The sequence below is a fragment of the Hippocampus guttulatus genome, chromosome 2 (assembly GCF_054856545.1).
Source record: "Hippocampus guttulatus isolate MCC_2025c chromosome 2, RoL_Hgut_1.0, whole genome shotgun sequence".
NCBI lineage: Eukaryota > Metazoa > Chordata > Actinopteri > Syngnathiformes > Syngnathidae > Hippocampus > Hippocampus guttulatus.
In genome coordinates this window covers 12,327,893-12,616,250 of record NC_141262.1, presented here as the reverse complement: position 1 = coordinate 12,616,250, position 288,358 = coordinate 12,327,893, and the positions used below count along the sequence as shown (strand labels likewise).

Here is a 288,358-nt window from a genome sequence, read left to right as displayed (position 1 = left end):
GATACTTTTAATGCTTGAATACTTTGACTAAAACTAAAGCAACAAAAAGTGGGATTCAACACATCAAAAGTGATGTATTAACACTTAATTTTGTGAGGTATTAAACTCTCAAAGGCCTCACTTTCAATTTTCAACCCAGAGCTACAGCCACAAAAGCAGGAAAAAAAAGAAACAGTCATCAAACATGCTGAGCACGATCTGATTTTGTTTCAATGGTGAAAGCAAAATGTCACATTTGAAATTTGCAAACACTCAAGGGCTGCACGTGTCAGAGAATCTGCCTCTCCAAAAGGTAATGTTGTGGAACCCCTGCATACTTGCGGTCTGTGGTTATTAGTTCCGTTTTTTTAAAAATATGCTTTGTAATATTTTAAGATATGTTTTCATATGTTTTGGGCAGTAATACATGTAACAAAAATTCTATGCATTTATAATGGCCCTCAACGGATTTTCACCATTTGCAAGCCAGCCCAGTCCCTATTGCCTGCGCATAGCTGGGTTCTGCTCTAAACCTCATGGAAGTAAAGCCATAAAAAGTTTGATTTGACAACCCCGCAAAGGCTCTGTCAAAGATTTGCCTTTACCAAGATATTCCCAAACGTGGTGAGCACTGATTTTTAATGACTGCTGTCAATGTTAAGACCTGGAAATAAAATCACAAAAAGAAAAGAAAGGCAGAGTTTGACATTTTATTTAATTATGTTTTTAAAAAAACAATGTTTTCAGTGAATAATAAATATATATGTGACAAAAAGACTAGATCCATTGAATGTAGAATTGATCCTATATTTATTAATTTATACCTGCATGAGTCTCAATTGTGTTAGTGTAATTTAGCTGTGCTATTCTGTGAAAATACATAATTTAATAAAATACAAATTCTGACGCACCATATCATTTATTTTATTAAGTGAATGATTTTTTTTTTTTTTTTGTTAATGACAGACTCACTCAATCTTCATTCCTGCGCCACCGCTCAATGAAAGTGCAGCGGTTCGGAGCCGCCAAGCGACTTTTTGACATTTTCTCAACATGATGGCAAAACAAGCATGGATTCAATCAAACAGTTACACTGATGCTATTATTTGACAGCAGTTTATCCATGTTTGTCCCTCTCGACAACACCTGAGATGATGCTGATTCCTATGCTTCTGGGAATAATGAATGGCCTCATTACCATTCCCACCTGGTATTCCACCGCGAGGACCTTAGAATTAGAACTGGACACGGTCCCATGGGCAAGCTAATGCGCTTTTCACAAGAGATGCGACGCCAAACATTTCCTCCTCCACAGAAGTGTTGCTTCAGATAAGTTCATGGTTTATTTTGGTCGGCTTTTAGAATGTGTTGCATTAGCTTCCAAGGCTAGCTGCTAGCTAGAGAACCAAACATCCAATTGACAACCTTCTCGTGAACATGTGCTATTGTTTTAATAACTCTTTTTAATGAAAACCAAGAAAAGTCAGAAAGATTCATTTGACACCGAGTACAACTAGGTGTCAAATCAATCATGTTGAGAGCACTGATGATCTCGCAACTACTTTAAACATGTTAAGCTGGATTTCAAAGAAGAAAAAGTGAGTCAGATTTGATAAATGGTAAACCCACAAGAGTTGTGTGAAAGATTCTGGGTTCACACAAGGTAATAATACCCACCTATTGAGAGGGATTAGGGCCCCAAAATGCCACAAAAAGTGAGACTTGACACAAAGTAAATTCACAAATAGCAAGGATTCTGATGAATTGTTTTTGTTTTCAATTGGATTTTAGAATATATTTTATTACCATTATATTTTCATTTGATAATTTTTGATTTATCAGTAAAACATTCTTAAGTAGTGAAATTGTGTCTATAAGGGTATCAGAAAACATTACCCCCCACCCCGCCCCTCCCCCCAAATACTGTGCACAACACGCTTTGATGTTTTGACACTATTTCATTCCAAAAATGTACTTCCCACTTTTCTGCAAGATGAATAAAACTGATTCAAAATGATCATTGTCATCGTATAGCACAACATTTGGACAGAAGGTATTGTCATCATATGACAGATGAAATTAAAACAAAACTAAATGGGACTTCATACCTGTAATAATATGCATTTTGTTTTGGAAAAAAACAAATGAAGTATTTTTTTCAGTCAGGGATTTCAGATTGATGTGATCTATTGGCAGACCCCAACCTTTGGCTCGCGGATCCGTGGTGAACCACTGGTGTGCACATTAATTGGACTAGCGTGAGGTATCAGAGCTGAATAGAAGGGCAGCTGTTTTGAGAATAGGATTGTCCTGGGAAACAATCACATGATACGTCAACCTGGCTTTGGACGGCCACCCGTCTCCATTCATCCATCGTCCGTCATGGCAGGATTACCCCGGCCATTCCCTCTTGGAACCCAATCCATTTACAGCCCAGGAGCTTCATTTTCACTGCGGTGAAGAAAGGAAAATAGAGGAGAATGGCAACGAGCAAAATATATGGGAAACAGGCCAGTACGTCCTTCACATAATGTGCTTAATGTTCCAGAATAAAAGGAAGAAAACAGCCTTGCATTTCATCCAGAAAGACGTGTTGCGAAATGGTGGCCAAAACTGTCTGGGACCATCGAGTGTCTCTTTTAATCCATCTGGCCTTTAGAATATGGATTATGACAATGTGGCAAGCAGGCATCAGCTCGATGGGGGGTGCAGGACAGGGTGCCCGGCATCGGCGGGGTTCCCCGCTGGGACCCCTGGTTGAGAGGACGCTAAGAACGCCCACCTCTACAGCTCTCCAGGCAAGCTCATTGAGGGAGCTGGTTTTCTTCTCGTACCAGCAGTGGCATACGTCGGGCGTGTGAAAGAGAATGTGCAAGAAAAGACTGATCGGCAGGGAGTTGGCATGGAGAAAAGCGGGTGGGGGTGGAGTGTCAGCGGGGATAATCGGGGCGCAGGAAAAGAAAAAGCTCAGACATTTTCACAGCATTTCTTTGATCAACTGTGTGGAAAACCAGTATCCTGTGATACCTAAAATCCCAAATAATTAAAGAGCATGTAAACACATTACAATGTGTAATTGCGTCACTGAGAACCAGAATGGGCTAACTCCACTTCTGTCATTTCTAAGTTATGAATAGAGAAAAGGCATATCTTCCGGATGAATACTGGTTTCAATCAAGGTTTAGTTCCTGTTTAGACATGTAATGTAGGGGCAGTCCATTTCTGCAGTCAGAGCTTTTCCTGATTCACCAGTGCAACAGCTGGGCCAACTACCATTTCCATCACTCTTACGCAAGCATCCCTGAAAGTGAGGTACAGGGATTGACAGAAATTTAAAACTTTAGCCTAGGTGCCAGCGCATCTACAGTACAGTGAATGTTATTTACTGTGTCATCTACAATGAGACAGTCACAGATTTAACAGGTACCTGGAACAAACAAAAATCAGAGAGAAACACAAGTATCAAGAAGTAACCATTACCCTATAAGTCACAAAGATATATAAATCCCCCTGTTTTATTGCATCTACAAAATGTTAACCAATCTCCAGATAAATGACAAACACATGGAGTTAGCTCTAGCTCTTAGTGTACAACACATTGTAGTATTCGTGGGCTGACACATTTCTTCAATGTCGCAGCCTACTTATTGACATCAAGAGTCGCCCAATGGCCATTTACGCCAAAGGTACAGTAGTTCAGGAAAGTGTCTTCTTTATGCTCCCTTCAAAGTGTTTTCATTTTGTATTAGCATGTTTGATGGTTGGTCCCTTACAATTAATGTTTGAAAGTATATAAGTGACTGTTGCTGTCCTTTTTTTTTTTTTTTGAAAGTTCAGTCGAACTGCGGCATATCTAAAGCTCATTTGTAATTGGCAATTCATTTGGTATTCGATTTCAAATAGAATTACCGGTAATGTCTTTGTTATTTCTTGTTTGATTTTTTTTATTGAATTATTATTACTTTTTTAATGATAATGATGATTTTTTCATCAGATTTAATGTTTGATGTGCATGTATTTTTTCCGTCTTTTGTTTTTTTAATGAAATGTCTTGAGACATGTTTTTATTCATTGTCAATTTGATGTCCTCATATGGCAGAACATCTGGACATGTGTCTTCAAAAGATGACACACATTATGAAAATCTAACGCACAGTCTTTGATGTTCCAACATGTATCCATTCCAAACCACTGTACTGTAGGATGACAACAGTGACTTTTATTTTTTTTAATTCAAGTGCATTATAATTTTTTGACATAAGGCATCTGGACATCAGAAAGACCAACACAAAAATGTTTCCATACTTTTCCATTCAAATACATTTTACTTTTTTCCACAAGAAAATGAAATGCTGTATTGATATATTAACTGCCATTCTAGTCCTCACTTTTCTTGGCTTGACATCAGCATTGCTCAGAATTGTTTTTCTGAAGGTGTTGCAATTTCTAGTCTAATACTACTTGACCCACATTACTCAACAATGTGACCCCCCCACCCCCCGCGCCCGATGCTTCTTAAACAAAAGCAAACAGATGACCGTTTATGAAGTAGAGGAATAAAAAATGACTTAAGCAGATTTTAATCTTGCTGGGGAGCTGCTGATGCCGTGTCATCTTCCCGGCGCATCATAAAGCGGTAATTCAATAGCTCATTTATTTCACTTAGCTCTGGCTGGGGGTCTCGGCTACGAAATTAATTTCGCATGGAAGCCTACCTCTGACATGAGTGATGAGCAGCGTGAAAGGTTTCGGGTTTTGCCATTAAGAACCCTAAAAAGCGGATTTCGTTTCACCGATTGGTGTAATTAAAGCCTGCCTCCAAAGATCGCAATTGCCCCTTATACTGGGACGAATCTACTGGAAACAACCTTTTGTCACAGGTGCAGTAATAGATTCCAATATATCTGATGAAAGCATGGTGGCCTTGTAGCATAGTGGTTAAACAAGCTCCATTGTATGACTTTAGGAGTGTTAATAACTGATGATTATTATCTTTGTCAGGGTAGGGTTTTTGACTTACGGGTTTACCTCATGTCAGGATCCAACTTGCAGCTTCATTTTGTGGTCAAAATGTAGAAACCATTCATGTTAGTGTGGAAAGCTACCCTAGCAGTGCACATCTTTACTGAGTGCTTCTCTTTGTTGAAACACCACAAACAGATGGACTGAAACGCACCACACCAGCTTCAGAGAATCCCAAAGTTGGTGCATATCTGTTTCAACCAAGTCCTACCAAGCCAACAGAAATGGGAGCTAGCTAGAAGTTAACGTAGCAGTCTACACGGGTAAACAGTACTCCAAATCAAAAAAGCAAACAGAAAATATCTTGTTCACAAAAACACTCTGAGTCCAGTGGATTTTGGTTTTCGTTTTTTCAGCATTTTCATAAAGGGAAAAATGTATTCAACAAAATGTGACACAGCTCCACGTCAAAACTATCATTACTATTACAACATCTGTGCTGCAAGTTTATTCGTGCTTGTCATGTTGTTTTCCCTAACCAGGGTCTCGGGCAAGACCCTAATGTAGCCAACTGCATCTTCACTCAGAGCTTCTTGTGAAAAAGAGGGGCAATTATACCTCTAAGCATTTTTTACCTTTGCAAAGGTAGAATTTTTTTGACAGAGCTCTTGAGGGTTTACCAAGTCTCAAGCCCAGTGTCTCTTTCCAGCCGTTATAACAAAAGAGTGTGATCACTGCTCAAGCTGGGTTGCGTTTCTAGTTCGGTAGCTAAACTAAGACTCAAGACTTCAGCTCAGTTTCTACTTTCTGTCGCTTTGGTTTGCCCTGGACATAGTCTTGCGATTCAGGATTTATGTTTCTCTGTTTTGTGTCCTGAAGCTCCTTTTGCCAAAGTCTCAGAGTTTCGTCCTGGGAGCTCTCAATGAGATTCTTTGTCTGTCATTGCCCTAGAAGAGGTTTGCTCATGAAACGTTAAGATGTGAATACTTTCCAAAGAGTACCGGTACATGTTTTTTGCACCAGTCATAGAAGACAGATTTTAGGTTTTGTCACACAAATTATTTCATTCTTGTCCGTAACCAAACCCTCCTTCAAAAGATTCCAATCATAAGTCCACGAGTGGCATGGCGACTCACCAATACTCATCCAAATTTACTGGAAATTGCCTTTTGTCACAGGCGCAATAATAGAATCGGGTAAATCAAGAGCAAAGTACGGTGGTGCTGTAGTGTCACCATCAATAATAGATGGCAAACAAGTCGCCCTGATGGAACCCTAGGCCTTCCCTTTTGTGGAGGTCTTAGTGCCATAGTGGTGCGTGTGAATAATGCATGGTACTACGCGTACCGGCGGCGGTCCCGCTTGGCCCGACTGGGGAGCCACTTATCCCCAGCCGTGATTGGCTGCGCCTTGAGGGCAAAAGAATGAGATGGCACAGTTACCTGGCCCATTTAGCCGTGGTGGTCAAACCTCGGTGTCTGCTGCTGGCGCTTGACATTTGGACCTTTTTTTAAACTGCATCGCTGTGCACAATGACACAAAGCTGTCATATGGATACTTATGACTTTTTATTTTTAAAAGCAAATGTGGTTTTATTTTTAGCAGCCTCTCCCTGACAATGCAGCCACAGTGACTGACAGCAGAGCTGTTTCACAGCTCTGACTAACAGCAGTTGTAATAATTCATTAAATTTGCCCCTGAAGGCATTAAGATTTCAACAACAAAAAATCTATTTAAAATGAATGGTATTAATAATTCCATTTTATTTTTTAAAAATGCATGAAAAAATATGAATTGAAAATCTAAATAAAAAGAATGACTGACTATAAATTAGAGATCATAGAAGAACTATCAAAGAAAGTTTGATTGTAAATATGAATGAAACTACAAATTAAATAAACGTCAAATAATTACATACAGAGCAGCACAGTGGGTCGAATCTGGGCTTCAGCCTGCCAGTGAGGAGTTGGATTCGAATACAAAATAATAAATCAATAATTGCCATATTGAATATCCTGATGTTTTGCACATACAGCAGAGGCCAAATCATGATATTAAAGAGATAAATTTTTTGGTTTTTATTTTAATCACATTATAACAAACAAAGGGTAGCCCTAAAGGGGAAAAAAAGACATCACATCCAGTATTATTTAAGCCCTATCTGTCAGGATATCCGGACAAAATCTGATTTTATAAACGTAGACTCTGATGGATGTCAAAAAATATATATTTTATTCCAGAAAAAAAGTGAGAGGCCGACAAAGTACAAATAATGACGCTGGTACAATAACCGGGATAACAACGAGCCACTAACTGCTAGCAGCGAGAGCTCACCTAGCAGCCGTTGCGTTGCTTTGCTTTCCTGTCCACAAATTATGACTGCTGTATGAGCGAGCAACCTTTGCGCATCATTGTTAAAATATCTGTCAGCAAATACCCCAACAACATCAACAAAACAATTTTCTGGGGGCAGACCTTTCTGTTGCGAGCACCCAAAGTGGAAGCAGCAGCCCTGAGTGCAACCAACAAAAATCAAAGCCTGCTATGAAGACCAGAACTAAGTGACTCGTGTCAGCTCTTCTCCTCGCTGCAGTCTCACACGAGTTCAACACTGGCTTGTAAACTGAGATATACGCCATTACATCCTAGGCCACAACTGCGATGGTAAAGCAGTACATGAGCAACATTTGCCCAACCACTAGCTCGCGCAGCCACAAGGGCCCCGTTCCGGTCCTCATCATTGAGTTTGTCGATGTTACTTTTTTGCAGCAGGTGGCTGGCTGACAACTCAATGAAAAATGTGTCTGGTTGAGGCCAAACTCAGTCAGGGGAAGCCCCCTGTTCCCCCGGACTCATCATTAATATCCTGATCCACTCATTCGAGAGGATACTGCTGACATCCGGCTCTCCCTGTAATAGAGAGCTAACCTTTAAGCACCGCAAGGAAAAGACATTTTTCATAATCCACTGTCGATTTTGGGCAATTCCCTCAAACTATCAGCCTCTGTCCTCATTTCCCTTCTGTTGTTTTCGATTCCCTGCGAGGAACTTCATCATATATCTGGAGGTGACAAATGTGTAAGATCAAATAAATTCCCCAGTTTTATTCCCCTCTCAGGCTTTTTTCATTTTATTTCCCCGCTTTGTAATTCATCAGACAAATTTACAGTGGCCCACAGTCGATGACTCGGATGAATGATCAGAGCGCACATTTTGTTGTGCCCAAGTCGCCTCTCCTCTAATTCCTTAAAGCCAGACTCAAGTGTTAAGCCACCGTAAAAAAAAAACCTTGCTCCATTGCCCACCACCGCCCCCCCACCCCCCGCCCCCCACTGGTGTCCTTCTCAGAGCTGAGCCGTCTGAAGGAAAGTCATTGTCTCTGCCGCAACCGCTAATGATGATTAGCCACAATCTGGGGTATCGAACGCACATCGGTCAAGCGCGCAGACACACTCAAAAGGAGAACGACGGCCCAACTGTCCTCACCAGCGCATACCGAGCAGATTGATTGTGTTTCCTGCAGGGGATTTAGGACCTATCTTTGATGTGTGCACGGCAATAATTTGTGTGCCGGAGTGAAATGCAGAGCAACTCACTTGGAGTTCAAAGGGACGGCTGTTTTTATTATTATTATTATTATTTTAATATATATAAACCAGACGCTGCTATAAAGACTGGTAGAATGACATCGGGCATAAAGTGCAAAAGATGAGTGATGCTATTTTGCGTCGAAAAAACCCAACAATAATTGGGGCTCCATGACTTCAAGGGATTGAATTCATACAAAGAGAACAGGCAGCTAGCTTGGACCGTAACACCAAAAACTGCTTCACGTAAGACGATCAAAAGCGATTTAAAAAAAATAAAATCTGATTGAATTTGAAGCAGTATGCAAGTTTAACGCGAAGCACAATTTACGCACAAATTCTTTGTTCCAATGCTTATTCATTCTGAAGTGCTGGATTTTTTTTGCATCCAGTGAATTGCAATCGGTATTTAGGGGTTATGGGTTGAACCACCAAAGACCAATCTTTTTGACAATAAGCAAGACTCATCACTCGAGAGTGCCGTGAAATTCTTGGGATGTCATTGTACCCTGTTCAGATTCATGACACACTCAAGTGGATTGCAAGGACATTTGCGTCATATTTGGTTAAAGGTAGACCATTTTATTGGCAGGCGACCAATCAAATAAGAATATAGCGCAAAAAGTGGGATCTAGAGGTTTGTTTACCTTACCAAGTATGGTAACACATTCTTCCTGGTCCCTGTGTGTTCCTCCGATCATGCTTTTTCAAGAGAATCGAGGTTGTTTTCCCACAATTTGCCCAAAAAAGACAGCAGCAACAACAACAACAAAACTTTTTGGGAAATAAGATTGAGCCAGAAAGGATGACAAGCTCATTCCAAGTGTTCCTATCTAAGATGGAAAATGTCTAACTGTGATGCTGGATTATTTGGGAGTAGCGCTGTTGTAAATACAGTGTATTTTGCAGCCTTCGTTTTTAATGAAGTCCCAGAAGTCATTCATGTGCCTTTTTCTGTTGCTGTTTTTATTGGCAAACGCCAAGAAGCCCCTCTTGAAGCCGAACGGAGACAGGTTTCTCATAGGCGGCCATGAAAAAGAACGCAAAATGAGCTCTGTGCAAAAAAACACGTTTGTCAACACAATATGTGGCACTTGACGCATTGAAGTGGACATGGTGAAACACACTTCATCGCTTTGATTAGGAGACTTGTCTCAGACAGCGAAACAATTAGCGAAATTTTTCATTGCTCATTTGTTTGATCTCCACTTTATGCACACCACAGAAGTGCTTCCTTGCTTCTGCCTTCCAGTGTCAGGTTTCCCACGAAGGTAGGCAGTGATTCATTTTTTTTCAAACTCTGAAACCCAATTGCCTTATGTCTGGTTTATTTTTCAGTTTCGTTCAGGTTGCGGTCAGTTAGGTGAATGTATTGTTCAATGCATGTAGCAGCACGGACGAGGGCCTGTCCTCCGAGACAAGTTTCTCCTACAGGAGACCAAATAAAAAGTCAAATCAAATCAAATCAAATCGTATCACGTATAGCTATTGCTCATCATGCATGGTATCCGTGGGTACTGTATGTGCACATGTTAGTTGTTGTATGACAAGAAGGACAGTGTTGTATAGTTTGTTACTGCAGGTACTAAAAAGTGTGTGGATTTGTGGTAGCCCTTTGAGACGCTTTTGTGATCACTTTGACTTGATTTGCAATGTTGATATTGAACTGTTATAATGCGACAGATTGTCTGCTTGAGACAAAAAAAAAAGTTGGGTACCCCTGCATCAAGTTTTTGTCTTTAACATGACCATGTTTCAGGCGATGCTCTAAACTGTGTTCAAAAGTGTCTCTGGATCTTCGACTCGCTGAGTCACCAAGTCTTGGGTAGAGAAGCTCAGTGTAATGGGTAGGGGAGGCTCTTCGTATTCAAACATGGAAAAAAAAGTCTATTTAGCATACTACGGCCCTTTAAAGCAGTGTTGTCTTCTCCTTAAAAATAAATTATTTTGATAAATATTCATGATTTAAGAAAATATATTGATCAGCATTGCTTACAATTAAAATTGTAAGAAATTGATTAAATTAAGGTGACTGGTTAGCACAGTCGGCTCACAGTGCAGAGGTCATGGGTTTGATTCCGAGCCCCGGCCTTTCTGAGTGGAGTTAGCATGTTCTCCCACATTCCAAAAACATCCACGGTATGTTGATTTACCCTTTCGGGGCCAGCGGTTACTACAGTGGACAGCTCATCAGGTGATCAGGATACAGATTATCATTATTTGTGCATGAAAGAGTTAAAACGGTCTAAATTGTCTCTAGATCTGACTGAGAGTCACGAAAGGTTGTTTATCTATGTGTACCCTGTGATTGGCTGGCAACCAGTTCAGGGTGTACCTCGCCTACTGCCTGAAGAGAGTTGGGATAGGCTCTAGCATGGCCGCGACCCTTGTGAGGATAAATGGATTAGAAAATAGATGGTTGGGTGATTAAATGAATCTTGGAATTACTTGTTCATATGTATAATCTTTTGAAGGTTTACTTTGTTTACATTCACACCTCACAATTCAGAATCTTCAATTAACCTATCGAGAAGAACACACTTACTCCACACAGTGCGGGCCCATCTAACATTTGAACCTGGATCTCTGTTAGGCAGACATGTTAAGCACAATTCCGCCGTGCTGCCCAACAATGACATTTTCTTTCATTAAAACGTGCGAATCGAAAAACATGAAATGTTAAAAAATAGCCTCAAAGATGACCACACGTTATCGGCGACATAATCTCAGATTGAGCCGTTGTATACCCGATTTGTGCCGGATCGTTTTTCCCGGCCTGTATCGATCCCACCCCAAAGGCTTCCTTCCTGCCATCCGTGAGAGGTGAGGCAGGAGCGTCTGCCATCAGTGTGGAGGTCACTCAGATAAATTGGCCAGGTTGGCTTTTAGCAGCTTCAGGGTCAGAACCCATTCATTTTATTAGGCCTCGTGGATCCTTTTAGCGAAGCCTTTGCAGTGGGATTATACTGCGGAGGGGGACACAGGCATTATTGGGTGGGGCATTAGATGACAAACCATTTGGCAAATAGGTTACAGCATCTTGCACTCTTTGTCTTCGTTTTTGCAACGTCGCCACACTTCTTTTTGCCACCACTGACTTCATAGGGGAAGAAAACAAAACTCAAGTGAACCAAGAGTAGGCGGCTTGCCAATTAGTCCCCCCAAATAACAACAACATACTGTAATTGAGTGTCTGTTTAAGGTGCAATAACACTAAAGGGGAAAATAGTGTTGCTATGGTAACAGCAAAAGCGGTCTCCCAGTAAAGACCCTTTATTTCACGACCTGGATGTTTTTTGTTTTTGTTTTTTCCACGCCAAGATACACAACAGCAAACATCTAAATTTGGCACTTGATTAGATGACTTGAGGCTTCCAATTTAGTGTTTAATTCCCAACTCACAACCGCACAGTCACTTTTTACGACTAATGCCACTACTTCCACTGCACAGTACCAATTTGGTTGCGTGCATACTTGGTTTGTAAAGTTCCGGTTGACTGGGTACACTGAGGTAGCAAAACACAATGTACAAATGTTTTACTTTTGTGTAAAGAGAAACTTATTGAATGGTGTTTACGTTGAGAATGCTTCAATGTTTTCTTTTTAGGAAATTGCATCAATATTTTGTGGGGTAGAAGTTGAGACTTTTGTCATTTTTTTAAAATGGAAAATCAAGTAATTTGGGGTGAAATGAATTCATTTGAAGTAGATACTTAAATTTAGTGTCATAAAAATAATAATAATTAAAACTGGCATTCTTATTTATTGATGTCATTATTATGATTATCTTGGGGTTGTTGGGGTTTTTATATGTATTATTCCAACTCTATATATGATTGTTGAGCCTTAGAGTCCAACAACATCTGTGTGCAAATTTGTAGGCCGCATCCTCAAAAGGCAGAATTAGTCGGCCACATTACGTAACGTCCGGCGTTACTTAACCACACGCCAAGGTCCAAATTCACGCGGTCTTTAAATCCAGCCTACAGAAATGTCCTTTGTTTCCTTGGAGATATCAGACAGGCCCTGAGTGAAGGCCACTATGAAGAACACCTTTGGAGGCTACATTTCTCTGCTGTTCTTCTACGACTGGAAACATGGAGGCACCCGAAGGCACCTCGCATTCGGACTTGGGTGACTTTACTTTGAAACGTCAGTATAAGATTATGTAATTAATCTTAAAACATCACTTAGTGTATCACACTGGACACATTGGGCCTGTCCAAATCTCCCACGGTTTCTGCAGTCCACGGAGCCTATCTGAGGGAAGAGAAGTCAATTAATGAAGGACCCAGCCTGTAAAGGGTTCTACGGACTACCACCCAGGCTACTAATTTAGACACAGCAACAATGCCTGATGGGGGGACATGAGTGTTGACTGTACTTCGGAAGACACAAATACCCCTCTACTACCCTCAGTCATCGTAGTTTTGTCAGACTATCAAACATACACCACTGTAATGACGTTAAATCACATGCTACGATAAGTCCACTCCACGCGGACTCACTCCCGCAATCCGACAAACATTTCTTTTCCGAGTATTTGCAGGCAAAACTGAGGACATTAAGGATTCTGTTTCATGTTGTGTTTGTTGGAGTTGGCTTATGTTTGACGGAGATAAAAAGCCTAGAATCCGAGAGGTCACGCCGAGATAAGAAGCTTATAAAAAACAGAAAGGGAATATGCGTTCCACCCCCCCCCCCCCCTCTGTTGTTTGAGGATGAATCGGTTTACACGGCGTTACAGGATCATCAATCTCCAATCCATATCTGCAAAGTGCTCTGCTTTGCATCAGCGACTGGGCGGATCGACTCATCGGCCGCCACCATCAGAGCCTTGGATACCCGATACCCGCCTCGATAAAGTGACCACACTCTCAGGATGCTTTACACCGGGCACATGTCCAGTGAGAGCTGGATGACATTAATTTTTAATAAGGAGCAGAAGATCCTCCTGAACACTCCTCACAAGCTGCCTCACCGTCATTCAATGTCCTGACACTGTAATTGATTTGGCTACTCTCCCCTTGCCAAACTGCATGTTGTTAACCCTACGGTGAGGTTGCCAGTCAAATTGACCCGCTGAAAGTTTGATAAAACTGCAGGGTTGATTGAGTTTTTTTTTTTTTAAACTACACATTGGTTTTTGGGAGATCTTTGCAATTTTGGAAATCTTTTCCATGTTTAGGGTCAAGAATAATAACAAGTATATTCTATAAGGGGCGACACGGTGGTTGACTAGTTAGCACGTCTGGCTAACTGTGCAGAGTTGCAGGGTTTCGATCCTGACTCCAGCCTCCCTATGTGGAATTTGCATGGCCGTGCCTGTGTGGATTTTCTCCGGCTGCTCCAGTCTCCTATCATATTCCAGAAACATGCATGGCAGGTTAATGCAACACTCTAAATCAGGGGTCACCAACGTAGCACCCGCGTGCACCAGGGAGCCATCAAGGACTACATGAGTAGCCCACGGGCCTCTTCAAAAAATAGCTAGGTAGTGATGAAACACTGTGACTCTCCAGGAATATTGTGGAAGTGAGCATTTCAACACTGGCAGATATTTATAATAAAGTCTGGACAACTGATATTTATCTGTTTCATTATTATTGTGAGAAATCGCTAACGTGATCAGTGTCTTCTCAGAAGACAATGGTCAAAAGACCATTAACCATTAATTATAACATATAAAGGTAGTTTGAGCAAATTTATTTCAAAAGTCACAGCCGCTGTTGCAAAACCGAGTGCAGCAAATTAACTCCGAGCTTGCCATCATTCTGGGAGGATAGACAAAGGAACTTCAACTGATGGACGTCAGTATAAATGTTGCGAGCGGCATGGGAGTGATGGCGAACGCAGCTTTACTGAGACTGGGAGGCAGCACCGGGTGAGTTACGCCAAAATTTGTGAATGGATTCTGGACGCTTGGGCTAACATGTACGCCTGCGCTGTTGTTCGAGCTTTCGCAAAATCCGGCATCATGTCTGAGGAGCCGCATAGCAATGATACTGACCCTGATAATGAGGCGAGGGAACGCGGCGAGTTTGATGGAGAACTCGTCCAGCTGTTCATTTCAGATGTGGAAGATGAGGACTTTGATGGATTTGGATTGATCAAAAAAATAATGTGAGTTCATTGTTAAATATTTCAATAAAGTAAAATCGAACTCAGTTTTGCTCCCGATGCCTTTTTAAAAACATACGCTAGCGTGCATGCATGATACTGTATTTTTTAAGATACCATACAAACTACCATTGTCCAATAATGCAGTGCATCGTATGTGTTAATGAAAAAAGCACCCATAACTGACACCACTTCTTTTAATACGGTGCGCCGTATGGTCGTGAAATGTTGCAAAATGCCCAACCTTATATAAAGACTACGAATCTAAAATTGCAGATATATATTTAAAAAAAAAAAAAAGATTTACTGTAGTTCTTTGAAAAATATTTATTTATAAATTTAATGGAGCACCACACCTTTAAAAAAGCAGGGGGAAAACAATGAAGGCTTTATGATAATATTTTCCCTGATATTTTATTAAAAAATAAAATGGTCACATTTTAAAACATCTAACGACATGTTTTTTCTGAACTGCTTGTTATTCATGAGAAGTTTCATTTTATGTACATTAAGGCTGTATATAGAAACTTGGATTGATTGATTGACTGATGCAATATTAAACCAAACATCGCGTATTAAGCCTTGGACTAAGCCACATATTTTATACACCATAAATGTTTCAGTCTATTCAACCATAAATGTCACGTATACAGTACATTACATGCATGTCTCTCACACACACACACACATACACACACACACACACACACACACACACACAGATTTTAAGTGGAAAATTAGCAATGCTGTACAACGGGCTTTTGCCATTGGTGCGTGTTCAGCATATTGGGCCTTGCCATGGTGGAAGTAGCTGCTTTTTCCTGCCTCCACCACTGCTGCTGCCAAGGAGAAAGGACACGTAGGCGCGGGAGGGGGGTAATCTTCCTCCCTCTCTCGATGGCGTAATGAGTTTGACAATGAAAGTGACACTGTGTCCTCCCTTGACCTCGCCATGTGATCAATCATAACAATGGCTCACCATTTCCTCCTCAGGAAACTGACCTTTCTCCGTTAAGAAAAAGACAAGTGTGTGTGCGCGTGTGCGTAACATCACCTTGTGTCCAATAATGCGGAGCCACTACAGTGTCCTTTGGTGGGGATGCTGCTTTTTATCCCCTGAAAAACCAAACGACTTGAAAATGTCATGCAACGTGACATCACTCTGTTTTACTCTGCAGTGGAATACAGTGCAAGTGTCTTGGGAGTCTTGAAATGTTCATTGGAGCCTGCACACAGATTCAAGACACACGGCCCCAAATACAGCAAAGATGCCTCCCTCCTATGTTTTGGTACAGTGTACACAGTTGGTACAGTGTCTTGGGACTTCATGGCACACAAGGTCAAGACAGGCCATGGGTGGTAAAACAAAGCAAACGCAACAGGTTTAACATTTATGTGGGAATGTAGCATTGTCTTGAGAAATGAATTTGCTATGTTTTTTTTTTTTTTTTTTTTTTTACAAAATCCAAATAAATTGATCATCTTCTCACGAAAAAATGTGTGACACGCACTTTACATTTTCTCAGACAAATAGAGTAGTCCGGTTGCGCTCGATTCAATGCCCCGAGAAAGAATGAATGAATGAATGATTGGGAATACCCAGAAGCATTAATATAGGGCACGAAAAAGATGCCAATAAAAAGACGTTACCGAACTAGTATAAGCAATTATTACATTTTAAAACAATGACTATACAATGTAAAGTTTACTGCTGCCATCTAGAGGTGGGGGTCTGAGGCTTACTCACTTCTAAGATCAAGACAAAAGATGTTTGCATCTTGAAAACTCGTGAGTCAAGGCATTCATGCCTCAAGGCACCTCTGTATCTGTGTGCTTGAAGGGGTGTGGCCTGGTGAGTGAAATCAAGAGCTGGAATCAGTCTGTGTGTCAGCGTCTGGCCTACAGCAGCTACAACTGTTGTCATTTTTGTGGGAGACTCCCGTTATGAAACAGCAGAAGGCGCATTGGAAACTGAGGATTTCCTTGCCCACATGCGAAGGAATTACCATATTTAAAATGCTCCTTTTTTGCCCCCCACTTTACTCGAGTAGTGGCCGAAATGACTTTCATGTGTAATTCAAATTTTGCCTCACAACAGAAAAATTCAGTCCGGGCACTCATAAATGAATGTAGGCCATATATTAGTTTTCACATGGGTGGCGGCCTCTCCAGTGCCCTGTGTTGGTTAAGCCCGTATGTCCACACAAATCAAGCAAGGTGAAGTTGCGCGTCCAGATCCTGGTGACCTTTACAACCTCTTCGCCTAACTCCTCCAAAAGAGCCACCATCTCATCTCCCCAGCATCATAACTTCTGCTTGTACGCCGGGGTCCCCGCGGGCTCCGATGGTGGCTGCGGCCCCCGCTGCTTAAATAAAACAGGAGCACAGCATCAGGAAATATGGTGCCATCAAATTTTCTGCAGCCGCGACTGTCCCACATCGGCAATAATAAGGCCTATCTCTCGGGCGTGTTTTTATGGGGATATATATATTTTTTTTTACATCACTCTTAGTTGTGGTTTTATGCCCCGAGCAGATGTAAACGCTCGTTTGATTGGATTGAAGGCAAAATGAAAGCCTGGTCAATCGGCGCCAGTAATGAAGAAAAGAATTCAATTTTTGATTGCAAATAGTCATATTTATGTACTTTTATCTGATGTTTATGCAGATAATTTCAGCCAGAGAGGCTCTTTTATTTGCCTCCTGAAGACTAAATAAAACGGTGTGTCAATAGACGATGAAACGCGGCATCAAATTAATTTAATCACCTTGCCAAATATGTTATTGGTGTTCAAATGACATTTCCATTTGATATCATGAGCAGAACTTTTTTTTCCTTAACTGCAACAATCTTTTATTTGTCGTTTCAAACACACACAACCACACACAATATACATGTGTTTTATATATATAGTGTATATATATATATATATATATGTACACACACACTATATATACTATATACAATATGTATATTGAATACATAAATATACACACTATCTCTCTCTCTCTCTCTATACATACATATATACATATACACATATATATATATACATACATACATATACATATTATATATATATATATATATACTGTATATATATACACACACACACACACACATATATATATATATATATATATATATATATATATATACACACACACGTATACATACATGTAAATAACAAAAAAACATTGTCCAGTTGAACCTATACCACTTTTCTTGGTAATCATCATCAAGTGGAAATCGTGTTGCTCAAAAGTTTTCGTGTTTTTTTAAGAATTTAGTTTTTGTTGCTGTCCATTTGGTAAACATCTGGCTCCAAATTCAAAATGTTTGTATTATTCACAATCATAATTTGAGGACAAAGCGGTTCGGAAAATGAATGAATGAATGAATGAATGAATGAATTTGAGGATAAAAGTAAAATAAATAATAATTACATTGTACTTCCATGCTGTTATTGTCAGGAAAATATCTGTCTGCTTTGCTTTTACGAGAATCGAAAAGTGCAGAGGAATAGATCTCAAATGTGGGTGCACATGGAAATAATCTAGGCTGCCGCGGTGACCGCGTCGTCTTCTTTTGTATTTATCCTCTTGGACGGTATTCAAAGACTTTTTTTCTTGGCAGCAAATCAGAATAAAACACAGCCGAGGATTCCACGCGGACTTGGAAGTGATCACATCCCAACGGACGTGGAGCTTTGACCTTTTTCTCCGTATTTCATCTTTCTTTCCCCAAATTCTGCTCCCTTCACCTTGTTGCAAATATTCACTGACCTTCGGGTTGAGTGAACGCTGGCGCGTTTTGGCTGCCGCTGCTCAACCCGTATTGTTTTGTGTTTTTTGTTCTTGTAAAGTGTCCTTGGGTGTCTTGAAAGGCGCTTATAAATAAAATGTATTATTATTATTATTATTATTATTATAACGTGCTATTGTTCCAGCTAGAATAAATGCTCACTGTGATCAAAACCCGCCAAAACCCCAAAATGAACTCACCAACCTTTTAATCAAACATTTTCTCATGGCTTTTAAAGATCGAAGAAACATTTTCAATGTCACAAAAACAATGCAGTCAGGCTTTAAAAAAAGTGCTGTGAAATAGAGTGTTGGTATTCTTGGTCATCCAATTGGGACCAGCGACAGCTCCAGGACCCCCCCCCCCCCCCCACCCGACACACTCCTCCCCCCCACACCCCCAAAGAGGGGCTGAGAAGAGAATTTCTACGTCTATGTTTTAGAATATCAAATAAAATGCTGATTTGTGGCAGATTTATAAGGGGGCTATAATGCACCTTAGCCCCTGATTGTGACGTTTAGAAGTGTTACAAGCTAAAAACACCGAAGCTGTTTCACCACTACAGTTCACACGAATTCCCATTCGCTTGCATTGGTGCCAACATTTTCATAGAAAGCACAAAATGATGGTTTACTCATAAATTTTTCATGTTTCCACTCACTTAGGACTGGAAAACCCACAAAACGCCAAATATTGTGTAATATTCAGTGTGAGTGGTTGTTTGTCGAGGTGTGCCGTGCAAATGGTTCAGTGCACCTCACCTGCTGCCCAAAGACAGCTGGGATAGCCTCCAGCACGCCTGCAACCCTCGTGAGCATAAGCAGATCAGATAATGGATCAATGGATGGATGGATGGAAGAATTAAACATGGAAACGGGCTCAGCTCTGAAATACAGCATTAATAGTAGTTGTTCTTCGAAGAGGATAAGAGATGTATTACTGTGAGTGTTTAATATTGTCTGTCTACATGTGTTGCTGCACCGTTTGAGGGAAAAAAAGGTTTGAAAAATTTACATCCTGAGCTTTGGACTAGTTTGTGTGTGTGTGTGTGTGTGTGTGTGTGCGTGCGTGTGCGTGTGTGTGTGTGTAAAAACAACAAAATCGCAGGTCAACAATAACATCACAGTGTCAACACTGCAGAAACACTAAAAATACTATACAAATATTAAACGCTCAGGAGTTTCAAGCAGAATGTGTATAAATCATTGAAAAAAACCATGAGTGATCAGGCAAAATACATGTCATTCAACAAAACGTAGCCGTAACAGTCACATTTTCCCCCAAATCGTCAAAATTTGACCAATTCTGCCAGTTAACTTAAGTGCTCAGCTGCAGTTTTTTTTAGTCTGGACTGATTCTTCCCCTGCATTTTTTTCAAAAGCCATGGCACATCGGAAGGACACCACATTAGGGTTCGACGATACAGCAAAAAAAATCCCACTAGGGATGTGAAAGTAGATGACATGAATGAATAGACACCTCAAGTCTGGAAAAGGCTCTCAATCAGAACAGGGCATTCAGGTCTGTAGTGTAAATCTGGAGGACAAAGGTCAGAGCTTGCAGCACCTGTGGCAATAAAAATGAGAAGCAGCCCAAAGTCCCGGGACGACACTAAGGAAGGGGATTATAAGAGGCAGTCGACATGAAACCAAATGAATTGCTTAACCCAAGTCGGTCTGGTGGGGACAGCATTGCATGCCCAGAGGTGCTGTGAGAGTACAAAAAACATCGACAGTACAGCCAAACCAGAAGGCCCACAAGTGCTTTCGAGTGCTTGTCCTCAGCTCGACTTGGTGCATGAAAGTGCCATGCTAACTAGGAAAATCAACACATTTTGCACAGGTTTCGGGGTCCCCCCCCCCTGAAAAACAACACCCCCAAGAACAAAATAGCTATCAAGAGTCAACTGTCCAATGAAAATATGCATCTCTGAATTTTCCAAGATGATTTTTCTTTAAAAACTTAAAAGTTACAATTTTCAAAATGTAATTTTATTTAATTAGTTTATGCTCACGGGGGGTAAACTGGCGTGCTGGAGCCTATCCCAGCTGACTTCGGGCAGTAGGCCGGTTACACCCTGAACTGGTTGCCAGCCAATCACAGTGCACAAAAGGGATGTGGCTCGGTGGAATATGCACCGTGTAATTCTCTTTCCTTTTACTTTCACCAAATAAAGCAATAAACTGCTGGAAGTAGGCAAGCCCTTGGCCTCTTTCTTGACATTTGTTGATGATCTGCTGTTTGTAAAGTTCGCTTGTAAACGCTTGTAAATCACGTTTGCTTGCAACTGAATATACACACACAGAAAGTACAAAAGAATGTGTTAATGTAAAATGTGGAGATATCCACTTTTCATTGGACAGAGACGGGCATTTGACAAAATGTCGTGAAGCATCAATGGGGGAAAATTAACATTCAGTCCCAAGTGTATTATTTCCAACAGAATGGGAGAATCTCTCTCCAAGTGTTCTGAACTCCTGTACCCTCTGAATTCTGCACAGATCCTCAGAAAGCATAATACTTTGTGGCGAAACGTTGTTAGTGTTCACACTAGTCTGTCTCATGGGGACCTGAGAGAGGTGTGGGCCATTAATAGAAAAGAACGGCTTTCGACACCATCACAAATGTAATTACGAGCAACACAATCAGGCATACTAATCGTCATCACCGATGATTATGAACAGGCTTCCTGGTTATTTTATTTATTTTTTTTTGCACTTTCGCTAAAAATAATGATGAAAGGAAGTAAGGCATTGTCTCTGGAGGGCGCCAAGTCACACTCGCTCGCCCCCCTCCAGTTAACACCCTCCCCCATTGGGTGACTGACAACCGCGCAGTCATTTGCGATGGCGACAACCCGCAGTCGTCACCGTCGTCGGGGTTTTTTTCGTTGTTGGTTTTTTGCGGCCACGTCCCTCAACGTTGACGCTCGGCGAGGTGACAGGAAATAGATGTCGCACAGCCTTAATGGCACTTTTATCGGGTAGCTGCGTCTCTGACAAGAACCCGCGCTGACAGATGAATTTAGGGGCCGTGTATGTTTTCGCTCACTTGCACAAAAAAAGGCCAATGGCAATCAATTGGGGAGTCCATCCATTTTGGGTTGACTCGACTTTGGAAAAAAAAATGTTATAAAAAGCTCCACAACAATCCAACAAATGAAATATAATTGACGAAACAATTGGCACCATATTTTGCCATCATTTCTAATTGTCACGGTGTTAGTCACGTTATAAGAAAATAACCAGTATTAGACTTCACTAGGATTTTACACAACAAAATACTAATACATAGGGCAATTTAGAGACATATTTGAACACACATCCAGAACTGACTTTTCGGGTCACTCTAAAACACACAAAATGCCACCTTCATTTGTAAAAATTGTTTGACTTGAAAAAATAATAATGCACTGTAGGTGAGCCATTATAAAAACTATTTTACCAATTAATGAAAGAGTTGTGTTTTGGACCCCAAAAAAACGTAATTTGAGCAAATGCAAACAAGAGAATCAGTTATTGAATGTATTTGTGTTTTTTAAAAAAAAAGCATTGTAATTAGTATAAAAACATGTGTAATTGAAATGCTATGCAGCGTTTTTTGCAAACATTAAGGGATATGTTTTCAAGTTCATAAAGTTGAAGGGAAAAAATACAGTTCTTTTTCATCAACCTCAAAGATATATATGTCTGTTTTCTATGAATGACACGGCTAATTTTTTTTTTGTGGAAAATTTGGAAATACATGTTTTCAAAGACCCCTTTTATGTCTGCATTGTAATAATTTGCCGATAACTTTTTGGGCGGCAAAATCCTCCTCAATTCAAATGTTTCTTCCTTTGTTCAAGTTTTAAATGTTTTAGTATTTTCAAACAAAAATGCTTTATTTTAAAAATTGGTGGATTCATTTTTTACAACACCCATACTATGTTTTTCAGCAAAAGCAAGTTACGCTCAGCTTTAGAAAGAGGATAAAATGTTGCAAGAAATCCACTTTTTCTAGTAATCCCCAAAAGTTCTAAGTACACTGAAGAATGATTTTTTTGTACAAAATGTTTATTTAATTAATTGGTGTACAAAACCATGGAAAATGTATAAATCTAATCTTGTAAAGTTTGACTCTCCTAATGTCAGAATGACTATTCAAATAATTCAGTTAAAAATTGCTTGTATGAATAAGAAATAATAGATGTTATATTCAATACCAACTTTTCAGATCAACATATTTTTAATAACATTGATGAGCTACAAAGGAAGGGGTTATCGACGAGCTTGTCCTTTTTCAATTCAACCAGAAGCTCTCAGAAAATAAATTTCATTTGCAACACTGAAAATCTATTTCTTATGAAAATTCCACATAACTATCTATCTATCCCATCGAGCTGCCATCCCATCGTGAGATTAAACTAAAATAATTACTCAAATAATTAGTCAGTGATGATATCAATGGAGCAAACCCCCCCAAAATGTTTTTCCACCATTAAGATGCAAATTTATACGGCAAGATACTCCGTAGTCTAATCAGATCATCCACTCTGCAGAGGGTGGTGTGAGGTGTCAGCGGCATGGAGAGCAGAGACCGTTCCGCTCTCGCGTTAGCGCTCTTTGTAGCTCACGCAAGGCCGCCGGTCGCGACAACATTTCACAGTGTTGTCAGCGACCTTTGCAGCACACAAATGGCCTTGCCATAGAAACAAGCCGCCGTTTTTCAACATTCACGACCTGATCCAACCTCACCAAGCACATTTGCAGCATGGGTCAATTCCATGACGCACAGTAAATGACAGCAATAACAAAAATGTTTGTTTGTTTTCTCATAAGGAAAAAAAAACTTCATACAAAGAAAAAAATAACAATAATAATGTTACAAACATTACCTGTTTCCAGTAACTCAAAATGTGTTTTCTCCTAATCAGAGTGCATTTACATTTTTGTAGTTATTGGTTTACATATTGAAATCTGATATTCTTCACAAATTGTTTAGAATGTATCCCCAAATATGACATATGGCATGTGACATCATCGTTTAGTCAAAAATCCTACCAAATTGTAATATTTTTGTTCAAGACATTTTTTCTTCCTTTTCTCACAAAAATGTGTGACATCCAAAAATGTATGGCAATAAAATTCCGCCCTTTCAATTAATATTAGATATTTGTAGGATTTTGCATCGAAAACAATGTATCAATGTAGATCGAAATGTATCAATGTTACAAGCTACATATTTAAAGCTTTTTTTAATTAACAAAATCCTACACAATTATAACATATTTTTTCAGATTTTTGCGACAAAAAACATCTGACAAGCAATACACATTTGGCGACAGTAAAAGGCCACTATCTATTGTAAATAGTACTAGACATTTGGAGCATTTCATGCAAAAAAAAAAAAAAGTTCAATTTTTCATAGTTTTCATGCAAGAATTTGTGACTTGTAATAATTGACAGCAAGAAAAGAATCAGGTCTAGAATTTAGTAGGAAAAAATACTAATGGCACAAGATTAGTTCAAAGCAGACATATTTTGGGGATTAGTGTAAAAAGTGTGTTGTTATTATTATTATTATTATTATTATTATCCATCCATCCATTTTCCAATCCGCTTTATCCTCACAAGGGTCGCGGGGGGTACTGCAGCCTATCCCATCTGTCTTCAGGCTGTCGGCAGGGTACGTCCTGAACTGGTTGCCAGACGATCGCAGGGCACACATTGACCAACAACCATTCACGCTCACAATCACACCTAGGGATAATTTAATTTTGTGTGTTGGGAATATGGGTGTACCCGGAGAGAACCCACACAGGCATGGGGAGAACATGCAAACTCCACACAGAATTATTATTATTAATATTATTATTACGCATACAATTCATCCATCCATCCATCCATTTTCCGAACCGCTTGATCCTTACTAGGGTCGCGGGGGGTGCTGGAGCCTATCCCAGCCGTCTTCGGGCAGTAGGCGGGGGACACCCTGAATCAGTTGCCAGCCAATCGCAGGGCACACAGAGACGAACAACCATTCACGCCCACACTCACACCTAGGGACAATTTAGAGCGTCCAATCAGCCTGCCATGCATGTTTTTGGAATGTGGGAGGAAATCGGAGCACCCGGAGAAAACCCACGCAGGCCCGGGGAGAACATGCAAACTCCACACAGAATTATTATTATTAATATTATTATTATGCATACAATTCATTGTCTAAAAAAAACTATCCAGAAAGGCAGACTCTGGACTGATGTCCCGCTAAAATCATGAATAATGGTTTTCCAATTAATTAAGCATTAAGCTACCCTCATCTCATTTAAAAAAAAAAAAAAAAAAGTGTTTTCACGGGGTTGCATTGTTTTCACCAGTGGCCCTTTTGTTTCTTGTTGTTTGAAGAATAAACTTCATGCAAAATTGCCCCCTTTTTCAAAATACAAAGCCTCCGGAATAGATGCTAGTATCCATCCACTGTGTTCTAACATTCCCGACCGAATTCAACCTCACTGAGCATGCTAGCATGTAGCTTAGTTCACAATCTGTCGGGCAGTAAATAACAGCAGTCAAACACCGGCATCTTATATTCGCCTGTTAGCACATGATGAAAGCATCCTGGGAGCCAGTTTGGGGACTTATCTTCAAAACAAACATCCCAGATGGTCAAACTTGTCCATAAAAACAACAACAATCTGATGTTATTTATTCTCTCTCTGCCATGTTTGAGTCATAAACGCGTTTGGATGGGGGAGTTGTCATCAGAAGGCTGGATCCCGCCATCACAAGGCAGAAAAGTGAGACGGGAGTTTGACAGATGGCGTGTCACCTCGCGTCAGCGTGATATCCCGCGTTTGTGATTTTGCTAATGTTAGCGCGGCAAGTTGATGCGAGAAACAAAGTGAGCGTGAGAGAGGCGTGCTCACACAAACATGTCGACGACTTGTGGGGTGTTGCGTTGCACTTTTTCTAAAATTCTACAGTCATTATAAAACTATTCATAGCACACAGTGAAATTTTGTACATAGAGTGGAGAACACGTGTAGTGGTGCCTTGAGATATGAGTATAATTTGTTTTGTGCTCAAGCTCGCACTTCAAATCATATTTCTCCGCAGTAATGGACAGAAATGTCATTAAGCCTCCTAAAGAAAAAATAAATTGTATTTTTTTTTTTTATTGAGAGAAATATTATTCTATGATATTGTGATTAAAGAAAACTCAAAACATACAAAAATGACAAAATAGAATGAAAAAGAGTGCAATCCTTTCACGAAAAATTGGATTTAAATGTAATGCTATTGCGCTGCTCCCCGTTTTGGCCGACTGGGAGAAGTGTCAGAATATGTTTTTATGATGTCGATCTCAACAGAAGACCCAAAAGTGGCATCTTGTCTCCACTTTTTATTTTGCGTTCAGACGAGCGTTTATCAGAAAAAATGTGTGTGCATACGGTGACGCAAGAGTGTGTGGAATTCTATCGGTGGTGCTGTGATCTACCTCCTATCGACCATGTCCGTGTGCATGCGTAGAATCTGAGTTCTACGTCAATGATCAAATGAACAGGATAAATATCAGGCCTCTGTGTAGCTTGTGCATGAGTTGATCATTTGAATCAGGTGTGTTGCAACAAGAAGAGATGGAAAACATGCACGATGGCAGCCCTCCAAGACCCGAGATCCTATGCTCTGCGGAAACATCCACAAACAACCCTGGCTCAATTTAATTTTAAAGCATTTGTGAATATTGAAGCAATATTTTACGACAAATTTTAACCATGTCCATTTTTGGCATCCTTCCGTGTGATTGAAATATAGTCACTGCCCCTCCTATGGTGGATAAGAAGCAGTCTTTGCACACCTCATTAGGATTCGAGTCAAGCAAGCAGTGGCCGTGTTTCTGTTTTGTGCACTTGTACGCGTTTTATGAGAGGGTGCAATATTGATTGTAAAGTATTCACAAACTAAAAGGTCCACCGGATTAACATTTATATCACAACACGGGCACCACAAGCGGCGTAATGGAATTTTAGTGCATTAAAAATGCATGGAGGCCGAGGAGTTGGCGGGACTTGGGAGGTGACAGGTTTTGTACAGTCATAACTCTGTCATTGCATAGCACCTTGGCGCTAAACCTTTAGCCAACACACATTTCAATAGCTTGACACAAAACATACTTGATCGCATATGATGTGAACCGCTACGTAAGCCACGTAAATCTTATTTGTCCGTTAATGTTTTATCAGTTGCTGACAGTATTGTTTGCCACTAGTGGTGAATTTAATTTAATGATGTTTTTTTTTTCCCCACAATGGTGATTTCAACAAGTTTGATTAATTTGTCACAAAATGATTTTGAAGATGGAAATTCAATAAAATTGTATTACTGTACACAGAACCCAGTAGAGGTTTTATTAAACAGCAGCGTTGTTTTTGATACAAAATATCACGTTTACATTAAAATATAAAAGAAACGTACAATTTCAACGTCTTGTATACAAATACAGCAAAGGCCAGTTCATGGCGGGGAATAGGTTTAAGACCCACCCGCAATAGTTGAAAAGCCACAATACAGATGGAAAAACATTGTTCTCATCATTTGTTTAACCCCTCACAAGCACTTTAAACACATTTACTATAAACTTGTGTTTGTAAAAGGAGCATATAAATTCAATATAGGAATAGTAAACAGAAATAGAAATGGAATACATAAATACATAGAAAACACGACGGCTCCCTGTGTGTTTGAGGGGTGATTTTAAAGTGCTTTTATTAGTTTTTAAATGTCTTAATGGTCTTGGACCATCTTATTTATCCGACCTGCTTTTATATCAACCACTGCGGATCCTGTGGTCCTCTGGCACTGGCCTTTTAATTATTCCAAGGGTGAGGACCAAAACACATGGTGAGGCTGAATTCAGCCATTTTGGCCCCCAGCTACGGAATAGCCTGCCAGAGGACATCAGCTCCGTAGAGACTGTTGATGTTTTTAAGAGTAACCTGAAGGCACATTGTTTTAGCTTGGCTTTTGAATAACTTCTTTAAGTACTTTACATACTTTCTGTTTTAATTCAACCGTTTTTATTTATTCATTCCTTCTTTTTTTTTTTTTTTTTTTAGCGCCAGTGTTTCCTCATGGGGGACCTCCACACTGGGAGGTGTGGCTGCTGTCACTCAGTGTGGATTAGCTCCCCTTGGGTGCTCTTTTTCTCATATGGTTTCTCTGTGTCTTGCCATGTCTTTTTTAATGTAGTTCATCAGAGTATGTGTGCATGTTTGTAAAATTGTGTATGTGTGTGTGTGTGAGAGAGAGAGAGCATAGGCCTGCTTGTGGGGATATGTATCTGTGCCTATTTGGGGGAGTCCTCTTCTTGTGTTGCAATTATGAAGTTTTAATTGCAAAGCACTTTGAGTTGCATTTTTCTATGTATGAAAGGTGCTATATAAATAAAGTTTGACTGATTGATTGATATTGCCATGTTTGTGTGTGAGATATGTCTTTAAGAGGTGGGGCCTAGTGGTAACATTTGGCAAGTCTGTGTGCCTTGGCGTGAACTTTGGCCGACAACAGATCCTAATGTGCTCATTGTGTTCCTGATTTTTGCTGTTTACAGAAAGTAACTGAATCTGTGACTGTGGCTCGCCTTTCGAGCCACAGTCACAGATTCACAAGCGAGGGCATTACATTTCGAAAATATACTCATACAAACAATCACTATAAACTTGAGATTTCCATGATAAAGTATGGATTCTCCTCTACACTGTGAGGCGAAACGTGCTAACAAGTCGACCACCGTGCCAACGTACACTGTAGATGGGTTAAAAAAAACAAAAATAAACCATTAAAAATCTACGTTATGTCGGGAGAGTAAATGATGGACCGCAATACTTGTATTGGGTGGAAAACTGTAGTTGATTCTGTGTAGTGCCCAGAAAGTGTGAAATTACAAGAATCAAGCACGCCCTTCTACACTTCTAATTTACATAATCCACTCATGATTTGGAAATTACAGTATATTTGGTGACAATCCAAAGCCACTTTCAAGCAACAGTCTAAGACTACTGTGATTGACACACAACTGAGCAGAAACACTTACCCAACCTTTACGTCACTGACGCCCCAACTCAAGTCAAAACTTTAGCAGAACTGTGCAGATTAGCATTAGCTAACAGCATTATCTTCTGATGTACAGTCGATCGGTGACGTTGACAACATGGTGAAGGGATGTTTCCATGTGTACGTATCAAATCAGGTCCCCCTTCAATGTCTTTCCACTTTATTTGGCATCCGTCTTTGGGTTTTACCGATGAAAAGTATGAAGAGAGCAGAATGGCCTCACGACCGTGAGGCCGTGAAACTTGAAAAAGCCATTCATAACTTATCTTTTTTCACAAAATGAATAACAAAAATGACAAAAAGTAATGGGAGGCAGTAGCAGTATTTCCAGTGATCTTCCACCTTTCCAACCATAATGATGTGGGCATTGACTTGGGTGGATTCACTGCTTTTGAAAAAGCAATCTGACAAGAGAATGCCACTTTCAATTCAGCATTCTCTGCCGAGGGACACGTAGTCTAAAAACTTAAGGACAGAATCTTTTTTTTTTTTTTTGCTCTGCTATTGCCATCATTCAGACCACCAACATACTGAAGTTGAATCCTAATATTTTACAATTGCAAAATGCCAGAAATTCACAGTTGTTAAGGTCAGCTTTTATGATGCATTATTTTTACTAGAATTACAAATGCTTTATATTATTAAAAGTCATTGATAGTGTAGTGTCCTGACTTGTGTGCGGGCAGCATGGGATCGGTTCCCACTCATGACAGTGAGAATGTGGGTGTGAATGGTCGTTTGTCTCTGTAGGTGACTGACTGGCAACCAGTTCAGGGTGTAGTCTGCCTTCTGCACAAAGTCAACTGGGACAGAGTCCACCAACCCCCCACGACTCTGTCAGGATAAGCGGTGTTGAAAATTGATGGGTGGATGAATGGATATTATTAAGAAAGGATTTACTGTACTTTTGAATACGCTTTCATATATTTTCCCCTAAAACATTCCCAAAAAAGTGCTATCATGAATATTTAAAAGCCAAATAGCATGGATATAATAAAAAGCTAGGGGAGACTCTGTTATGCCTTTTTTTTCAACTATAAAATTTGACCAGCCATAAAGCAGGCACATTCATGCTCTGGTTTATTTGTCTTGGAATAAATCAGCATGGGATTTCTTTAAATAAATGGTTATGCTGCATACCATTACATTTTAATTGGTCCCAAATTATAATTAGATTCATTTCTCAATTACAAGTAAATGTTTGCCATTGCTATTACAGGTATAAATGAGTCCAAATGGTATTTTTGGTTTTTTGGGGGGGACAGGAGAGTTGTGCAACCATCTCATATGCTAGTCGTTAGGAGATGAGTGTGAGTCTCAATGAAATATCGACTTCATCTATGACTAAACGGGCCTGAACGGCCCCTTTGCGTAAACTGCCTCATGCAGATTGTCTTGATGGAAACCTTCTTTGAATGGCTCATTTCTCTGAGCCGCTTCGTTAAATAGTCAAAGTCAAAAGACAAGTGCCGTCCAGCCCAATGGACATTTTTAAATCACATTTCATCCGACGCTTAAAAACTAAACGTTGGAAAAGTGCCGAGATGGTTCAAATGATTGTTGAGGGGAAAATTGTTCTCTTTGCAGATTGTTCTCATGTATTGTGGTTGCAAGAACAAACACCAAACTAATCCTTTGTACAGCATGGAACATATTGACAACATTGCTGAGATTTGACACCGCATATTCAATGACAGGTCGGTAGTATCATGACATGGACGAGGATGGCGCTCCTGAGGGGCAATCTTTAGTTCGGTTTTATATACAGCAAGTCTGTGTAACTCTGATGCATAATCATGAAGAGGAATTATGTAATCCTTTTTTGGAAATCAACGAAAACTATTGGAAAACCGTAGCTCACGCTGCTTCCCATAAGAATATGGATAGTAGATTATAAATAAATCGTTGCGCTAAGCACTACAAATATAATGAACAAATGAGTGTGACCGCAAACTCTCGAGCCAACTAACGAATGAGTGAGTAAACGAACTAATAAAAGGAGCAATTGAACTCGCATATGAATGAGCGAACGAATGAACAATAGCTCCAATTAGCAAATGAGTAAGAGATTGAAATAATTATTGAACTAAAATGAACTATTGAAGAAACTAACAACCAAACTAATGAATTGGTCACGAACAAAAGAATGCAAGTGACTGGAACGAGCGTACAAGTTGAACTAACTCACTAAAGAGTAAGCGAGCCAGTAAACAAACTAACAAATGAACGGGCTAGTGAACAAACTAACGAGTGAGCACACATGTGAGCAAACCAGGAAGTGAACAAACGAACGGACAAATGAACGAATGAGTGAATTAACTAAGGTAAAAAAAAATAAAATAAAAACTCGCAAGCTCACCAACGAATGAACTAAAAAGCTTCCTCAGCGACTATGTCTCCAACAGCTCGCTTGCTCCCGCTAAATGACTTGTCTCAAATGTCACATGTCTTTTCTCCTCATCAAAAAAATTTGAGACATTTTCATATTTTAACCTATGTTTTCAAGTCTAATTATTTTAATTGCCTGTCATTAGTTCACATCTTTGGCTATGCGAGATCATCAAAGTGCAATGGCGACTGCTCTCACGGGGCGTGTATCGTACAATGCTTTACGTTGCCGGCTGTTTAACATCCCAGAGGACATTTTACATATTTACATTAAAGCATAACTGGAGGGTATGGAACTGATTTTCTACATTGAGCGGAGTGGGGAAAAATACATTTTAAAAATACGTTTAAAATGTAAAACATGCAGTCTATTTGACGACTTGCATCTGGGGCAAATATTTGCAAAATTGGGTTGAAAAGCAATTCATTTTAGAGTTTTCAACATTATTAAAGAGCAATGCAATGACAACAATTGGAATCTTTCACAAGCTTGATTCATTCATCTGCCTTGAGAAAGACATTCGACATGGGTAGCAATCAAACATCAAATCCTGTGTTTGTTTCTGAAAACATCCTCGTAAAAGCCAATATTACCCTAAAATGGCCACGACAAACCAAAATGACAGACTTCATGTGACCTTTCAGCAGAGGCAAGAGTAAGTCACATATGTCTCAAGTCGTAACCTTTAAGTCTCAAGCAAGTCCCAAGTCACTGAGGGAAGAAAAAAAAATCATGCAAGTCCATTTGAGTCACCACCTAATTTCAAGCAAGTCAGGTCAACTCATTACGGCAATAAGCCAAAGATAAGTCAAGTCATAAAACCTTGCTCAGCCACAACATATGTTTGAGTGATAGTTTTGTTTTTTTTCAACTGACCATACTACACAAATCTAAAAATTAAATGAACATTTACATCTCTAGAAATGAAATGAAAAACAACTCAAATTATTTACAAGAATGGAAGTAATTTTTGTCATTCGGTTGACATGAGTGGCACACTGTTAATGTGGTGATAAATACTAAAATATGTTGAATGAGGGTGTAAAGGTGTAATCATCAGATTAAAACAAAATTACATATAGTGTGTTATTTCTGGTGCCAATCTGTTACAAAGATCTAATTAGTGTGTGGGTGGGTGAATGAAAGGCATTCACTTTGAGCATTTGGTAAGGTGTCATATTTTGAAGTTGACAGGCATTCACTTGTGGGAGCGCTGCCACATCAAATATGGCAGACACGCTGGCGAGCAGAAAATGATTCTATGTATAGACTATATTTACATCTCTTTGTTGATGTCTAAGATTAAATAACAACTGGTGCTTTGAATGCAGTTGTAGGTTCAAGATTATGGTCTCCATTGTGTCTAACCTATCACTTTAATTGCTTCTAAATTAAATGCAGAAACACCATGAAGTATTTGACCAGCGATTGGTGAGCTAAATTGTTGAGCTAACCTAGCAAGCTTAGGTACATAGAGCCATTTTACATGTGTTTGACAGATGACAGGAAATGTAGATGTTGTCTCTAATAGACAAGTTTCAAACCTTGCAGTTGTTGTCTTTATGCTAGTTACATCAAAACAACACTTCTTGAATACAAATGTCTGACTCATGGTAGCACGGAGTGTGCCGGTACATCCTTTTCAGAAGAGAAAAACAATAATTCCCATTCTATAGACACGTTGGAGACTTCAATGAAGCTAACATTTGCAATGTGAGCGAAAGCCGGAGGACAAACAAGGAAAAGCCATATACAGTAAATATTCCCATCCCCGGAATTCTACGGAAAGGAATATCCTTCACCCGGAATAAAAACCTATGCATTAACATTTTGACTACGATATTACGTGTTACCGGAAGTTGCGTAAGCGGAAATTCCACTACCCGTAACCCGGATGGAGGTGTAATGCCGCGGGAGCTTAAATACACGCAACGCCCACCCGATGCGACGGAAAAGACAACGCTGAAACAAGTTTTCACTTTGCGTTTTTCGATCATCAGATTCTAAACGACGACGTGCAAGTGAGTTTTTATTGCCGTGCGTTTTACTGTAATTGTGAATGATTTTAACTTTATTCACTTACGTCCTGTAGAATGCGGCACTAGCTTAAAAGCAGCACCCACTCGACACAACCGAAGAAACGTGTTCGCTTCGCCGTTTTCATTCATCAGATTCGAAACGAAGACGTGTAAGCGACTTTTTATTGGCGTGCGTTTTACTGTAATTGCGAAAGATTTGAACTTTATTCACTTACGTCGTGTAGATCATCGCATCGAAACGTAGAAGAACTGTAACGACTGGAGCGGAGCGAGTGAAATGCATCCGTTTGAGCGAGGCTGGACACAAAGTTAAAAAGATCCAGCAGACACTTGGAGTCGGAAAGACTCAAATCTACGAAACTTTAAACAACAAGGCATCGATTCAACTCCTGATGACAAGCCACCATCCAGCAAGGACGCAATGCAAATGGCAACAAAAATCCTTCAGTATGCACAACAATTACCAGACATCGGTGATCAACGGGACAGTTACTTGCAACTAGCAAGAAAACTGTATGACACGCAGGCAAACATTGTCATAAACCAAAGAATGCATCCAACAAAACAATCCAAAATACATATTTTTTTCCCAAGACAGAAAAAAAATAAACATTAAAATACTGTACGTATTTTACTGTTGTGATTTTTTTTTTGGATACACCTGTATTGCAGTTTTTGTTATATAAACAGTTTTTGGACAGTATATTTTTGTATTTTATTGATTTTGTTGTTACACGTGTATTTGGTCAACATACTTGCAGGTTCATAAAGGACGTGTACCATGCTCATTTCCCAAATGAGGAATTTCTGTTATCAGGACAAATTGGACAGCGCAAACACGAGTCCGTACTAGAGAATATTTACTGTATTCATATTAATTAAAAACAAAAGACAAATCAGCATCAGCCTCAATTTGCCCCAATGCAGTCTCAGGTTTCCACCGTGATCGCATTTGCACTTCAAACCATCGCATCAAGCGCCGTTGCCTTGTGTGTGCCTACTCAACCTCGCAACAATTCGCACCTGCCTGTTCCCCTCCAACACCCCCCCACCCACTCAAAGCCATCTTTGATTACACGCTCGCCGCAGGGTGAACTTTATCCAACTCCTCTCCTTAATGCTGAAAAAACAACCAGGTGACGCCGTCGGAAAGACACTCTCATTTGTTCCTTCTCCCGCCATCTGCATTGCCGTTTCTCTCCCACCAATCAGCCGGGGGGGGGGGGGGGGGGGGGGGTGAAATCCCGCCCACTGCAGCTGCAGCCACCCACCAATAAGCATCAAGTATCTGACTCACCCATCTCGTTGTCTGACTTATTGTCCATTTCTGTGTCAGTGAGCGTCAGCGCCGAGTTGGAGCGACTGGAAAGGCAGGAGCTGCGGCCCCCCTTGCTCCATAGGGCAATGGTACGTTCCGGGGACTGGGGTTCGTGCCCCTCCGAGGTGACGGCAGCCCCCCGGGCATAGGTGCTGAGGGGATGGGACAGGCCAGTGTCGGGGCACAGCGCCAGGCCTCGGCGAGGCTCGCAAATGCCGAGCTGCCTCAGCGAGAACGTCTGCCCTGCGGAAGAGAAGCGATAAAAGTTAACAAAGCGAGCGAAAAACAAGCCTAACGACCGAGAGACGAGCGCTAATGCGGTGGAAGGTGAGGAGGAAAATGGCGGATCGCGAGGGAGGGAGGGGGGCGGCCGGGGCATCTGTCGTTAAATCAAAACCTTGACGACACCCAAGGAAGCTCGAGTCAATATATTTGCAAAGAAGCTCAAACTTGAATACATTTTCAAAATGGTCACGATGCAATTTTATATTTTCATGTAATGGAAAATCAAGGTTAATCAACATGAGAAAACAAACAAACAAACCAAAACAGCAGTTTCATTGACGACTTAATGAAAGCGCTTGCTTTTCAGCACGAAGTAGAGGTTAAAAGAAATGGCAATTAATTGCCCCTCAAATAAGATATTTTAAGATCGAAAGGTTAATTACCGGTACCAACACAATGAAACTCCATTTCATTAGAAGGCACATAAATAAGCAACTGTTCTCCTTGTTTTGAGTCACCGCTTATAAGAATTGATAGATTAATTTCATCATTTATCTAGTATTTTTTAAATTCTGTTTTTGTAATTACTTTTCGTTATCCCCTCTTTTGTTCTTATTTGTGTTGTTGTACTAAATAATACAAGCCCCAAAATGTAGCTTTATCTTGATTATGTCACTGTATAGATTTGGATTCCTTTTTTTTAATACTTAGCTTTTAATATATTTATCCACATCGTGTGTGTGTGTGTGTGTGTGTGTGTGTGTGTGTATGTATATATGTGTGTGTGTGTGTGTAATTTCATTTGTTTCATTTCATCATACAATGCTCAAAAATGTCCACTCCAATGTATTGAATGATTTAATTTTAATTGTACTTTTCTTTATGTCTTTTTTGTCTCCAAATGCCTATTTTATTTGTTGCATTTTCCCGCTTTATTTATGTTATTGGACTTCATTTACTTTGATGAATGTATTCATTATTTTCTTTTAATTCCTTTGGTCCAACTAACATGGCAGCTGCTGTCACATGATGACAGACGAACAATTGTTCAGAGACATGCACTGGAGCAATGAACCAACATGCTGCTTCACATCGCCGAAGCACAATGACATTATTTTCAGCATTTGTATTTTCACTACGATTGTATCTATTGATGTCGTTTTTATTTTTTAGGCATCTAAAATATGATATGGAATTGACAGCAAATTGCATCTTGTTTTATGTTGAGAGGGAAGAAATTTCATCTGTGCTGTATGTTACACATACAGTACATTTGACAACCAAGTTTATCCTATCCAATCCAATCCATATTTCCAAGCATTTTCCACATCAAAAAATGCATTTTTATATTAGTCTAATTTCACATATAATGGTCCATCTTACAGCACTTTCTGTGTGATTGATGGAGGCGGCTCTTTCATGGTCAGACATGAAAGCATCCGAGATCCGGCCAAGCGTATTTAAATGTCATCGTGTATATTTGTAAAGTGAGATCATGTGTGCTGAGCAAAAGATGAAAATACATGAAATCTGGCATTTGCTGCCATCGGAGGCAGCTGGAGATGTTGGAAAAAAAGCTAAAATCACGAAAAATAACTTGGCCACTTCACATCATAAAACGGTCATTTACCCATGGCATATGAACCAGAAAAATAATTTTCTTTATAATTGCAAGATTGTAAGCGCGAGGACAGCCACAAAATAAAATGGACTGTTTGAACTTTTTAATTACGGAAATTAGGCCAGCCGCCTGTGTTCAGAAAAAAAAAAAGGACAATTAAAACACTTTTTATTCCAATTATTTCACATGCAATGACTAAGGAAAAAAATAGAGGCAATATAACGTTGCCTATCTTTGTCGGACTCCAATTTAGTAGCAATCAGACAATCTCTAGGGGGAGGTTGTTTTGGGAAGACCCCTGCAAATTGGTTAAAATTGCCCTAAAATTGACGTTTTGAGTCAAAATGACTGACTCGTTGTCTCTTTTGACTGTTTTTCGTGAGTCCGTCTCATGATAGACATGCACACCAAATTTCATGATGCTATGTACAACTGGCTATTTCATTTTTTAATGCATTCATTTGATTTCATGTAATTACTATTTATTAATATTTCCAGGGAGCTTTTGCAATGTTGCAGTTAAAGCAAGGTTAGGGTCTTAACTTGCGATATGAAATTCGGGTCAGAGTTTTAAGACAAACTTGGGGTTTAAGAATAGCTTTTCAATTACGGTCAGGAAGTTAGGGTTTCGAGTCAGTGTCTCAAGCCAGGGTTAGGGTGACAAGCGAGGACTTGGGTTTCAAAGCACAGGGTAGATTCGCAAGTCAGAATTAGTATTTAAAAGTAGGGTTTTAGGACAGTGTGAGGATTTCAAGCCAGCATTGGGGTTTGAAAATAGGGTTTTAAGACACAGAGGCTTTCATTGTCACTTTTCAAGGCCAGATTAGGGTTTTAACTTTAACCAGGAGTTCAAACCTGGGTTAAGGTTTTAAGTCAGAACTAATGTTTCAAATACAAGGTTAGGGTTTTACACTTGGGTTAGGTGTTTTAAGTAGTGTCTTAAGACTTTGAGGGTTTGAAAATGAGGTTTTAAGATAGTATTTCACGCATGACGGGTTAGGGTTTCAAACCAGAATTACCATATCCATTTTTTTAAGAAAGCGTTAACATTTCAAAACAGGGTGGAGATTTTCAAAGTAGTCTTCCAATAAAGCTTAAAGTAAAAGTCCGACTGTAGATGCTGAGAAACCTTCGATTAATAACAATGACAGCATAGAACGTCTCGAGAGTGAATAAGATTGTGTTTGCTGTCATGTCTTATGTCGTCAATCTGATCAATGGCATCATTGATTGACCGCAAATTATGACAAAACAGATCGATTTTGCATAAATGCAAAGTATCTGCAAATCCAATCCAGCCAATCAGAGCGGTGTCCAGTCTAGTTGTAAATTAGGGTTTCAAACCATCGTTATGGTTTCAAGCCGAGGTTTGAAGGAATGTTTTAAGGTGTGAAGATAGGGTTTCAAGCGTGATAAAGGATCATTCACTTGGGGTGTCTCTGACCTGGCCTGCTGAACTCGGCGCTCTCCTGGCGCACCGTCCCCTTGAGGCGTCCGCCGAAGAGCATGCGCGCCGGGTCATGCTCAAAGGCCTGGAGTGTCTCGCTGGAGCTGTATGACTTCTGGGTGGGTACGCGGCAGGATGGTGCTGTGGCGTCGCGGGCGCCGTCCTCACGCTCCGACGTGTAACGATACTCGCGTTCGATTTCTCCACCTCGCTCACGGTGCTCCCGCTGGCTCTTGGAGAGCGAGCAGAACGGCTGCTGCTCCCTCACCCGTTCCATTCTGCTTGCATGCCTTCACCTACAGCCCACTTTTCTGCACTTTTTGTCACCTTATAATGGTCCCGGCTTGGCCCCGCTTTCTCACTCCATTCGGTCCACCTACAGAGGGAAGTCAAGACAGGGAGCAATACGTTCGAGTGAGTTTTATCCGCTTCTAAGCATCACGCAAAGCTCTCAAACTTGAAGCCTCTCTTGACTTTGAAACCCCATTTCAACCAATCAAACTTCCTCTGCCCTGATTGTTGTGGTCACTCTAATTGAAGTCCAATTGAGATTGACTTTTGATAGATTTGTTCCAGACTAAATTACACATATTTAGAGATAATTGCTGCAATCGTGCAGAGTATGTTGTACTGAATGGAGGAGCCACAGCGTTTTGTTTTTGTTTTTCATCATTTCAGTTTTCCAGATTTTTTGGGGGGGTTGGGTAGGGCTAAAATGGCGGCAGGTGACACACTTCAGAGTCAGGCATGCGTTGCCACGCCTCACTTTATCTGCACATGAGCGCCTTTGTTTATGCCGTGCAGTTTGTGAGCTATAAATCATCAAAAAATTTGAATATCATGAAAAAGTTGGCTTATTTCAGTCATATTATTCAAAAAGTGAAACTTGTGTTCTGCACACATTCATTCCACACACACTGATACATTTCAAGTGTTAATTCCTTTTTAATTTAGATGATTATATCTGAAAACTAATTGAAAAAAATTCACTCTCAGAAAATTTGAATAATAAAATAAGACTAGACAAAGAGAAAGGTTTTAGAAGTGTTGGCCAACTGAAAAGTATGAGCATGAAAAGTATGTACATGTACAGCGCTCAAGACTTAGTTGGGGCTCCTTTTGCCTGAATTACTGCAGCAATCCAACGTGACATGGAGTCGATCAGTGTGTGGCACTGCTCAGGTGTGATGAGAGGCCAGGTTGCTCCGACAGCGGCCTTCAGGCCTTCTGCTTTGCTGAGTCCGGCATATCTTCACAATACCCCGTAGATTTAGGTTGGGCGAGTTTGCTGGCCAGTCAAGAACAGCAATTCCATGGTCCTTACACCAGGTACTGATAGCTTTGGCACTGCGTGCAGGCGCCAAGTCCTCTTGGAAAATGAAATCTGCATCTTCATAAAACTTGTCAGCAGCAGGAAGCATGAAGTGCTGAAAAAATTTCCTGGTAGACTGCCGAATTGACCTTGGACTTTAGGAAACACAAAGGACCAACACCAGCAGATGACAAGGCACCTCAAAACCTGACTGACTGTGGAGATTTGACACTGGACTTCAAGCGATGTGGGTTCTGTGACTCCCCTTGCTTCCTCCAGACTCTGGGACCAAAGGAAATGCAAAACATGACTTTGGACCACTCAGCAGCAGTCCGGTCCTTTTTGTCTTTAGCCCAGCCAAGATGCTTCTGACGCTGTTTGTTGTTCAAGAGTGCCTTGACACAAGGAATGCGACAGCTGAAACTCACGTCTTTCATATGATTTTCACAATATTCAAATTTTCTGAGTAGGTGAATTTGGGTTTTTCCTTTTTAATTATTATGATTATTTTTTTTGTTCATGCGTTTTTTTTGAGGTGCACCGAATGGATTCTGTGTTGCAAGCAAAAATTAAAGCTATGGATGACCTTCCCATGCACGGTTGCTCTGAAGTGTGGCGGAAAAAAACGGAGCTATTAAGGTACGGTGATGCCTTTGCGTGTAGGCAAAAAGAGCCACAGTCGCCAATGCACTTTCAACCAATTAGTAAATGGGACAAACAATCAAACACACAAATACAAAATGAGAACACTCACAAGGAGCTGGAGTCACAAGGAGATGGCCGACTCCACTCCAACTCCTGACGTCATTCACTCGGCCAAACCCCTGAAAGGCACACAGCCAACACATGAATACTACAGTAAATTACACCTCATGAAAACTTTTTTTTTTTTAATTAAAAACGTCGCAAAAATGGTGGTGGTCTTTGGGGGCTGGAATGGCTTAATGACATAATAGTTCATTTGAGCTGGGAATTGTTTTGATACACAAGGTGCAAGGAATCAATTTTAAAAAACTTTTGAAATCTTAAAAGAGTAGTTAATGCAAAACGAGGAATAAAGTGAATGAGAATGTGACTAATCCGTGGTTAAAAGAAAAAAGAAAAAAAAACCCTTGGTTGGAATGTGAAGCCCGAGTCTGTCAGGACTGTTTTATTACCATGTTCACACATACACACACACACACACACACACACTTTCATTTCTCCCTTGGCTGCGCTACGAGAGCGTGTTATGGACTCCCGCTTTGCCCCCCCGAATGAGCTCTACTTGGTTTCACTTCAAGCATGGACGCTTCCCAATGACACGGCACTAGCTCGGACCACTCTGACGGCGACGTACGCCGCTGGGACACTGCCGGAAAAAGCGCAGTGACACGAGTTGTAGCCGAAATGAATACCACCCCGTCTTATTCTTTTCGTATAATACTGCATCCGAATGAAAGACAAACACACACACACACAGACACACACACACTTACTTAAGTGGAGTTATATTTGTGTCGTAACCCGCAAGAAGCCCTTGAGTGACCAGGCGTGTAAAGTACACAAACTCCCAGCATGCTTTGCTTCACACATACAGGCCGCGTGGGAATGCTACCCGCTGGTTTTGCGTCGCTGTGAAAAGGTCACGGAAGCTCTCGGGAGAAGACTATTGTTCGTCCCTCCGTAGGGCCCCCAAAAAAAGAGACTATGTACTCGTTTGACCTTAAAACAAAAGCCTCACTGACTTTATGATGCGACAGCAAGATGGAATAAGGAGCGAAAGAGAGCATCACTGTTGTTGCTATGGCGACATGAGAAACGAGAAATGCGGCTGTTTCGCACTGTTAATTTTGATATATTTACCATGGAAGACTGGTAAGATTTTTTTCTGCATAATTATTTTTCAATGTGTGAATTGTATACAGTATACATTTTTGTCAGTTTTACAAAACAACACTAATTATGATTCTTAAGAGGGTTTTGGTCAAGTTGTTTTCATTCTTAAACAAAAAATCTATGAAAACATTTCTACCCCTCATAATTGCTTTACTGTGGCAAATGCACCAGTGTGCTCAAATATTGTAGAAAATTTGGAAAATAATTTTCTGTCTCTGGAAAATTAATTTTGATCTATTTTTTTAAATCATTTATTATTTGTAAAAATACATCTAACCCCTATTACTGTTTTATTATGTCAAATATACAAGTATACATTTTTGTCAGTTTTAGGAAACAAAAAAAATTATTTTACGTGACTGAAAGGTCATTTGTGGCAGGTTTTTCTTCCTAAAGAGCTGGATTTTTTTTATTTATTCATTCATCATACCACAATTATTCACCATTAATTTTTTCAAAACTTCATAATTGTTTTACTAAGACAAATTTGATGTTTTATTGCTTTTTGTCCAAAAAAAACAACTTTTTTTTTCTTTCTTCCTTTTGCGGTTTTAGAAACCCAAAAAGCAGTAGTGAGCTGAGAAATTCATTTCACTTTTCTGGAAGGCAAATTTCCTCTCATCTTTCAATTTGGTTTTTCAACCCACCATTTTTATTTTATATGGCAATTGTAAACCTGATTTATCATTTTTACAAAATACCATTTTAAAAAATGATGTTACCTGAAGTTATTTTTTATTATATTATATTTTAGAAAACATGCATTCAACATATATCGTCCCAATATAAAACAATTAAAAGTAGAACACAATTTTAAAATGAAAGAATTAATTAAGAATAGAGAATTTTATGATTTGTTGGAATTATTTAAAAATATAGCCAACACATGAAATTTCATGAAATTGGGCGAGTTAGTCTGTTGTTTAGGGTGGGCTTAAAATATTTAATATATGTGTGGGGAAATCATTTAAAACATATTTGAAAAGAATCACAAAATAGGCCATCAGAATAAGATTTATACAACAAGAGGGTTAAATATCGCCTTAAAAAGGTCAACATATGTATTATACTATGTAAAATAAATAAATAAATAATTAAAAATGGACTCGCAGCATAACAGCAGTTTTAGCCAATATCCAGTGCAGATATCACGGAGAAGCCTGCTGTTAAACAAAGCCCCTTATTATTGTTTTAAGACCGCAAAGGATTCCAGTGAAGGGTTGCGTATGTAAAAGGATAAAAAGACAGCGGGTCTTGGTTGATTGGAGAAAAAGATCAAAGTAAAACCTTCCTCTCATTTTCCCCAGATGAGCACCAGCACAAATATTTTAAGAACCAGAGTAGAAAGTGCTTGTGCCGATGCCGACCGATTACGTTTGAAGATTTTTGTAAGTCAGTCATTAATTCTTTACCAAAATCTGTGTTCTATTTTTCAGTTTTCCGTTACTCTCCAACATCCCCCACCCCTCCATCACACACACACACACACACATACTGCCCTTCACCACCATCCTCCTCTTATGTCTTGCCTTTGATCGTGCACTTGAATCGGAGCAGGCAGCCACCCGTGAAGTCACCACGGATCAGCGGCCGAAATTAGTGTCACAGCGCGAGGGAAAGAGACACTTGGTGATCTATGGAACACCACACACTTCACAATGACTCCCATGCTAGCCTTGCCACCCACCACCATGTGTACTAAACTATATTCAAGGACCGACGTGTCTGAGTCAATTGGCACTTTGAGGCCACTTTGGGGCGTAGTGGCAGTAGCACTATAGGCAAAACCTCTCAAAATATCGAGAAAAAAAAAGAGAGAGACTTCTACAGTGAGGGCAGCTAACGCTACATGCTATCACAGCACCTTTACAGTAATAAAGATGGTAGCTACTACTTAACCGAACACGGTCCATTTCTCAAAATTAAGAATGCAGAGTATGGTCTCGTGATCTCGCCAAGTACAGTCTTCTGAAAAATGTGCACAAGAACATCATTCCAAAGAACGCGAGACTGTTTGTTAGAACATTGGAAATGGAATGTTTGTAAATTGTGGGAAGGGGTCATCCTTGAGAGTCTATTTTCCATTAAATTTAAGTACTTTATTTGTGGCCTAAAAACATCCAAGACAGTAAAGAATGTAGTGCTTTGTTCCTTTTTTTCATGGCCTAAAATGTGCTGTACAAAATTATTGCAACAAAGTCGAGAAAAGATTGAAACTTTATATTTCTATCCATAAACAGAAGCCATAGATGCAGTATGAAGAGGTAGATGTTACATACTCCTTTTGAGCCGAGTGCCTACTGTATGACAATGCTAAGCTAATATCAGTGCTTTCCATTGCCTTTAATGGGAACATCGCCACTGCGAACATGGCCGCCACATAAGCGTGTCTGTGAGCATGTCTGTACTGAACTGTGACAACAGCGCCACCAGTCACTGTCTTTTGATTGTGCCACAGCACTGTTTTCTGGCATTGTGGTACAATTGCAGCCAATTCTTAAATGAACAGACACTTACAGCTACTGTACAAATTGGTATTTTGAGTAGATTGGACACTATTTTCTGGCTGTTAAATCCGAAGTATGCTGGTTATATTAAATCCAAGTTCCACTGTATTTAGCTCCATCCATCTTTGCATCAACTCTGACCAGCTTCCCTATCCTTGAAGAAATGCAACCTTACAATATGACGCTGCCACCTGCATGTTTCACAGTAGGGATTGCGTGTTCAGGTTGAAAAGCAGGGGTAGCTTTCTGCACACATAGTACAGGCATTTTGCGTTTGGGCCAAAGGCCATTTGACCAAAGAACCTTTTTTACACGTTTGCTGTGTCTCTACATGGCAAATGGTACTTTCAGTGCTTTCTTTCCACAAAGAATTTCTTCGTGCCACTCTTCCATACGGACCAGTTTTGTGGAGTGCACAACTTCAGTTGTCCTGTCGTCAGATTCTCCCACCTGAGCTGTGAATTTCTGCAGCTACTGCAGATTTACCTTGGGCCTCTTGGCTGCTTCTCTGACCAATGTTCTCCCTGCTCGTTCAGTCAGTTTAGCTGGGCGGTCATGTCTTGGTAGGTTCTCAGGTATGCCATCCTGTTCCCATTTTTGATGATAGATTAAATGTTATTCCTTGAAATAACCAAAGCATTTTTGCTGTACCGCTTTACGACAATCACGTGACCGATGCATGAGCTGCGTCGACTCGGCAAAAACGCAGCAAACTCTGTGCTTCTGTTGACGCGATGCACGTGCTGAAACGATCTAAAGATCGTGATTCCTTGTGGACATCTTTATGGGTTATGGAGCAACTCCACAGGAAACTAAATATATTCACCTTGTTTTGTTCCGTTCTAATTCAAATTCATTTCCAGATAACTCTTAGCTCACTATTTTATTGCAGGTGAAATGTCACATTTGTTTTCTCAGAGCTGTCTTCTACTAACAAAAGCACCTCCTCGATGCTGAGGCATTATCGGGCCAAGCATCATTCTCTTACTTTGTAGATAATCAATTGGGGATCAGTAATTATTATTGATTTATTCTCCACTTTATGTTGAACAATCAAGCTTCCAGTTGCTTGATCAGGTACTGCTGAACTTCATTCTCAAGGACCCTCAGCATTGTGGAGAGTGAAGCGTTCAAGGAACTGATTCAGGTCCTCGTGTGTTTTGCCAACAGGAAAGGTTTGTGTGGAAGTTACAGAAAGTAGTAGTTGACATAGGCAATTTAAAATATATTGATTTGCTTTTAGTTTAATTTTCAGACCATCAAAGAAAGAAAGAAAGATATTGATAGATAGATAGATTTATTTATTTTTAAGAAGACTTGTGGGGGGACTTGGGAGAAATGTAACTGCAGATGCAACGGCTGAAGTCCAGCGATATTTAGCAGAGGGGAATATTGGACGGACTCGAGATCCTCTGGATTATTGGAAGAGCCAGCAGACAGCCTATCCAAACTTCTTCCTGCTAGCCAAAGAGTTCTTGTGTACACCAGGATCAGTGCCATGTGTGTGTGTGTGTTCTCCACGGCAGAAGAAATCGCTTGGAGGAAAGTCAACAGACTTAGTTCTAAAACATTGGAGAAACCTTTTTTTAATATATTTGTAAAGACAAAAAGTCCCCAAGCACCCTCATTCACAACATTTTTACTTAAATGTTCATATAATGATACATTTTCGCATTATTTATCAATATTTAATAATACAGTATGAATGCAAAGACTTCAATTATATTATTGTACACACTAGGTCAGGGGTGCCCATTACGTTGGTCGCGATCGACCAGTAGATCAAGGACTGGTCCCAAGTCGATCCGAGGTGGAGAGGGAAAAAAAAACCATGTGTCTGTGCATGTTAGTAATATATTTTTTGTGTGCACTGCACCCTTATCATTCTATCAGTCTCACTTTCACAAAAAGTATTTTAAAAAGAAAATAAAATAAAGCAGGTCATCTTTAACCTACGGTGACGTGTGACTGTGTCACCGGAAGTTGTTCGCGTTCAGCAGTCTGCAGTTGCAGCTTGTGATCCAAGTTGTGCTATCTTTTATCGTTATCATTATTCTCATTGCAGAGTTTGTTTTGTACAATTCACCGAGGGGACGGGCCAAAAATGGGAATCTGGAGGGCCGAGAGAAGCATTTTAAAACGGTACGCGTGAGCTACGATCGTTTACAGGCTGCCTAAATGCGTCGCATGCCTCATCGTCAGGCTATTGCTCATCATGGCATGCGTGTGTACATTCACGCGTGCGTGCGCGCGGTAACGGGGCGATATCAGGAGGTTGGTTGATCGAAAAGTAGATCTTTGGTCAAAAACGTTTGGGCACCCTGCACTAGGTCATCAAATCAGTGTCAGTTCAGTCTGTCAAGTAGGTTGCTTCCAGGGTTTTTTTTTAAGTCCAATAGGTGTCAGTATTCAGCGATACTGTGTGTCACGGTGTCAACACACTTCTGGGCGCTTCATTGACCCATCACTATTTTTTTTTTTGGTTTTTGTCCAAAAAATCTAACCATGCTTTAAAACTCTCCACAACTTAATCTGTCTGGTGAGTTCCTTCATGACGGTGTTTTTCACTGGTGTTCTCCAACTTTATATCGGCAGTAAAATACACATAAATAAATTTGGATTGTTTTTAGAGGTGTCAATGTACAGGGGATAAATACAAATGTACAATACACTTTTGACACTTGAATATATTTGAAAGCTGTATAATTTTGTATTGGGCTCAAACAACTTTTTTTGACAAAGTACCACCTAAAAAAATACTTCCTTCCCCAACAAAAAAAAAAAAACAAACAAGTCAGGTTTTATTTCTAAAATCATATTTGCTGTTACCTGTCAACCACTGTAACATTGACACTGTGCTTAAATATAAGAAGAAAAAAAACGATGTAGTTGTTCGATTTAAATCTACAGTAAATTGATTTATTTTTATTTTGCAAAAAAACAAAGAAGTTAAGTTGTAATGCAAAACACAAACACACGATCGTATCTCCGATTGCCCATGGCCGACTACATCATTGGCAAGGGGAGAGCTTACATTTTACCTTTCAAAGTCATAGATACATAGACACTCATGCGTACTGCGCCTTGGACTGCCCTGATTATGAGGCAAATGAGGGATGCCACTAGGATTGGCCGAGACAATAATTTTTCCATCCCACAGAGGCACACAAAGGTGTCAACACCCCATTACGCTCAATTCTCCCAGCGCAAAGTCGAGCAAAATACCAAAAGAAAGAAAATTACACCCATGCGCACTCTTAGACTGTGTGTTGCGCTACACGAAAATAGGTATTATGTTCTACTCTAAATACATGAATATAATAGGCAGTTGACAGTGTTAACGTTAGCATGTTGGCTTGGCCCTGGGCAAAATTTATTGTGCAACCCTGATGTAAAGTCTGTATTGGAGTTTTACTTTGTAATTGTAATATGGATCCATACATGCATCAAGTACTTTTCAGAAACTGACAGATCTCAGAAACGAACACATGAACAAAAACACTAGCAAAAGGTGTGTACACCTGATATCCACACACACAAGCATGTTTTGCAAACGGATGAAGCCACTGTCACTCCCGAAATGCTGAAATGGCAACTCTTCCCCACGTAAGCAGTTTTTCCTGCCCTGGTCCAGTAATTATATTTCCCGCATCAGCCAACACCTTCCCGTCGGTGACCTCTGTAAATAACACTAATAAAGCTCACCGGTGTGGCTCCCAAAGAACGTCCACTTGTCACTCAGTGTGGCCTGGGCCGCCATGGTGACATGGGCCATCGCCGGGGAAAGAGGGGACGTGGCCAGAGGCCTGGTGGCGTCTGTGTCTGCAGAGCCTCCGACAATGCACCCCTCTGACAGCTTTGCATAATTCATCTTGTTGAGGCGCTTTCCTGCTCTCTCCTGGCTGTCGGTGCTATGAGTATATTGGGCGGGGGGTCGAGGAGGGAGTCAGGGCAGCATTGCATCAGATGCTGGCTGTTTTCCCCACCCCCCACCGTATATTTTTGGAGTGCAACGCATTGCCCATACTCTGTGAATTTTGAATGTCATCGCAACCAGATCGTCTTCTCCTTGGTGGAGGCTCAACACCTGAATCCATTTCACTCCATTCGTCAGGCTCACTTACGCTTCCAGTACATTGGGGGGGGGGGGGGGGGGGGGGGGGGGGGGGATGCAGGAGCGTTATACAATCCCTGCTAGTTAACTTTTTTTATGTTAAGCAAATGAAAAAAAGTCCAAACTGATTTGCACCAACTTTATAGACGGGGTGTAGGTGACATGAGAGGCCAATGCAATTTTGCCAACGACTTGAGTGTGAATGTACTGATACTACAGCTGCCAACTATTAAGTAGAGAGTCCATATTTGGTTACGGCTAACACTAAACGCTGCCTTGTGACGCCGTGACATTGAATCTAATCAATCAAAGCTCGCTGGCAAACAAGCCCAACGGTAACCGAAAGCTAACTTGCTGAGGCTCACTCCAATTGCTGCTAGTAGTAAGGGCAGTGACCCATAGTGAAGCTTCATCGCCATATTATTATGTCCAATAATGCACATAGAATCATAGAAAGACAAAAGCCACACTGCACTGTGTCGTTACTGTCATAATACTTGTAAGCCTCGCTAACATCTACATTATTGGCCTTTTGATAACAGGTATGCTGCTGTTTGGTGTTGGCAGCTTGCTGTTCTATCGCAAAATTCAACCGACGGGAGCGGCTCTATTGGAAGTGAAGAAGCTGCCGGTCACTCTGGATGGCTTGGCGCGAATGTCCAACACTCAGACTCAAGCGGTGACTGAGCTCAATCGCAATATTGTTGTGATTTTGGAGCGACTCCGCGCGATCGATAATACCATGGAGACGTTGGAATCCACGTTGCGGAAAGAATTTCTGGATCAGACTGATCGGCGCCACTTAGGAGATACAGACCAAGGACTCAAGGCTGTGTGGAATTGTTGGCGGCCGTCTCTCCAAAACAAACAACGCTATCTGGCCTTTCCCCTGGATGGAAATACGCACGGAGTCGAGGGCCCCCACCACCCCCTCCTTCTCGGCCATGGACTGATAAGCCGGGACTGTCTTCATGATGAGCAGACCTCGACGATGCAGCTATGACCTGCACACGCATACACTTACACAACTGGACAACCACACGCGCATACACATCCTTGTTATCACCGTCTTCATCGCTCCGATTCTTTTTCCCCCGTGACGTGGTTCGATAGTGCGGAGCGCAACGGTGGACCGTGCGGCTGGTCATGACGGCTGCGTCGTGGTTAGTGGAATGTCACAGGAACTGTCAATGGAACCCCCCAACGGAAGCATCGATGAACTGTCGGTGGAACAGTCACTGGATGCCTCAATGAAAATGTCATGTATGTACTTTGTAAGAATCATAATGGCACAAATACAGTACGATGACACACATTGCCCATAAAATCGGAAGTCGTCTATAAACATGTTGCTCGTTTTTCTTTTTTATTTGTTTGTTTGTTTTTTAAGGGGAGGTTCGGTAATTTTGGAGAAATGGAAGACTTTGCCTTGAGCACATTGTCTTCAACTTTGTGAATTTTGGACACAGTCAGAACCAGATTGTGTTCTCCTCTGTGGAAGCTCAATGCCTGAAACCATTTGACTGGATCCAATGTTCTATGAGGCCACCATGTGATTTGACAATACTCCAAAAGGCTTACTGCACAAATACATATTTAAAGACAACTGTAAATTAAACCAAACACCTCTTTCATGACATAAAAACAAACAAAATACATTTTGGTACATTTGGGGAGATCTTGGGTGAAGGACAAGAAGTGTCCGTTTCATCCACTAACCAGCCACTCTTGTTTGTGGATGAGAACAAAAAATGGTGGTCATTGTTGTTGTTGTTGTTTTGTCTTTTTTTTTTTTAAATAATAATAATAAACCCAGACATTTGACTGCAAAATACTCATTCTGTACTTTCCTCAAAAGAAAAAAAAACAAATATTGATGTTACAATTTCCTGAATAGTAGAAAACCTGCCGCAATTGGACATTCCAGAAAAGAAAAACTTTTGATCTTGAACTTTCCCGAAAAGGAGGCAACATTTGGAAGTTGCAATTTACAATAAGGACAAATTGCGGTCGTGGATGTTGCACTTTTCTAAGAAGTTAAACTCATTAATTTTGATGCACTTTGCTTTCGGTATAGGATTTAAGCTGTTGGGTCATTTTAGATTTGTATAAATGTTGTATTCATTCTATATAATTTTCTTTTGTGAAAACAGTTCATTTTTTTAGATCATGTACATTCCTTGCTTTTGAATTTGTGAGTCATCCCAAATTTCATGAAACAGTACAAAGAGTTCCTGAAGTTGTTGTTGTTGTTTTTTTTTTTTTATTATGTTGAAGCATAACAACCGAAAAGTGCTCTGTTACACATGAAGCCATAATTTTGTTTTGGGTGGATTACTATAATCTTACAAGAACAGCAACAGCAAAGCCATGCGGGTTAAAAAGAAAGCATGACAAGGCGGCAGTAGAAACAACAGAAGTTGACTGCATTTACAAAGCAATTCAATTGCAGCTGCCCGCTCTTGTTTCCCCAGTGACCAATGATCTTACTCCGGGCAGGAAGATGATGAAATTTTGTTGCTAAATCTCTTGTTTCACCCCCACGCCGAGGATACGCCAGGGACACGAATCTTGGACACTACAAAAATACTACACACATATGCACAACACATCACATCCAAACCAATTTAATTGTTTGCTTTATTATTATTATTTTAGCACCCATGCAAGCGTTGCATAATAAGCTGAGAGGGGATGTTTACAGCATCCACAAATAACCCTTCACCAGTAGCACAATGACTTGTATTCATTCATGCAACCTTAAAAAAACAAAAATAAATAAAACGCTTCACAAGTGTAATTGCGCTGCATGGACAACTGAAAGGGGGAAAAATGCATTTTGATAAATGTTACTGCAGCAAAACACTCCTTTCAGTACTGAGCCATTATCGACTTGCAATTTTTTATACAGCTGACAGCCTGAATTGAGCCAGCCAGTATGTTATACACTTATAAATAATTTGACTGCCGTTTTATTTACCACCATGGACCGGCTTAACTATTCATCTTCTTTATACATTTATACTGTTTGAATCCATCCGACTATTACATGTAAATAGATTAAACAGGAGGACAGATTCAGTATATTCAGTCATATTAAGAAAAAAAAAAGATCGATTTGCATAAAACTTTGTAGAAGGCTCGCCAATGTCACTGTCAATTAAAATGTTGATGAAATTGTTCATGGAACTGATGGAAAATTGACACAACCATCGCTTGTGTTCTGCACATTTCTATGTGACTAATTCTCACATGTGACTTTCTTAATACTGACTGACGAGACTGTTGAGTAGGTTTCTGGTTGGCGAGTTTTTGTTTGACTGGTCCGACCACTCTGAGGACGAAAGAAAACTATGGTAGTCAGATACTGTATCTGACAGAGCAGAGTCTATGTGAACATAGTGAACATAAGTGGGCGTAAATTACACATGTATGAAAGAGAAGCTAAGACTGCTCTCTGGTTGTCCGTTCTTGCAAGAATTTCAAATTATCTTATCTTAGCTTATTAGCTTATCCAGGGCTCCTAGATACCATTTAAGTCATTTTAACTCAAAACTATGATTGGAAGCATCAATGAAACTGGCAGGTGAACTGTCAGTGTAACTGTGGATGGAATTGTCAAGGGGACAATCAATTCAACAATTAATGCATCCGTCAATGGAACCACCAGTGAGACGGTTGATGCATCTGTCAATGAGATTGGTAATGGAACCATCAACAAAACTGTCAAATAAACGTCACCTGAATCATCCATAGAATTGTCGGTGGAACCTTCAATAGAACCGTCAAAGCGACAGTTGATGTATCTGTCGATGGATTCAACAAAACTGCCAATCGAACAACAAATGGGACCACCATTACAATGAAACCCTCAATTCAAACATCAATGGACTATCATAGGAAGCATTAATTGGCCTTTGGTGGAATTGTGACCCCACTCTGAGTCATCATGGCATCACCTGTCCTGTAGTCCTAAATAACTAGCAGACTGGCAAAGAAAGAACTTTTTTTTAACACATTGGCCTTGCTGAAGGTCGGCACTTCACTGGGTGTCATTCTGCGTATGGTCGTTAGCGTGCTATCAGAGATCAGCCCATTTCATTCAATGGATGGAAAATTATTTATTAACTACAAGGAATATATCTTTGTTCCTTAGTGACAGCAATAATAGCCAAATGTTGTTCAACTAGATAGTAATTAAATGTGTATCCAATTTTAACGACATTTTCTTGGTGTTGTGCCATCACATTTCTTTCTAATGTAAAATACAGTACCTTGACGAACGAGAGACCTAAACAACAAGTTCCAAGCTGCCGTGTGGTTGACATTTTGCTTTGTGTGGTCAGCCAAAAATATGAATTCTGGGCAAGCTTCAATTAGATATGCCATCACTCAAGTGATGTGAAAAAAAACCTGAAAGTACCACAATGTCCTTACAAGTGAGCAAGGAGAGCAATCACCACCGATGCACTTTTAGCTGTACATGCAATGGCACAAACAGTCAAACACACATACCCGGTATTAAAAATGAGAACACTTGCCAGGAGCTGCTTTTGGGCAAACCTCATATCAAGTTGTTCACATACTGTACAGCACAATCAGTAGGCCGCGTCCCTTCGAGTCATACATAGATACAGATAATTACACTTTCTAGAAATAGATTAGTTCTAGACATTCTCTCTAAATTTTATGCTCTACGGCACTGTTTTAAATCATCAAAAACAAAATGGTGGATGTGTTTGGGTGGCTGGAATGGATTCATTTCAATGGGAATAAATGATTCCATATACAGTCAAACCTCAGTTTTCGAACGTCTCTGTTCTCAACCAAATCGCTATTCGACCAAACATTTCGAGTTTTTTATGCCTCGGGTGACGACCGAAAATGGGTTCTCGAACAAACTGAGCGCACTTGAATGCGCCACTTGACTCCTCTCGTCTTCCTTACACGAGGAAGTGACGCTTCCTCATGTAGCGTTCCATTACGGACCAGACGTGTTGTATAAAGATTTTTTTTTTTAAAAAAGAGCGTGGTTTCGGTTTTCGAACAAATCGGTTTTCGAACAGCCTTCTGGAACAGATTATGGTCGAAAACCGAGGTATGACTGTAATTCAGTAACAAGCTTGGTCATAAAACAAATTAAACTCTTCAGTCAAGGCAACCCTGTACTGTGCCGTTTCTCATGATTTCAACAACAATATATATATATATATATATATATACACACACACACACACACACACATACATTTTTTTTATGAGGCTTGTACACATGAATGGCATTGCAGGTCTTTTCAATGAGTAATACCAATAATTTGTTGCTTTTTATTCAGTTCCAAATGTTCAATTGAGCATCGGGCTCATCTGAGGTCAAATGTTACTCCAAACACATTTGAAATGCGGCCGGCGTCGCGCCAAGACTGTGAGCAGATGCATTTTCAATGGAGGAAGATGGAGGGAGATTGGGGGGGATCTCAAAGTGCTGACGCCGGGTGCAATTTGATTGCACCGCGTGCACACTGCAAACTGGAAGGGCGTGCAGCGGCAAAATGGGGCGGCGGCCGTCGGAGCGGGTGGGTGAGTATACGTTGGAACCAGCCTCTAGCACAATGGCAGCAGACAACGAGAGCGAACTAAAGCGGGGTGCAGGGGGTGAATGCTGCAATGGCGGTGCAACAATCATACAGATACCCGTAAATAAAACATCATTTGAAGACATTTCTTCCCCCTACTTTATAGAGAATATTAGATCGGCTTTGTTTTATCTTAAGGCATCCCCCAAAAAATTAAAATACATCAAGTTACCGGAGGATTTTATTCATCGCTTGTCAGCGTTTTAAGGAGAATTTAGGTCACCGCCGCGGATCGCCGTCAGCATACCAAGAGACTGCGGGCCTTATTAAAGAAACATCAATCTAAAAATTTAGCAACGTCGACGCTGGCTTTTTCGACGTCCTTTGTCGGCTCAACCTCAAAATGAACACACACTCCCCTCCCGTGTTCCCATCACACAAGCACACCGGCAGTGTGGTGGACAAGCGTTAAAGACGACGCATCGCTCCCCACTGAGCTGTCCGGAGACCACAAAAGAACCGACTGGAGATGCCTGGCAGGTCCACACAGAAAACTGTGGGGTTTGATGTGGCTTTGTGTGGGACAAGAGACTTGGGTCCAGATGTTTACAGTCACATAAGGCCGTCCATGTTCACACCAATGCATGAGGTTTTTTAGAACCCGAGCACCAGGCAGTTCAAAGGCCCTCTTTATTCTGATGAATCGCCTTTTAGGGGTTCTCAACATACCTGAAAACGTTCTTTTTTTTCCAAGTGCGAACTTTGTCGGGAAAGCCACCATGGCGAACAAAATACTCCTCCCCAAATTGACTTTAGTAGCTCTCCCTGGAAAGGACAAATTAAAAAAAAAAAAGCCCCTAGCACAAGTTTGACCAATGAATGGGAAATTGGTGTGACATGTCTATCATAAGTGAACATGATAAAGGGTCAAGGACCCATGTTTGATGTTTAACAGGAAGTCGAGCATTTTGATTCAAAGCAGTCATCTTGGGGTGAATTTCAGGGTTACTCCAACAAGGAAATGTGGTCAAATGAACCCAAACCAGAAGCAGATACACTGAAAAAAGATTTTGTTGAATTTACTCATTTCAATTTTGTCAAGTGGTTGCACAAAATAAAATGATCTGAATCCAGATACATTCTAAGTATCTACATGAACAATATATCTAGCTCCAGGTGATTTTATTTTGTGATGTTACAAAATAAAATTCAGTAAATTCAAAGGCATTCTTTTCAATGTAGCTTAAAAACAACAAAATGCCAGACACTAGTTTTTATATATTCATAGAAAATTGGATGGACATAGCAATCAAAAGAAGACAGACAAATAAAAGTCTCAAGGACCAATGCAGCAGTTGTTTTGAAAAACTCCAAAAGACGGAAATCACCCACATCAGCCCCAATTTGAAACAGGTTTCGCAAAACAAACAGCACGCCAATGCTAACCTCTGACATTTTTTTTTCTTCTTGCATCTGATGTGGGCAGAAGATGGCATCAAAGTGTAAATCTCATGTATTTTTGGTCAGCCAAAAAAAATAGCCGCCCAACATGAAATTCGCTGAAAATGGCTGGCATAACCAAACAAAGAAATAAGTGTCACAGAGCTATGCATTGAATGAAACAGGAAATTGGCTCCTTGGATTGAGGAAGCCGTCTTGGGTGTCATCCAAAGCTTGTGCTTTGACAAAATTCCACAAAGAAGGGACCCCGCAAGAATGTTTCCTCTTTTCCTCCATTCATTGCTCTTGCAAAATTCAGGGAAACGACTTTCTTCTGGATTGTAATTTGCTATAATGGTCAAACAGTTGGAACTAATCGTACACTTTGAAAATGCGTTTTAAATTGGAGATATTTTGGTTGGTATTTTTGTCCGCAGAATTGAGGGGAAATCATTCCAAAAACACCCAGCACGCCTCATCTGTATGTTTGAGATGACTTGGAATGGCATAATGGTGATAGAACCAAGCAGAGAGAGCAAAATACATGCAGCGTATGTTCCCCTCTCACATCTTTGCCACACTTGCTCTTGACCCAGAAAGTCCAGCAGAGCACGGCGAGCCATAAACGTTCATCTGTTGGTTAGCGGCCCGCGTGGTCCCGCGGCTAATCGCGAAGCTCTCCACTCCATCACAAACAATAGTGTATGTGATCTTTTTAATAGTGACTGCTCACACACTCATACAATACATAAATCCAACACGATCATGCAGAACAGAACACACGAGGTTGCGCAGCCAGCGTGCGGCGGCTGCTGCGGACGTTGCCTGGGCGACGCAACTTCCCCTGCTCCAATGAAAATGCTGAGACGTGTATAATGATGCCTCAGATGTAATTTAGAAGCCTAATAGTCTTGGACTTAATCCTGCCAGCTTTCCATTGATTATAAAGGTTGAGTCATTTGGGACCAGAGTGTTTGACAAACAGCAGACATTGTATCTACAAATGCCATTTTATTGCTTTTTATCTAACTTTGAATTAAATACCATAATGTCAGTGTACTTCATCTTCTATTGAGATAGTAAGTGGTTCCTATGAATCTCTATTAAATGGTTTCAGTGGGGTGTGGTGCATAGGCATGGTTGGAAACTGCCTGAGCAAAACACGAGGGACAAAATAATAACAACAGCTTTCAGCTCAGAAGTTTGTGTTGTGAAGGACATGGAGGGAAAGCAATGGGCAACATGACTCTAAAATGGCTGCTTCAAACCAAGCTGAAAGACTGTATTTTAAGGAAAAGCCTCGAGACTTTTTAGTGGGTCTACTCATGATCGACATTTGTACAGTGAAACTCCTCTACAACAAAATTATGTTTGCCGCAAGAAATTTTTCACAACAAATTTTATCTCAGACGTAAACACGGACACGCACAAAAAACATATATGTGTACTTTTAATTTTATTCCAATAGTGCATAAGTATGAGCATACACTTATTTGACACTTCATATAGCCAGCGTAGAAAGTAAAAAAGGAAAGAAATTGCTAAATTTCCGATCAGCATTTACTTTCACTTGCATCAATTTCTTGCATATTGTATTTTATTTTGCTACCTCCATCTTTCATTTTCATTACCTTTATCCTGTCTTCAAGCGTTAAAGCTTTTCTTTTCTTAACTCCTTGGTAGGCAAAGGTCCGTTTTGTCGCCATTTTAGCAATGCAACGTTCGTGCTGCGTCTGAAACAAATACTTCCTGTACTACTGCGCATGTGTAAACCAGTGTGGTGGCTGCTGTTGCAGTTTCCAAACGAAGCGGTAGAGGTCGCTATGGCATGCTGAGGTTGGATTAGACCAGGGGTGCCCAAACGTTTTTGACCAAAGATCTACTTTTCGATCAACCAACCTCCCGCGATTGACCCGTTACCGCGCACGCGCGCACACACACGCATACCATGATGAGCAATAGCCTGACGCCAAGGCATACGATGCACTTAGGCAGCCTGTTAACAATCGTAGCTCACGCGTACCATTTTAAAATGCTTCTCTTGGCCCTCCAGATTTTCATTCTTTGACCGTTGTAGGGTGAGCAGAAAAGTGGGAATGGCTTTCATACATGAAAATGTTTTCACACTGGGGGTTATTTTCACCCATGTAGGTTTTGTTGTAGAGGAGTTACACTGCACCGAATTTCAAGATGCTAAGTGACACTGGCAGAGACAATGCGGAACTGAGTTATTAGTTTCGTGTTTTGTGGAAAGCTGTCAAACTTCGCGACCATGCTCCGCCCACATTCAATGAAGAAAAATTCAAATGATTGTGAAACCTTGATTTTTGAAGCATATTTGGGTTTGTTTTTAACTCACCTTGGAAATTGCTGTGTCGTTTCAGCCATGGCTTCTGAAACTTTTTTGTTATATATGGACGGTTAAGACTAGATTTCGTGTTGATCATTGAAAATTTTTTCCCAAAATGTGTTTTGTTGTTATTAGAATTTTGTGGGATCAGGTGGACTTTGGAAGGCAGTAGTCAAATTTCACTTTGATGCCTGACCCACACACGATGAGAAAATTGGAAATATGTCTAAATTTTGCATGTTCGATCTCTCTAGTACAGTAGTACCTTCATACGAAATTTTCTAGTTATGAAACAGGAAAATATTGCCTCTTGTTACGAAAGAACATTTCAAGATAGAAAAGGTAAAAACACAATATGGCCTGCTAGTCGCAGCTCCGATTTTCCTGAACACAACATATTTATATCTGCTCTGCTATTGGCTATTACCGAGCATCATCCTGGCAAAAAGGGACTTCTACCGTATGTGTATGGATAGATAGATAGATAGATAGATATGTGTCTATGCAGCGTCCTTGTTATTCGCCCCTCTGGCTATGGGGTGTTCCGAGTTTTACGTAAATGCGAATCACCCAGAAAAAGTGTACACCAGTCGCTCGCTATGCTGATGTTTACCTTGGACATTTTCGAAGCATTGTTAAAAGCCGACAAAAGCGAACGACTTTAGATCCGTTCTTTACAAAACGCCAGGCAAAAACCACTTGTGAGAGACAACATGAACTCAAGAAGGCAAAACAAACGGTGAGGACGAAGCAAATGACCATAATTGTTATTCTTCACTCTTTGTTTTTGACATTATGCACAACTCATTGTGGAATGATCTAATTGTGACATGCATTCGTTACATATTTTGATGCATGTTTATGCTTTAGGAAACATTTATGTCTGAATTTTGGGGAGGGAGGGGGGGGGGGGGGGCTTGGAACGAATTAGGGCGTTTACATGGAAAACTCGTCTCGACTTACAAAATGTTCTCGAAGAAATTTCTTCCGGTACCAATTAATTTTGTAAGTAGAGGTACCACTGTATATGCAATTCAATCTAAGTGTACAAATCTCGAAGAAAATCTAGGACAATCTCCTCTTTGAAGAGCCTCTAAAATTACCATACAATGTTGGCTTTGAACCAAATTGACGGACTTGTTGTGTGAAAGTGAATTAAAAAATGTGAGTTGCTGTTGAGTTATTCGTAATGATCAGCTTCAAATCAAAATAGCAGAATTCCTGTATCGTTTCATGCATGTTTCTTGTGACTTTTTGCAGTCTATTCATGATGGACATGCCAACCAAATCTCATGTTGCATGTCTAATATTGTGAATTATCCAATTTGTTTACCTTCTCCGTAATCCTAAATGTGCCACCACTTGTTTTCCTATTTAAATTATTCATCAGGTCCTCGTGGGAGGAAATGCACTGTGTGAGGGAAGAAAAAAAATGTGCAAATCGCTAACGATATCTACACAGGCCATGTATTAACAGTAGCGGATTAGCAGAGCTGCAATTACATTGGGTAAATACGACACAGATGCCGCGGTGCGTCCGACTAGTTTGTCAGTCGACATTAACCTTGGTGCAATTGATGCTGCCGTTTGTCTGCCATCTCCAACTCATATAAAAAAAGGTCACGTCACCACCCTCAACACGTCCATCGACTTTACGCCATGCTCATTTTTACGCGGGTGAGACTGCTTGATTAGCTACAAACAATCTATCGTGCCTCTGAGAGCAAGCTGGCGTGGGTCCCCCAGGGCCCGATTGTTATCCCACACAATATTTAATTTGCTACGTGCGGGGACAAGAGGAACACCTAGAGTGTTTCTGGTGCCTCTATTCTGTATGAACTGTGATTTTTCTAATGTGCTATCCTTCTAATATTCCATTGTGTCTACACAACATTGCGGAGCTTTGGCATTTCAGAATCATTCACTCAAAATTGTCTTACTCTGTGTGAAACATGGGTGTGTTCAATACAAAAAAATAAAAGTTAGGCGGGTGACTCGAGATATGAGTTAAGTTTAACTCAAAACAATATCTCAAATCAGCTTGTGTATTGAAATGAATGGAAATGTCAATCCGTTCCCGCCCCCCATGTTTTCAAAAAAAAAAAAAAAAGAAAATGAATGCTTTATAATACTGTAATTTTGTAAAATCATAATTAAAAGAGGTGGCATGGTGGTCGACTGGTTAGTATACCTGCCTCACAGTGCAAAGGTGCAGGGTTCGATTCTGGCTCTGGACTTCCTGTGTGGAGTTTGCATGTTCTCCCCATGCCTGTGTGGGTTTTCTCCAGGTACTACAGTTTCCTCCCACATTCCAAAAACATGAATGGCAGGTTAATGGAACACTCAAAATTGTCTTTAGGTTTGAGTGTGAACCCGAATGGTTGCTCATCTATATGTTCCCTGTGATTGGCTGGCAACCAGTTCAGGGTCTCCCCTGCCAACTGCCCAAAGACAGCTGGGACAGGCTCCAGCACGCACGCGACCCTCGTGAGGATAAGTGGATCAGCTAATGGCTGAATGGATAATTAATAGATTGTAGAGTTACACGTTTTTTCCTCTAATTCAATGGACATTGTGCTGCTCCTTCTGGTTTGAGCACTTTCAGCACCTGGGGCATGGATGATTTCCTGGCTCATTGTGGTTGGGAATCATGGTATGCAAGGGACATGTTTTCAGAGATATTTGAGAAAATACCATATTTTTCTGACAAATAAACCTAGCAAAGACAGTACATTTTGTGTGTGTGCGCAAATGATAGCATCTACGAATGAAGGTAACCACACCATTTTTTGCTGATAGGTGATAGAGGCTTGCATTTATTTATTTATGGAAGTCTGCAATTGGGGCACCACATTTATCTGACAACCCCACCCCCCACCCCAAGGATAGTACACTTTAAACTAATTGCACCGTTAGTTTTTGTTCAATATTTTCCACAAAACAGCTCGAAAGTTCACTCCATTCATCTTCATTTCACTTTTAAATATCATTCAGTGTCTGTAAAATTCAACTCTAGCAGCAAGGTTCACTTAGCAAAATGAAACTTGGTAGGCATGTCTATCCTCAGGAGACCCACAAAAAAAGGCCACATTTTAAGATGAAATTATCTACTGATCAGAGGACATTCAAACTAAAAAACTCATCTTGCAGGTTTTGTTTGATTCCTACCAAACTTGAACCATATAAACAAGACAAGAGGCTGATACCAAATTTCAAGATTTTGTTCGTGTATGGCTCACGATAAAACACTAAACTACAAAAGGTGAAGTTTTGAAAATTCAGCCCCCAGAGCAGAGTTCACTTAGCAACACTAAATTGCGGGGGTGATGACGCATGATCTTGGGTGGAAGGCAGTCTCTAAGTGCCCACTACGCAGCGGCCAACTTTACAGTATATCATGCACAAATGGAGATTTTCCTGCAGCTGCTTTTATGTGTACTTTGTGTCCTGCACAGACTCGAGAGAGTCCGTGCTTCCGTCAAGTACATCGTGCGCTACTCCTGCGCTGAATTTAAAGGGAATGAGGGGAGCCGCTTCGATTTGCCAGGAATCAAGTCGGCTGTGTTCACGCCCACAAGGATGCAAACACCCATTTCTAACTTCACCCATCTAAGAAAATACCAAAAGAAAGAAAACTCCACCCAAGGGCACAAGATTGCAATTTTGCGGGAGACTTCGGCTGGGCATGAAAATGGCGCCTATGAAGTCTTCCATCTTGGTTCATTTTAGGATCGTATTAGCCAATTCATGGGTCATTCATGGACAAGCTCAACAATGAAATTTGGTTGGATTGCTACCAAAGTTAATCCATGTATACTGAAACAGATGTGAAGAATTTGAGATGTTGTCATTGCATGTAGGAGGAGGGAGGCAGCATTTTACGTCAAGTTTCACAACTCGCCGTAAAAGACAAAACCAATAACTCTCCAAGGTGGACATTTGAAAACTCAGCAACCGCAGCTAGGGTCACTTGACAAAGTGAAATTTGGCAGGCCTGTCTATGTTGAGTAGACCAATGCAAAAATCTCCACAAGCCATGCCTAAAAAGACACAGAAGTGCATTTTGGTTTGAAGACATCATTTCAAGATCATTACGGCCAACTTCCAACTCATCCAAGAGATTTTATCCGATTGCTACCAAATTTGAACAACTCTATGTTTACTAGACAGATGAGTGATGCCAAATTGTGAAACACGAGACTTTTCATTTTTGTATAATGGCAAGTGCATGCATGGCAGTGAGTTTGGATGACTGGTCTTCGAACACTAAACACAAGTAAGTGTGCTTCACAGTGTCAGTCAATTTGCAACATGAAATCTAGGAGGCATTTCCAAGTGAAACTTTAACCTTTATCCACATTTGCTTAACGGCATTCTGCTAAAGCTGTCAAAAACGATCTGAGTCGCACAAGGTCGACATCGGAGCCGACGGTAACACAAGCAGCATGGCAAATGTTCCAAATGTTCAATATGGGCCAATAAGTGTCAGCCCAACGCCTCGCAAACCAAGACGGAGGGCCTTCCCGGTGAGTTTGGAGACATTTTCCACGCCGATGGCGAAAGGATGACAATATCCGTCACGTTTAAACAATCAGTGCAGACACTTGCCCGACCGTGATCAAGGTAAATGACAGCGACGTGTGCCTCCCGCAGGGGGGGTTAACAAGCATCTCGCCAAGACGTGAGTAAGAGCTCTCATTTTTGTTTCTTTCTTTGTTTCTGGTCTCAGAGAAAAAAAAAAACAGAGGCCACCGTGACCTCCGCTGCAGGGCCACTTTGCGACGAAGGCTATAAATCAATGGGGCCCGTAACACACGCACTTCTCTGACGAAATCGGATCAAGCGCTCGCGTAGCGAAGCACTTAGAGGACTTCTTCCTCAATCCTTCATGCTGGGGACTCAATAAAAGGCAAAAGGAAAGAGGGGGTGGGAAATGTCCAGACTTGACTCTGTGGCAGTCGCAATCACATCTGGAATCGCTGCACTTGTACTCAAATGAGATCAAAGTACTAAAGAGCAGCTGGGACCAGCCCGAAGAAGCCATTTTCTTTCGCAGAGGGGGCGCAAGAATAAAAGACCAGGCCAAAGTGTTGCATTTGGGCCTGGTTACCTTCTGCCTTTGATACTTTATGAACAAACAAAAAAAGAGAAAAAAAAAAAGTAAATCCTCCCAAATCAAAATCCACAGAATATGGAAGTCGAAGTAATACATTTCTGGGTAACACTGCGGCCGTCCAAAAACCTTATAAACCTTAATAAAGTCTATATATGTGACATGACATTAAGTGTCAATAAAAATGAAGTTTGATACTCTCTCTATATTACCGTATTTTCACGACTATAAGGCGCCATTAAAAGTCTAAAATTTTCTTCAAAATGGACAGGACGCCTTATGATGCGGAGCGTCTTGTCTATGCGCTGAGTTCCAAAACCTGACTGACAGCCGACACGCTGTTTATATAAAGAAAGGCGGAAGTGACTGTGGACAGGCATGCGGCAAAGAAGTCGGCCAATCAGTGAAGGGTGGGCGTGTATATATACATATATGGAGAGAAAGAGAGAGAAAAGGCAGACGTGAGTGACAGGCATGCGGGGAAGCAGTCCGCCAATCAGTGAAGGGTGGGCGTGTAAGTGGACGTAAAGGGACGCTACAAGCAGGTACCAACACCTGTATAGAGTGTGGCTATGTGCATTGTTGCAAAACAACTTCGGTTTTGGTTTCTAAGAACCCCCGAAAATAAATTCTACAAAGAGACACGCCAAAGTTCAGCTCAAGTTCCATCGGTTATGCTTTTGGCATACGTGCCCATCTCACAGCAGCGGTGAAAAACCAAGTCAAGCAAATGAACTCTGAGCTTGCCGTTATTCCCGGAGGCTTGACTAAAGAACTCCAACCGCTGGACATCGGCATCAACCGGGCGTTCAAAGTAAAGTTGCGAGCGGCATGGGAACAATGAATGATCGATGGCAAACACAACTTTACAAAGAGTGAGAGGCAGCGCCGGGCGAGTTACGCCACAATTTGCGAATGGATTGTGTCTGCTTGGACGAATGTGTCTGCTTGCACTGTTGTTCGAGTTTTTGGCAAAGCCGGCATCATTTCTGTGGAGCCACATGGCAATGAGAGTGACTGACAACGAGAGGGAACACGGCGTTTTTGATGGATTACCGGTACTTGCACAATTGTTCAATTCGGATGCAGAGGATGAGGACTTTGATGGATTTCTGGGTGATGATTGATCGAAAAACGTGAGTACATTGTACGATGGCTAAATAAAATACAACGGAACTCTGTTTTGCTTCGTTGCCTTTTTAAAAACGTGTTTTTAGCTTGTATCTGTATGTCTTGGCATGCTACCGTATGCTACAAGCTAACGTGTTTTTAGCGTGCGCGCATGCATGCCGTATGTTTAAGCTGGCGTATGTTTTACCACTTTAAAATTGCGCCCAATAATACAGTGCGTTTTGTCTATGTGTAAAATACAGAAATAGCACCCATTAATGAGACTGCGCCCAACCATACGGTGCGTCGAATGGTCGTGAAAATACGGTACTTAGGTTTCATTTTGGGGCATTTTTACCTGTAATACAATTCAAGGCGAAATTCATGAATACTCATTTGCTCCCTTAAAACTGCTGGGTTAAACATTGGACCAATCAACAATTTGGGTCAATTTGACCAATCTCTGAGTTGTTTTGCACAAAGCAACCCAAATTTTGGGATTGTTTTGAACAAAACAGCCCAGAAAGTTGGATCAAATAGAGTAATGTAGTGGCATATTAGAGCAGGTGGATTTTTTAATGTCAGTAGACAAAATGTTGGGTCTCTGGGGTGCACAAGTCGTTGACACCTTGACACGGTTGCAGTGGGGTGAGAGGATTTTGTGTTTAGTCATATGACCATGCTCCACATACACACAGTGTATGAACTGTTGCCTCCACAAATGAAAACACTTTGCCTTGACTCGCTTTTTTGTCAATAAAATGTATAAATTGTGCTAGAATTCTTGAAATGTTTTAAACTGGGGGTGGGTGCACGGTATAGCTCCTTCAAGATGTTAAAGAACAAAAAAGTTTACTGTCATGGAGAAAGTTAATTTTTGTCAGATTTATGCCTCATGCCCCTCAATATTCAGCTCTTTTAATCGTTTTACAAACGTAAAAACAAGGTGACCAGTAAATACTATCAAACAGTTGCCAACATTTGTTAAGAGAATGGCGCGCCTCGAGATGAGCAATGCCCCCACCTGCTCTTAACCAGGAGAAGAATTGTCGTTTGTCACAGTAGCATTAGAGTGTAAAAATTATCGTTATGAGACTAGCTTGGAACTGGATCACACAAGTCATACACAACACATTCACTGGTTGTACAATCCAAAATAAGTCTTTTTAAATTTTTATCCATCCATCCATTATCCGAACCGCTTATCCTCACGAGGGTCGCAGGCTTGCTGGAGCCTATCCTAGCTGTCTGAAATGGTTGTCGGCCAATTGCAGACGAACAACCCTTCACACTCACAATCACATTTAATTGTACTTAGAGATGTCAATGAAACAAAAAATTCTTTGAAAAGAAACACTTCTTAAAAGACTATCAATGCATTTGTCTTATATTGAAATGTTTCATACAATTGAATTCTACTTAAACTAATGGACCAGATTGGAAAAAAAAAATGAAGCCACTTGAACGTTACACGGAGATGGAACATTCAATTCAGTGATTCTTCGTGCACCACAAAAGGAAGCCCGCTGACTTACCACACTCTCAATCACAGCTGTCGGCGATTTAAAATAATAATCATTTGTATTGTAATATGTTTGCCTCTGACAGGGTTTGGTCTTCATGTATTATGCAGGGACATTTTGAGACATTCCTCAGTGGAGAAAACACATGCCAGCAAAACCCAGGTATTAGCAGGAGGGGTGTATCTACCGGATTGTTTGGCCTTGGCGCAGGTCCAGGGTGTACAGTAGCATCAAATCAAACGAAGGACTCACTGGTGTTTTTGCGCGTGATCATGCGCACTTGAACACGCAGGCGCACACACACACACAAGTGCGCTACAACTAGGAACCATAAAATATGAATAATGGCGGGGCTGTAAAAAAATTATTAGGCAAAAAAAAGAAAGTGTGTTATACATCTGATCAACAAATAAATGAGGAAGGTTTATTTACTACAAATAAACAGAAGTAATCATATATATATATATATATATACACACACACACACACTTCTAAATAAAATGTAATTTTTTACTGCTGCAAAAAGGGAAAAAATGGGTATGTGAAAAACGGACTAAAATAAAGTGCATTTAAATTAATTGTAATTTTGAATAAAAAAATACATTTATGAGGAAAAGAGATTAAAATGACCAAAAACATGAAAGTAAAAATAAATAGTTTTGATAGAAATAAAAAAGATGTTTGAAAATCTAATAAAAAGTCCAAATATAACATCTAAATATATATTAATTTAAATAAAACTATAATTTGTCAAATTGATACAAACAGTCTTCATGTATAAATATAAATATCCATCCATCCACCCATTTTCAAATCCACTTATTCTCACAAGGGTCCGGGGCGTACCGGAGCCTATCCGGGCTGTCTTCGGGCAGTCGGAAGGGTACACCCTGAACTGGTTGCCACCCAATCGCAGGGCACACATAGACGAACAACCATTTCCACTCACAATCACACTCAGGACAATTTACAGTGTCCCATTAGCCTGCCGTGCATGTTTTTGGAATGTGAGAGGGAGTACGCAGAGAAAACCCACATGTGTATGGAAAGAACATGCAAACTCCACACAGGAAGGCCAGAGCCAGAATCAAACCCTTCACCTCTGCACTATGAGGTGGACATGCTAACTCGGTGAACACCATGCCGCCCTAGATATAACTAGAAAGTAAAAATATTCACTGAAAATAATTTGTTTTAATGATATTCAAAAATGGGGGGAAAAAATAATAACATGAAGTAAAATAATCAATCGGTAAATAAAAAAAAGTTCAATTCGTATAATAAAAATACATTTATGAATGTAAAGCAAAAATATATTAAATGAAAGGGGGTAAATAAATACATAAATAAAAAACACGTCATTTCAAAAAGTGGAAAACTAAATCCACCAATTATTAAAAAGTGAACAAAAAAAGTTGTGAAAAACACAAAAAAAGAAAGTAAGACAATCCCCCAAATAAACCATTTTAAGCGAAGTATTGGTGGGAAGGGCACCTTTATGGGACGTCACAGTTAACTAACTGTATGTGCTTATACAACACGTGCACCTCTCGTACGTGCGTTTAGTCTCACTCTCAAAGACTTTCCATTTTGTAGCATGATGGCAGTGTGAACCGACAGCACCGAGTAGACTTACTGTATGGAAAAATGGAAGACGATGAAACAGAACTGACCTGGCCGGTGTGCGAGGCGTGCGTACGCGTCAACTTCCAAACTTAGAGTGCGCGCACGGCAGCGGCAGCGGCGGCGTCCTCGCAAGCAGCCAAGTTCACCCGCGGAGCTCCATCCCGGAGGTGCAGGAAAGCAAGCGGGCACACGCGTGCGTGGAGATCGCCGCCGTAGATTGTGTAACTCTAAAATCTTCACGGTTAGTCCACAAAATGAAAAAATAAAATAAAATAAAATAAGACGTTTGTAGTGCTTGAGTATTCTGGTTTCCTGAGTCAGGAAAGGATGGAGGAGAGGCTCCGTCTTGCACAGCAGCTTCCTCCCGGAGCCGACTTGCACTCGCCAGCTGATCAAGTGCGCATCCCGCCGCTGCTCCGCCAATCAGAGCCCGGAGAGGAAAGACAGAGGGTGGGAGGGGGTGGAGCGGTGAGGAGGGTCCGAGTCTGATGATGATGGTGATGATGATGTTGATGACGACTACGACGACGATAGGAGGGTGGTGGTGTGCGGCGCAGCTGCGTTGAATTTACGAATAAGTGGCTTTGCACCCTGGAAGAGAAATAAATAAATTCAGATAGCACGCCAACAAGACAAACAGAAAAAAAAAAAGTTCGACAATGGGGACCAGTCTTGTCAAATGGTCGTGGAAACATTCAGATAACAAGAGACCGCATCACGTAAAACAATGAAAACACCACGTAAAATGTATCTTGAATGAACCAAATAAAAGAAGAATAAAAGAAAAGTCGAGTGAAATAAGTTAAATCAACATCAAGTTTAATCATGAACAGCAAGTAAAAAGACAAGAAAAAAAACATCCTGTCAATTAACAATATTAAATAACAAGTCAACTGAAACAAAAATGTACTATAATGTACGAAAAAAACAAAGCAATATAATTTTTAAAAAATCATGTTAAATTGTAGGCGGCCCGGTAGTCCTGTGGTTAGCACGTCGGCTTCACAGTGCAGAGGTACCGGGTTCGATTCCAGCTCCGGCCTCCCTGTGTGGAGTTTGCATGTTCTCCCCGGGCCTGCGTGGGTTTTCTCCGGGTGCTCCGGTTTCCTCCCACATTCCAAAAACATGCATGGCAGGCTGATTGGATGCTCTAAATTGTCCCTAGGTGTGAGTGTGGGCGTGGATGGTTGTTCGTCTCTGTGTGCCCTGCGATTGGCTGGCAACTGATTCAGGGTGTCCCCCGCCTACTGCCCGGAGACGGCTGGGATAGGCTCCAGCACCCCCCGCGACCCTAGTGAGGATCAAGCGGTTCGGAAAATGGATGGATGGATGGATGTTAAATTGCTGAAATAAATCACAAAAATAAGAAAACAAAGTAAAAACAAGTATAATAATACAAAAGAAGAAAGAGAAAAAAACAAATCAACTGGCATGATGGGAAACCAAGTAAAATGGAAAAAAAATAAAGAAAAATTAAAAGGTTAATAATCAGAACACATTAAGTAAAATCCTCAGCATGAATGAGTAGTGATTATAAATAGGTTACATTTATGGGGGTAAAGAAGTGTAATAATGATATTATCTGTAACACAACGGAAAAATATTGAGTACAATTTAGTCATGAAAAACATCAACTAAAATTGACAGCAAAATTAACACAGTGAAAAACATTAAATACAATTACTTGATAAAAGGAACATTCAAATAAAACTGACAGGAAATAAGGATAATGAACCAAGGGCAAAATGGGCATCTAGTAAATCTATATTTTTGTTAATGAAATACTGCACATCAAAAAATAAAATACATTCCACATTTTTAAAACGTTTCTAAATACGTTTTAAAAAATTAATGTAATCTACTTGTAAATGTCAAAGAAAAATCATAAAAAACGAAGTGAATAATGGAACAAAAGCTGGAAAGTTAATTCAACTCTTCAAACAAATTAAGTAAAAGGGTGAACAAGTACAACCATTAATGGTTTTAAAATCAAACATTATTTTTAAAAACAAAAATAAATCAAGGAAAAACTTTAAAGAGCATTAGGTAAAAAATAAAGCCAACTAATCACAATAAAATCAAGTAAAACAATGTAACAAAAAACAACAACAACCAACAAATCGAGTAAAAACATAGAAATAACTAAATATAACGGTGGAAAACTACAGTTAAAAAAACGCATTACTGAAAATCAAACCAAATAATCCAAATTAAATCAGTAATGTCCAAGTAAAAGCACTGAACACGAATAAATGGGGGTGGGGGAATTCATGAAACCAAATGTTGAAAATCAAGTTAAATCATCAAATAAATACGTAAAGGTAAACCTCGAAGAAAAAAAATTACGTTTATGGAAGCAACTCAAGGAAACGGATGAAAAACAATTACCTATTTATTCTGTAAATTCAAGTAAAATAATGGTAAACTACAATGAAAATCATAAAAATGCATAAGGTGAAAAGAAAAAGAGGAAAACCCATCCAGCCATTTTCTGAGGAACAAAAAAAATCGAGTAAAATAATGAACATTTCAGAATAATATTGAAATGGTAAAAAAAAAAGAGAAATACAAACTCTAAATTAAAGCATGATAAAATACTAAAACCAAATCAGGTAACAATATTCCAAAACAATGATAAAAAAATACATTTTTAAATCAAGTAAAAAGTGGGAAAACTGTGGCAAATCAAGTAAAATAATTGAAAATAATCAAGAAGAATTATAACATTAAATACGATCATCTGCCTTACATGGGTCATTTATAAAAGAAAAACGCTTTATGCCATACAGTATGGATTAAAACTCTGTGTGACCTTACAGTAGATTTTTTGTTATTGTAAAGTGCCCTTGGGTGTCTTGAAAGGCGCTTATAAATAAAATCTATTATTATTATTATTATTACTATTACTAAAATGACCTTAAGACAAAAACATACCTCTCTGGCTCCATCTTATGCCTCTAATTCGAAAGTATTTATTCTTTTCGAACGAGTCCCGCCTTGACAATAATATCCTGTCAGAGGCAGTAGAGACAAAAAGCGTGACCAAAGTGTTGCCGCGTCGTCGGGGACAGCCAATAGCCTGGCTTTCCTTTGCTGGACCCTGTTTATTTCTGGTTTCACGCCCAAAAGAAGGAAGTGGACAGCTTTTTAGACAAAACAAAGGTAACAACACAATACTGCATCATGTATAAATCATGCTAGCAAAATAGTAGCCGTGCCTAAAAACAGCTCATTTACGTGCACATTCCTAGTATATTCATATCTTGTCCAACATGTCCACGGGGCATTCGAAATGTTTTTAATTTGAGTTTGCATGATTTTAAGTGCTAATGTGAGACTGCCATGCGATCGGGCAGCGCCTTGGTATTCAACAATTTGCTGCTGATCAGTGCCTAGCGCCAACTGATGCATTTCATATGGCTAATACCACGTAAAAAAAAATGTAATACTAAAACTAATGAAAATTAAACTAAAATTTTGGGCAAGAAGTCTGGCAGGTTTACCTTAGTTCAGGGTGTGGCTTTGGTCAGAGACTTGAGGGGGGAAGGGATTGGTGAAGTGAGGCGCCATTCAAATCTTGCTAGCAATTGTAGCACTGCAAACTTTCCCTTTCATGAAATGAAAGAATAAAAAACATCAAATACAATCAGGAAAACCCCCCAAAAACAATTAGTGGAGAGACTTGAGCAAAAATATGAGCAGTTTTAGAGTTAAGGTGCTGAATGAATACGAAAGTATTCTCGCAACCTGATTTTTCTTTTGTTGTTTTTCCTTCGTTAGCGATAGTGTCTGCATTCAACTTGCCGTGCATATGTTTGTCTGCGTGCTAATTGGCCAACTTTCACATCTTCATTTTGTCACCTCTTCTTCTCTGACAACAGCAGGCAAAAAAAAACCCCAAAAAAACCCAAATAAAGACGCCAGGTGATCCGAGGTGTTAACGAAACTGTCAGAGGAAGGCTAAAGATAAAGATAATGTGCGCCTGTCGCAAGCAGACAGGACTAGACTGTTTGGGAATAACATTTGAATGCACATCTCATGATGTCCATTAGAACAGCAAAGAAATGTGAGCATAAACTATGACTATCGCTGGAGATTTTATCGTCGCACTTTCTAGTGCTGAGGGCCAACTGATGTTCTGCACTCGAGGAAATCAAATCCGCATCAAGCGCGCTGACCTCCTGCAGGCACGCTTGCCACTCGAAGCAAAAATCACATTTGCTTTGAATTAACGTCCACATGAAAGTCAACAAACCAGCACCGATATATCAGTCGGGCTGTGCGAGCCGACGTTTAGATCATGCACCGTAACATCGATAGGCTAAAGGTTAGGAAATCTAGGAGGGAACAAATGCCTGTAAAATGGTTCAAAACAAATCAAAACAAGGGGGGGCACCTTTATATCAAGTAAAAGAATTTTCAGGATCGGGTGTAAAAAATAAATGAATGATTTAAAATACAGAAGATAATTACTTTACAAAATCAAGCGACATCAATGGGCTCATCCAAATACAATAATTGCCGAACATCAAGTAAAAGAAAGCAAAAAGGAAGCAGGGGAAAAAATCTAATTCAATAATTTTAAAGAACACCAAAAAATTGAACAGAAACAAATACTGTTGAATAAAAATAGCAAAAAGCAAATGACACGCTGCTGAAAAAAATGAGGAAAAAATAAGGAACCTCCTCCAAAAAAAAAAATCAAATTAGTGTCATCAATACGGAAGTGTATTTCATGTATGCAACTCATCCCCAAAGACGATAGGCTAAACTTGCGCTGGCATGAAAAAGAAGTTCCTCCCATTTTTACACTGAGCACAAAGTTGCCAGTTTACCAAAAAGGGCCCTGTTGTCGACAGTTGGGAGTGTACAAGCAAAAAAGTCAACCTATGGACTGTATTCCCAATTTCAAAATGCAAACGTCTCTGCTCCCTTCATTGATACGTACACGCGAGATGTCCTCAGGTCGTGGTGACGACATGACTTGGTACATACGTGATGTCACTCCCCTCAGATGATAGAGCATGGGTGAACATGCAAATCTTCTCCCTGAATTACTTTTATGTTCTGTAATGCACAGTGGTTTGTTGTGTGGCTGTTGGTTAGTAAAAGGGTGTTTTAACTCTTTTATTGCATGTGCAAACTATGCGTGTACCAGACCTTGGCTCAATTTGGTGTGGTTATCAATGACTTGCGCCTCATGTTACTCACTCCCACAGCCTAGTGGCAAACATCTGCTAGTGTCTCCCTAATGACAGATATTGTACATTTTGCCAGGTTTCTTTGTCAAAGTAACACATTAAATCTTCGAATGGTAACTTTAATCAGACTACTATAAGAGATATAATAATGGATTACCAGTCACTCAAAATGGCAACCATTCATACCAGTCATGCGTGAGTTACGTGTCATCTGCATCACTGGCGCGAAGTGCACGTGTGCATACACTTATGTTTGAACAAGGTGTTCATTATGAAAAATAACTGTCGAGCACAGAAGTCCAATAACACATCAATAGCACAGCACATGTTCTAGTTGTGTGCGTATGTGTGTGTGTGGGGGGGGGGGGCATTTCTCCCAATCACATACCTCCAGGTCTCATTGTCAGCAGAACGAAGGAGTCCCCAACGGGAGCGGTCTTCAGCACCCCCTCCAAGGACTGCCTGTCTGGACTGCCGTTTGCTGCATCGGCACAAACAACAGTCAGGACCCGTCCACGCCCACTTGAAGGCGGAGGGATGATATCCTCTCATCCAACCTTGACAAACTCGCACCTGCTCTGTGCTTATATAGGAGATGGAAGCAAACAAACGAGCACCGCGCCGCTTCATCAGACGGGCGTCACATGAAAACATTTAGAGGCCACGTTCATTCATTACAAAAGCAACAGGCCACTAATCCCACAAAAAGACATTTTTCGCCATTTCACATATGAGGCGTACAATAGCAGCGGCAGATCAGAGACCTTGCAGCTTCTGCTCTGAGGGGCCCCCTGCCTCGGCGGGGGGGGGGGGGGGGCAGCGCCGCTGCATTCCCTCCCCCCCACTTTTGTTTAATCCCATTCCCGAATTTAGTCCACGTCGGACCACATGCGGCGATGAAGTTATCAGCGAGGACAGCAGAAGCGCCATGGTCGCCTTTCCGCGCTTTGAGTTGGCTCATTGTCGCCCGAGCACATCAAATAAAAAGCTGGCCTGCGTCAAAATGTATTATGTGCATGAAAGGCGAGTGAGCGGCCCGCAATCAATCTTTGTCCTTGGCTGTGCTGTCAAGGGCATGCGCAAGGAGAGCAAAGAAAGGAAGACCGACCCCCTCACCACTCTATTTTATGTTTTCCTTCCATTTAATCGGAATTTGGTGCCTTTGCAGAGCAATTGCTTTACCAGGCAACATATTCACATTTTCAATGTTCCAAAGCAGGAGTGTTGGCAAAAGGTTATTGGAGGGGCGGGTTAAACTCGCAGCACAGGCGCCATATTCTCAAAATACTTTTTTCACTTTCAAAGAGAGCAGCTTGTGCAAGTATTCCACAGAGTGAGCCCAGGAAAATAGCGCTAAGATCGGTCCTAAAAAATCGAGCCCGACCCGAACCGGCCCGAGGGTATTTAAGCCCGACCCGGCCCGAGCCCGATCACTTAGCTTGATTTGCAGGCCCGAGCCCGAAGCAAACCCGACATTTCATATTTTATTTGTGAGGACTCGGGAGGAGGAGGGGTGATTTCTGATAACAAAGCCTGTCTTTTGGAACGAAATCTAAGTTAAACAAGACTGTATAAACATTTACATCTTTTATATTTCCGTTTCTGAAGAGGTTACATTAACCGACAATTTTCTGTCACTGACGGATTTTTTTTAAGAGTGGACGGGGAAATTTAAGGCCGTCCGTCATTTTGACGGGTTGAAAATTGGGCCGTAAACCACCGCAGCAGTACGTCCTTAAGAATCGAGCGCGGCACTATGAGAGAGAGAAGCAGAGAGACAAAAAAGAATAATGATGGGTGGATCATAGACAGAGGCAGAAAGGAGTTCTTTGAATTGTCATTGCAAGAGTTTAGTACAGTACGTGTTGTGATGAGGCGACTTCTGTTTTTTTGCGAAGCACGGTCTCTCGTGGCCAAAACTATTGACGGCCTCGAAAAAAAAAAAAAGTCAGCGAGAGAGAAGCTCGACCCGACCCGAACCCGAACCAATGATTGACATTTTAAGGCCCGACCCGAATCAGGGAAATAATATAATGGGAACAAATCAAAAATAAGCGCAACAATATCGAGCATGATGACAAAGAAAAATCATCTAAAATGATTCAAACAAAAGGGTCAAATTATAAGAAATATTCAAGTAAAATGCCGAAAACAGCATCATAATTTTACATTATTCCATTCCATTCCATTAAATAAAATTCCATTGACGTGCTGAAAAATAAACAAAAAAACGGAATAAATACAAGTAATAAACAATCAAGCAAACATAATAAAATTTAATTAAATTAAAGTCAAGTAAATTTAAAAAAGGAAATATCGTGAAAGACATCAAGTACTGCAAAAAAAAAATCTATACAATACAATCCAATACAATACATGCTGATTTATATAGCGCTTTCACAACAGTGGCAGCTGTAACAAAGCGCTTAACAAAACAGTTAACATAAAGTAAAATAATAAACACAACACATACACAAACAACACTTTGAAGTCAAGATGGCGCCCGAGTAGGCAGCCGTCTACTCTGCTTTTTTTTTGTTGTTTTTGTGTTTGTTTTGTCACTTTGTGTTTGTTGTTACGTCGTTTGGACCTGATGTGGACTTTTTTCAGCATTTTTTGGCCACGACATTCATCAAGGAGGAGACTGTGCTTGGTGGTTGCGCCTTCTCGGCAGCATGGGTATACCAGCACTGTTTTTGACTGGGAGGAATGTCGGCGCCATTTGACTGTCGTTGCTGGACAGTCCCGGGGCGCTTGTGTCTTGCGCCTGTAATGGGCAGCATTTTTCACAGCCCCGCTTTGTTCAGCGGACAGATCGGTGCTGTTGAACGGTCTGCGGCTGGATGGATGGAAGTCTTGAGGAGCCGACGATGAGAAGAAAGGAGCGTTAGCGCGGAGCGCCGATGCGGATTTGGAACTGGGAGTCGCGGCTTGGAGTTTGAAGCGGATTACGTGGGTCAGGAGAAGTGAACTAATCTCTTTTCGTCAATGGACGCTACAGCTTCGTGTTTGCTTTCAAAACTTAGCTTGTAGCAGATGTGTGCACATTTTCAGCATGACGTCTCTGATCCACTGGTGAAAGGACACTTTGATCCTCTCCTCTTTCATCTATAACTGCTTCAGACAACAAAGTGTATGCAGAAAAGTGGTGAAGATTGCACGAGTGTCTGTGTCCTATGTGTTGTGTTGTGTTATTTTTGTTATTTTGACTTCAAAATGGCGCCGCGAGAGTGGCTGCCTTTCCAGCAGCTCCTATATTTTGTTGTTCTACTTCTTCCTTTCATAACTTTGCTGCTGTGAATTGGGAATTTCTCCATTGCGAGACTAATAAAGGTTTTCTTATCTTATGTTATGTGTTGTGTTTATTATTTTACTTTATGTTAACTGTTTTGTTAAGCGCTTTGTTACAGCTGCCGCTGTTGTGAAAGCGCTATATAAATCAGCATGTATTGTATTGTATTGTATTATCTTATAACATAAAACACGGACAGTCATGTAGTCCTAACCACTTTCCCGTCACACGCTTTGTTGTTTGAAGCAGTTTGAGATGAAAGAGGAGAGAATCAAAGTGTCCTTTAACCAGTGGATCAGAGACGTCATGCTCAAAATGTGCACACGTCGGCTACAAGCTAAGTTTCAAAGTCAACAAGAAGCTGTAGCATCCATTGACGAAAAAAGAGATTGGTTCACTTCTCCTGTCCCATGGAAATCCATTTCAATTCCAAGCGGCGACTCTCGGTTCCAAATACGCATCGGCCCTCTGCGCCAACGCTCCTCTCTCCTCATCCTCAACTTCAGCAGCCATCCATCCAGCCGCACCAACGCCAACTGTCCCACAGCGCCGACATATCCACTGAACAAAACGGGGTTGTGAAAAATGCTGCCCATTACAGGCGCAAAAAACACAAGCGCCCCAGGTCTGTCCAGCACCGACAGTCAATGGCGCCAACATTCCTCCCAATCACAATCTGTGCTGGTACAGGCGCGCTGCCGAGAAGGCGCAACCACCAAGCACAGATACTTCTCCTTTGACAAATGTCGTGGCCAAAAAACGCTGAAAAACGTCCATATCAGGTCCACACGATGAAACAACAAACAACATGTGACAAAACAAAAAGACAAAAACAACAAAAAAGAACAAAAAAGCAAGGCTCTTGAAGAGCACTTGCCGAAGGCTGCCTATTGTAAATAAAATGAAATGCCACAATTATAGGTTGAGGGTTAGTTAATTATAAGTTCTGCCTCCCTTTATTATTATAATGGGGGGTCTTGGGGTTGGAGTTGGTGGGTGGGCAGCAGTTTAAACAAAAAACTTTAAAAGGAAGCAGCCAGCGCAAGTATTCTGAATAAAATCATGCAAATTAACATAAAATAAAAAAATGAAAAACAGGTCATATATGAGAACATATATTGTAAAATATAAGGAAATCATGAATAATGAAAAAAACAATACACTACAAACGCACAAAAATCAAGTCAACAAAACAAGTAAATTAATTAGTGAAATAAGGAGGAAATTAAATCAGGTTATCATGTAAAAAATGTATACAAAATCAAGTACATGATTAAATGCATAAAAAATAATAATCCCATTCCCAAATGTAGTCAACGTGTGGAAACACTTAGATTTGAGCAAGGTGATTTAAAAAAATAAAAAAATAAAAAAAAAATATATATATATACTGTATATATATAGGACTTTAAGCTAAAAGCTAAATTAAGCTTCGGAGTCTTGGCCAAGGTCACTTTCACGACAGACAATTGAAGCAGGGATTTGAAGCTGCGACCCATAATAATATTGAAAATCAAATGAAATAAAAGCAAATATATCATAAAACATTAACATAAAATGAATGTAAAAACATCAGGGAAAGGAATGTAAAAACATATTTAAAGGGGAAATTAACTCTTTTATTTTTTGACAAGAATATTTTATGCCGACCCACGAGTCTAAATATTACATTTTTGGAACTTGAGTTCACCAGGAAAATCTACCCATTTTTGGGATTTTTTATTTATTTATTTTTTGGTCCATATCAGGGGGCGGCCATATTGCCACTTGCTGTCAACTGAAATTACCAATCATGGCTCTGCTCCAGAAAACAGGTGTATTTGTCATGACATTGGCAAAGAGGAGAGAGGACAGTCCATCGCTGTGTGCCTGCCCAGATATCCCGGTTAATTCTGTCAATTTATCGTCTTAAAAAAAATATACATGTACGAGTCATTATTCCTGCCAGGTTTCCATCGAAACCACCTTTCTGCGGCGTCATTGATTTTTGAGAAAAACCACCACGGTCAATAAAAAGCACTTATACAGTAGATGAGGTGTAACATCTGTTTCAAGATATTGACAAGGTGAGTCTAAAGATGATTGAGACGGCAAGTCCGAACAAGAGCAGCCTCTGCCCCAGAGAAGAGGAGCTCCGCAAAAGTCTACCCCGCACTGGAAGTTTCGGTGCCTTATGACATCGAACGCAGAAGTGCTGCGTGTATGCAGTCCATAACAAAATGAACATTCAGGACGCAGCACTTAAGTACAGACAGTCATTCAGCGATATAAGGATACCATTAGTGCATTTGTATCAAACAACGACAGCTGTGCAAATGCTGTGAAGAGTCGTCGAGCAATATAAATACAACAGTGGAGCATTAATTGCGGTAATTGTGCAAATGATTCAGAGGGTAATAAAAATGGCGTTGAATAATTTAAAATTATCTAGCAAAATAATGAAAATAATCAAGTAAAATATTCATTAAAAATGAAGTGAACTGGTTTCAAAGACGGTAAAATCACGTCAAATAATCAAGAAAATTCCCCCTTAGATGCATGAACCAACCATACCTACACTTTTCCATGACAAACGACCCCAATTAGAGTGAAAGCGTTTTATGTTGTACACTTGAAGAAAAGTTTCACATTCTGGTTGTCACGTTTTGCATGATGGTGGATGTTATAGGCCCCCAAAAAGCAGGGAGGCAGGAAGGAACAGGGTGGAGTGACCAAGATGTATTTAACACAATTTCAAACAGGAATAAACCGGAGAAACTAATTCAAAAAAACTCACTCAAATAAAGTCCAGAAATCACAGGAAACAATGTAGCAAACAAAACCGAAGACTGAAAACAAAATATGACATGTGCACAGAGACACACAATGATCAGGGCAGGGAGTCCTTTTAACCACACACTAATCAAAGAATGACCAACAGGTGTGCCACTGCAGGGGGAGCCCTACATTGCCACCTGTTGGTCACAAACAGAACCACCCTAACATAGGTGAACGATATAGATTTTTAATTTATTTTGCGAAACAAAAAGGTAATTGGCTCAGTGTTTGGCTCTGGCCTAGTCATCTATATCCAATTGATATTTTTCATCCAGGGGAGAGGGTTGATTTCCTTGTGATCCTAAATTCCGACATTCAATTCAAAACTAGTAAAATAATTAAAATATAAATGAAATATTTTTGATAAAAGAATCATAACGTGGATGTTGCAGCTAACACTATGCTAATACTGCAGGTTAATTATGATTTTTTTTAAATGCATTTTTGGTCCATGTGTGACGTGTATCTGATGTTTTCATGCAGTTTGAATCGTGTAATATTTTGTGCCGCAGTGTGGTTCCCAGGCCTCATTCGTATGTGGTTATAAATATGTATCCGATGCAACTGCAGTCTGGTTGTGCTAATCCGAACTATATATTATCAAAAGGCTGCAAATGTTGCAATTGTTGGACGAAATAAAGGGCATATCATCGGGCGCCGACAGGTATGGCACCCTCGGTCACACGCTCCCTAGTATTACCCCTGTTTTTGTCATTTTCGTTAGTTTTTGGCGACCCTGAGCGGCTTACTTACACGAGGGAAAAGTTGCTGCGCATTGGGGAGTCTACGCTCGGTCTTTTTTCACCAGCACACGAAAACCCACAAGGTTTTTCGGAGCTAATCGCGAGCGGAGCGGCTGCGCTGTACGGAGCATGGAAACGCCGCCGGAGGAGGGGGAAGAGAGCCGGCGTGCTCGTCAAACTCCGGCAGCGCGGATTTCGAACCCCGCTCCCATCGATCCATCTTGCTAATCTACGATCTCTGCCAAACAAGATGGATGAACTTCTTCTCCTCACAAAGACCAACAAAACCTTTGCACGTTCTGCAGCGCTCTGCTTCACTGAAACCTGGCTCAGTGACCGCCACCCGGATTCCGCGCTACATCTACCCGGCTTCCGCCTTCTCCGAGCCGACCGCGACACGGAGCTATCAGGGAAATCGAAAGGTGGCGGGATTTGCTTCTATATCAACAAAGAATGGTGCACTGATGTCACGAAGCTCAACGCACACTGCAGCCCGGACCTGGAGTCGCTGTCTTTAAACTGCAAGCCATTCTACTCGCCACGTGAGTTCACCTCCTTTTTACTAATCGGTGTTTACATTGCGCCACAAGCTAACGCTAACACGGCGATACAAACGCTAGCCGAACAAGTAAACAAACTCGAACTAAAATACCCAGAGTCACCCCTGATAATTTTGGGCGATTTTAATAGAGCACATCTTAACCGTGAACTTCCCAGATATAAGCAGCACATCGACTGTTTCACCAGAGAAGGCAACATTCTAGACCACTGCTATACAACAATCAAAAATTCATACCGATCGGTCGCCCGTGCAGCATTGGGTCTTTCTGACCACAATTTAATCCACTTAATACCTACATACAGACAGAAACTCAAATGTGCTAAACCGGTTGTTAAGACTGTGAAAAAATGGACAGATGAAGCAAAGCTAGCTCTACAAGAATGCTTAGACTGCACTGATTGGGGCGTCTTTGAAACTTCAACGGGCACACTGGATGAATACACAGACACTGTAACATCATACATCAGTTTCTGTGAGGACGTGTGTGTACCAACAAAGTCCTTCCGCTCCTTCAACAATAACAAGCCATGGTTTACTCCCAAACTCAGGCAACTCAGGAAAGAGAAAGAGGCCGCATTTAGAAGTGGAGATCGGGCACTGTACAAACACGCCCGAAACCAATTGACAAAGGAAATTAACATCGCTAAGAGAAGCTATGCAGAGAGGCTGAAAAACCAGTTCTCTGCTAACGACTCTGCATCTGCATGGAATGGCCTGAAAGCAATCACTAACTATAGAATGCCATCCCCCCAAACAGTGAACAATAAGGGTCTTGCTAATGAACTAAACATGTTTTTCTGCCGATTTGAAAAGGACACCCCCATTTCCCACACACACCCACCTCTACCAGAAACTACTCTATCTACCCCTCCCACCCTCTTTTTCTCCACTACAGATCCACGAACAGGACGTGAGACGGCTCTTCAAGCAGCAGAAGATCAAGAAAGCTGCGGGGCCCGACAAAGTGTCCCCCTCCTGCCTGAAAGTCTGCGCTGACCAGCTGGCTCCGGTCTTCACACAAATCTTCAACAGATCTCTGGAGCTGTGTGAGGTCCCATCCTGCTTCAAACAGTCTACCATCATCCCAGTTCCCAAGAAATCGGCAACATCGGAACTGAACGACTATAGGCCTGTCGCCCTGACGTCTGTGGTCATGAAGTCCTTTGAACGCCTTGTGCTGAACCACCTAAAGAACGTCACCGGACCCCTGCTGGACCCTCTCCAGTTTGCCTACCGGACAAACAGGTCTGTGGAAGACGCAGTCAACATAGGTCTGCACTACATCCTCGAGCACCTCGACAGCACAGGGACCTATGCAAGGATTCTGTTTGTGGATTTCAGCTCTGCGTTCAACACCATCATCCCGGAACTCCTCACCCCCAAACCTCTCCACCTCGGTGTGTCCCCTACGATCTGCCAGTGGATCCTCAGCTTCCTGACGGGATGGACACAACAGGTGAGACTGGGAGCAACAACATCATCAATACGCACCACCAGCACTGGAGCCCTACAGGGATGTGTCCTCTCTCCACTGCTCTTCTCTCTCTACACAAACGATTGCACCTCAACAGATCCAGCTGTCAAACTCATAAAGTTCGCAGACGACACCACGGTCATCGGTCTCATCAAAGACGGCGACGAGTCTGCGTGCCGCCAACAAGTGGAGCAGCTGGAGCTCTGGTGCAGCCGACACAACCTCAGGCTGAACACGCTCAAGACTGTAGAGATGATCGTGGACTTCAGGAAACATTCTTCTCCACAGTTGCTCCTCACACTATCCAACTGCCCTGTGTCAACCGTCGAGACCTTCAAGTTCCTGGGAATCACAGTCTCCCAGGACATGAAGTGGGAAGTCAACACCATCTCCATCCTGAAAAGGGCCCGGCAGAGGATGTACTTCCTGAGGCTGCTGAGGAAGCATGGCCTGCCACAGGAGGTGCTGCGACAGTTCTACACGGCAGTCATCGAATCAATCCTGTGTTCTTCCATCACGGTTTGGTTTGGGGCCGCCACAAAAAAGGACAAAATCCTTCTTCAACGGACAGTTAGGACGGCGGAAAAAATCGTTGGCACCGCCCTACCCACTCTTGAGGACTTGCACACTGCAAGAATCAAGACAAGGGCACGGAAAATCCTCCTGGATCCCCCGCACCCTGCCCACCACCTTTTCCAGCTACTCCCCTCAGGCAGATGCTACAGATCCATGCGCACCAAATCCAGTAGACACTTAAACAGCTTCTTCCCTCTAGCCATTAACTCCTTAAACAGTCACTGACGTAGTCACTCTTCTTGTACTACAAATACTGCTACTGGTTACTCTAAAATGGTTCAATGATTTGTTGTTTACGATGATACTAATGCAGCGTGTTATACCGGAGACAAATTCCTTGCGTGTTCTACATACTTGGCCAATAAAGATGATTCTGATTCTGATTCTGATGAAAAGCAATGGTGGATGGAGGAGCAGAAAACAGTCAGTGCCCCCCCCCCTCAAAAATGTGATCAGTTCATGCATAAAATCCTTGAAATTGCCACACGTGTCAGGACTGAGGCTGACATGCTATATTGACTCCCACAAACACTGTGCGGCACGCTATTGTGCTTTGTGCGAATGCACGTCACTTCACGGAAGCATTCCGTTCGCATTAGAAGGTGCATGTGGGGGTTTTTTTGTTGTTGTTTTTTTTTGTGAACAACTACAAAAAAAAAAGATTCCTTTCACAAAACATTCCAATTGTCCTTCAGTGTGAAGATGAATGGTACACTCACGTATAGTATTGTGTTTTTGTCATTTCTGGTAAGATAAAATCCTTGACTCCATACAGTATGTGGGACATAAGTAGACCTGAGAAGGTTTCATAAAAGAGGCCACATTACAAAATTATGCACTTTCTTTCCAGTATGAATTTGTCCCTCGGGGGGTCAGCCAGCGAGTCGGACATGTTGGTAGCAGGAATCTCCAATGACGAGAAGGCAGCTTTTTTCTCCCTCTTGTGAGAGACAGGACGCAATATCAGAATCAGAATCAGAATAATCTTTATTGGCCAAGTATGTAGAACACACAAGGAATTTGTCTCCAGTATAACACGCTGCATATGCAACACACTCAAAAAAAAAGTGCCATTTTGTGGAGCAATCACCAGGACACAGAAGCACAATATAGCCCGGGAAGTGGACTTCAATTTCCGGCTGGTAATCAGCACTCTGTAGGACGTCTTTTCTCGAGGACAAAAAAGACGCAGAAGTACATGAAAGCGTTTTGCCTAATCTGCACTCACTGCAGGGCACCAACAGCTGGGGGATATTGCCTGAGCCCTATTGATCTATTTTTTTTTTTTGTAAACATGCATGCGCACAGAGAAGGACACATTTAAACAAGCTGATATTGTGATGTCGCGTATTGTTTTCTCTTATTATACTGAACGGACACTCCAGCAACTAATATCCATATTATAGCCACAATCAAGATTGCTGTTTCCTTGGTGACCTGGGCCAGAGGTCTGAGCTGCATCATGTGGCAGAAAAAGGACGAAGAGGGACAGCAAAGACACATACTAAACTAAATACAGGTAACTGGAAAAATAAACATCTGACTGGATACTAATTAGGAGGCAAAGCCATATCTTTGATGTTCTTGCAAAATTGGCAGAATATTCAATCTGAATTCATTATTAATTATTTTGGAAGCACCACTTGTTGCTAGGCAGAATTCACACGGTTCATTCATTTGTGCCTCCCCCCAAGCTACATTTAAAACGAATCTAATAAACAAACAAAAGTACCGTAGACAACAAAAAAACTGAGCCTCATATATTTAATTGTCAATATAAATTTTATCCAAGGAAAACAGAAGACAAGGGCGGACCGGTGGTCCAGTGGATAGTGCATCGACCTCAGAGTGCAGAGGTATGGGGCTCCCTGTGTGGAGTTTGCATGTTCTCCCCGGGCCTGCGTGAGTTTTCTCCGAGTACTCCGGTTTCCTCCCACATTCCCAAAAACATGCGTGGCAGGCTGATTGAACACTCGAAACTGTCCCTACGTGTGAGTGTGAGCGCGTATGGTTGTTCGTCTCTGTGTGCCCTGCGATTGGCTGGCAACCGGTTCAGGGTGTCCCCCACCTACTGCCCGAAGACAGCTGGGATAGCCTCCAGCACCCCCCGTGACCCTTGTGAGTATAAAGCGAATTGGAAAATGGATGAATGAATGAATGAAAACAGAAGAGGGGCCACTGTCGTCAAGTGGAGACTGTGGAGTATTATAGTGCAGTATCCACAGCTGAGGCACATAATGCATGCTAACATAAGCTCGGTATGCTAACCTAAACCAAGAACTAAACTGAGGCTCAGAGGGGATCGAGCCTTTTCTGTTGCTGGTCCCTCTCTCTGGAATGACCTCCCACTGAACATTCGGCAAGCCTCCTCGCTGCCCATCTTCAAAACCCTCCTCAAAACTCACTTGTATTCTTTGGCATTCGACTCAGCATGACTTAGATTTGTTCTTGGTTTTACTGTTTGGTGCTTTCTACCGCCTTTATTACCAATTTGTCTTACTGTTTATTGTGCATGTTAAATTGCTCCATGTACAGCACTTTGTATGCAGCGATGGCTGTTTGAAAGTGCTCTATAAATACTGTTGACTTGACTTGACTTAAAATACAGGCTTGTACCCTCAGATGTTTTACAGTATTGTATCGGCTTGCAATGCTTGAAGGTGGGGTGGAGTGGGGGAGTGCACTAACTAAGTGGACACTGTGGCGTCAGATACATAAATGCATACAGTGAGCAGACTGAGTGTATTCTCATTCACGTGTCACATAATCCAATAAAGGATTATATTGGGGGGGGGGGGGGAGTGTGTTTCCTGGCTTTGGCGCGAGAAACAGGATTTAATGGCGGCCAAAGAAAAGTACATTTAAGTTTGAGCGTGTCGCGTCTGGTCTGGTGCGTGTTTAAAAGGCAGGCAGGCGGACAATGGGCGGTGCACTCGGCTGTATTACAGCAGCACTGCAAAGACTGCTGGCTTTCTGTGTAAGGGGATTGGACAGAAGCGCTCTTTTCATGTGGAAATGAGCACATCCAAAAAGAGGACAAACCCGCATCAGACCCCACTCGCACCTTCACGCCGACTGCAAAGTGCAATTTGGTGTTGGACAACGAGCGTGCAATGCACATTTTGTTGATTGAAGGACTTGCAGCCGGGAGGGGGGAAAATGTCACTTAGAAAATATCCTCAAATAGTCCCCCCGGAAACTGCCTTGACAATGACAATAATGATCAGTCTTGTCAGAGAGGTGGGCATTTAATAGGACATTGGTTTTACAAGATGATACTGGTGGACGCTCATAATAATTTTACACTCTCCCTAAGGTAAGTTTAGCAAAACATTACCTGCTATTGTAGGTACTACCCGGTTTTAACTGACACCACTTGGTATTATCTGGTGTTACCCAATGCTACCTGGCATTAAATGGGACTACGCCTGGTACGATGTGACATTACCTGGAACTATCATCTAGTGCTACGATTTGGTATTCCTGGTATGATCTGTCAAGTAGAGCATAGGTAAGGGTAAAAGCATTAGTTTTTATGCAGACTTCTCCTTTCTTTTCTGATTGATATCAAAATGATCTATTTATATATTAATACATAACTTGGGGTAGGACTAGATATGTTTTTTACTTCTTCCTACTCCTTTGAACATATGATTGTGCTGTGTGATGTCTGTTATCTTTTCCTTTTTTTACTATTTTACTTACCTTTACCTTCTGTCAAGATATTACTGTCTCTGGTTTTATGTTCAATAAACAATAAACAAACAAACCTGGCATTGCATGGTACTGTATAGTACTCTTACCAGCTCTTCCTCACATTACCTACTACTTTTACTTGGTACTCCTTGTATTACCAGGCAATACCTGGTATTATTACCTGGTGCAATTTACCTCGTCCTATTTACTGCTACTCCTGGTATTTCCTGTAATCACATTCTACGATTACCTTATACTATTAACTGGTACTCCTGGTATTACTTGGCATCGTTCGGTACTATGCTTTTATACATCTGGTGTCGTCTGGTGTAATCTGCTTCTATTACGTGGTACTATTACCGGTTACTCCTGACATTACAGCACCTGCTACTATTCCTTCAAAATCCTGGTACTCTTACCTTGTACCATTACCGGGTACTCTTGGTATTAACTGTCACTGGTACATGTTCTATTACCTTGGTGCCCGTGATATCACACAGGCATAATTTACAATCCATCCAGCAGACAATCCAAAATCAGCCTTGCAGCAATCACGCAGCGTTGCTGTAATGCTGGCTAAGTGGCTCCATTATGCGTTCCCTCGCCGCTTATTGCACTCAGCGGCGGCAATAATGCTGATTCCGAGAGGACTCGGTTAAAAGTGGGCAACTTTTTTGTGTCTTTTGGCGTAGCGAGCATGTTCATCACAGGCTGAGCGAACGCTACTGTACTAGCCGGGCGCTGGCTAATGAAGAGATATGTCCTCATATTAGGCCGCCCCACGCTCAGGCTGGAGCGATTAGGAGGAGCTTCCAGAGGGGATTCTCCTAGCGCAGTCCTTCCTTCATTGAGTCCAGCAAATCTTCATATCCGGCATCGTTTTCATAAATTGAATCCTGATGAGCACGGTTGACAGGTCGGTGATTTATGGTCTCCAAGGCTTTACCAATTTCAGCCGCTGCTCTGCAAATCATGAATGTCAAGGGTTTAATCACACTCCCAATGTCTCGCAGCTTTTATTGCGCATTATGATAACTAACAAAAGTTAGCCGGCGCGCTAACAAGCTCCCCCAAGGCGTGGCGGCCATGTTGGCGGCAATATCCCGCAAAGCGCTCTCTTCGGTACGCCGCTCGACAGCGTGTTGGGAAATTACCTCGCCGTCGCTGCGTGCTCTTCCAGGACGCATTTAGCCAACAGCGGCGATGTTGATGATGTTGTGTGCGTAAGGCGTATCGCTTTGCATCCCGTGCTGCAATTTGACTCATTGATTTTTAATTTCTCCCACATCGCAGCTGCACCGTCACTAATTCCTCTGCAAATGTTGTCTGGAGAAGTGAGTAGCTCTTATATTAGACCAAATGTGTCTTTTGCAATATTACTCAGTTTCGTTTGGATCATAGCTGCTAAAAGGGCAGAGGTGGAAGAAATCAAAATGTGCTATAAATGTGGCGTTTCAGATCTACATTACTCATTCTTTTTAGGGATCATTGTTCCATAAATTCCATTCATTTATTTCCAACAGTCTCCTATTTATTATTCAGTGGACTTGCTCTTGATTGCACTGCATCCAGCAGCACATGTATTGGGATGTTATATATTTTTGTTCAATCCGATTTCAGCCTCTACATCAGTGGTCCTCAACTAGAAATGCTGTCGGTCCACTTTTTTTTTTTATAAGACCAAGGTCCCGGTCCCATGCACGGCGGTCATGGGGAGCAGGGCTATATTTTAGTAGGGTCAAGCCAAGCTTATACAAATCAACACTCCTCACAACCAACCAATAATGGGGTGCATGAAAATAACAATTCTTCACTTTGCCAGTACACAGCAAATAATGAGAGGTATTGTGTTGAGGCAGAGGAACTCTTTTATTTTGTTAAGTTGTGCCTGCTTAATAATAGAAATAGCCCTTTTAGGGAAATAAGACATTGTTACTTTAACTTTGTTAAACAGTAGTTGTCTTTTTTCCCTTAATTTAACAGAAGCAAAACAAAATACTCATTTTACCAAAATAAATACTAAACATGAAAACAAAAATATTATTTTCATTTGTACAATTCCACTTTTCACATCCCCTCTGAAATCACTGAAAAATATATCAGAAGAGGAGTTAAGAACCATTTTAAATACTGACACAAGGGAGCACAGGAATGTGCAGTGCTGTTCTTCCACTAAAGGTGAATGCAATGTCTGAGGCATGCAAATATTATTTGAGGACGCCATTGTGATGTTCATTTACCATGTTGCGGTGTTCTGCTGTTAAACAGCTGCAAAGATCCCCGGGTAGACGGGAGCAAAACTGCACACGATCGAAACCTCCCGCGATTCGTCCTGTCTAATTGTCTGTGTGCGGCTCTCCTGTGCTGAAGCTGTGAGCACACTGTGGCGTCGCACATGCGTCTGTTTCCTGACACAATCATCCATTTTGAATGCGTGACGCTTATGTATGGGCACATCTTAAGTTCAGAGGAGCCAATCAGCGCATCGTATATGCTGACGCTTATGTTTGGGCACACCTTAAGTTCAGAGGAGCCAATCAGCGCATCGTATATGCTGAGGCTTATGTATGGGCACACCTTAAGTTCAGAGGAGCCAATCAGCGCATCGTTATCGCCGACATGCCCTGCTCAGCCTGCTCGTCTCCAGTTCGTCAAACATTATACACACAGTCGCGCTGCTGCGTCCTCTGCAATACATCTGTTCGTGCACGCAAATAATACAACGGATAATTTTAACAAGCGATCGCGGTAATTTGCAGATTATAGTCCAAAAATAGAAAATATATAACGTAAAAATCACTTTATAATTTATTATTTTATACAATTTGCCGAGGGTCCGGACAGAGGAGGTCGGCGGTCCGGACAGAGGAGGTCGGCGGTCCGGTCGTGGATCGCGGTCCGCTAGTTGAGGAAGACGGCTCTACATGTTGCCATGAAAATCTAATCTGCCCACGGCCTTCAGAATCAGTCGTGCTGCCCCATGTATTTGAAATTATTTCCGCAATGGGAGTGCTTTTTGAACAAATCAAATTAAAAATTCGTCCTCACAGGACGAGAGCGCTGGCCTTTGATGTCCGCATTTTTCTGTCTTCTGATTGGTTCCCGAGAACAAAACTTGGTACAACCAAGTTTGGCTAACAAAACACATCTGTAGCAATCTGGACACAATATCCCATTTAATAATTAGTGCCTCGTGTAAATGGGGCCGCACGCCATCCAAAGGCGCCAAACATCATTAATGTCGAACAAAAGAAAGAAAAGCAATTGCGGACAAAGGAGCAGAAAACAGTCAGTGACCAAAAGAAAATGTGCAATGTTCCCTCCAAGCTGCAGGCGCGAGCAATTGCCCATTTCTCTCACCCTCTCAGTGCACACGGTGACGCATTGCATTCCTACACTCATTCCTTCCTTTCCACCGCAGTTTAATCTACAAACATATTGATGCAGATTGTATTGGCATTTAATTATGCTTAAAATGACCAGTGTGCTAAAATAAAAGAAATAAACAAGGGGTGATTTTGTGTTGCAATTCTCTATTCAATGAAATGTTCTATCTACATCACGTATCTTGTTATGATCTCATGTTTTTGGCTGTTGTGTGCATAACTGAAGTTGCTCACCATGGTCCAGGGGATGCTCAAGGAGTTTTTGTGAATGCTCAGTAACATGGAAAATTAGAGGGAACATTGTTACTGATTAAATATTAGATTGGGGGCGTGGTCAGTTTAACCACAAAATCCTTGAAATTGCCACATATATGACAAAGATGAGACTGACACACTGGGATTTACTTCTGTTAACACTGTAATATGTGGCATTATTCTTGTCACTTCACTGCACTGGTGCATCCTGTTAATTAATAATACTTTTTGAATTAAAACAATCTCAATGTAAAGGGTGAGATAGGTCAAATTGTTTATTATATTATTGCATGAGAGCTCAAATGGTTTAGCTTTTTTGTCATTAATTAAATAAAATATGTAAAAAATAAGTGATGGCTGAGATTTTGTCATGTAGTGCCTTATTTTATCAAATGTAATTATTTTTAATGTATTTGTAGTACTGTGTCTACTACAAGTTGATCTTCTCCATTGATTTCATATTAGTAGAATGAAGACCCTTGTTGTTTTGAGTAGCACGTGTTGGCTTCTTGAGGAGGTGAGGTCATATTAGCTTGCACTCTCATCGTCCGTCATTGTCAACCCTTAATTGTCATCCAATTGATTTTGTTCATTTTATCGCTGCCTTAAATGGCGACTTGTTGTTAGCGATTTACGTTTTAAGAGTGCATCCTCAGTGCTCTTCATCGGCGTCTTTCCACGCCATGACGGCTTTCCAATGACAGTGCCCTTTCACCTCAGGGAGGGGACGCCAGCCATTTTGAGAACACACCGCCGCTATCCACGCAATAACATCTCAGTCGGCCCCGGGGAAGCGAGCAATAAATTGAGATGAATGATCAGTCGATGACAATTTCCATAATCGTTATCCCTTCCGTAATTCATCAAGGTAATGATAGCCGCATCCCTCCGGTGTCACATTTATTCCATTTTGTGCACAGCGGCTGGGTGGAGGGAGCGTTGCCCCCCCCACCTTCCTTCTCTCGAAGGATTGATGACATGCTGCACGAGAGCGCTCGCGATGTGTTATTTGACCAAAAATAACAACCGGGGTAGGGGAAGTTTAGGTGGGGGTCACCAAATGGAACCCAATTGCCCCACCCACCTCACTCCCACTTTGCTCCATCAGTGACTTGCATGACTCATTGAGATGCACCATCAACATGTCAAGAGATGGCGGTGGTGAGAAACAGTGGTACAAAAAAAAGATACATTGTAAACATTTTCAGACACACACACACACACACACAAAAAAAAAACATTTTGTTGTCGTTAGTAGAAATTACTTGCCTTTAATGGAAAGCTATCATGAGAATTTAGCAGGAAACAACAAACAAAAATCCTACACTATAATAAAGAGTTACAATGAGATATTTCCATTTGAATTCAGAATATATTGAACCAAATCAAATTCTAAAATCTGTGTTGCTGTCTCGACATTGCATTCATTTTTACCAGCAATCCATGACGCATCACCAATGATGTCGAAGAATTGACATGGATGTCACAAGTTCACACAACACGTCAAGTTACATTTGTTTAAAATAATATATCAATAAAACTGTGACAAATGTTAGCATTTAAATATGGCATGCATGCAACTACTGGTAACAGGAATACAGATCCTGGAGAAGAATTAACATCCTTATTACAACATTCATTTAATGTCTTGAGACACGCAATCCACTCGGAACTGACTGACTCGAGTAGATCATATGTACAGTGTTGCTACATTCTGTTCATCGGCATCACAAATACTAAAGGGAAAAAAAAGAAGGATGTTTGCTATGCATAGATAGGCCAAGTTTTGACGTTGACAAAAAAAACAAAAACAAAAACAATCTGCCTCATAAAAAGCACTTTTGATTTCAGCAAATCTGGCTGATTTTCTGTGCACCTGCATTGGCTTTGCCTTCTATGGGGACGAACGTCACCACCGGCAGAGGGCTCCTATTAGCATTTGCATCTCACTTTGTTGCCTTCATCTCAACACTTTGATCGCCACAAAGAACTTCAGAATGAGCAGCGGTTGCTGTCTGTACGTGTCCGGACTTGTTGACATTCAAGTATGATCGCTGCAGTAAACTCAAGACAGTAGTCAGTTTCATATTTGTTTATTTATTGGGCAAAAACGTTTCCATGACTGATGTTAATAAATAAGAGTTCCACTCGGACATTATAACAAAATTGAGAGGATAAAAGTTTAAAAATATTTTTTTTAAATAAATGTAAATAGCTAAATAAATAACCCCACTAAAAAAGAAAATTAAACAAATAAATGTAGAGTGGGGCGGCCCGGTAGTCCAGTGGTTAGCACGTCGGCTTCACGGTGCAGAGGTACCGGGTTCGATTCCAGCTCCGGCCTCCCTGTGTGGAGTTTGCATGTTCTCCCTGGGCCTGCGTGGGTTTTCTCGGGGTGCTCCGGTTTCCTCCCACATTCCAAGAAACATGCATGGCAGGTTGATTGGACGCTCTGAATTGTCCCTAGGTGTGAGTGTGGGCGTGGATGGTTGTTCGTCTCTGTGTGCCCTGCGATTGGCTGGCAACTGATTCAGGGTGTCCCCCGCCTACTGCCCGAAGACGGCTGGGATAGGCTCCAGCACCCCCCGCGACCCTAGTGAGGATCAAGCGGTTCGGAAAATGGATGGATGGATGGATAAATGTAGAGTATAATTTGCTCTACACAATATTGTTTTGTTGCCAATCACTGGAAAATAAGCAATGGGGTATTTGCAAGAGAATTGCAAGAGACGATGCATAGCACGGAGTCAGCCCTGTTACGCGTTTCTAATGACATCCTCCTGGCAAATGACGCTGGAGACCACGTGTGTCTAGTTTTATTGGACTTAACTGCAGCATTTGATACAGTGGATCACAGTATTCTGCTGACTCGTTTGCAGCACTTGGTGGGCATTGGCGGCAGTGCTCTTGAGTGGTTTAGGTCCTATTTAGCTGACAGAACCTTTTGTGTCAGCCTTGCCTGCTCTGAGTCACGTACTACTCTTCTGTCATGTGGTGTTCCACAGGGCTCAATTCTGGGGCCTCTGCTGTTCTCACTGTACCTGCTCCCATTGGGTTCCATCTTAAGGAAACATGGTATTCCCTTCCACTGCTATGCAGATGACTGCCAGATCTATGTCCCACTGAGCAAGAAAGACACTTTCTCATTAAGGCCACTCCTATCCTGTCTGGAAGAAATCAAAACCTGGATGGCACAAAATTTCTTGAAATTCAATGAAAAGAAGACAGAGGTGATATTGTTTGGTCCCAGTGGCCCTTGTACATTCCATCCTGTAGACTTGGGCCCCCTGTCTCCTTATCTTAAGTCAACAGTCTCAAACTTGGGCCTTAAACTGGACAGTGATTTCAAACTCGATCGGCAAATTGGTGCCGTTGTTAAATCCAGCTTCTTTCACCTTAGACAGCTGGCCAAAATAAAACCTCTCCTCTCACATGAACACTTTGAGACAGTAATTCATGCCTTTGTCACATCCCGGTTCGATTACTGCAATGCCCTTTACTTTGGAGTCAGCCAGTCCTCCATTAAGCGCCTTCAGCTGGTCCAGAATGCCGTTGCTCGCCTCTTGACTGGTACTCGTAAGAGGGAGCACATAACTCCTACTCTGGCATCCCTTCACTGGCTCCCCATTCATTTTAGAGTTATTTTCAAGATCCTCTTATTTGTTTTCAAGTCTCTGAATAATCTCGTGCCACCTTACCTCTCTGAGCTCATCCGCCCCTACACACCTGCCCGGCGCCTCAGGTCTGTGGACCAGACATTATTAGAAGTACAAAGAAATAAACTGAGGCTCAGAGGGGTCGAGCCTTTTCTGTTGCTGGTCCCTCTCTCTGGAATGACCTCCCACTGAACATTCAGCAAGCCTCCTCGCTGCCCATCTTCAAAATCCTCCTCAAAACTCACTTGTATTCTTTGGCATTCGACTCAGCATGACTTAGATTTGTTCCTGGTTTTACTGTTTGGTGCTTTCTACCGCCTTTATTACCGATTTGTCTTACTGTTTATTGTGCATGTTAAATTGCTCCATGTACAGCACTTTGTATGCAGCGATGGCTGTTTGAAAGTGCTCTATAAATACTGTTGACTTGACTTGACTTGAGAATTGAGTATAAAATAGTATAAAAATCAAATAAGAATCTAACAAAATGATTTTTAAAAGTCTTTGAAAGTAATTAAGAAATGAGAAAGATGAAAGCTTTCATTTGCATTAAAATCATTTTGTTGTCTTCAGTAACTCAGAAATTAACGGGATAACGGGACGTTATCACGAGAATTTAGCAAGAAATTGTACCCTCAGGTGCCCTGTATAAAGAATTTTAAAAAGTATTTAATTCGCATGAAAAACATTTTGTTGAGCAAATTAGTTCCAAAGCGGCATTATAACATAGCAGGCACATAAGGAAAATAAGTTACCATTATTGCTTCTGTTCACTTGCAGGAAGAAATATAAAGGAGAAAAAAACGGTGGAAGGCATGACAGTACTTGATGCAGTCACACAAAAATACCAAAACTGTTTTCCAAAGATACGGAGAACCAGCGCGTCAATAATTCATTGAATGGCTGTCGTTGTTTGCTTTGGATTAAGACTCAGACAGAAGCCATCTCGGAATCAATTGGGTTGAAACAGTTGGACCGTTGGTGTTTGGCATCCAAACCTCACCCCCAAAAGCCAGTGTGACTTGAGAACATGAAATTTGCTGGACATGTCTATAATAGTAGACCAGATCCGCCCAAAAAGTCTCAAGAATCCAGTCCCGAAAAGACACAGGAAGTCTGCCCTGTAGGTTTGAAGCTTCCCCATTCGGGTTATTTTTGAGATTTCTAGAGACCCTTGTGTCCAAATGCTACTACTTTGACACAAATAAAACAAGTACACAAGATCAGAGTAGAGTATCACTTCGCACCATTAAATTTGACAGGCAAGTCTATCATCAGTAGACCCACAAACAAGATGTCAAGCGTGAGAAGACTCAGGAAGTCTGACATTTTGGAGACATTTTGGACAATTCCAGGAGCCCACAATGACAATTTTGTCCTCTAGATTTTATCCAATTGCTAGCAAATTTAAACCAGGCTATACTAGACATTTGATGTGATTCTGTATTACAAAAATGTTGCTTTTTCAAAATGGCATGTGGGTGAAGCATAGTGGCAAAATTTGATGACTCCCAACAAACACAAAGCTCAAATAATTCGGTTCCAGAAGGTCAATCTATTTCACTTCATCACTTGATATTTGGCTGGCCTATCTATCATGAGTACTGTAGACTTTCAACAACTCAGAAGAAGCTATGCCACGCAAAAAAAAAAAGAAAAAAAAGTCAGCTGTTTTGGTTTGAAGAAGCCATTTTGTGGCTTCTTTTGGACTTGGGGTCTCCAATGACAATTCTGACAGCAAGATTTTGTCCTGTTCGTACCAGATTTCAACCACCTTACTAGTAGATGAGTCATGAGATGTTAAATGGCAAAAAAAAAAAAAAGGTAATTTCCTTCATTGCACATTTTAAGTTTTAAAGGGTCTGTATGATGCAAAATAAACTTTTATAAGCTTTTAGACATGTTAAGTTGCTATCACCTCACCAAAGCACCCCCAGAGTGGTGATTTTCTCCTTTTACTCATTTCGGAGCATTCCCTTTCCTTTTCTTCTCTCCGTACACCAGCCCTGCTCATCAGAGAAAACAAGAAAATGTAGAAAAGTGAGGAGCCACAAAAAATACACGCCCACTTTCTCTGGCAGCCAGCGGAACATCGTAAGAGCAAGGTGACAGACAATTCGGCAGCTGTTTGTCCGTCATTTCTCAGAGGACTGCTTAAGAAACTTTGGCCAGTACAAAGGTGGATTAGCTGGGAGATTAAGCCTTAAAACTGGTGCAACCACCACAGTCACTTCCGCTGGAGAGACCAGAGCTGGAAGTGATTCAAACGGCTAGCCTTATAAATGGATCAATATTCTGATTTCTCATCCGCAGAGTTTTAAATGTTCCGTAAAGCGCTTTGTTACAGCTGCAGCAGTTGTGAAAGCTCTATATAAATAACACTTAATTGTATTTTGTATTGCATTCCCTTTTACGTAGCTCCATCTAGTGGATGCATAACGCAATCGCAGCCACTAATGCAGCTTCTATTCTATGCGCCTTAAAATAAGGTGTGTCCTATATGTGAAAACCGTTTTAAAACAAGCCATTCATTGAAGGTGGGCCTTATACTCCAAAGCGCCCGAAAAATACGGTACATCAATGCTGTAGAAAGATTGCCCCTTGACTCTGGATCGAGGACGTAAGGCTCCACCATAAATCTTGATTACTATTTACTGTTTTGTGGCCGGTGCGTTCTGCTGTCGGTTTTAGGGCAAAATCACCAAAGGGGCGGGGCAGCCACGCAGGGAGAGGAGTGGTTTTATTGAGCCAGGCATCTGACCTCCGAGTTAGAAAAAACAACCGACAAAATAACTCGTATTTCATGAGAAATCAGATCGCCATTGTGCCAAAGTAATCTCGAGTCACATGTTGCTATATTTAACTGTGGAAATCTTTAAATACCATGATGCAGACCCTTTAAGTGGTTTTTACTTTTGAGTATTAGTTACATTACACTGGTTTCGAGTATTATCAATACCAGTGGCGTTCTGTCAGGGCCTCTCATGCCTTCTCTGCAGGTGCAAACGCTAAGAGGAACACAGACCGACATTTACAACTTAAATGAAATGGAAATTATTTATTTATTTCAAGTTCTCCTCTTGCTAAAAAGGGATTGTGAAGTACAGTATTAGATTGCACTGCAGAGGTTTGGAGTTCACACACACACTCAAACCCAGGGATGTTCCATCAGCGCCAAAAGCATGCCAAGGTTCCTAATATGGGCTGGGAATTGTTTAATACCTCTGTGTTACGCCCGAGTTTTGCACGTGCGTTGGGGGAGTTTACTCTGCAGGGCAAAATCATTTGATATAAGAGCTGGGCAGTAATGGAGGTCTATGGATTTCATTTTTTTGTTGCCGAGAAGGAAAAATGGAGCCATGCTTTCACATAAATCCACTCATGGTCTCTAAACTCCCTGGGTAAATGTATTGTATACTGGAAGAACATTGTTGTCTATATTTGGGAAAGAAAGTATTGGCGAAGCAACTAAGAGGTTTGCTATTCTAAATGAATAATGACATATGAGAAAAATTATTTGTATATCAAGACATACAGTACAAATAGAATACAATGAAATGTTATCAAGCCACAGTGATACTGTAGATATCAGCGGTATTGCTCTGATGCTTTGGGGAGATTTTTCCTCGTTTCGTGATAATGTTAATGTAAAAAATGTAAAAAAAAAAAAAAATTTTTTAAAGGCCCTTTATAAAACTAATTTGTTACATTTTTACACAATTTCTTATTGAATTTCCAAATGTTTAGAGTAAATGAACATTTTTCTTTTTAAACTATTTTTTAATCATTTCTTTAACCATTTATTTTTCATTCATAATGTAGCATGTGCGGCCCGGTAGTCCAGTGGTTAGCACGTCGACTTCACAGTGCAGAGGTACCGGGTTCAATTCCAGCTCCGGCCTCCCTGTGTGGAGTTTACATGTTCTCCCCGGGCCTGCGTGGGTTTTCTCCAGGTACTCCGGTTTCCTCCCACATTCCAAAAACATGCATGGCAGGCTGATTGAACTCTCTAAAATTGTCCCTAGGTGAGAATGTGAGCGTGGATGGTTGTTTGTCTCTGTGTGCCCTGCGATTGGCTGGCAACCGATTCAGGGTGTCCCCCGCCTACTGCCCGAAGACAGCTGGGATAGGCTCCAGCACCCCCCGCGACCCTAGTGAGGATTAGGCGGTTCGGGAAATGGATGGATGGATGCATGTTTATCGTCTAATGTCCAAGTGTGAGACATTTCTCAGTCGGACAATCATAACATGTTTTTAGGGCAGATGAAACATTATTTTTACCACTTTGTTTCAAATAATTTTTAAAGCATGTTTTTTGTACCTTTTGTAAAATTTTCGGAACCAATTTGTCACACATTTTCAAATCAGTTTTATGCTTGCAATAATAATAATAATAATAGGGTGGCGCGGTGATCGACTGGTTAGCATGTCTGCCTCAGAGTGCAGAGGTGCAGGGATTGATTTCGGCTCTGAGCTTCCTGTATGGCGTTTGCATGTTCTTTCCGTGCCTGCGTGTGTCACGTTGCATGGTGGAGGTGGACCCCAAAAAGCAGGCAAGAGGGAGGAGTAGGGTGAACTTAACAAATTGTATTAAAACAGAGATAACTAAATCCAAAACAAACATAGTCCAAAGTATCAAACAAAAATCATGAATCGAGCTAAAATATAACAATGACCGAAACATGACTGAAACAAACATGACAGCAGCCAACAAACAACAACAATGACCCTGAGTGGTTGTGCCGGGAGTCCTTTTAAACCATTACATAACGACATAACGACCAACAGGTGTGCAGCTGCAGGGTAAGCCCTACAGTGCCACCTGTTGGTCCCAAACCAAATCATGACAGCGTGGGTTTTCGCCGGGTTCTCCGGTTTCCTCCCACATTCCAAAAACATGCATGGTAGGTAAATGGAACACTCTAAATCAGTGGTTCTTAACCTGGGTTCGATCGAACCCGAGGGGTTCCTTGAACTGGTCTCAGGGGTTCGACAGGGCCTCTACCATAGAATTAAAAAAAAAAAAAAAACGTAGACTTATGTATTGAATTTTTATTTACTTTTTTCTGTTTTTAATAAATGCATTTTTTTTATGTCGAATTTGTAAAAAACATTTTTTTCACGAAAGAAAGGTTCGGTGAATGTGCAGATGAACTGTTTGGCTTTGGTACCTCTAACAAGGTTAAGAACCACTACTCTAAATTGTCCCGAGCTGTGACTGTGAGCGTGGATGGTTGTTCGTCTACGTGTGCCCTGCGATTGGCCTGCAACCAGTTCAGGGTGGACCCTGCCTCATGCCTGAAGACAGCTGGGATAGGCTCCAGCATGCCCGCGACCTTCGTGAGGTTGTTAAAAACAGATTCGAAAATGGATGGATGAATGGATGGATATATGGATGGATAATAGTAATAATAATAATCAGAAGAAGAAGAAGAATGTCCCATTGTTGGCCATGAACAAGAAAATGTTTTTTTAGTCCAGATGCAACAACAAACAAGGCGTGAATCCATTGTTTGAGCTCCAACAGCTTGTCAACATTCAACCAGAGAACATTTTTAAAAAGAACAAACAATCATTTTAACCTCTGCGTGATCTATTTAGGCAAGTTTACTTTTTTTATTATCTCATCGCGAGAAGCTTTTAGACCTTTAAGACATTTGTAATCATCGTCATATCTTGTTCTCTAATCAGCGTAATCAGCGAGAAAACATCTGCTTACTGCGATTTGTTAGGAAATGAGAATGCCTTTCAGTTTGATGGGAATTTAATTGCAAGGAGAAAAGGTTAGTTATACTGTATGTCATTGTTAAACCTACAATTAACTCAGCTGTTTTTACATTTTAGGAACAATTATTGCACTTGTAAAGTCACGTGTGCTGTTTGTTTGCTAAACAGTACTGTAATGAACTTGATTAAAACCCAGATCAAGATTGCTGTTGTTTAAAATTTCATTTTTTCGAATGTCATATTTCAGGCAAATTCTCAAACTTTGCTGCCACACTTCACTCACATGCAGTAGCGAAAACCAAAGGTCTTTATAATTTAGTGTCAGCTATCCGTCTAGTAAACGTGGTTCGGATTTGGGTGCAGTCGGACTACATCTGTTTTGAAATGCCCCTGGAAATCATCATAATAGCGAAATTGTCAGGCTTTGTGTTTTTTCAGATGAAGCTTTTTGAAACTTTTCTGTGAGAATGGTGCTGGTCGACAGGCACACAAAAATGTATCTTGCCAATGAAAGTGGGTCTTTCCTTGCGGAACTTCGTTCAGGTTTTTTTTATTTTTATGGTGAGATTCCAAAGTTTGCTGCCATGCATTGACCACAAACAATGATGAAATGTCAAATAGTTGGCAATTTATCACGTGTTCCTACACTAAACGTTAAACACTAAAAGTTATTGGTTTGAAATGTTATTTTTTGGGCTTGAAACTTGAAAATAGGTGATAAGGATGAAACAGAAATGTGCTAATTCTGCTTCAGAATCCTTAGCTCCCTGAGGTCCTTTTGTCTGCTTCTGTTAGATTATTTTATGTCTCGCTGTTAGGTAGCATGGGAGTGTTTTGTTTTGGGTTTTTTGAAGGGGGGGGGGGGGGGGGGGTTCCAGAAGTGGATTTTCCACCATAGTTTAATCAAAGCTCCTGAAGGCCAAGCTGAGAATGTACCCACTGTGCATGTGTCCACAAGTTCCGAGTAAATGATTGGCACTTCATCCGCCATGGATTCGGTCTCTGTTGGTTGCTTTTACTCGGGCGCGGTGGTTTCTTAAAAAGATGTATGAGTTCAGAGAGGGCAGATTTTGTTTTCAGAGATCATTTGACTGATGTATTACGTTCAGGTCAAACCGACAATTTACAATACTGTACTATACAAATTTAACAAAAATTGATTTTTAGGGGGGGCGGGGGTCAGATTGCCAACTCCCCTCTGAGTCTGACTGTAGTTAAGTCCCCCACCTCTGTAATGCAGAGAATTGTCTGGGACCCTTAACGAAAAAAAAAGAAGTGATTTTGAACGTGTTCCTATCGCTAAATAATGAGTGAAGACAGCGTTGATGCTCTATCCTAACACTGAGCAGAAAGTGCATAACGTCCACATTATGTTTGACTTATGACATGTTTAACTGAAGAAACATGAGGTAGGGACTCAATTTACCTGATTTGTTCCACAGTAATTTTGTACTTGAGATTCGCTTATGACTTGCCCGTATAAGACTTAATCCCACCTCTGGTTTACTCCTTCGTAATGTAAGCCATCAACCTTATTATGGTAGTGGGGCTTGTGTGTCCTCCCAATCCTAGATCCTCATGCCCCTGGCAGGATCACTCAGCGCGAAAAATAAGTCCAAGGTGAAGGACCAGACAAAGCACATCTCAAAACGCCCGATAACGATGGCAACAAATGGATGACATTTTTACTTGGCCGGACACAAGCAAGTCTGGCCTTCCCTGCTCAAGCTGATTCCCCTCAAGCCTTAACCTCAAATACTGTAAGCGGTAAATGGATGGATGCTGATGAGGTCTGATTCTGATCTGAGGATCTAAAATTCGCTGCTTTTTTTTTTTTGTCTCTACGCTACCCTGACCCATATCTGAAATGTGTCACTGGAACCAAAGAAAGTTCCACTATGAACTTACTGATGATAAACCACCATTAAAAAGAGAGACGTTCCAGGAAGTTTAACTCCACCGTAAGAACTTATTTATAAATCTTTTCAAAGATGTGAGGGGGCTTATTTTTTGGCGGAGAGAGCAGGAGCAGCGGGGAGTGGATATAATTGAGCGTCGCTTCCCCCCTGTGGCAATTACCGTTATTTAAATGCGACACCCACGTGCCATTGGACAAACTGGCTTTCTCATGCCTTTCCTTGAAACGGAGGCCCGTCTATTCGGCCACTGACTGTCATATCTTGGACAGAGGACTTCTCATGTTTTGAGGGATAACGATGTGATTGTTTGACCGTCTCCTCATCAGATTCCCACAATGGATATTTTTTAAATGCCTTGCCCTTGCATCTGCCTCCTCTTGTTGCGAGCAACTGCTTGAAAAAGAAAGAAAGAAAGAAAAGAAAAGAAACATGGCTTCTTATTTCACTGATGTATTTCATCGATGTCGGATGAAAACCATGCGACATGCATATGCGTCATGGATGTTACATGTTGTCTGTAGAACCTCTCAGAAGTTCAGAATACTATTATGTTATTTTTACTACAAGTTAAAGTGTCCAAGGCTTTCTAAAAGAACACGTTTATATAAATGTACAACGCACCTTCAAAAGTACTTATATTTTACATATATTTTTTAATATGTTATTCAAACTAGTTAACCATAATGTTGATTGTTGCATTTTCACTTTGAAACCTTTTTCATCATAATTTATTCATCTCCAGACTGTGTATGTGTGTGTGCTGGTTGGAGTGCATTCAGGTTTAGTTTCATTTTGTGTTTGTTTGAACGTCAGGACTGGTACGCCTTTTTGAACAACTGGCAACATTTCTAACCATACTTCTTACAAACTGTGAGCTAGTGTGTGGAATTTTATTTTGTACGTGTGTGCAAAAAACAAAAAGGAAAATGACTCCGATTATATCACTGTATTTTCTGACAACCTTTCCAGATGGAGTTTATTCAACTGTAGTAGTTTGATTACCAAAACATGGGGATTGTAGTTTAATACAGGAGGTCACTTAAAAAAAATAAACAGTTTAAGGGCAAACCATTTCAATAGTTGGTTTTTTGATTCCATGTGTATTTCCGTGATGCCCAGGATTGGCCGAGAAATACACCAGCCATTTGGGAAAATTAGAATAATTTCCCGAAATGCATCCATGTCCAGAGTCAATAAGGCCCATCCGTCTCAGGTCTCTCCACTTGTGGGAGGGTCAAGGGGGTCAGGTGTGTTGTAAGGTGGGTGGCAGCCGATCCCAGGTTACAGTAGCTTGCTCTCGGGAAGTGGAATGTCACCATTTTGACAGGGAAGGAGCCTCGGCTTATGCTTGAGCTCGAGCGCTTCCAACTACACGTAGTTGGGCTTGCCTCAACATATAAGGTAGCTTGTGTTCCAGGTCCTAGGTGTTGTTTTTGCTGATGCACTAAAGTGCCTCCGAGTACCAACCGTTTGTGGAGTCCTTAGTGGATCTGCTGGAGCCTGTTCCTGGTGGGCACTCCTTCCAGCTGCTGTCAGTGAGAAATGGAAGGGGGTAATTGACCCAGAATGATGCTTTGCTAATGGATTTCTGTGCCTGTCACAGATTGTCCATGAGAAACATGTTTAACCCTTTCAGGGACAGCGGTTACTACAGTGGTCAGTTTATCATGTTTTCAGGTTACAGGGTGCATAAAAGGGTTAAGCATAAGGGTGTGAACATACAGTATACACTTGGCACCAAGGCACCCTAGCCCGCCGTTCAGTAACGGACTTTACAGATATAACAATCAGACATGGCAACATGTCTTGGAGAGTTGAGTGAAGAGATGAGCGAAGCTGTCAACTGTTCACATAAATGTGGTGTGTTGATCTGATGGTGGGAGATTGTGCCGGTTTGACAGGGAACGTCTGGAGTTCCGTACCAGAAGGAGTTGGCATGCCTCAGAACTTCAACCATGTTCCAAGGCATTCGGTGAGTCTAGGGCAGTGGTTCTTAACCTTTTTAGAGGTACCGAACCCAACGAGTTAATATGCACATTCACCGAACACTTCATGAGTGAAAAATAAATATATAAATATATATATATATAAAAAAAAAACACATTTATTAAAAACAGAAAAAAAGTAAATAAAATTTCAAGAGATAAGTATACCTTTTTTTTTTTAATTGTATGACGTACGATCACGACAGTCACACGTTGACTACTGAGCAAACTAAATTTCCCGCAGCACTGATTGGACAAGCAATGTCATGTGATCATCGGCAGCCACTGATGGCCAAGCGTGCGTGTCATAACTAATTGACATGTTGAGTCGCGTGTGTCTTACCCTCGATGGCAGAGGCTCCGTCGAACCCCTGCGATCGACTCACTGAACCCCTGGGGTTCGATCGAACCCAGGTGAAGAACCACTGGTCTAGGGTGAATGACTTTCGGACAGCTTTGGGAAAACTCTGGTCCACAATCCAGCGTTTTGGAAGGGTGAAGCAGCACAGCATCAACACTGTGCACAATGGGAATGGGGTGCTGCTGACATCAACTCGTTTCAGTTTGGCTCTTGATAAAGGTGGACGCTTTTTTGCTCTGCTGCGCTCCATCCCTGATCCCCCTGCTTGCTTGACTTAGTCTTTGTGCTGTCTTTTGTCGTAAAAATCATCTTAGCCTACTGCAGGATTTTTCTTCCGAAATCTAACATGGAATTCGTTCGCTGGTCTCTTTACACGATCAACATTTTCTCAATAATAAGAGTAGGAAATGGGGAGCCTGCTGGGGTACACCCTCGATTCCTGAAATAAGTGGAAAAACGGTGTCAATCACTTTTGACCAGCGAGTATGTGAAGGGCGGATACATTATTGGAATTCTGATAACAGCCATCCTGCTGTTTGCTGGCAGTATCTTGATCTATTGCAAAATTTTGCAGACAGGAGCAGTTCTTTTGGAAGCGAACAAGCTGTCGGTCTTTTTGGTGTGGGTTAAACCATCCCCACTCAGACTCAGGCGACTCTTGAGTTACTGTGCAGAATGATTACCACTGTGGAGAAGTTGGTGTCTCATCTTGAAGAACTGATTGCTCATGCAGCTAACTGATGCCCCCCTGAGAGTCACAGACAAAGACTCAAGGCTAACCAAAATTATTGTCCACCTGTTCCCAAAACAATCGTTATCTGGACCTTTCCTCTGGATGAGGACAACTGCGTCTGGACACTTGCGCTCACTTATCTGCCTGTGCCCTCCTTCTCCCGTGTCTCTGATTAGGCTGGCCAAGGCTGTCTCCACGACAACGAGACAATATGCTTTGGCGTACCAGCTGAGACACTCGTACACGCACATAAATTAACAATGACACACTGCACACGCAACCTTATTATCATCTCGTTACGTTCGCTTTCCCACATAAACCTCAGAGGCCGCAATCCCCATGACAGACCTGGTGCGCTGTGCTCGCCTTGAAAAGGCTGCAGCTGCTGGACAATGACTGGTTTTGCCCCCTACCATTATCCACTGCCTCACACGTGCAAACTTGAGTTCTGTTGTAAATGTCTTTTAATGTGGCTATAGGTTTGATATGACATGAGGTTGTTGTTTTTTTTTTCCAGTTTCAGATGATATAATTTCTATGCAGGCCTACGAGTCAAAACACGGCATTCTGATTAATATTGCGTTTATGGAAAATGAGTAGGCGGGACAGTGGACAAATTGTTTAGCATGTCTGCCTCACAATACAAAGAATCAGGGTTTGATTCCAGGCTCTGGCCTGTTATGTGTTCTGTTGTATTATTTTTGTTATTTTATGTTAGATGCTCTGTAAAGCCCTTCGTTACAGCTACAGTCAAAGCATTACACAAATAAAGATGTATTGTATTGTATTAGGGCGGCCCGGTGGTCCAGTGGTGAGCGCGTCCACCTCACAGTGCAGAGGTTGTGGGTTCGATCCCGGTTCTGGCTTTCCTGTGTGGCGTTTGCATGTTCACCCGTGCCTGTGTGGCTTTTCTCCGGCTACTCCGGTTTCCTCTCGCATTCCAAAAACATGCATGTCAGGCTGATTGAACACTCTAAATCTTCCCTAGGTGTGAGTGTGAGCACGGATGGTTGTTCGTCTGTGTGTGCCCTGCGATTGGCTGGCAACCGGTTCAGGGTGTACCCCCGCCTACTGCCCAAAGACGACTGGGATAGGCTCCAGCATCCCCCACGACCCTTGTGAGGATAAAGCGGATCGGAAAATTGATGGATGGATGGATGGGTGTATTTATTGTACAGTCAAATATTCACAAGCAAAAAATAAAAAACACAGGTGCTTTTGTTGATTCAGCCCCAGAGCCCTCAACCCCCCGCCCGCCATCCAAAATCCTACACTGAGTGAGCTGTATTGTCCTTAATTGAAGAAGAAAATCTCACTTGTTTATACATTGGGAGCCACGGCGCTGATTGCAAAGGGGATAATCGATTGCTTGCTGCATCTCTGTCAGATCAATATTTACAGAGAGTGGAGATGGCTGGCGGAGGATGTGGTAGGAGCCAGTGGGTTCCACTGGTGTCTGCAAAGATAAGCCGGATGAGCCTCTGAAAGAAAAGCCCTTTTTGGGAGCGTTAAACCCTGAGAAAATCTCATTGCCATTTAAAAAAAAAAGAACTAAAAAAGGGATTTTGACAGAAGTGCATCCAATACAATTTTTTAAAAAAGGCTTTCGGCCGCACCACTTGAAGCTATTTGCCCATTGTGGCAAGGATACATGTAGTAAATGTCATCGAAGCAGTGTGCTCCATTGAAGTGCTGCATTTCATAGTGTAGGATTTAGGGGATTAATAATCCCAATGCTGGGAGATACACAATGGCATCGCACATAATAATTCACGATGCAGATCCTAACACCATGTGGTAACGAAGCTGTTGAATATTCTCATTGCTTTGTTGTTTGTTTTATTCTCAAACTTGCATTTTCTTGTGACCAAACCCCTCACATTCAGTTTGTTTGGTGACTTGTCATGCTGCTGTTCGTCATGTTTATTTTAACTCCAAGTATTGCTGGTGTTTATTTTCTATTGATTATAGGCTATCACTACGTGTGTAGTTTCTTTTACGACCCAAAGCTGCTCTCGACACCGCACATACAGTCGTGTACTAAAGCCGGTGTTTCAATCATTCTCAATTGCTTTTACTGCATACGACCTTGCGTAAAAAATGAGGATGACAAGTCTTGTTGACATTCATTCATAGTATCAATTTTCTCAGTATTGACTGACATTTATTTCATGCTCAATTTCTTATATGTGGACTCTTTATTGATTCAAGTATACTTTGTTTGCAACATACCATGCCATTGTTCACACTCACCTCTGCATGAATAATATCTCCTTATTGATATACACGTTGCCATTCACATTTGAATACATAGCATGTATTATTCAAGTTCAGTTGTAGATTCACTGCTGAAAGTTACACACAACGGTGCCGACTATTCTTGGTGCCGCACTTGAAGATTGGCACGAAAAAATGTGTGAATAGACACAATAGTCAAGTTATCGACAGAAAATGATCATTCTAATTCAATTTCCAAAAGAAATAAATGAAAAAAAATAAAACTGGTATTCACTTGAGCACAGACCTTCAAAGCCAAACACTCTTTCTGGAATGTTCATCCTTCATAAAGAAAAAGAGTATTCCTTGTTGTGTGAACAAAACATCCTGCTGCCCGGGATCCTTGAACCAAATCCCCCTAACACAATGTGATGATTTATTTCTTTGCCCACAACTCATTTTTACAGAATGCTTTGAGGCCAAGTATAATATGGATTGTTTTTTCAAACAAGTAAACCCAAAAACGTTTTGATGAGCAAACGATCTCGATATGATCCTGGCGCACTTGGACACCGTGTGTATATGTAGGTAATGAAATGTCTTTCGGAAAATAAGCAATTAAATAATAACGACTGTATGTTTGCTTTTCCAAGACGGGTCCAATGAAGACAAAAGTACAGTGAAAACAGAAGTCACATCGGCTGCTGCCACTCAACTGACATTTTTCTCATGATAAATTCATGGCGGGCGGACATAGCTGAGAGAGTCGTGGGGTTAATTCGTCAGGAGGCCCTTCTGGCCAACGCTGGTGGCACAATGACAGAGCACAATGTCAACACGTCTTCACGGGAGAAGTGCAAGTAGGCCGTGAAATGGACAGCCGCGTTTTTTTTGGGGGGGGGGGGGGATTTTTTTGGATGATGGCTAGATAGACCCCCGGACTTGAGCAGAACTAAAAGGGTTAACTAAGCAGAAAGGTATTGTGCAAGTGGTTCAAAAGAACGCGAAGAGCTCTTTTTTTTTTTTTTTTTTAATAAAGCTTGGGTGGATGTTTTTTTTCTTTTTTGTAACCCAAATAATGATGGGTTAATGGGATGGATAAGTACAGCCTTAGTATACTCGTAGTAGTTAGTAGTACCAGTGAATTGTTTCCTTTCATACAGAATTTGATCATTCAAATAGATAGAAAAATGTTTTAAAGAGAAGTGGAGGTTGATGATGTTAAATAATTTGTAATTGTTGTTTTAAATTACATCGGTTTACAAATTACAGACCAATATCACTACTACCACAATTTTCAAAAATATTAGAAAAACTATTTTCTCGCAGACTTGATAGCTTTATACAAAAGCATGAGCTGTTAAGTGGGAATCAATATGGCTTCAGGGAAAAACGGACCACCTCAATGGCAGTTATGGAGTTTGTGGAAGCAATAGCCACTAATATAGACAACAAAGAATTTACTGTTGGGGTTTTCCTAGATCTAAAAAAAGCTTTTGACACAATAGATCACAGTATATTATTGAAAAAACTATAAAGATATGGCATTAGAGGTGTAGCTTATAAATGGATAAAAAGTTATTTAGAAAACAGATATCAGTACGTGCAACTCAACAATAAAAAAACGAATCAACTAAAAATCACTCACGGAGTTCCTCAGGGGTCAGTGCTTGGTCCAAAACTATTCATCTTATATATAAATGATATCTGCAAGGTCTCAAAACAATTTAAATGTGTCCTATTTGCTGATGATACAACTTTCTACTGTTCTGGAATAAATCTGAAACAGCTCCTGACAACCGTAGAAAACGAATTAAACAAATTAAAAAACTGGTTCGACAGAAATAAATTGTCACTTAACCTGAAAAAATCAAAGTTAATTGTTTTTGGCACAAGACCAATCAAACACCAAGCTAAAATTATGGTAAACTCAATTGAGATAGAAAAAGCGTATGAAACCAAGTTTCTCGGATTAGTAATAGACTCAAAACTATGTTGGAAGCCACATATCGATAACGTAAAGAGAAAAATAGCCAAAACCGTAGATCCTCTACAAAACCAAGGAAGTGCTAAATAAGAGATCTTTGTACACATTATACACTTCATTATTATTACCATATATGACCTACTGTGTGGAAATATGGGGAAATGCCTGCAAAACAAACACACTCCCTATTCTCAACCTACAAAAAAAAGCAATTCGAATTATTAATAGATCAAAATATACGGAACCCACAAATCCACTATTTATCAAATTAAATACGATGAAATTTTATGACCTGGTTGACTTTAAAACCGCCCAATTAATGTACAAAGCACACAATAACCTGCTCTGCCAAAACATTCAGAAGTTTATCGAAATTCGAGAAAGCAGCTATGATTTTAGAGGTACCAACTTATTCAAAAATCTCAAAACAAGAACAAACATCAAGCAAAGAAGTGTATCTATCAAAGGTGTTAATCTGTGGAATAATCTCGAAACGGACCTGAAAATGAGTAAATCGCTTGCTGAGTTCAAAAACAAATTCAAAAAAATAGTACAAACAACCTACATCAATCAGAGTTAAAATGATAAATTCAAAACATTAAATATAATGATAAATCAGAACTAAGTTGATAAATAGAGAAAGGTATATAAATATCCATTATGAATACAAGAGAAAATTGACACAAGAGTGTCAGGGTGTGGAAGTATATAATCCCGATACAAACCAAAAGTTGTAAAAATATCACGGTTAAGGGTAAAGTATGAGCCTTAATGGAGACTTCTTTCTTCTTACTTTTTTCTTTTCTGATTGATATAAAAATGATTTATTAGATATAATCACATAACGGGGTAGGACTAGATAAGTTTTTTACTTCTTCCTACTCCCTTGAACATAATAACTGTGTTGAATGAAGATTGATTTCTTTCTTTTTACTTTTTTTTATCTACCTTATTTTCTGTCAAATTATTACTGTATATATGTTTTATGTTCAATAAACAAACAAACAAACAAACAAACAAAAGCATCAAAATAAAAAGATGCAAATTAAGTTCAAGATTGAAACTGAAAACCCACGCAGGCACGGGGAGAACATACACACTCCACACAGGAAGGCCGGAGCTGGAATCGAACCCGGTATCTGTGCACTATGAGGTCGATATGCTAACCACTCGAGCACCGCCAGTTCAAGTACCGGTAATTCAAATATCCAGATCAAATTGAACTTGTTTCATTTTAAAAATAGATGGAATGAATTCAAATAAATGTATAATTGGATTGAAAGACAATAACAACCAGATGAATAAATGCTGGCTCTTCATATTATACAGGACCTTTGAAAAAACACATTTCTCGGTTTTGGAATGGCACCGTAAATGGTTCCAATTACCTGAGCACTAATCACCATCACTTAGCACTGGCGAGCACTTGCGCTGTGGTGTTAACCACCATGAAAAACATTTTCGTCAACTATTTTGTTCAGGATAGAGTGCCACGAACTGCCTATTTTTAATCACATTTGTTGCTTGGCAACCAGAAGAACATGGGACCTCATACCCGGCAAAGCATTATCGCCACCAGCATTGTTACATTCAATCTGAAAGGAAAAAAAAGTGACCTTGTACATGTGTACATTATGTGAGCAGTGTAGGGTGTTTTCACAGGGAAAGTGCAGAAAATAGAACATCGTGATCCGCCGCCATCTGGTACGGACGACCCGCCCAGTGTTGTCTTTAGTGTTCCTGTGAAACATTCTACACAATCCTTGAAAGTATTGGAAACTCCAGAATCATTTCTAATATTATTAGAAAATTATTATTATTAGCACAATATTTGGCCATTGACTTTTAAACTATATATATATATATATATATATATATATATATATATATATATACCTCCGAAGGTGGTGGAGAATGACAGAGCGAAGATCCTGTGGGACTTCCAGATCCAGACTGACAAGATGGTAATGGCGAACCAACCAGATATCGTGATCATAGATAAAGGGCAGAGGAAAGCCGTTGTAGTGGATGTAGCGGTCCCACGTGATGGAAACATCAGAAAGAAGGAACACGAGAAACTCGAAAACTACCAAGGGCTCAGAGAGGAGCTGGAGAGAGCCTGGAAGGTAAAGGTGACAGTCGTGCCTGTGGTGGTCAGAGCACTCGGGGCAGTGACCCCCAAACTAGATGAGTGGTTGCAACAGATCCCGGGAACAACATCGGACATCTCAGTCCAGAAATGTGCAGTGCTGGGAACAGCAAGGATACTGCGCAGAACCCTCAAGCTTCCTGGCCTCTGGTAGAGGACCCGAGCTGAATGAGGGACGGACACCACCCAAGGGGTGAGACGAGGATTTATTTTTATTTTTATAGATAGATAGATAGATACATATCACTCTTTTTAGGTATCAAGCATTTAATGAAGACAATGAAGTCAGATGAATAAAATTTGGAAAAACACCATGCTAACGAAAACAAAAACAAACACTTGTATTGATTTTATGTTCCTTTGTAACCTTTACTCATCCGGAACATTTTGCTTTGATTCACTATGATGTGTCATTTTAAAGCATTAAATTAAGTAGAATTCTAAAGCATTTAACTGATCAAGTCGCTGATGGTGTAGTGGTACACTCGTCTGACTTGTGTTAGGCCGCTGCGGGATCGGTTCCCACCCAGTGGCGGTGTGAGTGTGTATGGTTGTTTGTCACTATATGTGCCTTATGGCTGACTGGCAACCAGTTCAGGGGTTGGTCCGTCCGCCTTTTGCCCAAAGTCAGCTGGGACAGACTCCAGCAACTCCCACGATCCTCTTCAGGATAAGTGCTGTTGAAAATGGATGCACGAATGGATAAACAATACAAATCAATCAATCAATCAATCAATCAATATTGAAGCTGAAAATTAAAACAAAAAAAATCTAAAGATTAGAAGGATTGTTTTTGTACTGTAACATAAGTTAGTTATTGTAATGAATTGTTGTTGTTTTTTATAATTACTAGGGAAAATATCCTTTCGATAAAGTCATCTCAACACATAACACTCGAGCTCACTTGTATTCTTTGGCATTTGACTCAGCATGACTTCGATTTGTTCTTGGTTTTGCTGTTCGGTGCTTTCTACCATCTTTGTTACCGATTTGCTTTCCTGTTTGTTGTATATGTTAATTGCTCCATGTACAGCACTTTGTATGCAGCGATGGCTGTTTGAAAGTGCTCTATAAATACAGTTGAGTTGAGTTCAGCTTGCCAAACTTGACGTTGGAACACTATACCAACTTCAAACTAACTAATGAACACGTTAATATTCTATTTCCCTCTCTGCCATTAATAGCTGCTCCAGCGGACGTGAGGACTTTTTTAGAAAATTATCCGGCAGCGACTGTCACGCTTGCTTGGTCTTTAGTCATTTGTCTTACCACAATAATCATATCACGTTACACTCACAGTCAATCACCGTTTAGTCATGTAGATGCGTTTCGGAGCAAGCTAGGCTAAGCTGGGTTCGCCGGAGAAGGTTGAACACGCACAACAATTTAATTAAAGATCATGCTTTGCTCTCTGTTTGAATAGCAAATAAATGGACCGTGACGAGGCTTCTCAGCCTGTCCACCGTGAGCTGCACTAGTCTGAGAGTTTCTCAGAGGCATTTCAGTACAGTAAACGGCCTCTTACCCAAGTGTCATTTGCAAAATGAATATCATCGGGTGTGGAGTCTACAAACGCCACTGAGTACGTTCTAAATTGCGATGAGAGGATATGCTACATTAGCTCAGGAATTAAAAACAACTGGTCGCATGTGTAGACCCCCCCCCCCCATCTCCAATCGACCGCAGCGCCGCTTTGCAGTCATGACATAACATTTTAATTTTGACTCTTTAAAGAATCAAAACAACGGGGCTAATGCCTGGATTGATACTCTGTTGCAGGAAGAGTGTCCGCCGCAACAAACGTCAATGTGGAAACACGGAAGATAGGTTCACCAATGAGACAAGTCACCAGGAAGCAGTGACAGCTCCGATGAAGGCTGAAACTACAGCAGAAACTTTCAGCCAGGTTTTTCTCATTCGTTTTTCTCTTCACCCAAAAAAGAAAGACCATTTTGTGGAAAAAAAGAAACCTTAAACCTAATTTCACCATAAGTAGACAAGATGCCCTACGGGTTCACCAAATACAATGTGACGAGACATTTCCAAATCATAGAAACTTTGATTTATTATATTTGAAGGAGCGAAAATAATACACAAACAGTAAAACAAAAAATCTGTAAGGCGGGTAGGAAGACGTTTTGAAAGTGTTGGTCATCGAATGCAGTTTTCCAAACATTTCTAGCCAATCTTTTTCACCAAATAAACTCATTACTGGCAGATGCCTGAGATCCGCATGGTTCCGGTAATGTCTATTTGAGTTTAATTAGCGCGCGTCCACACCATTCAGCTGAGAGATCAAATAACCTCCTCCAGCTCCAGGGACACACTTTTGCTCAGAAGGTTTAAAATCTGAATTAATGATTAAGAGGCTCGGAAATGTAAACGTCGCAAGAGCTGCGGCATGACGGAAACAAAGACGGAAGAAAAGAGTGCAATTTATCCTCGGTGGGGCGATGGAAGAGTGACACCACAAGCCAGAGCCATTCATCATAAAAACTGGTGACGGAGTGAGTCCTCCTTAATGAGCATTCAGAGAAGATGCAGAATTTTTTCGAGTTGATTGAAGCCACTGTGGAGTTGAAGCAAAAATCCATTTCCTGACAGTCGTACAATAAGACTCCCAATAAAATACAATTTACCCCAATTACAATTCGATTTACTCCAACTGTGATGAGATACAAGTCACTACGAATATGATGCGATGCAATATAATTCATTAATTACAATGCTGTACAGTGTAGTCCAAATACGACATAAAGAAGTCAATTTCCAAAGCAATACACTGCGATGGTGATGTGACACTATTCACTCCAATAAAAATGCCATTCACTCAGATAACGATGCCATATCGTTCATTCAAATGGTGGTATGAAACAATGACTTCAAGTAAAATGCAATACTTTTCACTTGAATGACAATGCCACTCGACACGATTCATGATGTGATTCAATTCAATTCCGATGCAATATGATTCCGTCTAATTACATTGTGATGCAAATTACTCCACGGGTGATACTGTATGATTCACAACAAAACAGAATGCAATTCACTGTATTTTTGCCAAAAATAGGATTCATTTGAATTTTGCTTTCCATTCCTATTAGAATACAGACACTCAAACTACAATTTAAATGATTCACTCGCATTACAATAAAATATGATTCACTCCAATGACGAAAAGATGCCCTTCAGTTCAAATATGATGTGTAGCGTTTCACTCCATAAAAATCTCTTCTCTGATGAAAATTCAACTCCAATATTTATAAGAAGCACTGCATGAACTCTCTTGCCTTCTGCGCTGTGTACATGTGAATGTATGTTCTGCTAACACACAGACTTTAGCATAAACAATGGGTCCTGTTGTGGTCCTCGTATGCTATGTTTTTTTTTTTTTTTAGTATGCCCTATTGTTGTTGAAACAATGCAAATTTCACAATGGGGGTATAAATTATAGTGTTTGTCTTATCCTACTCTGGTTACGATACATGGCACTGTACTACTCAAGCGATGTTTAAGTGTTTATTGTAGGATTGGACAGTTATGCAGATGAACAATTTTGATGTAGCTTGTGACAGGAAACACAAATTTACTGGCCACAACATGACCCATCAGTCATTTAATCTGTAAATCAGTTGAAGGTTAATCAATGAATCACATTTTTAAAAAACTATTTTAAAAGCATTTTGATTTCCACCCCTTTATTTGAAAACATTGACATTTCAAATTGACAATGCCGAAAACCCACAAACAAATGAATTATCGCTCTCCAGCATATGGGAGGCTACGACCGAGTGCGTCAGCACCACACGCTTCCCCATCCAGTGCAGCCGCTCGAAAACCATCATGTGGCATTTTAGAGCATGACAGAGAGAGCACAAAAATACATGAGTGGGTTAGTTAGTTTTTTTTTTTCATCAACAAGCTGGGGATTGATGACATACAACAATGTGATGAGCTAAACGAATGAATGGTGAACCACAACTAAACGGTGTAACACTATCTTGAGTGTTCACTGAAAATCGCTCTTACGGATGCATGAGAAAAGCCGGGAGACATGTATGCCACATCCAAGCGAATCCGATCATTTTCTCTCGTGTTTACGCTCCAAGATGCGGTCACAGAGGCACAGCCCAAGTCCATTTCTTCCCCACAAGGTACAAACCACACCGATGTAACCCACAGAGCTAATTAGTGGTCTCCAACTTAAGCGTTTGAACTCCTCAAGTACTGAAAATCTGCAGGTAACATAGAGTAATGCCTCTTAATCCTAAAAATGGACATCTCGCGAGCAGCTTCGGGCCTCATTAGCCGTGTCGCCAAGTCACGGTTGGCAGGGCTGCTTTGGAACTGCATGAGACCAACTAACAAGGACTACTAAGGCCACTCAACTCGCTTTCAGAAATAGGGGTACAGTGGGAGGCCGCTCCTGTTCCCGAAGCCACAATTGGCACTAATTTGCCCCACCGGGCTAATTGTTGTTCTCCAAGGTAACTGCTATGCGTGTTTCCAAGGACCGAAAAAGGTGTCAGTGATGTTCTGAATTTGTAAATGCTACAAGTGCTTTGAGAGCAACCACCACAGTGACAACCCATTGGCCCCTGAAAAATGCAGTTGTGTACTTTCTGCACTTGAATTTTGTGTGGGTCTTGGAACTGATCATCAGGTTTCAAGGGCAGTAAGGTTCAAAAGTGAGGCAAATGGTCGATAATGGAATAAAAGGAGAAAATGAAACAAAGCTCACTTTTCTTTGGCCGGATCTTTCCAGTTCACTTCATGCGAGTCATTCCAATTATTATTTAATACTTTTACTTCTTTAAGGATGTGACACGAATCGCACCGATTGTGATACTGCAATTATGTCGTGATAATGCGATACAATTCACATCACTTCCCATTCAATATAATTCACTTTGGTTACGACACAATGCGATGCACTCCAGTTAAGATGAGATACAATGTTTGTCTCTTTTATTATGATACAATTTGATTCTCTCAGATTACGATACAATGACTCCATTTATAAGAAAACCCTTTATTAGTCTCGCAATGGAGAAATTCCCAATTCACAGCAGCAAAGTTATGAAAGGAAGAAGTAGAACAACAAAATATAGGAGCTGCTGGAAAGGCAGCCACTCTCGCGGCGCCATTTTGAAGTCAAAATAACAAAAATAACACAACACAACACATAGGACACAGACAGTCGTGCAATCTTCACCACTTTTCTGCATACACTTTGTTGTCTGAAGCAGTTATAGATGAAAGAGGAGAGGATCAAAGTGTCCTTTCACCAGTGGATCAGAGACGCCATGCTGAAAATGTGCACACATCTGCTACAAGCTAAGTTTTGAAAGCAAACACGAAGCTGTAGCGTCCATTGACGAAAAGAGATGAGTTCACTTCACCTGTCCCACGTAATCCGCTTCAAACTCCAAGCCGCGACTCCCAGTTCCAAATCCGCATCGGCGCTCCGCGCTAACGCTCCTTTCTTCTCACCGTCGGCTCCTCAAGACTTCCATCCATCCAGCCGCAGACCGTTCAACAGCACCGATCTCTCCGCTGAACAAAGCGGGGCTGTGAAAAATGCTGCCCATTACAGGTGCAAGACACAAGCGCCCCGGGACTGTCCAGCAACGACATTCCTCCCAGTCAAAAACAGTGCTGGTATACCCATGCTGCCGAGAAGGCGCAACCACCAAGCACAGTCTCCTCCTTGATGAATGTCGTGGCCAAAAAATGCTGAAAAAAGTCCACATCAGGTCCACACGACGTAACATCAAACACAAAGTGACAAAACAAACACAAAAACAACAAAAAAAGCAAGGCTCATGAGAGCACTTGCTAACGGCTGCCTACTCGGGCGCATGGATTTGCGGATACTCAGGGATTTGCATGGAGGCGTGGCTCCCCACCTTCATTATCATATTGTCTCTATATATTCTCATGACTGCATTTTTTTCTACGCTTCCTGACAAAATCTGGGACTCTCAGGAGCCCGAATCGATTTGTATTGTGTTGTGATAAACTGCAGAAAAGACGACGTGGTGTTGGGCCTTCTTCCACCTTATAGAGAAATAAAAGAACCTGTGTCCAAGGAGGGCCATAAGGAAATGGACAGCCCCCCCCCCCTACAGTAAGCACCACTACGGGTGGTTACTCTTTTCACGTTGCCATCAGCAACAGTCACTCGCATGACTTTTTTAAAACGAAACAGAACGAGCTGATTCTTATTCCGTGTTGAGTGCTGCATGATGTTTATCAATTGTGGTTCCCCACGTAGCACCATTCGAATATGCTTGTAATGCTAATCGACCCGCGTTTCTCCAGGAACACCACAATTGGCGAACGAAAAAACGACTAGCTGTCACCTTGACGGGCGGACGCAGGGACGACGATCAGTCAGAGTCAATCACACTCCGAGCGACGTGGCCAAGGCTTGGCTCCGCATCCGATTGGCTCATTGAATCAAAGATGTCACAGCATATCCGCCACTCATTCAAGACCAGAGCACTTATATTGGCTCCATCAAGGCGGAATTCTTGCATTGGAAATCATTCCGTGTGCAGGTGTACCTCATAAAGTGGTCGGGTCATTCTGCTCTGCTTCATTTTCTTTCCTTAAATGACCAATCACCGGAAGTCTCGCCTTGCTGCACACAGTCCATTAGTGTGCAATAAAAAGAAATGGGTGTAATCAAATACCAGGAGATTAGATTACATAAACTGTCACCTTCCATTAATCATGCTCAGACCCTCAAGTACCAACCCCCCAGCCCCCCAGGGGTCCATGACCCCAAACTCGGGCAAACTGCCTGTGTCTTTCCCTCTAACAGATGATGCAACCTGTAAAACATGTCACAAGCCATCTATTTTTTTTTTCATGACATGAAACTTTTCTTTTGCAAACTTTTCAGCTTTTTATGTCAGCTCCTCTGGTGGTTTCACTGCGTATGCGCGTACGTGGGTATGTGAGTGAGATTTTGTGTGTGTGTGCACGCGTGCACTCCTCCAATCCAATGGCGTGATGAAATAACACTGATAAAGTTCAAGTGGGTGGCAAAGCATATGATGGTGTTTGACCTTGGAAAACCCTTCACAAAACCAGATACATTCATGCTCTGGATAAAGCTATGTGGCTGTGGGCACTGTCATTTCAATACCTCCAAAATCAAAACCAACCTAGACAAAATGAAGGCACCGGAAAGAGCTGTGGCCATTCATAGTCAGTAGAAAAGTAACTTGCATGAAGCAAAGTGTTCTTCCGCATAATAGACAGTAGAAAATGGTCAAAAACCCCAAGCAAATCCAGATAAATGCAGGCAGCAGACAAAGCTATGCAGTTGAATCCAACAAAAATCATTTTCAAGAAATCAAAACAAACCAGAAAAATGCAAAGATGATGGACAAACTGATGTGGGTGTCCACAAAAAAATAAACAAAATAAAAAATCCAAGGAAACCCAGATAAAATGCCGGCTGTGGATAAAATTCTGCGGTGGGCTGCACAGTCATTTCCATCCCTCAAAAAGAAAAAAAGAAATCTAACAAAACTAAATAAAATGTCGGCTGTGGATAACACTTTACAGTTGAATACCTCCGAGACTGACAAGAATCAAAACTAAGCGAGGTACATGCAACCTCTCGATAAATGATATGCAGTTGTCTGCATAGTCAGCTGAAATTCCTCAAGCATTCAAAAAAACATTTCTTTTTCGAGGAAATTCTGATCAAATGGCAACGATGAATAAAAGTACAAGGTGGTGCGCTGGTTTCGGTGAAGTGGTTGTCTTCATATTCATTTCAATCCCTCAAACATGAGCACACAAGCAAATGAAAAGCCGGCTCTAAATCAGGGGTGACCAACAAGACAGAGGCAAAGAGACCCAATTTTTACTGCGAGACTGCAAAGAGCCACATGATACACATGCATGGGCCCACATAAGCGGGCCTTATCCCGTCCCCTCACTCCCGAGCTCCTTTTTGCATGTTTGGATGCACTGCTCTTCATTGTATGGCTTTTTAGCCCATGCAATGCTCCAAGCAAGTTGATACAAACGATTCAAACATTTTGAGAAATCACTGTGCCTGTGAGCAACTTGCTAAATTCAGTCTCCGTTGAAAATCTCAACAGTAGTCTCGAGTCAAATCAATCCAAATCAAAGCAAACTCTGGTAAAATACAGACTCGGGATGAAGCTATGCAATCATCCAACAGAGGCAGTTCAAAAGTTGGGAAACTGAAGTCTAAGAAAGATAAATGCGGGTTCTGGATCCATTTGGGCAATTACCAATCAAGCAGGAGGCCACCCCGCTGCTGCGCAGGTGAAGAGCTGAAAATGATGACAAAGAGGACGATTGCGGCAATAAGCAGGGAAACGTGTTCCTGCGCATCAAATCCAAACCGGAAAGTGACAGTGTAGCTCATTATCGTCTTTAAAAAAAATGTACATTAATACATAAATACATTTCGATGGTTCAGTTCCTCACATCTGTTCCAACGAGGAGGTTTTCACATGGCATCGTTGAGAAGCATTTAGCGGACCTCAGTGATTCACTGCGATTATGATTTGAGTCACCCCAATTACAATTTGATACACTCCATTTCCAATGCAGTTCACTAAAATGATGATGCAATTCAGGCCAATCATTACACAATTCATTCCAATTAAGACGCAATTCACGCAATTCACTGATTTGATTCAACCCAAATTCCAATACAATTCAGTCCATTTCTTCCAATTCACTCCAATTATGATACAATTTACTGTAATTATTATTACATTCAATCCAATGAAAACCCTGGTTGCTCCAATTCTAAGACCATTTCTTCCAATTACCATACAGTTAACTTCAATCACAATTTGATTCACTGAGACTACGGTACAATACAATTCACTCTGAAAACAATTCCATTCACTCCTATTGCGAAAGAATTTACTTCAGTTATTGTATGATTCACTCCAGCTACCAAATACCCCAAATCCGCTAAAATTCAATCTAATACATTTCGCTCCAATTATTACAATTTACTCAAAACACGATTTGACTCAATCCCGTTATGATATCACTCCAATCAATACGATCCACTCCAGTAGTGAGACAATGTACTCCATTTATTTTACAACTAGTAATTAGTTCTAATTACGGTGAGTACTCGTGACTCCAATTCCAGCACAATTCCCTTCAATTCCAATGCATTTCACTCAAACTACAGCACAATACAATTCACCCCAAATGTGATACGATTTGAAACAAGTCAGTCCAATTATAATATGATTCACTTATCATTTGAGTCACTCCCGTGACTATATAATTCGCTACTATCAAGATAATAGTCACTCCAAGTACAATACGATTCACTCCAAATATGACACAATTCTCTCCAGTAACAAGATGAGCCACTGTGATTGTGATTCACTCCAAATGCAAGGGTGCAGCTCATTATGGAACTGATTTTATGAAAAAAAAAAGAAAAAGAAAAAAAGCAATACAACGACATAAAAATCTATCCCGACACTTACACTCTTCACATCCGTTCTGCCGAGGACGCAATTACGTATGCTACATGTAAGCCAGGCAGCAGCGGGGAATGTTAAGGGGGCCTTGGCGACTGGGATGCCCTCCTGCTGAGATGAGAGGGGAGGCTAGAGCCAAGGAGAGGGGGAGGCCCACCAATCAGGACCTGGAGCTTGGGGGCTGTGTTGCCCCGTTTTTTGTTGGGGGGGTTTTTCCCCTTACGTTGAAATTCAGATTTATTTTTTTCCACGCGTCCCTCATGGTGTTTGCTTCTTTAATGGCATTCCCTGTTTTTTCGAAGGTCTCATGCTTTTTTTAAAGGCCAAGAGCTGTAAAAATGTGGGTCGATGGAGTCTTTCAGATTTCTATTGCCTTTATTTATTTGTTGAACATTTCAACCTAAATTTTCATGACCTGTTCATAAAAAGGAACTTAAATTAAAGGAAAGTAAATATGTAGGATAAGCGGTACGGAAAATGGATGGATGGATGGATAACTCGTCGATAGATATCTTGCACTGCTGTCACTGATAAAATGTCTGCAAACAGAGAAAAGCTATCAGGGATCCAGAATAATCCAGACAGAATCGGATTCTAAAAGCATGGACTCTGGTGGAATTTGAACAAATAGAGTTTGGCAAAAATGCGCAAGACGGACAGAGTACAAGAAATGGTGCTGGTTACAATAACCGGGAAAATACGACAAACCTAAAATGCTTGCTAAAGGATGACATACAAATGGAAATTACTTGTCATGAAAAGACCAGGAAGACCCAAAACGCGTATAATACTAACCGTTACTATGATTGCGACAAAAGACTACTTACAAAAGCAAATGCAAAATAACGTGGCGAGAGAAATACGGAGAGCAAACATGAGATGTCCAGGAGAATTCAACACTTGGGGACAGCGTCATGAGTAAGGTGAGTAATCCAATAGATTACATACAACTAGGAAGTCCTTCAATACTCGTTTGATTCACATTGGCAGCAAGTATGCATGCTGGAGGGAAGGCCCTCCTCTGCCCCCTGCTGGAGACAAACAAGAACAGACTCATGACAGAAGCTAGTCAATAAAAGCAGTTAGTTTTGTTAACCTGGCAAAGTGGTCACTTACACTATTTCATTTCAGCTATCATTTGTGAAGCCATCAGTATGTGACAGCTGAGGCTTTGCATTTATATATATATTTTATAAGCATAGGATTCCCTTGACCACAGCTCATGATATTGGAGCAGCTTTGCAAAATTGCCACCAGGCAAGAACATTTTCTGTCACTCACATCAGTCCAGTGCCAGTTTTGGGCAATTAACAATTAACGCCATCCCTGGGAAGTTTCTCTAAACAGGATCTGTTCTTGACAAAGCATGCAGAGGAAGTGCTGCAACAAACACAAGAGATGAAAACCCCAAAAACAGAGAGCAGGCATTCACGCAAAGCCAAGGGAGAGTCTATCCAGAGAGCTGCACGAGAACTGAGCATTAAAAAAAAGGCTTGATTCGCCGGATGCTTGGGAGAGGGATAAAGCGTTACCCGTTCCAACTGCATGTGGAAGATTGTGACTCCTAACAAATTGAAGCTTTTCAAAGTTGTGCTGAAATGCAGAAATATAGAAAAGAATGGTGGCAATACAACAAAATACACATTGATTAACATAACATCATGATTTATTATGTGTATTCCATTATTCTATGATTTTATGATTTATTTGTGAGCTGTCCATCCGTCCATATCACATCTTGACTTTACTGTATCATCACAGCCCTATTTAGTACATGAGCATTTTTATGCTGTTTAACTCTTTCAAGATTCCCTCCTGACCCTTCCAAGGCCAACAAGTTGATGTTTCTGCAGGAATTGCCTCATAAAATACTTTGTGTAAACTTAACACTCACTTCTGCAGTGCACTTCCTGGATATTGGTCAAATTGGTCAAATTTGACCCAAACAGCTGCAGTGTACAGTAATCCCTCGTTTATCGCGGGGGTTACGTTCCGAAAATGACCCGCGATAAGTGAAATCCGCGAAATAGAAAACTTTATTTATTTTTTTACAATTAGCAACTATTACATGTGTACAAATACAGTGACTCGCGTGTAGGCCGTTTCACTGCTCTTCAGACTGGGCCGCTGCATCCTGACTGCGCTCTGCAGTGTTCTCTTCTTCTGAAGCCCGCGGTGCAGGTGTGTTTGTTCGGCAGAAGAACATAGTGATAGGCAGCTGTTGTCGCTCTTTTTTCTTCTTTGCAAAAAGATCCTTGTACACCGACATGCCACCATCGATTACGTTGGAGAACTGTAATGAACGGCTCATCAAAGGGTCCCATTCCTTAGCTACTCGCTTAAGTTCAGTGGCCATTCGCACCATGGTTGCTAAGCGACCAAGCGTTAGTCCTTCCTTCTCATCTCTCGTGTCCTCTTCTCTTTCATCGTCGCTTTGTGGCTTTGTCATTTCTGCCAGCTCTGCATCGGTCAGCGGCCGTGCGTCTCCATCAATCAGGGCGTTTATGTCATCCGGACTCATGTCATTAAAGCCGTCTCCTCCAATCTGTTTAGCCAGATTCACAGCTGTTTCTACGGCAGAGTGGTGGACCTCGTCAAGCGAGCCTCCGGTTGCGTTTTGCACTGCCTCTGGCCATAGTTTTTTCCAGCAGGCCTTCAGAGTTTCCGTTTTCATTTCCTGAATGGCCCTCTGAATGTTTTGGAGACACGATGCGATGGTGTATCCACGCCAGTAGTCCTTCAGTGAGAAATCTTGATCCGAGTCCATAGCGTCAACAAGATGTTGCAGGGTGTTGCGCGTATAGAGAGCCTTGAAAGCACGGATGACTCCTTGGTCCATGGGCTGAATCAGGGATGTAGTGTTTGGCGGCAGAAATTCAATTTGCACACCATCATATGCCAAATCATTACCGTGACCTCCGGCGTTGTCAAGGAGCAGAAGCACTTTAAAGTCCAGTCCCTTTCCTCTCAAATAACACTTGACCTCCGGGATGAAACAGTTTTTGAACCAATCCAGATTGAGCGCTTTTGTCATCCAAGCCTTTGCATTGTACATCCAGTAAACAGGCAAATCATCGTTATTTTTGTTTTTCAGCGCCCTGGGATTTTTAGACCTGTAAATCAGCCCCGGTTTAATCATGAAACCTGCGGCATTTCCGCACATAGCCAGGGTCAAACGGTCTTTGTGAACTTTAAATCCTGGGGCTTTGGCTTCTTCCTGCATGATGAAGGTGCGGGAGGGCATTCGTTTCCAAAATAAGGCAGTCTCATCCATGTTAAAAACTTGTTCGGGCTTATATCCCCCCTCCTCAATGATCGCCTTGAATTTATTGTTCACGAAGGCTTTTGCCTCAGCGGTATCCGCAGACGCCATCTCACCGTGCAGACAAACATTTTTAAGTCCAAAGCGTTTCTTAAACTTTTCAAACCAGCCCTTGCTTGCATTAAATGCGCTTGGCACTTTGTCAGCAGCACTTGCTGGGGGCCCGGCATCCTCTCCCTCTTCCCCGTCACTGACAGCAAAGTTTTCATACAGCATTCTCGCTTTTGTGCAGATAACGTTTGTATCCAGGGTTATGTTTTTTTTCCTGCGGTCATTAATCCACAGAGCTAATGCCGTCTCCATCCGTACCATGGTCTTGTTGCGGACAGTTACAACCCTTTTTGCATTCGTATTAAAATTGACTGCTGCTGTCGTCCTTATGTTTTTTTCCTCCTTCTTTATGTAACGAACGGAAGATTCATTGATTCCGTAATGGCGAGCAACGGCTGCATAGCTTTTACCTTCCCTTAGCATGTCCAGAAGTTTAACTTTATCTGAGATAGGTAGCATCTTCCGCCGTTTGGGCCCATCCGCAGGTGCTTTTGTCGGTCCAGGCCGTTTCGTCGACATTATGGGTTTAGGAGATGTTCGAAATTACAATTTTCGAACATAAAATGATAGCACAATTCGTAGCATGTTTTGATACAAGAAGCGGGAGTGAGTTTTTAGCGAATCAGAATGCAGAACACAATGCACAAAAAAAATAATAATAATAAAAAAATAAAAAATAAAAAATGCATTATGAAAATCCGCGAAATAGCGAATCCGCGATAAGTGAACCGCGAAGTGGCGAGGGATCACTGTACTCAAATTATGTCGCACTTGTAGAAAAAAATGACATGTCTTAACCTTTTCGTTTTTGTGTATTGTGGGTCACTTTAGGAAAAGTCATAACATTTTACTGTGAACAAATGACAATCAAGGTATTTTAAATTGCTGTTCACTGTCAAAACGAGGCTAAATAATTTACTGTTTTGCTGATTCGATTGTGGACCCCCAAGCTATGGCTCGTGGACCTCAACTTGAGAACCACTGCCAGTCTGTCCCTCGCTCCGTTCCGGCTCCATGGTCACCCTGCTTCCCCACCCCGCAGTCAGATTATCATTCCGCCAGCAGTCGCTAAGGAGGCGTGCGTGCCATCCATCACAATGTACAAATTCTCCATGCGCCTCCCCCTAATTAAAAAGCCTTTCAACTTGTTTTCTTGTGAGATAATTAGACTTTCATCTCACCAGGATGCCGCAGCCCATAGATCCATTCTGCACTCGCAGGGGGTAGTGGATATAAGCGGGGGCTGGTTTTAGCTGGAAATAAATAAAGAAATTCAAGTGGTCTTTAACCACTCTCCTCTGGGGTAGCAGTCAATAATTAAAGCAATCGTTCAATACCAAACACACACACAAAAAGAGTCTTGAGTGAATGGACAGAAAAGGCTAATATAGTTGATTCTTGGAGGGAACCTGAGGATGGGACTGTGGGAGAACTGCTTTTAGCGATTGATTGCTCTAGTGGACAACACTGTGGAGTATGGCCTGCCTCACAGTTGAAGGAATCTTGTTTTCAAATCTCAGCTTGGGCCTTTCTGCACATACTGTATTCACGCTACAGTGGCTCAGAAGACATTTCTGGGTCGAGTGACATGTTTTCATCGCTTGTTGCTGGGCAAAATACATCAGGCTCAATCATTATAAATGGTCTATAGTAGGGGTGAACAATCTTTTTTGATCAATGATCTAATAATCTTTTCAAGCAGCCAACCTTTCGCGACCTAGCCGTTAACGCACTTGCATGCATATACACACACGCACATGCACATACGCGCATGCGCATGATGAGCAACGTGGACGAAACAGAAAAAATAAATGAGATACAAGAGTTTAAAGAAATGGAAATCACTGCCTGCCTTTGTAGGAGACCTGACACACGGGAGGCAGTGCCACATTTTAATAGCGTGTTAAGTACAGAAACATCATGATCGTAGCTCGCGTGTACCGTTTAAAAATGCTTCTCCTGGCACTCCGGATTCCCATTCTTAGACAATGCCATTGGTGGTGAAGTGTAGATCAAACAAACTTTGAAGGCGAAAAAAAATCAAATACATAAAGACACATCTCATTTCTATTGCACAACGTGACAGTTGTTATGAATAATCGGCGAGAGAAACTACAGCATTAGTTACGACTCGCACATTGAGCATTTCATTTTTTTTAATAGTTCTGTATATTTCTGTTGCGCAAAGTGGCAGTTATCATCATAACTGGCTAGAGGAGCAAATGACATAAACTGGATGACATATTTTTTTTTTAATTTGAGCATTAGTACATTTTTTCTGGTTCTGTGACACACTGTCATCAGAATTCATGGGGCTCAATCACAACAAATGTCACATGGTTAATGAAAAAGTCCTCAACAGTGTAACAAAACAAACTGATTCCAGGGACCTGGGGGGTTGAAATATTGACGATGGCCGGGATGCAGGGGTGTCGTGGGCGTGGTACGCGGGGGTACGCCGTCCACCCACTTCTCCCGACGCCACATTCAATTTTTATTTCGGTTTTAGCCCTAATGCGAGTTATGCTTAATAACGTTGGCCTGTGATTATTTTGGAGTCGTAAAACATTAAATTTAACGTTAGTTCAACTGGTGTTGTAGCCTATGATTGATGTTCTGTATGTATATATAGAACATCCCAGAATCGCGTACACCCACTTAAAAAATCCCCACTACACCACTGCCGGGATGGGAAGAAAAACCGGAGTCGTCATTCAAGCAGTCATTTGACGTGCCGTCTGTTATTGAGGCGTTAATGTAGGAAGTCAGAAGAAAATGAATCGATGGCAATTTATTAGCATGTGACAATGCCGATGATTGCGTGGTGCGCAGAGTCGCGGAGGTAATAATTACCTCACTTCTGATTGTAATGATGATTGGGATGCAGGCTGACAGGAATGATGGCGGCGGCGGAGCGAGATGGCCACAGTGATGACGCATGCTGGAGTGATGCATCACCGTACAAAAAATACACGACTTAGCCATATGCAGTTTGTCATCGACGGTCTTGTACTTTGGTACTGTGCAAGACCACAAGGCTTTACTCTATGGCTTATTTCTAGTTGTGCGATGTATCAGTAATGAATAAATGGCCAAAGCAGTCATGGCAAGAAGTGCATATGAGCAGAAGAATGTCATGGCTCTTCTTTTTTTGTGGATCTGTAGTCATTCTTTTTAGTTCCAAATAGAATTGGTGGTTATCATGAATAACTGGTGGCAGTCACTATATATAAGAGAGCATGTTGTGGATTAATACAATTGTTGATAGGTTATTTCTTATTTTATTTACTCTGGTGCCGTGCGCATAACTCAAACCAGATCTCAAGTCATCGTTCCCCATTGAAATGAGTGGAAATGCCTTTAATCCCCCACACGCCCCAAAAAATAAATGTAAAGGACTTGTAATCAAGAAAATAGCACTCTCTAATCTTTTACCCGATACAAAAATATAGAAATTGCATAATTAAATATAACGGTAATAACTGGTAATAAATGAATCACTCATGAAGCACAGTTTATGCTTCATGAGTGATTCATTGCAGCTCCTCCTGGTGTGCATAACTTATAAAATAATGTACAACATAATATAGTCATTCAGACACAAACCCAAGAAAATTTTCATATCGACTGTATGTCGCTCAGTAAACTGTCAATTTTTGTAAGGGATACAGATGCCTGTGAATATTGTTATATTGTCAGTCAACATGAGTTAGTGCACCATTTGTTTCAAAATATCTCTTGCCTAACGCTTCAGAAAACAGCCACATAAATATTATTCCTGAGCCCGTGTCTCTGACGTTTCTCATTATCTGTTCGAATTCAGCTTGCGAAAGGCAAAGTTATGCGGTCGTTTTAAATACACAATGTGTAATTCTCTTTGTTTTATGTTTAATTGGATTGTAAATTTCAACTGTTCGCGCCGTTAAACAGCTTGATGCTTCTTTTTTGAAGAATTGTTTACCATCTGCCAAAATGCTGCTTGTTGTGAAGCGAGTTGAGTTTATTTCACTGCCACTGTATGGCGCTTGACCATTTTTGCTTGCATGTCAAAACAAAACACAAAAGAGGCCAAACACCGGCTTGTATCTAGAAAAACTCCTAAGTCGGGTCACTCATATCTCATATCTTCTAGAGCAGGGGTGCCCAAACTTTTCGGATCGAAGATCTACTTTTCGATCAACTAACCCCCCGGGATCTACCCTTACTGGCACGCGCGCGTGCACACACACACACACACACACACGCACGCACGCACGCACACACACACACACACACACACACACACGCATGATGATAAATAGCCTGAAACTGAGGCATGCGATGCACTTTTGTAGCCTGTTAACTATCATGGCTCACACGTACCCTTTTAAAGTGCTTCCCTGGGCCCTCCTAGATTCCTATTCTTTGCCTGTGCCCTCGGTGAATTGTACACAAAGCAAACTCTGAATGAGAATAATGACGATAAAAGATATAGCGCAACAGCTCTGATCACAAGCTGCAATTGCAGACTGCTGAGCGCTAACAACTTCCGGTGACGTAATCACAAGCCACCGTAAATTCAAGATTGACCTGCTTTATTTTATTTTTTAAATATTTTTTTGGGTGAAAATGAGACTGATAAGATGATTAGGGTGCAGCGTACATGAACACAAAAAAATATGTTACTAACATGTACAAAGACACAAATGGTTGTTTGTTTTTTTTCTCCTCGACACTCTTCGGATCTACTTGGGACCTGTCTTAGATCTACCAGTAGATCAGGATCGACGTAATGGGGACCCCTGTTCTAGAGTATTTATACCAGGCTGCGCACCAAGTTAACAGGTCTTGTCTTATCTTAAAGGGCACAGACAACGACTCATCCGACGACGACCACAACTTCAAATGTCCAACCCGACTAGGTGCACACAAGGTCCAGAACCACAATAAAAACCATTGTTGCCACAATCTGTTGACAGTTTCACTTAAACAGCTGCCAAATGGAATCACCATCAATTTAACGACCGACGGGCCGATGAAAGCCTTCAAGATCGATAAGAGGCCCACCTTCATTATATAAGTGGCATCGGTATTCATGTGTTTATCCCGCAAGTAGCCTTCTTGGCTCAGCAGGTAATGCGGTTAGCAATGATCACCCGACTCAGGTGGGGCCAGTGTCTGCCTGCCATGTCAAGGGCGCGCCAGGGAGTGAGTCAGTTTTTGTTTTGTTTTTTTTTAAACTGGATGATGTCATAATGCCGACAAAAATACCGCTGGTGGATGTTAACGTGAATAATTGCAGGGAGAGTATTTACTCTTGAAGTCAAAGTGACAGTCGTGGTAAAAATATGCTTTTATGAAGTTATTTTTGTCAAGTGTTCAAAGCTGTTTTGAAGCCCCTCCACTAACACCCCCCACCCCCACACACACACACACTGAACCTCGGCAATCTTCCGCCTTTGGGTGACACACAGTTCCAGATATTCTCAGTTCACAGAGAAACAGAAGTGATTGTAGTGTGCACGTGTGTGTGTGTGTGTGTGTGTGTGTGTGTGTGTGTGTGTGTGTGTGTGTGTGAAAGGGGTCATGCTTTTTTTTTTTATTGAACATAAAACATATATACAGTAATAATTTGACAGAAAATAAGGTAGATAAAAAAAGAAAGAAATCAATCTTCATACAACACAGTTATTATGTTCAAGGGAGTAGGAAGAAGTAAAAAACTTATCTAGTCCTACCCCGTTATGTGATTGTATCTAATAAATCATTTTTATATCAATCAGAAAAGAAAAAAGTAAGAAGAAAGAAGTCTCCATTAAGGCTCATACTTTACCCTTAACCGTGATATTTTTACAACTTTTGGTTTGTATCGGGATTATATACTTCCACACCCTGACACTCTTGTGTCAATTTTCTCTTGTATTCATAATGGATATTTATATACCTTTCTCTATTTATCAACTTAGTTCTGATTTATCATTATATTTAATGTTTTGAATTTATCATTTTAACTCTGATTGATGTAGGTTGTTTGTACTATTTTTTTGAATTTGTTTTTGAACTCAGCAAGCGATTTACTCATTTTCAGGTCCGTTCGAGATTATTCCACAGATTAACACCTTTGATAGATACACTTCTTTGCTTGATATTTGTTCTTGTTTTGAGTTTTTTGAATAAGTTGGTACCTCTTAAATCATAGCTGCTTTCTCGAATTTCGAAAAACTTCTGAATGTTTTGGCAGAGCAGGTTATTGTGTGCTTTGTACATTAATTGGGCGATTTTAAAGTCAACCAGGTCATAAAATTTCATCGTATTTAATTTGATAAATAGTGGATTTGTGGGTTCCGTATATTTTGATCTATTAATAATTCGAATTGCTTTTTTTTGTAGGTTGAGAATAGGGAGTGTGTTTGTTTTGCAGGCATTTCCCCATATTTCCACACAGTAGGTCATATATGGTAATAATAATGAAGTGTATAATGTGTACAAAGATCTCTTATTTAGCACTTCCTTGGTTTTGTAGAGGATCCCTACGGTTTTGGCTATTTTTCTTTTTACGTTATCGATATGTGGCTTCCAACATAGTTTTGAGTCTATTACTAATCCGAGAAACTTGGTTTCATACGCTCTTTCTATCTCAATTGAGTTTACCATAATTTTAGCTTGGTGTTTGATTGGTCTTGTGCCAAAAACAATTAACTTCGATTTTTTCAGGTTAAGTGACAATTTATTTCTGTCGAACCAGTTTTTTAATTTGTTTAATTCGTTTTCTACGGTTGTCAGGAGCTGTTTCAGATTTATTCCAGAACAGTAGAAAGTTGTATCATCAGCAAATAGGACACATTTAAATTGTTTTGAGACCTTGCAGATATCATTTATATATAAGATGAATAGTTTTGGACCAAGCACTGACCCCTGAGGAACTCCGTGATTTTTAGTTGATTCGTTTTTTTATTGTTGAGTTGCACGTACTGATATCTGTTTTCTAAATAACTTTTTATCCATTTATAAGCTACACCTCTAATGCCATATCTTTCTAGTTTTTTCAATAATATACTGTGATCTATTGTGTCAAAAGCTTTTTTTAGATCTAGGAAAACCCCAACAGTAAATTCTTTGTTGTCTATATTAGTGGCTATTGCTTCCACAAACTCCATAACTGCCATTGAGGTGGTCCGTTTTTCCCTGAAGCCATATTGATTCTCACTTAACAGCGCATGCTTTTGTATAAAGCTATCAAGTCTGCGAGAAAATTGTTTTTCTAATATTTTTGAAAATTGTGGTAGTAGTGACTACCACAATTTAAGACAAACACATCACAGACCAAGTCAGTCTTTGGCAAATATGCACTTTCCAGATTTTCCATTGGGTTATGCCTCATGTTTTAGCCACAAATATATGCTGTAAACAATGACAGTGCAGCTCAGATTCTGGCTAGCAGATACTATGAGTACAGACAGAGTTTTGGTGAAACTTTACATTTGTTAACTATGGTTTGAAATGACATTGTGAATGTTTTTTTTCCTGATTAAAAAGACAGGTGAGGTTGCATTTTCCTAAAAATAAATCTAGGGCTGAACATGCTCAAGACTGTAGAGGTGATCGTGGACTTCAGGAAACATCCTTCACCACAGCTGCCCCTCACACTATCCAACTGTCGAAACCTTCAAGTTCCTTGGAATCACAGTCTCCCAGGACATGAAGTGGGAGGTCAACACCAACTCCATCCTGAAAAGGGCCCAGCAGAGGATGTACTTCCTGAGGCTGCTGAGGAAGCATGGCCTGCCACAGGAGGTGCTACGTCAGTTCTACACGGCAGTCATCGAATCAATCCTGTGTTCTTCCATCACGGTTTGGTTTGGGGCCGCCTCAAAAAAGGACAAAATCCGACTTCAACGGACAGTTAGGATGGCGGAAAAAATCATTGGCACCACCCTACCCACTCTTGAGGACTTGCACACTGCAAGAATCAAAACCAGGGCACGGAAAATCCTACTGGGTCTCCCGCACCCTGCCCACCACCTTTTCCAGCTACTCAGGCAGGTGCTACCGATCCATGCGCACCAAGTCCAGCAGACACTTGAACAGCTTCTTTCCTCTAGCCATTAACTCCCTAAGCAGTCACTGACGTATACTCCACCGCACCAGACACTTCAAAGCACTCAAGGACATCTGCACAATTGCACACTTCTTGTACAACAACTACTGCTAATGGTCACTTTAAAATGGTTCAATGATTTTCTGCACCAACTGTACAACTGTTATAGTATTGTATTCTGCCACTGATCACTTTAGCTCTGCTTGATACTTTGCACATTGTCTCACAGTTGTCACGGGGTGGTACCACCGCACTTCGGTTCACTTACATTACGAAATGTACTTCCATACTTAATTTTTCCATACTTATTTGTCATGTCCTTGTTTATGATGATACTAATGCAGCGTGTTATACCAGAGACAAATTCCTTGTGTGTTCGACATACTTGGCCAATAAAGATGATTCTGATTCTGATTCTGATATTGCGCTTACACAAATGGGTAGGTAACTCATTAAAAAACAAATCCATATTCATTTTTAAGTGTTTTTGTATAAATAATTGTGTTTTTTGAGAATTGATTGGCTTTGCTGTTTCTTATATTTTTCAGTATTCGTTTAAATATCGGTGGAACATGCAAATCATTTATGTATTCTGTTTTTCCTTACGTTTAACACAATGTCCCAACTTCATTGGAAATGGGAACGTGTGTGTGTGTGTGTGTGTGTGTGCGTGCATGCGTACGTACATGAGCCCTAAGAGCACAATAATGATGGCTTACACGATGATATACTACGTGATGTTGGGTTTCTCCTCATGTCAGCACTAATGAGGCCGTCTTCGAGGGGATATGAAGGCTTTGGGTTCACGTAAACGCTTGTCGAACTCAACTATCATGGGAACGTGGTAATTGTTTGGGAACACTGGTGGCGCGCCCCATGGGCCGGCACTCACAGTGAGCATGAGAGTGTTCGACTGGAGGACCAATTACACTTGTTGACAGAGCTGAGAGTCGGGATGGTGACGTTAATTAGATGGAACATGCGTGAAAGCCACGTCGGACATGTTATTGTACATGATGACAATGACGGTGGAAAATGAAGAGCCAACACAAATTTAAGGCAAGACACACACCTTTGGCGAAAACGCTCCGGGAAAATAAGGTGACAAAACACTTGCTATAATGAGCGCCGATTATCATCGTGAAGCCAGGGTCGAATCAAGTGGAAGGGAAAAATTAAAGGTGTAAGCATCAAGCACCACCACATTAAATGGCACAGGCAAAAGACACAATTTAACTTTGCCTCTCAGTCCAGGACAGGCACCGGCAAATTGGAACGGACCTCGATTAATTTTTGAAAATAAAAATGTTCACTGGAGCTGAGCAGGTGAAAGTTGTGATAAGACAGCAGACATCACTCAAAAGTGCTTTCGAACCCAAGACTGGGGGCCCTATTTTCATGCACAGCGCAAGTCTAGCTCAAAGCGCAATCTATCTGTGCGCATGGGTGGCGTTTCTTCCTTTTGGACCAGAAGCCAGGACCAAATTAGTTCAAGAAAGTTGTTTCCTTCATGTAAAAGCGGAAGCAGATTATATGTTCACTGAATGTAAACGCAAACCTATCTGCCTAGTTTACTTAGAGACGTTATCAGCATGACAGATTTTTTTACCACAGTCACCACAATGTCGATCTCAGAACTACATGTTTACCGGTACTTTTTTCAAGAACTGTTAACAGTTTGTTTCAGATAGAGGATGCGTGACAACATTTGCGTCTTTGAAAAACATGGATATATTCAGTGCTTCATGTACGGTGGCGGCCATCGGGATGGATGGCGTTATTATGATGCAGAAGAGGATGAACTTTACTTCACTGTGTCATGCAAACAACTGTATATTGGGGGATTTTGAATGACATGCAGGACAAACATACGCCAGCATAATATTCAAATCTTACAATGAAAGTCAGTTTCTTCTTTTGTAATTTTGTGCCATTTTTGAATGTTAATTTTGATGCAAGGGAGCCCTTCATTTGGACAGGGGCAGAGGGATTAAATCACAATGTTTTGTTTGCTTCAGTTCCTTTGTAGTTAAGAAGTGAATCTTTGATATGCATTTGAGCATTAAAGTATATTAAGATACTCTTCTGTAGACCGGTTCAATGCAAATCCAGACAAACTGTATGCACATATGTTGTCTTGAAAAAATGTCCTTCAAAATGTTTTTTTTGTCATACATCTGGTTAGGAAGTGTGCAGTCCTATGTGGCCAATCATTTAAGTTACCCCTCCCTGCTCTAGGATACCTGCTTTCTTTTGGGACTCATTTGGATGAGTTGACGAGTAGGAGTTCACCAACGTACGGGTCCTTGAATTCACCCAAGATCTGTTTCATACCAAACTTGTTCAATTTCAGTCACAGGTTCTGGAGAATTCTGGATTGGGGCCTTATTGCAGAATAATCCTCTTCCAATGAAAGAGTTACATTTCTGGGGGTGTCAACACGCCCCAAAACTCAGCAAAAGTCAATGTGTCCTTGAGAAAATTGATGTAGCTGAGCCTCACCCGGACCTGAACCTGACCCATGATGAGACGGCCTGGAGCGCCCCCTGGGAAGAAAAATAAAACAGCTTGCTACACAAGTTTTACCAATCAAACAAAAACTATAAGCGTGAATTCATCTTTCACATTTACAAATGATTTAATCGGCATCCAGTTCATCTATCATCACAGTGCATCTGAAACATGAGAATAAGTGATTCGTCTTTCTACAGACATATTGTGCTCTTATTAAAATGATATTTTTTCCAAGTCACCCAAACGAAACCAAAACTGGCCAAGAGGCAAATGAAACACATTTTAAACACACATTTCTGGGATGGTTTTATTTGAACTAAAGCACAGATTTTATGTTGGTGCAACATGCGAGGGATCCTTTCTGCTGTTATCAGCGATAAAAGAAAGAAAAGGCCCATAATGAAGTTTATTTAACTCCTCGGGCAGCTAGTGGAGATAAACAGTCACCAGCTGCATCCCACAAGAACACATTTGGGATTTCACAGATCCAATGTTTTGCTTTCTCCCTTTCCACTATTCTGTGTCTCTGGGGAAAATCGTCTACTTTGTGTTGGCTTAAAGTTTGCTTTGTTATCCTGTTTTGTTTGGAGAGCGCTGCGACAAAACAAGCCCTTGCATCCCCTATTTTATGGCAAATCCTCCCAATGACCATCAAATGTTGACACCACGCATTCTCTGCTGAAATGACATTGGGGGAAAAAAAAGAAAAATCACAATTTAGCGTCACTCACCGTCTATGCTACCCGCTTTCGATTGGGGGTCAGTCGGACTAATTCCCTCCATAGATTTCGTCATAGAACCTGGAATTTGTTCTAAAATTGATTATTTTTACCAAAGTGGCTGAGTTAGTTAGCATTTTTAGGTGTAGGTCCTTGAGCCTTATCCATGTATTATAATGGATATGTCCACCCGTTTTCGTGGCAAGCGATGACGGGAAGCAGTTCGGGATATCGGTATCTTGCTCAAGGACACCGCAAGCACGAGTCTGGGGACGGTCTTGAACGGGTGTCCCCACGGTGGCCGGTGACGATTCCAACCACTTGGCCACGGCTGCCGTTGCTAATTTTGTCTGGCCACAGACATCTGTTCATGAATGTCCAGGTCTTCTGCAACATTTTTCTATTTCTGCATGTGTGTGAAGCATGAAGGAGGACGCTTTTAATGTTTGAGTTGAAGATGTGTAGCTTTGTTGGTGTAGCGATTTTCCTTGACGCCAGATGTTTTCAAAGATAATGAAGGCTGGAAACTTGTGTTGGGTCTGATTTATTCTGGGGCCTGATCACCAGTGTCCAAGTAGGCCCTCTTGAAATCAATCACCTTTTCAGGGTGTCAACAAGCCCAAGAAATCATCCATTTCTGCATTTATGCTCCCTGATGGAGATAAATTGTATCAAATTGTAACTGAGCAATCATCTTTTAATGAAATATTTGTTGTGGTCTAAAAAGTGGATTTCAGTGCATGACCTTGCACATGTTGTGCAGGGATAAAGGAAGAGTTTATTGTCAAGAGATATGGAACACAGAGCAGCACAGCGTGCTAATCATTAGCCTTGACTTGATATTGTACCGTTTTTGTTGTTGTTTTATTTTATTTTTTTTTTTTGAGGTGCTGAAAAGCCCATCCAATGTCAGGTCCCACCCCTACCCCCACCTCTGCCGCTCATGTCGGAACAGCCACCGGAAACTACATTTGTCCCTGAATGTCTGCTGCGACACAAAAACACCATCTTGAGTTGCTAATTAGCACTCACAATTTGATGCAAATCAGTGAATGCGATTCTCACCGCTTTATCACCAATATTTTTTTGGGATGGGAAATTAGAACAATTCTCCATCTGGTGTGATCAAGGTAAACAGATTCCTCACAAAGTCTTCAGACCGATTATAATTGAATAATTACCATTCATATAAATTATATATCTATACATATTACAGTTTGTTAAATCGAATATTGAATACCCACGCCTCTGGGGTATATAGACTGTTGTGGAAAAAAGGCTACAGGTCAAAGAATTGATTACGTTTTTCGAAGTCTCTCCTCTGCCTAATTAAAGATCTAAGGAATAGCCATTCCCTGGTGGGGAGAACATTCCAACGTTTCATCCCAACGCTGTACCATCCCGCTTCGCATGAGTCAATGCTGGATGTGGGAACAGAGGAACCATTGTTTTTTCATTTTCATTCCCAGGCACCACCTCCTGGCAATGAGTGTAATTTGCTTGAAATGTGATGTATGCTCTAGACTCTAGAGACACTAGCAATAGGCAAAAGACAGGAGGCAGAGTTCGAGGTGGCTGAGTTAAAGATGCTGAGATTCTCCTTAGGAGTGACAAGGATGGACAGGATCAGAAATGAGGTCATCAGAGGGACAACTCAGACAGGAAAGTTTGGAGAAAAAGTTAGAGAGGCCAGACTGAGCTGGTTTGGACATGTACAGAGGCGGGACGGTGGATACATTAGTAGAAGAATGTTAGAGATGGAGCTACCAGGTAGGAGACAGAGAGGAAGGCCAAAGAGGAGATTCATGGATTCTGTGAGGGAGGACATGCAGGTAGTTGGAGTCAGAGTAGAGGATGCAGAGAACAGGGAAAGATGGAAATTAATGACTCGCTGTGGCAACCCCTGAAAAGGGACAAGCCGAAAGAAGAAGATGAGGTTGTAAGACTATGCCACAAGTCAAGGTTGCAACCGTTCCTTGGTGTTAAGATTATGGTTGAGTTCACATTGGATATAAAGAAAAAAAGAATTAAGTGAGCAGTAATTTCTCCCAACAAAGTAAAATATAAAAATAACGGTAATGACTTAAGACTTTTCCAAAAGTGCAACATCAGTAGTTTAAAAATGAAAAACAAAAAAAACCCCAAACAAACTTGTGGAAGCCAATTCTCCCCAAAACAAGGGTAGATGGTTAAATAAATTATGTACAGAAATAAAAAGAAATGTGAAATAACATGTAAAATTGCAAACTATCAGAAACAAATTATTCTGAAATTCTGCCCCCCCCCTTAAAAAAAGTAAAACAAAAATTAAATATTTATCAGTGGCTTCAATAATGTCATTTTGGTAAAGGGTAACATCAAAAATGTAAAGCTTACCAAGAAACTACAAACAGTAAGTTTGTAATCCAAAAATCCAACCCGGCCCGCAGGTATTAAAGCCCGACCCGGCCTGAGCCGGACCAATTAACTTGATTTGCCTGCCCGAGCCCGAAGCAAACCCGAAATTTCATATTTTATTTGTGAGGACTCGGGAGGAGGGCTGATTTATGCTAACAAATTAAAGCCTGTCTTTTGTCATGAAATCTTAGTTAAACAAGACTGTATAAACATTTACATCTTTTATATTTGTTTCTACATTAACCGACAATTTTCCGTCATTGACGGATTTTTTAAAGAATTGACGGGAAAAATTTAAGGCCGTCCGTCATTTTGACGGGTTAAAAGTTGGGCCATAACCACAGCAGCAGTACGTCCTTAAGAATCTAGCGCTGCACTTTAAGAGAGAGAAGCAGAGAGACAAAGAAGAACAATGATGGGTGGATAACAGACAGAGACAGGAAGGAGTTCTTTGAAATCTCATTGCAAGAGTTTAGTACAGTACGTGTTGTGATAAGGCCACTTCTGTTTTTTTTTTTGCGAACCACGGAATCTCGTGGCCAAAACTATTCACGGCCTCGAAACGCCTCAGCGCACTGTGATGTTATTAAAAAAAAAAAATCTGCGAACACAGTACAGACTACGGTATAAATAGGTTGCAAAACACAATGGCGATCGCCTGTTAGCTCACATTTTGCGGCTCCTGGACTTGTTACACGTGTGCGCAACTGTGCAACTCATGCAAGAGACTAGAGCCTTGTCCGTTGCTTGCGATGGAACCTGGGTGAAAAAGGCCATCCTCCCCTGTATGGGAACATTTTGATTTGAATGCTTCCAATAAGGTAAGGGAGAAAAACTACATTAACATAAATGTGACAATGCAGCTTTTCGCTTGTTCTTTTGTCTAACTATTGTTATTTCACAGGTGAAGTGTCTGTTGTGTGCAAGGGAACTTGTATACAACAATAACACCTCATCTATGTTGAGGCATTATATAACCTTGCAAGAGAGCAAGGAGAGCCATGAAACTGGGCCATGCCTACCCAAATTTATGTAAACTGGCACTCGCATTTCTCTGCATCGCAGCTTCATCTGTGCCTTGTGAAAGAATATTTCCTGAAGCTGGTGAAATACTGTCGAAAAAAAGAAACCGTTTAAAGCCAGCCACTGTGGGAAAACTATTATTTCTAAATAAAAATGAATAACAAAAATATCCTTAGCATTTGTTGTATTTTGTTCACATACTAAATTACTAACACAAGCACATTCATATCTTTGTCTTAGGTAAATAGCCATTGAATTCTGAACACTGTTGACCTGTTGGGCTTCTGGACCACTTGATGGCGCCATAGAGTATAATGCACCATGAAGCTTTGCTACATGTGCAAACCAATTGGCTGCAAAGCTTCATTGCTTCATGGGGCTTCATTTGGCCATCACTAACATTTTAGGCCCGACCCGAAATATGGTCGGGTTGGGCTCGGGCTCGGGCTTAAGATCTTACTTCTTGTACAAGAGAACACAGAATGAACAAAGAAAATACCAAAACTCCAGTAACGTGAAATGAAAGATCAAGATCATCAAAAACAAATAATGAAAACACAAAGTGAGAGCAACTATGAAAGATATCGAAAGGTCTTGAATACAATACTTGAAGCACAACAGCTTGCAAGTTCAATCTTGGCAACTTGGCAGTCCTTAAATACTTGTCAAGGCTTGATGGGAAAACACGGAACAGGTGCGCCTGCAGGAGGGAAACGCCCTTCACTCCAGCTGGAGCTGAAACACAATCAAAACAGGCATAACATGACACAAACATACAAGGAATAAGATGAATGAAAAAGAAATAACATAACAGGACAACAACAATTTAAAAAAAAATCTTTGCTATAATCCCATGAAAAGTGATATCAATCCTGCAGATTCAAAAAGGATGAAAAAAAGAGTCTTACACATTTAAAATAAAATAATTTGGGGAGAATTCAGGGCTTATCTCACTGTTGATTGAGGAAACCAAACTCTTGCTTGCGCTGGTGATGTTGCAGAGACCAATTCACCGAGTAGTCATAGAGATTCTGTACCTGAGTGAAGGTGTCTCAATTATTATTCCAGGCCTGCGTTGGCCCAGTCACGTTCTCTCTCACAGTTAGTTGATGTGGTGACTCAAGTGTTGTCACGGTGAGATCTCCATGATGCCTCCTCAGGCCCTTTGGTCTTTCTGCTATGTCTTCCCAGTCATGGACAGAATTAGTCCCCGTGGGATCTCCGAGGCTTGCTGGAGACCTGAAATATGAAAAAAGTCTCAGAAAAAAATATCCATATCCATATTTATTTCCCGCCACTCCCTGGTCACCAACTCGTCTCCAGAACAGTGAGATAGGCCATTTGCCAACAGCAGTGATATCACTAGCCCTGATGTCTGCTCATCAGAAGCTGAGCTGCACTGAGTTTGTTTACGGGGTAGCTGCATGCCTCAAGCGCGGAGCAGTTCCACTTCCTCCGAATATTTCTTCCACAAGTATTCTGATATCCCCCATTATCTGGCTTCAACACAAATATCCAATACTCGTATAATAAACCTCTGTTGGGGGCTGGGGAATGAGCATTGCCGCAAATAGTAAAAACACCAGTAACTGACGCCCTCTTCAAAAATGTTTCTAATTGCCTATAACAGTGGTTCCTCAAATTCTGGAACTCAGACCGCCAGTGGTACTTAATCTTGTGGTCAGCGAAGTTCTACAATTGTTCAGTTGTTTTGAACTCATTTTTAGTACCATTTTCCTCGATTTAGGTGCAGTGTTTATGTTCAAAATGTACATAATGTTACACTTGCGATAATATATTTTTCTAATGAACACTTAGCCTTACGATGCTTTTGTATAGTAATGTTAGTCATTATGGTTGTACTTTGAGGACTCAGTATTTTTGAGGTGGTATTTAATGTAATACAGTTGAGGACTGGTCAATAATAATAATTAATAACCCTAAATATGTGGTATGTTTATTTATTTATTGAATTATGACCTGAAAACGCAGTAATGTAGTTTCAAACTGATATTACAACATTATCATTCATAATTAATTAATTGCAGATGATTAGACTTTCAGGGGGGAAAAAAATGCACTACAAATGATGACTCTCCATTGTTATCCAGACTAAACTTGGCAAATCTCGGCCATACGAAGATCTAAGTCTCACAGTCAAGGTGTATTACTTCATCAAAACTTTGTTGACACCAATTGCTACTTTCCTATCAGCCGGTGTTTTGACACACTAAAATACGCTAATAGGTGAGTATTCCAACAAATAGGTGTCTTTGTGGAAAATCAACCGTGAGTATCACCGCACTAGCTCATCAGCCATATCTTTGTTCAACTGAAACACTTTGAGTTGGGACCTTGCGAGTTACATCTTGGCAGTCTAAATGTGACATTGCTATGAAGATCTACGTTACAATTTAGCCACAACATGACATGCGGTGCTATTTCATCTCTGTGTGGAACAGGAGTCGACTCGTTTAGATGTGTCAAACTTGACAAGGGGGGGGTTGGTATCGGGCCTCATTCTCCGCTAATAAAACAGATGGTGTCCGCTACTCGCTTTGATTCTCCGACAGGTGCCAATCAGAACCATGTCGACGGTGGAACACAGATGTTACGCGCTTCATTAGGCTTCCTCATTACGCTGGCGAAGGCGAGGAGGTCCATTCATCTGAATTCCAATCAATATTTCTCTCTCTGGGCGAGCTGAGCGAAAACAATGATCCAAACATGGATGCAATGCTTCAATTAAATTTAGGGGAGCGGCAAGGGTTTTCAAAAACAAAAAAATCTTTACTTTGCAAATGAGCATATGTTATCTTTTCGTTATCAGGAGTCAGAGGGGAAGAGAAGAGAGTTGTCCTGTCCGGGTCCTGATTGGATGCTCGGCCTGCCAGAGCAGAACAATTCGATTGAAGAGCACAGATTGGTTATTTGTCTCAATCGGCCAAATAAGTTCTCCAACATTCATTCTAATTAGTTTCAATTGAACAGGCCGTGTTCTGGGAAGTGAGGCGAGCCGTGGTCAGTGCTCAGAAGATCGTCAAGGCTGATTGGATTACTAGGCCCTGAAGTCCAGTCAATTGAAACATCTCAAGTGTATTCAAACACACTCTGCGAAGTGAAAAATGACCTCTGAACACAGCGCAGGAGCCATTAGGCGACCGCCACCGCAAAGCCACACAAAAATGTCTCGGAATGCACCAGTGTCGGATGGGCTTAGAATGACAAACAGCTTCAAAGTATAGGAGGCACTTCTGAGTGACAACTTAGGGCAGCTCGGAACTTCAAAAAAGTTCACAGTGAGAAATGAACTCAAAAAAACTTTCTGGTAGTTGTGTCAAAGGGGCTAACTTCATTGACAAAAGAAGTAGGGCATGTTAAGTACAATACAGGAAACCAAGAAAGTCCAGTAAAACACCTAACTACATTTACAGTCATATGTTCCAGTAGTAAAAAAGTAAATCGCAAATAGCCATAATAATTGTATGTTTTCTTTAAAAGCTCTTACAGTTTGGAGGATCCTTGTTTGCCTTAGCTCTGTTTGATTTCATCATCATTCTTTCATAGAAGCAGCCCTGAGTTAAGTCAAACATCCTGACAGACGAACTGTTTCTTAAGGATGCCCGTCTGTCGCCGGTGACCGACGGCAGAACGAAGGGCTTGTCAACCTCGTCCATCATTAAATCATCATCACTACTACCTACACTGCTCAAAAAGAGTCTGCTTACAAAGATGTGTCACGAAAACACCTTTTAAAAGGTAGAAACTCAAATCGATGAGGATTAAATTAGACTGGTCACACGTTGATGTGTAGATGTTTTCACAGTGTCACAACCTCGACACTCACAGCGATGTCCTTGAGGGCCCTTTGACTGATGCATGCTTTCGCTGTGGATCAAAGGTGAAGCCCAAGTCAACTTCAACGAAGGCTAAAATGGTTTCTTACACGGGCATCTTATTAAGAAATAACATCTTTGATAACATTCTACACTTACCAGCTCTCGGGTTCACCTCAAAAATCAACAATAATGGATGTTTGGTAGGATTTTCAAATGCAAGCTTTTCTGAAAATTTTGGGTGTCTCCACAGGGCAAATGAGGGGAAGAGGAAATACTCTGAGGCGGCCTCTTGGATAAAATAGGTGCACAAGCACCTGGGCAGACACAAGAAATCCCTCAGCAGCAGTTCAAAGTAGGGTAAATACAAAGTACAAAAGGTGCCTTGAGGTATTAGTGTCCCGACTGAGGAGTTTTTCGAGATCAGTCAGGAGCAGTCATTTGGCAGATTTTTTTCTTTTTTTTTAGCTTTGACTTTCAAGCTCCAAACTTGAGATACGAACACTGTATGTGGTGGCATTGAATTCAATTCAACTCATGGAAATACATCTTGACTTCTTTTATATTCAATAGTTGCTGTTTTTTCTTTTAGTTAATACAATGAGTTTTTTGTTGTTGTTTTTTATTTATCTCTCCTAGTTTCGACCATCGCAGGAGCTTAAAAAAGTCCTCAACGTCTTCCAACCACATCAGGTGGTGATACTTCCACACATGTGGTTAATGGGTAAAAGTAAGAACTTTCTTAAGGCCCTAAAGAAAACGGCAGTTTGATGTCAAAGCTAGTAGAGGTAAATTTAAAAAAAAAAACAAAAAACAAATATTGTTCATGAAACTCACTTCACAATGAATAGCAATTTTCCCCCTTACAGTTGACGTTTACTGTCAAACTAAACATAAAATCAAGAGAATTACACATTGTCCATTTAAAACAGGAAGAGCCATACCCTGCCTGTTTTTGATCCCTCCCTACTTAAACACACCTGATTTAATTGTTCATGACCCATCCAGGCCTCTACAGAACTTGGCATGCTGACAGTTAGCACTAATAGTCACATGTTTAGAATCTTTTAAGTAATGGATGTTTGAACACAAACTGTGGAGCAACACATGTAGACAGCTTACGATAATAATATCCACTGGATCACGGGTGTCGGACAGAATCCTCTTACCTCCAGAATCAGCATTTTTCATGAAATCCCCCCCCCCCCCAACCCAAAAGAAACAGCATATTCGTTGAACTGCTGCTATCATATGATCAAAGAGAGCAACCCCTTTTCAACACGTAAGATTCAGTCAATAGTGTGTAAAAATACACACACACACACACAAATAGCTACTAGGCTGCTGAACATATACAGTAGTATACTATACAGCAAAAAATCAAGACAGTAAAACCTTGTATGGTCACAGTTTGGCATGAATGAATTTGGCGATTCACTGATTTTCAGGGAGGAAACTAAATTCCTGTTTTCAGTCAAAGCGGTGGCTAGTGTATAAATATTGCTTTGGTGTCAATTAGTAGCATCTTGGTGCCAAGCAACTGAGGTGGAGAACTTCATCTAGTTAGACCATAGCCTTGAAAAAAAGTGCAAATAAATCTGACCTCATCTGACATTACACTTAAAAATAAATGGCCGACTGATGATTTCATCCCAAAAACTGCACTGGAAGTACTCATGAAAATGCACTGACAGCGAAGGTCTCTTTAACTTTCACTAACAACCCAGGCTAAATATGTCATGATTCGGTTTAGGGACCAACAGGTGGCACTGTAGGGCTCCCCGGGCAGCTGCACACCTGTTGGTCATGGGTAATTAGGGCTTTAAAAGGACTCCCAGCCCGAACACTCAGTGTCGGGTCATTGTTTGCTCTTGCTACTGTCATGTTTGTTTGTTTGCTGTTCCTTTGCTGCTGTCATGTTTGTTCTAGTAGTGTTTTGGTTATTGATGGTTTTTGTTTAAGTCATGGTTTTTGTTTGTTACTTTGGACTTTGTTTTGGATTTAGTTTTCTTTGTTTTAAATACAACTCGTCAAGCACACCCTGCTCCTCGCTCCTGCCTGCTTTTTGGGGTCCACCACGCAACGTGACAAAATATAGTAAAAAGAATTTAATCTCGCAGTTAAAGATGTGCCACTTCAACATGCTTCTTTGACACTGTACTATTTTCCTATTTAGACAGGGCTTGGGTATCATTTTGTGGTATTTTAGGGTGTTTCAGAAAGAGCAAAGAAATTATGGCGAGCTGAGTCTTGCAAGGCAGCACAACAGTCGACTGGTGAGCACATCGGCCTCACAGGGCAGAGGTGCGGGTTTCGATTCCGGCTCTGGCCTTCCTGTGTGGATTTTGCATGTTGTCCAGCTGCCTGCATGGGTTCCAAAAACATGCATGGCAGGTAAATGGAGCACTCCAAATTGTCCCTCAGTGTGAGTGTAGATGATTGTTCGTCTATGTGTGTCCCGCAATTGGCTGGCAACCAGTTCAGGGTGTACCTGCCTCCTGCTTGAAGACAGCTGGAATAAGCTCAGCACACCCGCGACCCTCGTGAGAATAAACGGATTGGAAAATGGATGGATGAGTTTTGCAACAAATATGCTAAAGGTTACAGAATGCTGCTGTTTGACCTCTTTTGCTACCTCCTTTGATCCCAGTTCTTATGCGACAACTACTGATCGGTTTTACCCATCAAGCTACAAAGAATGACTTGAGTGCCTGAGATCAACCTACTCTCATAGTGGCAGCGGTTTGTCAGTGGAGTGGTACACTCAATAATTCTGCTTTTGTTCATTTACACTTTGAGATCCAGTTACCTCAGAGTCAAACAACCAGCCCTACGGTGTACATCAGTGTCCAAACAGACTCCCTACTGGACCTACTTCCAAGAAGTGCTTTTCAGGAACATTCTGGCAGGTGGGCGTAGTCGTGAGTGGCGGGGGATGGGGGGCGGGGGTGGTTAACATTCATACATGTCACGCAAGCAGGCGAGAAGCCAAAACTGAATAATGCATAAGGTACAGTGTACAGTATATACTGATATTGTGTCGGGGTGAGGACAGGACTATAAATATGCGGAAGACTCAAAGACGGGTGGCAGGTGAAAATTAACAGAAAGCAGCAAGACAGGAAGCAAAGCAATCCAGAAGACGAGTTAAAAAAAACACTGTACTACCGGAGAACGAGATCATTTCGCGCTGCACAACCGGGGCAGACACCGTCGCAGCTAATTAGCACTTTTTCCTCCTGCATAATTCTCACTTGGTGGATTATTTACATACCCGCCGACGGCCATTAACATCAGCGGGTAAATGAAGAGACGGCGTGATAAATCCTGTCAATTGGGTGGGCTTTCAGAAAGCGCTAAATCTTTGCAGAAGTATGTTTTTCTGAGCACACACTTGACGGTGCGTCTGAGGACTTTGCATGGACTCAGAGGTGGCTACATTTTGAAGGCCTTTAAAAGCAGCATTCTTACAGAAACACTGCTCCATGCCGAGAGAAATGGGTGACCTGACTTCAGAGTTTCTTTAGATTCCAGTCATTGACTTTATTTTTATTTTTTCTTGCTTGCCAGCAAACATTTGAGATATGAGCACGGTATGATGGCAGTGCACTGAACTTCACACACTAATTTTAAAGAGAGTGAACAATTCTTTTCACAGGAATCTCAGAATAATTCTACCTCTGACTCTAATCGACCATTTTTGGGCCTGTTTGTTGAGTCATTAACATTACATTTGTCATAGGGACTGCCTAATTCAGGGGTGCCCAATATGTCGATCGCAGTCAACTGGTATCCCGCGGAATGGTCTTAAAGTTGATCGCGAAGATTCTAGGGGTGGAAATGGGAAAAAAAAAAGACGTGTCTGTGTGTGTGTTATTAATATTAATATTATATATATATATATACAGTATATATAAAATAATTAAAAGATTCCTCGTCTCACCTCCCCTCGGGTGGTGTCTGTCCCTCATTCAGCTCGGGTCCTCTACCAGAGGCCAGGAAGCTTGAGGGTTCTGCGCAGTATCCTTGCTGTTCCCAGCACTGCACATTTCTGGACTGAGATGTCCGATGTTGTTCCCGGGATCTGTTGCAACCACTCATCTAGTTTGGGGGTCACTGCCCCAAGTGCTTCGACCACCACAGGCACGACTGTCACCTTTATCTTCCAGGCTCTCTCCAGCTCCTCTCTGAGCCCTTGGTATTTCTCGAGTTTCTCGTGTTCCTTCTTTCTGATTTTTCCATCACTTGGGACCGCTACATCCACTACAACGGCTTTCCTCTGCCCTTTATCTATGATCACGATATCTGGTTGGTTCGCCATTACCATCTTGTCAGTCTGGATCTGGAAGTCCCACAGGATCTTCGCTCTGTCATTCTCCACCACCTTCGGAGGTGTTTCCCATTTTGACCTTGGGGTTTCCAGTCCATACTCCGCACAGATGTTTCGGTAGACTATGCCAGCCACCTGGTTATGGCGTTCCATGTAGGCTTTCCCTGCCAGCATCTTACACCCTGCAGTTATGTGTTGGATCGTCTCAGGTGCCTCTTTGCACAACCTACACCTTGGGTCTTGTCTGGTGTGGTATATCTGGGCCTCAATGGCTCTGGTGCTCAGGGCCTGCTCTTGAGCAGCCAGGATGAGTGCCTCTGTGCTGTCCTTCAGGCCAGCCCTCTCTAGGCACTGATAGGACTTCTTGAGATCGGCCACTTCAGTTATGGTCCGGTGGTACATCCCGTGTAGGGGCTTGTCCTCCCATGATGGTCCATCTTCCAGCGCCTCATCTTCTGTTCCCCATTGTCTGAGGCATTCTCTGAGTACGTCATCCGTTGGAGCCTTCTCCTTGATGTATTCATGGAGCTTGGATGTTTCATCCTGGACAGTGGCTCTCACACTCACTAGTCCCCGGCCTCCTTCCTTTCGGCTTGCGTACAGTCTCAGGGTGCTGGATTTGGGATGGAACCCTCCGTGCATGGTTAGGAGCTTTCGGGTCTTAACGTCCGTGGTCTGAATCTCTTCCTTTGGCCACCTTATTATTCCTGCAGGGTATCTGATCACTGGCAGGGCATAGCTGTTTATTGCCCGGGTCTTATTCTTGCCATTGAGCTGGCTTCTTAGGACTTGCCTCACTCGCTGGAGGTATTTGGCCGTAGCCGCTTTCCTTGTTGCCAGTTCGAGGTTGCCATTGGCTTGTGGTATACCGAGGTACAAGGGTGACCCAAAAAGATGCGTACCCAGGAAAATTTCAATTGTGAGTTTGATTAAAAAGCTATTTATTTCAAATTACAACCACACATTATTCAGTTTATGGAAGACCATTCACCAGAGTTTCAGCTATTTCTGTCAATTTTTTGTCAATTTATGGCTTTCCCAAGATGTGTTCCAAATGTCCACCATTCCGTTGCAAGCAAACCTGTACTCGTCTGACAAAGTTGTCAATTACTTTTACACACTCCTCTTTCGGGATGGCTCTTATTTTTGCTGTGATGGCATCCATAGGTTCACCTTTCACGTCCTGCAACAGAAAAGACATTCGTTAAAAAATGGATTTTTTATCGAATAAATATGGGTACGCATCTTTTTGGGTCGCCCTGTCCTCAATGTCTGCTATTGTTCCTTCAGGGAGTGAGACCCCTTCAGTGCGGACTACCTTTCCTCTCTTAGTCACCATCCGACTACATTTCTCAAGCCCGAATGACATCCCGATGTCGCTGCTGTAGATCCTGGTTGTGTGGATCAGGGAGTCTATGTCCCTTTCGCTCTTAGCATACAGCTTTATGTCATCCATGTAGAGGAGGTGACTGATTGTAGCTCCATTTCTGAGGCGGTATCCATAGCCTGTCTTGGTGATTACTTGGCTTAGGGGGTTCAGTCCTATGCAGAACAGCAGTGGGGAGAGTGCATCACCTTGGTATATGCCACATTTGATGGACACTTGGGTAAGTGGCTTGCCATTGGCTTCAAGTGTGGTTTTCCACATCCTCATCGAGTTCGCAACGAAGGCTCTTAGGGTCCTGTTCACCTTATACAACTCCAAGCATTCAGTGATCCATGTATGTGGCATCGAGTCATAGGCTTTCTTGTAATCAATCCAGGCTGTGCACAGGTTGGTACGTCGGGACCTGCAGTCTTGTGCGACTGTTCTGTCAACTAGGAGCTGATGTTTGGCTCTGGTATCTCTACCAATGCCCTTCTGTGCTTCGCTCATGTATTGATCCATGTGTCCACTTATCTTAGCCGCAATGATGCCTGACATGAGCTTCCATGTTGTGGAGAGACAGGTTATTGGCCGATAGTTGGATGGGACTGCACCCTTTGAGGGATCCTTCATGATCAGGATCGTTCGCCCTTCGGTTAGCCATCCTGGGTGAGTCCCATCCCTCAGCAGCTGGTTCATTTGTGCTGCTAGGCGCTCATGGAGTGCTGTGAGTTTCTTTAGCCAGTAGGTGTGGACCATGTCCGGGCCTGGTGCTGTCCAGTTCTTCATATCTGAGACTCTTTCCTGTATGTCTGCCACTGTTATGGTAACTGGGTTCTGTTCAGGGAGGCTGCTGTGCTCCTCTCTCAGGGTCACCAGCCATTGTGCACTGATGTTATGTGCAACCTCCTTCTCCCATATGCCTTTCCAGTACCTTTCAGTTTCCAATATATATATATATATATATATATATATGTATATACGACTTTTATATATATATATAAAAGTCGTAATGACACAAGACCTGCCAAGCAATTATTTACTCATTAAATGGGTTAGCAGGTTGGCCTGCAGCAGCCAAAGGCTAATTCATAAGGTAGTGGGCTGCGTCCCTGCTGACGGTGCCGCGTATTCCCGCTGCGAGCCTGGCGACAGAGTCTGGGAGCCTGCAGCACCCCCCCCCCCCCCCACCCCACCACCACACACACACACACACAAACACAGACACACATGCACACACACTGACATCTGTAAAGGTCCTTAGTCACCATCATAGATGAAAATCCTAGTTTGTATAAAAAATATTGTGGGTCATGTTGTCATTTCACCCAATTAAAATTGTCACGTTTGCGAGGTGGTGGTGGACCCCAAAAAGCAGGCAGGAGGGAGGAGCAGGGTGAACTTGACAAATTGTATTTAATAAAACAGAGAAAACTGAATCCAAAACAAACAAAGTGCTAACAACCAAAACTAATCCAAAATAGCAAAACAAAACCATGACTGTGGCAAAAAACTAACAGGAACAGAACCATGACAGAAACAAACATGACAGTTGCAAGCATACAAACAAAAAGCAACGAACAAACATGACAGTAGCCAAGAGCAACAATGACCCGACCCTGAGTGTTCGGGCAGGAGTCCTTTTATACAACTAATAATTACATAATGACCAACAGGTGTGCAACTGCAGGGGGAGCCCTACAGTGCCACCTGTTAGTCCCAAACCAAATCATGACAAAAATTTCCTAAAACCTGAGAATTACACTAGATCTTGGTTATTTGTACAGTATACAGTATGTGTGTATATGCATCCCGTCTTAAAAAAATCTACACACCCCTGTCCAAACACCAGACTTTTGTTGTTAAAAAAAAAATAATAATAATAATGAAGTGAAGATAAATAATTTCTAAACTTTTTCCACCCAAATGCAACCAATAACAACTCAACAGATTTTTGTTTTATCTTTTCAAGGCGAGTAAAAATATACAACTGCAATAGTTGTGTATATTTTTTAATGTATTTTATGCTATGTAAAAAAAAATGTTAGTGTGTTTCAAGAAGTGTTAGGATGGGGAGAGTTATAAAAATACCCATCTCACACATTGAGATATATGTGACTCGTGAAAATGGCTTAGTGTTACATTGCTTACATATGTTCCACTGAGGCTCAACTGCAGATTACAGAACAACATTAGGAGAAGAACACCAAATCAACGTTAATGGTCCCAAGAGGGGGAATCCAATTTACACTTTGTTACATTGCAGCCTTATATATATCCCCATACATTTTCTGATCTGCTTATCCCCACAAGGGTTGCGAGGCATGCTGGAGCCTATCCCAGCTGTCTTCGGGCTGTAGGCAGGTTACACCCTGAACCGGTTGCCAGCCAAGCGCAGGGCACACATAGTCGAACAACCATCTGTGCTCACACTCACACCGAGGGACAATTTAGAGTGTTCCATTAACCTGCCATGCATGTTTTTGGAATGTCGGAGGTAACCGGAGTACTCGAAGAAAACCCACTGAGGCACGGGGAGAACATGCAAACTCCACACAGGAAGGCCGGAGCCAGAATCAAACCCTGTATCTCTGCACTGTGAGGCCAATGTGCTAACTAGTCGACCACCGAGCCGCCTAAATGTTTGTGTGAGTGTGTGTGTGTGTGTGTGTGCGTGTGTGCATGCATATATACATATATACAGTATACATGTATATATATACTGTACATATATATATATATATATATATATATATATATATATATATATATATATATATATATATATAATGTGGATCCAGGTATATTTTTAAGTAAACTGTACATCTATTTAAAATACATCTACATCCAGATGATTCTATTTTGTGAAGCCACTTGACAAAATAAAATTGAGTAAACTCAACACGGTTTTTTTTTCAGAGCAGCCACCAGACTTTGCTCCCACATCCTTTACCAGATCGGGGAATAAAACAGCGGGCCATAAATGCTTCAGCACAACTTAGTGTAAAAACTGGCAGCGCCTCATTAAAAGCCTTCGACCAATTAGATGGCTCTATCTGAGGGGAATGGGGTGGATTGTGTTGCTTGCCATCACAACATGTCACTTTTTGTAGCTTGTGGTCACTTTAAAAGCACACGCAACCAATGTTTGGATGCTTTTAAAAATCCTTGTTTAATTGGAGAGTGCTGCCAGTTGTACAATGGGTCAAGGGCTCAAGTCCAAAACGTTTTGTTTATTGGGCACACTACTGTATATGTTTTGCATTGGACAGTGACCACTGTATTCATATTAAATGGAGGATATCTACTTGATAGGGGCCTGACAGTTGCGCCTACAAATGCAATTTAGCTTGGTTTTAGGGTCATTGAGTGTTACACATTTGGGTCACATTTGCTACGATAAGGGAAGAAAATTAAAACTTTTCTCTTATGTAAAACAGCAAGACATTAAATTACATTTTAAATAACCAAACTGCTAGCAGTAAATCCTTCAATAACATATACAAATTAACATAGAGCAGGACGGCAACCTGAGTAGCTAAAGTGTTAATAAGACAGCTTGATAAAGATTTGACATTTTGCCCTCTTGTCAGGTACCACAGTATTTCTAATAAGATTTGATCTCATGTGAATATGCTAACATGTAACAAGATAGCAACATGAGTAGTAGCGAATGGTACTGAACCCCGGTACTAAACTGGCCCCAGGCCTAAATAATTAAAGGCTGCAGTATCAGTAAGCTTCACCCTTAACAGTTCTGTGAACAGTTTCTGAGGAATTCCTCAAATTTATCTTTGATTTAGGCGGTATGGTGGACAAATAGTTAGCATGTCTGCCTCACAGTGCAGAGGTCCAGAGTTCGATTCCGGTCTCCGGCATTCCTGTGTGGAGTTTGCATGTTCTCCCCGTACCTGCATGTGTTTTTTCCAGGTACTCCGGTTTCCTCTCACATTCCCAAAAACATGCATAGTAGGCTGATGGGACACTCTAAATTGTCCTTCGGTGTGATTGTGAAGTGTGGATGCTTGTTTATGTTATATGTTGTATGTGTTATGTTATGCATTGGCTGACAACCAGTTCAGGGTGTGTCCCGCCTACTGACCGAAGTCAGCTCGGATAGGCTCGAGCACACCCTCGAGTCTCGTGAGGATAAGCGGTTCAGATAATTGATGGATGGATGGATAGCTCAGATTTATTTAGGCCAGTAATTGGTCCGCATGCGACCACATTCTAAGAGGCCTTTTTACCAATCCGACAAATCCTTCAAAAAACACTGATAAACATTCCATATTCATTTTTCCATAAAAAAACAGGGAACTTGGGAAGACAAATCCTGAAAGAAAATCAATAAATACATTTTGGCCCGTATCCCACTGAGCAGCCAAGGTTGGCGAGTGTTTGTGATCAGGGTAATTGCTGATTTTTCGTCAGGATGCGTTCAAAGACTCAAACGGCTGCAAAAACCTTCACCGTCAACAGTTTTCATGGTCGCAACAGTTTTTCTTGTCGCAAGGAAATTCAATGCCTTGAATGAACCCAGACAAAAAGTTTGCAATTCATTAAGTTTGGAAAGGCTTGCAAACCGACGATACTCATTTCGTGACATCTTTTAACGGGAATTTTTATGCACAATTTGTAGTTATTTTTTTTATAGTTGAGCAGTGGATCTTTTCTATCTGCATTTAGAAATTGAAATATATTATGATACTGTACTCACTCCTCAGTAGGTTTGATTAAAAATAAATAAATAAATGGAAAAAACCTGACCTGAGCACTTATTTTGTCCTGATTAAAAAATATTGGATTTTTGTGATACATCTGATTAGGAAGGGTGCAATCCTTTCCAATGTATTTGGCCTCTTATTTATTGACTGAACTGCAGACATGAAGTAAGATGTATAATGTATTTGAGGGGAGGCCTTAAGTTGTTAAATGTTCTTGAATGGATGGAGCTCGGGCAAACAATGGTTACTTGCGCGTTACAACAGGAACAGAATGCTTAACTGCTGCATGGCCGTATAATAATTAATACAGGTTTCGAAACTGCAGCTTGCACATTTAACCTTTCCAGTATCCCGGAGTCCTGTAAGCCAGAGCGCTTCCAGGTGAGCCACCCCAGGTGCATTTAATCCGCGCCATCATGTTGTCGCGATAAGACTTAAAAACAAGTGAAAAAAAGCGCCACTTCAGATGTTCTCCAGTAGCGACATGGGTTCGCCAAACACATGAGAAATGCAATCGGCGTCTCCATCAAACAATTCCACTTCTCCTGCCTCGTCCCGCTGAGCTTTTTCCCCCTTTTGAGACGCTTGTGCGTCTTATCAGAGCGTCTCAGGCGAGCCGCAAACAGCTGGAGAAAAAAAAAATGAAAAGGAAATAAAGATGCCAATGCTGGGGAGGAAAGAAAAAAAAGAGGCCTCATCTTGCTCTCATGGAAGAAGAGGACTATAACTCCCCAGAGTCTTACCTGTGGGTTTGTGATACATTTACCACATTTTTCCTCAAAAAGCCAGTTTGGGAGTAATTTAGACATCAGGATTTATTGGCTGGAAGGATTCTGGACCTTGCTATATTTTTATTATATTTATATTTCTTCCTGGGAAATATAGCCTTAAAGCAAAGTACAGTACAGTTAGAGTGTAGTTTTTCAAACTTTTTGTCAGACAAAAACAAACGAGAACTGGTAAAAAGCTAACATGCTCAGAGTTGGTGTGGTAACGCACTCATGTGACAAGATTGTAACTTGAGCAGAGGAGGACCTTTGAACTACTTCACGTTGATTTCCCTTCGGATGAAAATATACCCGCTACCATGTTCCCACGACCCTCATGAGGAGAAGCGGCTCAGATAATGGATGGATGGATGGATGTTACCAAGTTTGCCTTTGATCCATTCCTTTGCATATATGGTGAACAAAAAGTTGACAAAAACATGCACATTCGTCAGTGAAGATTAAAATGCCTTTGATGTTTTCAAAAATGTGTGCGTTGTATTCATTGAATACTCAAAAGTTTCTGTGACATTCAACAAACCTCTTCGGATCTGTCAAGATTACCTTTGATGTTTCCAAATGTTCATTTGCACTCTAAAAACACTGCAATCCCAATCCATTTCAAACACTAGTATATCAATCACTATTGCACATACTAAATACATGAAATTTAAGTGCACGTTTTGTTTCTTTTTTGTAATGTGGCATTCCAGCATGTATGACGTCCATTGTGAAAGTGAAAATAAGAGATTCCCGACACTTCAGCGGGCTTCCCGTTGCACTTTGGACCACTTGGAAATGTAATTTAACATCATCTATCAGTCTCGATGGGAGCTACAATTTCATTTACCGACCAAAGAGAGGCAGCAGAATCATTAGCACTGGAGAGCATGTGCACAGCAGCAGCGCTGTGGTTTAATGCTTCAGCCCCATCCTCTGGATCACAAGCACCACTGCATTGGGATCAAGCTACTCAGATGGACCTCAGGATGTCGAACTTTATTCAAATGGATGAACACGGCAATTAAATGACCAAGAGTAATGGCTTCATGTCGATGTTGACGTTTTAACTGGTTGTTTTGGGAAAAGGAGAAACATGTTTTTGATCATTTATCGCCAAATTGTTGTCAACAAAGAGACAACTGAGAACAGGATGGGAAATGTTTAGAATAGCTGAGCGCATACATTGTTGAACAATACCATGGTGAATAGTTTAGAGAAACCTCTACCAAGGTCGCTCAATGTCAAAGTTTTGCTGTTCAACAAAAAGCATGTACGTATCAATATTTTTGTGTGATGATGTTGTTTTTGATGTTTACCCCCCCCCCCCCAAAAAATAGGATAAGATAACCTTTATTTGTCCCACACTAGGGAAATTTTCTGTCTACAGCAACAAAATTGGGGGGGAAGAAAAATAAACGGTGTTTCATTGCACAAAATAAATGTTTCATAATGAACTGTACACAGTTCAATAAAAGTGCAATATAAAATATAGCATTACCAATACAGTATATTTGTAGAATAAATATAATAAATTAGCAATAGAATAGAAAACACAGCATAAGGTGGCTGTGCTATTTACACAGGTTTTCACGTATACTTATTGCAACTAAATGAAATTGAAAGTTCTGCATATTCTTTGTGTCCGATATAGTCGAAAGATTGTTTTGATGTTTCAATAAACATGTATTGTCTGTTACAGTTGGTTCATTGAAGACCAAAATGTGTCTTTTGTTCATTCCCCAATGAGCATGACAAAAATGACTCAATTGTACATGCCTTTGGAAACAGCCAAGACAATTTGGAATTTCCAGACTTCATTGAACCTGATGACATGTTTTTGGAAACGTCAAATACAATTTAATCGAAATCTGCTCTTCTTGCTTTTGAAACTACCCCTGCAATTTTGAGTGTGACTTGACAACTTTGCCCATATTGCCAACCATTTGTTTCACAACCCTGACTAGTCTTTTTATTTGCCTGCCTCCGTTTTTACTTGGCGAACAGAGGGGGGGGGGGGGGGGGGGGGGGGAAGAAAAAAAACACAAAAAGGGGTGACATACTTTGTCAACATGTCACATAACGTACCTACAAAGCCCACTTCCCTAGTGGCCTCCCGGCTAAAAATAGCATCGCAGGCTATAAAACTGCATGCCAATGAAAAGCCGCATGAGACTGTCATTCAAAACCCCCTTTCGAGCATTGAAATGAATCCCAGTATTTTTTGCAACGTTACCGTGCTAACAACATTGGCTATGAATCTTTTATGACATGTCATTTCCGACGTTTCCCTCTCAGCGACATGGCACCACACACGTGAATCACATCTTTCCCGCGAGCGCTGGGCTAATCTGGTGTTAATCCGCCATGCCTCACAGTGATCTGGGCGACGCCGAAACGGAAAACACAGAATTAAATTGCACTACAATCTGACCCAAAGCCATGTCATCTTTAACATGGCAGAACGATATTTATATTGGCGGTTATTGAACAGCACTTTTGCTGCATTCATAATGGAGACATTGTCAAGATATTACAGGTCAGCGCTCACTTTGAAACCACTGTTAATTTGTTATGTTTTTTTTGTTTGCTTTTGATTGTCCTAATATGAAAATCACAGTGATAGTGCTGTGATTGTGAACTTGTTATTGCTTAGCTGCCGCTTGTCGTTGAGGCACTCAGTTGTTAATTTTTTTCTTAATCAATCTTTTTTTTTTAAATAAGATTTTCCATTGTTTTTGCAGTTAGACGATCCCTTCCTTTCTCGAGCAATTTCATTAGCGCTCATAAGGCATTGCTGAGGCTGATATGCAGAAAACAGTGGAGACAGTCAAAAGAGGTTGATACTGTACTGTATATATTTACCGTATTTTCACGACTATAAGGCGCCATTAAAAGTCTTAAATTTTCTCCAAAATGGACAGGACGCCTTATGATGCAGAGCGTCTTGTGTATGCGCTGAGTTCCAAAACCTGACTGACAGCCGACACGCTGTTTATATAGAGAAAAGGCGGAAGTGACTGTGGACAGGTATGCGGCAAAGAAGTCGGCCAATCACTGAAGGGTGGGCGTGTATATATACATATATGGAGAGAGAAAAGGCAGACGTGAGTGACAGGCATGCGGGGAAGAAGTCCGCCAATGAGTGAAGAGTGGGCGTAAGTGGACGCTAAAGGGACGCTACAAGCAGGCACCAACACCTGTATAGAGTGTGGCCATGTGCATTGTTGCAAAACAACTTCGGTTTTGGTTTCTAAGAACCCCCGAAAATAAATTCTACAAAGAGACACGCCTACGAAGCTCAGTTCAAACTTCAAGCCATCGGTTATGCTTTTGTCATGCGTGCCCATCTCACAGCAGCGGTGAAAAACCAAGTCAAGCAAATGAACTCTGAGCTTGCCGTTATTCCCGGAGGCTTGACTAAAGAACTCCAACCGCTGGACATCGGCATCAACCGGGCGTTCAAAGTAAAGTTGCGAACGGCATGGGAACAATGAATGATCGATGGCAAACACGACTTTACAAAGAGTGAGAGGCAGCGCCGGGCGAGTTACGCCACAATTTGCGAATGGATTGTGGCTGCTTGGACGAACTTGTCTGCTTGCACTGTTGTTCGAGTTTTTGGCAAAGCCGGCATCATTTCTGTGGAGCCACATGGCAATGAGAGTGACTGACAACGAGAGGGAACACGGCGTTTTTGATGGATTACCGGTACTTGCACAATTGTTCAATTCTGATACAGAGGATGAGGACTTTGATTGATTTCTGGGTGATGATTGATCGAAAAACGTGAGTACATTGTACAATGGCTAAATAAAATACAACGGAACTCAGTTTTGCTTCCGTTGCCTTTTTAAAAACGTGTTTTTAGCTTGTATCTGTATGTCTTGGCATGCTACCGTATGCTTCAAGCTAACGTGTTTTTAGCGTGCGCGCACGAATGCCATATGTTTAAGCTGGCATATGTTTTACCACTTTAAAATTGCGCCCAATAATACAGTGCGTTTTGTCTCTGTGTAAAATACAGAGATAGCACCCATTAATGAGACTGCGCCCAACCATACGGTGCGCCGAATGGTCGTGAAAATACGGTACATTAAATCTTCTGCATCCCCCAGGAGATGGTCAAAGTTCTGCCAGAGGTGGGAGTTGAAACACTGACAGGGTAAGGCAAAGCCTCACAATACATTTGGGTCTCCCAGGCCGGACCGGCATCTTCCCCCACTATCGGAGCCAACACACCACCGGGTGTGATCAGTTGACAGCTCAAAATATTCTAATTTGTGTTATTCTGAATCAAATAGATTCCATTTCTTTCAAATAATTTCACATTACTGTATTTGTAATGTTTGCATTTTTCATCGAGTTTGACAGTCAAATGTTTCAACTAGTTTGTTTTTCACCTCTACTGATTCATTCCTGCCACACAAAATAAATAAGCAGCTTGTGAGAGACTATTGAAGGAATCATTTCAAAGCGATGATGTTGTTTAAATCTCCGCGCTCTCATTTATTTTCTCCTCTTGTAATCTGTAAGACTCGCCGTTTTGTTTTTAAGTAAAAAAGAAAAATGAATAAAATATCAGAGAAATTTGTATGTATCGTATGAATAATGTAAAGGCGCCTCTCAAGGTCGGGACATGTTGTTAGTCGTCTCCCCATATCTACCTGCACGCTGTTACTTTTTGATCTTGTTTGCTGTGAGGAAGTCATTCTAGTCCATCCACTTGTCTCTTTGACGCCCATGGCGGGAGGGACGCTATTTTGAGGAGAGATGGAAGGAGAAAAAAAAGAATCAGGGCCAAGCATGAGCGTGTGGTGTGAAGGCGGTAGAGTGCCGTGTTAGCATATTCGTGCCAAAAAGTTTGTCAGCAAAGCTTGTTTGCTTCACTCAGTCACAGTCAACATTCTCACTGGGGGGAGGTTGACAGAATGTTGGCTTTGTGGGTTTATATCATTAAAAAAGTAAGAAATAAAATAATATTAATAACCATAATAATAATACCCATTCATCCATTTTCTAATCCGCTTATCCTCAGCAGGGTCGCGGGTGTGTTGGAGCCTATCCCAGCTGTCTTCAGGCAGTAGGCAGGGAATTGGTTGTAAGGCCAATCACAGATAATAATAATAATAATAATAATAATAATAATAATTAAAGTAGACTTAATCCAATCCATATGAAACTGTTATTAAACCTTTATTCTTTGTATGAGCCATTTTGAAAGTAACATTTTAACATTGTGAACAGCATAAAAATGTTAAACTGTTGGACAATAATGTAGGACAGTGAGGATGTAGCAACACTTTGGAAAACTAACAAAATAAAACAAGTAATAATAATTAAGTGTAATAAATTGACTACGCTATAACAAATAACTAAAGAGCGCATACCGTTTGTGTCATGATTCGGTTTGGGACCAACAGGTGGCACTGTAGGGCTCCCCCTGCAGCTGCACACCTGTTGGTCATTATGTAATTAGTGCTTTAAAAGGACTCCCAGCCCGAGCACTCATGGTCGGGTCATTGTTGCTGTTTGCTTGCAACTGTCATGTTTGTTTCTGTCATGGTTCTGTTCCTGTTAGTTTTTTGCCACAGTCATGGTTTTGTTTTGCTACTTTGGATTAGTTTTGGTTGTTAGCACTTTGTTTGTTTTGATTCAGTTTTCTATGTTTTATTAAATATAATTCGGCAAGTTCACCCTGCTCCTCCCTCCTGCCTGCTTTTGGGGTCCACCATCACCTTGCTACGTGACAGTTTGAAGGTCAACTCAACTCAACTGTATTTATAGAGCACTTTCGAACAGCCATCGCCGCATACAAAGTGCTGTACATGGAGCAATTTAACATATACAATAAACAGTAAAACAAATCGGTAATAAAGATAGTAGAAAGCACCGAACAGTAAAACCAAGAACAAATCTAAGTCATGCTGAGTCGAATGCCAAAGAATACAAGTGAGTTTTGAGGAGGGTTTTGAAGATGGGCAGCGAGGAGGCTTGCCGAATGTTCAGGTACTGGGTACTGGTACTGAACGGTACTGAACGGAGCTTTCATTCATTCATTCATTCATTCATCTTCCGAACCGCTTCATCCTCATTAGGGTCGCGGGGGGTGCTGGAGTCTATCCCAGCTGACTTCGGGCAGTAGGCAGGGGACACCCTGAATCAGTTGCCAGCCAATCGCAGGGCACACAGAGACAAACAACCACGCACGCCCACATTCACACCTAGGGACAATTTAGAGTGTTCAATCTGCCTGCCATGCATGTTTTTTTGGAATGTGGGAGGAAACCGGAGCACCCGGAGAAAACCCACGCAGGCCCGGGGAGAACATGCAAACTCCACACAGGGAGGCCGGAGCTGGAATCGAACCCGGTACCTCTGCACTGTGAAGTCGACGTGCTAACCACCGGACTACCGGGCCGCTGAACGGAGCTTATAATTTTAATTAATATAATGGCCTCAGTAATTTTTTTCAGAAAACATAAAAACGGAACCAAGTACTAAAATAATTACTGATTTAATTTGCATACAATTGTTAATAAAGGTTTGCCACAAATTATGCTATATTATACTGCACATACAATTGTAGATATCGATGTAAAAAAAAAGACATGATAAAATGTTATCGTCTTCGGGATATACGCTCCTCACAAAAGGTTAGGGATATTTGTTGTGTCAGATTAACCCTTATAGATTGCACTCAAAAGACTGATAACCTAGCACAAGGTTCTGTCTGTTCTGTATCTACTCATGACACGAAGTAACGTTTGGTCACACAACTGAAGTTCTAACCACTTACCTTTCTACATACTCGTGCTCACAATACATACAGTAAGTGCATTTAATATCAGAAAAGTGTGTTACTTTAACTTCTACCTATTTTATTTTGCTGAGATAATTGTACTTTTTCTCAAATATCACTTTTTTATACAAGTCTTATCCTTGAGTTGCAAGCATTGCATGGTGCTATTCTCTTTTTCACGATTTTATCAAATCAAAATCAAAGTCCTTGGCTCAGCAGGATCTGGACCAAGGAAACCAAGACAACAAAAGTCTTTGTACAACGGTGAGCTTTATTTCATCTCCAGTTCATGGAGAAACACCATTGACAGACATGTGATGGAGAGACTCCCCAAACAGAAGGGTGCGGCCCCTCTTGTACAATTTTTTTCTTCTTGAGAGCGGTTAAAGTATAAACAAACTTGAAACATGTTGCCAATATGGTTATGTTATACAATATTTCATTGTCATTGGTCAGACGAATTTGACCATTGAAACATGAGCATCATATGGGGAGGGGTGCCCCCGTCTTGACATCTGTTTGCAGCTCATCCTGTTTTGCAGCTACATGTCTCAAGACAGGAAGACCCCAAACTTGCACAACAATGAGCGTGCATAGCAACCCTTATCGATAGCAGGTTATGTGATACAAGTTAACACTGTTAATTATAAAATTTCCACTACACAAGTTTTTCCCAAACAATTCCCAAGTCCTAAAATCTGCAATTTACAGTAAATTTAACTCTCCGGTAGCCGGTAAAGAGATGTATGCATACTGATTTCCTAGGTTCATAAATCATAAATTCCACGTGACATTTTTCTTTTTGCAATGGCTGGTATCATATCTGTGTGCCACCAAAGCCAGCTGACTGACAAACAGCCAGCAACAAGTCCACGGTTGACGTTTGCCAAGCACAAACAGTGCATCTCAAGCCAAGATATCCGCCCGAGGTTTCTGCACACAAAAAGCGAACCTCCCCTGGTGAGAGGAACGTCACAAAGGTGCTGCCCTGAGCTGTTGCTTCGCAATTTTAATCCCATCCGTTTCAAACCGGAACACTGAGCCAATCTGCAAGTCAATAATGAGCATGGAGCCACAATATCACCTGGATGAAGGATTCCAATAGAAAAAGCCCAGGGGTACTCGCTGGTTCCGTTGCTACAATGCTAATTAATGCTAATGTCGTCAATGCAATGGATGTTATGAATAAAAAATGGTCCACGTGGGAAGTGTGAACATAACAAGGCACCCCTTGGGTCTTTTTTTTTTTTTTTTTAGGAGAAACGACAACATGCCAGAGGTGGGGTCTACTGTGATGGACAGATTGCCTGTCAATCACGGAATGAACATGACTAACTGTCACAACTCTTGAATTCACCCAATATTGCTGCTTTGAACCCAAGTAGAAGACTTCCTGCTCAATTTCGGGAGTAGGCCGTCAGACTTGTGCATTTTGTTATGATTGGCATGTCCGGGATGTGCGGTCAGGGCAGGCAGAGGCAAGAACCTCTCGCTGCAGAGCGCAGTTCGAAATGTAACTTCATTTTTAATGCTGCCAAAACGGATTCTCAGCGGCTTAACTTTTTCCAGTCGGGGCAGAGCTAACTCAACTGTTTGACGGAAATGGTCGAAACTGCAATTTTGACGTTTATTTTGGGTGGATAGATGGTCGTAGAGCATTTTCAGAGGCCCTGAAAATGGGGGAGTGTGATTTTTGTTCTGAGTGTCTGGGGAACTAGATTCAAAAGATGTGCTACACTTTGGATGTTTTTGGGGGAGTCGGATGACGCCACACCCGGCGCAACTCGACTGCACATGGTTTCCAAATTCTAGAAAGGCAATTCCCTGGCTGGGTCCTTCAATGCATTCAGAGGCTCCTTCTCATGCAGCCTGTGTGGATTGTAATAGGGATACTGTCTTGACAAATTTAATTTGAAAGAGCATATAAATCTTGTTTGCAACAAGTTTAGAACTTGTCTGGGGGTTATTAGAAAAATGTGCTTATTAGTACATCCGTCTTTTTTTAACATTATATTACACTCTGGTATATCAATATCTGACCGACTGTAATATTTTATGGGCCAGTACTCCCCCCCCCCCCATATCTTCATCTTCATAAATTTTTACTGCTGCAATAACGTTTTGATAACCATATTATTTTTTAACATATTATATATATATATATATTTTTTTGGTTTTTGTGTTTGTTTTGTCACTTTAATAATATAATAATAATACATTTTATTTATAAGTGCCTTTCAAGACACCCAAGGACACTTTACAATAACAAAAAACACAAAACAATACGGGTTGAGCAGCGGCAGCCAAAACGCGCCAGCGTTCACTTTGTGTTTGTTGTTACATCGTGTGGACCTGATGTGGACTTTTTTCAGCATTTTTTGGCCGCGACATTCATCAAGGAGGAGACTCGGTGCTTGGTGGTTGCGCCTTCTCGGCAGCATGGGTATACCAGCACTGTTTTTGACTGGGAGGAATGTCGGCGCCATTTGACTGTCGTTGCTGGACAGTCCCGCAGCGCTTGTGTCTTGCGCCTGTAATGGGCAGCATTTTTCACAGCCTCGTTTTGTTCAGCGGAGAGATCGGTGCTGTTGAACGGTCTGCGACTGGATGGATGTAAGTCTTGAGGAGCCGACGATGAGAAGAAAGGAGCGTTAGCGCGGAGCGCCGATGCGGATTTGGAAATGGGAGTCACGGCTTGGAGTTTGAAGCGGATTACGTGGGACAGGTGAAGTGAACTCATCTCTTTTCATCAATGGACGCTACAGCTTTGTTGTTTGCTTTCAAAACTTAGCTTGTAGCAGACGTGTGCACATTTTCAGCATGACGTCTCTGATCCACTGGCGAAAGGACACTTTGATCCTCTCCTCTTTCATCTATAACTGCTTCAGACAACAAAGTGTATGCAGAATAGTGGTGAAGATTGCACGACTGTTTGTGTCCTATGTGTTGTGTTGTGTTGTGTTATTTTGACTTCAAAATGGCGCCGCGAGAGTGGCTGCCTTTCCAGCAGCTCCTATATTTTGTTGTTCTACTTCTTCCTTTCATATCTTTGCTGCTGTGAATTGGGAATTTCTCCATTGCGAGACTAATAAAGGTTTTCTTATCTTTTCTTATCTTATTACATAGTTTTAAAGCTTTTTACGTTTTATTACCAAATTATAACGACCCTTGTATTTTATTTTGAATATACAGATTGCATTATTGCCCTTTATTGTTCCGCAAAATGCATTATTCCCATTTATTGTTCCGCAAAATATGGTATGAGCCAATATGAGCCTTTAGGCACTGTCCCTTTAAGAATCTCATGCCTGTCAAGAATCGACGTCATCAGGAAATCACGAATGGTCGTACTCAGCGACAACAGAATTTGACACTTCATTATAGCGCAACATATTTATTTGAAATTGGAAGATGCATCTCACTGTATATCGGGTGAACATGAAATGACGAACCGAAATAGTCGTGCGAGTTGGTTTCAGGACAAAATGCCGACGTCGTTGATATTTTTCACTTTAATATGCCCGCTCGTATCTGGGAAAGCCTCACTACCACTGGTTATCAATACCTGGAACTTCAAAAATGCGACGGCGGCAGGTATGTTGTGGGATTTTCTTTTCTTTTTTTTATTTACGGAGGCACAAGTCTGCACTAGTTTCGAGTGTGACACACACGTGACCGGAAGAGTCGGACAACTCTAATGTCGAGCTCGCCATTTATGCGTACGTAGTTGCTAGGCAACATAAAAATATACACTTTTGTAGGCGGTTTTGGTCCCGTCCTTCTCCTCACATTTACTCTACAGATGTTTCAAGACATCACATTGTCGCTCTAAATCTTAAATTGGTACCTTGTGTAGAATTTAGAATTGACAATTTGGAGTGTATTGGCAAACTTTGAAACAATCGCTAAGTATTGAGATAGCATTGTATTTCCTTCCTTGTTAGCACGAAGGAGGATTTGTTGGAATGGAAATTAGTGTGTGTGTTTATATATATGTATATACAGTATATATATATACACACACACACACACGCAAGTTTGTAGTGGACATTTTACGGCAAAAAAAAAAAATTAAAGCAGACACACTTGAAGGGGTCATGTGAGAACTTTTGAGAGGTGATATTTGATTCTGAATCAAATTCATAACTGCTATGTGATCTGCTCCCTGATGACAATGTGAAACCGTGTTTAAAACTGAGTGAAATTCTTAACTGGTTAGGTCTGCCCTTGCTCCATTGAATTGTTGGGGATGATGCATTAGAAAGCACAGATTGGAAGTGAAAACACTGAAGCTGTTGCTCAGAACTTTTATCTGTCAAGGCGGTTTTCGTCCATGTGTGCTCCATGCAACTGCTCTGACAGGTGAAATCTGTACGATATGGGAGTTAACTGGAAAAAAAATATTTTGCACTTGATAGATGGAAATTTTAACTTATCGGCTGTACATAATTTTTTTCCCCCCGGTCTCCAAGGCAAATTGACATGCTGTGTGTGTGTGTGTGTGTGTGTGTGTGTGTGTGTGTGTGTGTGTGTGTGTGTGTGTGTGTGTCGGGTGTCTTCTTAGTGGACGCAGCTTGTCAATTTGTCAGCCTTGGGATGTTGCTGTACTCTGAAGTTTCTGTTAAAACATCATTGTAGCACTGTGCATTGAGCAACAAGAAGTCTGAACCCATAAAGTGGCAATGGAAGACGTTGGCCACAGAGTTACACCATTTCTTCTTGTGACAGCAATTTGACAACTGAGGATGTGTGACAGGTTGAAGGGGAAAAAATTAAAACATGGAGTGGATTAAAGTGGCTTTTGTACTGCTTGTATACAAATAGTTGTGTCCCTGGAGCACATGCCCACCCATCATTTGGGTAAGAACACAAGCAAGATTTTTTTTCTTGCCTGTTAGAAAATATGTCTGGGAGAAAGCTGTTCTGACAAAGTATTTTTCACATAAACTGTTCATCACTTAAAAAAAAAAAAAAACAAAAAAGTAAATATTACGAGAAAAAATATGTAACGTGCAACTTAAACTTTTTCTTTATTCAGAAAATATTTTGCAGGTGAACTCTGCAAGCTAGCAACTTGAATTAGCCATATTCGAGCCATAGCGGAATGGCATCAGTTCGGGAAAACTGGAGTCAAATTCATTTGAAACAGTGCTATTCTTTCCTGTTTGAAAGGAAGCGCCTGTTCATCTCCTTGATTTCATGACATATACCAACAAAGGTTAGGAGCTTTGACTTTCCAGAGATCTTTTCACTATCAAAAGATCTTAGTGTTGTAATCAATTATCGTTGATGTCCCAACTATAATGTGTGGCAGTTGCAAGGTGAGGTGTTAGCTAACTGTGGACACGTGATGTTGGATAACTGAAGCGACAAAGACTTGTAGATTTCCACACACTTATCTGCTGGTCAAAAGCAAACAATGAACTCACTACTCAGCTTTACCACAGGTTACGTGAGAGCACAGCAGTCTGAGTACACCTGATTGAGTCCATGACAAAAAAGTGTGGAAAAGTTCAAGGCAGGAAAAGTGATCTATTGACATGAATAATAAAGGTGCCACCATGTGGCATGGTACCATATCAATATAATGACTGTTACACTGCGCATATTATCTCAATCCGTGGATCTGCAACCGGCTCACGCTATTCCGCCCACCATTTTACCTCCATTGCTTAAATCCATACAATCAGTCGAATCCTTCAAGTACCTGGACATGAAATATGCTCTAAATTGGACACATCATAGAGAAGCAGGTTAATCACCCATACCAAATTAAATTATTTAAAAAAAAACTGAGTATATAAAATGAGACGTCAAAATCTTTACAAAATCAAGCTTTCATCACTGCTTTTACAACCCGTGAGCACGTCTGCTGGAGGTGAAAGCACACCACATTTGGCTGTTGATCAATTACAATTAATACAAGCTGGAAAACTGGATACTACTTCATCCGGCAACAACAATCAATGGATAAGTGTCACCTTGTGTTTGTGTCGCTACTTCAGCGTGGGCGGTCCTGCAGTCCGGAGGCTCGGCATTGGATGCCGTGGAGACGGGGTGCAACCGCTGTCAAGAAGAGCAGTGCGACGGTAGCGTGGGCTATGGTGGTAACCCAGACGAGAGTGGTGAGACCACGTTGGATGCCATGATCATGAATGGGTAAAAAAAAGAAGAAATAAAAATATTCCAGAGGGTAAGGGGGAAAAATGTCAACCGTTGTCTGTGTGAGCAGGAACACGATGGAGGTAGGCGCTGTGGCTGACCTGAGAAGGATTAAGAACGCCATTGGCGTAGCAAGAGCGGTGATGGAGCGCACGCAACACACCATGCTGGTGGGAGAGTCAGGTATGATCAGCACAGTGTGAAGTTTAACACCCGAGACTGACTTCCCAGTCCCTTTTGCGTTGAAAGCAATTGTCAACACTAACCCCGCTTTAACATGACTTTGAAACCCTCGTCCAGGATTTGAAGTTCTAATTTCTTACCCTAACAACGACTTCACACAAATTTGAAAACCCTCAATTGAATCCCGAACACTAATTGTCAACCCTAAACTTTACCTCAGATCCAAACCATAAACCCTAACCCAGTATAGAAACTCTAACCCTAACTTGAAACTGTAACCTGAAACCTTAACCCTTACTTGAAATCCTCATTTGAAACTCTAGCCACTAATTAAAAGACAAAGGGGAAAAACCTAAACATGAACCCCTAACCTTGACTTGAAACCCTAACTCAAAACATTAACCCTGGCTTGAAAGGCTCATTTGAAAGCCTAAACATGACTCAAAAACAAATTCAAAAAGCCTTATTTGAAACACTAACGCTAGATTGTAACATGATCTCAAACTTCAACTCGAAACACTAACCCTTGAGACTTGAAACCCTGTCCACAAAACACTAATTCAAAAACCATAAATTGAAACCCTGGAATGAAACCCTAATCATGAATTGAAAGGCTTATGTGGAACCCTAAACCATACTGAGCACCGTAATTTCAAACCCGAACCATGATATGAAATCTTAATTCAGAACACCACTTTGAAACACTTCCTGATTTGAGGTTGAATACGGTGCCATCCCCGTCTCAAAGTAACAATTGGAGAGTCATCAAATGATGTTTGTGGTCTGTTGGTGGTACAAATACACAGGGGAAGGTTGTGGCTTCTAATCCAGTTGTTACTCACGAGAAAAAGAAAACCAACCGCCTGAGCCCAACTCGTGACAAAGGCATGCTTTCATTTTGTTTACTTTCTGAGACTAATCACGTGTCAGCAGAAATGGAGTCCCATCAGACCAGGCAACGTTTTTTCCCCCCAAATCTTCTGCTGTCAGATGCTTCCAAGATGTTAAACATCAGCCGAGTTATCAGGTGTGATTGTCAATGTTCCACATCCTTGAGAGATGTTCTCATTCTGCACATATTCCACTTCCAAGTCAGTCCGGACATTTCTTCTTTGACCCCCCCCGCGATCGTTAAGGCATTATCTCCAGGAGAACCGCCACTAACAAGATATTTTCTGTTTGGATTGCCCCCCCTCAGACAATTCAACTCTGTGAAGCCTCTCGTCTGTGTGGGGAAAATCCCAACAGTGTCTCGGATTGTCCCGACGACAACCAGTCACTTCAATAGCATTGTGAAACTCGATTTAAATTGGAGCATATTGTCATGGCCATGTCTGCAAGCCTCTGGAGTGACTGATTAGATGCTGCATTTACTCAGATAATGGCAGTGCACACCATTATCCAAAAGAAATACTGACAGTTCTCATTTCAGTAGTGAGGCACTCTTGTACAAACAGTAAAAAAAATCTTCTGCATGCTTTGTATAGGGTAAAATGTGGTAGCAGCTGGTGGAAAAACTTGAAAAGCTGTTCGGGGGTTCGCTGAACACAAGCCTGGAGGAAAAAAATCTGTGAAAGAGAGATTGTCAAAAGTTTGGGATAGTTTCACAAAATGTGTAATGTGGCTCAAAACAATATGTCGGCAATCGTAAACACAGTGTAATGTATCAACGTTAGACAATTCAATATAACCTACTAATTGCAAAGAAAACAAATCCATGATATTCTTATTTATACATGAGCCATGGCCACAACTAACACCAGGTCAATACGCAGACTGGCTAACGGTAGTGATGGGAAAAAAGCTTCAAATTTGCTTGATGACTCTGTTGTATTTTTTGACTCCTCGATATGGCACTGTTGGTTTAAATAAAGGGGTATAAGAATATGCATGTCGGTGTGCTTTTAGCCCAGTGGTGACCAGAGAGTGCCATCGAGAGGAGTCAAAAAATATAATTGGCTCCTGAAGCAAATTTGAAGCTTCATTTTCCCATCACTAGCTTACTGGCTAGTAATTTAACAGCCAGATAAGTCTCATTCGCTGACCCCCATGTCATTCACCAGGCTGGGCCCCACGTGTAAAGCCATACAGTCCAACCTCAAGATGACGACCCAAAGTGAACAAAAAATATTACCTGTGCCGCTCATCCACATCATTGAGTTTCATAATGCTAACTCAATTTGTATCCGATTAATCAATGTGGAAGTCAGAAAAATATTGTAAAAATATTCAATAGCAGTAGCCCTACATGCATTCTTAAATCGCTGCACAAATTAGTTTGTAACCATAAAACGCCATATGTTGGAAACCTAGTAAACCGATGGATGCTGAATAAAAAATAAAATGTGTTATCTATATCTATATTTATATTGCACTTAATTGAACGGTGTACATTGAAACTGTAACATTTATTTTGTGAATGCAAACACTTTGTTTTTCTTATTTTTTCTTTCTACCCACAATCTTGCTGCTGTAGACTGTAAATTTCCCCAGTGTGGGACAAATAAAGGTTATCTTATCTTATTTTATGACCCCAGGTACTCAAATTGTGTATTCATCATTATCCTCCATTCATAGCAACACTTATCTTTTCACCAGCAAGAAATTATGCTGCATGTTTTGAAGAGGGTAAAAGTAGCACTATCTAGTGGAAAAACTGGAAAGCCAGTAGTCCACATGGACATCTTAAAGCAGTGGTTCCCAACCACCGGGACCGGTACCGGGTCTTGGCCCGTTTGGGACCAGGCCACACAGAGACAGACCTGCGAGATGTGCTATGAGCATATTTGCTCCATCAGACGAGGCGGAAATGTGCGCAGCTAGCTAATATAACATTGGTTTGTATACAGAAAGCGACGAGAACAAACGTATGGCAGCCATGACTTCCGAAGATGAAGCTATTTTGACATGTAAAGTTTCTCCCTTAGCGGTCTCTCCAGAGTGACGCAGAAGACGGTGATGTTTTGTGTGGTATGTTGACAAAAACAAGGCAAGACAAGAAACCCGTCAAATTATTTGAATAAGTAGCACCCAAGTGGAAGGATGAAAATGCAAGCAGTTTTCCTAACCACATAAACTTTCGCAGTTTAGTTGGTAATAACGAGCCGGCGGGCACCGGATGAAAGCAGCAATCAACTGTGTTATCTTTTGATCAGTAACATTTGCGAGAAGCAGTGATGCTAAAGCCGTACGTAGGATTGCAACTTAGAAATTATTATTTCACATTATAAAGCCTACCGGTAATTATTATTCCTGATTGTGCCGTTTCTTAGCAGTTCAGAGTTATTTTATTTTACATTTGTTGTGCAGTAGAATAACAGTTTGAAATAAATTAATGTTAAAATGTTGAATTACTCTTTGTTGTCAGTAGCAGTGCTTTAAAACTGGCAATTTAAAACCAGTGAAAACAGATGGTTGCCGGTCCGCGAACAGCATGCACTTGTTTCAATCGGTCCATGACATAAAAAAAGGTTGGGGATCACTGTCTTAAAGGATTGCTTTATTTCATGTTACAGTAACAAGATTGTGGGAATTAAAATGGCAGAATCAAAAGGACATGTTTTAAACACGAATACCCTCTGGCAAATTTCACAGATTTAAATTCAACAAAGCCAGAAATGGTTTCGAGTGAAATTAATGGACCTCATAAGCATTCATTGTCGTGCATTTGTGATGAAATTGGTGTTCAAAACAAACTGGGTGAAATGTATTTCTAAACTAATTTAAAGCCACATGAAGGCATCTATTGAGCACTCTGGTGTCATCCGACGCATGCTAACACCTGCTTGGACCATCGCTGGCTCCTCAGTCGCGATTACATTTGGCTACAAGAACAAATTAGGGCTGTAAAATTGGCCCTGATGTCAAAAAATTCTAAGAAGGCCATATGTTATGTTTCTTGCAGCGTCTGTGTTCGCAGAAAATATGGGCTTCATCGCAGAGGACCTGACCACCATCAAGTCGCTGGATATTTTCACACAGTGGCTGAAGGGCAATTGCCAACCTAATTACCGAAAAGTGAGTGTGCCGGTATTTTGATTAGCATTGGCTCCAGGCGTGCTGCTAGGAAAAGATATTGGGCTGCGAGCTTGACTGGCATGCTAATAATGATGTCGTTCATGGAAAAACATGGCTTGTTCGGTTTAGAAGTGTTTCATTTGTTTGTTTTATCTGAACTTATACCTAAGAGCCCCAAGATAATCCTTAACTCTCTTATTATGATACAGGTCAAATCAACCAGTGTTAATGTTAAAGTTATATATATATATATATATATATATATATATATATATATATATTTGATAATCAAACACGTGCTAACCAGTCAATATTTTTTAAATACCGGTATATATCCATCCTCCATTGTCTGAACTGCTTGACTATATATTTCCTCTCGAACTTAACAAACGTAGTTCAGCATTTCATCTCTATATCAGTATAAATTTCAGTAGGTTTAAAAATTTAAGGGATTTTACTTTTGAGATTTTGCAATGAACTAAAAACTAGAAAACCAATTTAAAGGGGAGAAAGAAATAGAGTTTTTGTTGTTGGCGGTTTTAACATTGCGCAGCACTTTAATGATTTCAAATGATATTAATTTCCATCCAGAGTATCAACAGGATTAACAAAGCCAAATTGAAGACTATGGGGGTGTTCACACGGCAACATTTGGTCCGGTGCTACGCCGGGGCTGCCCCAGTAGAGCGTTCACACGTGCAAATTAGCTCCGGCGTAGCCCCGGAAAACCGCTTACACCGGACCAAATTTGATCCACCTCAGGGAGGTGGTTTAAAAATTTGCTCCGGAGCAAATGCTTGTTTGCGAAGCAGCACCGGTGTAAATTTGCACGTGTGAACGCAACTGGGTTAAATTTGCTCCAGAGCAAATGCTTGTGAAGAGTTTACGTACGGCGAGAATGCGTTGCTTTCGCGCTCTGTCGGACTTCCGTCATGTGTTTGTTTAATAACGACACAAGACTTGGCTGGTAACATCTTTCCTTTTGTAGGAGACTGGACTGTCTCAGAGTTGTTTGTGTAGTTTGTTCCTTTGTTGTGTGTTCACAACCCCCCGCCCCCCATATAATTTATTTTGTGATTTCCTCTCTTGATTTTCTGTTTGGCGCATTACGTGTTTGCTTTTCTGAGTGTCATTGAAGTCATCGTTGATTTACGTTTTCGGGGGCCGTCACTCTCGAGCAGAAGGCACGGAGACCGAGAAGGAGAAGGACGTGCCTGTCCAGTAGTCACTTGAGTTGTGTATACGTTTTAAAAACAACCAACACGACAGCTCATTTGTTTTCTGTCGTTTTGCTCCGCTGCAGAAACTGCCGTGTGAATGCAAGTGGGGCTGCACCGACGCTGTGCCAGTGCAGACACGCTCAGCGGCTTTGTACGTGTGAACGCTCCACACAATTTGCTGCGGTGCAAAATATATCGCAACAAAATACATCGGTGCAGCGCCAGAGCAAATGTGTGCCGTGTGAACAGCCCTTATTTTAGACTGCTTTCACCTTCAATTTATATGACAGATAAAAGCAGGTGATTTCCTTCTGCTTAGTGATGGAGCAGTTAGTTGTAAATCCAAATTAGTATCAAACATACACAAATTTAATCAAGCAGCTGCAATAAAACTGAGAAGAGAGCAGCCAGCATCGTGAAGTGTGTCACCGTGGACTGATTTTACTTCAGTGAACTTTTCTTTCATCAGTTTTTCATCTTGTGCAGGAGTTTTTTGCCTCACTCAAATTATCCTCAAATGAGGGTAGTTCGAGCGTGGGGTTTTTTTCTCCCCCTCTCCCTCCCTTGTGGTTTCTTTCTGACTTTCGGGTTGAGTGAACGCTGGCGCGTTTTGGCTGCCGCTGCTCAACCCGTATTGTTTTGTGTTTTTTGTTATTGTAAAGTGTCCTTGGGTGTCTTGAAAGGCGCTTATAAATAAAATGTATTATTATTATTATTTATCAACAGGAATGAGGCTTTTCAAACTTAATTGCTTTACTCATACATATAATAAAAATATAATCATGTTATTTTCTTTTTTGCATTAAAAAAAATATATATGTTCTCCGCTGTTTTTTTTCCCCCCTCCAGAATGTTTTTCCCAACCCATCCAAATCATGTCCTCCCTACAAGCCACAAGTGAAGCTGGAACAGAAAAAGCAACTTCCTGCTGATATTCACTCTCACGACACCATAGGTGGGTTTTTTAGGGATTTGCATGACATGAAGTATGATATTTCCAGATTGTTCTGATGACCTAAAATGCACAACTTGCTTCCATATTACACAGTTGCAAGATCAAGCTTAACCACCGGACGTCACTGATTCCTACTCACTGCTCCTTTCTTCTTCTTCTTCTTTTTTTTTTGTTAACATTTCTTTGTTCAGGGTCCCAAACCTAACTATCCAAAATTCGCTCAGTAGGGCCCCAAAGGAAAGCATATTAACTGTAAATGTGGGTGGAATGGGCCATCGATACATATTACTGTATCTCTTAGACCCAGGCACAAAATGTAACAGGAGCAGCCATTTTCGTTTGAAACAGGCATTTTGGGCAAATTCCAGGGCTTGTAAAAAATCTTCTAGTGAATTTACCCATGCTTTTCAAGCTTCTGTATCGTGGTGAAAAATATTTGTATTGTAGGAGTCCCACATATGTTTCCCCATAATTCACTTCAGGGTACCCAGTTTGAAGTTCGAAAAATAGAACTCCGTACAGCAGTTACACACTCAACATTAAGTCAGCTATTTTGGGCAAAATCCAGGGCTTGCACTTTGGTAAACTCTTACTCCGGAATGTGCCCAAATGATTGCAGCTTTAATTCCATTTGATTGATCTATTTATTATTTGCCAGGTATGATCGCATTTGATCAATATGGCCATGTGGCTGCGGGGACGTCCACCAATGGGCTCACTCATAAAGTTCCAGGGTATGTTAACTATTCTAACTGCAGTAGCAAATGTGCATGTTCAAACGGTATACTCAGACATTTTGTATCCCGATACACAGTCGAGTAGGGGACTCTCCTATAGTCGGGGCAGGAGCATACGCTGACAGCTTGGCAGGAGCCGCTGCTGCAACTGGAAATGGGGACCTCATGATGCGTTTTCTGCCCAGGTAGCTTCCCTGTGCTTTTAGGTTGCTTGTATAACAGTAGGAGTATTCAGGGGGCTGAGAGAAAAAAAAGACTGCATTGGCCAAAACTGTCACGTGTGTACGTTTAGTTCAGGCTCCATTTGTTCTCCTATGATTCTGGCTTTTTCTCTCAAAATCTATTTTTCTCTCTTAAGATTATGTTTTGTTTTTGTTTTAAAGGAAAAGGCAACTATTTTGCAAGCTTTCAATCATTGCTGTACAATAATAAGTATCCCAAAAATATTCAGAATGCAAATTTTTAGTTTTTTAGTACTGCAAATTTAGGGGGGAGAGAAATAATGGTATTAAGGTACAATTGTTTTTTTCCCTCAAAAATACAGTTTCATTATCAAACGATTTCAACCTTTTGTCTAAAAGAAAAGAACTTAATTCCCATAAGATTGACTGAACTATTTTCGCAAGACGACAGTTTTTTTCTTATATATATAATTTTTTGTTCCCAAAATGGAAAAAAAACTCGTTATGACTTGTCTGAAAACAATGATTACTGTCAAAAGATTACAACTGTTTTTTCTTAATCTACCACTGTCTATCTTAAAAGGATTCTGTTCTTGTAGAAATAACTTTTTTACGTAACGGGAATTTTTTTGCTCAAAAATACAGTTTTACCCTCAAAATTGCAAAACATTAAACTAGGAGTCATTCCATTAATTTGTCCTATGTAGAGGGTTAGCGCAGATTCCGCCTTGAGGGACAGCAATGCACCCCGAGCTTACTGCGACAGCCCGCTTAGTGGCCTTGACAAGCCCTCGTTAGTTGGCCTGACACCTATCCAATGCCACACTGCCGACAGTTACTTGGCGGTTGAGCTGATGAGGACCGGGATGGATCCCTCAGCAGCCTGCAAATTGGCCATTTCCAGGATTAAGAGGCATTACGCTGACTTTTTTGGGGCGATCATATGTGCTAACTCGACAGGCCATTATGGTGAGTTTTTGGATTCACATATACACATGGATGCCAAACATGATTATTACTTATCTGAGAGACAATGTCCGGGACATCAAAACCAATCATTTGCTTTTGCTCTGTTTAAAAAGGTGCAGCTTGTAACAAGGTGGATGGATTTTTGCAGTTTCACTACATGGTGTCAAACGGCGAGTCCAATGCACCACTTCTCAAGTCAGTGGACTGTTTTTAAATTTTTTTTTTTAATTTTTGTTTTAAATCAAAGATTTTGGAGAGATATTGACAACATTAAAATAATAACTGAGGTAAGGCTTTATTTGGTGTGTTTAATATATATTTATATATAAAAACTTTATAACTCATAATAGAGATGAAATATACACAATAGACGCCCATGATTGACAGGAATAAGTTAAATGCAGTATTATCCATAGATTCCATTTTTAAAGTCAATGTGGGGTTTTCATCATTCAAACCTAATTTTGGTCCTAAATTGACACTAACAGCCTGGCAGGATAGAAACGCCAGGTCCACCCTCCGCCCACTGGAAATAATCGCATTGTTTACCCTTTCGGAAGCCGCAGGTGTAGAAATTGCGGCCGTTGTTGGGGCCCAGCTTGAGCACAGTCCTCATCACGCACCGTTTTCCATGGTGACAGGAGGGAAAATGTAAGTCAGCCCACTAGAAAAACAAAATACAGGGAGATATTATCAAAAATGTAATTTTTAATGGCTTGTATACAAATAACTTGTATTGTCTGCCCAGCCATCAAGTGTGAAATTAAACAAAAGCGTGTCAGTGAGCGGGCTAGTCTGAATTGTGATGTCACACTTTTTAGATAAAAAGTAATTGTCATAAAATGTCTTTATCCAGGGTTCCTACAGGTTTCTTCAAATTCCATTTATGACTTCAAGACCTATAAAAGACACATTCACCAAAAAAAAAAAAAGGCTTTTGATAGCAAAAATATTTTCTGCACCCTTGAACTGATAAAAATGAATTTTGAATGGAAGAGAAACAATTATTTCAGTGAGTGTGTGCAAGTGTATGTTTGCATGTGTAAGTGCACTGCACGCACATGTTTTACACTGCAATCTGGTTTCACTTCGCTCGCTTTTGCGGAGACGCTTTCGCTGCGGTGTGGCATTTGCATGAGGCAGACAATGTTTGTGCACACGGAACCTCTTTGGATGGCTGCTTCTTGCTGTTGTGCGGACCTTGTCATGGTGGAAGATTATTTCCCCAAAAAGCATGGCGTTAATTGTTTTGATTTCTTCATTGCTACTGGTTTGAATGCACTCACGACTAACTACACACTACTCCACAATACGTGACATGCATCCCTCCCGCTCTACTTCTACTTGCTCTGCAGCATGATCCTGGCTGATCACTTAACACACACTGCCACCTGCTGGACAGATTTTAAATGAATTAGAATAAAGACAAGGGGAGCAATAACGGGTTTTCAAGACAAATTCATACATCATGGGGAGTGAATGAGTTAATATTTCAATATTGCCATTGATGTTACATCCCAAAATGTTACACCTAAAATTATTTTCAGAAAATGTGATTTCTTGAGAAAAAAAGCTGTGTCAGCAAAATCTGCAGTGTGAGAGATTTCTCACCTCAAAGAAGTTGCACTTTGCCTCCCGGGGCAGTGAACAGGTGTAAAACAGTCGTCCTTTATTCTCACCGTCCTTGTGGACCACTCGCAGGAGAGCTGGGCGACCATGGGACGCACACGAGGGGGGGACGGATGGGCTGGATTGACCCCGTTCCATCTCTGCAGTTGTGTGTGCACTAAACAGAGGAGACAACAGCTATAAAACAAGAAAAGAAACCAATTTGGTTCTTGTAAAATGGCGTCTTTTTACTCAATATATTGTGATTTTTTTTTCTCTCAAAATTGTGAATTGGTTTCTCCAGAAAAATACAACTTCATTTCTTAAATTAAAAGATTTTTATTAAAATACAGTGGACTCCCAGATACTCATTGGCACCCGCAAATATTTTCCCTAATATTTTTAAATATATTTTTTACAATTTTTGGGGTGAGCCAACAAATTGATTTTTCTTTTACAGAAAGTACTTAATGACAGTATATCTCCGCTTTTTAAAAAAATTGGAGTGTTAAAAATGTTCCATTTCCTTTTTTTCCCCCCTGCTCCATTGCAATTATAATGGTCACCAATTATTTGCTGATTTTTAATATTTGCATGGCAGCTTGGTTTCTATCCTTCACGGATCGTGAGGGTCTACTGTGTAATTTTATTTTCCTAAAATGGCACTTTTATCTTGAAAATATATATCTATATTATTCAAGTAATATTACGACTTTAGTCTTGTAAAATTACATATTTTTACTTGTGAGATTATGCCAAGTTTCAAAAAAAAAAAAAAAAAGACTGTTCGTGCATTATTATGACAATTTTAATAGGTTTACGACCCTAGTGAGGATATGTGGTCCAGAAAGTGAATGGACACTTATTTTTTTCTGCCCCCCCCCCCAAAAAAAAATCTTTAAATCTAAGATATTTGCTTGGAGCCTTTTTACTTTAAAAAATAAATAAATAATACATATTTTCTTGTAATTTATGCCTTGTTTTAAAAAAGGTGACTTCTTAAACTTTTCTGCAGCCCCAAAAAGTGATTTTGGTCTTGTAATTTCTGATTAACCGTCTCAATTGTAACGTTTTTAATAAGAGAAGAAAAATCTTATTTTGTCGAATTTTATTCTTGGAATATTGCAACTTTTATGCATGTGTGTGATGCACACAGGAGGGACCGGCGAGACTGTGATGTGTGGCTAGTGTTGTCTGCGCCCTAAAAGAGGAGCTGAAACTTGTCTTGTTAGGGTGGAAATAACCTGAAAACAAAACTTGAGTACCTTCAGGCTAGGGAAGCTTTTATTATTGTTATTCATGAGCGAGTCACTCACCCCATCTTGTTAGAGGGACTATCATCAATTCTCATTTTCTTGCATGGCTGACTGGATGAGGCCGGCATTCCCCCACGAGACAGCTCAGGCGCCTTGCTCAAGTCGGAGAAAAGCAAGGTGGATGTCCCGAAAGCGGAGCGCCAGTTCAGTTTGCGCTCCTCTTGGGGTTTTGTGAAGGCAGTGCAGGGATACCGCACCAGATCTGTGGAGGAGGGCGCAGAGGTGCCCTCTTTGTGGACTGCGGAGGAAGTGATAAAGAGACATTTCATGATTATTCTGAGGCTCCACTCATAAAACATAGCTTGTTAAATGCACGCTTTTAGAACATAAACAATACTGTCGACCACTTTTATGTACTCCTGCAAGTCCAGTTCACCTCACAATTGCCTCTTCTGGGCAATCTCAATGCATTTGAACATGAAACAAAAAATGTTGTAAAAATGTTATATCCCCATTATATAGGGAGCAAAATGATCACAACAGGGATTGGGCTAATTGGCGTGGTATAAGGCAAAGCATAAGGTACAGGAATGTAAAACGAATGTAAGCAATCACTAAAATACCACATAAAGAACATTTTAACAATATAAAAGTACTAGTTGGAAAAATACACAAATACCAAAAACAAATACGGTACACCCCCCAACCCCCCCCCCCCAAATAAATATATAAATAAATAAATGAAAGCATGCAAAGATCAGAAAGGGGGCAAAAAAAAATTTCATGGCACTGTATATATAAAGTACACGTACCTTGCTTCAGATTCCGAGAAAGAACCTGAAGAAAAAAAAACTCCCCAAAATGACTAAAATGCCCCTCAAATGGGGTCATTGATTGTTGCTTGCTCTCCCAGAGAAAAAAAAGTCACTTTGATCCCTGTAAGTGCTTTGAAAAATGGATGGATGGACATCAGGTAGGACATAACTTTTTTTTTTTCCAAGAACCGCCGCTTCCTTGTTCATCAGTCGGAAGTCTTCTTTAATTGGCTACATTCCGTTAATGTCACAATTTGCCGAGTCAAATGGCTCAAGTTAAGAATACTCGGCTTTTCCCGCACACGCAAAGATTTTTCGTCAAATGAGCACGTTCAATATTTGAAAAGGAAGTGAGGTTAAAACTTTGGAATTTTTGAATCGGCCACAACTAACAGTCAGTTAGTTTTACCCGGAGCTCTGGGCGTGAGGCAGGCGTCACAGCTTTTGGCAGCAGACTGGTTGAGAAGGGTGCATAGGTGACACGTCCAGTCCTCTTCCTCCCTCTTTGCCACATTCTCATTGGCTGCTCCCCCACTGCTTGCCCAGGCAATCAGGGTGTTCCTGACAGGAAGCTGACTGGAAACATGAAAAATGGAACAAAATAAAACTTTTAAACAGCTTTCAAATACTTATTTTATTTTGTTCTATTTATTTACTTCAGACTTCAAAATGGCGCCGTGTGAGTGACTGGCTGTCTTTCCAGCAGCTCCTATATTTTGTTGTTCTACTTCTTCCTTTCCTAACTTTGCTGCTGTGAATTGGGAATTTCTCCATTGCGAGACTAATAAAGGTTTTCTTATCTTATTCTAAGAATAATGACAACATACTATTTAATACTATGAAAAAGACATATCAAAAAGAATAATTTAATAAAAACTATCTAACATGTTCATAATAGAAACATTTTCAGAAAATAATGTGAAATTCACAGATGTAAAAGGGGGAGAAAAAGAAAAATATTTGTTCTTAAAAAACATTGCCCCAAAAAAAAAAAATCCAGACAAAATGTGAAACTGTTACGGCCCACAGTATTTTGTGGTCATTAATTGTGTTTTTGTGATGTGGATGGCACAGGCTGTGTCTTCCGAAGGCCGCATTTTCTACCGCATGACATGACTTTCAGCACAACTCGACCACACGTGGTTTCAAAATTCTAGAAAGGCAATTCGGATGGGTCCTTTGAAAACGTTCAAAGGATCCTCCTCATGTAGCCTCCGTGGACCACATAAATTACCGTAATGCTTAATGTGAATTTGGAAACCACATGCGGTTCAGTCACGCTGGAAGTGATGTCACGGGGCAGAAAATGCGGCCTTCTAAAGGACCATCCATCTATCCATTTTCTAATGCGCTTATCCTCACGAGGGTCGCGGGCATGTTGGAGCCTATCCCAGCTGTCTTCAGGCAGTAGGTACGGTACACCCTGAACTGGCAGCCAACCGCAGGGCACACATAGACAAACAACCATTCACGCTCACAATCACACCGATGGACAATTTAGAGTGTTGCATTAGCCTGCCATGCATGTTTTTCGTAATGTGGGAGTAAACCAGAAGTACATGGAGAAAACCCACACAGGCACAGGGAGAACATGCAAACTCCACATAGGAAGGCCGCAGCCAGAATCAAACCCTGGACCGCTGCACTGTGAGGCGGACGTGCTAACCAGTCAACACCATTTGCACGGTGCTAGTGTGAATTCATTCATTTAGCCACTATCATTTGTGTGTTCTAGGCCATAGCCATCTTTGATTCATTCATTTTGTCACTTTATTCATGTGTTGCACGAATGTAGTTTGGATTCAGGAGTGTTAACTCCATTTTGAGGTGTAGTGTAGTGATAGGTAGATGAGGCCTTGTGAGGTATTATGTCACATTGGGTAAACTGTATTGATACTGTGTTGGCATGGAGCTTTATCACACTGTTGCTCCACAGGGGACCTGCTGAATCTTTGCATTGCAGGCACCCTATATGCAATATTGTTTAGTTATCCTTGTATTCTGTTTCGTATTAGCCTATTTCTATTATTAAATCTAAGTTTACATTTTTTGAAATATAGTCAATAAATAACGTGAACATTACTGTAAAAATACGAGCACAGCAATCATGAAAATTACTCCAAAATATTTTTTAAAAGATACCAACCCACTCCACCACCCGAAAATGTTACAAAAACCACAGGAGAAAGCCAACAAAACATTTGTACTTGTAGCAGCTGGTGAGGCAACACCAGTAGCAGGCGGTGTGCATTTAAATGCGGTGTCGTGACATAAATCTCCACTATGTTTGACAAGAAGGCCGCCAATCATCGTGTAGATGGAAGGAGGGATGGATGAAGAAATGGCTACAAGTATGTAGTCATGCTGCCAACGGCAAACTTCCCTCGCAGATTGATCTGTCAGCTGTGTAATGTGTTTGAAGGGCTTTCGGCGCGGAGCCGTCGCTAAGCCTCACTCAAAAACCAGCCAGGCGGTGTTGAGCCCGTGCTCTATCTGGCAAACATGCACTGAACATGCGCATCGGTGGCACCCGAAACACTTCCCGCTCCCTGCCAAGCCCATCTGCCTGCAAAAGATGACCTCTCAGAGCTGAAACCCTCGAACAGAAAAGCTTCAGTGAAAGCAAAATATATATATAAAAATGTAGTTGTAAAATGTAAACTATGTACGATTCTGTTGTGTTGAAGAATGGACCGTTTCTGTTCCTTATTATATACTGTAGCGCTCGTATCTCCAAATCTTTATTACTACAATTAATGCAGCTCTATTCAAGATACAGATAGAACAACAAATGAGGTTAGTGCAGCTCTTAAGTCTATCATAGCTAAAAAAAATGAGGGGAAGTACCGGTACTTTTTATGTCAAACCATTTATTTTTATCCTGTCAGTAGTATTTGTTTATAACTGTTTTGTGAGTCCCTAATATTAAAGACGAAACCAACAGCAGCTCCCATTGAACATCCACTCTGCTTCATCAATTGAGTGTTTTAAATCACATTTATTTACGCGGGCATATTGCACAAGATGAACTGGGCATTTGCATCTTTTTGTTTTAATTTGTATTTGTCTTCTCTATTGCGTTTCTACTGTATATGCTGCACTTTGGGCTGTGTTTACTGTACTTTAAACATTGTATATAAATAAACCTGGAATATAAATAAACCTTAACCTTGAATGAGGGCAGCTGATTTTTTTTTTTTTTTTTGTATTTTCCAAATACAGTATTAACATGTGAATTTGCCTTGGAACTTGAGCGAGATTAAAAACTGAAAAAAATACACACACACACACACACACACACACACGCACGCACACACTACTCTTAACTCATTCAATCCCAGCCATTTTCACTGGATTAACCCCCTCAATCCCAGCGTTTGACTGGATTTTGACTGATCTTGCAAGGCCCACAGAATATTTGGTTCTAATGCTATATAAACATGGAGCCTACCAAAATAAAGTTTGGACTCTCTTCTTTCAGCAGAAAAAAATTGTTACTATCTTTTTCCATTCTTCAGAAATCGGCATTACAAAATGGCTAAATTTCATGAAAATGGTGATTCCTGGGCAAAAAATGGAGAAAAAGAGCTTTATATAAAAGCATGCATTTCGAGCACGTGAGGCACCACTGCCACCTACTGGTCGCTTTTTTACATGATTTACAATGCAAACGGCTTATTCTCATTCACAGATTGCATCAGACCCTCCTCCTCTCTATGACGCAAAAAAAAAAAGACTTCGACGTACAAGTACGTCCTTGGTAGACGGGACCGAATTTTAAAAAGACGTACAAGTGAGTCTTGTGGAATGAAAAAGGTAAACCAAACTAACTACACTGTGTTCCAAATTATTAAGCATATTAAGGTTAAATTTAATAAATATTTTGAGTTTCATATGGCCGCCATCATCCCGACCTCAACTTTATTGAGAACTTTAGGGGTATCTTTAAAAGGAAGCTCTATGAGGGAAGAAGGCAGTGTGCCACTAAACAAGAGCTGTGGGAGGCAAAAACAAGTTCTACTAAAAAAAATCACTGTTCTTCACCAAACAACACATTTGCCAGTCACTTCATTAGGGACACAAGCACCCTGTTGTGCTCCCACCTGATGTGGATGCTGCCGGTGTCACGCCCTTGACAGCGGTCACAGAAGTATGTCATCCTGGCGTTGTCACCGAGACGACAGACAGTGACGGTGCCGGAGCAGCGGCCGCACCGGGAACGCTTGTAGACTTTGTAGTGCGTGCATAGCGCAGAGCCAGACTTGCGACACTGGCAGAGCGAGAGTGTAAGTGAGTGTCAGAAGGTGCCAGGTGAAGCCATCAGTATGTGCAAGTAATATGGACAGCACAAGTGAAAATGTCAACTGCAAACAAGCTATCAGCACCTTACTGAAATTATCACTCCAAAAATGCTATAAAAAATATTCTAAAGAATGTTACAGTGTTTTAAAACTGTAACATTTATACTGGTACTAACTCTTCATTATAAATTTGGGGTTTAGGATTATCACTCCACAGTATAGGAGTATTAGGATGGAAAATACACAAAATAATATGAGGTAAAAATACATAAATGTTAGGCATTTGTGTATTTGTATTTTTCAAGAATCTAAAAATATGAAACAAAAAACTGGTAACATACTGTATAAGAAAAAAGTAACAAAAAAGGCACAAAATACAAAAAAATAATAATAATAAATCCTAAAAAATGCAACCACAGCAAACATCTCACCTTGTAAAAGAGAAGAGTGAAATCGCGCGTCATCTTTACCAAATGGTGAAGCTGCTCGTCCGACAGCTGCTCCACCTTAGGAAGGCACAACTGCAGTGAGTAATCATGACGTTTAACATTAAAAAGAAAAACAAAAAATCTCACACTTACAGTAGTCAATCTAGAACAAACACAGTAGGTGCACAAACCAGTCATCCTTTTTCTTTGGCCTTACTCCTCATTAGGGTCGCAGACAAGCACAGTACACCCTAGACTGGTCACCTGCCAATCGCAAGGCAGGTGCCACATGTCCGGGTCCAATACAAACAGTTGTAAATCTAAAGAGATTTTTTTTCCTTACAATTACTTTCATTGTTTTTCTTTACACTGTCTCAGTATTCGTAAATTATTGGACTAGCCTAAAATACAGTATGTTCATATCGTTTCCTGTCTGACAATAACGCCTCGAGCATTTTCCCAAATTAATTGGAACAACGAAGTCCTGATTTTTTTTTCCATTCAAACTTTTGCCATATTACCTGTTGAATTTTGTTCTGTCAGATATTTTGGATGGATGGATGTTTTCTTAAGATTAATGAGAAATACAGTACATTCTATGCATTGTGAGTGTAGTGGGAAAAGTATATATAAATATATATTTTTAATATAAGGACATTTTGAGTGACCCCCCCCCAAACTTTGGAACATAATGCATGTCTCCTTTAGTGAAAGTAGAGTCTGCATGTTCATTTAGATGACATTTTTTCTTTTGTAAATCAGATCAAATCACCAAATTATCTTATTTCTTTTGCCATGCTGCATTACTTTCTGTGTCTTCGTCTCATTTTACGCCCTCACTGCAACACATCACCCAATAAAACACCAGAAAGTTATGCAGAGTGGGATGTCTCTGTTTGTCTCACTTCACCCCCTCGCCCCACCATCTTCGGCTGCACACCATCCATCATCTGTACCTTCACAGCCGGGTGTAGGCCCGCGTCGAAAAGAGCTTCGTTTTTAATGATGTTGCCCACCCCCGGCATGACGGCCTGGTCGAGAAGGACGTCACAGAGCATCCTGCCACGATGGCATCTTGCTGCCTCAGCTGAGCGTGAGGGGATGAATGCCGGAGAACAAACATCCAGGGACTGAAAGGCTCGCACACGCTTATAACAGTCGTCACTCAACCTGTGAGAACACAAACACCCACATATACATGAGTAGACACACAAGCCAAGCACACACATACTTACACTCATATTTGCACACTGGACACTCACCTACGTACATGCACTAAAGCACAGAATGCATGCACACACTGACATACACGAGTCTATACACAAACAAAACACTCGCACATACGCATACGTATAAAAACTTACAGGAATGCACATGTACAGTACATATACCCGCTAACTGCCTGCATCAGCAGCGTGCATGGGTAACTACGTGTGTGTACACACTGATGGCGTTACATGTCTAGAAATTGAGTGCTTCTTAACGCAACTACAGCCTGCAGCCAAATCATGTGGGACACATTCACTGGATGGGGCTTACAACCCTCAAGGTGAACTTCTGTGACCTCAATCCAGTATCATTTTGGGTTTACCTCAATTCCACTGTGCTGTCGAAGAAGCGTACAATGTCGTTGGCCAGGTGGATTTCAAGCACAGGGACGGAGCCTCTGCCACCGCCATGTTTCCTCTCTGGGGTGTTGTTGATTCGCATAGAGCCGTTCATGCCAAAGTGTACTCTAGTAGAGGATTCACAATATTATTAAGAGTATGAAAGAAAATATCTATCAGGTAATGTTAGTACAGGGAAGCAGTTTTTCTTAGAAGGGATGCCACGATATTGGTGAGTGTCAATCAAAAATGGGCGTTATTTTCTTTGCAGAGGCAGCTATTTGTTTGATAAAGCTCTTGTATTGGATAATATTCGATAATCTAACTCTGTATCAGTTCCATCCAGGTGAATGCCTCAAGAATCCAAAGTTGGTCTTACCAAAGACAACTAAACCCATGGAACTTAATCAATGCAGAAGAAAGGGCTTAAAAGCAGGACACTCCTTGAAATTAAGGTCGTGAGAACTTAGACGAGTCTTTCTCAACGCTGGTTGAAGGAATGTTCCGTCTCCTGCTGTAAACGCGTTAGAGCGGGCGAGGGATAAGCGGAGTTTCGACCAGGACTTTCCTGATAATTCGATAGGTAAGTGAGATCTGACAAATGGCATACGTCTATATTTATCATTGAACCACAATCCAAATCACTCAATCTATCAAATGAAAACAATCAAAACCGAAACAGTAGCAAGCATTTTGTGCGTGAAAGAAGTGGAAATAATAGATATTTGCGTAAAAATGTAAGGAGTCGTGGTACAATGGAGGCTCAAAAATAACTACCGGTACTCCAAATTTCAACTTCAGTAAGGTAATGAAGTACTTGATACCTCTGTAACACAATGACAAATGAAAGAGACATGAATGATTTGAAACCTTGGTAGACATTCTGCAACTTCTCACCTCAACGCGTTAGGGCCAAAATACAAGAATAGCTCTTTCCCCAGGGTATCTACGCCGGTGTATTGACACCCTTTCAGCCTTTGGATGGCGTTGTTTCTTTCCCGCTCAACTCCCTGCAAGCACACGAACGTCACTATGTATCGGAGATACAGTATACAAGTTATTGTCGAGTCGCAAAAATTATTACCAGACGACTACTCCAGTAACTTTTGTTTTCTACGTATACTTGCTGAGCTACCTTGACAAACCATACTTAGCGTTGGGATGTATTTGACGAACAACATACCTTCGTTGGGAACATACTGCCCCGCATCTCTCTCACTCTTTGTCCTTTCTGGATCCTCGAACGTATCTTCTCGCCATTTAATGTACACCCAGGACCTTCAACCATTTTTTAACTTAAACGCTAATCGCTGGCAAGCACTATCGCACTTCAACTGGTGTCGCCGTCCCCGCCACTTATTCAGTTTGACGCATGCGCAGTGGGGCGTCTCAAGTCATCAAATGACGCCTGAGGGTAGCCATCTTACGTTGCCATATTATTGATAGAAAACACCGTTCTAATTGCGTATTTCAGAATAACGAGAGGGTATCAAAGAACCAACTTTAAGTTTGCATTGACTATTAATACTATTTCCTCAGTATCGTGAATTGTGCCCACTAGAAAAGAGGATTGTTCGAATCCTACAAATGGTTAAGAAGTGCATGGATGTAACCTTTAACCCTCCTTTACGATAGGTTACTCCTGCCAACATTTAAACCAACCGGACACCAACGTCGCTGACAGACTACGTGAGACGTTCGACGAGCACCCTCAATTAAGGCTTTAAAAATAGTGATTAAAAACAAACTGAAAAATAGTAATACAGTAACACGTTTTAGGGGGTTTTCCTTTCCTTTTTTGAGCACAGATGGATGGTCAATTAGGTCAAGCAACGTATGTTCAAATGAAAAGGAAAGGTGTGTTTGAAAATAAACTGAAATAAACACCTTGCCATAATCGATTACAGAATAGGTAATTCCAAAATCAATGAAAACCATAATCAGTGATCCTTTCACAAAAATAATTAGCATTTGTATCCTTGTCATTTTATTATAAAGCTATTTTGCAGGTAAATTCAACAAGCTAGAGACCTATGTCAGTCACGCATGCTGTCGCGCAATGATGTCAGTTAGGAAATTTGGAGTCGAACTCATTTGATACAGTGCTGTCCTTTCATCTTCCCAGATGACGTAATCAGGGAAGGAAGACCGAAGGGCAGGGTGCGCATTACTTACGGCCATGGCCTAAGAGCTAGCCCGGCCAGTCAAGTGACTCATTAAAAATGCAACCTTAGTATTATCCTGAGCCTGAGTAGATGGTTGCTGGTCGAAAGTCAGGCTGCAATGGTAAATGAATTATTCGCAAATACCTGGCTCTTCACCATAGCGAGAAGGATGAGATAGTGAAGTTTCTCGAACATGAACCATGGGTGAATATACCCCAGTAATGTGAGGCAAAGGATTTGGAGGTGGAGTGGCTTGGGAGCGAGACTGCTCCACCCGTGAACCCAAATCCTCACACCAGCGAGCCAGCAAGGTACCCGCGCCGTGGAGCCCCGTGAACCATGAACTAGTTATATTTTTGCTGTCCCACCAGTTGACCTTGGTTGGCCAGCGCTTGCATAATCTTTTCATAGTTCACAGAGTCCATGGTGGTCGGATAATTCTGTCTGGGTTTCGGGAAAGTTCTGGACAGAATTAGACTCCAGAAATATGAACTCAGAAAGAATTGACAAAAAGATTTATTTACAAAAAAAAAAAGATAATAAATGTGCAGTAATTGGACAAAATTTTCCCTCAACCGGACGGGGTCACTTTGGCACCCCAGTAATCATTCATTATTTACAAAGACAACTCAAAATCACATTATTGACACTTGATTTACTGACCTTCCTCGGACTGTATTTATTTCACAGAATGAATTCATATTCAAAGTAGGCATTTTGACCTGCAGAAGTTTGAAAACAGTTTTGAGTTTGAGTGCGTCAACTCAAACAGTTGTATTACTTCTCAATAAACGAGTGTATATCTAGTAGTGTTGATATTGTGACGTTAATATGAATATATTAAACGTTGTGAAGAAAATGGACGGATTTTTTAAAATACAGTAATGATAAGCGGCTCGGAAAATGGATGATAGGATTTCTGCCGCAGTGGTTTCGCGTCGCCGACAACAGTGCGCTTGCGCAGTATCATTCCACACAACTGCACTAACCAAACATGGCGGCGGCCGTCGACAGTGTTGTTAAAGTGTAAGTTCCCCTTTTTATTTTATCAAAAGAAAATCCACGAGTCGTGCCGACGTCAATATATATCCGAGAACCAATTAATTAGCGACAAATCTTTTGAAACCACACGCACAGAAAACTGTTTTCGAATGCAAAATGCGTCCCAAGAGAATAACGTTATCTTGTGGTGTGCTAGGGATAGCTAGTTAGCCGCGGGCAAAGAACCGAAACACAGCGACTGAGGAGCTGTAACTCACACACACGTCACCAACTTAAGTTGGCCAGTTTGTATTTTCACCTGCTTTATTGGCTGTATTGGTAATTGCCTACCCGCCGATAACCCCGTCTGTAGTTGGTCGCTCTGTTGTGAGGAATGGCGTGCTAACGATCAACCTTTTGTTCTGACGTCGCCCCTCTACACTGTTGAAATTCAAGAAATTTAGCTTAGGTCCGTTTGCCTTAAAGAATTGCTCGGTTTGAATGCGGAATGTGTTTATCATCGGAGCTGTCGTTCACAGTGGTATTCCAAAAAAAAAAAACAACAACAATCCCTGGATCGCATTTTATGGTTACCCAGTTAAGCTTCATGGGAGAGACACGATGTTAGAAATACTTTCCACATGATGTAGAGAGGTTCTTATCTTTTGCAAACTGCAACAAGAGTAACGCAGGCTTTTCCACAACATTTTTAAATATCATTTACATTTTTGTGACATAACAGGGTTCCTCGATGTTCTCAGGCTTCCAGAAAACTATTCTCAAGTTAAAAACTCTCATTTGTCAGTAGGTGTGAGTGATATTGGTTGTTTCGCTATATGTGCCCTGCTATTGGCTGACCAGTTCAGGGTGTATACAGGCTCTTACCTGGTGACAGATGGGATAGGATTTGACACACTTGCGAGCCTAATGAGGAGAAGCACTGTAAACACGGCTAAATCGTTAAATGCAATATAATTGTTTAGCCATGATTGTTACTCACATTATCAGATTTTATTTTAATTACATATTCCAGTCTGGGGGAGCAGTGTTATCGAGATGCTATGGAGCAATGTCACAGCTATAATGCCAGACTGTGCGCTGAGCGTAGCATCCTCATGCCCTTCCTGGACTCACAGACCGGTGTGGCTCAGTCCAACTGCTACATCTGGATGGAGAAGAGACACCGGAGCGCAGGTATAAAAGTCAGTTACAAACCATGGTGTACAACATTACACTGCCTCTTTTTTTTTTTTTAAGTGATGGTCTTTGCCTCAAAATTCACACATTAGTGTGGAGGCTGTTATTGTACATGTACCTTAATATGTACAATAACACTGATTAATATTATTTTCCTTTTTTTAAATTCTTTTTAAAGTCCACCCTAACTTCAACTTTACCTATGCTGCAGACATGGCTCGACGGTGTAGCTTGTGTGGTTAGTGGTACAGTCCTCAACTTTTGGTCCTTCAATATATTGGTCAGGTGTTGCTCCAGGTCAACTGTACACGTATCCAGCTCGTCGCTGGAGGAAGAAACGGCGCTCTCATCCCCCCGAGGACCCCCGATTGGCCTTCCCTCCTCTCAAAACAGGTATTACCGCTCAAGAAGTGTTCACCTTCGACAGAAACGTGAAACGTTTTTCATCAACGGCTCTGGTGTCATCACAACATGCATACTGATTAACTTGTGTGTGCTTGTAGCAGATTTGGAGTTGGGCCTGAAGCGTGATGCCTTGGGGGCGGCTGATGGGAGCAGTCTGGAGGCTCTGCTGAAAGGTGAGCCCCTCGACAGGAGGAGTGGTGTGACAGACATCCGCGGTCCCGAGGAAGATCAAGCCACCGTGGACGCCCCTGCTAGCTCTACGACAACTCACACATCCTCCGGACGTGTCCGCAAGGTTTGTTTTCTTTGTTTGTTTGGGGTTTTTTTTTTTTCAATGATGACACCTCATAAGTTGTTTTTTTGTTCATTTTGCCAGTTTGAGTACCAGATGGTAAGAAATAAACGAAATAAAAACAGATGAATGGATATCAAACAAACATTTGAATATACTTTGAAGAACGTAAGTTGTTTGAGAAAGCTGGGAAATTTAATTGGCCAGCGTCTTGGAAAAGGGAGTTTAAACCCTGTGTCATTTTCACTGCAGAGAGTCCTTGACCACGATGACTATTTGGACGACTTAGATGATGAAGACTTTGAGGATGAGACCCCCAAGAGGAAAGGCAAGAGCAAATCCAAGGTGAGAACTAACTCTTGTGTTGGTCAGCTCATCAGGCAAGGCAGTCCATGGCAAATTCACGTGTATAGCAACATTGATATACAAGTGTGGAAATTGTAGAAACTCGAAGAAAGCGACAATTTCTCACGTTCGCACTCCGAGAGAGTGTGTCATTTGTTATTAGCACACCAAGAAAACTCCCCGCGCAAAACGAGACCCGCCGAAAGTCAGTTTTCATAGAAACAAGCAGACTAACATGCCGGTCCTTAAAGGGGCTGCAATTATTTCTACCCCGTTACCAAATGATCGTGAACTCTCTGACAAGCATATGAAAACATTGCATTCACACGTTTGCAGTTGGTGGTGAATTATGTATATAGAAGTCACTACACACGTCCCCCCAGAATTCAACCCAACAAAAATAGACACTCTAAAGTTCAAGTCGTGGGGGGCGAATCCGGCGGCCGTAACGGCTACGCAGGACGGGGGAGTGAGGAAGCGCATCCCCAGGGGGCGGGCGCGGAGGAACAGTAGAAACTGGAGACGGGGGAGGCACGGGGAAGGGGTCAGAGGGGAGAAGGCTAGGAGACAAGCGTCCGGTAGGAGGACGACCCCGCCTCGGCGGGCGATCCACTTCAACCGGCCCGGCCAAGTCCAAGTGAGCTGGCTTAAGGCGGTCCACCGAGACCCGCTCGGGTTTACCCCCCCATGTCAATGACAAAATGTTTCTGTCCCGCCTCCAAAACTCGGAAGGGGCCCTCATAAGGAGGACGCAAGGGCCCTCTGTGCCCATCAACGCGAATGAACACATAACCAGCTGACAGGAGGTCCTTGGGCACGTGAGCACCTGGAACACCATGGCAGGAAGTGGGCAGAGGGGCAAAGAGTCTGGCATTGTCCAAGAGGGTGGAGCGTTGTGCCGTGGCCGACCAAGGAGTAGTAGCAGTCGGCACAAAATCCCCAGGCACCCGCAGAGGCTGGCCATAAACCAGCTCCGCATAGGAAGACCAGAGATCCTCCTTAGGCGCCGTCCTGATGCCCAGCATGACCCACGGGAGTCTGTCAATCCAGTTGCCATCCTTCAAGGTGGCATGAAAAGCAGCTTTCATCGACCGGTGGAAACGTTCGCAAAGGCCGTTGCCCTGCGGGTGATACGCTGTGGTGCGGTGCAACTTCACCCCTAAGCTGGCTGCTACTGCAGTCCAAAGCTCAGAAGTGAACTGCACGCCGCGATACAAGGAAATATCCGAAGGGGCGCCAAAACGGGATATCCAGGTGCCAATAAACGCCCGTGCCACGTCGACTGATGTAATGGACGACAGCGGGGCGACCTGCGCCCAACGTGTGGTGCGGTCGACCATAGTTAACAGGTGAGTGTACCCCCGAGAAGGGGGCAGGGGGCCAACCAGGTCGACGTTAACATGGTCGAACCGTCGCTCAGGCACGTGAAAGTGTTCCAAAGGGGCCTTGGTGTGGCGGTGCACCTTGGCCCGCTGGCACTTCACGCAGGCACGAGCCCAATCACTGACATCCTTCTTCGGGCCATGCCACACGAACTTGGCTGCCACCAGTCTTTGAGAGGCCTTGGTCCCCCGGGTGAGAGAGTCTATGGACAGCATCGAAAACCGGGCGTCGCCAGCTCAAGGGAACCACAGGCCGAGGGGGGCCTGTGTAGACATCACAGAGCAAATTGGTGCCGGAGCTGCCAAAGACCATGTCCCTCAGCTGCAAACCTGTAGTGGATGACCGGCACTGCTGCACTGTGGTGTCGGTAGCCTGGTCCTTCGCCATACTGCAGTAGTCGAGACCCAGGTGGACCGCTCCAGCCATGGCTCTGGAGAGGCAGTCAGCAACACAGTTGTCTTTCCCCGCCACGTGTTGAATGTCTGTAGTAAACTCGGAGACATAGGTCAGCTGGTGTTGCTGTTGGGCGGACCATGGTTCTGTGGCCTTGGACATGGCGAAGGTCAAAGGTTTGTGGTCGACGTAAACTGTAAACCGGCGGCCTTCCAGCATGTGTCGAAAATGGCGGATGGCGAGGTACATCCCAAGCAGTTCACGGTCGAAAGTACTGTACTTCCGCTCAGGGAGGCGTAACTGCCTACTGAAAAAAGCGAGAGGCTGCCAGGTACCGTACCGTCACTGTTCAAACACCGCCCCCACCGCGTAGTCCGAAGCATCCGTGGTCAGTGCCACAGGGTCAGAAGAGAAGGGATGTGCCAGCATGTCGATCTGCGATGCGGGCAAAATGCTGCGCTGTGCCCCTGTGTCGCAGAGGAAACGCCGTCCAGAGATAGTCGCAGATGAAAAGCAGCCCGCCAACGTTATCGACGCTCATGGCCACTAATGAGCGCCGGCCGCGGCGTTTCCTGGCCCGCCGAACGAGCACGGCGAGCTGCACTTCTTTGCCTTCGTTCCAAACTTGGCGTGGTAAAAACATAAACCAGTAGCCGGCCGCGGGTGAGGGTCAGCCGCCGCGACGAGTGCGTAATCATCGGAGGCACCAGCGGCAGTCACGGGGAAGAGAGCCGCTGCACAGTGTTGCTGGCCGGCCAGGAAAAATTTATCAGCCTCCGCAGCGAGCTCTCTACAGTCAGTGATAGCAGTGTTAGCTAAAGCTGCCCTCACCTGGGTGGGTAACTGGCGCAGAAAAGGGTGAAGAAAAAGAAAGTCCGGTTTGTGCTCGCCTAGCAGCTCGAGCATACGATCCATTAACTCGGAGGGCTTGCCGTCCCCCAGGCCGTGGAGAGAGAAAAGTTGGTTGGCTCGTTCAGCGTCGGAAAGTTCAAAGGTTTTCAATAAGTGAGCCTTCAGCGCATCATATCGTCCTTCTGTCGGAGGAAACTCATGACTCTGGACGCCGTCGAACTGCCCAGCGCGGAAACAACGTAGTAGTATTTCCTAGTATGCGCAGTGATGTCGCGTAGGGTGAACTGGGCCTCGGTCTGAGCGAACCAAGCAGACGCAGATGATTCCCAAAACTCGGGGAGCTTGAGCGAAACAGCGTTCTGGGACATCTTTGCGGTCTGGAATCGTCCAGCAAAAAACGTCGAGGGTCACCAGTGTGGAAATTGTAGAAACTGGAAGAAAGCGACAATTTCTCACGTTCGCACTCCGAGAGAGTGTGTCATTTTTTATTAGCACACCAAAAAAACTCCCCGCGCAAAACGAGACCCGCCGAAAGTCAGTTTCCATAGAAACAAGCAACATGGCGGTCCTTAAAGGGACTGCAATTATTTCTACCCCGTTACCAAATGATTGTGAACTCTCTGACAAGCATATGAAAACATTGCATTCACACGTTTGCAGTTGGTGGTGAATTATGTATATAGAAGTCACTACACAAGACATGTTATAGTAATGCTCAGGGTTCCCACGCCTCCTGGGAAACCTAGAAAATGATTGATCGATTTTCCAGTCATGTGGTGAACACAAACAGGTTAATCAGGCATCTATGTCTGATTTCAGCTGCCTTCAATGGAGCTGTAGCGCTTTTCTGCTTCATCTCTGCTTCTGACTTGCACAGCAATGCGACCACTCAATGAAACTCTATATTCCTATAGAACAGTTGTTTCCATTTTTGTAGCCTCATGCCCATTCATCCCTGCACATTGGACTCTTTACTTTTGAACACTCTCTAAATATCACATGAAATGTAGGCCTCTTGCGTTTTCATTCTTCATGTTTATTCTTAAGCATTGTCCTTGTCTCCTTATCGCTTTTATTTTATCTCTATACCATTTTTATAAGTCTTGGGACTTACTGGGCTAACCTGGGATCTCAGGATTGTATTTCGTGTTGTCATGTGGAAATGTGGCTTGGTATGACAAAAAAAAAGTCCTAGGATCTTTGTAGCCTTGAATTTTGACAAAAGGAAAATGTCTGGAATTTTCAACTCAACTTTAAATATCACTTGTAAGGCCCACAAGAAAGTACATTTGTGAGAAGGTAAAAGAAGAATATCCCCCCCAAAAAAACTATTTAAAAAACAAATACCGTCTGTTCCCGTGCATATTGGGGTGCATAAAACACTTATTGTAAAGAACATTTTTCATTTGCCTTGCACTTTTTTTCCATTATTTTTCCGCTTTTAGTGACGTTTTAGGTTTTTTGTCATCTCGGTATTGAAGTGATGCAACCACACTAATTTGTAGGATGTGACATATCCTCAATGTTCTTTTTTTAGGGGCGCAGTGACAAGAACGGCAAGAAGAAAAGTGAGGCTGCGGCTGCAGCTCTGGAGGAAAGAGACAAACCATACGCCTGTGACAGTGAGTCAAAAAGCTTTCCTTTGTCTTTCACACCTGTGTACGTGTCATGCATGTTTGGCAAGGGAGCTTTTTGATTTTCCCGCTGAAATACGACATCAAGCCTTCTGCTGTGCATGATGTGATCTGAAAGACGCCATCTGGAACTTGAGTTGACGTTGAAAAGTTGCTCGCTTGGAAGTTTTTTTTCCCCCTGCCTTCTTCTTGAAAAGGTCCTTTTTTTCTGTATAATTTTTGGCTGCTGTGCCAGTTCTCACCTCTGCTGTATGAGCTTGCTGCTGGGAAGGCCTCTCTAAAATACATGTGATGTAAATAAAGTTAAAAGAAAGAATGCTTTCTGCGGGGCAATGAACAACACACTTTCCTGGCTCCACCTGAGAGCCCCTCTTTTTCCGTACGGTAACTCAACCATCACTATAACCCTTGTGTATTACCGTGTGTGTATGTCAGTCTGTGGGAAACGCTACAAGAACCGCCCAGGCCTGAGCTACCACTATACACACTCTCACCTGGCGGAGGAGGAGGGCGAGGACCGCGAGGAGATCGAGGCACCACCCACTCCTCGCCAGCCTGAGGAACAGAAGAGTGAGTCACTCTCAAGTACTGAGAGAGGGAGAGATGGCGCGAGAAAAGCGGGAGGGGGAGCAGTCATGGGGTTGCATGTGTGTGCTTGAAGGAAATCGCGTCCTCATTTTTTTCGCCCCCTTCCGTCCTTTTTTTTCCCCCCCTTCATATTCAATCTCAAAGTTTGCAAACGATACACCCATTGGTTCTGTTCGTGTAAGTGTAAACCAATAACTTCTTACATATTCAACTTTTTTGTTTGACGTCAACAAATCCATCGTGTTTGCATACATAATATCGAAATCGTTCAATATTTTGCATTTTATGCAAAATGGGTGAATGACTGTCATGTCATAATCTGCTCAGTGTATCAATTACATCATTGATCATCAGCTCTGCCAAATAAGCCGTTATAAAACACCCAATTTTGTTTGCTCTTGGATCATTCTGTACCATTGTGTATGTGAGCCCGAAAACGAATGTGCTCTTTTTAGCCTCGTGTTGTGGTAGTGGAAAGGTGTGCGCTAGCAGGTGGAATTTCCGCCTTTGCGCCCTCAACCATGCAACCATAAATTAGTAGTGTTTGTGTAGTTTTTCATTTTGGCAGGTCATTAGCCTGAAAACCATTTAATTTTTGTCCAAAAAAACCCCCAAAACACATCCAGCTACCATAAGTGTGTTAGTTAATTTTACATACAGTAAGTACAGTTTGCGTAGATTGGGCCGAATCTGTCAAGCTGCACCGCAGCCAAGCAGCTTCGATAGTGCGCTTACTATGTCACATACACACCAGGTAAAAAATAGACACTGGACAAACAATTCAGGACAGGGTAACCAAAAACACATCCAGCCCAGCTTCCCATGCGAGCCAAAAAGGAGCAGGCGTTGGCTACTTGGCATGGCTGGCAAGTAAGCGTGTGGACTTGTTTACAGCTCTCGAAGTAAGATAGCAATACTTGAAACAAATCAAAGCCGGCCACATGAATGACTGGCAATCTTTATGCTTTTTTTATTATTATTATTATTAATGTCAGAGAATGAGATTTCCTCAACAGGTAAGCATTGTTCTTTTTAATGTTGAGCTGCATTTGTTTTTGAAGAAGAAGAAGGGTTTGGATTATTTTTTCCAATGCATTATCGCTATGGTGGGGCTCAACTGCGGAGTACCGTATATGTTATTCATTGCTCCATATTCTGAACAAATCGATGAAAGAGTATTTAGTAGTTTTTGACAAACCTGATCACTAATTGACCCCAAAACACAGGTCGCATAAAGTATCTATCTATCGTGTGTATATATTTTAAATGCATGCAAATTTGCTTGTAAATACTCAGATTCAGTTCACATCATCAGCTCGTTCCCGTGCTCATTTTTGTTTTGTCTGCCATGGTGTCAAGAGATTTGAATGGTTCTGAAATGACAAGGGTGTTTTTGTTGTTGTTTTTTTTTGTTTGTTTTGTTATTACAATTACTAGGTAAATCATTAGGTACACTTGCACAATCTAACATGCTGTAGGAAGAGAAAATATACTGTATATGTCCTTACAAAGATAACACTGCTGTCAAATAGTTAAATATTAAGACTGCTTAGTATTTGAGTTTCCCTGTGCTTGTATGAGTTTTTGTTAGGGCAGTCTTGCTTCCTTCCACATTCCCAAAACATGTTACATTCACTGATGACTCACTGTAATTGTTCCAAGATGTGAGTGTGAATGACTGTTTGTCTACATGTGTCCTGTGATTGGTTGGCGACCAGTCGGAGGTAAAATTACGGTCTTGTAGTTAACGAACACAAACACGGTTCATGCATCATACATTCCCTCTTGCATGTCCAGCATTATTATTTGATTGGTGGATGATTTTAAAAATGCTTTCAAAATATTTTAGTTGGGTTTTTAGTACACAGTACTATATTTGCTGTGATGTTTTTTTTAATGAACTAACTAAAAAAAAGAAAAGTCAAAACAATAATGAAAAATCCAAAAGTATTTGAACCCAGCACAAAGGTGTACCCACCCACCCATCCAGTCAGCCAAAGTCGGCTGGTATCCAGCTTGCCAATAACCCTTGCGAGGATTTGCCGTTAAGAAAATGAATCAATATTATTTAGATTTGCAATACGGTACATCATGTGTTGCCTAAAAAGTAACCAAAGCATTGATGAGAGGCTCTCAGTATGATTCGGTACACCACTGCAATCAAGAATCACAATAATAACCTTTTTTTTTTCTGGGTGCAAAATTCTAAGTGAGTGTAGTTAGCCATGATAAAATTGCTCTTATTGGCTCCTATGAAGTATTCCTAATGACCAATGACAAGTGCTTTAAATATGTTTGTGTTTATTCTCCTGTGTAGCAACTAAAAAGGGTCCAAATGGTCTAGCACTGCCTAACGATTATTGCGACTTCTGTCTGGGAGACTCCACCTTGAACCAGAAGACTGGCCAATCAGAGGAGCTTGTGTCCTGCTCAGACTGTGGACGTTCGGGTATGGCTGGGATGACGGGAACCCTCACGCCATCGCTACCCATTGTGCACATGAAGTACAATTGATGTTCACTGTTTGTTTCATGGTTGTGTCCCCCCCCCCCGCAGGCCACCCAACATGTCTGCAGTTCACACCTGTAATGATGGCCGCAGTGAAGACCTACCGCTGGCAGTGCATCGAGTGCAAGTGCTGCAATGTTTGTGGCACGTCAGAGAATGATGTAAGAATGAGCATTAACTTTAAACCCTGCATATTGACATCATCCAATTTAAAAAGCATACACAGCACACGGCGCAGCTCTGAGCACAATCACAATTAGACTTGCAAAGGGCTGGAAAGTTTCCGCTAAATTTCCAAGGGAAGTTCAAATGGGGGATTTTGGAAATATTGCAAATTGGAAACTTTCCATGGGAGTGGCGGTGGAATGATAGCCGAGCATATATCTGAGAACAAAAATTTAAAGAAACTAATTTCATCAAATTTTCCACCAGTGTTGTGACTCAACTCAAACTGAAATATTTTCAGGGACAAAATTGGTAAGGGAACATACAATAAATAAGTACATGTTTGCAAGGGAGCTTTCTGCATTTAACCTGGGTGCATAAACATGCACACCGTCAACACCTTTGGGGTACTGTATATTATGCCACATAGTCTTTTTGGCGTAGGAGTTTCTAGTAGGACCTCACGACATTGGAAAAACATACGATATGGTTGTTGAATGTTGCAACATTGAAATTATTGGCCTATTTGATATCTTCCTGAAGAAATGACCTGTTACCGAATGAAGCAATGTTTTTTTTTTCCATGCAGCAAAATAAGCAGGTCCCAGTGTGTTCCTTTATATATCAGCTGCAGCCGTTGTGAAAATGCTCTATAAATAAAGATGCATAGTTATGTGTATGTTAAGGACTGGACTTGCGCCAAAAATCCCAACTCGCTAATCGCGCCGACATCAGCCAATGACTTCCGATTAGATTCGTAAGTGAATGGAACGTATTTCCGTGGGTTGAAAAAACAAGTATCGCAGGGGTACACGACCTTAAATGCTCAATTCTTTCCCCTGTTTTAAAAAAAGAGCGGCATGTCTGAAGCGCACCAGTAATCTTAATTTTGCCTTACAACATTAAGGCAAAAAAATTAGGAGGCACTGACCAAAATTGAAAAAAACTTAAGTCACGGTATGACTGTACTTGCATGAAATGTGCTTTTTTTAGTCAGTATTATCCTAAAATATTATACATGTATACTACACAGGAGTACAAAATGCATGGAAAAGCTAAACTAATAAATCGTGAGCCCCTTTGATTTGATTTAGAAATGGCCATCACAAGTGACTGTTTATTTCCGAGAAGTCAGCACGAGTTAAACCAATAATGTGTTTTTTGTTTGTTTTTTTCCCAGGACCAGCTGCTGTTCTGTGACGACTGTGACCGAGGCTACCATATGTACTGCCTTAGTCCCCCCATGACGGAACCACCCGAAGGTAAGATGCCACACCACCCTACCTTAAATGAGGTGATACTGGATAGTAAGCGGCAGTCGTCGTACATTACATCAGCGATTCCCAAACACTGTCAGATATCATCCGGTGTTCTATGGGAAATTATCCACTCAACAAAACGAAGTTGTAATTATAATTTCCGGTGCATGCAACAAGATGGATGCAAAACAAATATTTTTTTAAAAAGGCTTCATTTGATGTACACGAGCACTTAATACAAACCTTTTAAGTCATTAACATCACTTTTTGGAATTACACTTAATAGTGAATGTTAGGCAATCGAGGCTAATTGTTATTACTAATGAGAAGCAAAAACAGACTTTGACTTTGGCTGTGACCTTGCACGTGGATTGAATTAAGTCAAACGGCAACACCGAAATGGTGCCAACATTGTTATTTCTGTTGCTTTGGCCAGATAACAAAAAAAAAATTCAGATAAAGATGAGGATTTTTTTTCAAGTGAAAAGCGGTGAATAAGTTCCCCATAAAATACATGAAAAGAATCTGTACTCCAAATAATGCATTGTTTGTCCATCTGTTTATGCCAGTGTCTTACCGTGATTGGCAGAACAATGAAATGCTCTTCCTCGAGAAGGCCCAGATGTGTTTGATGTTTCTACTGTGAACAACACGAAGGTGACTTGGCAAAATAAAGCATTCCATTTGTGTGTGGTTGCAGGGAGCTGGAGCTGCCACCTGTGCCTGGCCCTGCTCAAGGAAAAAGCCTCCATCTACCAGCAGAACCAGAGCTCCGCCTCCGAGTGACACAGCAGCAGTTAGTTGGTCTCACCCCCTCTTTCACATGACCACTGTTTGAGCAAACCAACACATCAGAACACCCACTTTTTTCCAAATGTAGCTCAACCGCCCCATGGGTCGGCAGCAAGAGTCGGTCGGAGGGGGCGGGACGCCAAAACAGACCTCATATCAGTTGACATGTGGCTGAAGCGTAGCTGTCTTAACACATTCATCTGCACACATCTGTCCTAGACTGCTGCTACACACCAGAAACACAAAGACGAGAAAGAGAGAGTGAAAGCATGGGGTAACCATAGCAACAGCCGTCTCCATGGGAGCTCCCGGGAGCAGACAGAGTGGCGTCGCAGCAAATATCCTCATCTGCACTGCGGAGTGTTTTGTTTTGTTTTCCTCCAAATGATTTTTACTCGCAGGATGTGAAGGGGGCAGAACACAGCACAAACCGTATGTTGCTGGAGAATTATTCCATTAGTGTTGTTATTGTTCTGGTTACTAGTGGACCTTTGTAGTGACATTTGTCCGTGAACTTTGTCAGATCTTTTGGATCATTCCCCATCCTGGACCACGCAGCTCATTATGCTGCTGGATGGATCAAAAAATTCAACCAAACACTATAAAATGTCATACTGTAGATTGGGTTCAAAAGAAGGAACATTATATCATAGCTTACTATCATTTTTCTATTGGTATTTATCCACCAAACGGTGCCCATAGTCTTATTTTCCAAAGTCTGTAACTGGCTGCTTGTCACATTTCCATAATCATTGCTTGGTGTTAATTCACTTTTAAGCTTGTTAACACAGCCACATTCATTTCAGAGATGTTGTAGAGACCACTCACGGTGACATAATTGTCAGCAGCAACACAGTGAATGCACTCGCCTAAATATTGTCTTTTTTTAATTTTGAAATACATATATATTACAAAATATGCCATTGGTATTGGGAGAATTTTCTAGTGGTTTTGTAAAGTGTGTGGTGAACACTTTCACGTATACGCTTCAACATTCTATGTACTGTGTTGCCTTGTTTGTATTTCTGTTATGCCTGTGACCTTTGGATTCATTTGACTCATTGGATATGTCAGGCCTCCATTCTCCACATTTGTAAAATGATGTACTTTGTTGTACTATTTTTTTATTTTTTACATTTATTCGGTGACAGCGCCGACAAGCCTGACTGAAATAAAAATGGTGTATTTCCTTGAGAAATTCCATTACTTTCGCTCAGCTAAACTGTGATTGTTTTCACAACAGAGCACCACAGTCTGACTGAAGATTGCTGGTTGGTTTTTGGTTTGAACGACCCAGTCCTTCCCGCTCGCCGGGGACTGTTGCGCTCTCTGATTGGCTGGTTCGGCTACGGGGGAAAGCCCCAGTTCAGCTAAGATTTGGTTTCATTTCAATCACATGACTACTTTTTACTGCATAGGAGACTAATCACAACATTTTTGGCCTTTTGGGTGAAATTTCAGTCAACTAAATGTCCTTGACTCTGGGTTTGATGTCAAAGTCCTTACAAGTAATGAAGACTCACTATGAATAGTGGACTTTTTCAGATAACTCAAACCACTCTGTCGCATTCCATCTTGCAACTGAAGTCAGCAGGCATTGAAGAGTGCGGGATCATTTTCACATGATGCAGCATTTTAATTTACCGGACAACAACACAGCCAAATACATCCTCGCGGCATGGACAATCAGAAACAATAAAACAAGTTCCAAGTTTCCAAGCACAAAAAGTCTGCACACCAAGCCAACACGCACGTCTTAGTACACGCTGTAGTGCGTGGTCAGCCTCTCATTTACGACTAGCACACAAAGGCATGATAAAACCAAGCAGAGAAAAAAAAAAGATATTTAAACAAGTAGCAACTACATGCCGTGTAATCTCCAACAAAGGCGTGGCAGTGATGAAATCGTGAACATTTTTGCACAGTACAAGCACAGCAGGTAGAATACAAACTTTTTTTTTTCAGCGTCTGTGGGTGGTGTGCAGAAGTGGCAGTACAAAAACCATGTAAAATACCTGTTTATCAAAAGGGAGCGGGATGGCTCATTGGTAGAGTGGTCGTTTCCCAACCCAGAAGTTGGTGCTTTCGACCATGTCGAAGTGTCCTTGAGCAAGATACTGAGCCCTCAGTTGCTCCTGATGCTGAATTCGGTGAATGAGGTTAAAAGTGTAACGCGCTTTGAGTACCCGAGGTAGAAAAGCGTGAAATGAGTGACAGCCATTTAAGGGAGCTCTTAGACGTGAGGCGTGAAATTCATACCAGTGACAAAAGCGTGCGTGTGTGTGCATGTTATGTGTTTGTGTGTCCTAGTCTACAGCCTCTCGAAGCTGATGGAGCAGAAGAGGAAGATGGCGTAGAGCAGCATGAGCCAAAGGCCCAGCCTGCGGTCCAACTTCCAGCGGTTCAAATGGACGGACAGGACCTGAAGCATGGAGAGAAAAGCATTCGGTCATTTTCTGTCCTTGAGGTGGATCGAACGTTGTTGAGTCGGATGTGCTCACAGTGAGTGTAACTGAGGCCAAGAGCAGGATAACCGAGTAGACCAGGCCCCTGCTGTTGATAGTCACCTAAAGAAACAAAAGTATTGGGTCATTAACAGCCCCTAAAAACGCCCAAGTGGCGTCGTAAAGCTCACGTGATGACTAACATGAGGCATTGATCACACCAAATTCAGCCACGATCTGGTCTGTGCATGGTTTGCACATGTAAACATGTAAATAGTTAACAGATAATAACAGAAATGTGGTGAAACACCCTTATACTAACCAACAGGCACAGAACAATCAACTGCACATCATGGAAGGAAAAAGCAATGAAGGTAAACAATTTACATCGCCATCTGTGAAGCATTATGGGTGGAGTCACTTGTTCACCAAGCAATGTTGTGCCTGATTAACATTTTGGGCGAACGTGAGCTGAACGTGATACTGTGAACATTTTGTAAACGCCAATTCATTTTTGTTTGTTAGACTTCCAGGAGAAAATCCAGCTAAAACATAGAAACGGAGCTAATGCTTTTGGCTCCCAGATTTAGACTGTGGCGATATTATTGATGTATGCAGCAACCTACTTTGCAACATGCCCAAGTTATGAATGCCGTTCTGCCTTGCTTTCTGCAGTGAAATGCTGAGCAATAATCAGACTTTAAAGAATATCCCCCCCCCCCCCCCCCCCAGGTAGGAATAAGCATGATTTAATTTGCAAGCTTACCACAGAGCCGTAGCTGACAATGAGTGTCCTCAGTGCCCAGGGGAAGCCCAGGCCCAGCAACACATCAAAGATATTACTGCCAATGGAGTTGGACACGGCCATGTCACCCAAGCCTGCGAGAAAAAAAACGCCACAGTGGGAACAGCAACGGCCTTCGTTGACAAAGCTATGGACGAGGCTTCGCAAGGCAATTGAAGAAAGGTGGAAGGATCAGATTCGGGCCTCGACCTGATTTGGAGTTTGCAGAGGAAACGCAAACGTTACAACGACGTGAAATGTTTTGTACGTTTTTGGATTATTTAAAAAAAAAAAAATCATGGGTGGTGGTGTATCACCGAGTGTAAAAAGCGTGCTGTGTTGACACGGACACGCACCTCGTCGGGCGACGATGAGGCTGGCCATGCAGTCCGGTACGCTGGTGCCGGCCGCCAGGAAGGTAATACCCATGATGACGTCTGGAATTCCAAGTGTGTAGCTGATGATGGTCACCTGGACAGAGAGGAAAATACAACTGAGACACAGAGAACTGGAATGGGCTAAGTCCATTTATATTCGTCAACTTGAATGCCACGGCAAAATATTTTTGCCAAGCACGTTTTTCTACAGGTAAGCGAGGAAGAGGGTCTCGCTCCGCTTGTCTGTGAAATTCAATCTTGAACGTAACTGTCATACCAGGAGCTGTCAACGGTTGAATCACTTTGGATTTGACATCAGCTCAGCTTCTGAGTTGAAGTTAAAGATTAGAAGGCGAATCTCAGCTCGTCACGTCGATTAGGAGGGAGAGAAACCCGGACAAGTTTAGTGTGCGTCACGATGCCAGCGTGGAATGAAGCTACACTCGAGCCAAGTTGTTAGTCAGTGTCACGGCGCGCAGACTTGTCAAATCCAGGTCCAGAAAGTAAAAAAACTGTCCCAGTTTGGCCTTAGCCACAGGTGCTCAACTGCCAAGTTAACGAGGTTTTGAGTCGAAGCACCTGTGCAACTACCAAGTTAACGAGGTTTTGAGTCGAAGCACCTGTGACTAAAGCCAAACGGTGGCATTGTTTTTACTTTCTGGACCTGGATTTGACACTTCTGCTCAGTTGTGTGCTTTCCTGCTCAGTCTTGCTGTTGTATCATTTCAGGTTTCATTAAAAAAAAAAAAAAATCTGGTCAAACTCACTGTTCTGCTCAACATGTTTCTTTTCACAAAGAAGCTGGCGTTCTCTGCTTTTTGCCCAGATACCAGCGTTTTTGGTGAACCCAAAACCTACTGCAAATTGCTTAAGAACAGAAAATTACAGAATTTATTTATTTTTCCGGGTGAAAGAGGTTCGTGTTCATCCTATCGATCATGATTTTCTGTGGGACCTGAAAGATCGGTCAAAAAAAGGTCCCAAGGGGCACGCAAGATGGGCAACCGTGCTTTGAAAACTTTGTTGAGTTATTTGCATGTGTGTGCGTAAGCGCGTGTTTCGTACCATCCACACCATGAGGTAAGAGAAGAGGGCGATCCAGAGTGTGGAGGTCAAGAAGGTGAGCAAGTACCAGCGTTCCCACTGTGGAAGGTTGCAGTCGGGCACCGTGCAGTGAAGCAAGAGACTCACTGGCCAGGAGAGCAGCCACTTCACACGCGCACACCAACCATCTGACAACGTAGTCACACACATTACACACACATCCAGAAGCATGATTACAGATCCAATCAATTACATCACAGACGAGATATTGGGAGTCAACCAACAAAGCCATCAAGTGCTCACTTGGCATGAAGAAGGGTTTGAAGGGAGAATTTTCATCCCCTTCCGCCTCCTGCTCTTCCTCTTCCTCCTCCTCTTTAGCCTGAGCAGCTGCGCCCCCAACCTCCTTTGCCTCCCTTCTCCCCACGTCCAAAAGCTGACAGTCCGACTCGGCAACCGACCCGTTCTCTCTCCCCCACGACCCGCCGGCACCGCATCCATCGTCCGCTGAGGCGATGCCATCTTTGGCCCCGACCTGAGCTCGGATCAGTCTCTGCCTCTGTGGGAAGGGGCGGGGGGGGGGGGGCGGGGGTCAAACCCAGGTACGAGGAGAAAGAGCGTGGAGCACCAAACGAGCCGAGCAGCTGCGGAGCGCTCGGGGTTAGTTCGTGTTGGGATCAAACAGCTGACAAGTAGAGAAGCAGAGGTGAGCCACGTGCACACATCATCACAGTAGAGCAAATTAAATATGGGAAATGGTGAGGATACATGCAAGGGAGCAGAGAAACGGATCAGATTGTAAAGAGAATTTGTGACCGTTTTTTTTGGGTGTGATAAAGCTGACCACTGTATGAGTTATTTGCGTTAGTTGAGTTACTTTATCAGCCTTGGGAGGAAATACAGTGGTGGCTTGAGCTATGAGTGGCCTCACTTCTGATTTCTTTTCAAGACAAGATTGATTTGACTGGCGCGTGCTGTATGGTGGCACTGAAGTCAAATCCCTTCACAAAAAAGCCATTCTTCCAAATGAGGCTTCAAGTTGTTTCATGCCACTTCCAGTTCAAGTTTATTGTCAGACGAAACATAAAACAGAAATACACGTTGGGCATTTACAACAGCCCCACAACTTTGCCTTTGCCGGCTTGCTTGATGCTAGCACGCAATGTGTGTTCTAACATTGTGTTTAACCTTTTAAACACATATGCATCAACACATATAGAAAGACAATATAAAAAATACATCACAGGGATATATTCTTTATCATCTGCAAAGAAATGGCAATTATTACTGCATCGTAATGAGTCTTTTCCAGTAGTTGAGAAACTTATCTTGATTGACATCTGCATGGCGCCAGTGTCCAAGTCACACACACCACAATGAGTAATTATTCATGATGCACAACATATTTCATTCTTCACTATGTATTTAATTATGTTATTGCTGTGCTTTATGAAGCAGGCAGGCTCCAATGTTAGAGTTCCATTTCCTACTATCGTATATTAACTCATTCAGTACCAGTCAATTCTGGACCAAGTCTGAAAAGACGTTTAAATACGTCTTTGGGAGTGAATGAGTTAAAAAAAAATGTAGTTTTTGGGCCGTGGGGGACTGGAGCTGTGTAATGGCATTTCTATTCATTTCAAATGGGAAAGATGCTTTGAGAAACATACATTCTGCGTTACGAGCGTGGTCACGGAGCAAATGCAATTCGCAGAGATGGGCACTTTACGCTATTTTGCCTGTTCGTCTTCGATCCGCGACCTGGGTACATTTCTGTCATCGTCCCTCCGTCCTTATTCACATAATAATTGCCCTGCGTCTCCGTCCGTGCTCGTCCTTTTAAAGTGCTTCGGTTCCAGTCTTGACTGAACTATTTTGTTGGATTGCACTTTCTGTCTAGATTTAGAGTTTTAAATAGGTTAACCTCAGCGGCGACTACATTATTTGTGCCTCATCAGATTGAACAGTTGCTCTTCTTTCTATCCACGATGTATTTTATATGTACTGCAGAGTGACAATTTATATGTATTTTGTATAATCGAAGTGTATGTATCAAGTTGTCCCCCATGCCACTTAAGTGTGCTTTTTTTGTGTGTGTTTCTGTTTGATTTCCTGGTCTTGCAAGTTCTTCGTTTCCCCACCATTTCTTGGTCTATTGGGCGTTGAGAATTGAACCCTATGTATACTGCCTAGCAACAAACGTGTGACGCGACCAAGGAACGAAAAAAAAAAGAAATCATACCATTTGACATGTTCATACATTTCCAAGTTGGGTCTAGTAATTATGAGTAATGCAACCCAAACGAATGGGTTGAGGCTGATGGTTGCTAACCAACACGTCTCTGTTTCAAATGGTTCACAAGCACACTCAGAGATTGAGAGCAGGGAGTTAGGAAAAGGGTGCAAGCCATGCGGTGTACCTCGTTGATGACCGTGCGTCCCGCCATTCGCAAGCGGGTGTAGGGGGGGAAATGCGAGGTGATGAGAAGGCGGAGGCTTGCCTCTGAGAAGGTGAGCTGGTGCGGGTGCTGGTTGAGCAGCTCATCCACCATCATCACCCCTGAGTCCTGACCGACCACAGCGCACGAGTCTGAGTCAAGATGTCGGCGGAAAGTAGAGGCGGGAATTAAGTTAAGAAATCAGAGACAAAGTACTCTATGGTGATGTCGGTTTTCGTCTCATGATGTCAAAATGTGAACGGCATGATGAAGAAGACTGTTTAAACACCAGCTCTAATCGAACCAGGACATCGATACAAGGGTCAAACGCCTGTTGTGAATTTTGTCGTTGAGCTCCTCGTTTGAGCTCTTATGCAAAAAGTACTGAAACATTCAACAGTTGGACATGTGTATGTGAAAACCTCAGAAAAGGTCACATTAAGTTCACCTGTAAAGGTTTGAATGCATTTAAGGTTCGCCTTGAAATTTCACCTGAAAGCCAAATATCCCTAACCTTTTGGGAGTTGTTAAATATCGCACATAATATACGTGTACGCTAAGTCTGAGAATAGCTTGAGGTTCAATGCAAGTACACCATCTGCCAGCAGAGTGTGCAGTTATCCTTCTTGCGTGCTCTCTGACCCGCAGTGCACTGCAAGGCCATCAGAAAGGAAACCAAGACCAAAGTAAATGAGGTAATCAGTGCAATTACATCGAATAAAAACAAAACAAGCGAGGAGAAGGCGTCTGAACGTTTCTTTGAGTGCCCAAAATAAACAGGGACTAAGGATATCAAGAATTTACCATGTGTGGCCCTAAACAACAGTGCAGGTATGTTTTCATTGAGGATATTGTATGACACCATGATTAAGAAGTCCAAAAGAAAGTTTTATTTGAATAAAAAATGTGATTTAATCGTACAAAATGACATAATACTGTCATATTTTCGGAACATAAAGGTCCTAAGTATCGGTTATTGAGCGGCACTGGCTCCAGTATCGATCAATACCAAAATCTTAGGTATCACACAGCTCTACCATGCACCTGATTTAAAAAAATAAAACTTCTTTCACAGTCTCATGAGCAAAGAAATACTTTTTCTTCAGTCTCTGTGCGACCCAGTAGCAAAACGTCCCATGGGCTGGTACCCTGTGGTCCAGTTCTATTTCAGTCGACTAAAACCTCCATGGGGGCAGCCTCAATTGTGTCACCGGATAAGCTAATATGCTTGCAATCGGGCGCACGTACCTGACTTCAACGGCACGTTGTCCGCATCACAGTCGCCGGCATTCCCCACGGCCGTTGCACGTCGCAGACCGCTCAAACACGGCTGACCTGCCTTGCTGCAGCATCTCTCTGCCAGGCTGCACAGATAGCTATTGAATCTACACACGCACACGCGCGCGCGCGCGCACACGCACGCACGCACGCACGCACACACACACACACACACACACTGCTTTAGATGGCATGGAGGTTTCATATTAACCGGGTTAAATCCACCGGGTTAAGAAGGAAATTAAGGAGATTAGACTCACTTCATAATGATTATGTATATTCCATACATGGAGATCAGTATTACGGTCTCCCACCTGCAGATACACATGCATGCATACACACATACACACACACACACACACATTTAGAAATACTCAAATTAGCATGTGGATGTGATATAATGTAATAATTGATCTTATGTCCTACCACTGCACTTTTTCATCATAGATCACCTGCAAGTTCACAAAAAAAAAAGAAATACATAAATAAAAAGTTGCTGATAATTTGCAGTTTCAAATGTAAAAATCTGAATTATCTTGTCTAGGTCAGGGGTGCCCAACCTTTTTTGACCGAAGACCTACTTTTCAAGCAGGCAACTTGCTGCGATCGACCCGTTTCCACAGGTGCACGCATATGCATACACAAACCCGAAGGCACACAGTTATAATAACGTGAACGAAACCAAAAATAAACTAGATACAAGAAAAGGCCAAATCTGTAAAAAGGAAATCACTGCCTACCTTAGTGGGAGACCTGATACAGAGAGCCAGGGACACAGTGCAGAAACATCACCATTGCAACTTGAATCTAAAGTTTTAAAAGGCTGCTGCTGGTGCTCCAGATTCCAATTCTTTGCCAATGCCAGAGGTGAATTGCAGATCAAACAAACTTTGAATGGCAAAAAACAAAAAAATGATTCATCTCGACAGCGCTGATCGCTGGCTCCAGTGTTAGATGGCTGACCGCTAACACAGAGGTGTCAAACTCATTTTTGTCACGGGCCACATTGTAGTTACGGTTTCCCTTGGAGGGCCATTATGAATTTTGGGAAACCATAAAAATGTTTAATCCCCTCCACATATTACATAAACAGCGTAAAACAAATTGATGAATAACTAGTTTTAAAATCAGAAGTCAAGAATAATGACTGTTATTGTGGATTAAATATGACAATTTGGAATTTTGGTTCAGACTTAAGCAATCATCGGCTTGTCATGCTTGATTTGCTTTCGCGCGCCACATAAAATGATGTGGCGGGCCAGATCTTGACTTTGACAACTGTGCACTAACAACTTCCTGTGATGAAGGTCATGCGTCACCGGAGGTTAAAGGTGACGTTTTTTTATTTTTATACTTTTTTTTGTGACCTTAAATTTGATGGGATGCTGAGGGCGCAGTGGACACTTAAAACAAAAATGAAAAAAGAATCTTAATAACACACACACACACACACTCAAATCTTTTTTTTTTCTTTTCATTTCTTGTGACACCTGTGGCAGTCAATTTGGGACCAGTCCGCAGACTATAAGTAGACTGCGATCGACTGGTTGGGCACTCCTGGTCTAAGTGAACAAGTACTCCGTTAAGATGAAAACATTAACTGAGGTTTCTGAGCAGTGTGTCTCACCACAATCAGCACAATGATGGACAAGATGTAGAAGACAGCATCGCGAAACAAAGGCCACCAGCTCAGACAGATTGGCTGAAGAGAGAAGACCCACACATCTGACATTTATTTCTCAGATCCAGCAAATTTGACCTTAATGGTCTCAGACCATTGAGGTCACATTGGTCTGTGTGTGTGTGTGTGTGTGTGTGTGTGTGTGTGTGTGTGTGTGTGAGTGAGAGTGTGTGTGTGTGTTTGTAAGACCTGTCCTGCGAAGATGCCACAGATACCAATGATGACCAGGATGTTAAAGACCGCCGAACCCACGATCGTTCCCACACCAACATCCCCTTTTGTGATAAACACTCCTGAAAACACATTGGCAGTGATGAAATCACTATTTCCAAACTGAAAGTAGCATGATGTGAATGTCTGATTTTTCACATTGTCTCATTCTTCACATATAGTCACAAATGCAGTCGTACTCCTGCAGCTCGAGAGTGTTACATCAAGTCACTTAAGTGTTTTTACAAGCAGTGCCAGAGAACCTCATACCTGTCAACTCATACGGTTTAGCCCAGGGGTGGGCAAACTTTTTGGCTCGGGGGCCGCATTGACTTTTAAAATTTGACAGAAGGGCCAGGTGAGCACGAGCTATGGTACATTAAAAAAAAAACTGCATTTGTTGACAGTCCATATCAAACATCAACAGAACAAAAGCATGAAAGTACGGTATTAATATACTTTTTTTAAATGACAAAAGTGTTGTTGATGACCTATTTTAGCCTGTGCATCGCTGCAGATGGGTTGTGATCAGACCAGTAGAACTAGAGCGATACAGAGGTACTAGGTGGTCGAAAAGATTGCCCCGCCCCCCCCCGTGTTCTGCAACTTCAAGTCAATGCGCCACCTGGCGGTGAAATGCCTGTCATTACAAGTCCAATTGAAATGAATGCAATCATTCACATCGAACCTTAATTGTGGACCAACCTTCGGCGGGCCGGATTAAAAAGACCAACGGGCCGGATTCGGCCCGCGGGCCGTAGTTTGCCCACCACTGGTTTAGCCATAGTTCATACGGATTTTGTGGTGAATCTTACGTATATGGCCGTATCGCACAAATCATACGGATTCGGAAAATGTCCGGGGGTTTTTTTTCACCAACTCCAAATGATTTGGAGTTGGTGAAAAAAGTAACGCAGGAATACAACTCTGAACACAGTAATGCCACTAAGTAGAATGATGATTAGACATTGTATTATGGAGATCTACAATAAATATCATTGAACATTTCGTGGGGTTTTTTCTGCCATTATTTTGACATATAAAATGCTTTGGTATGTTATAAGGATTTTTTGCTCTTTATAAGGATTTTTTTGGTAGTTTATACAGGTTGGCGCTCCGAAAAGTTGACAGGTATGGAACCTGAGGTCACAACTTATCATTCAAAAAGAGACATGTGCGTCATGTTTTCAACGAATATCATTGGGAACACAAGAGTGTCTTCAACAACAATCAAAATTGGTGTCTTAAAAAGTATTCGCTTGTCTGAAATGTGGGAAGCAGTGAAGCAGTTCTGGAACTGCTTCTCTGGGGTTTATTTCCACAATGAGCAGAACCCCCCGGGATCAATTGTGATGTGGGAAAATGGAAAGGCATTATGTGTGGAAAAACGCTGCATTATTTTTACTGCTTGAATCAAATCAGACCGGTTCTGAGCACCACCCTCAAAGCAAGAAATGACTAATTTCTTCACTCCAATTCAGTAAAATTTTCTTCGGTTAGTCTTTGTGCACCCACAACCCCCATCCATGTTTGTCAAATCCAAGACAGCATTTTTCTTATTTCTTATTTTGCTTGTGTGTGACCTTTTTGAAACCATGAGGTTTATCTTCTTATCGGGTCAGCGTTGTATATTTTTTTCTCATATTTCACTCTGGAATGTAATTATTTCCTCATGCTTCCATTTTAGTTTTTGATAGTGTGTATGTGTCGGTGTGCGTGAAGTACTGAGTGATGAATTGGCCGTTAAAAATGAACACTGAATCAGAATATTCGGATTTGAGTCAGAACAGGTAATAGCAAATATTGCATGTGTACTGTCACCGAGGAATGTTTGACTGGCACTCATGTCTCAATGTAACGTATGTACTGCTGTATATGTGAAGTGCACGTGCGTGATTGCGCAACAACGTTTGTGTGTGTATGGGAATATTTGGCCGGCGAATGAGCATTACATTTAACTGTTAAGCGGTCGGTCAATAAAGCCCAGTTCGGCAGTGGATTAACGTCTTTGTTACTTTGCTTTTGGCCTCTCATGCCGTCACAACAGCATACAAAGGGAGTTTGGATACTTGGACACTGGACCGTCGACGATAGGTTAGCTTCGTGCGAGCTAGTATGAGGCTCGTATAACACAGCAGGATGGATTTTAGACAGGACCGAAGGTAAAAAAAAAAAAAAAAAAACTCCCGGGATTCTGCCGTTGGTCAGAAAACAACGGTGCGGGATGCTGGAATTTTCAGTAAGTTATTTTCAATTATAAAGGAAAACCATTCTGTAGGATGACGCACCGCTGCTTCAACATGCTGGCGTAAATATGAGGCTTTGGACAATGTAGGGTGTAGATAAGATAAGATAAGATAAGATATCCTTTATTTGTCCCACACTGGGGAAATTTACAGTCTACAGCAGCAAGATTGTGGGAAGAAAGAAGAAAGAAGAAAAAAAAGAAAGTGCTGTGTAAGTGCACTACGTTTAGCATTATGCTGGATTGGATTTTTCATTTTTTTTTGGACTATGACGTCCATCCATCCATCCATTTTCCGAACCGCTTGATCCTCACTAGGGTCGCGGGGGTTGCTGGAGCCTATCCCAGCCGTCTTCGGGCAGTAGGCGGGGGACACCCTGAATCAGTTGCCAGCCAATCGCAGGGCACACAGAGACGAACAACCATCCACGCCCACACTCACACCTAGGGACAATTTAGAGCGTCCAATCAACCTGCCATGCATGTTTTTGGAATGTGGGAGGAAACCGGAGCACCCGGAGAAAACCCACGCAGGCCCGGGGAGAACATGCAAACTCCACACAGGGAGGCCGGAGCTGGAATCGAACCCGGTACCTCTGCACTGTGAAGCCGACGTGCTAACCACTGGACTACCGGGCCGCCCTAGACTATGACGTGTTTTTCGAATAAAAAGTACAGTTACTCATCCATTCGAGTAGATTTAGGACTTACTGTCAAGATGAAGAGCGAACACAGATTTTGGGTTTGTGTCGACGTCTTTTCATCATGTTTTCAGTGTGGGCCAAATTGAGCAGGTGTACAATCCATCCCTTTTCGACTCAGCAGCTTCTCTGCTTATGTTCTGACTGCAAGGAAAGCTGAACTCTATCCCAGATTAGTATGAGAAAAAGACATAAAACACTCACATCTCCGATGAATATCCATGCGGGAAACGATAAAAGTCAGCCCCATCAATGACTCACTAGACAACTATCAGTCCCAATCGGGTGAAGATGCTGATGATTGCTCGCAATTTGCTGATAAGAGTATGATTGTGTTAACTCCAGAGTGACTAATAGACAAAATGAGTTTAGTACTGACCAATCAAAGAGGTGAAGAGCTCAGGGGCAGAGCTCCCGGCGGCCATGAATGTTGCCCCGGCCACATCCTGGCTGAGTTGCAGATTCTACATTACAGCAAAGGAGGTTCATTAAAGGGGGAATATTTGGGGGGGGGGGTTTGCTTTTCAAAATGAAGAAGCAAAGTCCATTCTGAATTACAAAACACGTCACAATATAAATCCTCTCACACCTCTGAGACTTTTTCCAGTGATGGCACAAAATAAACATCACACACGATGGCTAGCGCGTGAAACATGTAGATAGCCTGCAAAGATCAGAGAGGTCCTCATGTGATTTTTTTTGAAGAAACGTCACGAGATTCTTCAAGCGTTCATCTCAGCAAGCTGTTTACTCACACAGAGCACATGAAGGACAACTGCTCCCTGTCTCCGCTGCTCCAGTGTAAAAATGTCTTCGGGAAACTCGCTGATGGCTGAATAGGAGATAACAACAACAAACAGCGGACTATTAACCAAAGCATTGATAATTCAGTTATTCAGGTTTCCAACATCAGACAGAAAATCGGACAATTCTAGTTTAAACCTGTTTTTTTGCAGCAACTTTCTCACCAGTTCACCAAACACTTTACAAACCCTGCAACTGTACAAAGAGGGACTGACAAAAGCCTCTTTGGGGGAAAATTTGCTCAGTGTGTGACGAAGCCGCTTTCCTTGCACCCCAAATTAGTTTCCTGCCATTTTTTTTCTTGTGACTCTCCACTATCACTTCTGCCATCTTTGAGACTTTTCTCAATTATGTTGCTCACTTCCAAAGGCCGCAGAGCTGAACTTCCCCAGTGTCATTCCCTGAAAGGTCAGACAGTAAACACGAGTGTGAGAGATTCGATGTTGGACAAAGGAGCCATTCTGTGCTCAAAAGATGCATTTTGTTCAAAGATAAATGTCTTGAGTTACAAGTACTGTACAGCATATTCTCTGTGATTACCTTGCGCAGCTCCTCTCAGCACTTCCAGTATCTCAAAATTGGCCCCACTACAGGAGAACATGTTTAAGTGATGAGAGAGCTACTGATGAAGAGGGGCAGTCGTCAGCAGGTTACTGGCACTTTGATTCAACACCGATTCCAACCACAGAACCATCCTTCAGTTTCTTAGCAACCGCAGCCCTCAAAGGCTACATACAGTATGTGAGCCTCAATGTTTTGATGTGCAGTTAATATGCCCCATGATTGTTGTGGTACCCAGCACACTCTGTGGTGGGCACATGATTTGCCAAGACACAATGCACACAGTGAGATATTATAAAAGATTATTTGTGCGTGACCTCGTCATTCAGTGCTCTGAATATTAAAATCCAGATATGAATCACGAGGCGCTGCGAAGAAATATTCTCTTGTATTGTTCACAGACAATAATTTTCAAAATGTAGTGCTGTATATGAGCTCTCCCTCTCACAGTAGGCAAAAAAACCCTCTCTAAATCATGCACGACTGTTTGTGTCCTATGTGTTGTGTTGTGTTATTTTGACTTCAAAATGGCGCCGCGAGAGTGGCTGCCTTTCCAGCAGCTCCTATATTTTGTTGTTCTACTTCTTCCTTTCATAACTTTGCTGCTGTGAATTGGGAATTTCTCCATTGCGAGACTAATAAAGGTTTTCTTATCTTATCTTATCTTATAAATCACACACTACTCACAAGTTAGGGATATTTCAAGTGAAATTTGTGGGAAATGTAAAAAGTGATATGATATCATGAAAGTAGGACATTTAAGTTGAACGATGTACTGGTGATTTCCTTGTCTCAAACAATTCATTCAAACAAAACGTAACAATGGTGGGTACACCACCACAAAAAATGTCAACGTTCTCAACAACTCGTCATGTGCCCTTGAGCATCAATTACAGCCTGACAACGACGTCTCATGCTATTCACAAGTCGACGAATTGTCTGCTGAGGCATGACTTCCCACTCTTTTTGACTCGCAGCCCTCAGGTCATTGAGATTGTGGGGTGCAGAGTTTCGAGCCTCGACACGGTGGCTCACATGATCCCACAGGTTGTAGGGAGGGATTCAAGTTTGGAGAAAGTGCAGGCCGTCTCATTTGAGGTACACCAGTCTCCAACAGCCACTCCCTGGTGAAGTGACCTCGATGAGCTGGAGAATTGTCGTCCATGAAGATGAAATTGGGCCGTATTGTTCACAACATTAATAATGTTATTCAGGTAGGATAGGCTTGTCACAAAGTGTCGGGCAGTTGCAACCATCTGATGACACGCTGTGTGACACTCTGAGCTCAGTGGCAACTTCCATCTGAGAACGTCTGGTTTGAAGCATCACGATGGCAAGGTACTGTTGATCCATCATTAGATGTCGTCTTGGTCTCATGATGTCAAAATGTGAATAGCATGATGAGGACGACCGTTTAAATACAAGCTCTAATTGAACCAGGACATTTATTGGTTTATTCAAGGGGCAAACACCTGTTGTAAATTTTGCCCGAGAACAGCAACTTGTGCAAAAAGAACTGAAACATTTAACAGTTGGACACGTGCAGTCAAAAGCTTTGAGAAAGTTGCATTACAAGTCACTCGTGAAGTCCACTAGGCCAACCATCTTTTGAGTAATACTTAGTCCATCCTTTTTTTTTAAAGCAACCCACCCAAGTTCAGAGTTAGAGCCATAGCAATGCGCTTAACAAGGAAAATGCTTTTGTTCGGCAATCTTCGGCGAGTGACGTCATTTGCAGAATGCAGTCGCCAGTCAGACATTGTAATGCATTGTTGGTTTGTCCCGTTAACTGCTCTTCGACGGTGTTATCGAGTTATTTGGCGAAATGCCTCAGCGCTGATTAGCAATGCACTGTTCACCTTCAGCCAAACAGTTGTTTGAGTGGCGACAAGAAAAGAATAGGGCACGTAAATGGACCACAAAATTGGAACGCTCGGTTTCGTTCTCACAAAGCGATTGAAATTGTTGACGAGCATTCTTTGTTACAAGCACTTCAAAGACCTCTGTTTTCTCAACCGGCTATCCAAAAAAGGTAGGTGTGCTTATCAATGAATATCTTTGGCTGTTGTTTATGAAAACATTTGATTCAAAGTATTCCAAAGTATTTTTCACTTGGGATTTTATAAATACTGCATACTTCACATTTGACCTTTAATTTCACCTGTAAAGGTTCGAATGCATTTCAGGCGCGTCCTGAAATTTCACCTGAAAAGCCAAATATCCCTAACTTTTTGTAGGTAGTAGATAGATAGATAGATAGATAAACCACTGCATCATTTTTTATTCACACTTATGCCTACTACTGTATGTTAATGTTGATCATTATTATGGTACTATTAGAGAGACAAAATATTTTTCTGATGTAGTACTTGGTGTAAAAAGTTGGAGAACCGCTGTTCTAAGAGCTAAATGATGGAAACACCCCTCATATCTTCTTCGTGCCATTTAACAACACAGGAGAGAACGTCTTACCAGACTTAGAAGAAGGGTGTGAGGATTGATTGCTGTCATCTTTCGCGATGGCGACCTGCTTTTTGGATAAGAAGATATCAACAACCCCAGAGTGTCCACGAGATTCTGCAAAGATGAGAAGCTATAGTGAACACACGTTTATAAAATGTGATCGTTGCCTGCTCAGGGCATGCGTTTAATGAAGAAATATTGCTTTTTCTACATTTTCTGAAATATTGTATAATTGATACAAGGAAATTGTAAAGAGCACCTGGAATACCATTAAGATGCAACACCCAGGCAGCTGCGAGCAAACCGAGTCCACTGACGCAGAGCCGGGGGAGGAGCAGCGTCTGCCTCGGTCTGCTCGGCGCCTTCATCTCGCCCGCCGACACCACTCGCCGGCCTCGAAGCTCACAACATGTCGCGGTTCATTCACACGTGTCTGGGCTGCTCTTCCGCGTGCACAAAGCACAGTCTGTTGCCAAAGATTTAAGGATATCGTCTTTCTTGTTGATCCTTTCTCCTCCAACGGACAGGGAGTCAAGAGGCTCGGCCCGTCAGCAGCATCTCAGCATCCGACCCAGATGGAAGGAGTCCGGGTCAACACGCCCAGTCGAAACGTCAACCAGCTCGTGCACGAAAACGTCAAGGAATCCTCATATCCTCATGTTTCACGTCACAACGAAATCGGATTGTACGCAAATGCGGAGAAGGGGAGCGCGAGGAGGCGGTTTCGTGGAGCGATTGTACACCGCGCCACCAGGGGACGCCCTCTGACTCGCAGCTTTGCAGCAGACGACATCCTGTTTCAGTTATGAGCTGGGGACCTGAATAAACAATATCAATTCAGGAATTTATAAAACACACACACAAAAGCCAGAAAGCCTATGTGATATGGCTGTCATGGTTACATACAGTACATTTCATTCAATGCAAAGATGAAAGGATAACAGAGCAGTGCTGCTTAAATGTACGTGTGAGAGCGAGCGAGAGCGAGAGCGAGAGCGAGAGCGAGAGAGAGAGAGAGAGAAGGGACAGCTTGGTGGTCCAGTGGTTAACGTGTAGATCTCACAGTGCAGAGGTACCGGGTTCAATTCCAGCTACAGCCTCCCCGGGTATCGTGTGGGTTTTCTCCGGGTACTCCTGTTTTCTTGCACATCTCCCACATTCCAAAAACATGCATGGGAGGCTGATTGAACACTCTAAATTGTCCCTAAGCATGAGCACGGCAGGTTGTTTGTCTCTGTGTGCCCTGCAACTGGCTGGTAACTGGCTCAGGGTGTCCCCCGCCTTCTGCCCGAAGACGGCTGGGATAGGCTCAAGCAGCCCCTGCGACCCATGTGAGGATAAGTGGATCAGAAAATGGATGGATGGATATATATGGCGGCCTGGTGATCCAGAGGTTAGCACGTCGACCTCATAGTGCAGAGGTATCGGGTTCAATTCCAGCTCCGGCCTCCCTGTGTGGAGTTTGCATGTTCTCCCCGGGCCTGCGTGGGTTTTCTCGGGGTACTCCCCCGAAGTATAATGAACATTCCCAAACTATTTTAAACCCTGATTGGCCACAAGTATCAACTTGTGGGCAAATGCATGATGTCTTGTTCCAGCCGAAAAACCACTACCTTCTGACATTAAAAAAGAAAAAAAAAAGACCAATCTGAAAAATACATACAGATAGGTGCATCTTTTCTGGATAGCACCATGCAAATTAATAAATGAGGCCAAGTTTGTGTGCGGAGTATTTTTTTTTCTTTTTATGAATTCAAAGAAGCAGAAATATCTCACCAATGCACCACCACAATAACAAACAAATACGACCATATTGCAAATAAATGTTTCAGATGGAAAGAAATCTGCATTACATCCTGGTGTTATACAACAGCTGTTCAATTTAAATAATAAATCTGCAAGATACCAGTATCCCCCCCCCCCGGAAAAACAAACAAACAAAAAACCACGATCCAAGGTACACAACAATAAGAATTGCTTGGATCACACAGGAGGTAAGGCTCCATAGTGCACACTAAGGTAGGGCTGTAAAATCAGGCGCACGCTCCTCCAAAGGTTGTGGATTGGACGAAAGTCAAAATATCTTGCATGATTTCCTGCAGCCACGATGACCAAAACGATGATGATGGCCAGGCAGAGCACAAACACCTTGTGGGTGGATGGTTCCTTGGCTTGTGTGCACCTACAGGGAGAAGATAATGAGTGAACTACAGGACAATTTCATTGTGAATAAAATAAATAACATGACATGGGAATGTCACCTGTTTGTTTGTTGGGACAGGATGGGAGCACTGGTTTGTTCTGTGGCATCAGTTTCTTCCTGTAAACAAAACTCAGCGTACCTCACTGCGCATTTAAATGATGTTCATAAGTAAAATCAAATCGTCTGTAATATTCTGCTACTCAATGGCTTCGTACTTGACTGGAATCCATGGAGGGTGCCATCATGCTTTGAATTTCATTTGGGATGGCCAGGAGCTTGAGTTCCTCTGCGAAAGACATGCCAGGAACGTGCGATGCTTTCTTTTCCTCCATCAAATCACTGAGAGTGATTCTGGAAACCAGCGGCAACAACAAAGCTAAAGTGCACCAAAATTACTCAGTGAAAGTGTTTGCTGAAAATAAAATACAATGGTGCCACGAGACACAAGCTTAATTTGTTCTGTGAACGCAAAACAGTTACATCTCAAATCCTCCTTCCCCATTGAAAAATAATAGGAATGCCATTATTTGTTGCAGCCCCCCATCCTTTAAAAAAAAAAACTCTAAAAAATACAATAAAATCACACTCCATAACATTGTAGTGTATAAAAAACATATTCACATACACAATTAAATAAAAAAATAACGAATAAAAGAGTTAGCACTTTTTTTTTGCTTTAATTCAATGGGTATTGTGCTGTTTGTGGAAACAATGTCTTGCCCACCTGGGGGTAGTAAAATAGAGACATACTGATACATTTCCGTACGATGAGCAGGTCACAACTCCTCAATAAGGTGCAGTAGTATTTGTCGTCTTCACAACGAATACAGAAAATTTGCCTGTGACTATGGTCATATTTTGTACTAAGGCTGCAGCCCAAGTGGTAGAGGGGGGTCTTCCTTTGACCGGAAAGTTGCTGGTTCGAACCCTGGATCAGACTGTCCGCTGTCAAAGTGTCCTGGCACAAGACACTGAACAAAAAATTGGTTCCCAGCGGGCCTGGCAGCACCATGAATTTGAGGCTTTCTCATGCACTTTGAGCTCCAGATGGTGTCGATCAGACTTATATTCATCCATGCATGCAGAGATTTAAACACTCACATCCCATACTCCTTTTTTCTTTTTTTAAAGTTACTTATTGTTAACAATAAATTCTTCAACTGGCCTATGTTGTTGTCTGTGTCCCCTTATTCTTTGCAACAGGCTTGGCGCCGGACTGTGACACTCAAATATTGGTGATCTACCAAGCTGCTCCTTGTGTGAAGTGTGTTGACTGCCACCATACAGCGCTCTCATCTCAAATTTTACTCGCAAGTGAAAGCCAAAAATTGGCCAAACGATGTCTCATATCTCGAAAAAGACATAAGTAGGGGTCACTCATATCTCAAGGCACCACTGGATTTGGAGAGTGACTTACAGCGAGGCCTCATCCTCTCTGTCCTCTAAGTGACTCCGCAGCTCCTGGTTTGCCCGTCTGAGCTCCTCAAAAACACACAACACCAAGATCTCAGCTAGGGCTGGAATTATTGAATATTATCCTCTTCGCCGGTGCTCTTTTTTTCATTGCTTGTTCATGCACTGCGTGTTTGTGCGGTTTTGCCGACATTCGCGAAGCCTGCCGGGACTTTAAAAACACTGGCAACCGGCACCACATAGCTGTTTCGAGCGCCAGAATTGACATCGAAACCAAGCGTATCATGTATCTCTCCATCGCAAGATCTATGGCGCATTACCTTAACAGAAGACAGACAAGTCAGACTGTCCTTACCTTGATGACGTTGGTATACTCCTCTACTGTTTCCTCTGCTTGCTTTAATTGCAACTTATTCTACCACAGACAAATAAATGTGATATCATAATGCCAACTGTAGTCAAAATAGCAGACGGCTAATGAAGATAAGCGTTTCAATAAAATTGTTGCTTTATGATGGGGATTTTGCCTGTCTTGACATACCTGTTGAATGACCTCATCCCTTTGCTGAAGTTCTAGCTGAGCGTCTTCTGTTCTAAACTGACAAACAGAACAGAGCAGCAATGACAAAGTCTCCCTCAAATGCTCGAAAGACTAAGAGAAACAGAGACAATGGGACTGCAAGTGAACAAATTGCATTCAGACTGTACCTCAATGTTTTTCAGGGCAGCGCTGAACTTGCTCAAGCTCTTCTTGTCCTGTTCTCTTTGCTGCTGGAGCATCTGAACCTGACAAATCATAAAATGTAAACAGTGCCGCAGACAATTTCTAATGCTCACTGATTTTTTGCAAGTTGCCTAACAGCACATTGATGACTAGAGACAGAGAGAAGAAGAGTTGTCAGACCTCTGTAATCAGTTTCTTATTTCGTTCCTTCATCGCATTGCATTCCTCCTCCTGCGGACAAGGAAAAAGCGTCAATCAGATATGAGCAGAATTCAAGATAAAATTCAAATCCTTATCTTATCAACAGGAAAGCTTTTACAAATGCTCCATAGGCGGCAACAACACACGGTCTAACCTACCAGTATTTGTAGCGTAATTTCAGTGGACTGTTTTACGTCGAGGTCATCCTGCAGTGATGAGCTGCAAAGCTGTGCTTCCACGTGCTGACCATCTCCGACAATCTGCTCCAACCTACAGACATAGAACATGTAACAGTTACTACAGTGGACAGCTTATCCCTTTATCAGGTTACAGAGTGCATGAAAGAGGTTAATTGTAATACAGTAAATAGTTAAATTCTGAGTGACACTGTCAGAAAGGCATGCATTGAACTATGTTTATGAATGTGGTTCTAGGTGGCAACTGTATTAAAAGCTACTACTGTATATGATTCCGTAAACGCCACTGTCGCCAAACGATTAGCACAGCCCTTTCACAATTCAAAAGTCCTGGGTTAGAATCCGGGCTGCGGCCTGTCTGTGTGAAGTTTGCATGCTCTCCCCGTATATGTGTGAATTTTCTCTGGGTGCCCCAGTTTCCTCACACATTCCAAAAATATATGTTTGGTTAATTGAAGGCTCGGAATTGTCCGTAGGGTGAATGCGAGGGGGAATGGTTGCTTATCAATATGTGCACTGCGATTGACTGGCAACCAATTCAGGGTGTACCCTGCGGCATCACATTTCCATCAAAGTCAGCTGTGATAGGGTACAGCACAACTACAACCCTAGTGTGAATAAGCAGTACGGAGCATGGATGGATGGATGAATTAGTGTTCATGAAAAACAAGGTCCAAGGCTTTTTTTGCGATAAAAGGTTTTGACATAATATTGGAAGTCACTGAAACATTATGCACAGTTAAGATTAATAGTTAATAGAAAAAAATGTGCACGGAAATAAAGAGTACTGAAAATATAAGTTCAAGAAAAATTGTCCCTTAACACCCTAAGCTTCGAAAAGAAGAAACAACTGAATTTCACTTAAATGTTAAATACAACTGAACTGTATTGACCAAGTGCATGAGGCAAAATAAATAAATAACTGTAACACTATACACAGTTTTAACATTGAAATCAGTAATTCTTTCATGTCCCACTAGAGCCGGTTCTCAATTACGTGATGGAAAATGACCTGACCCCAGATTGCACTGGCCTCGCTTGGGCGAGCCTCTGTTGCTTTTTCATGAGAACAGGTGCGGGAAATTGGGGAGGGATTAACTGAACTGTGCAAGCCCCCACTCCACACGAGTTATATTCATTTGGATTTTTCATTCTAGCTGCGCTGTTTTAAAAACACTATTTAAATAAAGATGTATTGTATAGTTAGTTTTTATTTTGTTTTGATTTTTAGTTTTTAAATTCAGTTAGTTGTGATTCGTATTTAGAGAAGGGTTTTAAATGTATCAAAAATGCTTTGCAGGTTTTTCAAATCCTATTTTAGTTTTTAAATTCAGTTAGTTGTGATTCGTATTTAGAGAAGGGTTTTAAATGTATCAAAAATGCTTTGCAGGTTTTTCAAATCCTATTTTAGTTTTTAAATTCAGTTAGTTGTAATTAGTATTTAGAGAAGGGTTTTAAATTTATCAAAAATAGGATTTGAAAAACCTACAAAGCAGGTTTTTCAAATCCTATTTTTATTCAATCAAATGTACATAAGCTTGCACACTGACGAAAAATCTATTTCCGGGTTAAAGCAAGAGACACTGCTGCCCACTACCAATACATAAAAGTATACTATATAAAGAATTCATGTAGTGTTTTACAACAATAAACCATGTTTATAATTGCATATGGACCAAAGTATGAAATAGTGACAGTTGTGATATTTTTTTTCAGGAACCATACACACGTCGGGTCTATTCACTTGACTCTGCTCTCATTCACTCAGCTGTCTCTCATTCATTTGGCCACTTCTCTGCTGCCACCAGCGGCGTTTCGTCATTGTTGGTTTCCGAAGTCCTGCCCGAGTTTGGCTTTAGCCACAAGCGCTTCTTCTTTCGTTTAGTGTATTTATCTGCTGGTTGATGAGAAGCACCTGTGGCTAAAGCCAAACTGTGGGAAAATGTTTGCTTTCTGGACCTGGATTTGACACCTCCGTTGAGGATAAGCGGTTCAGAGAATCGAAAGATGGATGTTTGGCAAGTGTATGTTACAAATGATAAGTGGAAAATCAAAAATATTGGTACAAACCAGCAGGAAAATTTGTGCAAGGAAAACAATGAAACACGGCTTCAATTGCAACATTTAGGCTGATAACCACGGCGCCAGTTGTTCTGAACGCCAACATATAATTAATTACGCTTTCACTTGTCTTCTAAACCCTTTATTTTCGGATCGTAGCAAGGTCATCTCATCATCTGCTGCATCGAGTAAGTGGCTCATCTCAGAGTTTAAAAGTTTCAGCTGACTCCGATTGTGATCAAGCTCAGCGATTTTCTAAATCATCTCCTTCACTGTCCTGCACACAAAAACACGCACACAAAACAAAGTTGTATCGTGTAACATTAGCTCTAACAAAAAAAGCGTTAATGTACATTTGATTATTTAAAATCACCCACATATTTTCATCTGACATCCATTTTCTTATGCCTGGGACAATGACAAATGAGACAAACACAATACAACAGAAATAAATATTTTAACGGCAACAAATGACTGCTGCACACTAAGCTGGTGGCAGCATAACTATAATAACGTTGTTTAGTTTAGCATAGTCTTCAATCGAGTTAGCACTAGCAACTGTATTAAAAGTGGGCGATTAACCCTCGCGTGGAAACAATTGACGAATTCCTCACAAACCTCTCAAGAAATGAATTTGATTCGAGCAAGATGTTAACACTTTACGTCTGAGAGACACTTACCACACTTTTCTTCTCTGTTTTGTCCAATTTTGATGGTGAGCGGCGCCAGGGCGCGATGGCTTCTTTTAGGGTCCATCAATAAAGCACCGCTTGAATTCTTGAAGAAAAATACTCGGTGCCATCGTGCTAAAGCAGTCGTGACACAAAAATCAACCAACTAAATATTCTCTTAAATCTACGTTTTAATTGGCAACGTCAAAAAAAAACAAACAGCCGAAGTGGATCATTTCAATTCACGACCGCTGATGGACCTTGGAAACAATTCGATGACGACTAAATTATATTTACAAAACAAAAAAAAAAACACTACTGCCAAAGACATTAAATTGAGATGATTTAGACAGTTTATTTCATCAAGGCCAAATACCCACGTAAATTTCAAATGTTTTAACACGTTGTAGTGAATACTTGTACAATATTGAGAACATATTTTGGGCTGTAAAAAAAGTTATTTCCAGACGTCACAATAAGTGCTTTACTACAGGGAGGGGAAAAACTGAAAAGCGCGATAAAAAGGGATTTAATAAGGCAAGTGGTGGAGTAGGAGGTGATGGATTGCTAATTCGTCAGTAGTGTGGGGCCAAAGGCATGTACTGATCATTCTCTGGCAAACAATGTTAAGTCATGCAATAATTGGTATGAGGTGGTTCGCAAGTAATAATAATAATAATAATAGATTTTATTTATAAGCGCCTTTCAAGACACCCAAGGACACTTTACAATAACAAAAAACACAAAACAATACGGGTTGAGCAGCGGCAGCCAAAACGCGCCAGCGTTCACTCAACCCGAAAGTCAGAAAGAAACAAGGGAGGGAGAGGGGGAGAAAAAAAAACCACGCTCGAACTACCCTCATTTGAGGATAATTTGAGTGAGGCAAAAAACTCCTGCACAAGCATATGACAGTTACAACAGGTCACAAGACATAAACAATGAAGACGGTGAAACAAGGGAATGTATGAGGGAGGGGGTGATGGTGGGGGACTAGCTTCCATGCGTACTTTCATCAGGGGAAGGTCGAGATAGCAGATGTTGTTTTGGTAGCAGGCTGCCCAAGAATTTAAGACAGCCTTGAGTCCGTGGCTTATGTCTCTTTAGTGGCGTCGATCAGCCAAATCCGTGATTTCAGTCAATATTTGAGCACGGATTCCAGTTTCTCCAAGTTCTTGACCATCTTGCAGAGACGCTCCAAAACCGCAACAGTTTGTGGTTGAGCACAGTCTGAGTCTGAGTGTTGGACATCCGCGTTACGCCATCCTTAGACCGGCAGCCTCTTCACTTCCAATAGAGCCGCTCCCGTCGGTTGAATTTTGCGATAGATCAGGAAACTGCCAACACTAAACAGCAGCATACCTGTTATCGGAAGGCCGAAAATGTAGATGTCATCCACATCCTCAACGGACAGTGTTGACAGGCACACCATTCTCCGCTTCCTCCAAGGATCTAGGGTGTACCCAGAAGCAAAAGTCCCTGAGGGGCAAGTGACACCCTTGGTCTGATTTCCCCCCCACTCTATGTTCTCTTGATGATTTTCTACAAAAACAGTGACTGTCTAAGGGTCGTGGTGTTTCATGATGTGCGCTAACTGCATACTTGGGATTTATTTTCACCATCACCATTAGTGCAAAATGATGACAAAGAGTGCTTGAGGGCAGTGGCAATAGTCATAAAACCATAACATGTAGTCATCATTATAAACACAAACTGAGGGAAAATTCAAAGAGTCAAGCATTTACAAAAACAATTCAGTAAAGTCTTTGCTGAGTAGAGCCAACCCCCGGAGTTATTGCCGGGTAGGTTCGAGTGATCCCGTCACCTGAAAGTGTATCCCATCCCCAGGTAGAGGTGACGGGATAAGTGGGCAGAGCCAGCAAAGGTACCAGCAACTGCCAAAGGTGTGACGCAAGTTCTCCAGAAGTCCAAGGTTATAGGGGCGGCGAGATGAGTACCACTCCCTTGTGGTTTGTCCCCGGAAAAGCAGGAAGAGATGGAAGAAGAAGAATGCAGAGACCAATAGGAAGCCCACGACACATGTGTCGGCAATGAAGGCAAAGGTGAAGGCACGTGCCGAGACCTGACCTGGTGGAAGAGAGGGACATCGACGTTACCAGGACTATGAGCATGACTCAGTCCATTTGGCACAACAAAACTTCAGAGAAAACAGAAGAGCATCAAACAACTGCAGGTCATTCAGAATGCTGCAGCTCCAGTTCTGACAAGAACAAAAAGATCAGAAAATATTACTTGAGTCTTAAAGTCTTGACACTGGCTCCCAGTCAGATGTAAAATAGATTTTTAAAGTATGGCTGGTCTATAAATCACTGAAGGGCTTAGCTCCAAAATTAATGATTATTTGCTAAAAACAATAATGTTGATCATTGAACATTAAATATCTTGTCTTTGTAACATAATCAATTAAATATAGGTTTAACATGATTGACAAATCATTTTGTTGTTCTTGGTGTTCATCACAACGTCCCAACTTCATTGGAATTAGGTTTATACAAACTTTTCAAGTTGCGCACAAAATGTTTGTAAAAAATATAGCTCTAGTTACGTACATGTTTCGTGATGCAAACCGTCTCAGCACAGATGAGCAAACGGATCCGTGCTGTGCGCCTCACGCTATTTTAACATCACTGGTTCCGTGCGTAACTCATTGCGATGGTTGTGCTGTTGTTTTCACTCTTAATCAGACCTCAGAATAATTTAAAGGTTACGGTTGGTTGTAAATGCTCCCAAACGCTCCATTAAACTCAATGTCTCTTCTACGGTAGCAAATAGAAAGCTGTTGTATCATGTGGGCAGTCAGAACCTCCGCTTATACAATACAATACAATACATGCTGATTTATATATGCACAAACATGCTTCTTTCAATCACAATTCTCACAGCGCCATGTACATTTTTGATTAATGCAAAATTCGAGGTCTGCTTACGATTGCCCATTTTTACAAGCAACGTTTGTACGTACAATAAATTCACCCAATCACAGAGGCCACGTTGTTATGAATGAATGCAGAAGCAGGTCCCATGTTGTGGCAAGCTTTGCCAATAAAAAAAAATATCAACATGAACGTTTCAGGTGACAAACAGCCAAGTGCGTTCGTAACGATGGGTTCCACTGTACCTGAAATCAGCATGACCCAGGGTATCAGCAGCAGCAGGACACTGTGCACAGTCACGCCTTCTTTCAGTATGACGATGAAGACCTCAGCGTTCATCAGCGTGGCGTACAGGAGACCCGACCACATGAACAGCAAGCAGCTCAGGAAGTACCGATAGTTGCGGAACCCCACGCATTGCCCAAAGAATACGCAGTGGTGGTCCCGCCGCAGCACGCACACTTTGCAATCGTAGCAGTGGGAACAGCGTGGAGGAGTGTGTGTCTCACACGCGTAACAGTACCTGTAGGATATTTTTAAAAACATCCAGGCCTCCTCTTAGATGGCAATTCTTAGATTCACACATATATGCCACAATGTTCAAACAAATGACAGTAGAGATAGCACCAAATCAGCAAGAGAACTTTTTTTTTTTTTTTTTTGTAATGATGATGACAACAACAACGTCAGAACTCTGAGGCCCATGAAACTGACCTCAAATGAATAGGTTTACGACAGCAAAACCGGCTCACCTCCATCCCTGACCCACACCATCCCCTCCCAGGAACACGCCCTTGATGCTGGAGCTAGTTCGGACAAATAGCACGGCGTTCCAGCAAATGTTGCAAAGCATAAAGTATTGGGCCAGCAGGTGCATGGATTTCCATCGAGAGGACCACTCCGTCTTCTTCTGGTCCGCCTGTAGCGGAGCCTCGACCAGCACCAGGTAGCTCACCTCCCCGGTAATGGAGAAAACCAGGAAGGTGTTGAAGATCACAGGGAGGTGGTAGCGCGTACTCTCAACCTTGCGAAACACGGTGGCTGCATAGCTCGTCATGCCTCCTGGCGATGCGATGCTCGCCTGTCAAGGGACGACAACAAACCGGAAGAACTGATTTGACACACGCACCGCGAAGGGCTAGCGAGCTCCAATAGCCAACGAGCCAGTCGGTTAGCTTTCGTAAACCGGATGTATGTTGGCTCAGATTTATTATAAAAGCGTGCATGGGGTATAACAAATCATAAATAATAGCCATTCGTGCGCACCTCTCTTGGTAAGGCGTTGGTTGTAGTTGCCGGATTGGCTGAACCGAGACGTTGAGACGACGTCACATCCGGGATCGTGGTGGGTAAATGTAAAATGTATATTTAAAATCTCTTATCTGCACAACAGCAATATAAGAAAATCACATCATTTCCAGAAGATATTTCTTTCACGTTTGGTGCACTTTATGGTGACGGTTGGGATTGCATAGAATGCCATTTAAATGTCGTGGGTAAAATCTGCGTTAAAACGAATAAACAAATTCAAACGTCACCTGCACATTCTACACATATAACTAACCAAACAAAACAAGAAAGTCACATTAAAGATTGGATTTGGTTTGACATTGCTTGTCTCATCGCCGCACACTGCAGTACTGTACATATATTTCTATAACAAATTCTGGTGTTATGTAAAAATACATCCCAGGTGAAACAGTTACATTCACAACGTTCCAGGCTGTCGAGAGTGGAGAAATTTGAATGTCAGCAAAAAAGAATAAATAATAAATAGCAATACATTTTCTGAAACCCATTTTCTTACTATAAATAAGTCAATAAAATGATGGGAAAACGATAATCTAGAACACAAACAAGAAATCAACAAATAACAAATTACAGTAAAGCAAATTTTTAAAATTTTAAACACCCATTTAGTACTTAAATGCATTGCTATTCTTCTGCTGACAAGACTTTAGTGAAGTAGTTTGTTCATATATATATATATATATATATACATACATACACACACACACACACACACACATACATATGTGTGTGTTCATATACACACCCACATATATGTATGTAGTCCTGCAGATATATTACATTGGCCACATGCCTGTACAGTATATGCAAATGTTCTGAACACAAAGCGGATTTCCTGCCTATACTCCCTCCCCCGATGTGACCTTAATCTCAGCAGTCTTTACAAATCTGCTGTCATGGCTGCATCTGAGGAGAATTTACTGTCACTTGGTCATCTGAATGGCCGGAATGTAAACACTTTCAGCATTTATAGAAATATGACAGGAAATATTCACAAAACAAGGTAAGATCCATGATTGCTCCCAGGGGTAACAGCTGTTGGCTCTGGATTTATTTATTTTTAACAGTATTACTTCCACAATGATCTTTCATCATGTTGCACACTTCTTCCACTGTCCAGTGCCCAAAAGCCAATTGCTTTAGAATATGAATTTTCATCTCAGAGGCACCAAATGCCATAAGTAGCTGAACTTTATCTTGTGTATTGTTACATACTTGTGGGGGAGTTAGTTATATTCTTGTTACCTTAACTGTCTGTTCATGTTCTCTTCAGTCAGATGATACATCTGTGTCAACGTTGGCAGGAACTGAAGGATAGAGAGCATGCTGCCCAACATCAGAACCAGGAGCTGCTGAAGCAGTTTGACAGGGCTCAAGACACACTGAGAGAGATGATGGCAGCCACTGCTGCCATGAAGACGATTCGGGTAGAGAGGCTGTGAAAACATCAAAGAGGCCTTAAAAAAAAAAAAATTAAATCCTGATCAATGGTTTGACCACTCTAGATGGAGTATGAACCATTTCTGGTTGAGAGCTCTCCCAACAGGCACAAACAACTGAGCGATAAAACACCATATCCCAAAAGTCAGGTAAAAACTGTACCATGCACTGCAAAAGTTTAAAAAAAAGTCCTTGAGGATTAATATCTACCAAATGAATCATTTTAACAGGTTGGTTGTAATTGTTAAGAACAGCAATCAACATTTAACATATAACTGACCATTTTTGACGGCTTACCTACTCACATCTTCGTTATGAAAAGCATCACTCGTGTCACTCACCACTTCATCTCGACTGTATCCTCCCTGGCTGATGCCAAGTGTTACCAGCAAGACCATCTGGCTTTTGGTCCTGCTGGTTATATTTTTTTATATTTTATATATATATTTAAATTTATTTTTTTTAATCCTTTGGTAGTTTTGATAAAAACAGCGTTTACATTTTTCTCTCCTCCCCTTCACTGATATACTGCCACTTTGTTTTGTTCACATTGCCCCAACAAGGTTGTTTTCCTAAAACAAGTCTGCACATCTGCAATAAGATGCAATTGTCCATTGCATGAGAAGGGTGGGGGCAGTCGAAACAATCCTGGTTCTAAAAATAATTGCTTTAAATTCAACAACTCTTGAGTGTTTTGTCAGTAGATCTCAGGGGCCCTAGGCAATCGCTAATGCTAAATTCCCCCCCCCCCCGAACTGAACATGAAAAATCTTTCCAACTTTTAAAAGCTATTAGTTGAATTGAAATAGAAAATTATCAACATATTAAAACATTACTGCCTTCTCCTATTTGCTAGTAGTTGAATCACTTACTCACAGGGTGTAGTACTGCCGTCCCAGTCCACATTGTATCAGTTGTTGCTGTTTATTATAGTGAATGTGTGTAGTGTGATATGAGTGCACAGGTATGTCTCTCCAACAGAGGATGGAAGAGTGCATGAATAGAGAGGAAGAATTTGTGTCCGCATCTTCTGTTGGTAAATCAGTATTTTTACAGGGTAAGTATAGAAAATAGGTGGGTACATCATTATTTGTTACTGTAGTATGTCATTTTCCCTGTCATTTGCAGCATGTGTGGTATCTTTGCATAGGTCATGGCAGAAAGCCACAGATAGATGCCGCTACCCAAGCGTACAATGGCCTCAGGGGTTCTTTTCCTCTCTACATGGACTCACTTTCCTCTCGGTCCCATTCAGACCAGACCATCACCGCTTCCGTATTGCCTCCGACTTTACTTCCATGTCCTCAGAGCTTCCAGCTCCAGCACCTCATTGCCACTCCATCACGTCAATGCAGGGCTAGGCAAAATCTACCAGGATGGGCTACCAATCAGGCTGATGGTCGCCACTCCCCTGTGGTGTCTTATCCAGAGGACGCAGTGACAAGCGGCAGCTCAAGGAGGAAGAATGTTCATCTATCCCAGGAGTTGGATTTTAAACCGGGTGTGATTAATACATTTACACGGCTTTGCTTTTTGTGTGTCACGCATCTATATACGTATCTTTGTGTCCTTATGTGTTTGTCATTCTCTGTTAAATAGTCCGTCTGTCCAGTGAGTGTGGTGAAAACAGAGACAGCAGCAGCAGCAGCACGGGGAACAGACAGGTTAAGAGTGAGAAGAAGAGGAGGAAAACAAACACCTCCTTGGAGCGAGACAGAAGCAATTCATTGGAGTAAGACTTTTCATTCTTTTTTTTTTTTTTTACACACTAAACAATCCTATTCTCTCATCATATGATTACTCACGTTTCCTTTCACTGAAGGCCCTGGTTGTGTACTCTAATGAAACTTGAGTTAAAAAAAAGACGCTCATCAGGCAATCACTTAGTCCAGTACAAGAGCTGTATCAAAAAGTATCAGCTCACTTTTTCGTCACACCATTGTAGAGGTATTACTTTTGTTTATTATTGTGGTTTTACATTACAACCACCCTACATTATTACCACAAGACATCATCATACTGTTTGAAATACTTTGGCCCTCTCGTCACTGTTAACCGAAGCACAAACCATTGCGATGCTACACAGGAAGAGGTTCCCTTGTTAACAGTTTATGCTGTGAATTGTAAACACATTAAGCCTTAATGAATAACTGAGTCCAAAAGAAGCGAGTGACCCTTTTCTTGCCAAATCGTGAGCCCCCAATAAGGCTTGCCACTTCTCCCTTTTTTTGCTTGTTTATATCGTAGAAACTCAGTGAACAGCTCAGTGTTATTCTATTGTAATGATGGTCATTGTGGTGGCATTTAGATAGCTTTTTTTTTCAAGTGGTACTTGGTGTAAAATGTTTGAGAATCACTGCCCCAAATAAATGGACTGCACTTGAATCAAATGGCATATTCAACTCTTTACGTTTCCAGATCGAAGACTTCCTCACCTGTAATGGCGCAGATATCGGAGAGTGAAGCATCATCACACAAAGGCAGCACCAGCAGCAGGATGAGGAGAAACATCACTGGACTCGCTGGATTACCAAGGAAGACCAGGAACGAGACACAAGAATGTGAAAGCCCAAAAAGCTGTTCTATCAGTGAAGTGCAAAGTGAACGTGAAGTGAGTCAGAGTCCTTTGCGCCAATCAGAGAGCAGCAGCAGGTGCAATTCATCATCCCGGTCTGAGGAGTCGAGCGGTGAAAGTGACAAGGCTGTTGAAGGAGTAAACAATAAAGGACTGGAAGAAGATGAAAAGGCAGACTGTAAAATTGATGGGAAAGAAGAGAGTGACATGGGGGAGGACAGTGAGGATGAAGAGACATCACCAGAAGATGAGCGGGAGAATGAGTCTGACGAAGATCAATGTTGCGACATTTCAGACGAGCTGTACAAGAACAGTAAAGAAGAGGATTCAGCTCAAGAAGAGGAAGAGGATGGTGATGGGAGTGAGGACAATATAGAAGAGGACAGGTCGGATGAAGAGGAGCAAATAAGTGAGGAGAGAGAAGAGAAAGATTCTGACGACATCATCATCATCTCACCTCAACAGAACAAGTTGAATTTGAATCTTTGAAGTTGGCTGAATTAAATTGCTTTTTCCATACTTGATAGAGGTGAACAAAATAGATGTGCTTTCAGGCCCAGGGTGCACTTTATCCTGCAAGAGTGTTCTGAAGATGACAACAGCAAGGAGGGATACAGAACAGGAACATCTGATGAGGACTCAAGTGAGTCAGGTGATGATGACATTGAGAATCTCCTTGCACCTCAACCTCAGACAAAGATAAGAGAGTAAGTCAACTAGAACAGATGGAGCACAGTAAAAAGCATGCATTGTTAAATGAATCTACCTCCATATTTTATTTTACAGAGAAAAAGCAGTCGAGGAACCGAAAAGTACAACCACCAAAGGTATCATCACAAAAATTAAGCCAAAATGCAAACTTAATAGTTTGTGGAGGTTCATTCAGGTTTTGTTTACTTTCCAGTAACCTGTAACATGGACATTTTCCGAGGAGAAACACACACAGATCGGCAAAGCGACTCTGATGAGTTTGACAATTTTTATGACTGATTGCTATTACAGTATTTATAGTTTCCCAACGCTCTTATCCTCCTATAAGGAGCCCACCTACCTAAAAAGTATGTGTGATCTCATGTTGTTGTAGCTATGCAAACAAAGTGGCATCATCCATTTTTTGTAAAAGGGTTGAAATTCTATAATTGATCAAAGGGATACTGGTAGTAGTCAGTTCTAAAGAGATATGGAAATATGTCGAGTGTGTAGTTGAAACTCCTGGACGAGCTTGTCAATATGACAACACAAACTTAGCTACCGTACTTTGCCTGGATGTAAGGGGAGGCTATTCATTTACTTGCCCCATTTGAAACATTTCAGGCTCTAATGAGATCAAAAACACAACTGGTTAAAAAAAAATTACATTTCAAAAATAATTGTTTTGTTTTGATTGTAGTATCCACTGCTGAACAACTTGACCCCCCCCTCACAGACTAAAAAAGCAAATATAAATATGTGGCATTTAGGCAGAATTCTCGCACGTTGTACGTATAACCTAATGTTGCAGTCATTGAGTATAAACTTTATACACAAAAACTCTCATACAGGTAACATTTTCGATTCATTGCTGCTGGATGGTCAGAAGAGCACAGTGTCAAAAGATGATCAGACTACCCCAGTACTTTATGGGAAAAAAAAAAATCTGTTGAATGGTTTTCAGAGGGCCAGGTGGTTGGTTTGAAACAGGCTTACATTTGTATTATTAGTCCTTATTTCAGTTAAATCTTCACAACCTGAGCCGCCAAACAGCGGCTGACTCGTCTGTTGTCGTCATCTGATGAGGCGGCGCGTTGAATAAGCAGCCTTCCATAGGTTCCGCCCACGTGGCCTTTAGTCAGGCGTCCGGGATTGACACATACACAGCCAATGACATCCTGCAGAGTTTCGATGGGTACATTAATAGAGAAGAAAAAAGGAAGGACACACTGTGATGAGGTTGTTCTGTACCTTAACAAAGTAGCGTAGCTCAGATGGAATGAGGAGAATGTCTGGTGTGAGTGGCATCTGACCGAAATTCTGGAATTTCTCATAGTCCATGTTCACATCCTCAACAGGTGGGTACAGCGGGTAGTAACTGACAGGAAAGCACAAAAACAGATTTATAAAACTCCAAGGATGATTGATAGGTTGAACCCCCCCACAATCCAACCTTCTCTGCGTCAGTATGTGCTTCAGAATGCGAGAAAATCTGTCCGGTCCAGTGCCACTGCAAAATGAAACAAGCATTTGTGGAGAGCAAAAGACTACATAGGACATTATTCGGACATAATAGGTAAAGTCCAATACATTTAACCCTATAATGCCATTCGTATCATATTTGATACATGCAATTTCATTATGTAACTCATTCTTTATAGTACATTAAATCATCTATCAAATTTGATATTGCAGGTTTAAAATATGATTTTCCCCAAATTTTCAGTTTTTGATGTAATCTACATAATGCTTATAAATGTGATACAACAAATATCTAAAACAAAATAATATGGCAAAAATATTTTTGTGGATTTCGTTGTAAGGGTTAATGAACATCTCAGTTCCCAAAAATCAGATTTTTCTGGCTATTCCTTGATGGGTCAGGCATTAAAGGGTTAATATCATTATATCCTCAGCTGTGAAGGCAGCATGCACAAGTGTGTAAAGCGGTGATTTTTAACATCTTCATTTTTTTAAAATATGAGAGGTCGCATACATAATGAAGGGGGGAAAAAAATCAAGTGTGTTTATTGCTCTCCAAGTGTACTGTATGTGTGGACTGTCCTCGAGATGATCAACATGCCATGTTTTTAAAAGAGGTGATTAAAGTATATAGTCTCTCAGAAGAGGTCATGTGCCCCCCACCCCCCCAAAAAATACATGCTATTTTTCCAAACGCGACAATATGCTGCCTGCTCACAAGCTGATCTCCTCCGCACCCAAGTGGAACAGGATGTCAGTGGAGGTCAAGCCAAAGGTCACACCCTCAATCAGCAAGGTGCAAGGATCAGGAACGAGGGTCACGCGCTGCGGGGATTAAAATGATTTTAGGTTTGTCTATATTTGAATAAAGACTCTTTTTTTTTTTAATTAGACAAAGGTGCGTATCTCACGGGGTTCTTGCTGAGGTTGGGCATGGGGAAGGGTGGCTGTGGGTAGATGTAATGATGGTGGACGTCTCTCCGGGAGGGAACAAACACCAGGCGACAGCCGACACTGCAACAAGAAAACAAGCATCGGGAAGCTGTGCTTGAAAACTGAATGCTAATTCAGACAGACCATTTTCAATTATTTTGATATATTGAGAATTTCTCCATTGCGAGACTAATAAAGGTTTTCTTATATTGTGAAATATATAGTTTATACTGTGTACTTTGTTGCTGTGATGTGTTTACTTCTTCAACATGGGACTAATAAAGGATAGTGTGGGGGTTCTTATTTTACAAGAGCTAGAACTCCACTGTTTGGCGGAAAAAATAAGGATGTCCAGTTTCATTTTATTGGGATTAATCAATTTACATTAAGGACTTTCCGAGACTCATTTGAGGCATTCTTTAATGTAGAGAAAATGCAAGCAAGCACAGGTAGAACATGCAAAGTCCACAGCCTGAGCTGATATACAAGCCTTCAACTAGGAGGCAGATTTGCCAACAACTGACTGCACTTCAACAAGGTATTTATATAGTGTCGTGGATGCTGTTTAAAAGGCTTATGATGTTGAGTGTGGACAGATAATGAAACATACGATTTTGTGCCTTCCACGATGCTTTCGATGCATCTTGAGAAAATGGCTTCAAAAGGCTCAGTCACCTGGGATTTCTGTTTGAGGAAATTGAGAACTCAACTGTATTTACAGAACACTTTAAAACAACCACTGCTGTATACAAAGTGCTGAACATGGAGCAAATAACATGATGTGACCAATGTAAATTTTTTCTTTGACTATGCAAAATGACATCTAGTGGTGAGCGTACCTCAATTTGTTCGTGTTTAGAGTCAACAAAAGGGCCCAGCTGCAGAAAAGAATCCAGGTTCAACAGTTAATCATTCATTTGAAAAATTGATTTTTGAAGATGTGCAAGCGCTGTAACCCAGATGAAAGAGGATTTACAAGTATGCAGATGTCAGGGCGATCCCTTCCAATAACATGGATCAGGTCCAGGAGAGGTTCAAAGTTCAGGCTGTCAGAAGGTGTGTAAGGTCCACAAGCTACAAGCACACTGACAGGCTCTGGAATTGCATGGGATCACAACAGAGAATGAAAATAATATTTTAATTTAGATTCACGATGAAGGTGAAACTAGGGGCGGCCGAGCTGCACTTTGTCAACAACCAAAAAAGCAACCGATAACCTCCTGCATCCTTCCTTACCTTCAGCCGGCTCCATTTTCCCTGCTGATGAGTAGAAGGGAAGTGGGACTCCCTGGAAAAGAGAAAAACATCACCATGATCAAAACACATTGATAGAGATGAGCTATGGTTTCAAAACGATGAAGCTGAAGATGTCGTGTAGGGTATTAACTCGAGCTGACCTCATAGAGTTTAGAAACCACCAGTTTCCGTCCTGTTGTGTTCATTCCTTCCATTGCCACCACCTGGAGAACGGCAAATGTTTAGAAAGCTCAAGAGTGTTTTTCAAAACATTTTTCCACCAAGCAGTCCAGTCCACTCCTGGTTGCCATGTTACAATTTTGGAACAGCAAACACTGATGTGGTTGTTTTGTCCACAAGAGGTTGTGTTGGCGTAATGGTGTTAAATAGTGAATAGAACTATTTAGTACAGTGCTACATAACAGTATCCATAAACAATGAACCCATTTTTTGTTCACTCTCAGTTTATTCGCTATATCAAGTCAAGTATCAAGTACAACTTTATTGACAAATGTGTTATATGTGTAACATACAGCACAGATGAAATTTCCTCCCTCTTAAACAGACAACAAGCTTTGTTTTTGTTTTTATATGTTTTTAATACTATGTTTTATATTCATTTCTTCGCGATCCCATTCTTGCTGTCACACCAAAGAGCAGATTCACTCTGTCTCAACCAATCATCACATTGCATTGTGTACACCTTCATCCTTTAGTATGATGGTTGAGACCAGATGTGGGTGGAGTAGCCAAAATGTGTACTCAATGTGGAGCATTTTTACTTTATAATATGACTTAAGTCAGGGGTTGGCAACCCAAAATGTTGAAAGAGCCATATTGGACCAAAATAAACAAAAAACATACTGTATGTCTGGAGCAGCAAAAAATAAAAAAGCTTTATAATGAAGGCAACACATGCTGTATGTATCTATATGAGCTATATTAGCCTGCTATCAACATGACTAAGTTGGCTACAAATACACAAACAACAAGCATTCATGATTAAAAGTTTTTTTTTCCCCCTGCAGTTCATCCCATAGAGGAGGGGTGCCCAAACTTTTTTGATGGAAGATCTACTTTTCGATCAACCAACCTCCCGCGATCGCCCCGTTACCGCACACACTCACACTTACACACGCACGCCGTAATGAGCAACAGCCAGAACGGCCGCTAAGATGAACGAGGCACGGGACAAACGTTCGCAGCGTGCCAACTATCGTAGCTCACGTGTACCGTTTAAAAATGATTCTCTTGGCCGCCCAGATTCACATTCTTAGCAAGTACCCTCGGTGAATTGGACATGAAAGGCAGCTGTTTTTTAAAAATTTTTTAACAACAGCCCCCTGACTGACATCACGCCCTGCTAATAGAAACGTGTGTCGCAGGCTACGACGCAAATATTCGTTGACGAAATGTTGACATTTAATATTTATTCAACACATTTTACTGGAACTCTTAACTTAAAGTGAGTTTTCTGTCAAAGAAAGTGAGTCCGTAGAAGTTATAAAATATATGCACGTCATGGCGCATGGTGAGGATGGTAACACCTCAGCCCCAATTTGAGCAAGAAAAACAATGATTTGTTTGTTTTACCTGTTACTAGACATTGGCACCGAGAAATTAACAAAACATTTTTATTTGGAAAACATACTTTTTTTTGGGCAAGATAATCGAAGTTGGATAATTTCCCACGGCGCACAAGTGTGACACGGCACACTGTTTGAGAATCACTGAACTCGCTGAGGAGACGTTCTCTCTGGAGCAACCGGCTTTCGTTCTGTTGCCAGGCTAACGACAGAGGTTTGAAACACTGCGCAGATGGGCTTCATTTAAAACTGTACTGCTCAACAGTTGAGTTAAAGCCCTTGAGCTGGCAAACTAACTATTAACACACACGTAACAAGTTATGTTTGAAGGAACCAAGTTCTGTGTTAACAGCCTGACAACCCACTTGCGACCACACAAAGCATGCACACTCCCCACATAGCTCTCTTAAAGAGACAGTGCACAGTATTACAAGATTTAGTTTCTGATCCCAGGGGAAATTTGGGATTCAACGCCCACTCGAAACTCCAGCGATTTGTACACAGCTCTAGTACTTAGAAACCGTTCAGAGTGTATTTTTGACATGGAAAACAAAAAGCAGAACTGTCCTAAAGTTGGAAACACGCCTTATGTGCACACTTTAGTCAGTTAAACATTCCCATGTGAGAATTATTGCTGTGTGAGCTCTCGGTCGGACACTGGCCAGTCTCCAAACCAGCTCCTTGGCAAACTCGGTTACTTTAGGTGGCCCATTTAACCTGCTGCACACCGTCTTAGTGCAAAGGCAAAGGAGAAACCACCAAACGGTGTTTAGTCATCAATAATCGCAGTCACGAGGAGGGCAACGTGCTTCAACAAACCCCTTTATAGTAGCTGTGATTGAACTCACCTGGCCAGGAAACAGGGAATACTCCTGGAGCTCTGACAGGTCCACACGGACTTGCTGACCACCTTGCTCTTGTCCCGCTTCCAACAAAACAGACTGTGCGTTCAATTTGCCATTACTGTCACAGCACACCTGACCCAAAACTGAAATGCGGTCCTACGAAAAGGACAAATACAGCATGAGGGAAGCAGCAATGATGTACCGAAACATTTACACCTGCATAATTCAATGATGCCAGAGAGGTCATGATTAACAATGTCCTGGTTCAAAGATCATGCTTTATTTTGAAAACATCAAGATATTTTTTGAATATTTCTTCATAGTTGTTTGCCATGGTGTAGGGCTATCACCATTTCAAATTTTTAGATTTGATTATCCCACCGATCAACCAAATAAAATTGGATTTTGTATTAAAAGTAAATATCTCCCGAAAACTGTTTATTAACTAATTTATGTGGCATATTTGGCACTGTTTAGTGATTAAAAACAACACAACAATGAAGCAATATCACACAAGAGAGAATGATGACTTGCCAACAATATGAAATTGTTTCAGTGACTGGTTCGTTCATTGTTTTCCCAAAGTAAAAGCAGATGTTTGTAAGCGTCTTATTTTGATTAAACACAAAAAATAGTCTGCTTTCATGAAGGACTACAAAAACCAGAAATATTACCGCTGAAAGTGGACAATTTTAAGTAAAAGAATGTTTTTCAAGTATTACAATAGTTGTTGATTATTTTTGACACCTATACTGTGGTGTTGAACTGTGTAGCATCAATCGCAGCAGTAGCTTTTTACCCTCCAAAATATTAGTAATTGACTTCTTTTTTTTTTTTAATGCTAGTGAAGTTCAACATCACTGAGCATTATCTTGAAGGAGGATTTTTTTTCCTTTTTACACAACTCAGGTTGGCGCACATTCCATTGGGTGGGTGTTCCAAATGAAGTGCCAAACGAGTGCATATTTAACACAAATGCAAATCCACACTATATATTAGATGAGAAATTGGAGAGGAGGGGGGGGGGGCAGACATCCTTTGAGATTAAGCACAAGGCGCCTTGGGAAGACAATTTACAGCAAATATATAAATAATAAATAACAACATGCCATAACATTTTTTAAAAAATCCACAATGAGTGTTTGTTCTTATACTGCACCTGCGCTGGCAGTGAGACTGGAGAAAACTCTTCAATGTTGAAATGTGACCCGAGTTCTTCTCCCAGATCCTCAATCTTCTCAGTCAACACTTTAGAAAAAGGCCAACAAGAATAGGTTTATGTGAGTATCATGTTGGGAAAAAAAAAGATACGAGATGCACCAGTGTAAAAATTATGTACGGTTACTATGCATTGTGATTCACTTCATTGAATGTTGTTCAGACTGTCAGTTGGTGACGGCAGTGCAGCATGAGATTGAAAAGTGAACTTTTTTGCCCATCAAATTAAACTCCACTTGAAATATTAATTACGTGCAGTTTGCAGCAGATAACAAATGACAATAACCTGATAGTAGAACAATTCACACAATAAAATCTTATCTATCATCTTCGAAATATATATTGTCATATTGACCAGCTGTACTTACATCTAAAATGTAAATTAATCCAATAATAGGTAATCGTGAACAAAGACCTTTTTACCGATGTGTCAAACGGCCTTAGTGTAACACCAACTATTGGCAAGGAAGACTTAATGGATACCTATAACGGTACTCGCTCATCCCTACAATTTACAATAGGTGTTAATGTGGTCAATGTGAGCGATATTGTATACAGTGTGACGTGAATGTTTCCTTTTGATTTTTTTTCCCTCACCATTCCGAATATCACGCAGTCTCTGGAACATGTACTTGTAGCTGCAACGGAGGGAATTCTCCGGCCCTTCCAGCAGCTCCAGCTGCATCACTGCATCAGAAGCCCTCCTGCCAGCCCAACGTGTACCCTGCACAGCCCCAAACGAGACCACCACCTCTCCTTTCCCTCCACGTTGGCTGTACTTCTGTGAGGGAGTGGCACTGCAGTGACGAGGGCAATAAAAGTCCATTTCTATAGACGTCAATTTTGAGGTTGTAGGCTACTTAAATACTTGGGTTAAATTCAATGTGGAACAAATACAAAACGATGACTAGAATACACTGTAGATAACATTTAAAAAATGCATTATATTAGAAACATTCAAAATTCAGATTAAAATCAACAGCGGAAAAACAAACAAGCAAAAAAAAAAACACTTTGCGGGCATGTGAACTATTCTGTAGGATATGTAGTGAAACAAAAACATATATGATCCCTGATTCTGGTATTTGATGCGGATTTCAAAGCTCTTCGCAAAGGTGAGGTGCAGAATATTTCATTTACATGTAGTTTTTATCTCGACAGCTAAATGTCGTGGTCAGATAGGCTATGCTCACACTGCAGGACATGATGTCAATTTAAGATTTTTTTTTTCGTTAAATCCACTATTTTTATGTTCTCATTCAAATGATAAAACATATGTATCATCTAATGTTACTTGAACGCGTCCGTGATGTAATACGCAGGCGCACAAAGCATGACGTCAAGTGACACACGCAATTAGGTGTAGGGGCTCATTTTTTATCATCTTATATAGACAAGGGAGCGATGCGGGAGGCAGTGGAATTATTATTAAGATATCCTTTATTTTATATTCCCTATATTATGGGGAAATGAAGCAACACTTCCCCTTCTCTTCATTTCATGGAGACGTCCAGTAAAGATGATGTCACGTTATTGCCGCGCGTAATAAAAAAAGAACTGTCTGTGTGTTTGAATTAGGGATATTAACATACTGTATGCAGAATGTATACAATATCCAGATCAAGTGGCTGGTTGACATTTTAAATTTTGTTCTTCCTTAAACTCAAAGTTTGGCAAAAAGCGTTTGCACTTTGTAAGCAATGAAAATAAGATCAATCATTATTATTATTACATCAATTTGCCCTAGAATGACAAAGAGAATAGTGATGTATATTATTTTATAAGCACAATGTTCTACAGTGTTTTGGTTTTGCAGATAATTTCCTAAAATCCTCCTTCATTCGTACACTAATTTGCTTTTTAACTGGTCATTTTAGGTTGTTTTTTAAATGCCCGCGGAATCAAGATTATTACTTGAGGAATAATGAAACACTAAGAAGAATTTCAAACACCCAGATGGAAATCTGCACATCACCTCTCCGTTGATATCGCCGCTGCTGTCACTGTTTAGCTTTTTGAATGTGGATGAAGACTGTTTATGGTAGAGTACCTGGGAGAAAAGGACGAAGGAGATAGCAGGACACCGGGACTGGCCAACAAGGCTGAGCTCTTCTTTGAATGAGGATTTTCTGGAGTGGTTAGCGTTCGTTTCTGGGAGCCCTGCATGCAAGCGCACAAACTCAGGGAGTGTATGACACAGACACTAAGTGGACACATAAAGAAAACAATTTCAAGTAGAGCAAAATATTAAAGTGACAACTAACCTTTGCAGGAGTAGAGTAGCAGTCCAGTAGATGATCCTCTTCTTCTTCAGCTTTAATACTTAAGTTAACAAGTTAAGGTCTGTGATGTGATGGCCTGACATGTCAATCCAAAAAAATTGATGGGATCGGTTTCTTAAAAAAAAAAAGGATACATATCCTGTATTGTGTTAATGTCTCTAGGTCTGTTTCGCTCTTCTCTCTTGAAGCTTTGTTTGGATTTAATCCTCTTGTTTAACACCTATACAGATAATGAACAACGTTTCAAAATCAGCAACCTAATGACAATGTACTTTAAGACAAAAAAAAGATCAGGCGCGTTATTTACGGAATTGTTTATTGTAATTACCTCGTGTTCAAATTGTTCCAGGGTGTCCACAGAAAGCAACAGTCCATTTTTAGTGGTGCTGTACGCAACCCACTCCAAAACCCACTCATCTGCTTGGATCCTGTTGCAAACGCATTGCTCTACCACTAAGGGACACAAGAGACAAACAACACAACACACTTGAAATGTTTTGTTAATGTAAAACTGCAAACAATAACTGAGCAGAAAACAAATGGTCGCGACCCAGCGTAACGAGTGGAGAGGAATTATCTTAAATTCGCTGCTTACTTTTGTCCAAGGCGGAGTCATCGTTACAAGCTATGCAGAACATTTCGAGTTCTGATTTCAAGTCTTCTGATGTTACCTGTGACATCGTTGTACGTTCTTGAGTCGACGAGGAAAACAAGAGCGAAAAGTAAGGGCACAATTCGAGGTAATGGTTAAGCGACTAGCAGTTGCGTCAATCGGAAGTCATAGCACCAGTCCAATCTTTGGAAATAGACACTTCGACATAACTACAAACTTGAATTTAACTCTGAGAGCACCCGCCATTCGGATATTTGGTCAGAAGTGAAGGAAGCCCGTTTCATTTTACCGCGAAAATACGCTTTTGCGCTTCCTCCCTTTCCGCTAGTTTTCCTTTTTGTGCTGGCGGGTGAACGGCAGAAATTGGACGCATTACCGCCATCTGCTGTTTCGGAGTGCATATCACACATTTCATTTCAAACCATCCATTTTATATACTGTATAGTATACAGTATATAAAATGGTTCCAGCATTTTTTAAATTTTATATACAGTATACAGAGTATACTGTATATAAAATTAAAAAAATCATGGTTTAACTATTGATGACAATAAAAATGGAGCAATGTATTAGACCAGTATTTATTTAGTGACCCAAAACACCCATTTTACATGAGAAAAACATCACGGAACACCACCAAACCTAAATTTGACAAAGAGTATGCAAAGTGAAATAATGACAATTTCATCTCAATTTACTCTATGTGAAATACGGGCCTGTTTAATTAAACAAAGTTGATAGACTTGGCTTGAAGCCATAACTTCTGGTAAGAAGTGGTTAGGGAAACTCAGGTTTCTTGTACCTTTTGCCATCTAATGCAAGGGCATTTCATTATTCTGCCCATCACGATACGTCACTCACAAAGATAGATGAACAAAGATATATTTTCAATGAATACATCATAATTTTGGGACAAACGGTCAGCGAAATGGGTTCATTTCCCACATCAAGCTTATTGATCTTCATGGCACATTACGCACATGTACATCACAGCATGCTGTTCGGAAATCAACCAACCAAGTCAGTTATGTACACATTTGGTTTTACTTGTAGTTGTTGAAAACAAACACAGATTTTCAGTTGTAAAATCAGGTTACAGAAGAAACATGAGAGTATTGATGCACTTTAGGTCAATGAGCCAGTCAGGAGTTTATTCAGGCCAAGTTCATCTTTGATGTGCATACAGAGTAAATACAGTATATGAATGTGGACATTTCAACACTGATTGTCATTATACTGTTGACAATCAATGCTTAATTTAGAGGGCTTTTTACTGAACATGGATTTCAAATTTGAAACATCTCAAGCTATGAACTAAAGGTGAACATATTTAGTTCAAGTACATTTCAACCAGGAGCAAACTTTGTTTAAACACACAGCCGGTCATCAGATTTCTGTTCTGGTATCATCGGCACTTTCTAGACCCTTTTCTACCTGTCAAGTGAACAAATAATGCAATTAGCACATAGCATAGTTCATCACATGCATGTTGACACAAAGTGAACAAGCCTCCTGGGTACCTGAGCAGAGTAGCACCCTTTCCTGGGGACAGATCTCCATGATATCACCCTCAGCATGGAGTCACGGAGAGAGGCCACCAGCTCATGAGTATCACTCACCTGCAGTAACGTTAATGCATTGCAGTCATCTGGAAATGTACAACAGCTCCGGGCATTAAAACGTCACCTGCATGAGACTCAGGCAGGCTTTTCTGAAGTTGAGGTTGGTGCTGCAGCTCACAATACTGATGGATGCGCTGAGAATGACCTCAGCAGCCGAAAGGAGTTTCTTTTGGTCCTTTCCACACACACGAATACACTCACACTTTTACTCTTTACACTCTGGCAGTTGTGTGTGTGTGTGTTTCTAAGCCTTTACTTGCCCCTTTTCTGCGATCTTGAGCCTTCAGTGTGTTACTTAACTCCGTCTGCAGCACTCCTGTGACTGCCCGCCTGTTGTTGATCAGAATGTCCTCCAGATGGCGCTCAATAAGGGCATCAGTGACTGAAATGACATGATAGTGAATCCTCAAACTCAATTTCTTCTCTGCTGGAGAAGACGGACTAAAAATCTAGTTGGTGTTTGTACCAGCAGTCCCTCACCCATGAAGTCCGAGAGCTGTGAAGCAAACGGGTCAGTGTGCTGCAGAAAGAGGAAGATCAAGAGTTTCTGTTTTACAGGGTGCAAATGGAACCTTTTCTCAGGCTCCTGACAGGTTTCATGCTCCAAAGCGTACACAATGCTGCCTTCACATGAAAGACCTGCAGAGGAAGAGCGAAGCAAAGACTTATAAATCTACTGTAAATCCACAGAATATTTGCTGAGGAAGTGGTCGTGGAGCGACTAAAAGTACAGTTATATTATATTAAATGCTTCTCTAGCATCTCTGGTGCAGTGTACAAATAGATGAAACATGATTGTTTCACTTACTTTTGAATGAGGCCAAGATCTAACACTTACATCAATGTGACTAATTTATGACTATTTACTGTAAACTGCTCCGAATATAAGTGGCACTTTACTGTAAATGTCACTGTAAATTTTGCAATTTTGTTCACAGAAATTTGTAATAACTGAGGAAGAATGCGGTAAAATATTCTTTAGGTTGAAACCAAAGAGATTAGATTAATACTGAAATCAATGAATTCGACAAAGATAACCTTTCAGCGGCGGGCCGTACATTTGGTGTTAAAAATGCAATATATCGTAACAGTATGCAACTGTGCCACAATTATCATCTGGGGCAGTTAAGAAATGACAAAATGAAATGACATTGACAAAATATGACTTGCTGACCCTGACAGCTAATGAAAGTACTACGTCATATAACCAAGTGACATGACGGGAGATTGAACAAAATATGCAAAATTGCTCTATGATGATATGGACTCAAATATCTTTACAAAGTTGAATCATATGAAATGTAAGCTCAGGTTTATGACATTTGAGCAGCTTGATTTAACTTTTTTTTTTTCATAACCACAGTGTGCAAGCATACCCAGATGTGAACATATCCAAAAAACAATTCTACAATTTGTGTATTATTTTGGGAAATATCACATACTTGTATGTGATACAATATTTAGCTGATGCAGCTCGGTCAGTGGCACGTATGTGGGATAACGCCAAGAAAGTGAAGACAGTCAAACCCTGCTGCAGTCTTTCTCAAACCTGGAAGTGATTTTACGCACTACAACTGGAACCCTGAGCTTGTTAAAATAACTTGGAACAGATCTTTAGTTCAGCAAAAGGAAAAACACGCCATTGCAAAGAGAGTCGACGAAGCTTTCTTGCCACTTTGTTCCTGCTAAATACGAAAGAGAGTGGATTAATCTCAGCTCTTTTGTCTCTTGCATGTTACCAACTCACCTGAGATAGAATGGATTCATAATTGCCTTTCACTGATATAACATTTTCTTCTTAATGTAGGAACTACTTTTCTGTTAAAATTCTATTAATTTGGATTCTAAATAATGGCCATGCATTCTATGAAGGAGTTAACAAGTCAATTCAAGGTAGTGTTGTCCTCACGCTGCACTCGTTGGTAAACAATAAGGCTCTCACACTGTTTAGCTGAGACACCAGGTTTAAGAGGTCATGCCTTTAGGGTTTAACTGTGTTCTGGAAATGACACAGAATGTATCTTGATGCAACATTTGTGTGTGCTGTTCCTTGTAAAAGCTGTCGCCAACCTGTGTAGGAGGGGCAGTGAAGGATTCGTTGCCCCAATTCCTGGCAGTCCAGATGAGTTGGGATGTTTTGGAAGAAGGCAAGGGGGAATGTAATGGGAACATTAGAAGGGGTGTAAGCCTGCACCTAACCACAAGTTAAGGAATTCAGTGTGTCTATGTGTCGTTTTTGTGTGAGTTGTATGTTAACAGTGAGATGGTCGGTAGTGGTTCACACATGAGTTTTGGAACTGGAGAGCTAGGCTATGGCAAAAATTGTAAAACGTTGTCAGAGATTAAGATATCCTTTATTTGTCCCGCAATGGGGAAATTACAATCAGACTTCAGAAAGGAAAACGTTGGGTCGGGAGAGGGGAAAAAAAAGATGTTAGTCTGCTTTGAGACTGCAGACAAGGGGCCATGAGCAAGGCACTGAACCCCAAAGCCTGAGCTCAAGAGGTAGAACAATGCTTACATGCATGCCCCTTTAATCTACTTGCATGTTTGTGATCTGGTTCTCTGTGTGGTGCGCATCAAAAAAAAAAAAAGATACAACAAGTGGAAGTGGAATTTGCCCTTGAGGTATTCTAATCAGGACGTATGATAAATACAGAATATAAACAGAAACAAATGGAAGGATACTTCCATGTGCGTAAGAAGGGTTTCCAGATTGGGGTACTGCAGCACACAAGGTGAAAGTAGGGTCACAAGCTGCAAACTGAGTTCGCCGTACAGGCCGCTGTCCATGGTCTCAGGTGGGATGCTTAGAGGCAAATTGCTGCCCAGGACAGGGTGGCCTCCGGGACACCAGCTTCCTTTTGTCACCAGTTTGTTGGTGCTTCAAGTCCAAAGAGATGCAAAGAGAGACTTAACAAACATTCAAAGGTTCTAGTTTAAGAGAGCATATTTTCAGTCCCTTACATTGTTTGGTTAGTTATGAGTTTGCTAAACACTCAAGAATAGAGCTTCAGCAAAAACTCTTGCATACCATTAAAAAGGGAAAAATATTGACATTTTATGACCAGTATAGTTATACACCACTGCAAACTACAACCACAACAATACATATATTGTTGAATCTTTCCAAGAGTGTCAATTAAAAATGTAGTATTGTGTTTGTCAAGGCAGAATTTGTGCTTATTCATCGTGACAAGAACTGCACCATCAGATACTGACAAGGAACTACAGGTGACATCTAACATCCGTGCAGGTTTCATTGCCAGGGTAATTCTCCTTGTGAAGCTCGCTCTGCAAGAACAACAACGTTTTGTCAACAAGATGTTTTTCGTAGTCACTTTAATACAAAATACATTTAGTTAGTGTCTGGTACTTGGCTTTTGCATTCATTATGGAAAGGTTCAAAATGTGTTGAAAACGTAATCAAAATTAACCCGATGCAATGGAGACAACGAGATCAAATGTTGAAGAAGGCAATAGAGCATAATATATAAAGTTCATTTTAAATGAATGAACACATTTTTATATTATGTTACACTCACCTGAGTATAAATATGCAATTTTATTTATTTGGGGATCATTTGTAGAATGCCAAAGTACTTTAAACCAATTCCCACAACAATGGAACAGTCGTGTGGGGTGAACCTATTACATTTAGGTGCACAATGAGAGAGAGAGAGAGAGAGAGAGAGAGAGAGAGAGAGAGAGAGAGAAAACATTCTACAATATACCGGTACATATATAAAATATTCTAATTGGAGTGAACAGATACAGATATGATACACACACAAATGATACAAACCTAAATTCTTGCTGAATGGTCTGCTGAGGGAACTTGCATTGCAGGTGCACGCTGATCTGTAAAAAGAAATTAACATTTTCTCCAACTTGAGTACAACAATGTAGAAAAAAATGTCTGTGCAGGACAATACCAACCCCTGCATTGGCCAGACTAAATACACGAAGGAAATCTTTGATACCAGCAGACCACTCTGGACTGAAGCATCTTAAATTTTTTACCTGTGAAGTAGAAAGAGTAAAATGTGCCCTAAACAGAAGAAAACCACACATTTCTAAGAGATACTTGCAAACAATTATGATTGATTTTACCTGAAAAAGAAGAAATAATTTCAGAGAGCCGTGCATATCAGTGAAAGCGCACAGATCCTGTGGGTCAGGCTCAGGAATTGGTCCTGCGCAGGAAAACTTCAAATCTATGAGGACTAATGCAACAGAAGAAAAAGAAACTGTCCCAAAGGTGACATGACTGTCAGGATTTACTGAGCCATATGTGTGAGTGCACATACCATTTTTGAGCGTTTCCGGTTGGATTCTTCCCCATTTAGAACCCGCAGCTGCAACTGCACCACATAAAAGGGGCATGCTTTTTCTAATCCTTGTTCATGTTTCCTCTCTAAAGAACAGTCAAATGACTGCAGGCTACATGTTATGTTGTTGTTTTTTTAAGTGAGGAAATGAAATGTTATTGGTCCCTGAAATCTACTGGATGACACATTTACTATTGAATACGTGAAACAACCAATCAATCCCATTTAAAAGTTGATTTTCAAATACGCAATATTGTGACAGTACAGTATTGCATATTTTTTAAATTAATTCTTCATCGTCCCTATGGGAAAAAAACATCAAAACAGCTGACACATTTGTTTATTAGTGATAGAGTATAAATTACTAACCATTTATGTGTACATACAGAGATACGTGTTGGCACTTGTCAACGTCAGTTGCTGTTAGCTGTAGCTTATAGAGCACCTACAATTATTTAACAATTCAATGTCATAATTTACCAGCGCAGTTTGCGGCTCCTGGTTCAGCCCAGAGAAGGACTAAAAGTCCCCCTTGACAGTGACCGTCCTTTCCCGAAAGTAGAAAGAGCCGTAGTGCCTAAGGATCGAGGAAAACTACTGTACTACTACCATCATAACATGCTACATATTGCGCTGCTAATTAGCGTTAGCGTATGCATATTGTCTTAACTATTAAAGGCAGCTCTCAAAATAACCACCACAAATGATAACTTGTGGTTTTGGAAAAACACATTACTGACCTGCTTTATTTGTTCCAGCATCGTCAAATATAGCCGTGTGTCATATAGCCACAGGTGCTATAATTAACCTGAGCAAAAAGTAGTTTCTTCAAGTACCGATATACTGTTAGTAAACTTGTTTTACACTAAATTGGAGGCAGTGTACTATAAGTGGACTTTTAAAATACTATATTTTTTATTAACTTCACAGAAGTATACTTGGCTTGTACTGAAAAGTATACAGATACTTATAAGTGTACTTTTAAAACAAACAAAAAAACGGTTCCAATTTAGTATGAAAAGTACACTTTATATAATTATACCCGAGTATACTTTATAGAGTATACTTCATATATACTGTACTACTTTTCCCTGAGGGTAAATAACCATCATTTGATCATGTCACTTATCGTTGAGACAGTATTATCATTTCAAAATAACAATGTTATATCTTATCATATTTATTGTAAAATTGTTCGTAAGTAAACAATTGCATTGTAATTTAGCAGCATTACAATTGGAAGATGCCTTCAGGGGAGAAAAAAAACGATGCCCAATCAACACAGATTAATATAATTGTAATATTTATTCTATGTAATCAGTGAGTAATACATTAACAAATACAAACCTCTGGTTTAGGTACGGGATTACGATTTGACAATGATGACAAAACACAACTGGGCAAATACTACTTGCAACTTCTTTAATGAAAAGATGGAGTGTAAATGAAAGCAAACCAGGATACAAAAATTAAGCACAAGAATACATGGTCCAATTCGGCCCCTATGCTCTTCTCATGAATAAAAGTCACTGCGCTGCTTTCTCAGACCACTCCTTGTATCCTCCGGCGTAATTACGGGCACTGAGACACAAGAACACACAAATGTTGCTTACTTCATGAGTAACAAATGCATCAGTATGTTCCAAGCAAAAAGAGTTAATATAATATGTTGACAGCCAAAGCCCACATGACTGTACTTCCCTAAGTACTATATGAACTGAAATAACTGTCTTACTGCAAGTAGCCAAGTTGGTTTGCTTTGCTTGTGGCCGCTGCCCCTCGCTTTCCCAGCAAACAGTGAAAGACCAGCTCTGGGCAGTCCAGCGGTGGCTTTGTGACACCATATTTTTCCTTAAAGGCTTCTGGTTCCAAACTAAAGGCCTCTTCCACTGTATCAACTGAGTTATTGACGTGAAATGCAGGAAAAAATGTATATAAGAAAGACAAGTCAGCTGACATGACACCAATCCATACTAGGCTAAACAGCATAACTGTTTCAGACTACTGTATTTACAAGTAAATGATGGAGTCGGAGCTGACCTGGGATATGAAGAGATCCGGGTATACGTCCCTCGTCCACTTCCTGCTGAGTACGGACATCAACAAGAAATAGGCTTTGGCCTTTTTCCATAAGTGCTCTCAGATCATCATATGATATCTCCTTAATAGCTATAAAGCACAAAGAAATATAATACAATTAATGTTGAATGCTCCAAATAAATGTCAGCATTTGCTTTTGAACCAGACCTCAAATCAGAGGATACAATGACAACATGCAAAGCAATTCTTGTATAACTTGAGTAACAGAAACCCACACCTAATTAAAACATGGAGAATTAAAGTTTCATAAATGGCTCTGCACCAATCAGCACACAACACGTGATCCGCAATTAACAGCAGTAGTTAGAGTAAACGGTAATTTGTGGCTCAAGATGTTATGAAGCCCTCACAATGGCTAATGTACTGGAGTACATTAGTAAAGTACATTCCGTTTAGGTGTACAGTACAGGCATCAACTGTAATTTCCAGTACCTGTAAAGGAAAAATCTAAAATACTGTAGTTTGAAAGTAATGTTTTTTGTATGGAGATTAGATAGATAGATAGATAGATAGATAGATAGATAGATAGATAGATAGATAGTGTTGCATTCATCCCCAAAGGAAAATTAACGGTGTAATATGCAGCAGTCATTGTCGTGTATTTCGTGAAAGACATGCCTATTGAATACATTTTGTGTCTCTGTTGAGTTTGTTTTGCGTTGCTGCTCGTGCTCGGACGTTGCTGACTGCCTTCAAATTTCCGCGTTTGCTTGTGTGCTTTACAAAGTCATTGCTTGTCCTTCAAGTGACACAACGATAAAAGTCGTGCTTTTGTAAGGATGGTTTCATTTCCACTTCCTCTTGTTGCGCATTTTAACTCCTCCCGGTTATTTTTCTTTATTTTAAAAATACGATCGTCTACAACATGGTTGTTAAAACTGGAAAAAAAAGAAGAAAAGGACGTTTCACGCAATTCATACAAATGGCCCGAAAAACACGACAAAATCACGTTTGATCAAGAAAGTCGTCAGACTCACCTGAATCTGGCATTCTCGCAGATAGGCAAGGAACTTCCTGGTGTTCTGTGACAAATCATTGCTCTGTATACTAAGAAGAGGCGGGACTTATTTTACTCTCAACCAATAATATCAACGTTTCAGTGTGACAGTAAATCGATAAAATAAATGCTGTAATAGTTCTAAAATGTTATCGTAGTACAAAAATAGGATTTTACTTTATAAAGGACATGAATCTTGACTGCAGTTTAGCAGAGTGCCAGAGGAATCCTTTTCAGAGGCTTAATAGATTCTTGAGGAAAAAAAAAGAAATAGAGATATTATGTTCTGAAGCAATTTTAAATCTTATAAATTAATTAGGCTGAATTTTATTTCACACAAAATAAAACCAACGCTCAGAAAACAAAACGCAAACTATTTAGTTTTTCTCCATAAAAGATAATTTTATTACCAAAGGTTCAGCCATTATCACAAAAATATAAACAAAAACTGGACTAGAGATCTACATAAGTCAATTGCCAGCAAAAACAGGTAGTTCTAGCCCTGAAATGTATGGTATTAAACAAAACAAAACTGATCATTTATTTCTATATTGACACATTTCCTGATATGGTAAATAATCCTCTCTTGGACTGTTTCCCTATATGTTTAACATCCTACTAAAATTGTTCTATCTGGATCACAATGTCCCTTCTGTGCTGTATGATGGGTTTCCAAGTCCATCAGCTGAGTCCCTCTTTGCGTGTCGTTTTTTACAACACCTCCAGAGAATCACACTTGAGATCAGGACCAAGAGAAGAATTCCTCCTCCGATAATACCGACCAAGACTTCATAATCTGATGAAGAGGGAGGGTCATATCGCATGCAGGAAAACTCTGTGGGCATGCTGTGTCCTGCTTTGTTAACCGCCTCCACACACACCTTGGTTCCAGCTTCTAAAGACCCCACCAAGCCTTGTCGAGAATCTTCCCCGAACTGTATAGTTTTTCCATCTTTTCCCTCCACCACCACTCTGTATTGAGTCACCACAGAGGTTGGAGCACACCACTTGACCTCAACTTCCCCCTTTTGGATTGGTATCATTGCCTGCAACCGTGGTGAATGAGGAGGTTGATCAACTCCACTGATACCGGGGCAGAGGCAACCAGTCTCTGCCAACAGCTTGGCGCAGGGCACCTGATTCTCTAAGCAGGGGTTAAATTTGCAGAGCTCCCGTTGTAGAAACTGCATCCGTGTGGTGGCGAGTGCTTCCGGAGGACGTTTGCTGGCGGAGTCATCCTCTTCATCATAATCCTCATCGTAATCTGCACCAAGGCCAGTAATAAATGTGAAACGTGGACGAGTGATTGGAGGAGATGTAGAAGCAGCGTCAGTGACATGTTGGGAGTGAAGGAGAGGCCAGGCCGTCAGGAAAAGGAGAAGCACAGTTGGGTTCCTACGTAGTGGTGTCATGCCTGTCCAGAGACATTGTAAGGGCGATTACAATAACGATGCAACAACAATAATCAATATTGTCTGTCAAATCATTCGCCTAATTGTATAATTTGTAATTACGTGAGTCATTTTTACCTCACTGTTACAATATCAATTAAATAAATATACTGCTTGCTCAAATTTTTTTCCGTTATGTTTTTTCCGTTCTCAGTCATCCAGGCCATGGTAATCTGCAGAGGTTAAATTCAGGCAACTGTGCTGTTCTTGTGTGTTGGAATTGCCTTTTCCTTGCTTTCTGTTGTTTAGTGAATTAAATAGACTTCGCAGCCACCATGTTTGGTGTAGTTGCTGATGAGACTCATCTGGTTTAGGAGAACTAAAATGGCACTCTAGAGAGCGCAGACATTAGCCAAGCACAAACAACCCTAATCAGTGTCGGGTTTTTTTTCACAAATGTGAAAGTGGTTTACTTTCAACCAACCAACAAACAAACAAGCAAACTCTGCCGTAATTACTCTTTGTATTAGTTACATTCGACAGTGTCGGTGTACCCACTGCAAAGTGTCTTTTGAAAATGATGCAAAGAGAAAGAAAATGCACATCATTGAAAATAATGTCTCAAACACAGTAGGAGCAATATATAGTATAGTATAGTATAAGAACTAACTAACTAACTAAGGATCATAACTACATTTTTTGTATCGTATTAGACAGGTGTACCTAATCTAAATTATTTAGTTTGAAACTTATTTTCCTAAAGCTTTAAAGAGAAAGAAAATAAACATAAAAAATAAGGCCGCAAACACAGTACAAACAATAAAAATCATCATCTTTTTCTTTTGAAAAGTGTGTTGATAACAACACAAAGATCCCCGAGTATGCACATTCATGGCTTACCAAAACTAGAAATGTAGCTAATACTGTATTGGACTAAGAAATGTACATGAGAAGAAATGTTCCCGAATTTTACAAACGACAATATAGGGCTATAGTGGAATCTCAACAAATGAGTGCGCTGACAAGCTCAGTGGTTTCCGTGGGAACTTAACGGTAATCCAAGTGCACTAAAAACTGTTCCAGATGATTGCTTTGTTAGAATGCCAGCACAGATTACTCAATCACAAAAAATAAACCATGACATTGTCTTGCATTTTGGACTCAGAAAAGGACATTGGTTTACTGTACCTCTTTGGTGGTGAAGAATATTTCAAGTGTCTTCTCAGTTGTTCCTTGTGCGTGTGTGTGCTTGCCGTTTTGTGTTCTCACTGCGAGTTTCTATAAACTTTCCTCCTCCTCTTCTACCACCTCCTCCTCCTCCTCAACATCCCCGCTTTTCTCCCCTTGGTGCCTTTCCCTCCCCCCTGTCTCCATTTAACATGCTGCCTCTGCTCTTTTTTTGTTTTTTTTTTAAACCATGCTGCCATTCTCAACAGTGCTACAAGCTATGATACGCTTGAATGTGTCTTTGGAGGAATTTAGAAGAACATGTGTTTTCAAGACTGGGCTGTTTAGTGTTAATATCAGCTTGTGCAGCGCTCAGCATACTAATTGACTTGCTGCATGAAGGAGGCTGTAACTTGTTGTGTGTGTTGTGTTTTCGCAGCTGTTGTTCATTATTTAAGCTAAAAACATCCGACAAGCTATGCAGGTGTTCGAGTGACTAGGGCATTAAGGTCAGCATCATTGTGTGCTTTCGAGGGTAGGGGGTGAGGAATGCATGCGTGTTTATTTCTAATAGTCTCCATCCAGCGCTTGAAGCCCCGATTGTGAGTGCAGTGGAACGATGAATGCTAACCCTGTTCCGTGCCGGTAAAGCTGGCAAAGATTGTTCTCTTTCTTATTAGTGAAACAGAGTGAGAAAAAAAAATCTGCCCTCTCTTTAGCAAATTCCTTGACTTCCACCGTTGTTTACTTTCAAATAAATGATTTTAAATTGGAAAAATGCCCACCGTCACGTAAAAACAAACAGCATCGAAATAAGATCGTGTGAATGTGAACTTTCCTGCCTTGATGTAACCATGTTCATATGAAGGCAAGCCTATTTGATAACATCAAATGAAGTAGTAATAAATTCTTGAAAAGATTAAACAAGTCTTTGAGGAGTTCAGCCAAATAAGACGACAGTATATGGACTTAAAGAGTTGTACTGTTTGCACATTAAACATGACAGCAAAAAATGTGGTGTTTAGACGTCCACACAGTTGTGTGCATGCATGTGTGGGTATATTAGCCAGATGTACCGGATAAGAGAGAATTTGTGTCAAATGTCCACTAAAACCACCACGACTGAGTATGAACAGATGGAAAACATTTATGGTGAAGCGAAACATACAAAATAGATTAACAAACACGCAATCTATATAGAATGCGTCTGAAGTTGTGTTTTGCATTTCATTATTTACACTGCATCTCATTCAGGGCGTTGCTTATAATTGCAGTGTTGCTTATGATTCACTGAAGGTGTGGGAGTAAAGGGAAATGAAAACGTCACATATTTTTATTAGTCGTAAACGACTAAAAGTTACAGTTTTAAGAAAACATACCTGGAAGAATCTCCTGAATACACACGTATCTACAGGTATATGTCTTCACTCTTCAGGTAGTGTTGGCACGGTGACCACCGTGTCCTCCATCCCCCATCCTCACCAGAAATGCGGGCGCTGATAAGTATCATAAACCTGTAACTGGATGGTACATGTTGCTGCGACTTATCAGTCTTCTTTTCTGAACAGTCTCTCCCCAGTCTGAAGTCATCATTATTTCCCACCCACCCACCCAAAAAAGTCATTTTTATACATAATCAATTGAACGATTGGGAAAGACATGATAGACAGGATGACAGACTAATGACACTTGTATGAGAAAGCTTGTACTGCGCAATGACATGTAGTGACGATCATGGCTGGTGAGGCACTGAGAGCAGCCATTAGTCGGTTTTACAACTTTATAAAACAAAGTTGCACATTTGCCATTTAAATTAGAAGCATGACATTAAAAACTGGCAAAAGGAAATACACAAGCATTACTTTCACACACACACACACACACACACACACACACACACGCACACACACACACACGCACACACACACACAGACACACACAGTGTTATTTAGAGAGTCTAAAACTGCTCATTAGAACGCATTAAATATTTGGTAAATATTTGGATCAAAGTGCAGATACAGAAGTAACCTGCCAGCAGTACTCTTGGGTCATTACAGTACGTCCATGCCACTCAACATTTTTAGCATACTATAACTGGGCTCCGAAGCTCTCAAGGGAGGTAAGAGTCATCAGACTTTGGAAAGAAAGGAGCTTTGGGACTCAAAGAGAGGGAATGCGACCCACAGAGGCTGGGTCCAATTCCTGAATCTTAAATATTTGTGTTTGACAAACTATAGAAATGTTGTATGTATGTTCTGTTTTGAAATCAGTCTAATATTCTTCATGCACAATTTTCCATTGCTTATGTTTCGATCTTGAAAGCTACAGAAAAAAGGGAACCGGAGTTGAAGTCTTGTACCTTAGGTGAGTTCCCTTGGCAGGCGGAACATGAGAATTGTTCTTTGTGTTCATTCATTCATTTCCCGATCTGCTTTATCCTCACAAGGGTCGCGGGGGGTGCTGAAGCCTATCCCAGCTGTCTTCGGGCAGTAGGCGGGAGATACCCTGAACCGGTTGCCAGCCAATCGCAGGGCCTTTGTGTTCATGAGAAGAAAAAACACACTGAGTGTTTCACTGCATTTTGTCCTTTGAACTGATAAAGGAGGTTAGTGCTTATTCGTATTAATTTATCTGACAAGAACGGTGTCTAATAGTATGAAAGTGATGTACCTGTCTGAAAATGACTCACCTGTTTTATCAGATGAGGGACACTTACAGACATGATGCTCTTTGACAGAACTCTGTGCTCTGGTTCAGGAACATTCTTCTAGTACATGGCCGTTGAAGCATTGCTAAAACAACCAATCTATTGGCGGTCTCAGGCTTTTGCATAAGAATGCAGTCTGCAGATAAAGAGCTTATTTCCTACAAGAAAAGGAGGAAAGAAGTACGTGAATCAATTACAATATGCATTACCGGGGGGCATGAAAGTTGACTTTTTCCTCCCCATTTATCATGCAATTGATATTTTCCCCAAAATGTGATTTTATACATTTACCCGCAGTACCACTGCTTCCGCAGGAATCAAAGGCATGGAATGGTTGGTCCACACTCCTCTCAAGTTGTGCAATACAGGTAATCTACAAGAAGTAGATTCCACTGCTGATAAGATTGTTTAGTCTTCAGCGATTTGCCTACGTGATGTCCCGTATACAAGTCAAATTTCTTTTGATTATGAGTGAAATTTTCAAAGTCGAAAGAGTGGGCATTTATTATGCATTATAAGAATACCCTACCACTGGACAAACAAGCCTGTTGATGTTTTGTACAAACTTTGGTGCTATAAGGCCCCTGAGGAATAAATGAACCCGGAGTGAGTCATGCTACTACAAATAAAAAGCAGCTTGCCAGTGCAGGATTCCACTCCCACCAGCGCAGCGTGTTTAAGCATGTTGCATAATACTGTGCCATCCTAACCATTGTAGGTAGTGGGATAGGACACACTCATGGTAGAAATACTCATGGAAAATTATCCTATTTCTTAACGCAGTGAACGCCAAGATTCAAGAGAGTGACCTACACCCACTGAGCAAGTTCCAACTGATAAATTCCCATTGACTGTGTTCATCTCAGGACTTAGATACTGTCTGAGAAATGTGTGGGCCTCTTGATGTCCTACAGTTGCTAGACAGATACTCATTCCCCTTCTACAAACACCTCTGAGGATTTCTCTCTTCCTAATTTAACGGGAAGCGCTGTTATTGGCTGTCACCAGTCAACTTTGACATTGAAAACAAAATTCCAGGATAGTTATATGCGATCATCCTTTGTGTTTGTAGTGTTACGTGAATTTCTATTTTAAGCTCTTTATTTTTAAACTACTCTGGATGGTGTTTCTCTTTTTCTGAAAGGGCTGAATGCTAACATGTGTCAATGATGATGTCACATCCCATCCAATGACTCATTCGTTCAGCGCGTGTTTGAGTGATGTTGAATCAAGGAAAAATGAAAGAGTCTCAAATATTTTACAAAAGGGTTGGTTCATTCATGTTACTCACGGTTTAATATCTATCGGTAACTGTCATGATAGTCTGAACGCAGTGTCTCAACCAAATCATTTTATTGGAGTGAGTTAAGCCCAAAAGCCCCTTTATATCAATAATTGTATGTGTGACCTTTTGCCCAAAATATAAAAAAGAAAATTACCGTTAAAAAAATCGGAACACATCATCTGCCACTTTTTTGTCATTTTCAGATACCAATTAAGCACTTTCTTTACTTTTGTAAAAAAATGTAGTGACCACTGCAAATTTAAATTGGAGTAGTAGTTTTGGGCGATATGCTCGCACATACTTGGGCTTTACATCGGATGGTAAACGACTTGCTTTGTCACAAAGAGTCACATAAAATAAAGTGGCTCTGTTATATGTACAATAACATTTTTCACTACTTTACATGGAACACAAATGAGTTAAGGCTTGTTTACAAGCACAAAACAGTCTAATCAGAGGTTTCAGGAACATTATCAAAAATTAATGCTGAAAAACAAAACGGTCTGTTGAAGTTGCATGGACATGATGTGAATCACACGCTATGCCCTTGCAGTCAGCAAATGTCAACATGACTGAACACCTTTGAGTCTGTTACGTTATGATCATGCCTCAGAATCTACAGCCACTGTAGAAAGTGAACACACCCTGAAAAAAATGTGAGTAAGAACAAATCATTAGGGAAAAACACAACATCACCTCTAATCTATATAAGTGATGAGGAAACAAAACTGTTTACAATATAACTAAGTTATTTTTTATATGCAATAAAATGACTCATTTTATTTTGTTGTCCACTGCAGCTGTTTATGTTCCTTCCAAAGGCCCAATAACTCACATTGTCCTTTTCTGTTATTGTCTGTGAGTAGAAAAGCCACTGGGGTGATAAGGAGGGACAGTTAAAGAACATGTAATGGAAAATAGCTATGATTAATGTTCCATAGTAGACTTGTCAACATATAGAGTACGGTATGAAATAAAAAATACAAAACAGTATTATATTTCAATCATCATAACACAGGTATTTAACCTCTGCCGACGTCATATATAAAAAATACAGTATCTATATCTATATAGCTATATATCTATCTATCTATATATCTATATATATATATATACACACACACACACACACACACACCTTGGAATCAAAATAAGCGGCACGTTTTTGCTGTTTTAGCCTTGGCAGAAGAAGCAGTAATAAAAATGTATCTGTGTTTCTGAAAATTAACAGGACAGAAATTTAGTTTTTTTCCCCCCTTCAATAGAACAACGAGGTTGGAGTTTCTTGGCCACATGAGCGTGAGCAAATCTTACACAGAGTTGCAGCACTCCGTAGTGGAAAATACGTGTTACTGTTCAATTTGAAAATTGATTAAAACAGCACGTTGCTTCTATTTCGGAGTGAATTAAACAGCACTAGGAAAATACAGATAAAAAAATTGGGTCCTAAATTCATCACTAAATGCCTTTACTGGGAACAACAGACAGCACAAAAAAAAGACCATTACTGTCGTGATATAATATCAAAATTGTGCAGGACTTCTTGATGCTCGCAGTCGTTCCTACATACGGACCATCTATTGTTCCACCCAACCGTTCATAAAACTGACGAGAGGGAGTTGGTCTTTTGTTTCAAAATTGTAGGGTTGACCTAGTTTTTCCGTCGCCCCCTCCCAATCGCCCCAAATCCTTGTGGTCTTTTTTTTTTTTTTGATATGCTATCACAGACGCGTAATTTCGGCGACTTTCTTGTGGTCGTGGTGATAACGTGACCAGCAAATTGCTGATATGACATCAACAAATGCTACGAGAAAGCAAGAACATACATCTGAACTACGAAACAATCTCAATCCCAAGTACTCGTGTTAACAATGTTGCTCCAACTAGTCGTGGAACTATTTTGGTTGTTAGCTAATAAGACAACGTGTAGGAGGAGCCAGGCAACGGAGCGTGGTTGGAATCCACCCGGACACGTTCGTGCATGTTCGTAAATCCGAAAGGAACCCAAGTATCATCGTTTCCTCAGCCGAGCCATTGGTCTTCGCCGTCAGGAATACGTCAGGTATCGATATGATACCAAGTAAATACCGGGTGGTTGTCTATAAAATTGATACCGCTATCGATTCTTTGTGCGCGCGTGTGTGTGTGTGTGTGTGTGTTAGTTGCGTGAGGAGGTATGTGTGTGACGGGGAAATATGAGTGCATGCCCCTTTCCCAGTAGATGCCGGGGGCCACCCACCGCCCCAATTGGCTACACCCTCTAGAAACCCCGGAATCAGTGTGACTGTGAAATAAATACCTAAGCACTTGACAGTCCAGGCGAAATTCCCCAGATTCTCGTTACTTGAAATACCTTGGCACTTGGCAGTCCAGGCGAAAGTCCCTAGATTCTTGTTACTTGAAAGAGACTCAGGTAAAATCAATTATTGTCATTATAAATATGAAAACTTTCCTGATGTACTGTGTTGCTTTGCAATAAACTAAAGGGGAAACAGAAACGTGTTATTCATATCTCAGTTTGATCTGTCCAGCTTCTGCCATTTATTTCCTCGAAAAGAGATGTTAGAATTATGAGGAGACTGCAAGGTCTAACTGTAAACCTGTGTCCTTCACTCCACATTTTTGTAATAAGTTGTGTGTTCACACAATACGTAAGCGTCTTTTTGTAAGTTAAGTTGTAGCTCGTGGAGACTAATGACTAGCAAAACATAAACACAATCAGCTAAGTTACAGTTTGGTAAAAACATCAGCAGTGCATACCATATGGGGCGAAACAGGATACCAAATATAAATCTCATGATGATATCTATACATATCAACGCACAGAGAGATATCGATAATACAGATGCTCGTATCGATCTGTCTACCTAGACAGCCAGGAAAGGAGGGCGTGCGTTAGTTATTGAATGACGGCCCTACCGGCGGCAGTGTTTTGGTCGTGTGTAGAGTGTGGACGGGACGAGACAGCCTATGAAGTATCCCCACAAGAAATTTGTCACATTTTATTAGAAGAATTTAACCTCGGTCAGCTTTTGTTGCGTTGTTGTGGGGGACAAGTGGTGCCTCGGCCGAGACGAAGTGCTTGCAGGTCGGTTGTCAGGTTCTTTGGTGGGCGAGAAAACAAAAAGTAAATATGGTCTCTTTGTGTTAAGACTTTTTTTAAAATCCGAGAAGACGACAGCCAGCGGCGACTTTTAATTCTTGGATTCTGGACATTCAATCGGCTCGTGGCTCTATTGATGCCGATACTGTGAGCAGCGCTAAGGGTACTTGTCGGTCACCATGTTTTGAAAGAGAGCCAATCAAATCTGCTATTCAAATCCACCCTTATGTCAGTGACCTACATCTCATGTGTATACGCCAAGAGCCCGCAGTCTCCTCAACGCTAGAGCAGGCAGCATGAGGACGAACGGGGTAGACGACCAGGCGCAACCGTCTAGCCGGGTGTCGGAGGCAGAACAGTCGGTCGAGCAGGGCGATGCTGCTCAAGAGTCGGGGTTAAAGAAGGATGAGCGTTCAGGGGAGAGCGATCTCAAACTCCCTCAGGAGGACAGCAACGTGCAACTGGTCGAGGCTGGATTTAAGCCGATCTCATCCCCGGCTCTCGAAACTGACACGGCAGAAAGGCACGGCGCGTTATTCTCGCCGCCGGAAGGAGGTTTTGGCTGGCTGGTGGTTTTGGCAGCCACCTGGTGCAATGGGTCCATCTTCGGGATTCAGAACTCCTTTGGCATCCTGCACATGATGCTGGTGAGGGAGCACGCAGACAACGAGGACAAGACGTCTCAGTTCAAAGTGGGTAAGTAGGACACATACATTAATGCTGTAGAGACTAAATCACTCACTCTCACAGGAGATGTGGGTCGCCCTGCACTTTAAGTGCGTCTGCAAAAAAAAGAAAGAAAGAAAGGAGAAATATGCCTATAAAAATGATGGATCATTTCATCATGGCAAACTCCTTATGAAGATCTTGCAGTGGAATTGGAGAAGGTTGATATTAAGCAATACTGTAATTACTACGTTATCCATCTGAATAACACTTGCTTGATCAATTGAACTAATAACCTAGCTTCTATAAAACTAGTTAACGTTTACTGAGAACAACTGGCTGGTATTGTTCTCTACTGAAAGCCAACATCAAATACAACATGAAGTGGGTCAGAAAGGTTCCAGGACTGGCCTCATAAATGGGGGTTTGGGCTTTCACTTGTACTCAAAGCACTTCACACTGACTCCTCATTCACTTCGAGAAGACGGAGCACCAGGAGCCACTGAAGGTTCGGTATTTTGCTCAAAGTATTTTAACACGGTCACAAGGGCCGGGGAGTGAACTCACAACCTCTTGGTTGGAAGATGACCACACAACGTCTGAGTAATCCCCAGGGAGTCTAATGCACTTTCCCAGCCTTCCCTGCCATGCCTTTATGTGCTCCTGGAAGGATCCCTCTGGGATCTTCAACAGCTCTGTCATCAGGCCATCTTTATGTCGTAAGCTTCTTCACAATGGGTCCCCTTTACGTTCTCCTTGAGCTTAGGAAGATGGAAAAAAAATCATACAGAGCCAGCTGGCGTTAGTCAGGCAAGTTGTTCCTGCACACTAAAGTTCTTGTTGGCCAAGAACTTTTAGATTCTAAGCGAAATGTGAATAGATGTGTTGTCCCAACACAATTCTCACCTTGTCTCGCGCACTGAATAAAGCAATTGCTGCTCAACCTCTTTGAAGGAATGTTGGTTGTCCGTCTGGCCCTGTGGCAAGAACTCGCAGAGGATGATGCTTTTTTCAGCTTTAGCGATGTCGGATGCTACCCATGAAGGCTAGAGCAATTAATCAAAACTTAATTGTGATTCGGATTTTAACTTCTTGTAATCATAAAGATATTCTGATTGTAAAACAATTGATTTGCCAAACAGTTGTCTGGTTGTTCTTTTGAAACTTGGTAGTTGAATAAATGCCAAGTTTTGAACTCAACAAATAATTATTTTTCTTATTGTGATTTCAATGTAAAAAAAATAATAAATCTGGATTATTATTTTTTTTCCCCTCCACCATTGCCCAGCCCTAGAATTTGGTTACAGAATCATACTTGAAGATCCATTGGCCTCCCTCGAAAGTGTTGGGGTTTTCCAGTAGGATTCCAGATATTCCTAAAATAGACACAATTATTCCATCACAAGTCTGGTCTGATTGGCCTCATCATCACGCACTCTGCTCATTGCTGGACAACCAGATACACACAGGATATGTAGAAACAAGCATGTGGGAGAAAAAAAAAGTTCAATGGCTGCTGAGAATCAAGGTCACACTTACAGACTCGAGAGTGATTAGACTGAAGGGGAAAATCTATAGTTTGCCTTTGAACTATATCTTTTGGGACACCAGACCTGGGACATTTCTGACACCCTTCTTACATTGTCCAAAGCGGGGAAAATGTTAGCGTCTAATAATGATTGCCCATAGGCATTCATAATGATTTAATAGTGATATTAGAAATTATTTCTCACCAAACAGTACTAGACAGGAAAAGGCTTGGCAGGATGTGACTGTTTGCACAGGACATATGCTATAAAAGCTTGTGATAATTAGAGTTCCAGGAATTGAAATTCAAAAAGCTTACCTCCACCGGAATCATGCCATTGTTTCCCCCTCTGTTTACCTGCATGCTTCTGGTTTGTAAACAAGCTATTGACAATGTTGACCCAAATTTCCCAGGGTCTCACGCCTCAAGGAATCCCCTGATGCTTTTAAGGAATTTGTGTCTTGGTGAATTCAATTCACCACGAAAGAATCTTGAGGGCCTGCTCTTTGAATTTGTTCCAGACTGGCTCCACAGTAACAAGGATGGGTTAAGGTCAAGATGTGGGAAGAGATTAAGATTCTTAGGCTGTGCCCCGGAACAATTTTTGCCCTCCGACATCAGCGCTAAAGTAGTAAATAAAAGTGGTGAAAGTCTAAGCTGCGGGGGGTTGGTCATGTGTCAGTAGCTTGAAGTTTTTCATGGCAGCTCTGTTTGAGTATGTCCATAAGGCCCAAGAGGCATGTGAATGTATGTGTTGGCTCTGTCAAAGCAGGACCTATTGTTCCTTTCTATTCACCGCAAAAGATTCCTCCTAATCTGGGCAAGAAAAACGGAAAATTCATTTCATTTCATTTTCCATTTCTAGAAGTCCATTTATATAATTCTTGGTGAGACAGTGTCTCTGAAAAGAATTTCAATCCAGCCTGAGTATGAACAAAAAAACAAAACAAAACAAAAAAAACGGAATAAAACAAGATGGCAAGTGCTTAACTACAAAAAAATGAGGGTTTCCATTGCTTAAGATACATTATGCATGCTCATCGAAAACCTCTTCCAGCGCCATCATCAGTGGATAACTGCTAACTGGTTTGATCGTGATTGGTCTGTACCTGACTCACAAGTTTATAATTTAATGTTTGCGTTTAGGGCGGTGAATAGTTTTGTGTTTTGTTTTCTTTTGTACTTTTCTTTGCTTTATACTTTTTTTCTGCATTATCATTTCATCGAATGATGGAGGAACCTGAGGTGAAACATGAATCATTCAGGGATGCTGTTCAACCTCAAATCATTTTTGATGAAAAAAAAATCCAAATAGAAATGAAAGAAATAGAAACAACCCTGCATGGTCAATTGTTGCCAAATCAATGATACAGCCGATTTTTAAACTAAGCTAGCATTTCTTTTGTTAGAACTAATACTAGTATAGTTTTTAGTATAGTAGTATACCAGTAGTATATAACAACATAGTTGTTGTCTCCGCAACTCTTATTGAGGCTAGCCCTGCATTTGGAAAATGCATTGCAGAACACCGCTGGAGGTAATCCTTTGGTGGCAGTACTAAGGTCCTTCAGGGTATGATGAGGTCACATGCAATATGCTGACAGTTTGTGTTATATGCAAAAAAAAAAAAAAAAAAGACATAAGCAGCCCTTTGTTGGTCTGAACACAGGTCTTATGATATTTGCTGATATCGCCTCATTATGTTTTGTTGTTGTCGAGGCGTATATTCCTCATCACTTTGGTTTCATTCCAAATTGTACAATTGCAGTGAGTTGGATTTAGGAGCTTCCACTGTTAAATTTTTCCAGGCAGCTTTTATATTTCCCACAACAAATGGGTGGGCTATTTACTACTTGTAGGTGGTCTGCTATTTCTCAGTAATTAAACAACGACATGTAAGTTGTTTCCCACCGTGTCAACTTACACAAGAGCTTTGCAATGTGAAGGTGTGTACTCAGCTGTACTCTGCTCTGTCAATCACCACATTGAAGGGAAGAACAAAAACACGATGCTTTTGTACTCAGTGGGGATGTGCGAGGAGGGAAGATCTTTTGTTGTGAGTTTCCTTCGGCCACACTGGCTTTCTCCCACGTTCCGAAAATATGCATTGTAGGTTAATGAAACACTCGACATGGTGCCAATGTGAATGGGAATGTGAATGGTTGATTGTCTATACCAGTTGTGTCAAACATACGCCCGCAGGCCGGAAGCGGCCCCCAAGAAGGTTCGATCAATTTAAAAGTGAAAAAATGCATAAAAGACACGGAATGAATGTTTTTAATAAGGTGCAATTCATGCCATATCCGCTAGGGGACACCGTTTTGATCAGAGTAGAAGACAATCACACAGCAACTTTTACTCCGGTGTAGCACTGATGCTGCCCCCCGTAGAGCATTCACACGTACAAAGTTATACCGGTGTAGCCCCTGAAAACAGCTTAAACCGGAGCAAATTTAACCATGCTCAGGAGGTGGTTTAAAAATTTACTCCGGAGTAAATGCTAGTTTGCGGGGCAGCATTGATGTAAAATAGGACGTCAGAACGCTACAGGGGTAGACTCGCTACGCATGAGAAGAGTTGATTACATACGGGTATTGAATGCGTTGCTTTCGTGCTCTGTTGTACTTTCGTCATCTTTCCTTTCTCTCTTCTCTCATCCTTTTACGGTGTCTGATAGACCACAGCGTTGATTTGTCCGGAGAAGTATAAACCATGGTTTTTCGATATGTCACAAACAAGGCGGGGAAAAGGAAGTACTGTACACTTAACGCGTGCGCATGTTTTATTTCGTATTGCACGGCTGCAGAAACTGCTGTGTGAACGCAAGTGGAGCTGCAACGGGGTTAACACGCTTCTCTTTAGTAAGCAGAACAAAATTTACACCGGTATAAGATATAGCGCAACAAAATACGTCGGTGCAGCACCGATGCAAATGTGTGCCGTGTGAACATCCCTATTGTTTTGATCAGAGAAGACAACATCAGTCTCAGTCTGTCACTGAGACAGACCCAGCACAGCAGATGCGACCAAGGACCAGTGAATACTTTATTCTTTACACATTTAATAGAACTCTCCTGAGTTTGTAGGGAAGGATTACATTTAGATTTTATATGTACGTGTTAAATGGTTTTAGAAATTCCTCTCTTTATAAATCTCATTTCACCTTAAAGTGCATGACTCTATTTTTCAATAGCAATTACTTGTTAAAGTTTCAGTGGGATCAGTTGCGATGCACATATGTGAGTGATAAAAGTAAATTGCACATTTGTCTAAGGAGGTCTAAGGTGCTTCATGAAATGTTTCTTAAAAGGTATGTTCATTAAATTTCAACATTTTGTTAATGTGTTTGTTCTTCGTTAGACCAAAACAAAGTAAATGCATGTTATTTTGCTTATTTAGAGCAGAATATGGTATAATTTTAATGGTCCGGCCCACTTGACATCTACCGTGGCCATATGTGGCCCACAATGTGAAATAAGTTTGACACCCCTGGTCTATACTGTACTGCAAATGTAGTGCATGTGCTATGTGATTGACTGGCGACCAGTGCAGCGTGGACCTTGCCTCTCACTGAAGGCTGGCTTGGATAAGCTCCAGCTCACCTGTGACCTTGATTAGGACAAGCACTACAGAAAATAGATGCCTGGATATTATTGTGAGACCCAAGCGAGAGAAAAGTGTCTTCTCAAGCAACAGAGTCACTCAGGGAGTCTGAAAAAAAAGTGGTTTGATTAAATTCACTTAGCATTAAAATAACTTCAACATTTGCTATAATTTACAGAGTGACTGATGGCGTAGTGTTACACCCGTCTGACTTGTGTGCGGGCAGCATGGGTTTAGTTCCCAGTTAGCGATGATGCATATGGTTGTTCATGTCTAATTGTGCATTGGGACTGACTGACAACCTATTTAGGTTTCCAGCTACCTTTTTCCTGAATTTAGCTGGGATAGGCTCCAGCACCCCGCAATCCTTAACAGATTAAGCGGTGTTCAAAATGGATGGCTGGATGAGGTTGCAAAACAATAGCAACGAGGTTGCTTTTGTTGATCTGAAAAATGTCAGCTGCTCTGCCCAAGACCTGCTAAATCCAGTTCATGTGGTCTCTTTGGAATGTGCTACCCTACCAAGTTTTTTGTCCTGGACCCCACGCTGGAACTGTACCAAAACATCCATCACGATCATCATGATTAAGTCAGTGCAAAAGGTGTGTGGATGGAAGAATAATAAGGGTTAAAGATTTAGGGTTCTGTATGCAATAAATTCTAACACTAAAATATGTGACTAAAGTTGGTGATATATTTCTAGCCATCCCTCCATTTTCCAATCCGCTTATCCTCACAAGGGTCACATGTGTGCTGGAGCCTACCTCAGCTGTCTTTGGGCAGTAGGCGAGTACACCCTGAAGTGGTTGCCAGCCAGTCGCAGGGCACACATCGACAAGCAACCATTTGCGCTCACAATCACAACCAGGGATAATTTAGAGTGTTCCATTAACCTGCCATGCAGGTTTTTGAAATGCGGAACGAAATTGGAGTACCCGGAAAAAACCCACGCAGGCACGTGGGGAACATGCAAACTCCACATAGGAAGGCCGGACCCGTAATTGAACCCTGCACCTGTGCACTGACATGCTAACCAGTTGACCATGCCGCCCAGTGATACATGATCTTTGCAAAAGTTTTCTGTTGTTCCAAGTTGAGGATCAAGATAATTGTCAGGGATTAGGCCATGACTGTTCTCCACCATTATTTTTAATTTGTCGTGAATTGCAGCCCAGGATCTCACAATATTTGTCCACAGTTAAATTTCGATATATCCATCCATCAATCCATTTTGTAATCCATTTATCCTCATGACAAACAAACATTCGTGCTCACAATTGCACTCAGAGACAATTTAGAGTGTTGTATTAACCTGCTGTACATGTTTTTGGAATGTGGGAGGAAACCGGAGTACCCGGAGAAAACCCACGCAGGCAATATACAATCTCCACACAGGAAGGCCGGAGCCACAAAGTCAAACCCTGCATCTCTGCAATGTGAGGCCAATGTCGACCACTGGGCCGTCCTCTCACCGCTACCTCTTGCTTCATTCCTTAGATTAACATTAGTGTGATCCCCTACCCTACACAATGTTAAACTCACAACTGATTTGAGGTTTAAGGTCTGCATTACAATACTTGCCTAACCCAAGTTAGTCACGTCTGACGTACAGGACTGCATTCTAAAAACTGACCTGGACATGGGCTGACTTCTGTTGCTTCTATTTGATATCCTTAAATCATGGCTGTGTATAGGACTGCCTAGTTCTTCATATCCTGTCTGAATTAGGGCAATAACCTTTAATTATCTTGTAGAACCAGTTCTATCTACAGTATTATAGTATGTCAGCGCCGGTGTAGAAATGGAGTGTAAGGAATATTGCTCTGGGGTATGTTCGTCCTGGTTTCATGACATCAACAATGTGATTGCAGATGTGGAATTTCCCTTCAGTCAGGGGAATGGAACTCCGTGTTCTCCAGAGCTTTATCCTGCCTGTTTTAGATTTTTCTCGACTTCAACACACATGATTCCAATGATCAGCTCATCAGTAAGCTCTGTAGAAGCCTGAAAAAAATCATGATCAATTGAATCAGGTGTGTTGGAGTAGGGAGGGATCCAAAACAGGCAGGACATGGTTCTCAAGGACATGGTTCTCTACACTTGATCAAATTTTTAATTTGAACTCCGTGTTCTCCAGCGCTTTATCCTGCCTGGATTAATTTGATCAAGTGTAGGCAAAATATGGTAGTAAAGGCAGAGAACAAGTGTGGCAAGAAAGATGCTTCATAAAATAAATGACAATGGAAAGCTCTTTAACTTTTGTACACATTCCAACTTAATTCTTGTGAGAATATTTTGACAACTTGAATGCATGGTATACAAAGCTATTTCTAAAACAAGTGCTTCTCTGGAGTAACTTTATTGTTTCAAAATGCCGGTACTTGGCTTAGACGCTCTTTCTTTCTCAGCACACATTTCATTCACTCATTTCTTTCAGTCTACAGACCCTTTGTGATGTAGTCCAGAATGGGTACACTCAATTCAGCCTATTCAGGGACAAATTGGAGTGAAAAGAGTGAAAAGTGGGCTTGGTATAACATACTTTTAAGCATTACGCTTGAATATTTTGGAAATGGAACTTGGAAAACTTTTGCAGTCTCAGGTTGAATGGGGTTCACGTGTAAAAGTGCTCATGGGAGAAAGGCCATAATCACATAACACAATCACAAAGGGTACAGTCACACCAAGAAGTTAGAATTCTGGAGTAAAGTATTTTTTAATATTGAACAAATCACTCTTCTTTTATTTACGTATGGTTTAGAATCACTGAACTAATCCCCCCACAAACCAACTCACAATGTGATGTGTAATGATGAAGACTGTGATAGACGTGGAAGTAGCAGTGGCCTCTGCAGTGTTGGATGTCATTGTGTGTTGGGGAGGAGGCCTCACGTACAGAGCAAGGATTAGACTTAACCAAGTGCTGAAGAAAGCTGTGTCTGTCCTTGGCTGCCAAATGGACTCCACTGAGGAGGGAGCAGACAGAAAGATGTTAGCCAAGTTGACATTCATCGTGGACAGCCCTTCCCACCTCCTGCACTACCAGACTTTTACACCGTTGATACAGAACAGCAATAAGAGCAATAACAACTATGATAAAGCGCAAATATACATGCACAAAAAGGAGAAAAAAATGCCTCGTGAGGATAAGCGGATTCGAAAATTATTTTGATAATGTTTGATCGTTTCATAAGAGTGTATTAGTTTTTCTTGCTGTAAGCAATGAATTCTCCCTCTATGTGGCATCAATAAGGTCTTCGCGTCTCCTATTCTAGAAGCTAAGCACGACCAGCACCTTTTAAAAAGTCCAAGCTGCTCACGTTTTTTTTTTCCCTTTGGTCAAGCTTCAAAAGGTTTAAAGTGATCTGTGTACACACATATGTACCGAATCTATGCAGCCTGCAGGCGAACAGTGCTATTTATGTGCTTGAACCAATGTTCTCTCTAATGTTCTATGAGAGAGTGAGAGCAGGTTTGAATTCAGTCACCTGTGAGTATTGAGGACAAATTTAATGACGATTTGTTTGTTGCATTAGAACCACTGAGAGGGGAAATATATGCTTGTCATATGCGGAGGAATTAGCAAGAAAACATGTTTTGGGGTACTGGCACCATAGGTGTATATATATATTGTAATGGCACAGCATATTTGAAACTGTGTGACCTGCGGTATGTGAGTAGGTTATTTATTCCAGTTGGTCCCAGTGCTGGGGGAGAGTTGAAGGGGGCACTGTATTTGGAATCGGACAGCCTCCAGGTTCTGGTTGATGTCAGACTGACGATACCTTTGCTCCCCAGGTAACTAAAACCAGACCGTTGTTTGTTTACATTTGAACACTGTGTCTGTCTGGTCATTTGAACTGCTGTTTTGTGACTTCATGGACATTGCACCACTGCCTGTCTTTCCACATTCTGATGATACAAAAAATTCAACGAATCACACATTTTCTTAAATGATACTGTATATCACACCTAGTGAGAGGAAAAAGCTCACAAAATGCCTCTTGTTTTGAAACATGTACAATCAGAAAAGCCAAATAATTACCAGAAAAATGTTTTAAAAAAAAGTTGTACAGGTAGTCACATTAATGGTTTTCATCTTGGTGGTTGTTTTTCCACAAGCATTTTTTTTTTTTTAATCCAGCCAGCAACAACCTGGATTTTAAACAAGCGATAAACCGATATGCTTTATTTCAGGGCTGATACTGATACGGATTATTAGGAGGCCGATAATCGATATTTGAAGTAAATATTCATTTCAAGAAAAAAGGGGGAGAATAGTCAACATTTTGAAAAATAAAAATTATTTAACACGACGTTCTTTAAATACTTTTAATGAGATAGCCTTTGTGATTTGCAACATGTTAAAGGTTTTTTTTATTGCTTAGAAAATGGGGAAAAAAAACAAAGTGCAGAGAGCTCCCAGGCATTTCTTATAATGTTAAATGAAAACATAAACAATTAAATATCTCCAACAACAGAAAATAAAGCTTTCCAAAAATCCAATAGAACTGAGATGCCAATCTTTCACTCTGCTTATTTTGAAAGTCCAAAACCCAAAAAGTGCAACCACTGTGGAGCTACTGGCGAGAGATATGAACGTCGTATCAACACAGTTGTGTCTTCTCTGGATTGCTTTTTATGGATGTTCTGTCATTCTTGTGTATCCCCCTGCCACATACTGTCTTCTACTCTCATCAGTCCAAAATGTGAGTGAGGGACTAAATTAATAATTGCCCAACAGACATGAGACAAAACTAAGCTACAATTGACACATTCCACATAGTGGCGCGGTAGACATACAGGTGTGATTTCATTTGTTCGTTTTTGAGCTGGCCAAAGAAACATCAAATTTTTCGATGAAACCAAACAGTGGCGAAATACATTTATAACAAACAAACAGAAAAAGGATCATGGCCAAAAAGCCACCTATATGTACACCAGAAGCAACAAAACAAGGTCTATATGAGCCTCATGTATGATTCTTACTACCGGTATTTATTTTTGCAATATGAATAAAGGATGAATGGAACATTGAGAATTGTTTCCCCATTCTTTAACGCAGGTGACATATGGAGGATTAAGGAAAAATATAATGTTCCGAGAACATCATGATCTAGGACGTGCTTTGATTCACTCACGTTAGTTACAGTATGCGACACAAAGGAGACAAGAGTCTTTTTTTTCTAGCTCAGTTATTTCTATTGAAGAATGGATATCTACATATCGCCTGTCACACATTGATTGTGGTGCAATTGTTTCATTGCCTTCATGTTCTTCAGGCAATGTCTACAATATCATTGATCTAATGCAATCCGACCTCATGTGTCTATTATCTCTGTAGCTTGGGTCGGGTCCCTCGCCATGGGGATGATATTCTTCTGTTCACCGGTGGTCAGCATGTTCACGGACCACTTTGGCTGTCGGAAAACTGCTGTCAGTGGGGCGCTCCTGGCTTTCATTGGATTGCTCAGTACATCCTTTGCAAAGTAAGATGTATTTGTTCCCCATTCATTAAAGTAGTGCAGATAACAGGGTCTCATGAGTATGACGTTTTGGGCCGAAATGTATCCTAATGCATCGTTTACTAGACCAATCAAAAATGAATTCTTCAATGTTGGACCCTAATGAACAGAAATCTAATTTAATTTGCAAAAGGTCATATGTTTAGCTGTTGAGCCAATCTCTTCTGAACCAGCCATTTCCTGTTCCTTGAGGGGTTGCTTTCTATAACTTTGAAACCCCCTGCTCTAAAACACTCAGAAATGCATGGTGCCTGAGGGATCCATTCCAATGCATGAAATTGAAACATAGTGACTGCTAGCATGGATTGCAGGATAAGAAATTATCATTTAAAAAAATGTTTTCACTGCACGCTGATGCATTCAGGCATTTATAAATTTCATGGTAAGTGCCTCTGGCTCATCAGATTAGATTATTGTATACTCCAGCAATGCAAAACAAGCACATTCTGTTGATTTGAAACCTTCTAACAATGGGCTCGTTAGCATAATAAAATACATTTTTTGAAAAACAATTTTGAAAATACATGACATTTTCAAAATGATAAATGCTATTGTTTTCTTTTTTGTTTTGTTTTGTTTTGTTTTTGCAAATATTCTTTCATGTTCATTTTGAAACTCCAATAAGCTGGGACAAGGGCAACAAAAGAAAAGTTGAGGGATGTTTAAAAACAAAACAAACAAAAATGGGGGGAACATTCTAACATTCCACAGGTGAAGAGGTTAATTGGAAACAAGTGAATGTCATGATTAGGTGTAAAAGGAGTATCATCGAAAGACTCAGTTGTTTACAAGCTAGGATGGGGTGAGGTTTACGTCTTTGTGAACAACTGCCTGCGCAAATAGTCCAACAGTTTAAGAGTAACCTTTCTCCATATACAATTGCAAGGAATTTGGGAGTTCCACATTTGACATTCCATGATATCATAAAATACAGTTCTGAAGAAATCGCTTGACAGCGAGGTCAAAAAGCAATGTTGAATGCTTGAATGTTTGTCATTTTGAAATGTTTATGTGCTAACGTAAGTGTTTAGCTCCAACCAATAGTTTTAGTATCCATGTTGCACAATGATTTAAAATAACCTTTAACAATATGTTCCCATCAAAAAAAAATGGTAGATGAGTGATTTAATTATTCTATGATGCCACCCAATTAATTTGCCTTTGTTTGTTTGTTCTATTCTAGCTCCTTGAGCCTCCGCTATTTTACTTATGGCATACTGTTTGGCTGCGGATCCTCCTTCGCTTTCCAACCCTCTTTGGTCATCCTCGGCCACTACTTTCGCCGGCGCCTGGGCTTTGCCAACGGCGTGGTGACGGCAGGTGCCAGCCTCTTCTCCATGGGTCTCCCGGTTTTGCTGAACAAAGTAGTGGAGCCGCTGGGACTCAGCAGAACCTTCCAGATCCTCAGCCTCTTCATGCTTGTGCAAGCCTTGCTGGCATTAACATTCAAGCCGTTGCTACCAGCTGGACTTTGCATGGGACCGACGGGCCCCGCTGAGTCTCAAAAACAGGCAGGGGTGACTCCTCAAAGTGGGAACTGGTGGCATAAGGCGTTGTTATGGGTCAGAAAGTACTTCAACCTGCGAGTCTTTCACATCCTCACTTACCGTGTGTGGGCATTTGGAGTTGCTACAGCAGTATTGGGCTACTTTGTGCCTTATGTCCATCTGGTAAGAACATTATGCTCTCGTTCTATTGCATGCTATATTTATTTATACCTGTCTCAAAATCAGGACCAAAAAAAATATTCAGCCTGTTCCTTATTGATTACGTTTTTCCATACCATAGAGATTAAACATATTTCCATGTCGAACTTAAATACCATCCGCTAAGCAACGCATGCCGTATCGTTCTTTATCAGTATGGAATGTGATGGGGTTTAATTGTAATTTCTTTTGGCCTTGCGACCAGAATGTGTGCCAGTAAGGATCAGACATGTTCCCGTCTGTCGGCTTATACTTCACAAAGTTTGCAAGAAGTGCTGTTATAACTTTTCATCTGCTGTTACGGTAACAATGAAAGCGTAGTATTTCAATATCCACTTGCAGTGCACTGATTTCAATTTCTGTTTCGATCTACAAAACGGAAGTAAATATTGAGGATGCAACATAAAACCGCCGTGCAAAGCTGTGAAGTTGACACTGCCGTATCCAGATATAGGACATTCATGCTCTGGCCTCCCTCTGCCAGAACTGTTGTTTCAGGTCCAGGCCCAAGTGTAAACACAGCACCGGCCTTTGTAATGACTTGACCACTTCAGGAAGACTCTCCTGTATGGCCCCTCTGTGTCCTGAACCATGCCTGTTCAATGGCCATTCATGCATACCAAAACCGTTCAAAGTAGAGCAAATAGTTCAGCATGTTCAGGAAAGACATCAGAGGGTGGTTTTGTGTTAGGGCTTCGGGGGAGTGGCCTGCTTCTTAACCATAAAAAAATATTCACATATATTCCTGCTATACCGTTCCAACAGTTAATGTTTGAGATTTATGGTGGGACACTTGACCAAGTGCACAATCCACTTGTTTAAGTATGGACCAAAACATGTGAGGATGTTTCCCCAGAAGGTTGTATGTATGACATTGTGACGGTCATCCTGTTTTTGTGTGACAGATGCACTTTGTCGAGGAGCAGTTCAAGGGCACCGAGAAGGAATGGGTACTCCTTGTGTGCATTGGAGCGTCATCAGGGGTGGGGCGTCTCACTTTTGGCAAAGTTGGAGACCTTATTCCAGGTCTAAAGAAAATCTACATGCAGGTCAGGAAATGAACGATAGCGGAGATTTTGACTCCATTGTCTCAAACTTGAACGTTTTGTTGAAACTTAAACCATCACAGCTTAATCCGTGATTATATCTCATTTGGTGGGATGTTTATTTACTTTTTCTTTGCAGAAAAAAAACCACAATCCGTATAGCTTTTTACATTTCAAATATCTATTTTACCATGTATGAAAATGCTATATAGTGGCCTTATGTGGGTAAGACGATCAAGCCGAAGGTGGCGGGAGTGCTCAAGGAGAAGAACACACGGCATCTTTTTGGGGTGTTTGCACAGTACGCTAAAATGCACACCTATCTTTAGCATTCGGATCACATTGTGGTCATTAGCGGCCATGCATTTTCACTTTTGTCTCCATTTTTACAGTCTCTTTTTCTGAACTTAATACATTGCCAAGGTAATACGTAATCACCCTTTATATTGCGAGGATCATGAGAACACAGTGTGCTGCATTTCTAAAACTGCACATTACATCGGTAACTTCAAATTAACTATTAACTTCATTTGTAACTGCTTATTGAACTGAGCCCTTGGCATCGACAAAGTACACTGAAGCAAAGTTCATTCAGTGGGAGTTTAAATACCGGTAGTTTGGCTGCAAATCATTCCTAATTTGCATTCACACAAGAGTCCAAGAATGAAAAACTGCTGGATATTGTTCGGGGTGAGTCACGACTAAGAGAGTAGAAAAGAAAGAGCCCAGCCGAATCGAGTGGGTTTGAGGTGAACTGCACTGTCTCTCTCGTGTACTTGGAGTTTCAAATTACAACACTTTGTTCCTGTCCTCAAATGTGCCTTACTTATTGTTACCAAGAGATGTTTTCAATTTCTGCTGACGGTGTTCTTATGTGTTCACCTTAAATTAGCGACCAAGACATTTAAGTGAACACGTTACATCCTCGCTAGTCTGTAGCCCTGTGCAGAAAGACCACTCTTAATTTAACACACAAAATGAGACATTTTTGAGGGCACAATGTGCAAACACACACAAGGCTTTCTTGATACTTGAGTCTTTCAGATGCTGCATCCCTCTGTCAACTGAAATTCTGACTTGCTCGTGTGTCATGCCAGAAGACAAACAAGCATATTAATGCCTGTAATGCAACCATGCAGCTGTGCAATAATGGAACCTTAAAGGTCAAAAACCATATGTTGCATAGGATGCTGGTAGACCTTGGAAAAAATCCCTCTATGAAGTGATGAAAGTATACGTTTCAGTGTCTCATTTGTGTGGCCGTCATAAACCTTCAACTGTACAAGCGTTGTTTTAAGCCTTAGCTGCCTTACAATTGTAATATGAGAGTAAACCCTGTAAATAACAACTGCAGTGGTGCCTTGAGATTCGTGTTTTTTTCGAGATGCATGCTGTCATTCGGCAGATTTTCTGCTTTGACTTGCGAGCGCAAACTTGAAATTTGAGTGATGTATAGTGGCGGTGAACTCAATTCAACTAACTTCCCAATAAGCAGCAGTTTGGCAAAAATGGAACGATTCATCAAAAGAGGCTTTAAGATGTTTAATGCTGCTCCCAGTTGAAGTTTACGGTCAAATGAAACATAAGACAAAATTAATTTCACATTGGATTGGCTGGCAACAGATTCAGGGTGTCCCCCTCCTACTGCCCGAAGACTGCTGGGATAGGCTCCAGCACCCCCCGCGACCCTAGTGAGGATGAAGCGGTTCGGAAGATGAATGAATGAATGAATAATTTCACATTGTGTATTTAATGAAAAAAAAATCTCAGCTTCAGAATAATCTGCCAAGCTTAATGCTAACAAACAAGGAAAAGTGCCATTGGCATGTTCATGGTTAACACTGATAGGCATGATTTAAGGCACAACAGATATTTGAACACAAACGGTGGAGTAACAAACCTAGAGAGATAATATAGAATTACTTACACACATATATTTTTCATCCTCTACGAAACATGATTGAAATTACAGAATTTACCGAATCATTGATAGTAGCAATAGAAGTACTACTGTCTTGATTTGTTTTCATGACTGGATTATATTGCCCTCCGGTGGCCAAAGGCAGTTGCACCAGAAGGAACAACACAATGAATTTGATTGCTGCATTAAATCATGGTGCTGAAACGGTTTAATTATTTACATTCTATTTGATTGTTTTGACTCTATTTTTAGAATGCTATTATATTTTTTTCCTTATTAAAACACATAATTCTAACTTTTATTTATTTATTTTTTGGGGAGGGGGAAGCTGGACTGGATTAATAGCATTTCCCTTCATTTCATTGGGGAAAGATAATACTGTATGACATACGCCTGTTTTGAGTTATGGGCATGGCACCACTGTACTGTATATACAACTAACATAAACACAGCCCAAGGCGCAAGATATCACATTTTCTATCACCCTATCCTGAATACTAAACGAATAAACGAAACAGGTAAATACTCAGAATCCAAATAAAAATACCAAGCATTTTTGTCTTGCAGCGTGGAAAAGTGTTTAGAATTCAAACCGATAGACGGAAATATCGCACATGCTCAGAAAGCGGATCTCAAACCTGCACCAATCCACCAATTTACATTGAGACATATAGACGTGCACAAACAATGTCACGCAATATGGTCATAAACTAATCTAAGAACAATGTAACATGTTTCTGCTTTCTTTTATAGGTGGCATCCTTCATAGCCCTGGGACTCATGTCCATTATGATCCCTCAGTGTTCTCTCTTTGAGGAACTTATAGTCGTATGTGCATTCCTGGGACTGTGTGACGGATGCTTCCTCACCATGATGGCTCCCATTGCATTTGAGCTGGTTGGGCCCATGCAAGCATCACAGGCCATAGGATACCTGCTTGGCCTCATGTCTCTTCCAATGACTGCAGGTCCACCCATTGCAGGTGAACAACTAGATTTTTTTTCAACTTGTTTTATCAGCGCTGTCATGCTGAAGTTTGTTATGCACAGAGAGTTGATCAATATGAGCAAAGTAAAAGACTTGACAAAGACTGACACGTGTGTGTGTGTGTGTGTGTGTGTGTGTGTGTGTGTGTGTGTGTGGGAGACAGGGGGGGGTGGTAGAAGTACAGTTGTACATTGATCAAGAGCGGGAAGGTATGGGATGGCAGCCAACTATGTAGTATCTTGAGGTTTTGTCATGAGGCTAAAGAAGCATATTAGACTCACTGTGCTCAGCTAATTCCTCAGATCCCCAACCTCCTCCAAGCAAATCTCCTCTCCTGTTCGTGCCATTACAGCCGTCTAATAAGAGCAACAAGTACAAAATATTTGTTAATTGGCTCAGGCGTGGTCTTTCCTAGGACTTTTTTTTAAACACTTTCTTTTGATTTGATTTGACACAGTAGCTGTGCGTGACGTTTTCAAACTTTTTACACAAAGTACCACCCCAAAAATATTTTGCGCTCCAATTACCACCACGATGACGAGCATTAAAATGCAGAAGCATTGCAGGTATGAGTTTTCATTAAAAATTACAGGTAATCCATTTTTTCCCAACCAAAGTATTTCATGTTATTGTAAGGAAAGACACTGCCCTATTCCGCGGTTTGAAAGATAACATTACTCCGAGTGGGTTTCAAACCTTTTAGAAGACTTTAAAACAATGTCACTTCATCATGAATTATTTTATATTTTTATTTATAACATTTAAACAAGCTGTATATGCATGGCTGCAAGTAAAAAATATTACCACATCCAAAACTTCGATGCCTGCTTTCTGAAAACAAAACACAGGTGAAGAGAAGCCTTTTTCACCAAGACATCTTGAAACCGAGTCCGATGAATATTGTACACTTCATTCGACCATCGGTCGCACATGACTAAAATGTTAAACTGACATACTATTTGATTATGTTTAAGGAAAAGGGAGACATTTTTTTCAGTTAGCCAAAATCACTTATAAATAATAGGTAAATACAAAATAGGTACTTTTTTTCTCAGTGTGTAGCGTTTTGATTGTTTTAGCTCATCCTGTTTTCATAAAAGAAAATCTGCCGGATTGTGCCTCAGTGCTGTTTGTTTTGTTTGTGGTGCCACGGTGGCTGAAATGAAAGAATACAGGAAAACATAAATAGACACGATGAAACTAAACACCTCGACCAAAGTACAAGGACATGTACCTGTATTTGTAAAGCAGAAGCTCCAGGTAAGTAGAGGATATGAAAATGACTCTAGTTTTTACAGAAGACTATGTTCAAACAAGAAAAATCTACAGCTGGTAAGGTGAGTCATTCAGGATTCGGCACATGTCAGTGAGGTTCCATAACATGAGTCGTGAAGTCCATAAGGGCCAAAGGCTTCAATTGCTGCCAGTTCAAGTCTTTTCTGGTGAGGTTTGCTCTGAATTTATACACATGTGCGATCACTCTGAGGCGAGAGATGGCGATGCTGAAGAAATGTAATGAACAGATGTGTTTAGCTGTGTGATGAAGTCTGACAGGGCAGATAAGATAAGATAAGAAAACCTTTATTAGTCTCGCAATGGAGAAATTCCCAATTCACAGCAGCAAAGTTAGGAAAGGAAGAAGTAGAACAACAAAATATAGGAGCTGCTGGAAAGGCAGCCACTCCCGCGGCGCCACTTTGAAGTCAAAATAACAAAAATAACACAACACAACACATAGGACACAGACAGTCATGCAATCTTCACCACTTTTCTGCATACACTTTGTTGTCTGAAGCAGTTATAGATGAAAGAGGAGAGGATCAAAGTGTCCTTTAAACAGTGGATCAGAGACGTCATGCTGAAAATGTGCACACGTCTGCTACAAGCTAAGTTTTGAAAGCAAACACGAAGCTACACGAAATGTGCACAATTGCAATTTTTCTATCAGTATTGAGCTTAGCCTGTGACTTCTGTTCCAGGTTTTCATTTTGGCCCACTGTGAATTTGGATTCGACACCCCGAATCAATGTTTTAGGTCATTCTAAAGGTGTTTTTAAAGCATTTATGGACAAGCTGATTTGCACTCAAGTCACGCTGGAACAAAAAATAAAATGTCTTTGGAAAACTTAAGAATTCAATTGTGTCAATACAGAACTTAGAAGACATTGCTGTGTCTGAATGATGCTGTACACACGTAGACTGATTTGAGCAACAAGTCGGATGGACTTGGCAGCAAAAGTCTTCCGCTCCGACTTTACAAACTGGTTCAAATCACATGCTGCGGTGTTGAACTCGTTGACCTCCCTCCGCTGCAGTATCTGCCATGAATTCACGTGACAGTGACAGAGGAGGTGTCGAACAGCTGAAGCGCAGCTGTAAAACTTGCCCGACTGGCAAGAGCAAGTTAGAATGGGCCGAGAATATTTCACCCATTTAAGTAAGTTGATGGACTTATTTTTTCATTTTATTTTTTTACAGGTCGACACATGAAGTAAAATAAGTCAATAACCGCACATCACATAGAAAGCATGTGCTTTTAAAATGAGATTGGCCTTTCCTTTTAACTTGAACTATGATGTAGTATCAGTTGTCAAGGTAACGCGCCTCGCCACGCAACAACAGTCGCCATGCAACAACAGTCTGTTTGGATTCACTCTTTCAATTTAAAGATCTGAGCAGCATCAAGATATGTTTTAAACATTTGTCGAGGTGTACAATATTTTTTCAACCCAATTTAAAAGTAATGCCTGTATTTGTAAACTTGGATTGTTTTAATCTATTGAAAGATGTGATGGGCTGTGCATTTGTTTGCTGGGGTCTTTCTTATCAATGCTGCCTATGCACAAAACGGGGTCTGAGAGATGCATACGGAACTGCCTGTGCAAAGTGTGTAATTTATTAATAAAAAAAACTTGAACTTGGAAGAAAAGCGCGGCCAGATCAATTCTGCATATGTGTGTGGAGGAGGAGGTGGCTGGCCAGCTTTTATCGAGCAACTCTCCTGCATTTACCACTTGCAACTCTATACGAATGAACAAAGGACACAAAACCACTTTTCTTTTATCATCGCTTTTGCACTCGTTATATTTGGTTGTCAATAAAAGATTGAGCAGTGCTTCGATTTCTGGATTCTCAACCGTCAATGTCGCTGGTAATGACAAGATGCCACACACAAATAAATTTAAAAAAACGTCCCTAAATACATCTAATGGGGAAAAAATTAGTTGCTTAATTTGGACATGTAAAACCATGATGAATTAATTTTCTACTGTTCTCATTGAAAATATTTCAATATGTTAGTTAAACACAGTTTTAGTCATGTGCAACTGATCTACATTTCCGAATGAAGTAAATCCAATGGATTTCTTTTTTTCAGTGTAGCCTACAAATATAGCCGATTGTGCTGCTGTGCAGCATGTTCAGCCTCAGCGCGGTTACAAACCCAATTGGGTCGGCAACTTTTTATTTTTTCCCTCCTTAAATAGATTTTACTGTAAGGCATGCCACACCACTTCATTACGTTTTAACTATGTACAACCACTGTTGACACATTCCGTAAATTGAACAGCCTAATTTTCTCAGAGGAGCAACATTTGCGTTCCCAAGTTGTGTACCTCTGTATGAGTGCACAGCTGTGCCTGCCATTGCACCGCTGCAGTTGAATGTAGTTATTTATTTATTTGTGTGTGAGACTTTCTTTTCTCCTTCTGTCCTGCCTGTTGTGTTTTGTTTTTTGTTTTTTTGTGCGATGCCAATTTAGGCCACCAAATATTCCCTTGCTTGTTTCCACCGCGGTGATCAACACTCACCTTTGACAAAGTGCTGGCAAGCATGGCTCTTTCATTTTCATGTCCTGCCTATTGCATTGACCAAATATGGATCGAGTTGGCCATGTCGCGAGTGGTATGTGTGGTTTACAAGTTCACTGACTTATCATGGGAAAATGTGGTACAGGTGGGTGTATACATACGCACGGTTTGATATGTAGGATTTTATTTTTTTGGACGTTACTTTTGGATTTTGTGTGTACATACTCTTTTAGTTTGAATTCTATGCACTCTTTAAGTGAGACCCCTGGTTCTTAACATTGGTCAAATTAAATTAGAAGATGAAGCACAAATAAGATGAAATCTGATTGGGAAAACAAAAATCAAACAACCACAAGGAAAACATTAAGAAGTTCATTAACCGGGAATTCCCTAATTAAACACATCCAATCAATTCTCTCTCCACTTCACAGGTCTGCTGCATGACTACTTTGAGGACTACAAAGTAGCCTTTTCTGTAGCTGGTGTGCCCCCCATAATCGGTGGGGTGATGCTGTTCTTTGTTCCCCTGATACACCGCCGACTGGAGCGTGGCAGCACGCCCGCAGCGCCAGAAGAGATGACCACTCGCATGTTACCCAGTGCCCAACCGACACCAAAGAGCTGTTCCAATGGAGACATGCTGCCCGGCTACACTGATGCTGAGACCCATATCTGACTTATATCGGTACCTTAGAATACTTTTATTCATGACATGTACAAAGATTTTCCCATTTGTTCTCTCTAAGGACAATTTCTCATCCTTAGATTTCCCTTCTCCTGATTGCACTGGTGGGACTGTCCTGTTGCCTGACCATTAATTCCGCCCTCCTCCTTGAACCTTGCTTGGTGGTTTCTTAAGAGAAACAGAATTTGAAGCCGGATTAGGGATGATAAGAAGGCTCGCCGCTAAACAAGTTAAGGAGATGAAGCAAAACACAGTCTGAGAAGGCAGCAAAATATCCTCCAAGAGGAATGAAATGATTTTTAAAAAATATAATTGGGATGCATCTCAAAACTTGAGTTAATATTTTGCTTTCATTTTGAAGTCCAAATAGAATGTATTTTAATGATACAAATGTGAAGTGGACCCGATCATATTTGCAGTTTGCCACCCGAGGACTGATCTCAAAATTTGTGGAACCCCAAATAGTGTGTGTGTGTAGATATATATATATATATATATATATCTACATTCTATATATATGTAAACCAGACCTTGTTTTTCATGAAAAACACTTATTGGCAGTATATCCCTGTTTATTTAATCATTTGGGGGGGGGGGGTTGGTTCATGCAGTTATAATGGCCGCCAATTCTACGCTGATTTTCGATGTTTGTGGTGGGGCTTGGTCCTTAAAGCTTACGAACAGCGAGGGTCCGCTGCTTTTTCACTTCATAAAAATAAATAAATAAAAGAAATCCTTTTACGGTGTACTTACTTATCAGTAAGTGTGATTGATCCCATTACCTTTAAAATGGTCGAAATGTACTCTCAATGGTATATTGGCTTCCACTCGTGATAGCATGTACTGTATTATGTTGCTAATATCACTGGAGGGAAAAACCATAATGAGCCACACCTCAACTGAAACACATACTTGCCGCATTAACGACTTTACCAGGCAGCTTCATAGGAGACAGAAGTGCAACTGAGGAAGTGTTTCCTTCGCGCGCACAAGGAAAATGTTCTTCATATCCTCCTGACTACCGGGGAAAAAAATGTTGTCCAATCACATTTATTTTGAAATTCCCCAATCTATGTGAAGTAAATTGGACTACTCCAAAAGAAATTTTTGAAATCCCACTAGATTTTTTAAACAGGCTCCAATACACTTAAAACAACTCAAACAACACTTTAACGTGTTCATAAGAGTCTTATAATTAAAATGCCAACAGCATTTCAAGACAAAATGTGTTTGGTAAAAAGTATTACTTTTCCTCTTCCCATAAAAAGTGCTTGCACTGAGGGAAGCCATTTTCTTACTTTTTCTAACCCCTACAAATTTGGTATCATTGGAAAGCACTAAATGTCCTCTTTAGAGTAACAAAAGGAGTTAATGTGATTGGATGCACTGGGTGGGAGATATTTAGGTTCACAAATGTCCTCTACAGAGGACAAATTTGAACTACTGGTAGTCAGGAGGATATTGCGTTTAACGATGGGTGCTTGATAGATAACACGAAGCCGGGTCACTGAAATTCCATGCTGTGCTTCGAATTTGGATTTAGTTTCCAAATGCTCCAGATCGTACACTTTTTGTTTTCAGATTTGGGGGCAGAGATTTCTAAATCATGAGACAATCCGTGGCTTTCATCATTGAGTACTTTTTTCCCCTGTGGTTTGTCACTACAGTATATTGTATCAAGGTCGGGCCATCTTAACGATACAATTTTTTTCCACATTTAAATTTAAAAGCCTCTTGGAACGTTTCCCTTGCAGGGGGAATTTCTTCTTTCTTCCCCTCTACCATTCTCTTCAACAGTGAATTTGAACTGGGTCATCTGATGAGAAGGAAAGCTTTAATCTTCCTTCTTTTGTCTTATTTGCTAATCCTTTCATTCCTTCTTTTATCCACCTTCTTCTTAAGCCCCTTGAGCCTTCATGTGAATTATGGGCATGGTTTCCAGTATGACTAGGAACTGTCGTTTTGTTTACATAGTAACTGGTTGCCAGAGTACACTTTCGATCACAGTTAGAAACTTAAACAAATAGGGAATGACAGTTGTCGCAACTGAGTCCTGCTTCCTTCTACTGTTGATGGCGAGTTTGTTTGTTTGTTTATTGAACATATAAAACACAATCCAACAACAAATTGACAAAAGTGAAGGCAAGCAAAAATTGTAAAAAGGAAAGGAAAAAAAATCCAGTCATCATCACAATTCTATGTTCAAAGGAGTAGGAAGAAGTAAGAAACTTATCTAGTCCTACCCCTTCATGTTAATGAGCTATCTCAAAAGCTCTGAGTCGTATCATTACTGATAAAGTTGGCCGCGTTTTGTCAAGTGGTTGGACACCGACTGTGTGGACATAGACTGTGTCACATAGTCTTACTTCCCTTCAAGCAGATGTAGGACCCCTTAATCTTATATCAGTACTACAACTTCCCATTACACGGTAACCGCATCACCTATCGTATGTGCTCCAAAAAACCCAGTACATAATAACAACAAAAGCATTACATGCAGATTCATATTAAAATACTGAATCGCTTAACAATTTGCTTGTGCTGAAATTATTGAAATTTGAAGTGAATACGGAACAGCAACAGGAGAAGCTTCCCTGGTGGTTGTCGTAATGCGAGCATAGAGTTTGATGCGCGTGCTGCTCTGTGTGCTTTCGGTCCACAAAACGAAAGGAGCACACAAAGAATGTTTTGGCGAGACCCCCCCCCCCCCCCCCACCACAAAAAATAGATTTTTTTTTTTTTTTGCCTAATTCTTTGTTCCTCATCTCCCCTTGTACCCCGTGAAAACTAAACTCATTCTCACATCATTCTCTCCTCACCTGGGGAGGAAGTTCAAAACTTTGCTCTTTCTCGCCACAGATTAAATGCTACAGGGTCTTATGATCGATCCAACGAAAGCCGCTGTAGCAAATGACTATTACTTCTGGTGTCTTACAGGAACTCACACCCATAATGGTTTCTACACCAGAGCCCTGAGAAATAAAGTGGATTACCTTTTCTCAGACATTTTTTTTCTTTATCTATAGATTATTGTCATAACAACACTCATTTCTGATGATACCTAACCGGTAAAGGAGACACAAGTGCTGAACCTCAAATGATTGTGGTGATTACACAATAGATAGATGGACTAAGCTAACGTTACAATCATTTTCTTACGAAATAAACCATGTGACGAAACAATCAAACTAGTTCTAGCTAGCCACATAAGCTAGCTTGTCCTTAAATAGAACGACCAAAATGTACGGTTTTCACCGTAATTCAATTTTAATTCATGATGAATAATTTGCTTAATATTATTCCTCAAACATTCACAAATTACATATTTTTGTAAACAGCTGAAGTGAGATTCACAGTACATTCACCGGTATGTGCTCTAACAGGTAGACTAAATCATCGGGCGAACCAAAATATGCGTTTAAGCATAAAAAACACAGGCAGCCAGATTATGTTATATTATTTTCACATCCCATTTGACAAAACATTCATTGATTACATTAAAATGTACAGGCTGCATGAGATTTTCATGCACCAGGCATACACTGTAAACTCGTTCTAGCTTGCCGTACAAGCTAGCTCGTCCTCTAAATAAAGCAAAGTAAACAGGTTCTGCTGCATATCCTGGAATTAGTCAGTGACAAATGTTCATTTTTTTTTTTTTTTGCTGTCATTATTTGCTTATTAACAGATAAGATTTTTGTAGAAGACGACTGTTAGTCTACTACAATGAATAGAACAGTCAGCAGGAAGGTCTTTGTAGACTCAGATCTCAGTTTTCATTTCATTTTTAGTATTGTTGCTGTGAATAGTATCCAGTTGGAAGCTGCAATTTCCTGAAAAGTCACTTTTTTTTTCTTTTTGGGGATAGTGGAGCAAGTAATACAAGTACACTTGACTCAGTAACCTCAATTCAAAACGAATCTACCTTTTCAAACCGGTCAGCTCAGGTTCACTTCATACCAATTCCAACTTCAATACCTGCTTACGGTACTTAATTCGTCAAAACATAGCCTTCTCTTTCTCAACCGAGATTAAAAATACATATTATCATCGTTACTTGGCTAGTTGTGTGTGTGTGTTTTTTTTTAAACTTTACTGATAATAGATGGATGAATTTTCACGTTGTGAAAACTGAATCGTGAGCTACATGTACAGTGGAACCACCAAATTAGAACACGCTAAAAGTGGAACAATGTGGATTTCAACCCAAATTATTCCTCAAGTCAGGCAAAACCTGGTTCAAATCCTTAAAATGTGTGACATCCCACGCAACCTCAGCCAATGCTTGAGTGATGTCAATGATGGAAAGTGTGATGATCCCCATAGAACGGGGCAGGTCTGGCTGCTCTTTACAATATGAGCAATACAGTTTTTACAAGGCTTTATCTTTCCCAGCATATAAAGCATTTAAACAACATCGGGTGTCAGTATCACTGTAGGAACACTTTGCTCTTCCCTCTAATATTATGCTTCTGTTACGGTTCTTTAAAGTGTAAGCAGTATTACTTAACACAGTGGTGCCTTGAGATAAGAGTTTAATTCATTCCACATAAACGCTCGTAATTCAAAATGCGTGCCTGTCATGTCAGCTTTTTCCCCATTGATATGAATGGTAATGCCATTTATCCTTACAGCCTATGCCAAAAAAATCCTACAAATATTGTTGTCATGCGCTTTTACAAAAAAAGGAAAATAGTACTCCATAATATTGTGCTTAAAATAAACATTCATTGGAGTGCCGGGTTACAACACTTGTGTCTCAAAGTTTTGTTCGCTTGCATTCAAAACTCAAAAAAACTCGCTAAGTCGGGTCACCCGTATCTCAAGGCATTGCTGTATTAGTTATGCAGTATTTAGGGCCCGAGCAGTGCCAGCTGCGGAGCTCCTATTGTATTTGTACAGATAATTTATTTGTTATTGTTTTCAAAGCTTAACTTTTTCCACTTGTATGACGTATAGGAATGTTACTTAAATGACTGCTTGTACAGTTTAGCAAGGTTCTTTGATGGTTTTGGCCTGCCTATTGAACAGCTACACGGAACAGATTGTGGCGGCTCTTTGGTGGTTCCACTGTACCAAACAATATTGTCGTATTAAATGAAAGTAAGGAGAAACAAAAGCAAACACACAGAATGAAACCAAGAATAATAACCGCTTTTGGTTTCTGGCTCGCCATCTACTGAGCTGGTGATTTATTGTCTCGAGCTTGTGATCTATTTCTGTGATTCCTTCACTTACTAAAACCATGGCAAGTTAAATGGTTAACTTTAGCCAACGCGTGTCATATTTTATTCTGAACACTACTGTTAATTTAATTAGACATTTTTGTAGTTCATTTCTGAAAGTCATGCGCTTAATTAAAATGTTGTCCTTATCCGTTGGTGCTTGCGACGCTCAGATCAGGTGCATTCATCCAAGCTGGCTGTGCAAAGGACAAAGTTATTGTTAAACTTGTCCTGGTCATGAATAAATGAAGCCGAGCTACGATTTCGGGCTTTTTTTTTATTTTTATATAATGACTTGTGCAGTCAATATGTTGAGTTACATTTCATTGAACAGTTGCTGACATTCACACCTCTCACAAAACAAATCAGTCACTCTCACCTCGTTTGACTCTTTTGGAACTAACATAGGAAATAATGATTTAAAAAAAAGAAAAGAACTAGTTCGTGTAGAAAAATGTGTTATTCTCCTCTGAAAATGTGCCATTTTTTTTCCTAATCTACTGACCTCAATCTTTTGCCTACTCTTGTACTGCTTGTTTGCGAACAATAGACCACCAATATGTCAAGCAGGCGCTTAAAGTCTATATGTTATTCATATGAAGCCGAGCCATGACTTTGCCAAAATCTTTCCAACGGCACCTCATTCACACTGCCAGGGTGTGATCCCAGCACGAATATTTTGCCAGAGCCACAATCACAAAAAAATCCCCCAAACAATTTTTGGTGAATGTTTTTTTTTTCTCCCTATATCGAAGCAACGTGCCGTATAGCTCTTTGCTCCGTGTTCGACAAACCTGGTGGGCTTATTGATGCATATTTGTCATTTTAACGGATGTAACTGTTATAATTTCAAGCCTTTTACTGTATTGGTGGTCTTTTCTCTGTGCCCTATGTCTTTACTTATTGTTGACACACGCGTGGCTCTGTGATAACCTCCAGAGAGGTTGCTGTAGTAAACCATGATTGCCTCTCTTTACAGCTGTTTGCATATACCTATATCCTTGCTTTGCAGGCACCTTTTTATATGACCATTTAAAAAGAAACAAATAAATAGAGCCAGTTGACTAAATGTTACTAAAACTGAGATTCATCAAGCTGCTAGAAAATCTGTTGGGGTCAACATAATCTGTGTTACAGGCATTTTTTTTCTATTGAAACAACATTAAAGACCTAATATGAACAGAATGTTCGCTGTCATTATTTTTTCGTCCCGAGTTGTTTCTCTTTTGTGTGAAATTCTACGGCAGGGGTGCCCAACCTTTTTTTGACCACAGATCTACTTTTTGATCAACCAACCTCCCGCGATCGACCCGTTACCGTACATGCGCACATATGAACACACTTCCACACACATGCCCTGAGGAGCAATCGCTATAATGGCCAATAAAATGAACGAAACACAAAAATGAAGTGGACACAATAGTTTGTGAGTTTGTGAAAAGCAAATCACTGCCTACCCGAGTAGAGACCTGACGCGTAGGCATGGCACACACTTTTGCAGCGTGTTAACGATCGTAGCTCACGTGTACCGTTTTAAAACCCGGCACTCCGGATTCCCAATCTTTGCCAGTGCCCTCTGTGAATTGTACATGAAACAAAATCTAAATGAGAATAATCATAGCAATAAAAGATAGAGCGCAACATC

The 288,358-nt window shown here is 41.2% G+C and overlaps 13 protein-coding genes and 2 long non-coding RNA genes across 24 annotated transcripts in view; 5 read left to right on the top strand and 10 right to left on the bottom strand.

Annotated features, from left to right (window-relative positions):
- The window catches only part of LOC147208555 (teneurin-3), a 230,472-nt gene extending 163,951 nt beyond the window's left edge, over window positions 1–66,521 (bottom strand). Inside the window, exons 1-4 of the mRNA XM_086137267.1 lie at window positions 66,179–66,521; window positions 39,653–39,722; window positions 37,584–37,962; window positions 34,273–34,536 (exon numbers count right to left, since the gene is read on the bottom strand). Coding sequence (XP_085993393.1) covers window positions 34,273–34,536; window positions 37,584–37,863 — 544 coding nt within the window. The 5' untranslated portion in view covers window positions 37,864–37,962; window positions 39,653–39,722; window positions 66,179–66,521. The remainder of the gene's footprint in view (window positions 1–34,272; window positions 34,537–37,583; window positions 37,963–39,652; window positions 39,723–66,178) is intronic.
- Window positions 66,522–73,833: 7,312 nt separating this feature from the next.
- On the top strand, window positions 73,834–74,680 carry LOC147208554 (uncharacterized). Its single transcript, XR_015100300.1, has 2 exons — window positions 73,834–74,012; window positions 74,141–74,680. It is a non-coding gene; the product is annotated as an uncharacterized LOC147208554 (long non-coding RNA).
- Window positions 74,681–161,627: 86,947 nt separating this feature from the next.
- On the top strand, window positions 161,628–173,017 carry aga (aspartylglucosaminidase). The gene is made up of 9 exons (XM_086137254.1): window positions 161,628–161,899; window positions 164,311–164,464; window positions 164,538–164,650; window positions 168,555–168,667; window positions 170,737–170,842; window positions 171,501–171,576; window positions 171,657–171,764; window positions 172,597–172,730; window positions 172,844–173,017. The coding sequence occupies exons 1-9, from the start codon at window positions 161,749–161,751 to the stop codon at window positions 172,942–172,944; spliced, it is 1,056 nt and encodes a 351-aa protein (XP_085993380.1). The 5' UTR covers window positions 161,628–161,748; the 3' UTR covers window positions 172,945–173,017.
- On the bottom strand, window positions 173,010–184,106 carry neil3 (nei-like DNA glycosylase 3). The gene is made up of 10 exons (XM_086137243.1): window positions 183,929–184,106; window positions 183,643–183,755; window positions 182,730–182,873; window positions 182,095–182,308; window positions 181,142–181,216; window positions 180,513–180,679; window positions 176,819–176,985; window positions 175,655–175,892; window positions 174,342–174,516; window positions 173,010–173,394 (listed from the first exon to the last, which is right to left on the bottom strand). The coding sequence occupies exons 1-10, from the start codon at window positions 184,031–184,033 to the stop codon at window positions 173,212–173,214; spliced, it is 1,581 nt and encodes a 526-aa protein (XP_085993369.1). The 5' UTR covers window positions 184,034–184,106; the 3' UTR covers window positions 173,010–173,211.
- A 1,772-nt stretch (window positions 184,107–185,878) lies between these two features.
- Window positions 185,879–198,910, top strand: dpf2l (D4, zinc and double PHD fingers family 2, like). 4 transcript variants are annotated; one of them, XM_086137217.1, is made up of 12 exons: window positions 185,879–185,936; window positions 186,925–187,085; window positions 187,374–187,481; window positions 187,592–187,788; window positions 188,038–188,130; window positions 192,296–192,380; window positions 192,828–192,962; window positions 195,298–195,429; window positions 195,537–195,649; window positions 196,834–196,915; window positions 197,613–197,708; window positions 197,924–198,910. In XM_086137217.1, exons 1-11 carry the CDS (start codon window positions 185,905–185,907, stop codon window positions 197,696–197,698), a joined length of 1,224 nt encoding a protein of 407 aa, XP_085993343.1. In that variant the 5' UTR covers window positions 185,879–185,904; the 3' UTR covers window positions 197,699–197,708; window positions 197,924–198,910. The 4 variants fall into 4 exon arrangements, with proteins under 4 accessions (XP_085993343.1, XP_085993351.1, XP_085993335.1 ...); XM_086137225.1 differs by having other exon boundaries at window positions 187,595–187,788; window positions 197,613–198,910; XM_086137209.1 differs by having other exon boundaries at window positions 197,613–198,910.
- Window positions 198,911–199,316: 406 nt separating this feature from the next.
- slc24a6a (solute carrier family 24 member 6a) lies at window positions 199,317–215,513 on the bottom strand. 3 transcript variants are annotated; one of them, XM_086137180.1, is made up of 17 exons: window positions 214,994–215,513; window positions 214,744–214,848; window positions 211,662–211,738; window positions 211,496–211,570; window positions 211,286–211,370; window positions 207,940–208,043; window positions 207,697–207,771; window positions 206,496–206,521; window positions 206,330–206,383; window positions 206,040–206,176; window positions 204,774–204,943; window positions 202,657–202,912; window positions 202,375–202,541; window positions 201,289–201,403; window positions 200,915–201,027; window positions 200,206–200,271; window positions 199,317–200,126 (listed from the first exon to the last, which is right to left on the bottom strand). In XM_086137180.1, the coding sequence occupies exons 1-17, from the start codon at window positions 215,100–215,102 to the stop codon at window positions 200,016–200,018; spliced, it is 1,845 nt and encodes a 614-aa protein (XP_085993306.1). In that variant the 5' UTR covers window positions 215,103–215,513; the 3' UTR covers window positions 199,317–200,015. The 3 variants fall into 3 exon arrangements, with proteins under 3 accessions (XP_085993306.1, XP_085993313.1, XP_085993323.1); XM_086137187.1 differs by having other exon boundaries at window positions 215,003–215,513; XM_086137197.1 differs by having other exon boundaries at window positions 204,855–204,943; window positions 214,994–215,512.
- A 1,150-nt stretch (window positions 215,514–216,663) lies between these two features.
- Window positions 216,664–222,289, bottom strand: LOC147208549 (uncharacterized). The gene is made up of 11 exons (XM_086106127.1): window positions 222,214–222,289; window positions 221,807–221,810; window positions 219,434–219,545; window positions 219,255–219,305; window positions 219,059–219,136; window positions 218,892–218,948; window positions 218,706–218,765; window positions 218,355–218,419; window positions 217,153–217,288; window positions 216,996–217,054; window positions 216,664–216,916 (listed from the first exon to the last, which is right to left on the bottom strand). Exons 1-11 carry the CDS (start codon window positions 222,287–222,289, stop codon window positions 216,718–216,720), a joined length of 897 nt encoding a protein of 298 aa, XP_085962253.1. The 3' UTR covers window positions 216,664–216,717.
- Window positions 222,290–222,377: 88 nt separating this feature from the next.
- On the bottom strand, window positions 222,378–227,326 carry zdhhc24 (zDHHC palmitoyltransferase 24). Of its 3 annotated transcripts, none has more exons than XM_086137147.1 (4): window positions 226,365–227,022; window positions 225,851–226,179; window positions 225,344–225,621; window positions 222,378–224,292 (listed from the first exon to the last, which is right to left on the bottom strand). In XM_086137147.1, the coding sequence occupies exons 2-4, from the start codon at window positions 226,153–226,155 to the stop codon at window positions 223,997–223,999; spliced, it is 879 nt and encodes a 292-aa protein (XP_085993273.1). In that variant the 5' UTR covers window positions 226,156–226,179; window positions 226,365–227,022; the 3' UTR covers window positions 222,378–223,996. The 3 variants fall into 3 exon arrangements, with proteins under 3 accessions (XP_085993273.1, XP_085993283.1, XP_085993292.1); XM_086137166.1 differs by having other exon boundaries at window positions 224,143–224,362; window positions 226,365–227,326; XM_086137157.1 differs by lacking the exon at window positions 226,365–227,022 and having other exon boundaries at window positions 225,851–226,356.
- Window positions 227,276–233,748, top strand: LOC147208547 (uncharacterized). 2 transcript variants are annotated; one of them, XM_086137132.1, is made up of 10 exons: window positions 227,276–227,412; window positions 227,683–227,836; window positions 227,915–227,998; window positions 228,831–228,906; window positions 229,000–229,350; window positions 229,449–229,581; window positions 230,268–230,894; window positions 230,979–231,131; window positions 231,211–231,251; window positions 231,329–233,748. In XM_086137132.1, the coding sequence occupies exons 1-10, from the start codon at window positions 227,306–227,308 to the stop codon at window positions 231,412–231,414; spliced, it is 1,812 nt and encodes a 603-aa protein (XP_085993258.1). In that variant the 5' UTR covers window positions 227,276–227,305; the 3' UTR covers window positions 231,415–233,748. The 2 variants fall into 2 exon arrangements, with proteins under 2 accessions (XP_085993258.1, XP_085993249.1); XM_086137123.1 differs by having other exon boundaries at window positions 230,967–231,131.
- Window positions 231,172–241,628, bottom strand: pola2 (polymerase (DNA directed), alpha 2). Of its 2 annotated transcripts, XM_086137111.1 has the most exons (18): window positions 241,292–241,628; window positions 241,025–241,149; window positions 240,831–240,916; window positions 240,679–240,736; window positions 240,465–240,574; window positions 239,012–239,211; window positions 238,356–238,444; window positions 237,200–237,352; window positions 234,927–234,989; window positions 234,766–234,817; window positions 234,506–234,624; window positions 234,369–234,407; window positions 234,140–234,213; window positions 233,508–233,610; window positions 233,315–233,421; window positions 232,568–232,624; window positions 232,366–232,492; window positions 231,172–232,292 (listed from the first exon to the last, which is right to left on the bottom strand). In XM_086137111.1, exons 1-18 carry the CDS (start codon window positions 241,374–241,376, stop codon window positions 232,137–232,139), a joined length of 1,803 nt encoding a protein of 600 aa, XP_085993237.1. In that variant the 5' UTR covers window positions 241,377–241,628; the 3' UTR covers window positions 231,172–232,136. The 2 variants fall into 2 exon arrangements, with proteins under 2 accessions (XP_085993237.1, XP_085993228.1); XM_086137102.1 differs by having other exon boundaries at window positions 232,366–232,624.
- A 318-nt stretch (window positions 241,629–241,946) lies between these two features.
- On the bottom strand, window positions 241,947–248,023 carry top6bl (TOP6B like initiator of meiotic double strand breaks). Its single transcript, XM_086106126.1, has 14 exons — window positions 248,003–248,023; window positions 247,743–247,839; window positions 247,242–247,295; window positions 247,045–247,157; window positions 246,871–246,954; window positions 246,737–246,792; window positions 246,154–246,225; window positions 245,620–245,815; window positions 245,002–245,125; window positions 243,412–243,570; window positions 243,192–243,313; window positions 242,996–243,106; window positions 242,830–242,928; window positions 241,947–242,743 (listed from the first exon to the last, which is right to left on the bottom strand). Exons 1-14 carry the CDS (start codon window positions 248,021–248,023, stop codon window positions 242,696–242,698), a joined length of 1,356 nt encoding a protein of 451 aa, XP_085962252.1. The 3' UTR covers window positions 241,947–242,695.
- Window positions 248,024–248,669: 646 nt separating this feature from the next.
- On the bottom strand, window positions 248,670–250,465 carry tstd1 (thiosulfate sulfurtransferase like domain containing 1). The gene is made up of 4 exons (XM_086137089.1): window positions 250,340–250,465; window positions 249,303–249,431; window positions 248,998–249,160; window positions 248,670–248,843 (listed from the first exon to the last, which is right to left on the bottom strand). The coding sequence occupies exons 1-4, from the start codon at window positions 250,350–250,352 to the stop codon at window positions 248,789–248,791; spliced, it is 360 nt and encodes a 119-aa protein (XP_085993215.1). The 5' UTR covers window positions 250,353–250,465; the 3' UTR covers window positions 248,670–248,788.
- Window positions 250,466–250,735: 270 nt separating this feature from the next.
- On the bottom strand, window positions 250,736–253,077 carry LOC147208543 (LRRN4 C-terminal-like protein). The gene is made up of 2 exons (XM_086137077.1): window positions 252,939–253,077; window positions 250,736–251,773 (listed from the first exon to the last, which is right to left on the bottom strand). Exon 2 carries the CDS (start codon window positions 251,769–251,771, stop codon window positions 250,998–251,000), a length of 774 nt encoding a protein of 257 aa, XP_085993203.1. The 5' UTR covers window positions 251,772–251,773; window positions 252,939–253,077; the 3' UTR covers window positions 250,736–250,997.
- A 1,065-nt stretch (window positions 253,078–254,142) lies between these two features.
- LOC147208542 (uncharacterized) lies at window positions 254,143–256,439 on the bottom strand. Its single transcript, XR_015100285.1, has 3 exons — window positions 255,607–256,439; window positions 255,277–255,451; window positions 254,143–254,437 (listed from the first exon to the last, which is right to left on the bottom strand). It is a non-coding gene; the product is annotated as an uncharacterized LOC147208542 (long non-coding RNA).
- Window positions 256,440–259,811: 3,372 nt separating this feature from the next.
- slc16a2 (solute carrier family 16 member 2) lies at window positions 259,812–287,898 on the top strand. The gene is made up of 7 exons (XM_086137066.1): window positions 259,812–260,708; window positions 271,154–271,298; window positions 272,518–273,004; window positions 273,946–274,089; window positions 276,761–276,989; window positions 281,235–281,488; window positions 281,569–287,898. The coding sequence occupies exons 1-6, from the start codon at window positions 260,309–260,311 to the stop codon at window positions 281,477–281,479; spliced, it is 1,650 nt and encodes a 549-aa protein (XP_085993192.1). The 5' UTR covers window positions 259,812–260,308; the 3' UTR covers window positions 281,480–281,488; window positions 281,569–287,898.
- Window positions 287,899–288,358: the final 460 nt, after the last annotated feature.

Bases quoted from the DNA above. Each gene is read 5' to 3' on its own strand.
- dpf2l (XM_086137217.1), top strand. From the start codon at position 185,905: ATGGCGGCGGCCGTCGACAGTGTTGTTAAAGT. The intron at 187,482-187,591 runs GTATTACCGCTC...GTGTGCTTGTAG, and splicing joins CTTCCCTCCTCTCAAAACAG to CAGATTTGGAGTTGGGCCTG. The intron at 195,650-196,833 runs GTAAGAATGAGC...TTTTTTTCCCAG, and splicing joins GTGGCACGTCAGAGAATGAT to GACCAGCTGCTGTTCTGTGA.
- LOC147208549 (XM_086106127.1), bottom strand. From the start codon at position 222,289: ATGGACCCTAAAAGAAGCCATCGCGCCCTGGCGCCGCTCACCATCAAA. The intron at 219,306-219,433 runs GTAGGTTAGACC...CCTTGTCCGCAG, and splicing joins AAATTACGCTACAAATACTG to GAGGAGGAATGCAATGCGAT. The intron at 218,420-218,705 runs GTAAGGACAGTC...TGTGTTTTTGAG, and splicing joins AGTATACCAACGTCATCAAG to GAGCTCAGACGGGCAAACCA.
- pola2 (XM_086137102.1), bottom strand. From the start codon at position 241,376: ATGTCACAGGTAACATCAGAAGACTTGAAATCAGAACTCGAAATGTTC. The intron at 239,212-240,464 runs GTACTCTACCAT...TCGTCACTGCAG, and splicing joins CCTTCGTCCTTTTCTCCCAG to TGCCACTCCCTCACAGAAGT. The intron at 237,353-238,355 runs GTGCAGTATAAG...TCCTTTTCGTAG, and splicing joins CAGTCTCACTGCCAGCGCAG to GACCGCATTTCAGTTTTGGG.
- neil3 (XM_086137243.1), bottom strand. From the start codon at position 184,033: ATGGTTGAAGGTCCTGGGTGTACATTAAATGGCGAGAAGATACGTTCG. The intron at 182,874-183,642 runs GTGAGAAGTTGC...ATCCTCTACTAG, and splicing joins TTTGGCCCTAACGCGTTGAG to AGTACACTTTGGCATGAACG. The intron at 174,517-175,654 runs GTGAGTGACTCG...TCCTCTGTTTAG, and splicing joins AGTCCCTCTAACAAGATGGG to TGCACACACAACTGCAGAGA.
- aga (XM_086137254.1), top strand. From the start codon at position 161,749: ATGACGAACCGAAATAGTCGTGCGAGTTGGTTTCAGGACAAAATGCCG. The intron at 170,843-171,500 runs GTGGGTTTTTTA...ATTATTTGCCAG, and splicing joins TCACTCTCACGACACCATAG to GTATGATCGCATTTGATCAA. The intron at 171,577-171,656 runs GTATGTTAACTA...CCCGATACACAG, and splicing joins CTCACTCATAAAGTTCCAGG to TCGAGTAGGGGACTCTCCTA.
- tstd1 (XM_086137089.1), bottom strand. The intron at 249,161-249,302 runs GTCAGCTCCGAC...TCAATAACTCAG, and splicing joins CGGATCTCTTCATATCCCAG to TTGATACAGTGGAAGAGGCC. The intron at 248,844-248,997 runs GTAAGACAGTTA...CTTGTGTCTCAG, and splicing joins AACCAACTTGGCTACTTGCA to TGCCCGTAATTACGCCGGAG.
- LOC147208543 (XM_086137077.1), bottom strand. From the start codon at position 251,771: ATGACACCACTACGTAGGAACCCAACTGTGCTTCTCCTTTTCCTGACG.
- slc16a2 (XM_086137066.1), top strand. From the start codon at position 260,309: ATGAGGACGAACGGGGTAGACGACCAGGCGCAACCGTCTAGCCGGGTG. The intron at 260,709-271,153 runs GTAAGTAGGACA...TTATCTCTGTAG, and splicing joins GACGTCTCAGTTCAAAGTGG to CTTGGGTCGGGTCCCTCGCC. The intron at 276,990-281,234 runs GTGAACAACTAG...TCCACTTCACAG, and splicing joins TGCAGGTCCACCCATTGCAG to GTCTGCTGCATGACTACTTT.
- LOC147208547 (XM_086137123.1), top strand. From the start codon at position 227,306: ATGGCTGCATCTGAGGAGAATTTACTGTCACTTGGTCATCTGAATGGC. The intron at 227,837-227,914 runs GTAGAGAGGCTG...TGACCACTCTAG, and splicing joins CTGCCATGAAGACGATTCGG to ATGGAGTATGAACCATTTCT. The intron at 229,582-230,267 runs GTAAGACTTTTC...TTACGTTTCCAG, and splicing joins GACAGAAGCAATTCATTGGA to ATCGAAGACTTCCTCACCTG.
- slc24a6a (XM_086137180.1), bottom strand. From the start codon at position 215,102: ATGAAGGCGCCGAGCAGACCGAGGCAGACGCTGCTCCTCCCCCGGCTC. The intron at 206,522-207,696 runs GTGAGACACACT...GTGAACTTGCAG, and splicing joins CCATCATTGTGCTGATTGTG to GTGATCTATGATGAAAAAGT. The intron at 204,944-206,039 runs GTACGTGCGCCC...ATCTTGACTCAG, and splicing joins CAACGTGCCGTTGAAGTCAG to ACTCGTGCGCTGTGGTCGGT.
- zdhhc24 (XM_086137147.1), bottom strand. From the start codon at position 226,155: ATGACGAGCTATGCAGCCACCGTGTTTCGCAAGGTTGAGAGTACGCGC. The intron at 225,622-225,850 runs GTGAGCCGGTTT...AATATCCTACAG, and splicing joins GGTGTGGGTCAGGGATGGAG to GTACTGTTACGCGTGTGAGA. The intron at 224,293-225,343 runs GTACAGTGGAAC...CTCTTCCACCAG, and splicing joins CTGGGTCATGCTGATTTCAG to GTCAGGTCTCGGCACGTGCC.
- top6bl (XM_086106126.1), bottom strand. From the start codon at position 248,023: ATGCTGGAACAAATAAAGCAG. The intron at 247,158-247,241 runs GTATGTGCACTC...CTGTTGCATTAG, and splicing joins ACCGGAAACGCTCAAAAATG to TCCTCATAGATTTGAAGTTT. The intron at 243,314-243,411 runs GTGAGGGACTGC...ATGTCATTTCAG, and splicing joins ACAGCTCTCGGACTTCATGG to TCACTGATGCCCTTATTGAG.